We start from the raw sequence: 288358 nt of genomic DNA, 5'->3' as shown, positions 1-288358 counted from the left end.
ATCCTTCCTCTAGGACTCTTGAGATTTCCCTGCTGCAATAATAATGTATTGTCATTCTTAATATCTCAAATCGTTGACACAATATTCATATTAAACCACAAAAAAACTACATTAGAGTAACACTAAAGGTCTGACTGGAACCCACTAATGCAAGGAAAATCACAGTCAAGGCTGAAAATCAGGGTTGACACCATGGAAACTCATCCCATTGTGCTTAGGCACAATTGCAGCACATTTATGATTGTAAGATCACTTACTCTTTAGAGATCAATTCCTAGGTACAGCAGAGGTGAGTTATGAATGGGTTGTTAGTTGTCAGATTTACTACTGTAACTTAAAATTTTCTCCTTTTGTGGGAGAAAAAGCACTACAGAAAGTTATTTTAACATATTTGTATGCTTTTAATTTCCACTGTCCTTCTTCCTTTCGTTCTCTCTCACACGCATACATACTGTAGTACAGAATTAAAAAATAAATAAACCCTATATTTTGCATTTCAGATCTATTTAGAAAATAATACTGCACCAATTAGGCTCAGGTCAGTAATCAGCAAATTAATATATAGTCAAGTTTTGTTTTGGTCACACGCAAACAAAAATACTTTGCAAGCACATCCAGCTATATCTGTGGGCATTCGTAAGTTTTTCTGTTTAAAACTATGCCTTATTAATCTACATGGAGTAAATGGGTTGTCATAGAAGGACTGCTATCATTAAAGTTATGTTAAGGCTCTAGTTTTAAGTCTGTGTTTTTATATATTCACAAGCTTCTGAATCATGCTCTCTGGGAGATGTAGTTTCCCAGGCTTGGTGTCGTCCTACATGTGATTTCTCCCTGGCGAAGTTTGAGCATACCTCCATCCTTTGTCTGTTTTTTAGTTGCACAATAGTGAAACTCCATGGAGTCATTAGTAAAGAGGAGGGAGATTTACCTTATACAGGGAAGACACAGGAAAGGATGTGTGCACTGATGAACTCTTCCAAAGCACAGTGGTTGCTGGTTCACTCCAGCTTGTGTATGATTCTCTGTTGGTCCAACCCACATACACACCAGCAAGGGAGCAGACTAACCTGACAAAAATAAATCAGATAGATGAAATGTGCAGTCTTTGGGTTACATCACAGTACTTTTGAAATGCCCATATTGGCAGGCTTTGAAAATGTGTATTAAAGCAATCATCCCTTTTCATTCATTCTTCTCAATCATGTTTTAATGTTCACATGAAAGCACAATGAAAACGGCCTTTCTAATTCATTAAAGTAATATTAAAGTATTTCTTTATAACTCACAAGCATTCATTTGGTCATTTAAATATATTTAGGAGCTTTAAAAATGCATACTGATGATCTTCACCTTGTTTGGGTTCCGTTTAGCTGTCAAGGCATAACTGTCTCTTGAAACAGGGGGTTTATAGACCAAAACATAAACACAAGTGCATATTCACAACTGTATACCTTTTATGTAATGTGAATCAATAATTTTTAAATATTGACTTCTGTTGAGGTGAATATCAAGATTTATTGACTTTAAGTAAATATTTACCAAGGTTTCCTCAGTCTTTATCTGTCTCCATGGGTCAAACTGAGCCCTTGTGTAAGTAAGCAAGATTCCACTGAAGTCTGTAGAATAGTCCTGTATGCAGAAAGTATCCTGCCAGATCTTGGTATTCAACAGTGTTTTAAGTGACTATATACAAATACTGTATGTTCCAAATATTCAGAATATCTTGTCAGAAATTATGACAAATCTCAACTTTATCACTCCAATTTTTAAGCTGCAGCAAAATTTCAATTAAAGTATTATTATAAAGGGCACATGAAGTTACAGGTTCAGCAAAAATTATTATTATTTCCCTCTGGAAAGATAGTAGCTTTCACTGAGCTCTCTGCAGGCACTTGAGTTGGCTAACATAATACAGAAGGTACATAATAGAAAATTACTGACTCATCACCAAACTTTTGGGTGTTTACCCCATTATGAATCATAAATTATTCTCATTTATGCAATAATCCTAAATGGGCAATAAAAATAGCATGGAAGGATGATAGTCAGAGAAGTCACATCTCAGAATATCTTATCTGGATGACTTTATTTGTTTTGAAAAGACCAAGAAGAGCTAATTAAAGTAATACACAAATGAGCTGCAGAACTCTTTTAAAAGAGAGAATCATTAGTGAGAGATTTAGAAACCTAACCCCACACAAGCTTCTGTGTCATTTTGCATTTACAAAGTGAGGATAGTATTATAATGAATAATGGTTACAGAAATGTGACTCACTGGCTTTATTCATACCTTTTTGTTCAAGAATGTAACAGTAATACTCAGTTAATAGCCATTAGAGTGTAAGAATGCCATTTACTGGGTCTGACCATAGGTCCGTGTTGCCCTGTGTCTTGTCCCTCGTTCAGTCACGTCTCCTGGAAGGGTTTCATTGAGTAGTGTCCACGGGCTCCTTGTACTCATTCAAAGGCCACTGGACACTTTTTGATACTTTGCTCAGTATCCCCCTCAGTGCACTTGTTTTGAATCTGTAGCCTCCACCCCATCCCTGTTAGGTTTTTAGCTGTCCCAAGAAATTGGTTGTTGCTTTCCCACTGGCCTTCCCTTTTAAGGGAGGCTTATAGTTTCTCTCAGTGGGCATTGCTCCATGATTCCTCTAAAGCAATGAATAGGCCAGTGAGACACAGTGGCTCAGTGGATGCTAAAAAGGAAAGTGAACTGGGTAGGACCTGAGCTTCAAGCCTGTAGTTTTCAAGAAATTTGTGCATCAACAGTGTTCTGCAGCAGGTCATATTGCCCCTATTATGGAGGTTTAAAAGGGATCTGAAAAATAGGAGCCTTTATGAATGCCATTACAATGAAGACAGGGTAGATTTGCAGCTTACCAGTCCATGAGCTGCATGAGCAGTTCTTGGTTTGTAGGCTGGATGAGTGGTGCCAGGTCTATCCATAGGTCAGGTCCGGGCTGTGTGCCTGATCTGGTGTGTGGTGTTGGCAGAGATGGGGCCCAGGCCAGCTGCCTGGGGCCCCATGCAGTCTCAGGTGGCTAAGTCCAATACAGCTGTGTGGAAGTGCCTCACCAGGGCCCGATCCAGCCCCCAGGGGCCCAATCCTGATTGGCTACCTCAGACCCCAGCTCCCTGTAACTGCATCAGGTCCTGACCAAGCTGTTTAGACATGGCTGGATCAGGCCAATCCAGCTGCGTGGGAATGGGACCTCATCCCCCTGTGTGGGGTCAGCCCAATTGAGGCCAATCCAGCTGGATAGGGCTTGGAAATTCAGTGGTGGAGGAGCGGTGGCAATGTTAATTACTACCACTCTCCTAGCACCAAATTTCCAGTCATGGGGTGCCCTGGGGGCTGGATTTCCCAGCTCCACTGGTCATATCTGGCTCACAGACTGGGAGTTGAGCATAGATTTGACTAAATCAGAGATATGTGTAACATAAGCTGCTGTGAGCCCAAGTGCACTTCATTAAGTTATTAAAATGCCAGTTCTTAAGTTGTCACAAACAGCAGAATGTTGGAAATGAAGAAACAAACAAAATAACTGGATTATTTCTTTTTGATGAGGCAGATGTAAGTTTTCATTTAAAGGTGATCAGTACATAATCCCAAGGGCTGATTGATATATCAAGAAGCCATCAGCTACCTACTTAACCAGCGTCAAAGCCACGGCTTCCTGGGAATTGTTCCAGTGGGTTTGCACTGTTTGCTGTCCTTCAGGAGTGAGACATTGATTAGCTCTAGCTGGGTGCTTATGTCTTTCAGATCCCATTACATTTAGCAGGAATTGAGGGGCTTGTCATATTATAGAATCAGGCCTCACTAAACCAAATATTGATGTAAAGGCAGATATGGTGTTTGATCTTTTGAGCTTCTATAACTTCCCATGCAGGACAGAATGGTATGTGGTACAGTACTTAGTAACCAGCCTTGTAGAAAGTCTTATTATGAAGTTGCACCTGGATTACCAAACTATAGTCGTGTACAGGAGCATACTCTTTTAGTCAATACAGCTTTAGTAGTGGGATGAATGTCAAAGGGAATATTTTGTGACAGTTCCTTGTGACCCAGATTTCATAGAAGTCTTGTATAAAATAATCTTTGAGTGAACACTACTCACATTGTGTCCTAAGAACCACCTCAGCCCCATGAATCCAAAGCCAGGACTAAAGCTGCTGTTCATTGGAACATCTGTGACTTTCCATCTGAGAATTTTTGTCTTGTTTGATAGTTCAGTCTTTGTGCCCTGCAGATCCATTTTGAATCGTCTGAAGCAGGAATAAATCTATTACAATAACTACTACTTTTTTTTTAATAATACAAGATAGGTCTGTGAAGAGGTGCTAAAAAGTAAAAATGAAAGGCTGAAGTTGTAAGAAAAACCTGTTCACTGGACAAACCTGCAATGCAGTAAATAATAACCCCAGAGGTGAAAGACAGTCTGTTCTAGAAAAAAAAGGCAATGGAAAAGACTTTTTTTGTGGGTCTAGGGGAGAAAAAGTCCTTTATTCTTTAGTAACTTTTCTGATTTTAAATATGAGCTTGTCTGGTCTTAAGGAGCAAGGTCATTCCTACAGCTCTGGGCCTAGGCTTTGTGCCTGCATTGGCGGTAGCTTCTCTCTTCTCTCTCCTTTTCCTCCCTCCCTCTATCTCTCCTTTCTTTTTCTCCTGAGGTGCAGATGGCCACATTTGCAGGTTAACTGGAACAGCTGGAGGCGCATTATTAGCTTCCTGCTGCTAACTCATATTTGCTTAGATTTTTTTTTTTTAACAGCAACATAATTTACAACTAGTAGGCCAGTGACAAAGCTGGCATGTTCTAAATCCGCATCAGATTTATGTAATGCTGTTGCTTATCAGTGAATGAAGTCATAATTATTGCTTTGTACCATTAAATAGCATAAATATATAAACTGTTATACAAATTGCAGCGAATGTTTCCTCTAGGGAGCTCTAGACAAAATTTTAATGCAGTGCATTTGTCTGTCGTGGCAGTTTCTATGGTATATAATAATGTTGATAAATTTTACTGTAGCAAGTGACATTTTATAACATTAATCCTGGTGGTAAAAATCTGATGAATACTACAGCTATACTGGTGGGTGCAAAAAGAATGAGTGCTTTTGACACCAGCTGAATCAATTGTAATGCTATTTTTAAGGTTCCAAACATGAACAGTGTATATAGATGACAGATCCTTAGCTGGAACTGAAGATGACTCAGGGAGACATTAGAGAGTTAGACACTAGGGAGCTTTCCTTGATGATGGTAATAATTAATTTTTAAAAATCTTTATTGATTAATATAGTCTTTGTTTTGAAATGCCAAAGAAATCCAAAAGGCACAATAAGGCACTTAAAATCCTCTCCAGTTATTTAAACTCTGTGCATGTGAGTCTGTGGTAAAGACCCTGTAATAATTAGAGATGCAACACCTGGGCTCAAATATTGTTTCAGATGTCTAACATGCAGATGCATGGCCTGCTAGAGCTATTGCTGTCAATACTGACTGCTGCTGAAAATCCCCGCTGTCAGAAGGCAGCAGCCACACTGGTGTGTTATCAGTGACTGTGCAAGCATAATGTATATTTGAAATTAAAGCACCATGTAATTTTAAATGTAAAAATAAATGCGAATTCCAAGACTTACAAGGTAATATTATTCCAATGACACCAGCTTTCTTATTTGACCCATTGTGTAGTGAGGAGAAATCAGTATTGCTAATTAGGTTTGTGTTCTAAGTTTGGAGTCACTTTAAAAATTGCCTTTTACATTACTAATATTTCCAAAGACTTGGGTCCAGAGACTGCAAACATGCATAGGGAGTGTTCCTCATGCTAGCGAAGGCAAACATGGGCCTAAATGTTTGCAGGACAGGGGACTTTTTCTCTTGGACTTAAACTTGCTGAAATTGTGCTGAAACCAGCGTGTGCAGGGTTAGACCAGCTTTGGCAAAATGCTGCCTGTCTGATTCCATACTTCACCCACACATGCCCTTTTTGTAAGGAGAGGAGTGGCACTGAAGAATTAATACTGCAACACATTCGGCATGTGTTTTGCCAGCTGTGCAGTCCTTTTGGGGGTTTTTTGATTGTTTTTGTTTTTTTATTCCTGAAAGTAAGCATAATATGTAACACGCTTTGTCCAAAAGTAGTGGGCCTGATCCTGCAGCCCTTAGGCAGACAAAAGTCAATTGCTGTTGATGGGTGTTTTGTCTGTCATGGCAAATGGCTAAATCCTCCTGGCCTGTATGAGTGGAGATGAAAACCTGGCAGGTGACAAGTCATGGGGCATAAAGAAAAGAGAGAATCAGTTACCTTTATGGCATCATATCAGTGTCCCTTATCTCCATGGAATGCCACCTGCAACAAAAGTGTGGGGAGGGTGCAGACTTTGAATGTGGTTAAGGGGAAAGAGTGAAGTGCACACATCATACCCAAAGCCAATGGAAAACCTGCTGAAAACCTCAAAACACAGCCTAAGGTTTTAGACTTGTACCTGTTTCGTTTCATGAATATTGTGGGGTACATCTAGCAAGGACTGTACTGATGCTGGGACCAGGGTGCTAGAGGGACACCCAGATCCCTGGTTTCCATTAAGGTGTGTGGAACCCTCTCCTCATTCTGTGATGGGAGACCTGCACAGCTTCCTGTCTCTTGTGCAAGATTTTCTATGCAAGGTCTGTTTAATGGCTGTTAATTGCGGCCAATATACTTCGTATAGCCGAAGGGGAAAAAACATGTTTTATTTTTCTTGTCCAAAAGTTCTAAATTCCTGGCAAAGAAATGGCATCACTGCTGCTCAATTGCCTGTGTATTAATTATCCATGTGACTCCACTATTCAATAAAAATGCTAAGATGCTTCAGATGTCTCTCAGTCTTCAACAGGATAGCTGCCAAACTCAGGTAAATCCATTCCATCCACATTGTATGCAGTGCTGGAAATAATTTAATGCATGAAACTGTAAAATATCCATTAAGGCAGCAATTTCTGGTACAAACAAACTTGGCAGAAATATTTTGTATACATGTTTGATAAAATAGATATTTTTCCATCTTTGCAAACTGAATTAAAACTGCAATGGATGATGCAGTCTGTTCCTGTCCCATTACAAAGCAAAATAAGTTACAATAAGAGCATTTTATGTCTGCTAAATTATCGGTGTATCATCTCTTATATCGGTGGTACTCATCCTTTTTAGATAAGAGACACCTCTGGTTAAACTCAGTGCACCTCTCAGAAAATGCCATCTCAGACTTTTCGCTCATTTTTTGATTGTGGGAAAAATAACAGAGCAATTTTTCTGTTGCAAAGAACTTGGAAATATGGCAATAGATCAGAATGTGTTTAATACCTGTATTCCAATTTGGAACACAGGTATTAAAAAGGTTTATCTTGTGAATATTAGCTTTCTCCTTCCTTCCTTCCTTCCACAGAAAACTGAAGCTGATTTTAAAATGCATTTAAAAGTGAAAAAGTAATGACAAATAATCTGTTTCAGTAAATAGACACAATTATTGCATGTCTGGTTAGACATTCTAATTATTCACTAATAAACTATGAAAGCAAATGACTGAGGGGAGTAATTCTCAACCAGGATGTTGCCGGAGCTCCAAGTGGCCAAATTTACCTCTGCCTTAAATTCCCCATTAAAGGCCAGATAATTTTCCTTTCTACCCTTTTATGCCAGAAGTTGATGGAATTTGCTCAAGAGTCAGTCTGTCTTTCTCTTCAATAGGGTGAACACTTGGGGCAGTTTGACAAATTATTTCCCTCCAGGGAGTGAGTCCTCTCTTTTTTATATAGCATGAGGAGCAAAAGGCTAAAATTGGAAATCCAATCCTGTTTCCATATGTTTGGAACCCTCTGAATTGATTCAGAGATTCAGACATAGAGACAGTTTTAAATGTTTTTTCTACATACCTCTAGGTAGCAGGCGGCTCATGAGTGCTGTGACGCTGGGGTGCATGGAGCATCCCACAGGAGATTGGAGGGCTCCACAGCGCACTTGGCAGCAGACCCAGAAGTGAACCAGAAACACTTCCGGTCCACTTCTGGGCCTGCCAGGGAGCATGCTGGGGGGCCACCCTGTGCCCCCATGGCTCGGTGACTGGTGCCTCCTGAGTCTGGGAGTGAGGCACCCAGGGTTCCCCCTGCAGCTGATCGCGGAGCTGGGAGGGCGTGGGGGGGCGCCCTCCTGTGTTCACTTCTCAGCAGATCCGGATGTGGACCTGAAGTACTTTCGGTCCGCTTCCAGGTTCACCGCTGAACACATGGAGGGCCCCCTGCACTCCTGTGGGACGCTCCATGCGCCCCAGCATCTCAGCGATCACAAGCCACACCTGCTACCTCAAGGTATGTAGAAAAAACTTTTAAAGCTATGTCTGTCTGAATTGCTGATTCTCCAAATCAGCACTGAATCTTCAGTTTCGGAATCAGCTGAATTGAATCAGGGACAGTGAACTGAATCAATGAATCAAATCACTGTCCCTAATTTGGGCCAAATCTGAATCCAAATCGAATAGGGCCTGCTTCGCAGACCCCTAATTAACAACACAGCCCTTAGGCTGGGAAAGCCCAGCCACTCCCCCCAGCCCTGGAGCTGTGCTATTCTCACCTCCTGATCTTAGCTGAGCTATTTTTAGCCTCCACACTCCCCTCCCCACAGCCCCACCAGCCCCACTGATCCTGCCAACCTGCTCCCCTGATGATCTTGCCTGCCCCAGGTTACTTACACCAGGAACACGCACTGCTTCCAGGAGCAGCAGCCAACTTCACATGCCACCCCCCATCTACAGTCAGGTGGTTTAAAGCAAGTCACCCGAACATACACTAGGTGCAGCAAACAAATGTACGATACGTATCCTAAGACAATGAGAAAATTTTACCCAGAATCTACTTGCCATCTCTGATCATGAGGTTTCCATTTCATTGGCAAATATTAGCCTCAGTTCGAGAACTACTACAACATTTTGCTGGTTGCTGTTGGCAGTACCAGCTCTCTCCTTACCTTAAGGTGGGATATGGCATTATGATGACTTATATTCTGTTTTGCTTTTTTGCGCCTTTGGTGTCTCACTCTTTATGTACTTATACCTCAATATGGCAAGTTATTTTTTAGCAAGTCTAAATAGATAATCTTAAATCATAATAAAGTACTTGTGTAGTGCTCCACGTCATGTTTTAAGTGTACATTAAGTAAAATATATATTCTAATAGCTCAGTATTCTTTCTATCTGGTAAGTAAGAGCATAAAACTGAGTATCCCCTTCATTCCAATAACTATACTGCAGTTAGTTTTATTGGAAAAAAAAGTGGCATTATTCTGCCAACTTTTGTTTCCCTCTATTTGTATTGCTTGCTGAATATGAATATGGTATACAGACCTTACAAAAGTGCTTATAAATTGCAGCCATCATGCTGCACTTCGGAAGCATAGGTTAGCATAGGATAGGATGGTTACTGCCAGGAGTAAAATGTCTAACACTGGTTTCCTGTGCTCGCAACTGGAGTGTTATTGTTTTGAGTCTGTGTATACCTAATAGTATTTGGAAGGTGTGGGTGCTACATTGTCCACTGAAGCATGACCATGTTGCATTAAAACATCATATTATTTTTAAAGAGACAAAGAGGGCCTTTCATCTCTGGCTGATTATTGGTCTGCTGCACAGACCAATCTGAAAGGTATTTCAATAGTAATCGCAGCCTATTCAGGAGTATATTGACAACTAACTTGCATCTTTGAAAACCAACTGGAGCAGCTGATGTATTTTACAGTGCACACAGTTGAACTGAGGTAACGTTCAGTACCTGTGCATGCTCATAAATGTATTGCAGTGTCTATTATGTGGATTTTTATTGTGCCTTTTTTACATTTATTTAGAGGACAGTTCATATTTTCTCCTATTCCTCTTAAGACTGAACATTCAGACTAGAGCTTCATCATTATGTAAATTAGCACAATTGGATTTGTTCCCATAGACACCTCTCCAGGCAACATAAGGGCAGGAGGCAACTGAGGTAGTTGGAGTGAGCTCCAGATCAGGGCAGCCATTCTACAGTGGGTTAGGGGTGACTGGGTTGGGGGGAGATGTGATTCAAAATTGTAGAGTCATCTGGAAAATTAAACATGTAACCATAAGACCACAGAGTATATGGCTGGGATTCACATTATGAACGAGAGGTTTGCAGTATTGTTGTAGAAGATAAAACAAGAGGAAAACATTTTTGAATTTACTCTTTGTGTATTGAAGCCTTTTATGATTCATCAGTAAGTAAATATAAGCTAAGGGAGTGATTTGTTTCTAACAAGCTTATAAAATACTAGAGTCATTTGTGAGTTTATTGGAGTGCTGATTATAAACATTCCCTCATGCACACTCCTTTATGTCAAATTAACATTCAAAATACAAATATTGCATCTTTGAATATTTCTGTAATCTCTTCCCAAGTATTTGAGTTCTGCACAATGAGAGACTATTGACAGCGTGTCATGAAAAATTGCTCATCGCTCAGCAACTGTTTTGAGCACATTTTTCATTTATGCTGCATTTGTTTTGCACATGCTGCTTGTCTGAACCATTCCACACTCAAGCTTTTCATTTATTGATACTACATATAATTGTTGCTCAGCTGACTGCAACCATTCAGCTCTTCTGTGTGGCATCCTGCTTGGCTTTCCCCACTACATATGTAACTATTGTGTAAGGCTTAACTTTTGAATGGAATAGGTATTCCTTCTTACACCTTAGTTGTTTCAGAGACTGTATGGCTTAATGTTAGAATTGAGGACTTGGAAAGCTGTGCTTCTGGGTGCTATCTTGGTTCTGCCATTGACTTGATAAATGACCTTGAGAAAGTCATTTCACCCCTCCACAGCTGAGTTTTAACAGGTACCATGATATGTTATCTGGTTGTCCTTATATTTATGTTTTATAGTTTTATTTTAACTCTCATGTTATGAAGAGCTTCCTCACGTTATAGGCAATTCATATACTGATTTTTTTTTTTAACTAAAGGAAAGAACTTGTACAGATGAGTCCATTTCTACTTGGAGTCTAGACATTTTTTAATCAAAGCTATGTAGATACAACCTTGGTTAGCACTGCACAGGATATTAGTCCTATTTCTGGTAAACTTGTATGGCTTCATTACATATATTTTTATACAAGTTATGAGAGTGCGTGCAGATACAGAAAGGTCCCAGATACCTATAAAGTGCCAAGATGCTGGGATCTGGAGTATGTTTAAGCAATGTAAGCGGTTTCAGTGTTAGACAGCTCTTGGGTAATTTGGTTGTACATTAACTCCTTTTTCCATGCTTAGAAGAGGGCCTTGTTCAAAACCCGCTACTTCACTGTCAGGGCGGCTAGGATCTGGAACCAACTTCCAAGAGAAGTGGTGCAGGCTCCTACCCTGGGGGTTTTTAAGAGGAGGTTAGATGAACACCTTGCTGGGGTCATTTGACCCCGGTACTCTTTCCTGCCATGGCAGGGGGTCGAACTAGATGAGCTATTCAGGTCCCTTCCGACCCTAGAAACTATGAAACTATGAAACCCTCATTTCAGAAAGCTTTAACTGAACAAAAAGGAAGGCTTCTCTCAATAACCTTTCATAGATTTTCTGCTGAATCTAGTATGTATACTCTGGAACCTGCCTTTTTGCCATACTTGTTTTATATGATTTCTTTTATGGATTGAAAGGCTGGTGGCACATGGAAAGACAAGACTGGCAGTAGTTTGTTTTAGAAAACATAAGTAAGATGGACCAAGCTGTCTACCTTGTTCAGTAACAATATAGCTGCCATGAGCCATGTTCCTGACTGGACTACTCGCATAACAAAAAAGGGGATTTGTTTACAAAAGCAAAAGTCAAGGTACTTGGTTAAGTCTAGGATCCTGGAGGCAGGTTTCTGCCAGCATGCTTAAGTTCAAAGCTGCTGTGCAGGATGTGTACACACGCGCGCGCGCGTGCGCACATACACACACACACACACACACACACACACACTGTACAGCATACAGAGAGCTCACAGAACAAGTGTTTCATCACTTGGGCTGGACAAAAGCAGTATCAGATAACAGATGAAGATTATAAGTGGGACAGTGAATGTGCAGAATGTAGAACAAATCTAAAAGCATTGTTTTTAAAGTGGAATAGTTAAGGTCTGTTTTCTGGCTTCTGAGAGAAAATGTTGCACTCCATCCTATCCAAAATATTTATATGGCATCTGGATTTAAGAAATCATGGGTTATGGTGTTGTTTCTTCTTTTTAAGGGTGATGTTACTGAAGTTATGTTACTCTCTTCCAGATTTGTGGAAATTTAGTCAAGCAAATTACATCAGGGTTAGTAGGAGATACTCTGCATAATGACTTGTGAATATCCCTTAGTATGGCAATGTACGAGTACATGTAAAACAGGGAAGCCTATGATATGTTTTAGGCACATATGCTAGGTCCTATTTGAGGAATGTAATTATATCTTTTGCTCCTTAGAACTCTTGACTTAGGATGCATTTATTTTTTCCATCTGCTTAGACATACTTGCAAGTGCCATCTGTGTGAACATTTAAGGTCCAATATAGTCATAGTTCTCTATCTAGTGTTGCAGGCTGGATATTTTTTACAAGATATTTTCAGTGAAGGAATTGAAAAACGTTCCATTTTCAGTTAGCCAAATATATGTAAAATGTACTTGTACTTTGTTTAGTGCCCTTTGTCAACAGCTTGTTATGTTTAATTGTATGAAAATAATATTTTCTTTACAAAGAGCTCCATAAAGAAATTAATAACATTTTTAATAATACAGTAATATTATTGAGTGTGAATCGTTAGTGGGTGATTCACACCTCCCCCAAAAATAAGGAACTACCAATAGGTCTCTTTGGTCCATCTTTGGTTTGATAATAAAGTGATATGCAGCACATGAAATTTACAGCTAATCTACACTTAGAAGTTTTACTGTGTTTGGCTGTGATGGTTACCAAAATAGCTGTAAAGTTTAAAGTCTTAATGTGGCTTAGTTAGAAGGTGACTTATACAGGTATATTTATTCCACTTCCTGTGCAGGAAGTTGTTCCCCCTTTTCTATGAAGCACCTTAATGCTGTTGTAATTGTACCTGCACTAACGGTTGTATGGTTCTAACTGCAGAATAGATACAATTGTGCAACTTTCTCATTCAGACCATCCCTTTGCAAAAGTGCTGTAGTATAAAAACAAAGTATGGGATTTGTAATTTAAGTTAGTTCGATGGCAGAGACAGTCCTCACTGTCAACCCAATGCAGTAGTCTGTGCTTTTGTTTGTCTCTGTGTAAGGGTTTATTTTCTTTTCAGTGTTTTGTGTGTTCCTCCAATGTGTTTTAATAGATGCAGCATGATAATCTGCATATCATCCAGTGACAACTAGCTTGGCGCCTGTCTGTCTTGTTAATTATATACTGTTAGAGACCATTAATCTGATGATTATTTACATGATAGATGTATAGTCTATTGTGTGAATGTGTACTTGGGAAAGTTTTAATCCGAAGATCAGTGACACACATCAGTAAGAGTTTCGTTATTTAAAAAAAAAAATCTGTGTCTGTGTACTATCCTCTGTAGGCACAGCTGATTTGTAACCAGTACCTAATCTTTTAAGAAGAGCTTGGTGTTACAAGTGGCTTGGCACCATAGCTTTTCATTTTTGTAGTCCTAGATATGGTCTCAAGCAAAGCTAAACTGGTTGTCTCATCCTCATATCACCTGGATGTGGCAACTGAAGGTGGGGAGAAGGCTGCTTGTCTCAACTGAGAACAGGTACAATTTAAAATTTTGGTTTTAATAGCTTTTTAGAAGTCTTGAGGGAGCAGCTCAGAATTATCTGAGTTCTCTACCAGAATACTACAGATGTCACAAGACACTGGGAAAATGGAGATAGAAATGTTCTAAAGCAGAAAGGGGCATTGGGTTTCTCAGTGTCCGTGACACTGAGGCTGTGAATGTTCTGAACTTGTAAACTGAAGATGATGGACTAATCTACATGTGTGCCTTAATGTAAAGTAACTAATTATACTGTGCATTAAAGTGGAGTGTAAAAAATGTGCTAATACCCTAATGCACAGTAGAATAAGCTATTGTGCATTAAACATCACCTATAAAGCATGCACTTGTATTACTGCACATTAGTATAGCCTGATGTGCATTTATTTAGTACCATAAAGTGCCTGTACATGAGCATGGAGGCTGCTCTGATGCACTGGAATTCCAGTGTGTTGGAACAGACTCGATTAATCCAATCTGAATACTTGATTAATCCAGTCCAATCAATTAATTAAGTCTGCTGGAGCAAGGCAATTGCCACACTCTAGCAGCCTCCTGCAACTCATGTATGAGCGTCCTCACACTTAAAAATGGTGATGGGGTGCTTGAACTAAAGCTCATTGAAGGAGTTTTAATTCAAGCGCCCCCACTGCCATTTTTAAGTAAGGGGCACTGATACTCGAGACACTGCAGCACTTTTAATTAGAGCGGCTGTCAAAGCTGCTCTAATTAATGCACGGCATCCCCACCCCCAGAGCACATGTAAAAGTGCCTTAATATTGGAGGTACTAAATTTAATGTGCATTAGTAAAAGTACATGAATGCACATGTAGACATGCCTCATATGGATTTGTCCTCTAAATTGTGTTTAGAAGCTTACATATTTTAAAAGGCATTTGGCACAGTACAGTGAGATGCATTTTTTTCTTGATAATTTAATGATGTTCTAATTTTTACTTTAATTGCTCAAGATTAGTGGTTACCATCTAGGTATATAGTTTGTCCATGTCTTAGAATAAGATTTGCTGCAGTCAGTAATACCCAGGATGGAAATAGCAGTGGGTAGGTAGGAGTTGCAACGATAGATTTGGCGCTGTGTAGAGACTGGAAATTGAAGGATGGTCCTGAGTTAGTATTTGGATGGATTAACTGGTAGAATAATGTGGTAGATAACAGTTCCTGTACTGCAACAAGAGAATAAATGAGGGGAATACAGTTAAATTGAACCCTTTTGAACTTTCAGATTTGGTTTTCCTTGTAGGATGAAAATGTATCTGATGAAAAGAGGCTTGGAAGGTGCACTTTATGTAACTGATTGCAACCTTCATTTTTTTAAAGAAGTATAGCTGCCACTGAAAAGTATCGGTTCTTAAGCAATATGCAGGAAGTCCAGTATTCCATTCAACAGGAAATCTCATGCAATTTACACGTTATCATTCTGAGCCCCTCTGGGACTTTGCTTCCTTTAATGGTCATTTTAATACTGCAGTGTACTGACATACATTACATACAGTGAACTTACATGCTACCCTATGAATAATTTGGAACCTAATTCTGTAAATTTTGAGCTTGAGGGTCCCCTGAGATGACTGAAAGAGTTTAAAGCCTCTTGTGTGCTTGGGCTAATTTAGTCTGAAGAACAATACCCCTTTTCAAGCCACAGATGCTTGTAATGAGTACAACAAAAGTAATGTTAAGAAGTTTGTTGCCAGAGACCTACAAAATGTATGCCCTTAACTGCAGGGAAATCCCAGAGGAAATTTTGAGGCTTTCATTTTCTAGTATCTTCAGTGCTTTCCACATCAACTTCAGCAGGGCTCCAGCTGCAGGAAGGTGAGCATATTCGTGTTCATTTTTGTCAAGCCATTGTATTAGGTTGTACCCCAAAATATGGAAGAAAATAAATAGGATATAATTTATTTTAATCAATAAGCTTGGTCCAGATCCACATGAAAGAAGGAAAGGCAGATTTATTTTGTAGGGATTCCTTGTGCACTATCTAGAAATATCAACGTCCCTGTGTTATCATTTTTCATTAAAGTGATGTTTCTAACCACTGTGGACAGCTCTCATATCCCTTGAAAACTTATAATAGTAAAATTGTCATAAGAATGAAACAGGAATACAAGATTTTATTAACCAATTCTCAGCTCATAAAAGATATCAGTGTTGTGCCATTCTGAATCATATAAATATATTTCAAAGCAGAATCATATTTCAGCTGAGGGATGAAAGCACAAAAGAATATGAGTAGCAAATACCACCCTAAAATATTAAACGTAGTAAGTGTGGTGTAGGTGTATGTGTATCTTCATAGCCAAATCAGTGGGCTTTCCAAGGTTTGGAGTGAGGGAAGGATTTGGCAAGATGTCAGTATAGCCAAAGACAGAGATGTGTATGGATGTATTTTTTGCAGTATAGCAGCCTAGGTTTCTGCATACATTTTTCAAATGACGTGGAAATATTAAGGGCCATTCAATACAGCAGAGTTATCAAAGGAGATATTGGCTTTACCTGGATAAATAAGTATAAATAGTTTTCTTTCTGATATGTGACCAGATTATTTTCCAGTTGATTTCCAGCTATGGCCCCCAGTGGCCCACAGATCAAAAAAAGATAAGGGTCAGTTACAAGGTTGAGCTCATTCTGTGTTGCTATAGTAACTGACCTCAAGCAAGTCTCAGAGGACTACACCCAGTTCCCCAGGTGATATTTCCACTGTCCACGCCATCAATCCCAAGCCTTTCAAAACCCAGACTATTTAATTGTCAGGGTACTGTTTTGAAGAGTGTCTTTGTCCCGCTGGTGCCAAGTTAGGGCTAGCAGAGCTCATTTGTGTCTTCCAAACACACTAGGGAGAAACGGCTTGGGTCCCTTCTCTCCACAAAGATATTGGAAAGCATTCTCTGGGGACTTAAAGAAGGGCGCAACTATATCCTCCTGGATTAATTATGAAAATATAAAAGAGAAATATTGCCCAAATGTTTTGTACTGTAGGAAGGTTTCTTAAGTAACCGATGGTAGTGCAGTAACGTCATCCTGCATACCTGACATGGTAGTAACAATCCAATTTGAACATTTGTTGATCCGTCATTTCCTGGCAGTGACCCTACTTTGCTTGGACTCCAAAGGCTTCTCTCATCGGAGCTTGGTTTTACATTCTCCTTTGTACTATTTAATGAAAAATCAATAGTGAAACAGTTCCATCCATCTATAGTGAAATTATAGTTTCCCTACACTGCCTCTACATTTGTTGTTTGTACTGGCATTTTCATGTTATCTGGCCTATTTCATTTGCCCATTTTCCCAGTCTGTTTATAGTCACCTAGAAATAATATGGAGAGAGCTCCTTGAATGTTTTACCGGTTTAAATTTCCAAATTTAAATACTTATTTAGGTGGAAATGAATTGCATAAATAGAATAACTTCTTCCAGTTTTCATTTTATTTCCATGTGCTCATTCTGATATTTATTTATATACTATAATTAGAGTGTTCCTTATATAGCCCATGTAATTTTCCTAGATTTATGATATAATGGACAAGATACAATTCTCTGTGATACTGGTATATTAATTCTCTGTTGCACTGAATTTCAGTATATCAAAGTTTATTAGAAGTGTAGTTAACTTAGGAATGTATATGCTTCACTGTACCAAGGATCTTCATCTTTTATCACCTAAATTTGCTGCAATAAAATAGTAGTACAGTATACTATTCTTTGGGAACTACAGTGTGGGATTACATGTCGCTGTCAAAAATGAGTGTCAGATTGTCTTAAATGTTTTCACGACTTAATTTGGGACTATTGTATTTTCTTCCATAAAGAAGAATTTTGTTTGGAAAGAGAAGTTTTAACTAACCATAAAGATGATGCCTTTTTTATTCTTCATCTCTCTTCTTTATTATTGGTTTGATAACATGTCAGTGCATGACAGTGTTAATGCACTCTTTTATATTGCTATTAATATAGTTATAATTAGAAATGCAACTGATACAGTACGTGGGTTTAATACAGCATTATTAATTATACTGCATCCTCGCCAGGAGGCTGCTATTGTCGGTTCTCTTAGAGGCTTAGAGACTCATTGTAATATGTATTAAATGCACATTGCTGCAACAGAAATAGCTTTATGGAGAAGTATATTCCCACTATAAAATGGGCAAAATGATAGTGTAAGTGCTATTAAGTGTCCTATCAACATATTTAGAACCATCATGTAAATGCATTTGAACTTAAGAACAATGAGCTGTGCGCTTCACCACTGCAGTTCAACTGGGTCGGTGCAACCCACTAAGCCTCACTAACAGGCAGTAAATTATGTACCTAAAAATTTATACAAATGCCTGCCTTTGACATCAGTGGGCACCACCCAGGTTTCACCTTCAGGATTCAGATAATCAGCTCTCATTCCTACTGGCTTCCCTCAAGACCAGTATGGAAATAAGTATGTGTCTGCCAGGGATCAAATGCTTTTGGAGACAAAAGTAGGTACTGAGAACATTACAGGATACTATCATCTCCCCATGATACTTTTACACAAAGCACTCTGTTCCTCTTTTGGCCTGACATAGTTTCAGCCTGACAGGATCCAGCAGGCCTGCTTGTTTTAAACAAGAGCACATCCTATTATTTTTTTGAGAAATGAAGTGTAAAATTAATGCTTATTATTTTGAGCTTAGGAAAAAAAGGCGAGAGACCTAACATTCTTGTTTGCAATGTGTTCAGTGTTAAAATCAATAGATCCTCACACAGATACACTTAAGGAGAAATGGGCTAAAATCTAGCACAGCAAGCAGTAAAAATCTGCATTTTATTTTACAAATGAGAGGGGCTGCATAATTCACTTGAGTTATGTATGTGTCTGTTATGGATGCCTGTCATGTTAAAAAAATGGAATAAAAATGAGGGAAACGATTTTATGTTTTTCTCTTACCAAAGCAACACACTACGTGTTTGAATGGAGTGTTATCAGTCAGACTCTGCATTGTCATCACTCTGCTGCCTTGCATGTGCCTATAAGATCTTCTATAATTCAAGGAAGTTATTTTACAAAGATGCATAGATATCTCTGTATGTATCCCTGTGTTTCTGTGTAAAATTATATGCTGCAAAACACTATAGAGAAGAGAGTGATTATAGCAACCATTCTATCTATATCTTTGAGCATTTTCATATTTTGGATACACGTGCATGAAAAAAGAAATGTTTGTCATGCTAACCATGGTACTTCCCCCCCCCACTTTTTTTTTCCTGGATGGTTTTATAGATACAAGAAATACATAATGGACTCCTGTGGGAGTGGAATAAAAACCCCCACCGGTGAGGAGAAGGCCTTATAATTCAGAAGTGGATTTGCAAATCAAAAGGTCTTGCCTCGAGTGGGATAAATTTCCAGATCTGCAGGAACCCATTATGTTTTATTATTTTTCATTCTAGTTTTAGTTTGTTAAGGGTTTAACTATTTTAAATACATCAGGGATCATGCAAAAAAAATGCAATTCAGGTTACCTAATTAAACAAGCGAAGACCTGAAGAATGTAATTCAGTCACTCATTGAATATTATACATATTTTCCATTTTTAATTTTCTTAAATTATAAAGGTTTAACTGCAAGGAAAGAATTTTCTAATCAGTGTTTGTTTATGTACACATAGACTCACACAGGACAATATGCCATGGTATGAAACACAGGTGGATTGGTCTGTGAATAGCCCAGTATGTGGAGGCTAGAAAGTGAATTCAAACATGATTTCTCTGATTTACTAGTTGAAGGAGTTTATTCCATATCCATAGTATCTACTGCATACTCTACATGTTTATTATACTGCATTGTCGGTATTCACAGCTATGTGATGCAGGGCACTATAGCATCTCCATCAAAAAACACATGCTCCTTTCTTTACCTTCCTGAGATTGACTACTAACCCATACCATTTTCTGCAGGATGAAACTCTGGATGTAAGACACTCTTAGAAAGTTGGATGGAATAATACACTATTAAAATCTATTCATATGAACAGTTAAATATCCTTTTCTCTGGTGGCTGTCCTGGCTGTTAGTTAAAGATCACTTAGCCCTTTTCAAACTTGAATGCTTATGTTCTGAGAACTTTCCCAGCATCTTTTAATTTGGGCCAAAAAAGGAATTTCTAAAATGGTCACAGTTGAGGAGAACCTGTGGTCCTGGGCCTTGCTCCTCATTTCTGTGTTTCCTTCCTCTCCTATTGTATTTTCCTTTTTTACTTTTACTTCATTCCCAGACCCCTTGGGTTTTTTCCCTCTTTCCTCAGCCTCCCATTTCTTTCTCCACCAAATATTATGAAGGGGAAGAAAAACAGTGCTTCCTCCTTCAATCCACTGGAATATTAGCCTGTTTTGGGAATCTTTACTATGTATTCTGCTGTCATTTGTGAAGAGAGGAGCACAGTGTGAATCAGGGAAAAGTGCCCTAAATGTTGGAGGTGCCAGGCACCAGTAGTGAGCACCGTCTAAGGCTAGAGACAGAAGTTACACACGAACTGGTTTAAGTGACCAGAAACTAGTTTAAACCTGTAACAGAACAAAAGTTCAGTGCACATAAACCAGTTGAAAAATGGCCGAAACTGGTTTAAGATAAATCAGGTTGAATGTAGTATCAGACTTAACTGATTGAGGTCAAATCGGTTTATGGAATTTCTGTCCCAGACCTCTTCCTGCTTTAAGTTAAATCACAGTCCCCAGCGTCCCACCATGCTTTTCAGCCCAGGGCTGGGCTGTACTCTATGGTCCAGAGAGCAGGGCTGGCCTCACCCCTCTGCTTTCTAGCCAGATGCCAGCCCGGCATGGCCCTCTGAGGCAAAGGGTGCAGAGAGAGGATTTATTCTTCCCTTCCTCCCCCCTCTCACTGGGACCCCAGTCGAGGTCTGCCTTGCCAGGGCACAGCAGCCCCTGTCAGGTTCCCTCCTGCCTTGCTGCTCCAGGGGCAGGGGCATGGTCAGATGGCTGTCCAGCATGACCTCCTGAGAAAAAGGGGCCATGGAGGGGATTTATTCCTCCTTCCCTTCCCCCTCTGCCACCCCCTGCCCCAAGGGACCACTCCAGCAGCAGGGGCGGGGGTGTGGCCAGATGCTGGCTGCAATGACGCTCTGAGGCTGAGGGGCAGGGAGGGGATTTATTCCTGCCTCTGTTTCCTCTCTCACTGGGGGGACCACAGCTGGGGTTGGCCAGTCCTGACTGCTGCCTCTGCTGCTCACCCCCAGCCAGGCAGACCCCAACTATTCCTTCTCTCCTCCCTCCCCTCTTCCCTTGGTGAATCCCAGCCAGGGTCTGCCTGGAGGTGGGTGAGTAGCAAAGGTGGTGGCTGGGGCTGGCAGCCCCTGGGATGGAGAGGGGATGGAGTGGGGAATAAACCCCCACCCTGCTCCCTTTGCCTCAGGGAGCCATGCCAGGCCGATGTTTTGCCACAACACTGCTCCTGTCGCTGGAGCAGCAAGGCGGGGAGCGACCCTGACAGGTGTTACTGCACCCTGCCCAGGCAGACTCTAGCTGGGGTCCCCTGGGGTAAGAGAGAAAGAAGATGGGGGGGATAAACCTCCCCCCTGCCTTCTTTGCCTTAGGGGGCCATGCCAGGCAGGCATCTGGCCATGTTCCTGCCCCTCGAGCAGCAAGGGGGGAGTGACACTGACAGGGACTTCTGCACTCTAGCCAGGCAGACCCCAGCTTGGGTCCTGGAGGGAGGGGGGAAATAAACCCTCTCCCCACCCCTTCACCTTAGGGGGGCCATGCTGGGCCAGCGTCTGGACAGGGGCTGAGGTCAGACCATGCTCCTTCCCTCTACCACCCCAAAAGCTTGGCAAGGGCTGCTTCCCTTTCCCCATCCAGGCCCATCCTGGCTGGCGTCCTTGCAGGCTAGAGTGAGAATTTAAACCCCTCCCCAATCATACTCTGGCCTGCCAAGGCCTGGCCATGCCCCCTTCCTTAGCTCAGCCTGCCCCTGCCAGGCCACTACAGAAGGGAAAGGAGGATTCACTCTAGCGCCCTTGGGCTTCTGGCCTGAGCCACTGCAGGCATGTGGCTGCATTTCCGGAATCAAAAGTGAATGACTACTTGCTTGCAGGTTCAATCTATGTAGGTTAGACTAACCTGCAAAGACTGAATCAATTCAGGCTTGGGCTTTTTGAATGTCTGTACTTTAGCCTCAGTGGTTGGAGCTAGTCATCCATGATTCACTGATGCTGAAGTGTTGCTGAAGCATTTCTTGTTATCAGCATTCTGCTTTCTCCTCTGTATGTGTTACAGCCAATATGGGGAGCAGAGCACCAATTACAAGAAGTGTTTCAAGAGTATACCTGTCTTTGGAGCAGCATGGACAGCTCGATGCTGGAGTATGCAGTAGTGCAATACTGCACAAGACACCACTCAAAAGATTTTTTATGATATCCTCATGGTGTGTCTAGGGCCCTTTAAGACACATGTGCTCTGGGAATTCTCTCCATCTGCAAACCTGCAAACCACCAACTCTCCCTGCTGTCCTTGTTTTCAGCAAAAAGCCAGGTTCTAATATCCAGGTTACATGTGGGTCTGAGCTATTACAAGTGCATAATGGCTGCTCTATTTGCCTTCACTGTTACTGCTCTACTAATGTTTAACTTGTTACCTTGTAAAAGGGTTTTGAGATACCTTGAGTACCAGAGGCCTGATAGAAAACAATAATTTCCCTCTGTTCAGCCATTTTAAAGTTGTAAAACGGTAATATAAAAGCAATTATAAATTGGTTTCTGTGCTTTTTAATGCTTAGATTATATGAAAGATCCAAATACATTTAGCAGGAGATTAGCTCATAATATACTGTAATTATTTTCTTCTATTTTAGAACTAAAAATTTAAGTTAGATGAGATTCTGAGGTTTAAAAATAAGGTGGTGCATATATCAGAGACCAGAACTTTTTTTTAAAAAATGAATTTTTGTCAGTATCTTTTTAATGAGAGGACAGTTTTCTAGCAGACATTTATACAAACACCTGCAAAGATATTAGTAATGCTGGCATGCTGTGAAAGAGATGCAAGATACTCATGCAGTTCCAGTTTGCTTCCTCCATTTTGTGCAAATAAATACACGTTTTTTCAGATATATTTCATATTTTGAAAGGTTGCTTTAGTATCTCCAAAAAGGACCTAACAGCACAACACACACTTCCCCCCTCCTCCAAACACTCCCAGAACAGATTGGTATATGAGGTTAATATGCATATAAAAATAACAAAAATTGTGACTATTTATCCATTAGTTGAACCAGAAGTTCAGGGCATTTTTAAATGGATTTATATTCCACTTATCTTCATAAAAGGTATTTTAAACAAATAGGTATCAAATGAAATCTGAATTTAAAACGAACCTTTGACGTATCATTAATAGCCTTACTTCAACCTGAGAAAAGACAGGAAATAGCAAATTAAGGCAGACACTCTGCTGTGGACTTTTACGATTTCCTGTTACTTCCCTCTTCTTCTGCTGCATATTTGCAGTATGTTCTGAGGGGGAAATGACATTTCAGTCTGCTTTTGGTGGTGCTGGTTGAATTCACACTGATAAATTCATTTTAAATGCTGTTTGAGCATTAAATAGTATATATCCAGAGCAGTGATGTTTTGCCTTTGTGGTAAGATGCAAGGTGGAGAGATACAATATTGTCACGAGCTTGTGAACAGGAGTGTAGGTTACTGGTGGTTTGATCACAGTGTCACTTTCATCAAAGCTGAAAATAAATGCCCCTAAATTTGACTTGCGGCTGTACACCTGAATGCATTGTACAAGTGACTATGTATGCTTTTGTAATGGGGACATAGACATTGTAATGTCTTTGGGTCCTTGAAGCTGTGCAATCCAGCACTAGCATTTCTAGCAGACTACTGCATTTCAGACACTAATCTGCTGTGTCACTAACAAGTTGTATCATTTGAACCTTGCAGAGGAAGGCATCAATCATGAGTGCAAGCTGTGTAACCAGATGTTTGACTCTCCAGCAAAGCTTCTGTGTCACCTGATTGAGCACAGCTTTGAGGGGATGGGAGGCACATTCAAATGCCCTGTTTGTTTCACAGGTAAGACAGTAAGACCTAGACAAGCCTCAGTGTGCATGGCTTGATCCAGAAATGACACACAGGGGATTTTTAAAATACAGTATTCCTTTCCTTAAGGAAAAAAAAACCCACTCGTCTTGGAAATGTTTAAAATATCATCTGTCTAAAACTGGAGCTAGCACTGAAGAACAGAGCTTCAATTTTTGACACTAGGCAGCATTGCATCAAGACTCAAGAAGTTCTCTGCATTCCCTCTGATAATTACAGGCCTTTTTAAATGACAGCTATTGGTTAGAAGATGCAATTTATTTTCTATATAGTGCTTGAGAAGGAAGGACCTGTTCTTGCAACCCTTCTTATGAACAAGTAACTTTTACACACTCAGGCAGCCTATAGACAGTTCACAGTGGGAGGACTATTATGAGAAAGGGCTTCTTAAACCCAAGCCCTAATATTGTATCATTTTGACAACTGCTATTTTATGGGGTTTTGTTGTAAGGACAGTGTACTCTCAAACACATGCTCAGCCCCTATTCTTTTCTATAGAGAGTACATATCTGGAGCCCCACTAGATGGACAAATGGATGATCTCCTTTGTTCTGGCAGCTCCTGTGGCCAAGCTGGTTCCAAACATACCGGCACCTGCCTTTCCTTTGGATTAAACCAGCAAGCCAGAGAGGGGAACACTGGAGTGTGGGCAGCTCAGTGTCTCCAATATACGCTGCCCAGGCTTTTGTGCCCCAGAGAAGGCATTCCAGCTTCACTTCATCTTTCAAGCAAGGATTACATTCAGCGAGCTGGTCTCTCACTCAGTGTAATTCTGTTGTCTCACAAGACAGACATATGCCTACTACTACTACTAAATCTGAAGGCCTCCTGTTAACTCTAAGGTGCCTCAGCCAAGCAAATGAGTATGATCTTGGTTAATGCAACTGACAGCAAGGATCTGTTGCTTCTTGTTCTGTCTGCTTGCTTAAATGGTAGTTGACATCTCTGTTTTGCAAAATGCTTGTGAAATACAGGCTATTTATCTTAAAATTGTGTCTCATTTCCTTTTTGAAAATGAATGTGACTCTGAGGGAAATAAAGGGCCAGATCTCAAAATAGAAAAGGTACTTCCAGTTTCCCTTGTGGGTCAAATCCCAAGCACGTCTTGGGATTTGACCCACAGTTTGAGGCTTTGTATATTGTGTTTTAGGCTTAGTGTGGCCTATTCCAAGACCTCCTATAATCCTGATTTCAGATAAATAAGCTGCATTAATATTACATAGTCCAAGAACCAAGAAAATTGGACACAGAGTAAACTGAGAAATCTTAACCAAGTAGTCATTCGATTTAGCACACTTCATTTCAAAACACAACTTTACAACAAAACCTGAATAACTTTTAGGTATAAATTGTAACACAGTTGTGATGGTAGTTGTGTTATTATATCTTAGTCTGTTATATTTTGCATTCTCACGCTGGTTGTGTGGGGTTATCAAAAAATGTTGCATTGGTCAACACATCCTTCAGATTAACCATCAAGCACTCTGCTGGTCCAATTCTCCTTCATTACAAATAAATCTAGTGCACTTATGGTTGGCTTAAGTATGTCTGCAGAAAAGATGATGTTCTTTCTTCAGTTACACAATATAAATTCTTTTAATCATCCACACATTGGAGAGTGGTGGTTTTATGTCAAATCTCAAACATCTGTATAATATTTAGAACCTGTTATAACTATGCAACACATCAAGCAGTAATACCTAATTTATTAATATTGTCCAGTTTATAAGGGAAATTATAATTGAACCAAAAATATCAATTATTTATTGATAAATAACACTGGACCATAAATGTTTACAACAATAATAAATGTGCAGCCAAACTAGCAGCATGTTATCTACAGCAAAATTAACCTCTGATCATACTGTATTATTTCAGTTTTTGTACAGGCAAATAAACTGCAGCAGCACATCTTTGCAGTCCATGGGCAGGAGGATAAAATTTATGACTGTTCCCAGTGCCCACAAAAGTTCTTCTTTCAGACAGAACTTCAGGTATGTTTTTGAAACGAGTAAATTCAAAGCTGCAGGAAATATTCTGATTGTGTGTAATAACCCTATCGTCAAGCTGCATGGCATTTAGAATATCTCTAACCAATGCATCACCTCAACATGGTTTTCCCTCCTGCTCAGCAACATCAGACAACTGTCCTAGTCTCTCTCACTCCCTGGGTGCCATCAGGAGAACGGGGTCTCTGAGCATGGCTGGAATAAATAAATAAGACAAGACAGATCTCATGATTCTTTCTGAGTATTTCTCTTGACAGTAGTGTTGCTACGTACTGACATGTCTACGTCAAGCATGGTGTAAATAATTTCTTTTTCTCTATTAATAATTTAGGGACTGATTAGCATACAAAGGCTGAGCTAACATCATGACATCTCCCCTGCCCCAATATTAGGTATAAAGTAAAGGGATTTACTTTAGAAAGAAGAGAAGAATGGATGTGTTACTTAAACACAGCATTCTAATCAGGATTATCCACAGATGCTGCAACATGTTGGTGCATAATAGATTCTTAAAACTAGGCACTATATGCCAGTTTTACTGCTGGCATAACTGGCACCATGTCCATTGTTTTCAGGCCTCTCAAAGAAAGCAGGTAAAAGGGAAGGGGGTCCCTATCCCACACCCCTTGGCCTGTGCTGGCGAATGCATGCATTGAATCTTTTCAAAAAGATGCTCTGATCCATGCTCCCCCGACACCCCTGGAGGCACTGGGTCTGCCTGAGGCATAAGGACTCTGGGAGATCCCTCAGGGGCATCTGCACCCCTGCTGCTGCACATGCAGGCACTGGCTGCAGGCATGCAGTTTAGCATTTAGCATAGGAGAAACTCTTTGGAACAGTATTGGGGAATGTTAACATTGAATCAGTTATGCTTAAAATTTAAGTTTTGACCTTCAGTATTAAACCTGTTCAAATGTAGAAAACCTGCCCCAGCACTCAAACTTACTGTTAATTTAGCAGCAGAATAAACTCCTGCATATCTGATTATCTCACAACAAAATTGATGACCGGAGCTTTAACTTTTAAACAGCACATGTGGAGGTTCTCAGCCTGGCCGTCCTCATCATACATATTTTACCTGTTTAACACTTCTACCAAAATACTGCCAGTGTCCCCTGGTAAATATAATCTTTTTATAGAATGATACTGTATGCCTCATTTAAATCTATTAACTTTATAAACCATGATTTACTTAAACTTTGGAGGGTTTTTATTTATCTTGCCGAATTCCCTAGCTGCTGCCTCTTGTGTCGTGCTGTCATGCTGTGGAAGGATGGTTGATCTTTTCACTTTGTTGATTTTATATTTTTCCTCCCAGGGGAACCTCTTCTTTCCCTTGTTCTAGCAACCACATTTGCATAAGTGTACAAAAGTTTTAACTATACCTTGTTAATATTTTAATGAAGTCAGCATATTTTGTTTTTATGCTTTCTCACTGTGAAGGTTTTAAGAAGACAACAGTGGCTCACAAAGCCAGCTAGAATTTTTCCTCCCTTTTTTTTCCTTTAAAGTGGTCTTTGGTCAGAATGCCAGCACAATTAAAATGGGTGCAGTGGCTTCCTGGGTCACTGCATTAACCTTTTAAATCAGACGGTCAAATACAGAGAACCTTGTTAAATTATAGTCCTAACAACCAACCACTTTTTGCAATTAACTATTTTAATTACATAGTGTTTAAATTCTGAAGTGTTACGCATAGCACAATCTATGCAAATAGCAGCTTTCATCAGATAACTTTAAATTATAATTGTAATTTTCCAGTTTTTACACAGGATTTGTGTGCATTTAAAATTCCTGTGCTTGCAGTAATTACACAAGTCATTTCAAATGGAGTTGGCTGAATGAAAATTCAATATTTAACTGCACAGTTTTAGCCTTGAATGTAGTGGTGACTCAGAAATGTGTGTTTACTTGAAGCTGGGGATTTTGTTAATTGAAATACCTGAGTGAAAGAAGGCACAGAGTACATGTGAATCCATTAGGAATGCTGAAAATTTTTGAACTAGCAACCTTATTTGGGATGATTATCTCATCAGTTGCTCATTTGTAGGTTGCCTGCTCTAAATTCCTGGGCTGTTTGTTTTATTTTTGTCTGCTAGTTGAGTAATGAAGATTTAGTATTATTTAGTGAATGAATTGTTCAGCTGCTAGTAACAGTTAAATCTGCATAGACCTTCAGTGTCTGAGCACTGCAGTTTCTCCTGTATTCTAAAGACTCTATCCATCATATAGTTCTGCTTGATGAATTTGACTTTTCAGTTCAGATCTTGCTTTCCCATTGGCATAAAACAGAAATAACTCCTTTTTGGTCAAAATTGGACATTCTCTTTATTTCACATCTATTTTTAAGTGAAATAGCTAAAAAATTATTTTAAAACCTAATATTTATATTTTATAAGGAAAAACTTACTTTTGTCCCCCTTAACCTTAAAGAAGGGTAGAAAAATAAAGATAGGATTAGAGCATAGGTTGTGGGGGGTGAAGTCACGTTTGGAAATGTCATGGCATGCCATAAGTTATCCCTGCTGCTAAGTGAATATTTTTTTAAAGAGATGTTGTAGGTATAATATGGTAAAAGGGGGCATGTAGTAAAGCAGAATGCCACTGGAAATTTATATTTCAAGAATGGGAAGAAATTCAAGTTGCTGCTTGAGTAGCAAAATATTTTTTTTTTTTAAATTAAAAAGCTTTCCATTTCCAGCTCTGTAGTAGTTATTAAGCCTTGAGGTCCTATACAGGCAGGGAAAGCTACAAAAACAAATGAGGCTGAAATGAACTTTTTGGAAAAGAACACATTTCTAACTTTTTGATCATTCTTGGGTCCCCTTGTTTAAGTTAGGAGGAACTCCACTGATGCTGATGTCACAAAGAACAGCATCTGGCTCTGATGAATTTTCTATATATGACACAGACACCCTAAAAACATAATAAAAATGAATACTGCTGAGCAAAGATATCTGATAGAAGAAAAAAAACAGATGTAAAACTTTGGATATGCTACTTTAGGGGTGGAAGAAAGCTAGTGAAAGAATATGGCAGATCTGTGGTCCCCCTGCACGTGTAGCAGCAAATTAGTGCAATATTCTATAACTGCAGCTCAGAGGATGGTAGGGTACAGAAGCTTTGAAACCTGGGAATGTGATGAAAATCTTCAGGATAAGTGTTTTCTGTGGCATAGTGCTTACAGAAGTAAATTTACACAGGACCTGCAGTACTTTGTTTCTGTAGAACGTTGTTCCTCCTACTAAAATGTAATTAATGAAGCAAGTGTAGACATATCTGAGAAGTCAAATGAAAACTGAATTTAGCCTTACTTATACTGCAGAAAGCAAATGAATCCTTTGAAACACAGGATGATTTCTAGGACCTGTATTACAAACTAATCATTAGCTGCTGAGTGTGCCTTTAATGTACTGCCTTGCAGAAGCTGAAATGCTGCACAGTACAGCAAGGCTTGAGAAATGAACTAGTGAAAGTCCTTCAGTGAGTGAAATATTAGTCTTTCCTACTTAAACTGAAATAGGGAACCCTGCCAAGTCAGAAGATGGAGTGAAGTCATGACACACATTGGTTGTTGATAGTTGATAGTTAAACTTGTGTTGTTAATCAGAGTTGCAAAATGCAAGTTCTTAATTGCATGCATTAAGAATTGCATTAAGCAAATTGTAAATGAATAGTGATATTTGAGGGAACTCAATGATGGTTTTCATCTGTGCTCTTTGCCCCACTGTTTTTCCAAGGAGCCGTCGCATAACCAATAAAGTATTTGTATTTAAAGGATTAATTCCTGCTGTTTGCTTGTGTGGTATTAATCATACTGTTTCCTCCTAAATGATTACAACTGATGAAAACTAAAGCAAGGGATATAATAAACAGTGCACAAATAATCCAGGTACTGAGAGAGCAGTGTACCTGCCAGGCCTTTCCCAGTGCAGGTGTTGAGGCGTTTTATTGTCTGCTATGAATAAATGGTTTTCCTTTCTATTCAGATTTGGAGATATGTCAAACCACTAAATTAAAGGAGCTTCACAAAAGGAATGTTCTGTCATTTTAAGTATCATGTTTCTTTAAAAGTAAATATCAAAAAGAAAGATCATGCCATGACTCACTGGCCAGAGTTGTACCTTTTGGCTTTTTTTTTTTTTTCCATTTTAGTATATGTCAAAAGCTGGAGATGTGAGCACATCCCAAAAATTGCCATGCAGAAGTGGCATTGAGTATATTAATGATTTGTCATTAACATTGTGGGCTGGATCCATTGCCATTTGACTTTGGGAGTGTTTCCACTGTTTTCAGGAGGTTTTGGATCAGGCCCTGAAACTATTAAAGAAAAATAAAAAGGAGGAGCTACATATAATCAAGTGTAATAATAATTCAGCATGGGACACCATCATTTTTAGTATCAGCTCTCTCCTGCCCTTGTTAGTAGATGCATTTGATTGAGCACATCCTTTCTTCCTTTCTTATGATGGCCTTGGTACTCAGTAACAGCCTCATCTAGCTTTGTGCAGGGGAGTAAGCCCATCTGCAGGAACCACATTACATTTCTCCTGATTCCTACTGCGGGTGCTATAAGACAAGTGTTTTCAACCTTTTTGGGTCAATGCAACCCTGGCGGCTGGACGTTGAGTGGGGGAAGGGAGGGCGTGGTGCACAACTGGATGCTGGGGGGGGAGGGGTGGCACACGGCTGAACACGGAGCAGCAGCAGCCACCATGTGCAACCTTCTCCTGCCCCCCTGCATCTGGCCAGGCGGGCAGTGCCTGGGCAGGATGGTGCATGGTGGCACTCTGTGCCCACCTGCCCGTGTGTACCCCCTAGGACCTTCTCAAGTTCCCCAGCTATAAGAGATCAGAGTTAGGACTAGGATAGAAGATGAGGCTTGACCCTCCTCATTGCCCCCCATCTCCAGCAGTTGTTGGAACTGCCCAGGGCCACATACAAATGCTCAATTCTAAGAATGGAAAATTTCCACCACTAGAAACAATTCTGGGAGAGGGAGCAGTAGAGACATTCAGTCTAAAACTGCCCCCTTTCCACTGCTTCTCGTGCCTTCTTGTGACCCAGGTTTTCCTGGTCTGGGGAAAGCATGAGCTGTTTTAGTCCTCCCATTCCCAGAGAGACTGGAGCAGCAGGGCAAAGTCTCTTGCCTGATTCTTATGCCGTGGAGAGAAAAGCATGCAGAAGGCTGCTCCCTCTATTCAGCTCCTGGTATTGGAGAGCACCCTGTAGATGCTCCTTCCCTCCTGTCTCAGTCTATGGCGAGGGGTGGGGGTGAGAGGGATGACAGCAGCTGCCCCTTGCACCTTCTCCAGACCAAGGTGACCCCAGCCTCTGGAAAGCACAGGAACCTTCCTCCACAGCTCCACTTCTGTTAGTCACTGGGAGGAGTTAAGTTGCCAGAAAATTGTGCAAAAATTCATTTTCCCAGGACAAACTCTTCTGGGAATGGTTTCTCTCTGGTTGGAGTTGACTTATTTTTCTCCCAGAATGGCCATTTTTGTTCCAGGAGGACAAGCTGGAGGGAAGGGACTGCATCTCTTTGAGACCCTGCTCTCTCGGAGCTTCTTGGGGAATGGACCATGTGCAAAAGCACCCCTTGCATTGAACTGAACATAATGACTCACTGATTAGAGTACAGGTGTAAGAACAGAGATTGAGGGGCTGTTCCCAGCCTTTTCATTTGAAGTTGGATTGTTGGGCATTGAATGTCTCTGCTTCAATCAATCATCAATGGAGGTGCTTTATTGACTTCCCACCCAGGGCTATGGAGAGGCTAAATAAAATTTTTGTCAAATGCTATGAAATTCTCTTCCAGACAATCCTAAACACATGCAACATGTCAAACCATATCTTAGAAATTGCACCCTAAAGTGCCCATGGCAATCCTGATGTGAAGAAAGGTCTGTGTTGTTTGAGATTGTTGCACAAAGTGTCTCCTTGAACTGGAGGTGAGAAGAGACACTGTCCCTCAACTGTGATAGGCAAAGAACAGCATTTCCTTTTCTGTAATTTGTGCTATATTTTACTGTTTGTACTAAACTTAGATTTGATGCCTCATGAGACTCTTTGTAGAGATAAATCATGGTTCGATAGAAAGTTTTAACAAAATTTTATACTGAATTAGTTATGTTTGCAAGCAAAGTATATGTTTCTTTAAAATACAGTTCAGTGCTTTTTGCCCTGCTTAAGTCATTAAGTTTCGTGAATCTATAAATGTATATATTTTTCCTGCTATCACTTTTCATTTTAAAATTAAAAATAATGAACTAGTCAGTTACCCTAGCAGATTTGGTTAGTAGGTTTTTTTTAAAAAAAAAAAGTTGATTACACTGTGTGCTTGGAGCATTTTTAATTTTTAATTATTATTAGTTATAAAGCTAATAAATTACAAGAAAAACAAAATCCATTCCAGTCATATTGCTGAGTTTCAGTCAGACACAGGCAGATAATTATAACTAACAATAATTAAAAATTGAAAGTGCTTTAGGCATATAACCATCGTATTGAGTCTCTGTGGCCGAACATCCTTTACATACTGCAAAAAAGGAAGTTCTGCTCATGATACATAGTCAAGGTTATGAAGAAGATTGCTTGTTAGCTCTCTGGTTTGCAGAACGTGTCTATATACTAAGTTGAGGGAGAAAATACAATTTGTTCCAAATCTTATTTCGGTGCAGGCACACTCATTATTAATTACCAAATTTAAGACATGGGCATGAATTCTTCAGGAATATGGTTTGGGCTCTTCCCCAGGTAAGATGCAGTCTTTATGGCTGCATCCACATGAGTGTGGATGTTTGTTTCCCCAGCGACAAGTAGCAGCAGCACACCTCTAGCACATGGCAGGTTATCCCAGATGTGGTAGGGGAGGCTGGGGCCAGCAACTGTGCTGCTCCCAGCAGCCTAACCTGAGGTCCTGGGGGCTTTCTGGGGCTGTAGCTGCAGTGCTCCTGCAGCTGGGAACCTGATTGGCAGCTGGATTGTGGCTCTGGCCAGCCAGTCTCTGATTTTGGGCAGCATGCGTTGCTGCCATGTGCACTATCCCGCTTTTTTTTGGTGTGGATTTTTTTGACCCTGGGATCTCCTGGCATCAGCCCCCCCCTCTGCCCCCTCTGGTACTGCAAGGTAGCAGCTTGGAAAATGCCTGCATGTGTAGTGCTGCAGAGGGGTCTGTAGTACCACTTACCACACATCTGCGCTCATTTGGATGTGGCCTGTGGGTTTCTATACACGTGCTCCAGGGTGTGGGGAGGAGGATGTTTTAATTACAGTGGCTTTTGGACAGCCTTTCTGCAGCATGCTGTGTTTCAAAATGGCCACGAGAGTGCTTTAACTAAAGCTTATTCAATGAGTTTTAGCTACAGTGCCTCTGTTGCCGTTTTGAAATGCAGGACTCTGAATACACGTGATGTTGCAGCACGCTGAAACTTTCTAATTAGTATGCTTCAGCAGACTCGATTAATTGAGTCTGCTCTGACTTGTTCCAATTAAAATGCTTTGGAGCTCATGTATAGGCATCCTATATGAGGAACTATGTAAGGTCACCTAGCAGCTATCTTGAATCTGTTCTTGTTTTCCAAACCAAGAGTGGCTTACCACCACTATGTTCCTCTTTGTGGCTTGGCAGCATCTTTCTGTCTAACAGAGCAAGACACTATACTCTATGTGCACATCTGTTATCTACAAGACAATCTACCCTGCAAAACATGGACAGACTTGACAGCCTTAGAAAGCACATTGAAATCCATGCAGGGGAAAGCAGGTGATGCCCTTTGGGCTGCCTACTTTTCTGGAAAAGCACACAACTTGTCTTTATGAGTCTGTCTACATGGCACAATGGAATACCATGTAGGGATCCCTGAATTAGCTCTGAACAAGATAGCTCATATACCAGAAGCAGCAAAGCCAGGTTAGTACAACACTGCCATACGTAATATGCACAGCAGAGCTAATTAGCCTGGAAGGAGTGGTGTGCTAACAGTTAAGTGGAAGCTAACTGTTTTGCCATACACAAACCTAAATTTGTTCAGAACTAGCTTTGTTCCAAACTAGCTTTGTCCACAACTGCATTGTGCTATGTAAATATACCTTGGATTCTTTAGTGTACTTTATCTCATTTGCTTGGTATTATTTACGCTGTCAACTTTATATACCTGCTCTTGTTTCTTCTTCAAAATCTTTTGTTTCTGTCTCTGCTCCTTTTTTCTCACCTAATGTAGTAACTTGAGAATCAGCTGGGAGTTATTAGGTGCCGCCAACACTGCAGGTTTACTGCTCCTTTGTTTTCAAATGGTGACAACTTTGATCTCTTTCATCACCTCTATCTCTTCCATTGCTTGGACAGTAGTACAGGCAGCCTCGGACTAATGGCACAATTGGTTCCAGAAACCACATCTTAAGTCAAAATGTTGCAACTCAGAACTGATTTTCCCATAGGAAACAATGTTATAATGGGGGATTGGTTCCTGAACCAAGGCCTGATACCCTATTTTCACCAGAAATAACTAGGAATTTTTTACTCAATCAATTATAGATGAGTTATATAACTATGTTAATGTATTTATATTGTAAATAGGAATCATATTGATTTGGAAGGACTTCTTTGAGGTGACTTTTGCTGGATTTTTTGAACAGTTCTTGGCTGGACTTTTTGAAGGGTTCTTGGCTGGAGTCTTCTCAGGAGTCTTGGCTGCAGGTTTTTTGGAGTCTCGTCTGCTTTCTTAAAGAAAGTGTCCAAGGAAGTTTGGACAGATGTTCTCCAGGGAGATGGGTGATGCAGCAAACTTGTTCGCTGATGTGGTGTGGCGTCAGATCGAGCATTGTAAAGCTGAAACTGATGTCAGAAAGTTGAAACAGGGTGTCAGTTTATAAACATTATAAGTATGAAACATTGTAACTTGAAACATTGTAAGTCGAGGACTGCCTGTATCTTAGGGCAATGAATGGGCAGAAAGTGAATAATTACAATAGTCCAAAAATGAAATGGATACTTAATAAATCTTATGACCCTTGGGAAGGTGCAAGTGGTAAAGATACACATCATATATTGCCTGTTTACTCTCCATGCCCCCTTCTAGTCGCAAAAGAGAAGCTTCCAGAGATCTTCAGTTCTCTTGTGTCTGACAAGGTTGAGTGATAACATTTATCTTTAAGTTTCTTAGAGAAGATCATTGCATCTCCGCTATATAGCACCACCTGTGACCTGTGTCAGTGTCATAGCTGAGCTGCTGGTATGGGTGTTTGAGCCTTCATGGTGCTCCAGCCAGGTCCCTGAGGACTGGATAAGGGCCAACATGGTGCCCATTTTTAAGAAGGGGAGAAGGGATGAGCCAGGTAACTTTATGCCAGTCAGTCTTACCTCTATCCTTGGGAAAACACTGGAAAAATCATTAAACAGCGCATTTGTGAAGGCCCAGCAGGGGAAATGATGCTGAAAGGAAACCAGCATGGGAAACCAGCGCAAACCTTATAGCCTTTTACGACCAGGTAGCACATTGCCTTGACAGTGGAGCTGAGGCAGATGTCATCTACATGGACTTGAAGACCTTTGATACAGTTTCATATCTTATTCTCATAAGGAAGCTAGCAGGCTGTGAAGTGGATGCTTACACAGTCAGATGGGTGGAAAACTGGCTTAGGGATGACACACAGAGAGTGGTGGTGGATGGGTCATTTTCGACCTGGAAGGAGGTGGGCAGTGGTGTCCTGCAGAGTTCGGTCTTTGGACCAGTGTTATTTAATATGTTCATCAGCAATTTGGATGAGGGTGTGGAGAGCACCCTTTCTAAGCTCACAGATGACACCAAGTTATGGGGCAAAGTTAACACACTGGAGGGCAGGGAGCAGATACAGGCTGATCTGGACAGGTTGGATCAATGGGCAGAATGAAACAGGATGCAATTCAACATAGACAAACGCAAGGTACTCCACCTAGGAGGAGGAATCCCCAGCACACCTATAGATTGGAGGATGACCTCCTCAGCAGCTCAGTGGCTGAAAGGGATCTTGGAGTCATAGTTGACTCCAAGATGAACACGAGCCAGCAGTGTAACAAAGCCATCAACAAAGCCAATCACACCTTATCGTGCATTAGCAGATGCATAACCAACAGATCGAGGGAGGTGATGCTCACTCTCTATGCAGCACTGGTCAAGCCACAGTTGGAGTACTGTGTCCTGTTCTAGGCACCACACTTCAAGGGGGATGCAGAGAATCTGGAGAGGGTCCAGAGGAGGTCCACTCTTATGACTAGTGGCCTCCGTGCAAGACCCTGTGAAGGGAGGTTGAGGGATCTGGATCTCTTCAGCCTTCACAACAGACATCTAAGGGGAGACCTTGTAGCATCCTGTAAGTTTATCAAGGGAGGACAACAGAGAGTTGGAGATGCGCTGTTTACCAGAGCACCCCTAGGAGTAACTAGGAATAACAGGTACAAACTAGTGGAGAGTAGATTCAGATTAGTTATAAGGAAGAAATTTTTCACAGTAAAGGTGGCCAGAATCTGGAATGGGTTCCCAAGAGGGGTGGTACTATCACCTAACTTGGAGGTCTGCAGGAGGAGGCTAGATAGACACCTGGCTGGGGTTGTCTGACCTTGGTCCTTTTCCTGACTGGGGCAGGGGGTCGGACATGATGATCCTTCGGGGTCCCTTCCGACTCTACAATCTACGAATCTATGAATTACTACAAGACAGTGTGAGCTCTCAGCATAGCAAAGATTCACCTGAGGCTTAGCATGGAAATGACTAGTACTTTAGTGTCTGTTCTGTACCATATAAAGCCCCTCTGCTTCAGATACCATTTATGCTGTTCTGTGACTCACCCTGGCTAACAAAGTGTACATAACTTCACATTAACATGTGCAGAATACCCAGAAGTGATGCAGAGTGGAAAAAAAGGGAACCAGGTGAAAGTCATTGTTTGAGTCATTAATGCACTTAAGTGCACCCAAGTGTCAACATGTGTGATCAAGTGTAAGGAGGCATGTAGTTCCAATGTGGCAGTGCTGGCAAAGAGAAGGGACTTCCTACAGTAGAGATGGCACTTGGAACTGTTATCCAGGCTGCCCAGCTAAACCCATTGGTGCCTGTCATCTATGCCCTAGGGCAAGGGTCCAAAGAACTTTTGAGCAGGCACCATGCCATCCCAACAGATGGCAATAATACAAACAGCCAACAGACAATGTATATGCATCAATTGTGTTTACTGAAAGCACAATTCCTAGTCAGAAATTTTCAGATGATTATTTATTCTGAACAAAGATGCCTTTAGTAAAAGGGATATGGGAAAGGAAATCTCTGAGCTAAATTAATATGTTACAAGCGCTATGGAAGACAAATATATGGACATGCACTTACACAAATAATGTGTTAAATCCAGATCAAGGTCCCTATCATGATATTGAAAACTCTTCATGAAACTGACCCTAAGTTCCTGAGAGCTTTCCTCTCCCTGAGTGCTGGAGCTAGGTTTTGACTGCATCAGTTACTGGCACAATAGATCAAAGTGTCCATGGACCTAAACACCTTCAAAACTAAAGGAAACACTCATTAATTTCTTTCCTTGGTTTTCCCTCATACAACCATGCATTCCTCATCTGCTACTGTAGTATTGGAGATCTTTTACTTAAATACATATAAAACAGGTAAGTGTGTATGATGAATTAACCTAGCTCTAAATTAGAGTTGTGTTTGCACATCTTCTTTGCTAGGGGATTTTTTTATATGCCAGAAAGCAAATAGTATGTATTGTTAAAGATATTCACTGAATAGTCATTCTCCCCAAAACATACTTCATATACATTTATCTAATATCCATGAGAAAGTTTGCATGAATGCATGCTTTCACTTTTTTTCTTCTATAACAGATGAGCTATATTTGATTGTAAGCATTGTCAACAGATGAATTTTTAAGAAACCTCTGAATAAATAATTCCAGGGTGGTAACGATCCATATTGTATTAAAATAAATAAAACAGGTATAATACACTGATATCCTCCCATTTTGTTTGAAACAGCATGTTGGAGTATGTTACTATTAAATATCCATTCAAGACCAAAAGGAGGTAACACAGGAGAAGAAATGAGAAATGGATTTTCCTTCTCAAAGACCAGATTGCAGTCTCTGGTCTGGCAATAACAATTACTAATGACATTTAGAGAGAAATTAATGATGAGAAATGCAAGTTGGCATTTCAGTTGTGCCAGTCAGTAACATTGCATCAGAGCTCACAGGAGAGAGGAGAAAAAGTTTATGGATGGAAAATTAATTTTGTTATGTCAACAATTAACAAATATCTTTTCTTCACTCCTTACCACACTACCACAGATTACTGGTGTGTGGGTCTTTCACTGCTCAGCAGATGAATGAAATGGCACTTCAAAAGCCATTCTTTTAGAGACAGTTACACATACTTGTGTTTCATTCCACATTGTTGAACAGTAATGATTGAATTGGGATTGGCTGGCTTGGGAGGAAGAAAAAGCAGCTCTTGAATGTGTAGTGACAACACTGTCAGTTGTCAGCATATTTAGTCTGTAGTCCCGTTTGTCTGCAGAGATTGACATGCTTTACAAGCTTACCAGCACTTACCTAAGGTTCAGATGACCCCTGTTTTACAGATGAGGTGAGAAGCAGAACTTGAGGGAACTTGCTCATACCCACTTGGGACACTGGGGCAGAGACAGACCTAAAGCCCAGATTCTCTGATTCCCAGGCCCTTTAATATGAGGCCATCATCATCTTTCCCTGTTGGTCAGATAATGTCTACTCTGACATGGGTGACCTAGCAAAGACAGAGGTACAGGAATCCACCACACATTCACCCAGTAGACAGTGAGTATGACTCTGGATGCTCAGGGGTGGCAGGTGGATCCCACCATTGGGGAGGTTATTTTTAGAGAACTGGGAGGTAGCACTTTCAGGAGGGCATCATAGAAGTGCATCTGCACTTCCATTTTAAGTGGGTAGCAAGTCCTGATACCCTGTGCTCTACCTGAGTGCCCAGGAGACGCTACATGTTCAAAATCATAAACCTTCCTCATGGTGATGGCTCACACAGCATACCTCCTTCCCTTCCCTAGGATGGCTCTGCTGCCTCATAGACTTCACTTAGTTTTATATGATATTTTAGTCCTGTACTGTATTGCACTTGTCCTAATAACACTAACAGCCATTTTCTTTCTCCAAAAGATTTTCCATCTGTCACTTTATGTCTAGACATCTACTGAAGGAAAGAAGAGGGAATATCTGAAAAAAGCCATTGCTGTGGTCTTTCCCAATTTTCCTTGCTGCTGTAAACAGCTTATGGTCCAATAGCTGAGATTAGTTCTGCTTCCTCCTGTAGGTGTCACTGTAGTCCAAAGGAACTGATTTAGTTTTCCAAGGAACACGGAGCTGTGCATTTGAAGGGGCAGACTATAAACATAATATAAGGAAGTAGTAGAACTGGTTCCATCTCTCTAGTTTAAATAGCTCATTGAAAGCAGTGTGCAGCATGCTTTTGAAAGTGCAGCCTCTTCATTTGCTTGCTGCTAGAGCAAAACGAGGTTGCTCGTCCAGACATAACAATATATGCTTGAGTGTTTTCACAAGAAACGTCTAGATCATTAAATATAATAGGTCTCAGCTGCAGTTTTGATCACTGAAGCATGCACACAATTCATCACAGCAAATTAAGTACGTCTTTGTAACTTATCTTTCTGCAATTTACTGGCACTTTTAGAGGGTTGAAACTTATATTGTATGTGCTACAAAAGCCATTTCAGATAAAATATGCTGTGTTTGTTGTAGGAGAACAAGCATTTACTAATAACAAAAACATGGAGCATTCTGTGTTTCTGTTCCAGCATCTTGCAGAACCAGCAGTAGTACCAGCAGAGATCCCTGGCCACATTCATTATTTATATATTTTAGTGAATTTCTTGTCTGCAGTAAAAGAGATGTAAGCTTGAACATATCAGTCTGTTTGTGCCAAAATCTATACTACAACCCATTCAAGAAATCCGAGGCTGTCGCGATTCTAAATCATTACACAGACCGTTTATTTGAATGGAGTTTTGTCCCGTCTGGCTTGCTGAAATGCTGCTTATTTTTTAAAAAGCTCAATTTGACCTTTTGAAAGAAAATACATTTGCTATTTACATTTTTTTTATTTGCAAAGTGAACCAAAACCTGCTTAAATGGAAATTGCCATTCAAAAGCCTCCAAGTTACTGAAAGGCATTAACTTTCATAGAATCATGGAATCAGTGAGTTGGAAGGGACCTAGACATATCATCAAGTCTGACCCCCCTGCAATGGGCAGGAAGAGCACTGGGGGTGGGAGGAATCATAAGACCCCAGCCAGGTGCCTATCCAGTCTCTTCTGGAATATTTCCAGGGAAGGCGAGAGCACCACCTCTCTGGGAAGCCTATTCCAGGCTCTGGCCACCCTTACAGTGAAGTAGTTCTTCCTAATATCTAACCTAAACCTATCCTCCCTCAGCTTGTGGCCATTGTTCCTGGTGACTCCAAGGGGGGCCCTGGTGAACAGACTTTCCCTGAGTCCCTGCTGCTGGCCCCTGATAAGGGGCAGCCACAAGATCCCCCCTCAGTCTCCTCTTGCAGAGACTGAAGAGATTCAGGTCCCTCAGCCTCTCCTCATAGGGCTGGCCACGGAGGCCCCCAATCATACGAGTGGCCTCCTCTGGACCCTCTCCAGGTTCCCCATGTCCCTCTTGAAGTGCGGCGCCCAGAACTGGACACAGTACTCCAGCTGCGGCCTGACCAGCGCTGCATAGAGGGGGAGCAAGACCTCTCTGAATCTGTTAGTGATGCCCCTGTTGATGCATGACAGGGTGCGGTTGGCTCTGCCTATTGCTTCATCGCATTGGCAACTCATATTCATCCTGGAGTCAGTCATGACTCCAAGATCTCTCTCTGCCTCTGTGCTGCTGAGAGGGTCAGCCCCTAACCTTTAACCATAATGATGGTTCCCTCTCCCCAGGTGCGGCACCCTGCACTTGTCCTTGTTGAACTGCATCCTGTTCAGATCTGCCCACTACTCTAACCTATCCAGGTCTGCCTGGATGCGGTCCCTGCCTGCCAGTCAGTGTATTCACTTTACCCCACAGCTTGGTGTCATCAGCGAACTTGAACAGGGTGCTCTCCACACCCTCGTCCAGGTCGCTAATGAAGATGTTGAACAGCACCGGCCCAGGGACTAAGCCCTGGGGGACTCCACTGCCCACACCCTCCCAGGTCAACATCGATCCATCCACCAGCTTTATTACTAAATGAGGAAAAATTCAAGTGGACTTAGAATTATATTTCAGTGAAATAATCAGTTTCAGTCACTAGTTAGTTTGTAGACAAATGGACATATTTGCAACAGTTAAGAATGTATCCTCTAGATTTTTACATTTGCCTTCAATATTTGAACTAAAAGTTTGGAGGGTGTTTTCTTTTTCTTTTATTTTCTGTTTCCAGGAGAAAATACATTAGTGTTGTTAACTTCAGGCTTTTCCTATGTAATATTAAGTCAGATGTACAGACTGTATTAACAACTTTGAAGTAAAATGGCAAAAAATTCTAGAAGAAATTCCAGGCCCTGCACCACGATAAAATAAACATCTTAGTCTCAATATGGATGAACCCCAGTAGACTGAAAAATCTTTTTTAGTAACCAGGTATTTTTAACTCTGAGCATAATGTAACTAAACATATACCTAGAAACTTGCATCTAGTGTCTGTCATCTAATTGCTAGGGGTTTTTTCCCCAGATTTTTAAGGTTAATGGTTAACAGTACAGCACATTAAACACTTCATTTCCCAAAATGAAAAGAAGTACTACCCCAGATTCTACTATGCAGTGTCTCTAAGTTTAGGGATTTCATTTAATCTGAAATTTTATATCCAAGAGTAATAAATTATTATATTTCAAAAACAGCTGGAGAAGGAGAAAACACTGCCTCTTTTGTCCTCTGTATCATTTTTCCCAGGAAGATAATAAATTAATGGCAAACATCTTGTTTTTCCCAACAAGCTTAAAAATTGTGTATGTATGTACATTGTAGTTTTGAAGGCTATGTTTTACTCTGGGAACAGAGGATTGATATTAGACTGGTATTTTCTAATACTGTGTTATGCACAGGGCATTCAGATATTTTTATTATTTGAAGGAATTGTAAAATGAGTTAACAGGCCAAGGGTGTGTCTGCGCTGCCAAATGGGAGATTCAGATTTGAATCCCTTTAGATCCTCAACCTTTCAAGTCATGAATTTCTTGTGGAAGTAACATATTTATCCCTGGATGCTGGGTCAGAAAGACAGGGAAGGTTTTCCCTGTCCTGTATTGCATAACTCAGAAGCAGACTCTCTGTCTGATTTAAAGAGCACAGACTGACTTGAAAGAAGTTCCCACCTAGTTCTCATTGTTTGGCTCATTCTCATTTGTGGTGCAACCTAGGTCTCCAGGGTCAGATATGTGAAGCAGGCCTGGTAGGGGGTCAGGAAGAAGGGAGCTCTATAAGAAGGGTCAGAGAGCACAAAAAGAGATGGGGGCAATTCAAAAGTAGCTTCGTAACCTGCCTTTCTACTCCTGAAGTTGTATGTATGATTGTTTTAGCATTGAAGTTTTGCCACCAAGCTGTGTCAGTATTTCCATTTTAACTCCCTACTGTCAGGAAGTTGCAATACATTTTAAGAGACATCTCCACCTCCACCTCCACCTCTACCTCCATGTTAAACCTGGAGCCCCAAAGTTGAATTTTCTTAAAAACTTAGTTTGAAAGAGTTCCAAGTTGCTGATAATAATACTATTATGCAATAAATATTCTGATTTAACAATAAAATTGGAGGAGCAGAAGTTCCATGTGATGCTTGGATCTGTGGGGGATGGGTGGACAGAGAAAGGTAAAAATAGTTCAGGAAACGTAGTTTGTTTTAGAATTGTGCTTACTTTGCAATCTGCTTTTCTTAAACAAAAATGGCAAAGGAATTTGTAGCTTACAGACTTTGTGAAGTATGTGCAGTGACCCGGATTAATACAGTAAATTTTAATGGCCGGAAAGATAACAATTTACTCTGTCCATGCAAGTTTCAAAATTAACAGAACATTAGCAATCTATTATACAGTGTATCTTTAATACATCATAACATATGATTCAACATCCCCAAAAGGAATTCAGAGGAGTTTTAGATAATATAAAACAATCTGAATTTGTTTGAAAAATATCAGTAAATTCTATACTCCATTGTTCCTCGCACATGTTTAGCGCTTATTGCATTAAGATGGAATGTTTTTGCTTTTGTTTTTTTTAAAAATACAGTTGCTGGCATTAAGGAATTTTAATTTCCTTAGAGTACCCACACCAAGGTAACTGGATAGGCTGGTTGGGAAATTCGACTGGTTACAGCCACGCATTTTAACAAACACTTTTCAAGATAGTGATATCTCATCACTGTGTTGCATAGAGATGTCTTGGTGAGGACATCTTCTCTTGGCAGTATTTTGCCCTCATTATTATACATGCAGGACTGAGACTTATTCATACAAATAGCAGATTTAAGTTTATTTGTCTGAATTAGGTGAGAGGAAGCTGATCAGACTTAATGGTTGTAGATTTCTCTCTCCAGGCAGCAAATATTACAATAGAGAGGAGACACATTATGTACTACAGGCTGTGGCCTTGCTATTTCATAGCATACAAACTCTTATTAGGGGAACTCTCTACCCCATAATATGTGCCCTTTGGAGTTGGAAACCTGCAATAACAGAGCCATTATGTCCAGGGTAACATGGCATTGACTAGGCAGTCCATCAAATGGGAGTTTGATGAAACAGCCTGTGCATACTAGATGACAGAGATTCATATTTATCTGTCATCAAGAAAATTGTATTCATGCTCCATTGTCAGTATAGCATGCCATATCAATATTCCATTACAGGGAGTTTAACTTATAGTCTTACTTTTAAAAAAGCTACAGATGAGGAATTTGTTGATGTCTTACAGTCTTCTTGTCAGGGTAAAAACAAACATTGCCAAATGAAATGGATCAGCTGTGGTGGGATGTATCCTGCTATGGCTGATCTGCTTCATTGGGTGAAATACACATCACCTGTTATCCCACATCAGGCAGAGACCTGATCCTGCATGACAGCAGGCAACATCTTCCCCATTTACAGAGACATGCTTTGGAGATTCCTTAGGGCACATCTTGGTAAGTGAGGAAAGCTGGGGTTTCCTGCTTGCAGAGACATGCCCGGGGCATTCTCTGGGGTGCACCTCTGAGTGTGGGACCCTAGCTTTCTTTGCATGTGGAGACATGGCCTAGGGAATCTCTGAGGTTCATTTTTGTAAGCAGTTTTAGAGACAGACCCCAGAGATTGCCCAGGGTGTGTTTTCTGCTTTCCCCTGTTACAGAGATATGCCCAGGTAATATCTGAGGTGTATCTCTGTAAACTTCACAAATCAAGCATGCACTCCTGGGACCTGATTCTGTGCAGGAATTCCTGGGGCATGCAGAATTGGGCCTCTCAAATCCTGAGAGCACTTGCTTGGGGCAGCTGAAAAGCGCAGGCAGTTCTGGACGGACCACACTCTCCCACCATAATAAAGCCAATGTCTGCCACAATAAAGTGGCACGAATTAATACCATCTATATCACAGTCACAAATTTTGGGCATTTGTGGTACAAGAAGAAGCATGGACATGTATTTGTCAGAATTTTTAAGGTGGCACAAAGCATCTACTTCTGCCACTGTCAAAGAGAGGATGCTGGGCTAGCTGAACTGTTGGTCTGAACTTAGAATAGCACTTCTTATGTTCTTATAATGTCTGTTTCCACCCTAAGTGGCACAAATCTTTTGAAGTCAGTGCAGTTGTATCTGTTTATTCCAGGGCTGAATTTGACTCTACAGTCTTTTTTCAGACAAAACACCCATCAATGTTGCCTTCATTGAAGACTCTAGGGTTTGGTTTGGGACCAAAACTACTAAATGTAATCAAATTTGCAATTAAGGCTGAAAGTGTTTTCTACTCTCACCTTCACTCCAGTTACAGCTAAATATTGTAACAAATAAACTCTATGAAACCAGCTGCTGTTCAATGACTCCTGTTATACCCATGAACAGTAGAGCAGGTTAAAGAATAGTGTTTCAGGTTCAACTCTGAATTTCTTGGCTTTTGCTGATTTATATTCCCAAACTTATTTTGCCTGTGCATGTGACTGATGAGACTCATCAGCATTATTTTGAGCATTTCCCTTTGGTTTAAGTGCGTTTAAAGTAAAAAGATAAGGTGATCACTGGTGTCAAGCCAGTTCTAGATTGTAGATGAAATCATGGAATTGATTTGTGTTTATAGAAGATCTGCAAAGGGTATCGTAATGATGATGCCAGCCCTCAAAGAAATGAACAATTAACAGGCCTCAGCAATGTAATTTACCTTAGATCAAGGAGGGATTAACACAATATGCTTCAGATAGGCTTCAAATAAATCAACAAAGCTATGATCCACAGTGACATATTTCTAAGAGCAGAAGCTAATGAGGATTACAGGAAAATAGTTTCCCGCTCGCAAATGATTTTGAAACACTTTGTTTCCCAGAGTTGGACCTGTAAATGGAAAAAAATAGATCAGCACTGGGACTGCCACTGAAGTCTTTGGCTTAGTGCAGGGAGTGGGGGGAGGGTGTGTGTGTGAGGTTTTTTAGATTAGTCCATGGACTCAATATATTAGAACAGGTTTCATTGTCTTCCTGCGGACAGTTCTGAATGTTGGTTTCGGATCTTCAACTCCAAACAGTCAGGCAAACCGAGCACTGTGTGTTTAGCAGATGAACTACTGCCCATGCAGGCACAGTAGCTGATTATTACAACGTGCACAGTGGTGCATGCCCACGTATCGGAGAGCAGAAGCCAGCCCTTTGTGTGCTTAAGTATTCCTGAGAACTTCAAACACTGGTGAGTAGGAGGCATCAACAACTCCCCAAGAAAATTGTGGACTGTCCAAGTTGAGGTTAAAGGGCCAACTATTGTCAACAGAATAGTGTATGGGGATTCTGCATTCCCTTTTCTATACTTTGGATAAACAAAAACTCCAGTACTCAGTCAGATGGAAATGATGGGGTAGGAGGAGGGGGGCGTAAGTGTAGGAGTTCTAAAAATATTCCATTTTCATGTGCTTCTGACAATAGTAATTAAATTTGTACGCCTCCCTTTACATTTAAGAAGTGTAAGTCTCGCCCCTTAGCTTATTTTGATATTCTGCATGACACACTGCAGACTACAAATCACAAAGATGCTGATAAATTTGCATTTCTGAGTAAAATTCTCAGGAGTACACAGTCCCTCCAGACAGGTATTATTAGCTTCCTTGTTTCAGTGGGTGCATGAGTGAATCATAGTGTGTTTACGGCTAGTTTCTCTAACAGAAGACTCTGGTTATCTCTTAATAATGTATTCTCCAGTGGTTTTTATTTCCAAAGCGTTGTAGTAAAGAAATTTTCCCATGGGTTTTAGTTTGCTTTTTCACAACAGCATTTTATCCACTGTTTTCAGAGGGAACACATTCAGTGAAATATTTAATACTTAATAGGATATGTAAGGCTCAAAGTAGTGTCTCAAAATGTGAAACTATGCCAAACACAAGCTATTGTTTGGAGGAGTTAATTCTTCATGCTTCTGCCCTGCTTTATTCTGAGCTTTTAGGGAAGAAAATGGGTGTAAGTGCTGAGGAGGGACACTACAGTGTTCCTGATAGGTGAGGTTGCAAGGTCTGAATAATTATAAGCAGTCTTAACTGGGAATTTCTGTAGTTCATACATTCCTCAAGAATCCTATTGCAATTGTAAGTAAAATACTATGATTGGGGAAACATTGATAGGAAATATAAACATTATAGGAAATATAAGATAAAATATGGAGAATGAAATGAAAATTTCCACCAAAATGCAATAAAATGTTATGGTATAGCAAACTGAAGAGCAAAGTAAATATAGAGAAAATAATGGTTGCAGAGGTAATTCATACCTGAAAATGCCAGAAAAGAAGCACATAGGCCACTGATGCATAATATGGACACAGAAGTGTTATTTCTTTTGGTAAGATTTTTGAAAAGAATGTGATATGCTCATACATTGCAATAGGGATCCTTCATTGGAGGTATTTTTTTCCAAATGAAGATGGTAGTTAGATTGTCATGTAGAAAGCGGATTGTCTCTTCTGTAAATATTTTATGACTTCTGAATTGTTCCACTGACTACAGGCTAAGAACCCATTCTGGAGCTCCCTTATGCTAGTTATATATCTGGGTGGAACTATGCTGACGTCAGTGAAATGTCTCCAGATTTACACTGAGAGCAGACTGAACTGCTCAGTTCTGATTACCGATTGTGTGCAAAGATAAGACTGCAGACTGAGGGCCACATTCAGCCTGATGTAAATCTGTAGTTGCAGTGCACCAAAGGGACAAATTTGGCCCCAGGAATAGGTATGATTAAGATTTTTCACCTGAAATTTTCAGCTTGACTTTTTAACTAGAACAGATCCTCCAAAAATATTTTCTTAGAAACCAGAAGTGGTTTAAAAAAAAGCTCAGTAACTTGTAAGGGAGAGATTCCTAACTGTATTCATTCAAGTGTAATCCTAAAGTGTGCTAACATTGACACTGACTGACGCATGGCAAGTTATCAGATTTCCAAAGATGTGAGGGAAGCAGTAAGACAGGCAGACTTTTCTTTCACAAAGGATATTCCACCTTTCGTTTGCCTCTACCTCTACCACAATTTCAAGGGATTCTTCAAATAAAATGGGGACATGTGAACCTGTCTTGCCTGACAATTTTTTTTATTGAGTGCCATGATAACTTGGAGTTCACTTGTTACAAGCATTTTATGTAGTGGGTGAAACATCAGGGGAAAGAAAAGAACACTGTATTTCCTGAAAAACTAAGAACTAAATATACAAGTGTCTCTGTATAAGAGTTACCTGAAACAATTGGAAGGGGAATTAACACCTGGTTTTATGGGAAACATTGGTTACCACTATCAGTTTTAATGAAGTGTATTAACTAAATTGTGTTCTGAGTATTCATTCAGCTCTGTTTATGGCACACTCTTGAGTACATTTACTGTTTGTCAGAAGTGCAAACTAGTGAACATATGAGGCTTTAAGACAGGCCATCTGTTAGTCTTAGACCCTTGGATAATTGTCAAACAGTTCTAAAAATAAGCACATACAAACTGCAAGGGGGTGCAAAGGTGATTTTTCTTTAGAGTGTTACAGCAAAGGGAAGGCAGCAACCAAAACAATACAATTAAAATAAAATTAAATAAAGCCATTTATTCTGTGATCAGCATTCTCTCTCTTTTCTGAATTTTTTAAAATTTTATTCTCCCCTCTCTCTTGTTGGTCATGACATCCTCTGAATGCCTCTCAAGTTTAGGATTAGTGCAGCACCAATTTAAGGCTCATTGTTTTTCCATAGGGAGCGATAATCTCCAATGGCTAAAGCAAGGGCCTTCTTGTGTCCTCTGTCTGAAGTAATCTCTTTATAAAGTCAAGGCACAAAGATTTTGATCTTTATTGATAGGTTGCTATTAATGGGAAAAATATATAACATTTCATACTTTAAAAAAAAAAGTGAGGTATTTTAGAGGTATTTAGAGCCAGTTGGTTTCAAACAAGGCAAAAAATGTTTTTTGTAAAAATGTTTTTTTGTACAGATGATGCTTCCTCACTGTTTAAATATTCTGTTGTGAGGTTGGTTTTTTTTTGTTGGACTTTTTTAATATTCAAATGGGGGTGCTTGTGAATGGACATTTGCACTGAGGAGCATGATTTACTATTGACTGAACATGAGGGCCAGGGTTACATGCAGATCTCACCAGCAGAAGTTTTTGATATTAAATACAAGGTTTCTTTCTCTCGCTTGCCGAGCTAAGGTCCATAAGAAATAAATGAGGGAATGCAGAGGTTAAGGAATTTCTCATGTTGCTAGGCTAGGAACCTGATGGATGATGGTGTGGGGTTGCACCCTGAGAAGTGTCCTGTGCTGATCTTTTTAGCTACTCAGATGCCCTAGGTAAAGGGAATAAAGGGTGCATGGTACAAAATATGAGGGGGAGAAATTCACCAGGCTTTCATGAGGATCTGGAGGATTCCCAGCTTGGGAAAAATATAGTGATTAATAGGTATTATCTTCCCAGATGTCACGAGACCATGCAATTGCATGATTACAACACCACTAGAGTTAACATTTCCAGTTTGTGTTGCTGCCTGTGGTGACAGTAACTTGCATTTACCCTGGCTCAGTGCAGCCTGGTGTGTTGTCTGGGTAGACAATAATATGTTCATCAGACTGACTTTGAAGAAGTGATGTGTGAGCAGTAAAATACTTGCTATACACTTATGCTCACAAATACCTAGACATACTCATATTTTTGGGTCACCCAATGGATTAATCACCTGTTAAGTTGTATGTTGGCTCTTTGTCCTGTGAATCTATGATTTGCATAATTCTATTGAAATTATTTGATGAGAGGTTTCTATTCATTTTAATGGGGTTTAGAATGTGTGGGAGACACTTTATAACCTTTAATAAGAGTCCCAATTCATATATAAAGTTGTAGCAGGCTTATGAGTTTCATTTGAGGACTGCATATATTGCCAGTGTTGTTGTGCCATCTCTTAACCCCTGTATAACATATGGTCTTTGAGGTATATATGCTCAGATGCATAGACAGTATATTTCTAAATACATAACAGATGCACAATGGCACCATAGACTGAATGTATTATGGCCTCAAACCATTATCACACCCCTCGCAGTTGCATTTTATTTTTTTCACCTGCTCCCGTGTTGTACACCTGTGACTTGTTGGCAGTGAATTGTGTTGCAGTGTGGGAGACTCCCAGCTTGACTGCCAGGCTTGTAGCTTTGCTCCATCATGCACTGCCTTTTTTTTTGAGTCTTTCTCCCAATCTTTATACAGCTTATAAGAGGGCTTTCCGCTGCTGTAAATGATCATTTTCCAAATTGGTTTCTTTTCTTTTTGATAAAAAATTGTGAAATGGAGTTTGCCATGCAACTGCTTCAGTAATATCATACTATGTACACATAAAACAACAAAGAAATGATCATCCAAGATACCCAACAAAGATGGCTTGAACCAACTGCAACTGCAAACCTGGAGAGTCCCTGGCAACCCAGACTGGAGGGCTCTTGATCACATAGAGGTGGCAGTTAGTCATTTTTAAAATCATTTTATTGTCCACAAAACCTGTCACCCAATTCCAGGGTCACTGTTGCTTCCCGAAATAGTTCATTCCCCTTGAGCACTGAGGCAGCCATGGGGCTCAGGCAGCTGTCTTTTTCAGTGGATGTAACTTTCAGAATTGCCATCTATTTTGAATGATAGATGAGTTTGGCTTTTTTCATAACTTAAATTTCCCATCCTTGCCATAGGCTGGGACTTCCCCGCTGTTGCTAGACGGGTTGATACTCCTGCAGAGTTTTCCAGTTGCTGGCTTGGAATGATGTATTCTGGGGTAATAGCAGTGCACTCTCATTTTGTGAAAGGACTTAACACGCACTGTAAACAATCATTAGTACCTGGTTTTTTGTCAAAGTATGGCAAGCTGCTTTCCTTGCCAAAACACATAAATGCACATACATGGACTCGTACACAAAAAGAGCCTGGCTGGGAGATGGGGAAGATATAGCATCAATTTCTGTGGCTTCAGTTTTCCTTTGCAGGTCACCTTTAAGCATTTTTTTTCTGAAGTGTAACTTGCTGTGTTGAAATAGCCATTTGAGGCAGTCTTGTTTCCCACTGCAGCTCTAAACTACCCTTCTGTTGGTAGGAAATGAGCATTTTCACAGTCGGTCAACAAAAGGTTACTTATCACAGGTACGTGTGTAGTGTAGGTATACTGAGATGTGCAGCCTGTTTACTGGCCTTCAGATTTAACACTTCTACCTGTCTGGTATAGGAGTCCAGGTTTAGTACAAAAGATGAAGTAAAAAATGTATCTTATCTCATCAACGTAAGGTGTGTCAAAGGTTTTTCTTATTGCCCAAACTTAGTTTCTCTATTTCATTTAATTTATTACATGGTTAGCATATATAATAAATTAACTTCTCCCCTCAAAGAGCTTGAAATAGATTTTCAAGTCACTACTGATCAGACTGAAATTCATGTGGGATGAAAATCTGGTTTTGGTGCTGTCTGTTGTCAGCAGTGAGCAGCTACAAAGTTTGGGCTAACGTGTTAAAAATGCTCATGAAAGGGGACAAGTGGCCTCTTTTTAAGATCAGTACAGTGCACTGCCAATAAACCAACTCACATACTACAAATACGAAAAAACAAGAAAATAGCGAAGGCCAGAAGTAGTTAGGCTTTGGATGGAAGGGACATTTGTGTGGTCTGAAACATTTTGACACGTGAAAATCCTGACAGAAGGTGGGTACATTGCTGTAAGTCTGCACCTGCAGTATTTGTGGGGTTATCACATCCAGAATCCCCACAGTCAAGAACACCCAGGTACTTGTGTATGCAAGCTGTGCATGTTTGCCCGTTTGGCTCATGGAAGTGCAGCTTTTTTGTAGGCAGATGAAGGATTTAGCACCCACAGACATTTGTGCCCAGGGATACTAGATCTTGATTTTTAAGGCCCTTCATTTATTAATTATTTGGGGCAGTGTGTAGTTGGCAGGTTGATTGCCTGTAATGCCTGTGAGAAAAAGTAGGTTTCCCCTAATTATTAACAATAAATCAAGGTCAGCTTATGGAAAAAGTATATCTGGCCCTTTTTACTGATAGATGGCTTGTATTTGGTTTATGAGCTTGTACATGACCTCAGCTCTGAATAACTGCTGTCTTTGGCATAATCTGTTCTCATCTTCATGTAGACTCTGCTCACCCAACCAGTATGTCCTTTGTATTAGATGTGTTCAGAACATATTATTAACCCATGTTTGAGAAGGGAGGGTTCACAATGAGAGCTTCATTATCAGATTTAGAGCCACATACCATTCCTTTATTGACCTGCCTGGTGTAATCAATGCAGCAGCCACACAGGTTTGAAATCATGTTCCCTGACTGTAGACTGTGCACCCTGCCTCTAGTGCTGATTGTGCATTATCTTTTCAATGACACTGCCTAAATAAGTATGGATTTGTCTACCGTGAATAGCCTTGTTTCGATTTGAGGATGGTAAACCTTTCACATTTTTTTTATTGGTATTCAGGATGACCTAAAAATAGAATTGTAATGAAGTGCACTAGAAATGGCCATTGTTAAAATGCTCAGGAGCATGCTTGAGCACAGGGAGACAGCTGCGTGTTCCTCATCAGTTGTTTTTTTGGAAAAGGTCTTTTCAGTTATCTTAATGTACAAGCTTTTTTATCAGTCTGATTGCTGCCTTACTTGGCTACATTAGTCCCATTCCATGACTTTGTTGCTTACCTTTGCCTTTGTGAATAAAGTGCGGCATTGCAATGGTCATTCTTCTGTAAGACTGCTAAAATCTCAGTGTAGAACAAAGTGCAGAAAAAAAGGCAGATTTTAGGTTTGGTCATATTTAAATCATCTACAAGCAACATAGTTTTGAATCTGATTTCTTCTCACATTATTCAGATGCAGTTTATGGTACTTTAGCAAGTTTTCTGTTTCTGTCTGTTTCCCTGGTTTTGACTTTAAAATATTAAGCTTCATTTAGTATTGTAATATATAGGCACAAAATTGTTATGCTGTAGATGAGCCTTATGCAAAACAAACTATAGTCATTTTCTTTTTACATTAATTGATTGTCTTTTATTTTCACAAGGTATCATTCCTTGCATGTTCAAAACGAAATGCATCTGCCTTTCCCTTACCCTTTTGTCATGTTGAAGCCCGAACATCATTGTATAGACTTTCATAAGTCCGCCTGACACAATATTGCTGATAACTTTTGACATGATTTAGGAACTCAACAGCACTTCTGACATCTGGTGGTCAGTTATTGGGAATGCACAGATGAGAAAATAATACAGACTTCAAATGGGGTCACTGCTACCTAGAGAGAGTAGGCTTGCGGATGGAAGGTTCATTAGTTAAATGTTTCCACAAGACAGTTTTCATTAGATAGATGTCATTGCCATGATAAAGGAGCAGATCTGCTTTTTTTCTGATTGAGGTACAACTGTGAATAGAATTTAGAAGGGCCAGATGATTTATGAAAAGTTAAAATAGCTTAATGTGTTTAGAAGTAATGCCATTGTAAATAAATAATTTGAAGTCCAAATTCATTCTGCTTTTAGAAACTTTTCCTTCCTGTTTGATGGATCTGCACAACACCAGGACTAAGCAGATGGAAATCAGTAGAACAAAACTAGCGTGGAATAAAATGAAATGTGTGAATTCTGACAGGAGAGCCCTGCAGATTTGAAAACATTTAGGCCTCAGCCCTGAAAAGCCTATGCAGCAGGCTACCTTTAGTCACACAAATGGTCCTGTTGAATATGCATGGAAGTATAATTACCTCCATGCATGCTTCCAGAATTGGGGCTTTAGTGTGAGCAAAATTTACACTGCTTTGGATTGCACTGAAAATATGGCTCCAAGATTGCTTCATGATTTATCCAGCTTCTGCATCAAGTGGTGTGACTGGACTGTAATGTCTCCCTCCTCTGTTCAGAAATATTGTGATGGCATGTGGTGGTTACAGCTACTAAAAATGAAGAGCTGTACAGCAAGCTATTCTTTACAAAGATTTAATTTCTAGGGTCTATGCCCAGCATTGTTTTTTCTGCTGTGTATGTTACCTTGTTGTCTGAACTGGTGCTTCATCTCTTATTGCTGGAATATTTCTTGGACTGAAAAGTGTGTGTCACAATCTGGTGTCTCTTTCTGCCAGTGCTTATACCAGTCACTAGTGAGAATAAAGAGTAAAATATGGCAAGCGTTCCCACGGCGATTCAGATTTTTTTTAATTGTTTCAGTGAAGGGATTCCCTAAAGGCAGATTTTTCTTGGGAAGTGTTACTGCTTTTCCTATACGTATTGAAAAACCTCATGGCTCTGTTTGGTTGATAGAATTTTTTTTTCTAAGTTCATGCCAGCATTAACAGATCTATCAGTACAAAGCAAATGTGTCATATTGGCAGCTGTTACTTATGAGTACCTTTTCTTTATTGCATTTTGTTTTGTAATAATTGAGAAGCTTTTATGTTGAGCTCTGCATAAATGGTACTGAGTAGGAGGGTATGGGCATGCTTTCTATTATTCTGCCCCTCATGTATGTCTCCTTTTTTCGTCTTTCCAGAACCACACATTGAGCCAGCACGCACAGTGAGCCACTGGCACTACAGGACACCTCTCTGCAGAAGACTTGACGGAGGCACAGTGGGGAGGACCATTTGAACATTACATCCAATCAAAGTGTCATTTGCAACCCAGATGTAAAACTCTAATGATTTGGCCATGAGGCGCTGCTATTATAAGCAGCTGGAAATGAATATTAATGGAAGAGATTAAAAGTATTCCATGCTCAGTATTTTTTATTGTCCTGCTTCAGCTAGTGTACTTTAGAGCTTCTGCTTCTGACTGAATTTATAGTGTTAGATAAATCTGCTTTGATGCTGTTGCCCTTTGTTGCTTCTTGTATTATATTGATAGTTAAAGATTAGGTGTGATTTTTTTTTTGTTAACTGCCTTTTAATTGCAACTTTAGGTAATTGTGCATTGTGATGTGATTGCTTGGCTATTGTCTGAATATTTCTTTTTAATTTTTTTTAATTAAAGACTAATGCTTTGATTGGATTTGCCAGTTCACCGGACAGTGATTAAAACTATGTAATGAATATAATCGGTTTCAGTGCAACTGGATGGTCTGCTTTATAAATGTGACTTAATCTGATTGCAATAACTAGTACAGTTCAATAAAGGGAATACATGCAATTAGTGTCGGAGTTTCAATCCATCTCTGGGTGCAGTCACTGAGTCATTCTCACCCATATGTTTGTGTCAGAAGACTGAAATATAAAATAATGTATTCCTGTAAGCCAGAGAATGGTCTCCAACCCAGGAAAAGTGAAGCAGTACAGGAAGTGAACAAGACTTCTGTCTGCATGTAGCAGTTTATTTTCTCCTTGAGGCATGCACAAAACTCCTTTCAGGTTAATGGGAGTTCTACACATGCATTACAATGGCACAATCACTACTTCAGAAATTAATTGCATAAGACTTGTGTGTGGGATGGTTGCCCCAAAAAGATATTTCATCTGTTTAATTGAGTAGCTGGGCACCCTAAATTCCTAATGAAGCTGATGAGATTTGAAGAGACAGGCATCTGTTAGGATTGGATTCCCTCCCTCTGCTGTTTTGTTTGTTTCTATAAAAAGTAATTAACTTTCATGCCTGTATACTAATGCAGTGACTACTGAGCCAGGCCTCTGGGATCTGGTTGGGAGACTGTGTGTATGTCAGTCACATGCACTTCTAGATTCACTGGGATTGGTTATCTATGTAACTGCCTCACACCTGACCTGTCAAGTTGCCATAATATTATTATTATAATATTAACATAGCTAATTAACAGATTATTTTTAACATACTGTATAGTAATGATATAAGGTTTATCCCCAGTCAAGCAGTTATTCATTTAAGTGAACACCTTTGGAAAGTTAGTGAGATGCTATGTTCATAATATTGCCTGCTAGCATGAATCATAATCTCTGTCAAAGTACAGTTGGGATACCTGATGTGAACACATTTCCCCGTTCACAAGGACACAGTGCTTTGTAAGACTGCAGCATAGGAACATGAATGTTTAGAAGCTTTTCAAAATTTATTTACTCAAATTAAGCAGAGCTAATTATCACCCTGTTTCTGGCCTTAGAGCACATTGCAAACATATTGTAGAAAGTACTTTTCAGGATTATATCACCTTGCATGACAACATTTAAGTAGCCCTAAATTAGTTTATAGAACACATTGCAGTTGGAATATGGTAGATGATAAGTGCAAAGGTTGAAGATGCTTTTAGTACCTTCTCCTACATAGTATAGTTTTAACCTTTAATTTTTCTCCTTGATCGTCTTCTGTTACGGTGGCACATCTTTTTTTCAAGGTAGTTGGAGGCACCCATGTAACTGAGGGCCGACTAATAGGCCTGTGCAAAGCGGCTGGTATTTGGTTTGGATTTGGATTTGGATTTGGCCGATTCGGGGGACAGCGATTTGATTCAGTGATTCAAATCACTGTCCCGAATAGATTTGGCTCAATCTGATTCAGATATTTGGCCGCCAACGGATCGGCTGAATCTCTGAATCAAACAGGCCCTAACTCCTGCTTGCTCTTCCAGCCCTGTCAATTGCTGCCCTGCCCAGCCCCACGCTGCATGGGGAACTCTGCCATGAGCCTCCATCCCCGACCCCTCTCCCAGCCCCACCCCCATGGCTGCCCCGCCCAGTCCCAGCACCTGGCTCTTTAAAAAAAAAACCAGCAAAAAAGCCCTCCACTCACTGGCTCCTGCCAGGCAGGGGGTGATCTCTACTGCACCTCACTGCCCTGTGCTGCTTAGGGGGCTCTGCCATGAGCCCCCAGAAGCCCTGAGGCTGCCACAGCAGCTGGTGAGTGTGGGTCTTTTTTTTTTTTTTAAAGCCAGGAGCTGGGGCTATGTGGGACAGCTATCGGGGCTGGGAGAGCGGGTGGGGGATAGGGGATTGTGGCAGAGCCCCCCACACAGAGCAGCAGGGATCACCCAGGGTGAGTGGGGGCTTTTTTTTTTTTTTTTTTTTAAAGAACTGGGAGCTGGGGCCAGGCAGGGCAGCCATGGGGGGGGGGGGGTGCTGGGAGAGCAGGCAGAGGGCAGTCAGGGGGGCTGGGGGAGCAGGCAGGGGATGGAGCCTGGCAGGGGTCCCCCCATGGTCCCCTCCCCTCTCTACCAGACTAGCCCCCATTTACCAGCATGGAGTCCTGGTTCAGCTCCCTGCGGTGGTGAGTGGGGACTGCCCAAATCTCGGAAGCTCTCTGAATCTTTTCTGAATCAACTCAGAGAGCTTCGAATCATGTCAGACCTTTTTAGTGGTCTCCTGGACATGGGGGGGAGTTATGCTGGGTTGAGGGGAGCTGCCCCTGTCTCAGGCTTGGGGCCAACCTGATCTCTCCCCAGCTGGGACAGCTCCCCATGTTCCCCCTAAGGCTTGGGGCCAGCCCAATCTCCCCCTAGCCAGGAGGGAGCTCCCAGCAGAGCCAGGAAAGCTCTCCCCTGCCCCACAGAGATCTGGGCTTAGCCAGGCAGAAGTGTGCCCCCCCACTGCTCCTTGGGCTGACTGGGAGAAATTTGCTCCCAGTCAGTGTCTACACGCATGGTATGGTGCATTAGTTAATGTGCCATTTTTCTAGTACCTGTATCTACCAGTACTAGAAAATGGTATATTAGACTAAACTATTATAGGCTGCTCTCTGAGTCTTATTTTTTCTAGGCTCAACAGCCCCATGTCTTTCAGCTTCCTGCTTGAAGATTGCTTCAGACTGGACTTAAAAAGAAACTTCTTTACAATTCAAGAGTCTAGGCTCCCCTCAGAGGTGATATAACCCTGGCAATCTTTAAAAACAACTTGAACCACCACCTTGCTGGGATCATCTGACCCCAGCAGTCCTTCCTGCCCAAGTGCAGGGGGGCTGGACCTGATGGTCTCGTGAGGTTCCTTCTAGTCCCTAACATCTATGAATCTATGAATGCACAGTAATTGCCTTGCCTGTGTAGATGATGATGCTTTACTGTGCATTAGATTAGTCTAATACGCGGTAAGACATTTTGTGTAGATTCACCCAGTTACTGTGTTGAAAAGCACTGGATCAATTTTCTTTTTATTGATAGCTGAAGTGGATGCTGAATGGTAGGTTAGTTTTCATAAGAGGAAGATTTATGGAACTTGATTTTAGCCAGAAAATAGAAAGAAATTTGCCTTACATCATTGAAAATGGTTCTGCTCTGCTCATATTTAAATTAAACTTCTTTTGCTAAGTATGGGATCTAAAGACATCCGGCTCAAAAAATCTAGTGATAATTCTTAACCTGACCATTTCTATATTCATTACTACATATACTTTTATGTGCAGAAAAAGTAACTGGTAAGAACAGCAATTCAATGGGGTTTTTTATTAAAGTAATAAAGATGCATTTCTGACCCCAGCTGCAGCCAACTTTGAGGCAGAATTTTAAAGTGAGATACTCCATAGTGCCACACAGACTTATACCTAGTCAAACTCCTGATATGCTTTCAGAAACCATCACCCTTAAAGAGCATGTAGGTCTTGGATCTTGCTACAGGGGTTTTAGAGGTTAAACTACAGGGTCAAGAAGTTTTTCTTTCTTTGGTCTGGTTACTATAGAATTTAACTAAATAAGGTTGCCCTATACAGCCAATTTTTTGAGCTTGTCAAAAAGCAACCTCTTATGGCTATCCTGCTTTTGCTTTTAGCCAGCTCTAAGTCTCTAGAGCACAGTTTGCTTAAGCCTTGTCTGTGCTGCAGAAATTACAGGTGCAGTTGATGTGATGTTGAACAGGGTTTAACTGCAAGTTTAGCCAAGGACAATGCTCAATGTCATTGCAGAGAGAGTGCTTAAAAACTGCTCAGAGCAATGGGATGGGGAAATTATTTAATTCACCTGCAAAATATGGTGCAACTGCTTCTTTTTCAAGGAGTGGTTGAATGTAACACCCTCTTGTATACATCAGCCCAGTGGTTAGAGCACTTCCCCAACAATTGGGAGATTCATGTTCAGTTTCTCTCTTTGCTACATCTCCCACCTTCAAGGAGGGACTCTGGCCATCAGTGGAGTTGCGTGGTCACCTCTTCCACTCTCTGCTGAACCTTGGTTACTGAAGAGAGTTGTTCAGGGCTCAAAGCTTCTATTTTACATGGAGCAGTTGTTGAATAAAACATGTAAGCTGTCCTGCAATCAGGGAATGGAACTCAAGGCTCTCCCTGCATCCTAGACTGGGATCAGCCTCCACCTTATGCTCTTGCACACACAATCTTTGGCCCAGTGAATTTGATCTCCTTTCTGCATGGTAACAGAACTTCTACAGGAGAGGTTCAGAAACTCGTCTCCCCCTTCCCTCCTGAGTAGCCTATTATATAAAGGGGAGCAATTCTTTCTCCCCCAGCCACAAATGAGCCCTGCTCAATTCTCTAAAAGAAAGGACACAGGCACCTTCCTTCAGGCAATAGTTCTGAGCCATGGATCCCAGTGAGCTGGAGGTACCTTCTGCAGCCCTGAACTGAGGCATCTAAGAGCAGGATTTAAGGCTTGTCCCATCCCTGGTTCCCCTGTTGACTAGCCTTAGGCAGCCACATGCTGAATGTGCTGACTGGCAGCAGTTCCCTGCTCTGCATGCTGGCTGTTGTGGATCCTTTCCTGAGGTGCTGAATTCTCCCTACACACTGTGTAGAGAACCTGGGCACTTAAATCAGGTCTGCAGCTGAATCTAGTACTCAAAAGAGCTGGGTGTGTGGTTGACACTGGGGCATGGAAAAAGTGGGTTCTCCTTCCACACTTACTGACTGTGATGTCTATCTATGGGCCTAACTCTGTGAGGTGCCAGAAACCTGCAAAGCACATATAGCACATATTAGGGGGTTATAGCACATATTAGGGGCAGGCTGGTAGGTGCTGTTATTTCTGTTGCTGCACCTGGGTTTCATCACTAGGGCTGTATCTACACTACCAGCTACTGCTGGCACAGCTGTGTCAGTCAGCTGCATGACAAGCTGCAGTCCCTCACTGACAGCTCTGCTAGCAGAAACACAGTGCAGATTCAATGACACCAGCAAAGCTGTACTTTTATCAGGAGAGCTTGTTTTGCTTGGGACTGAAGGTAGGGTGGTCACTATAATGGTACAAAACAGAGTTTTGCTCATGTGACAGGCTGGTATTCCTGTACCAGTGACATATGCCTTTAATAAACAGTCTAGTTTTACAGGTACAGAAAGGTAGGCATTAGTTATTACATTAGATAAATGTGATTTCTGAGTTCTGTCTTCCCTTTGAGCTGTGGTCAGGAGGAGATAAATTAGCCGTAAAAGATGTTCTGGACCCCAAATCTTCTTATGAAACTGTAACACATCTCAAACTGAATGGAGTTTCTCCATAATAACCACTTGCAATGTCTCATCTGCTGCTTCGCTTATTCTTCAGATTGGCAGTTGATGATATGGATCAGAAGGATTCTCTTGAAATCCCAATTAATGCAGAAGGTGCACAGGTGAGTAGAAACAACGTTTCCCGAGATGGTCTTTAATGATGGGTTATAGCAGTGGCCTCACCAAACACAGTGGCCATATCACACTCCTGGTGAGTGTTCTAAGGGCCATGAAGTGCTGGGAACAACAAAGACAAGTTGGGAGCATGTCAAGAAAATAATGTTGATTTTTTTCATGAATATAACATTACTGTACATACGTTGAATGAAGAGAGCAAATTTGTAGTAGTTTAACATACTGCTATTTAGGTGGCAAATGATTTTTGCATTTACCTTGTCTGCACACCTTAATGTCAAAAGAAGAGATGAGAATACTTAGTGAGATAATCATTGGGCATGTCTATGTGTGCACTTCAATGTGTATTAGCCTTCTTTAATGCACATTAAAGCAATACCTAAAAACCAGGCTCTTTAGTTAATTGTGCATTGAGACATGCTAATATACATTTTCCTTGTACCTCAGGGCACTTTTACACATGCTCTGGGGGTGAGGGAGGTTGTGATTTAATTAGAGTGGCTCCACCACCATTTTGAAGCATGGAGATGCTGATACACAAGATGTGGGAGGCTGCTGGAGCGCGGCAATTACCACGCTCCAGCAGACTCAATGGAGTGCCTATACACGAGAGCAGAGATATAAAGCACATTAACTAAAGTGCATTAATGCACATGTAGATGCACCCATTGGATACCAAATAACTCCAGGCATTGTTTTTACACTACATATACAGTCAGCTTTACCCATTTGTGCTCTGACTCAACAGGATGGATGGCAAATATTTGTTCATTGACTAATCCTGAACATTTGAACATTGCACTTGAAGTACCCTGATGGTACTCCTCAGCAATGTGTATATTCTTTTCCAGTGAGGGCTCACTCCTCTCTTTTTGTATACTTAAATCACCCACAGAAGTCACTAGCCATTGTAATTACAAGAGCAGATGTTAAGAGTTTTTCTCTTTGTGGTTTGTTTGCTTTTCTTTTTTTTTAAGGGTATTCTTTATTGTGCCCCTGTCCCACACAGCTGGCCCATCACAAGGTCTGTGCATCACAACACCACAAACTACACCTCCAGCTTCCACTTTTAGTGTATCCAGTCCATGTGAGAGCCTGTTTCTTTATTCACTTACTTTGTTTTTTGTGTAGCTCCATAGGTGTGTTTGCTGCACAAAGTGTCCCCACTACACAGAAAAAAAGAGGTGGGCAGAGCCTCCGCACTAAGGCACTGAGTGGTTTATGCTGGGGCAAACTGACAGTTACACTTGGGCTAAGAAGGATCGTTTCATTTAGCAGAAGTTCAGAAACCAAATGTTGAACTTCCTTGTGAAAGGAAAGGGAACCCCAGATCCAGGGAAGTCGGTGTAATGAGCTGCCACAAAGCCACAGGCCTTGGAACCTGACGTGGCCCTGAGTGAGGACTCCTGCCAGGTGAGCTGCTGAGAAGCTGGGTGGGTGAACTGGTGGGACATCAGGACTGGTCTGGTTTCCTGGAACTTAGTTAAACTTAGGCCAGGTACAGACATTACACTTTTACCAGTATAAGTGATCAGAATCTGGTCTATACCTGTCATAGAGCAGTTCGGCACACAGAAATTTGGTTTAAAAATGGCAGAACCTGGTCTGAGATTCCTTCCCATCCCCCCTGCCTCCCCCGCCGCCCCAAAAGCAAATGTGTATTCTGTTTACCAATCTAAACTATGCTGCTTACAGAAAATTGCATAATAGAACGATTTCACCTCAAGCTTTTTGAATGTCTGTACCTAGCCTTACTACGTATTGCTCTGGTGTAGTTCTCTGTGCATTCCCTCCAATCCCCACATTCAGAAATGCATTATACTGGTGCAATTTGACTTGCACCAGATTTCAAGGGTAAATTATGCTGTTGCAAGCACTGCTTTATGGCATGGCAGCACATATACTTTGAGGGTGAAATACTCGCCTAATTGAAACAAATGAGGGTTTTGCCATTGATGTTGTTGGGGCCAGATTTTCATGCCGGGGAGCTTCATATGAAACTATGACTATAGGTTGCTACAGTATAGTTAGTGCAGATAGTGCTGTCAGAGTTCAGCTATGTCTTCCTCCTGATTTTGTTCTGCTTTTTTTTCTTGTCTACCCACCAGCTCCTGTCTTGCAATTTTGTTTGCTCTTTAATTTCACTCATCTCCATATAATTGCTATTGTCCTCATGATTTTGAGATCCTCCTGCAATAACAGTCACAGCCTGTCTTATGATCTATTTATGTATGAATTATTGTTACTTTTCCGAAGTTTAATAGATTAAATGAGAGAGAGAAAGGGAGAGCATGCCTATCTATAGACAGCATCCAAAGGAAAAAATAATCAAGCACTCCAAGAGTAAGATAAGATAATTACCACATCACCTACAGGATTCTTAACAAAGTATGAATCTTCATTGCCCTATTAATGAACTGCAATTTAATCGCTTGAGAGCATCTCAGTATGGAATCAAAATGATTTTTTTCATATGACATTCACTCCATGGACAGTTTTTATTTGATACTTGTGAATAAGGTTCTGCTGGAAGCACTCGGGAAGGCATTGCCTGTGAATTTCATCTTTGCTTTCTTATGAATTGCAGATTAAATTCTGGAAGTACCATCTCTTTCAGATTTAATGAACTATTATTTTTATTTAATTGTCCTGTCCAAAACTAATTGTTTTTCCTTTTGATTTTTGGGGGGCCTGAGCTCATTGACATAACCCAGTCCTGATTCAGCAGAACACGCAAACACTTGCTGAATTCACGTCTTCACTGGAATTTAAACATGTGCCTAACTGCTTTGCTAAACTGGGGCCTCAGAGACTTCCCATTGACCTCATTGGGCCTAAGGAAAGCATTTTTTTCACTCTGTGGAAATGCTATTTTAAAAAGTAGCTGCAAGAAGCTATCTTATGTGTGTTACCTATAGTGACAGGTGGTCACTATACCAGCAACAGCCTCAAGGCAAAAGCTGGCCTTCCTGAGCACGCTGGGACTGCTGATCACATGAGTATCAGTTGTTCTTCTTTCTCTGGAGGGGGGAATCTGTCTGCTCTCCAAGGATGCCAACGCAGCACCACACCATTAACAATGCAAATCATAGCTAACTTCAGCACGATGCTCTTTAGGAAAGAGAAAGGCAGCGGCAAATAATTTTTGTGCTAAAAGCTTTTTCGGGAAATGACCGGCTCTTGTTCTCTATTTGTACAGCACCTAGCACAGTCCCTGGATGGGGCTCTCAGTGCTATAATAACACAAACAAATAACAGTAATATAGTCCATTAATTGTAAATTATGAAGAATAAAGGAAAGTCATGGCAATCTTACACGTCAATAACCGTATCGGCCCTGGTAGCTTTGCTTTTTTTTTCTTCTCTCTCCCTCTCCAAGTTCGTGGCAAGCTGCCTTGCTGCTCTCGCTCCCTCCTTCTGTTCTCCCAAACCATCTGTGTCCCCTTTCCAGGCAGCAATTCTATGATTCAGAGCCATTCATCCCTTTGTTCTTTCCCCCCAGCATCCTACTCCATGGGTCTCTCAATGTATTGTCTGCAATCCAGAGTTCCTGTGACAAGTCCAGACTTATACAACTGGGAGGTGGCGGGGGAAGGGAAGGCTGCCTTTGGGATATGAACATGTAATATCATCCTACACACCACCATGGGAAACGGCATGGGGGTAGGAATAGTCACAACATGAAAACACGCATTATTTAGGTATGGAAATGTCATTGGCTACACCTACATTTTGCTATTTAGTCACAAAGCCATCTCCCTCTTTGTTGAGGCCACATTTACAGGGTGTGATGTAAATCCCAGTATACATGGTAATGAGCACAGGTTCAATTTTGTCCACAAGCAGAGATTGGCTGGCTGGCACTGGGACTCTCCTTCTCTAGCATTTATTTAATAAGCTCAGAAGCCATTCCTCAGAGTTTTGGGCATCAGAGCATCATGCCCATGGTCAGCATAGTGCCCTAGTCATATGTAGATGCAGACTCAAACCACTGTGATTTTATCCATATACTGCAACGATGCACATCTCTCCTGTGGGCCCTGGGAAGCTTTCTATTACTCCTAGTTTCTGAACAGGCATTTCCCAGTAGCCTTTCCAAAAGCTATGGCTGAAAGCAGGGTCTGGAACAGCACCTCTGTCCTTGTTACTCTTGATCATCCATAGAGTAAAACCCATAGAGTGATGATCACATGAGAAGCATTGCTGCTTCAAGTAAACTTGGAGCCTGGTGGGGACCAGGTTGTTTATCTCAGGCCATACCTTAAAAGTTCCTGTGTGACTCCAGCCTCAAAATCCTTCTTTTCTTTCGGGTGTTGAAAATTCCAGCTCAGCAACAAACTCTTGACCGTCCCCCATTCTGAGAGCATGCCACATCCCTGTGAAATGCTGGGGGGACTGGAAGAAATGGCAGCCCTACTAGAAGTCTGGGCACTGACTCCCTGTGCCTCAGCAGGCACCAACCCCATCAGCTGGTCATCCTGTCTCCATATACGCAGCTTGATGTGGTATTTCTGTTAGACATTTCCACCCAGAACTTGATTTTACCAGCTGGGCTATGAAAAAAACAAATCCAGCCTGTGATAAATGTTTTGAAAACACTTTCACTAGTGTTGTGGGCTCTAATCGGCCCTTCTTAAACAACAGTAAAGCGATTCTACATTAAATAAATGACTTAAAGAGGGGAAAAGAAATGCAAAGTCATTTGTTGAGTGGCTAGGAAATGTAAGCGCTTTGTTTGTTAGATATTGTTTCTCTTGGTGCTCCCTGGGTGCTTATTGGTATTTAGAGTCTTGTACAGCACAGACAACATTCTTAGAACTTCATGAATAATACATGGGGAAAATGGACTAGGGATCTAACAGTTTGAGGGAGATTTCTTATCCTGTATGGGGGAAATACTTGCTAGAAATGGTAGCATCTCTCAAACAAGGAGAAACTTCAAACACAACGTTCAAATATTGCCTTTAAAAGTGTTTACTTTGCCAAACATTCTCCTGTCTCTTAAAGCTTTCATGGCTTGAAGAGGTACTTGGGTTCCCAATGTGATCCTTATCTCACAATAAATGATCAAGTATAAAGCCTTCCAAAGTTGGAATGTCAGAACAATATACACTGAGACTTTTTTTCCACTGGGCCTTTAAATTAGAGAGAGAGAACACTTTTTGATATTTTTTCTGGTTGGAAATAATGTAATAAATAAGACCATCTTCTTTCAGTTGCAATTTATAAATACAATTCCTCAAGAACTGGTTTTTGTGTATGAAAGCTATAAAATGTGCATGTCATTTGCAAGCGATATATACTGTACATTTTCTGACTTATTCACAAAAGATCTCACTATAACCCTGCTGCAGGAAAGGGCCAAGGGACATCTGCAAATAAGCAGACTAGCTAGATGAATTTGATTTCTAGCTCTGTGTTTATTCCTTTTCCACTTTCCCCAGCAGGGGCATCTTCACGGGTCACTGGGTTTATGGTTTGCCAATGTTTATACTGCAAGTCTTTGGTAAGAGCACAGTCCTTGTGTGTTCAGAAGAATTTGTGACCTCCTTTTGCGTGCCCAGAATATCTGGGATGGGAGTGGCTGCCTGCAGAAAGACAAGTGGGGAATTGCGTGTTCCCATTTTCCGCATTTGTTGTGTGTTTTCAGGTTAAAGTGCCTGCAAAATGGCTCTTTGCTGGGAGAAGGCAAGAAGAGGGGAAGCTTAGATTTCCTTTTGCAAATAGAAGACTGAAGTAGTATAAAGAACTGAACAACAATTGGAGGGCACAACAATAAACTAAAATGAAAATCTTTTATGCACTAGCCTTACACAGAGATTATCTGATGCCTTAATTCTGCAGGGTGACTCCAGTTTTTGAGCCACTATTCCCCATCTGCTTTCTGGGCATCCCTCTCTCTCTCCTCTCCAGGGATGAGCAGCAAATTGCATCTCCTTTCACCTTGATTCTGCAAACACATCCATACTTTTAATTCTAAGCACATGGCTAGTTCCACAGCATTCACTGAGATAACTTATGTGTGTAAAACAAAGCACATGAGGTGGTGCTTTGCAGGATCAGGACTGCAGTTTGTAGGGTGATACTGTGGAACTAGAATATTAGCCTAATGATTATACCAACCGTAAGCGGAAGACTAGGAATGTCAGATACTAACTCTGACATATGTCTGTGTCAGGGGAAGGGAACAGGTGTGGGGGAAGCAAAGTAGAATACTGGCAGTATATTTAAAGTGGTGAAAAATATCATCTTCCATTGTAAATTACTGCTGAAAATAGAAAACTAAAGCAAAGGAGATACCAAGCACAGTGGTAAGCCAAGAACATCCCCCCCTAGTATCCAGACTCCAAGGGAAAAAAGGAGGAGTGTAGAGATAGAAAATAAATGTTAAAATCAATGCTGACACCCATAATTACAGCAGAGGATCAGCAAATTGGGCATGAAAACCTGGCTCTCCTCTTTGCAGAGCTATATCTTCAGAAATGACGCTTTGCTCCTTAGCTGAGACATACTGATGCATCTCATTCAATACAGGCTCCCTGTTGTCAGTGCTCTGCTCAGTTGTATGCTACTTTACCCATAAGGGTGTTGAACAAATATTTTGTATCCAAGAGAGACTCATTAATATTTTTTGCAACTTTCTTATTATTCTTCTGCACAGGCCTTGTAATGGGAGTCTCCTCCAGAGATGTCTTACGCACATGTCTTTAGGCAATGTTGATGACTGAGTATAGCTTGTTTTTCCTGAAAGCTTTATAACCTTCTAGACTAGGGACAGAAGTTACATGTAAATGGGTTTAAGTGACCAGAAACTGGTTTAAATCTGTAACAGAACAGAAATTCAGTGCACATAAACCACTTCCAAAATGACTGAAACTGGTTAAAGGTAAACCTGGTTGAATTTAGTATCAGACTTAACTAATTTAGGTCAAACCAATTTATGGAACGTCTGTCCCAGACCCCTTCCTGGTTTAAATTAACTCATAGACCTCTAGCATCTCAGGATGTTTTGCAGCCCTAGGCTGGGCTGTGCTAGGCTGTGCTGCCTGCTCCAGCAGAGCAGGGTTGGCCCCACCCCTCTCCTCCCTAGCTGGAGCACTATCACTGCTCTGGCTGGCTGAGAGGGGGTGGGGGTGGCAGGGACCTCCAGAGGTCCTCTAGTGTTTAGTCCAGCCCCTGTGCGAGCCCTGGCCAGACCCTCCGGTACAAGCACTAGAATCTAAAGAGTGGAGGGTTTGCTCACTGTGGGGGGCTCTGTGTTGCTGGGGAAAAAAGCCACCAAGGGCTTCCTGGGGCCAGTTATCCCCCCACCCTCCTGCCGCACAGTGGGGCCCAGCGCTGCACCCCTCCAGCCCTGTGCCCCTAGGCAGCACTGCACAGATCCCTCCTACCACCTGTCCCTGTGGGGGGGGGGGCAGAGGGGAGAAGGAGGAGGAAAGCCCTGCTAGCCGCAGTGGCTTCATGACAGCCTGGCCTGGCCTGGGTGCAGGGATGCTGGAGCAAGCTGGGCACAGAGCTCCCATGGCCCCAGCCTGAGACTTAGCCAGCTGGGTAGTGCACTGCTCTGACAGTTTGGCCTCTCTGTGCCCACCCCCAGCAGTGCCTGCACACCATCCTGGCTCAGCCCCACAGCCCCAGCCCTGGCCCCAGCCCTGGGTGAAGCGGGCGGATGGCAGGGCTGGGCTGAGCAAGGCCGTGGGGGCAGGGCCCTTCCCTGCTGGCTGTAGCTCAGGCTGGGGCCATGGGAGCTGTGCACCTGGATTGCTTTCGGCTCCCCATGCTCAGACCAGGTTGGGCTGTCACGGAGCCACTGGCGCGGGCAGGACTCTTCCCCTCCTTCTCCTCTGTCATGGGGCTGGGCAGGTGGGGCTAAGTGCAGCACCACCTTGGGGCACAGGGCTAGAGGGGTGCAGTGCTGAGCCCTGCTGTGAGGCAGGGGAGGAAAGCCGGCCACAGGAAGCCCTTTGTGGCTTTTTTCCCCAGGAGTACAGAGCCTCCCCGGTGAGCAAACCCTCCACTCTTTAGATTCTAGTGCTTGTACCAGAGGGTCTGGCCAGGGCTCAGGCAGGAGCTGCACTAGACACTAGACCTCTGGAGGTCTCTACCAGTCCCATTTCTCTGTGATTCTCTCCTTCGCCTCAAGCCCAGTGTCAAGGGTCAGGAATCTGGCCATGCCCCAATTTTCACTGCTTGACCCTTCAGTGCCAGCTGGGGTCTGGCCATGCTGCCCCACAACCAAATGCCCGGCAAAGGCTGCTTCCCCCCCTCCCCTTTGAGTGACACTCTGGCTGGGGTCCCTGCAGGCAAGGGTGGGGATTTAATTCCCTCTCCAATCATACTCAGCCTGCTGGGGCCTGGCCACTGCCTCCCACCCCCACCTCCCTGCAGCTCAGCTCAGCTTCTCTCCAGCCTTCTGGCTACTGCTGAAGGGAAGGGAGGATTGCTCTAGCACCCCCCGGCTTCTAGCCTAAGCCACTGCAGGCATGTGCCTGCATTTCCAGAATCAAAAGTGAATGTCTATTCACTTGCATATCCATTCAATCTATGCAGGTTTGACTAACCTGCAAAGACTGAATCGATTCAGGCTTGAGCTTTTTGAATGTCCATACTTAACCCTAGACTCTCCAAGTCTGGGCAGTGTAAGTGGACTGAACACCAGCAGTCAGGAATGACTGATTCTGACCCAGTCTCCAATGTGGACATGCACCAGAATCACTGTAGCTTGAACTTTTAAATGGCCAATAACTCTGGGGTATAACATGATAAAGCTGGCCTCTGGTTTTCCACAGACACTTCTGCACTCCATTTGAAAGCAATGAGAGATATGAGATCAGCTTCTCTTCAATCAGGCCTAGCATATTTTAATTTAGACCCTCCAAATCAGAGGCCACTTTAGAAAAAATGCAGAGGCACCTGATGGATTCTCTGCAGATTCTGGTATGCATCCACTGTACAGAGGAACCACTGTGAATGAACCTGAGCATCTACCCAGGTCTCAGTGTAAAACTGCCCTTATAATAAAAATACAAAGTTGATTTTATACATTCCACTCATTTCATGGGATTTATTTCCTCCTTTGACAGGAAAACATGGATTAAAATATAAAACCCTTGGGGAATCCCATATTGGGTAACTACAGTTTATAAGGTTAAAGATAGACCCTGTTAATTCAGGAGGTACTGTTATCTCCTATAATCACTGGTAATGGACACTGAAACTCAGCAATGGCACTATTTTAATAGGATTTCTTTTTTTTCCCTTCAGTTTTGTGCAAACTGGGCCAGATTAATTCTTCTAATAACTTCATTAAAGTCAGTAAACCTGTACCAGGAAAGAATATGGCTCTAAGTACAATTCAGACTCTCGGAAAGAAGCATATCCTGATGACTGGTTTGACTGTCATTAAACCAATCCTCATCCAAGTCTTTTTTCCAAGTCATTATCATGGACCTTTTTGTTTTAATCATTTTTTCTAATTGACATGTGAGTAAGACAAAGAGAGTAGGCAGGGAATACAAATAACTCCCCTGATACTCAAGGTGTAACCATTATAGTTCTTAATATTGTTACCCACTTTAAACAATGATTTGATTGATAGTATTGATCTGAAGCTATAAAAAAAGATTCCAAGAAATTGAAATAAAAGGAGAATTAGTAAAATAAAAGAATATAGAGAGAAGAAGAGAAAACAATAATAGATGTAGGCTCAGTATTGTCATTAGAAGCATTTGCTTCCATGAGTTCTTTAGACAGGAAACATTAGGGGTGGGAAAACGCAGATTTTTTTCTGCAATCATAAGCAATAAATAGAATAAATTATAAGCAACACAAAAGTTCCCACCATTTCTTGAATGTTACAATTATAGAACTGTGCTGTAGAAATGTCTGAAGACAATTGCTTAGGACTTTAAAATGAAATCAGCCATTTAGGCAAATGACCCTCCTGCAAGCGAATAACTTTTCTAATGCAGTTTGCCTTGGCACAACGCTGCAAAGTGGAGTGAATGCAGCAATTTGCGGGATTTGGCACAGTGAGCCCCGCAAGCACTTAGCAAAAGCAATTGTGTAGCTCCATTGACAATCCCGCATATCACACCATGGGGAGCCAGCACTTTTTATCTGTCGGCACTGTCGGTGACAAATATTAAAATAAAATGTATGACACTATAGGTGCTTCAAAATTCAAACTGTAAGGTTCATACTGTGGGACTTCTAACCATGTAATAAAGCACAGGGAAGAAAGCAGAGTTCAGACCCCATGCTGTAATAAAGGCAAGGAAACCTTAAGTGTTCAAATACATAATTCATTCTATTCTGAGACTTTCTACTAGGTCTCTACTTGTAACAGTTTTAATTTGTGCCCTGGATGATGCATTCTTTAATTTCTCTGTCTTCCACCCCCTGCAACAGCCAGAGGAGTGCTGGGTAATAATGGCTTGTTAAGGTGCATGAGGGCAAGCGCTCCCAATAAGTCACAAAGCTAAGAAATAGTCACATATGGGTGTTAGTCCTAGCTAGACAATTCTGGGCAGAACATAAAAGAATAGATGGGTGAAACACTGGCTCCTGTGAGCACAATAAATATGCCTGCAGTACATATCTTTACACCAGCTTATCTAATTTTAGTTGTAATAGCATGTGCTTAGAGAATGTCTTTATCCAAGGAGTCCAAAGCATCGACAGACTCATCCCCATAATTTCACTTGAGGTGTAACTGGTATCCTCATTTTGATAAACTAAGGCACAAAGAGGTTGGAAATCCAGCTCTTGCTTCCTTACCCTATGTTCTCTACTGCTTGCTTAAATTGTTTTAAATAATGTAACATACAATACATGTTTTAAAACTTCCTAATTATTTATTAGCTTGATAATTCATATGCAATACATGAGCATTTTCGTTACTTATAGATTTTCTATGTGTTGTTATAATATTTCTTGCCATGTACAGTAATATGCTATACACCTTGTATTCAATCATTTACTGTACTGTAATATTGTATTTCTACAGTGAATTTGGAAAGGAAAACTAGAAGAGAAAGTTAACACACTAGTAGGTACACATGTGTACACGTGTGCATGGTTATTAAGGCTGTGCGAAGCTGATTCGATTTGGCGGAGATTCTGACCAATTTGGCAACCAAATATCTGAATTCAAATGAAATCAGGAGACCCTTTAATCTGTCTGAATTGAATCAGAACCCTCCAAATCGATTTGGAGAGGCTCGGAGAGATTTGATGATTCAGACTTAGACACAGTTTTAAATGCCTTTTCTACATACCTCACGGTACCAGACAGCTCAAGAATGCTGCGATGCTGGGGTGGATGGAGCGTCCCATGGGAGCATGGGGGGGTCCCCAGTGTGCTCATCGGCGAACCCAGAAGTGGAACCAGGAGCACTTCCAGTCCACTTCTGGGTGCGCCACAGAGTGTGCGGGGGGCTCTCCTCCAAGTTTGGCAACTGGTACCTCCTAGGTCGGGGGGAGGGGCACCTGAGGTCCCCCTGCGGCCAACTGCCGAGCCAGAAGGGTACAGGGGGGTTCCCTCATGCTCTCGGTGGCAGACCCAGATGTGGGCTGGAAGTACTTCCATTCCACTTCTGAGTCAGCTGCCGAGCACCCGGGTGGCCCCCATGCTCCTGTGGGATGCTCCATCCACCTCACCAGCTCAGCATTCACAAGGTATGCCTGGTACCTCAAGGTATGTAGAAAAAACATTTTTATGGTGTTTATGGCCGAATTGCTGATTCTCTGAGTTAGCATCAAATCTTAAGATTTGGATTCAGCCGAATTGAATTGAATTGGGACAGTGATCTGAATCAACAAATCAAATCGCTGTCCCCCGAATCAGGCCAAATCCAAACCCAAATTGAATACAGCCTGCTTTGTCCATATGTATGCACACAAATTGTAGGCTACACCACTGTTTAGATGCACATTACAATATAGAAGGATAAATTTATTCTTCTTTTGACTCAGATGAAGAGAGTGTACATACCTCAGGGATTAATTTAGCCCAGCTGTGAAAACAACATGTATGTTTCAAATGGGAGTCATCATTTAATTTAATTATACACATTCAGCCTCATGCAACCTTGGTGTAAGCAGACGTCATTTCTTCAAAGTTGCATCAAGGTTGCATTTTAGTCCATTTAGATTTCCTAGTCTTTTTTGTGATTCAGACCTGTAATTTTTAATAACTTATCATTTTTATTTCTTTCTCTGTATTCTTTCTCAGATGGTAACATATTGCTGGTACCTAAAAGCTGCTATATTTACAGTGCAACAAAGTGTTGTACTTGTTATTCAAGGTGCAGTTCCATCAGGGAACTGGGGACTACCACCTCTCTTACTCATGATGACATGAGACATAGCTCTGGAAGGAGCTGAATGCACAACACCGCTTGAAACCCTGGGAGCTCAGCACCTTCAACTATTACTCTAGGAGTTGCCCATGGTATAGATGTTTAGTCAGCCAAATCATCTTGCCTTTCTTCTGCTATAAGTGTTTGCTATAAGCTAATGCAATTTCCTGCCCTTTGATCTTCATCAGAGTTACAGGTTTTATTACTCCCCCATTGACCATGGTGTCTAGAATGCTTTTTCTGGCTGAATCTCATTTTCTATCCATCTGACATCTTTAGGTCCCTTTTCATTAATTCTCTGCATTTACAGGTGTTGCAATACCTCTTTATTAAGTACCACATGAAGTTTTGTTTAGCATGGGGATTATTTTTTCCAGGATTATTATGAAAGACTTAAAAAAAAAAACAACCCCAAAAATACCAAAATGCCATTTTCTAGCACAAATTCCTGCTTTTCTCCATGAGTCACCACACCACCCAGTATGCTGCACTGCAATATGCTTTCTGTCTGTGGTCCTTAGCCAGGAGTCAGCATGTGTATAAATTTACCAAGATCTTGTGCAGCAGTTATTAGATGCTTCACCAGTATGTAAATGTCATGTTGATTACATCCCTTCCTAAGGTACAGTAACATATCACAAGAGAGTAATTACATTCAACCACTGTGTTTTGTTCCATATCCAGTTTATGGTCATTAAAGTTTGCTGTTCAGGTGCAACTCATAGTGGTGTGCAGGTCCTCCTCAGAGCCCACACACCACTTATGCCATTCAGTATCCCTTTTTGAGACGTATGTGTGCAGAACACCTGCACAAAGAGGCTTCTTTCCACCTAACATGTTACATAGGCTTTTGGGGTAGAAGGTGGAAGGGGAACCTGGATTCATATTTACATGAACACAGAGACCACTAGCAGATGTTATTCCACCAAATGACTAAAAGCCATTGTAGTATGTCCACGCTGAGGTGCTATGGCTGTCCCAGGGTGTCACAGCTGCATTCAGCCAACCTCAGTACTTTCCAGTGCTCCAGGATGTTCCTAAAAGAGCTGCAGTAGGTGAACTAGTCCATTACTGAATATTTTTAATGCCATGCAGTGCCAGTCATCTAAGCTAGGGACAGAAGTTACACATGAACTGATTTAAGTGACTAGAAACTTGTTTAAACCTGTAGCAGAACTTAAGTTCAGTGCACATAAACCAGTTTCAAAATGGCTGAAATTGGTTTAAGATAAACCTGGTTGAATGTACCATTAGACTTAATTGACTTGGGTCAAACTGGCTTATGGAACTTCTGTCCCAGACCCCTTCCTGGTTTAAGTTAAATCAGTGTCCCCCAGAATCTTAGCATGCTTCTTAAACCTGGGCTAGGCTGGGCTGTCTGCTCCAGAGAGCAGGGCTGGCCCTGCCTCTCTCCTCCCTATCTGGAGCTCCAGCTGGCTGAGAGGGAGGTGGAGACTGCAAGTACAGCAGCGTCCACACGCTGCTCAAGCATGTGGATCCCTCTCCCTCCCTCCTTTTTCCCACAGCTGGCATCTGATCATGGTCATGCCACCCTGCAAGCTAGCTAGTGCTGAGAGGTGTCTATGTGTGTGTGTCCAATTTCACTGGAATAAAGGTAGACAGAACAGCATCCACTTACGCCTTTTTGAAGCTAATTAATATGTCAGCTGGTAATGTCCCTCCATTGTTCCTTAAAAATGCTTTCATAGTTTCATAGTTGTTAGGTTTGGAAGGGACCTGAACAGATGATCAAGTCTGACCCCCTGCCACGGGCAGGAAAGAATGCTGGGGTCAAATGACCCCGGCTAGGTGATTATCTAGCCTCCTTTTGAAGACCCCTAGGGTAGGGGCGAGAATCACTTCCCTTGGAAGTTGGTTCCAGATCCTAGCCGCCCTGACTGTGAAGTAGTGCCTCCTGATATCTAGCCTGAATGTACTCTCACTCAACTTTTGGCCATTATTCCTTGTCAGTCCTGGTAGTGCTCAGGGGAACAGGGACTGCTGGTCTCCCTTGGCCAGTTTATAGATGGCCACCAGATCCCCTCTCAGCCTTCTCTTGTGAAGGCTGAACAGGTTCAGGTCTCGTAGCCTCCCCTCGTAGGGCCTGTCTTGCTGCCCCCTGATTACGCGAGTGGCCCTCCTCTAGACCCTCTCGATACTGGCCACATCCCTCCTGAAGTGCAGCGCCCAGAACTGGACACAGCACTCCAACTGCAGCCTCACCATTGTTGCATAGAGAGGGAGGATCACCTCCTTGGATCTGCTCGTGTTGCATCTGTGGATGCATGACAAGGTGTGGTTGGCCTTCCTGCCCGTGTCCTCACATTGGCGGCCCATGTTCATCTTGGAATCTATAATAACTCCAAGATCCTTTTCTGCCTCTGTGCTGATGAGAAGAGAGTTCCCCGGCCTGTAGGTATGGTGCTGGTTCTTCCTCCCCAAGTGCAATACCTTGCACTTGTTAGTATTGAAACCCATCCTGTTCTCATCCACCCACCTCTGTAACCTGTCCCTCTCCTCCAGCATGCCCACTTCTCCCCACATCTTAGTGTCATCTGTGAAGTTGAACAAGATGCTTTTCACCCCCTCGTCCAAGTCTCTGATGAAGATGTTGAACAGCACAGGCCTGAGGACCGAGCCCTGGGGGACCCCACTGCCCACATCCCTCCAGGTCGAAAATGACCCATCCACCACCACTCTCTGGGTGCAGCCCTACAGCCAATTTGCAACCCATCTGACTGTGTAGGCATCAACACCACGGTCGCCTAATTTTTTAATGAGAATGGGGTGAAAGACAGTGTAGGAGGTCTTCCTAAAGTCCAGAAAGACTACATCCACTGCGACACCTGCATCCAATGATTTTGTGACTTGGTCATAGAAGGCCACCAGGTTGGTCTGACAGGCCCTGCCTCTAATGAGCCCATGTTGGTTGCCCCTAACCATAATCAGTTCATTGCCCCTAAGCAAAAAGCAGTTTAAGAAGATCTTGAACTAATGAGAGATGCTTTTTTTTCTTGATGGGCTGATAAGCTTTGTGTTCTGATAAGCTCCCTGCTGACTGCTGGATTGGTGTCAATGTGGGGACAGAGAGAGTTGTAAGAAATGACTTGGTTTGCAATGAATGTAGTGCCTGTCAGTTTGCTTCAGACAGCATGAAGAAGCAGAGAGAGGGAGACTGAAAAGCTCAATATCCTCAACAGATGCATGCACAGCACACAAGCATTCTTCCCTTCCCCCCATCCTTTGCTTCAGAGTACTAGCTGGGGGTTGACAACACTCCCTGCCCCTTGAGCAGTGAGTGGGGTTGGAAAATCCTGGCAAGGGCTGCTTCCTTTCCTCCCTCTCCCCCTCGGACACACCCTGGCTGGTGACTGTGCAGGCCAGGGTGGGGGTACAAACCCCTCCCTAATCATTTTGCTGGGGCCCGGCCCCACTTCCACCTCCCTCAGCTCAGCACTAAGGAAGGGAAGGGAGGGCTTACTTTACCACTCCCTGGCTCCTAGCATGTGCCTGCATTTCCTGAATCAAAAGTGAATGTCTATCTACTTGCAAATTGGTTCAAACTGGTTTCTCTGCAGGTTAGCTGCAAATATTGAATCAATGGAGGCTCAAGCTTTTTGAACGTCTGTTCCTAGCCCTAGACTTCTTGGTCTGCATAGATTGAACCCTCCTATGTAGTTTTCTGAATGTAAGCAGGAGATACCAACCCCTTTTCTGGGGAAGGAAAAGAAAGCTGTGGCTGTTATGAAATTGCCAAGCGACTCCACTACTATTCACCCTTTACCAATAGCAGAGGACAAAGGGACTTTTGCCCTAGGGAAGTGGGTGGAAGGCAGCATGTGCCCACCAGGATAAGGCTATAAGACTTGGATTTGCCAGCCAAGGAAGACAGACAGTGGCATTGCTGTTTCCCTCCAAGTTTGTCCTGTCTGACAGCAGTGCCTTTATATTGCAGTTTGGGCTCCACTGAACCCCCATTTTGAGGCTGCCTAAGAAGCACTAAGCCACAGTGTCTAACTCAGGTATCACAGCCGTGCTCCCTTTCCCACCAGCTCCTATCACTTCTGTGGTTGCAGCAGCCATTTCCAGGTCCTTTAAGTACAGGGAATGCTGGCAGCTTGTAATCACTGTCACATCTCTTACAGGGACCTTCTATGTTCAGGAGGCTGCAGCTGACAGAGAAATCCAGTGAAAATCCAAGCCCTGATTCAAATCCAAAGTCTTCATTACTTTTTAACAGTCCATACCTCAACATTTTTTGCTAGTGGCAGAGGGCAAATACTAGTTCAATTGCTTGGGAATTTTACAATAATCACAGCTTGCTTTTCCTTCCTCTAGAAATGGGTTTGTTACTGTCTCCTGCTCACTATATGACACTGCCCATACACTCATTTTTATGGTCTTTAAGGAAGGCACCTCTTTCTGCATCTGTCTGGAACATGAAGTTGACTCCTGTGAGAATGAGGAAGTTCTGATGATCTATACTCAAGTGTATTTGCCATCTAACAGATATCTGGAGTGAAGCACAAGCTTCACTGAAATCAATAGCAAACCTCCTATTGGGGCATGATTTCATTTTTGGATTAAAAATACCTTAGTCAGATAAGATGCAACACCTCAAGGTTTTGGTAAACTGGTTGCTGTTTGAGGAGGTTAACATTTGGACTACTAACAGAAAAAGATGCTGCAGCATGTTCAATCTGGAGGGACTTCCCCAGGCATAATGTTTCCTGCAGCTCCCCCTGGGATGATGCAGCTATACCCAGCCCCGCAATATGGCCCAGTACCTCCAAAGGACCATCTGGCTCTGTTAGCAATTTTTGCTGCAATGCTGGCTGGTTTGAAGAAATGTAGTACTTTGGTTCCTGTCTGAGGATGGTATTTCATTCTTTTAAGAAAATATTACTCCACTCGGCTTTTATAATAGCTCTTTCATGCTGAGAGAGGGGTATTTCTGACCACTTATTGCTAAAATGCAGGTAATTAGAAGCAGGAGCTCTGTGCAGTTGGGTCAAAGAAAGAACAAAACAGAGAACTAAAAATAAAAATAAATCACCTGTCTCCCTGCTTTAGTTTAGGGGAAAGGTCTCTCTGACACTATCTGCTCTGAGGCTACACTGAGGCTCTTTGACTGTGCTGGGAGACTTGTTGACACTACTGACTCAACACTGAATCAAGTCACTCCAACTGTGATCTGAGACCTACAGCAGAATGCGAGCATCTTGACATCATGTCAAAATAGTGGAATCAGAAAGCAGGAACACACTGAAGAGGCTTTTATTTCCCAGATGCAAAGGAACAGGATTACATCATATTATTTTTATTTTTAAATAAAGGTAGCTTTCTATTCAAAAGTACAATTTATCTGAATGAGAAAGGGGTGCCACAGTTTCCTTCCTTTTCCCCAATTTCAATAAACAGCATTACGACGGACAGTAGTTTCACTGGACACTGTCTAATACACCTCACTATAACAAAGTTCTTTGGCTTACAGGAATTGAAAGCCTGGGTTTGGAAATTATTTTGTTTCAAATTTTGAGTTATAAAATTAAGGGGCCAATGATGACTCACACACAAAAGGTTGGAGGGGGGAGACGAAGGGATATTTATTGAATTATTTTGAGCTGTATTTGTGCAGCTGTACTCATTTGGGGACATGAATGTTGCCTGCCACTGTCTTCCCCAAAATTTGTGCTGTGGATTTTAGTAAGACTATCCATAAATGTCTGGGCAATCAAAGATATTTGGACAATAATAAGTAGGTTTCAACCAGAGCAGTTAGTTTAATTATCAGATGGTGACAACGCTTTCCAAAGCAGGTATTTTTCTGTAGATGAGATGATGCTTGTAGTACCATGCAGAATCATCGTTTACAGTAGGATCTCTCAAACACTGCACAGTATCTTACTTCTAATATGGCATGATAGTCAGGCTTTCCCTTGTGGAAAGCCTTTTACAAAGGGAAAGGTGAAAACCAAAACCTGCATCTAAAATAGATGGGGAGTGGTAAAATACATATAAAAAACAGGATGAAGCAAAAACTCTGATTTAATTTCCTGCAGGGTCATAGATTTCCAGGAATCAGCAAACCCATGTATCAATAGTATAGCAATAAATGAAAACAATCCATTAAAAAAAATGTTTCTTTTTCTCTTGGGCGTTCCCAAAAGGAAGTCGACACCGACCCAGTTTGAGAAACACTTACCTAATCCAATCGTTGCCCAGCATGTATTCCCATGTGCAACTTGGGTGGGCAGGATGCCATCCGAACAGATGGGTCTAACTGTAGGCAACCAAGAGACCATGTGTGTGAATCAAGTATGGGTGTTTACAGCATCATTTCCCTGATGAGAACATCAAAATGGCAGTCCAGTCTAAGATCCTGGCTCAGTTAAAGATGTATTTCAGTCATTCAGCATTAAGGTGGACAACTCTATTAAGATCAGTAAATAACCTCCACTTGTGGGGTCACAAGATTTTGTTTGGTTGAATTGGCCACAATGCTGGGTGAAGGGGAACAGGACTCTTAAAAAAGAATGTCTCTGACTTTTGTCTGCTCCGGGGAGGCTCTTCCTGAATGGATCCAAAGAAGCTTTTAAATCTTTGCTGAATGTAAGGTAACAAGTGAGGGGTTAGTAATCATAGGTTTAGGGCTGCAAGGTAGTCTGTTCTAAGCCTTTGATTTAGGAAAGCATCCCTTTTCAGGGCTTTAACTACTTGCTTCACTGTAGACAGTGGGACTTAAATACGCAGGCTTTGTGTTAGACACATGCTTAAGGCCCTGATTTAACAAGATCACATTTGTGAAGTTATGCACATGCTTAAGTACCTAACTGAGTCAGGGTCTAATTACTCAGTGGTGTAACTAGGGTGTGGTGGCTGGGCAGCTGCCCAAGGCATAGGGGTTGCAGGAAAAAACCACTGCTGCTGCAGCTGCATTATCGCAGTCAGGCAGCATCTGCAACTGGAAGTTGCTGCTTCCCCTGTTTGTGGCAGCTGCTGTGGGTGCTTGGCCATGTTGTTACACCTCTGCTAATTACTATCCCACATAAAGATGCAGTTAAGCACTTCAAGGCCTAAAATCTAATTTATTCCTTGTATATGTCGAACACCAGGACTCCTACTAAATTATCACTAGAAGTTATTTAAAACTAGTAACAAATTGAGCCTGAAGTATGGGAGCTGGAACCAGAATTAGAATCCCTCTAGTCTCAAATCAATAACTTGATCTCATCTACTTTTACAGAAGAGATTGTGACAGATTGATCCTGGAATGCTTAGCCTGAATGTTGTCATTAATTCAGTTTACCTTTTGTTATTGGCTTGTTTTCTTTGCACTGAACTGCGTGCATTTATATAATTTTGATCACATATGGTCATAGACCTTTTATATTTTGCTTGAAGGTTTTATTTATTGTTTGTATAATTGGTTGCATTATATTATATGTGTGCCTAAGTAAGCCCAGTTTGAAAATACTAGATTTAAAAGGTGTAGCTATATCTGGTATGAAAAAATTAAATTATTTTTCATGAGCGTTCCAATAATAACTTTTTGCTAATAGTAATTAATAACTCCTCTACATGTCTGTGGTATTTGGATTATTTCTTCCTGTATTTTGAGAAATAATCTGATTTCTAATTGGAATATTTGTAGAAATTATCTACGGAGCTTCTTGTTCAACTCTATCCCACAGACTGTGAATTCAGATATAAAAACCAGCCTCTGAGAAACACATTGTTTCTGTCACTTTCAGACAGAGTATGTGAAATCTCTTTTCTTCTGTATGCAAAATATTTCAATATTTTCTTTTTCATTTCAGAGTTTCAAAATGAGTCTTTTCATTTGTCTTCTATATTCTGTTATTATGGCTCTGAGTTCTGTCATTAGACTTGCTAAAATGTTCTGTTACCTTGTATTTCATTTTCTAGGGAGAGTAATGTTTACCTTCTTGCTCAGTGTCATGGTAACAGAAATACTTACCTCGTGCTATATCGAAGTTTGTATTTTAAATACAGGCTGTGCAGGTTATAGATTGATGTATATCCCATGTGGAACAGATAGTACTAGCTTTCTGGGTGCTAATGTCTGCTCTCAGTCATTGGTCTGGGGTCACAGATATATGTCTTTCTGAATCAGTTAAAAATACAGTAGCTATGCTTGGGGACACAAGTTGAAATTTTCAGGGGCCTAATTATTCTGTTAGTTGCATGTGAGCAATTCCCAATGAAGTCAATGCAAGTAGTGTATGCAAACCTGATGGAGTAACTGGACATTTGAAATATACAGGGTTTAACCATGAAATAGCAATTCAATTCCTCTGGCATCAAGAGGCCAAATTTAATTTAGCTCCTTGACTTCAGGGTTTAGCACTAATTTTTCAGAGAACTAGCTGGGTCTGTCTACATGTTCAATGAATGCTACACAGGCTTGCTGCACAGTAAAATTCTGTGCAGTAAACCTAGTAAACCTTCCTGGGGAGCACGTCTACATGTGCTCCTTATTGGAAGCAAATATGCTCCTGTTGGGAGCAGCTTGCTGTAAGACTGTCTCAAACCTGCTCTGGCCCTCTGCAGCAGCCAGGGGGAGCTCCAGACTCCTCCTGGGTGCTAGCTTGGGGGCTGGCAGGTGTGTGGATGTCTTTAAGAGTGTTATGTATAGGTTGTTACCTTGGCATGGGGATTGCGGGAGGGAACAGCAGAACAGGAGGCAGAATCTGACTCTGAATAAACAAGCTTGATGGTTCTATAATCTTAACTCCTTGGTCTTTTAAGAACTACACATGGTATGAGGAGTGGGGTACGAAGAAAGTGGAAAAAAAAAGGAGCAACTAAAAATTTCAAAAGAGTTAAAGCTGTCCAGAAATGCAGCAGAAAACTGGAGGAAATTTAAGCAGAGCTTTACCAAATATATGATGGCCAGCAGAGCTACAGAGAAGAAAGATTAACTCAAGGTAGCTTTTTTTTTAAATATAGCAGGCCCAGAAGCTCTGTCTCTTTATAATAGCCTACAACTGTCAGAAGCAGAACAGAAAAGTTATGGCACAGTAATTAAAAAAAAAGTTTGAGAAATATTGTATACCCAAACAAAATGAAATCTTTGAACAGTATAATTTCCACATGAGACAGCAGAAATAATGAGACTTCAGAGGAGTTTGTCAAAGAGCCAGACATGCAACTTTGGAGATCTAAAAGAATCCATTATCAGAGACCAAAAAGTATTGGAAGAATTTTCTCACTAGGGAGTAGTAAGCCACTGGAACAAGTTACCCAGAGAAGTGGTGGAAGCTCCATCCTTGGGGGATTTCAAAACCCAGCTAGACATAACTTTGGTTGGGATGATCTAGTTGGGGATGGTCTGGTTTTCAGGAAGGAGTTGGACTAGATAACCTCCTGAGGTCCCGTCCAACCCTAACATTCTATGGTTCTATTGGGTATAAGGGATACAAGCCTTAGGAAAAGACTGCTAAAGGATCCTGAGCTTCATTTGGAAAAGGTAGTTAGAATGTGCCAAATGGCTGAGATAACAAATGCCAGACTGCAGAAGCTGGAGGAAAAAGCAGAGCCAGCTGAACTAGACAGGATTACAAGACTGCAAAAACCTAAGAAAACATACAAACAATACAAAAAGGAGGACCTCACTATGAAGCAAGCAAGTGGATGCCAAAGAGAATTGCTTGAGGAAACTGTGGTCAGCTGCAGATGCTGTGGTGGTTACCACAAACCCATGCAATGCCCTGGATTTGATAAGTGCTGCAACAAATGTAAAAGATTCAATCACTTTGCAGGAGGTTACAGAAAGGAGCAGGAGCATCCCATCTGGCCCCACGGACTTATACACAGCCAGCTTTTCTAGGTAGTCCCTAACCTGTTTTTTCACCACCTAGGGCTCACCTCCTCCCCAAACTGTGCAGTCCGGTGCAATAATCTGGGAGTTGTGAAGATGGAGGCAAAAAAGTCATTGAGCACTTCAGCCTTTTCTGCAACCTCTGTCACAAGGTTGCCTCCCCCATTCAATAAGGTACCCACACTTTCCCTGATCCTTCTCTTGCTACCAACATAGTTGTAGAAACCCTTCTTGTTCCCCTTCACATCTCTTACTAGCTGCAACCAAGGTTCCCTCTAAGGCGTACGCGTGTGTGGCCGTGCACAACCAGAAGTGCAGCTATGCACAGCCTTTTCACAGCCGCACCAGGAGAAGCTGGAGCCAGAGCCTGGTGCAGGCTCCGCCGGCTCCGGGGAAGTGCTCTGCTCCTCCGCATCAGGGCTGGGGAGCGGAGCACTTCCCTGGAGCCAGGAGCCTGTGCCAGCTGCCCGCCCCAGCCTCCGTCCTTGCCTTGCCTCACCTCAGGGAGGAGCCACTGCCAGCCCTAAGTCAGGCTTCGCTGGCTCCAGGACACTGCTCCACTCCCTGGCATGGCCTCTGGGGGCATGTCCTGCAGTGTTCTGGAGATGACCTCACTCAGGGCAGGCAGTGGCTCCTCCCGTTGTGGGGAAGTGGAGCACTTCCCCAGAGCTGGCGGAGCCTGCACCAGGCTCCAGCTCTATCCCCTGGCCCTAGCCTCCAGCCGCTGTCTCCCTGCTCCAGGCCCTGGCCCCTGGCTCCAGTCCCTGGCCTCTAGCCCCAGCCTCCATCCCCTGGCCCCAACTCCATCCCCTGGCCTCCAGCCCCAGCCTCCAGCCACTGTCTCCCCACTCCAGCCCCTGGCCCCCAGCTCCAGTCCCTGGCCCCAACCTCCAGCCTGTGGCCCCAGCCACTGGCCCCTGGCTCCCAGCTCCAGCCCCTTGCCTCTGGCCCCCGGTCCCAGTCCCTGACTCCCAGCCCCAGCCTCTGGCCCCAGCTTCCAGCCACCGACCCCTGCCGGCTCCCAGCCCCTGGCCCCCAGCTTCTGCCCCTGGCCCGCAGCTCCCAGCTCCAGCCCCTGGCCTCTGGTCCCTGGCTCCCAGCTCCAGCCTCCGGCCCCTGGCCCTGGACCCCAGCCGCTGGCCCCCAACCTCCTTCGGTAAGTGTCCCACGCCAGACTGAGGCGGTGCGCTCACAGATCAAGGCGGCGCTCACAGACTGGTGCTCCTTAGAGGGAACATTGGCTGCAACTTCTATTGAGTTTGGGCCTTCCTGACTTCATCCCCACATGCCCAAGCACTGTTTTTATATTCTTTCCTATTTATCCAAGTTTCCACTTCTTATAAGCTTCATTTTTGTGATTTAGTTTACTAAAGAGTTCCCTGCTAAGCCTAGCTGGTCTTCTTCCATATTTGCTAGTTTTTCTGTGCATCAGGATGGTATGTTACTGCATTCTCAGTAAGGCTTCCTTAAAGTAGGCCTGTGCAAGTAGGCAGTTATTCGATCTGGGTTTGGATCCAGCTGCCTTGGATGCCAGGGATCCGATCCGGAGCTCCAGACCAGGTTTCTGCTTTGATCTGGCTGAAGTGGCTCTGAAGCTTTGGAGCCGCCAGAGAGATCCGGCCATAAGGTATAACGGGGAAGCAATGAAATATCTATAACTTTGTTGTTTTTTGCCTAATTTGGATGAAACTTGCAGGGGTGGTAGCCTCCTCTGAGAACATGAAGCCTACCAAGTTTCACAAAGCCTGCCAGCTGTTGAGGAGATAGGTGCAGGGCTTCAGGGTTCTGGGGCTGACAGACAAAACTTGTGACATGGGTGCTTGTGCAACTGACTGTGTCTTGGGGTGGGGGCATGGCACTACTGCAGGCCTGGCTGCTAAGCTACTGTGTTACCAGTTACCAATCAATCATGATTCACTCAGGGACTAGCTCAATACACAGTAGCTAGCTAATGTAGCCAGCTAATTAGCAACAATTAACACTTACAAAAACACAGACTAAGAAGAGGAAAGAATTAATACAGACAATCAACTGCCCCAAGATGGACACAGTCAGTTGCCAAAGCACCTGTCATGAGTTTTACTTGTCTGCAGCTTGAGGTGCAGTTCCCCCCCAAACCCCTGCACTGATCTTCTTGAAACTTGGCAGGCTTTGTGGCCTCACCAGGGGCTGCCACCCCTGTAGTTTTTATGCCCCTGTGGTGTAACAAATACACGCAACATGAGTTTTGCTTTCAGGAATTTGGGGTGAAGTTCCTCCCGAACCCCTGCAATGATCTTCTTGAAACTTGGCAGGCTTTGTGGCCTTATCAGGGGCTACTATTCCTGCAGTTTCACCCCCACCATGATGTAACAGTTACATGTGACATGAGTTTTGCTTTCAGGAATTTGGGGTGCAGTTCCCCCCAAAACCCTAAACTGATCTTCTTCAAGCTTGATAGACTTCATGCTCTCAGCAGCAGCTAGCACTCCTGCAAGTTTAATCCAAATCAGGCAAAAAAACAACAAAGTTATAAATATTGTATTGATTATCCATTATACTCTATGGCTGAATCGCCGAATTGGCTCCGAATCTTTTCCAAAGCGATTCAGAAGCTCCGAATCAATTCAGAAAGCCTAAAGCTTCCACCAATTTGATTCAGATTCATATATTCAGCCTCCAAATCATCTGAATCATCTCCGAATCATGACCCAAAGCTTTGCACAGCCCTAGTGCAGCCAGCTCTCCTGGACTCCTCTGCCCCTCAGTCTGGCTTCCAAGGGGATCCTGCCCATGAGTTCCCTGAGCAAGTTGAAGTCTGTTTTTCTGAAGTCCAGGGTCCTTACTCTGCTGCACTCCATCCTTCCTTTTCTCAGGATCCTAAACTCAATCGTTTTGTGGTCACTGCTGCCCAAGTTGCCAACCACTACTACTTTCCCCACCAATTCTTCCCTGTAGGTGAGCAGCAGGTAAAGAACAGCATGGCCCCTAGTTGGCTGCTCCAGCACTTTCACCAGGAAGTTGTCCCCAACACTCTCCCAAAACTTTCTGGATTGCCTGTGCACTGCAGTATTGCCCTCCCAGCAGATGTCAGGGTAATAGAAGTCACCCATAAGGACCATGGCCTGTGATTGGGAAACTTTTGCTAGCTGTTTGAAGAAAGCCTCATCTACCACTTCCTCCTGGTCTGGTGGTCTATAGCAGACCCCCCAGCATGACATCAACCTTATTGTTCTCCCTTCTGACCCTAACCCAGACACTCTCAACAAGCCTTTTTGAAAACATTATGGAGGACTTCAGCAATTACAAAAGGTTTTAACTTGGTTTATGACATGGGGGCCTCTTAGAAACCGCTACATTTCAGGGCTGCAGATCATCAAGATATACACCTGGTTAATTTTCTTTATCTCCTACTATCCCAATATAATAAAAGTGGAACGCTTTCTGTTAAAAAGAGCATTGTTAAATTTTCTTTTTTAATTCAAATAGATTTTCACCAACTTATCTACTATCTTAATGGTAAAATACTGATCATTTTATGGGGGGTGTTGTTCTCCTGTGTCTAATGAAGCAGGACACTTTGAACATTATTTGATAAATAAATAGGATTGCATCAAAAAACCCAGCTTTTTGTCAGCAGTTACTCTTCCTATTGAAAACAACCCCAAATGCTGTTCAAAGGACAACAATGTGCAGTATAAGATAAATCTTTTCCAGCTTTATCCTGGAGCTGTGAGCAATCACATGGCTCTTTACATAAAATGCAACTCCTCCTATTCTTCTCCCCTGCCTGTCCTTCCTGAACAGTTTGTACCCATCCATAACAGTGCTCTGGTCATGCGAGCTCCCAGCATGTCTCTGTTGTTCCAATCATGTCAAAGTTCCATTATGGTGCAAGGACTTCCAATTCTTCTTGCTTGTTTCGCAGGCTCCATGCAGTTCTGTACACCTGAGGTAACTAGTTGATTGCCCTGATTGCTTAGGAAGTATGAAAGCCTTTTGCCCCCTCCTGCTTGCTCTTCCTCCAGGTCTCCTGCTTCCCCACTTGCCTCAGGGCTTTGGTTTCCATCCCCTAGTGAACCTAGTTTAAAGCCCTCCTCACCAGGTTAGCGAGCCTGTCTATGAAGACACTCTTCCCTCTCTTCATCAAGCGGATCCCATCTCTTCATCAAGCCGAGAACCATACATGCTCCAAGAAATGTTCCCCTTGTACTAAGGGAGAAACTGGAAAAGGAATTAGACAGATTAGCCAACATGGTCATAATAGAAAAAAAAGATAGATTCTTGAGGTTGTGTCCGGATCCTAAGAAAATAAACAGGTACATCAAAAGGGAGCATTTTCCCATTCCCACCAGGGAAAAGGTAACATGGCAGAAGCTAAATATTTCTCTACTTTGGATGCCTCTTCTGGGTTTTGGCAAGTTTCCCTAGAAAAAAATAGCACTAGATTATGTACTTTCAATATGCCCTTCAGAAGGTATTGCTTTTGTATGCTTCTTTTTGGACTGTGTTCTGCATCTGAAGTATTTCACACAGGGCACGTCTACACATTCTTTTACATGCGCCTAAACTTAATGTGCATTTGCCTAGCTAAAGTTAGTCCCAAGTCAGTCAACATACACAATGTTGTGTCTTAGTGCATCTACATGTGCATTTAGGCGCACCTAAATTTAATACCTGCTTTTGCTGGTATTGAAATCCCCAGAATGTGGGCACTAATTGCAGAACCTACTGCTTTTGCAGGTATCAAATTTAGGTGCGAATTGTCTAAAATTGCCATATTTCAGGTGCATTAAGGGCATGTACATATAGACCTGCACCCTGAATGCACCTCAAAAATGGCTAATCCACCTTAAATCAGCAAGTGTAGATGAACCCAGAAAAGTGCAACAAATTTTTTAAGTTCTTAATGGAACTATGGTTTATATTGATGATGTATTAGTTTGGGGAAATACTATGGAAGAACATGACCTGAGGCTAAGAAAGGCACCAGAAAGAGCTCACAGAGCAGGTTTGAAACTGAACAAATAAAAATGCAAATTCAGGATCAAAGAAATAATGTATCTGGGAGAAAAGCTCCCACAAGGGTGAAAGCCATTATAAACATGCCACCATCTACAGATTTCATAGACACTAGGGCTGGAAGGGACCTTGGAAGATCATTGAGTCCAGCCCCCTGCTCGAAGGGCAGAAAGTCAGCTGGGGTCATAGGATAAGGAAGGAGTGCAAAGAATACTAGGAAAGAACAATCTTGTAGGGAAATAATCTACCTAATTTGAAGCATAGCAAACACCTTAGTTTACTCCTACAAAAGAATGCTCAATGGATATGGATACATGAACATGAAACTGGATTTAAAAACTTGAAGAAAAAAATAATAAAATCTTCAATACTAAAATGGTATGACTCTAAAAGATGCATTAAATTGTCAACAGATGCTTCTAAAAAATTAATTGGAGCACCTTCACTTCAAAAACATGGGGATAGCTGAAGACCAGTAGCATGCATGTCTAGGGCACTCTCTAAGATAGACTGTCTGTATGCACAAATTGAGAAAGAAAGTTCAGCTTTGGCATATGCCTGTAAGAAATTTCATATATTCATCTATGGGAAGCCCGTGATAGCTGAAACTAATCATAAACCTTTGGTAACTACAGCAAAGAAAGGGTTGCCAGATATGCCACCCAGATTACAGAGACTTTTCTGTCAACTGCAAAAGTATAATTTAGATGTATAGTACATGCCAGGAAAACATCTATGTATTGCAGATAGGTTGTCCAGAGCACATGACACAACAGAAAATGACAGAAGTCCAGTTGCAGACTTAGTACATGTTAATCCAATTAAAAGAATAATTCCTGTCACAGGTAAAATGTGGGCACTAATTGCAGAAGCTACTGCTCAGGACACCACATTGCAAAAAGTGATAACTGTTATTTGTGCTGGTTGGCCTGAAAAACATATACCTAGCCCCTACTCTCTGTTCAAGGAAGAGCTGTCAGTACTGGATAGCATTTTGTTCAAAGGCTCACGACTTGTTCCAGCAGTGCTAAAGGGAGACACATTAAGCAGAATACCTGAGGGGCATCTAGACATTAGAAAATGCAAATGAGGGCAAGGGGTGCTCTATATTGGCCCAACATAAATAATGACATAGAAGATGCAATAAAGACTTGTACAACATGTCTAAAGTACAGATCAGCACAAAGAAAATAGCCCATGATGGTTGTGGAGGAGCCTGTAGCTCCATGGTATGAAGTTGGCATTGACTTATGCATGTATGCAAGAATAAATTATGTATTAGTGACGGATTATTATTCTCACTATCCTAAAATTGCATTGCTCAAAAAAGCACAACAGCAAATCACATCATAACTCACATCAAACTGATATTTGTTAGGCATTGGATTCCACAAGAGACAACGGATCTCAATTCAACTGTCGTGATTTTAAAGAGCTTGGAAACAAATACAGTTTTCATCATAACACTTCAAGTCCTAAATACCCACAATCCAATGGTTTGGTGGAAAATAGAGTATAAATAGTGAGGAGGCTATTGAGAAAAGCTACAGATTCATACAACAATCTTTATCTGTCACTCTTTAATTACAAGGTAACACCCATGAAATGTAGATTGTCTCCAGCAGAAATGCTGTTTAACAGGAAGCTCAAATCCAGGCTGCCAAATCTTGTGGATGATGCTCATCAGAATGAAAAACAAAACACGAAAACGTTTTACAAAACTGAAAACCTCAAACAAAAATTGTACTATGACAGGGGTTCCAGGGAGTTATCACAACGGAACAACAAAGATACGGTGCTTATTTCAGATGGGCAAACATAAAGCACTAGTTTCCCATCAATATAGCTCCCAGATCCTATAAAGTAGTCACACCGGAAGGACAGGTGTTAAGAAGAAACAGATGACACTTGCAGCTTGTAAATGGGAGAAAAGAAGCAGCATCATGAGATGCACCAAAGGAAACAGAGCTAATATCAAAGCAACAAGACATGACAGAGGAGATTGAAAATGTCACAGCAGAGACATCTGAACAAGGAAACTGAGCAAGAAGTGTAGCAGTAAGGACTGAGACTGCAGAGAAGCTGAGCAGATCACTCAGAGCTAAAAAGCCAACACATAGACTAATAGAGACCTGTTAAAATATGGTTTAACTATGGGTTGAATTAAACTTCCAATATTAGTAGTACATGGGTGTATGTTACATGTCAAGGGGGAAGATGTGCCTTTAAGAGTGATATGTATAAGTTGTTACATTGGCCCTGGGAATGCAGGAGGGAACAGCTGAATGGGAGGCAGGGTCTGGCTCTCTGAATAAACAAGCTTGATAGTTCCATAGTCTTAACTTCTCGGACTTTTGAGGACTACATAGCAGGGAGCGCAGGAGAGCTTTAGTCCTGGTGCTGCTTGGCTCCCAGCTCCTGTGGGGAGCTGGGATCTGAGCAGTGCTGGGATGGGGGGGAGGCAGAAATCTACCCTATCCCAGTGCTGCTTGGTTTCCAGCTCCTGGGGGGAGCCAGGAGCTGAGTAGTGCCAGGACCAGGAGAGTTCCTTATCCACCGTGGCTCCCTAGTGTTGGAGCTGACCGGGAGCAAATTTGTTCCCAGTCAGCATCTGCACATGTGCTCCTGTCCAGTATGCACTGCACAGTTTACTACCTGTATTTACAGGTAGTAGCTAAGTATGCAGGACTAAATATATTTGGAAACCTTGATCATCTGTGATGTACTATAGTGAAAAAAGAGAAAGAAAAGAAGTCTAATGCTCAAAAGCTTGACGTAGAAACGTGGAAACAAAGATGTGTTTAAAATATTTTAAATCTAAGCTAAGGAGTAGCACAACGTGTGACATGCCATGCAGAGAGTAACCCTATATTGTAAGAGCAAAGTAATAAAAGGAATACTTGGTGGGTAAAGGAATAGTAAAAGACCCAGGAACAACTTGGTTTAAAAGGTCACTTTCAGTTGATTTTCCTTATGGAAATATTCAGTGGACTATAATACAGAATAACTGCTGTGTTAGCACATAATCCCTTGATAATAAATGGATACTTGATTTTACCAAAAGGCCAAGGCTGACCAATTCGTCTACATTAGTGTTCAATTGCTGCTGATTGGGAAGACAGTTAGTTAGACTGAGGTGAGCTGCATTTAGCTCTAATAAATGAATGTGGATCTCATCTTTGTCTGAAGGCTCCAAATATAATTGTTACATCCCTATCTGATTAATGAAAGTGAGGAATCTGAGGCCTGGTACAGGTGGAACTGGATAAGACTGTTGACTGCACAAGGACCTGTGGCAGTGGGCTGGCCCGATGGAGCGCAGGCAGGGAAGCTGACAAATGCGTCCTGCCATGATAAGGAACTGCTGTGAATTTTGGATACAAAAGAGTTTAGAAAATGCCAAGCTCCCTAAGCAGCAAAAGTCCCAAGTTCTGTTGTGCTAAGCTGCTTAAAGACAATCTTTCAAATGTAAGACATTCTTCCTTTACAGAGGAAAATGGGCTGGGGTCATCTAGACTGGAGGTCATCTAGTCCAGCCCCCTGCCTGAGGCAGGGTGATCCAAACCATTCTCTACAATCCATAGTGTGCCCTCATTGCAAAAGCTAACACCATCCTGGGCTGCACTGATAGAAGTGTTGCCAGATGGTTGAGGGAAGTGATGATTTCCCTGTATCCAGCACCACTGAGGCTGCATCTGGAACACTGGGTATGTCTACATGAGATGCTTAATGTGCAGTGGCCTAATTCTACTGCGGATAAGCATGGCTAGGAAAAACTGTGCGAATGCACAGTAGTTTTAGTCCAATGCACATTAACTGTCACACAAAAAGCGTTCATCTGTGCTAATGTGCAGTAGTGCCGATTACGGCACATTAAAGAACATGTAGACACACTCACTTTGTCCAGTTTTGGGTCCTCCACTACAGAAAGGATGTGGACAAATTGGAGGGAGAGTAGTGGAGGGCAATCAAAATGGTTAGTGGGCTGGGGAACATGATTTATGAGGAGAGGTTGAAGGAACTAGGCTTCTTTAGTCTGGAGGAGACAGAGGGAATTTAACAGCAGCTTTCAAATACCTGAAGGGAGGCTCCAAAGAGGATGGAGCTGGTGTGTTCTCAGTGGTGGCAGAACAAGGAGCAACTGTTTCAAGTTGCAACAAGGGATGTTTAGGTTAGTGTGACCGCCAGGCTGGGGGTAGGGGAATTCCCTGTGAATAGCGGCCTGAGGGTGGAGGACTGCCGCTACTCACCCTGGGATGCCGTTGACCCGGAGTAGATGTTGAGTCGTCAAGTTCCTGCCCTGGTTCTCACCCGCCACGACTTGCTGTTAGGTTCAGTAGGGCGGTTCCTGGTTACTCCACAGCCCGGGATCCCCGGCGGTCACGTTGCGGGGCTCCACCACCCCTTGCACCCCGGCCTCACGCCTCCTCGGGTGTCCTTTCTAATCGATCCCGGCTCCCTATCCCGAGGCCGGTCGCCTCACCGGCCCAGCCGACCCTTATCCTCGGGCTCCCCGTGCCCTGGGCGTTACAGGACCGGATCCCGGCCAAGACGGGGTTTCCTCTACGGGCCCCTGCCCGGACCTCCCGGGCGATACTCCTCAACGGGCTCCTCTTCTAATGTGAGGAATCTGGAAGGCTAACTCTAAGTGTTTAGCCCAGACCTTCCTAGGTCCCTTGCGGGCAACCCTTCTCTGTGTTCTTGGCCACCAGTGGCCAACACCGGTCTAGGCCCTACTGCACCTCGTCGGTGCCCCACTGGGCCGACCCCCCAACCCCAGACCTGTAAGCCCTGCAAGTTGAGGGTTCACAGTCCCAGAACTCTTCGTCGCTGGATCCCTCGTCTTCTGGGCCGGTCTGCTGCTCCCCGCTTGTGCTGGGGCTGGCTGCCACTGCTGTTCTCCCCTCCGTTTGGGCGGGCTGCAACTCCCCGCCGGGGTTGCCCGTCTCCCCTCCGAGCAGGTCCGCCGTTTGGCCACGGTTGCCGCTCTCCAACCCTTGGTCCGGGCGGGCGGCAGCTCGCCTGCCGCCGATGTCCCTTGACCCTCCTCTCGAGGGGTTTGGGTCCCGTCGCCCTCTGGGGTCCTCACTCCCGGTGGGTGCGAGGTTACCTGCTCGCTTCCCACTGGGATCCTCTGCCTTGACGGCAGAGAGCCCTCTCTCTGGGTCCCGCCGCCGTCTTTCCTCGGCAGCTACTTTTATCGCCGGCCTCCAACTGCCGGCTCCGGCCGCACTGGCATAAACAAGTGGCGGATGTCCCGCTCGGGCTCCACCGCTGTCGCGGGTAAGTCCCGTTCCGGCTCCCTGGGACAGTTAGATATTAGGAGAAACTCTCTCACAAGGATGGTAGTAAAACACTGGAGCAGGTTATCCAGAGAGCTTGTGGACTCTTTGTCCTTGGAGGTTTTGAAGGCCCCAGTAGACAACGCCTTGGTTAAGATGATATAGTGGGGCTGGTCCTGCTTTGAGCAGGGGGTTGGACTAGGTGACCTCTTGAGATCCCTTCCAACCCTCATTTTCTAAACTCTACGTAAGAGTACTGTCAACCCTGATACACCGCAGACCTCATGCCCTAACCTGCCCCAGGTAAGGCAGGGGAACCACAGCAGCTAACTCCTATGCTCCAGAGTCCAGACCATGAACAGTTCAAGCCCCTGGCGACCGGGGCCCGGCTGCGCTGGCGGGGCTAAGCGTGGAGCTCCCGCACACACCGCTGGCAGGGGTGGCGGTGAGCGGGGACTGCCCGCAGGGGATGCCGGCGTACCCCCTGCTACAGGGGAAGGCGAAGCCAGCCGCAGGGGCTCAGGCCTGAGGGGCTCGGAGAAACGAGGCCCCGAGCAGCAGTGTGGGGGGGCCGCCTTGCAGCAAAGCAGCAGCTGGGCCGCGCGCGGGCCCAGGCCAGGCACGTGAGGGGCTGCCCTGACGGGGAGAGCCGGGCTGGCGGCATCTTTCCTCGTCCAGCCCCAGCGCAGCCTGGGCCTCGGCAGACGGGGCCGCTGCAAGGCAGGCCCCTCGGAAGAGCCTCGCAGCTCCGCTTAGGTCGGACGGGACCGGCCGGCGCCGGGATGGGCGAGGCCGCTGCGCCCCGACCCCGGAGGCTGTCCGTCGGGCCCGGGGGCACGGCGCGGGTCCCGGGTGCGCCGGGCTCCGCAGCGCTGCCCGTCCCCGCCGCCGCCCGGAGCAGGGGTCGTGGGGGGGAATGGCGGCGCTGCTGCTCGGCGAGCTGCAGAGCGAGTCCGGCCGCGGAGGACCCGCGCCTCGCCCGGTAAGCAGCGGCGGGCGGAGGCTGCAGCCTCCCCGGGGGCTCGCGCGCGCGGGGGGGCGGGGCGCGGAGCCGCTCGCGGGTCGGTCCCGCGCGGGCCCGCCTCGGCGCGTCTGCTGCCCCGGTGGGCCGGCACGAGGGAGGGAGGAGGCCGCGGCCGCGGGGCAGAGGGGTGAGCTAGACCTCCTCCAGGATGCTCTCGTGACTCCGGAGTTGCCCCGCGGGCCGCTCCTTTTGTGACCCTTCCTTGTGCTGTGTGTGAAGAGCAGGAGAGCCCTTGCGCTGGTTACTCCAGAGTCCCCTTTGCTCATCTGTCTGGTGTAATGTCGTCGCCCCTCTTTTTCCGTGGTGGGTGAAAGAGAGGAGGAAGCTGCCAAGTGTAGGGTAAAGTAGCTGGAAACGTTGGCTCCGACGTACCCTTCGGCCTGCAAGTCGGTTCAGTGGCAGGGACCAACCGCGTGCGGTTGCAGGCCAAGATTTGCAGAAGGGGCGAGGGCTTCGGGGGTGCTCAAGCTGAGACTGTGAAAGTGAGAAAGCATCCCCTGTGTGACGGGCCTGCCCCTTCAAGGCATCTCAGTTTGGGTCTCCAAAACCATTAGTTACCATCTGCTTCGTTAAGATACTTCACAGAGCACAGTGATGTTTGTGGACTGACTAGTTACTTGACTTCATCTAAAACAAGATATATTCTTTTTTAGCAGTTCCTCAGTTGTTGTTTCAGCAGGGGTGCAGTTCCTCAGTTGTTAGCCCTGGTGCATGCCCGTGAGGGCTAACCTTTCTGGCAGGTGTTCCACAAGTTAAGCCCTGTCCTCTCTTGGAATAAAGCCCTGATCTCTGCCCCTCAGAAACAGACCTGACAGAGTTTGTCCCTGAGGAGCCAGAATGGAGCCAGGGTGGCTTGAGCTCTGGCCGTGGCCATAGGGAGCAGAGCAGAGCAGAGCAGAGCAGAGCAGAGCAGAGCATAGTAGAGGCTTGGCATTACTGGTGGCGGAGGCATCAGGACCAAAAGTCAGGTTAACCCTTCCCTGGCCCTACAGGCTGCTGCAATTTTACATGATAAGCAAGGATCCAAAGCCCTGAATTTGGCAGTGGCTGCAAGGCCTGAGCAGGGGTAACTTGGCTTTTGGTGGTGGCATCTGACATCTTCGCAGCAGTATCTTACCTGCTTCTTGAAGCCCTCGGCTCCCTGCCTCCATTCAAGCACCTCCTGTTTTTGAGTGCCAGGGGCTTGTGTGCCACATGATAGCAACTGCCCCTGCCATAGGTTGTCCACCCTGGTGCATGTTCTAGAGTTGCTACCACAATGTCACCCGAACCTTTTTGATGCAGGTCAGTGAAGGTGAATCACTACTCTAACTTGATCTTCAAATATATTTTTCTTTCTTTTCCATAAAAAGCACTAGGTTCTCTTTTATTTATTTATTTGCCTATTTTAAAGTGGTCCAGCTTAGTGGCAACTGGAATTTGCTATGATCTTAAGACTATTTGTTGGCTTATGTGAAATGAATTAGTGGTCTTGGTTTTTTTGGGCAAATGTCTACATAGCAACATCTACTACTAAGTGATCTCCTTATCAGCAGTCTTGACAGGGAGGACCATGGTGGACTGGACCATGAATTATAGTCAGTATGCAAGGTGTAGTACCCTGGTTGAGGTCTGCTGTTGGAACAGACCCTCCCTGAACTTATTCCATACCTCAGCCCCAAACCTGCAGTGAGCTTAATGTGAAATGATACCTGCTGAGTTCAGCTGTACTCTGTGGTTGTTCTACTGCATCCATCTGAAAGACAAAGTTTTAAAATGAAACTAAAATACTGAAGATACTCAAATATTGTCTGTATCTAGCCAATATTTTCATTTTTGAACAGTCCCTAATAGCTTGAAGTTGTAGGAAAGTTCTTATAGTGCTTTAGTTTTCTTATAACACTTTATGAACATAGGAAGGTCAGGTTCTTTCACTGAAGAGCTTACAATCTTATTTTAGGCAAATACTTCCTAGATGATAAAGGATCATGTCTCAAGAACTTAGAGCATTGGAGAGAATAGCACTTGAAGGAAAAGGGGGAGCAGTGAGCATTGAGGGGGAACTTGGCTCAGGGAAAAGGGAACCTACTTAAAGTCTAGAAGCAGAATAAGAATGGTTGAGTGGAACAAGAGACAAAGGGAGTTCCAAGGAGAGAGGAGTGGTGAGGTGGAAACAGTAGTCTGGGGTGTAGGAGGAAACAAATCCTGACATACTGAGGTGTAGGTTTAAGCAGAGCTGGAGCAGAACTTGAAAATAAGGCCAGTGATGTGACTTGGCAGCAAGGAAAGGGATGGTTGGAATGGCAGATGATTTCCTAGCTGCAGTGTCTAGATAGAAGAGTATGGATCATTCATAATTCAGGCCCCCGATTATATGGTCTATGTTTTCCATCTCTTACAGAGGAAGGGGCAGATTTTTAAATATAATATTGAGAAATAGCAAGACTTGATAAGAACATGAGTCTAGACTAGGGTTGAAGAGAGTGAGAAGACAAATGGAACATACAAGCCTTCATGGCAGGGAGGGCAGTGTCTTTAAATGATACAGGAATGTGATGTAGAAGTGGAAAGGATTTTGAATGATGCATATGGTGGCACAGTAGGAGGCGCTACTGCACAGAGCCACCCGCCTCACTGTGCCAGGCCCAAAATCCTTGTTTTTGGAGTCTCCCACAGGATGCCTACAGCCAGCCATCCCGCTTCCTGGAGAACACCTGCAAACCTGGGGTAACAAACACTGCCACCACCTGGTCACTAGTCTCAGTTAGGGCTCTGTGCAGCCTGGGGCACACAGACCCTGCAAACCTTGGGGTTGCTTGCCCACAGGAAATATTTCTGGGTGCCTCTTACAGCATGAAGCATCCCAAGATAACTTCAGGTAGGGCTGCGGGAACTTAAACAGACAAGCTCTGCTGGCTGGGTTGGGAGCTAAAAGGCTTGCCTCTCCTTCCTCCACATACACACAGCTAGGCACACTGTAACCCAATACCTTTATTGATCAGAGAGGTAGGGAGGGGTTTGGGGTAGAACGAGGAAGTCAGAATACCCTTTGAGCAAACAAAAGTAAGTTGGGGCTTTGCAGATATAGAATATGGCGGCCCTTTTAAGACATGAGTGCCTATACTTAATTCTAGACTTCTGGCTAGTTTCCAGGTCTTTACTTACAGAGAATCATCCAGGCTGCACCTGGAGGCATGCTGCTTGTGGCTTTTCAAAATGCCTGCCAGAGGAAGAGAGAGGCCTCCCCTCCCCCTTGGGATTTATCTGGCCAAGTCACCTGGTTGACCAGCCTGACCCAAAAAGTAAGCAAAGAGAGAGAGAGGGGTCCCCTGGGCTGACCCAATGAGGGGCAGAGAGGAGGGGATTTCTTCAGAATGCATAAGGTGTCTGGCTTTTTGAGTAATGAGTTTAAGATCATGATGGGACATTTGGAAGGTAATATCCATGAGAAAAGGCTGGACAGATGGGAAGAAGTGGAATTGGGCCTTGGTAGCACAAGTATTGTGCTTCTGTGGGAGTGAGTGAAATTGCTGTAGTAATTAGGATAGATGGAAGAAACCAGACGAACCAGTGAACTACCTACACAGAAGGAAGATGAGATAAAGCTAGAAGAGATGCTGACTGAGATACCGTAATCACAAATAGGAGTATTCTGTGTTGAAAAACCAAGAAGTGCTAAGAGTTTTGGTAAGGAGGATGCTCCATGAGGTAAACGTAGGAGAGAGATCAAAGAGACTAAATATAATGAAAAGACCTTTGGGTTTGCTCAGGAGTGGTCTTTGAGGCATTAATAGCACTCTCAAGTTTGGGAGATAGCCTGCCAATCTTGGTGGCGTTTTTTGTATGGGTATTCATTAACATCAGTATGTCTTATCTGCCTGTGTACCTGTTCACATGGTTCAGGAAAGACAAGTTTTTTAAAGAGGTCTGTGTCTTGAATAGTGGTGTGTTCTGAAGGGTTAATATGTGTCAACTGATTTTGAAACTTTGCATTTTACAATAAAAGGTCATGTGTATGGAGGGACATCAGGGGGTATATTTTTGGCACAGTGTGCATGGATTGAGCTGCAGGACTTCCATTAATGTTAATGGGAGTTGTACAACTAAATCTATGATCATTTTTCTAAAAAACTTCTTTAGATGTACTTATATAATGGCAAAATCATTCTTAATTAGGTTTGAACAGTGCATACTTCTAGGCTTCAGAGTAACAAACAAATTGTATGCACAGTTTCATGATGGTTCTATAGAACAAGCAAAGCCTGAGATCCTTCTTATTTTCTCTTGGGGAGCCACCAGGCTTCCCCTTTCCCCCCCACCCGCTGTCACTCCGCTCCACCCCCAGGGGACAGCCCTGCAGCTCCGTTGCTTTGTTACTGAGATAGGGTATCTGTTGTGGCTCCTGCAGCATACTCAAATGAATCTTTACTCCTGGTGGACACTTGTCCCTGTTGTGAGCCATACACCCACCTGATGTTTCTACTGGTGCTGAACTTTTCAAAAGAATCCAGCATATATCAGTCAACTCAAATACTATATTTTAGTATTTCTGGATATAAATGGAATAGCAAAGCTTAATACTTGTCCATATTGGCAACATTAACATGTCTCCCTAGCCCAACAAGTTCCCTTCTCTGCCCTAGGCAATTAAGTCTTATCATAGTGTCCCAGCACCTCTTTCAAATTCTAATCATGCTGTTGACACATGTTCTGTCTATCTTGGCTGATGGTCACTAATGTTTGGTCAGTGGTCTTTTACTGTAATTCTGAAGTAACTCAGTTTTTTATGATAGTTTATTCATAACAGTTGATATGCCAATGGCATATGCAATTCATACTGAATCCCTTGGTCTAGGAAAGAAAGTAACTCCTTTGTTCTGAGTAATCAACAATGCAAAAGTGAAGGGCTGGGTCATGTATACTTTCAAAAAATGCTTCATGAATTTTCAGGTATCCAGGTTGTAGCTGTATTGGTCTAGAGCAGGGGTGGGCAATTATTTCAGGCGGAGGGCTGCTTACTGAGTTTTGGCAAGCCATTGAGGGCTGCATGACAGGCAACCAGGGGCAGATAAATATTAATTTTCTAAATTTTTAGGGGCTTGGCAGGCTGCATCCACCCAGCAGGCTGCATTTTGTCCACCCCTGGTTTAGAGGCAAAGCACCCTTCTTCAGGCATAGGAGAAAAGATTGTAAAAGTTCTCCCAGGTAATTGTGCCCAACAACTTGCAATTAAAGATTTTTTTTTTTGCCGAAAATCTAGTTGGTCTAATAAAAGATATCATCCCTACCCCGAGTCCTGATTCCTTCAGGAAGTTTCCACATTGAAAACAATACAACTGTGACTGTTATATTTGCAAGTAGAAGATATGAGTGAGTCCTAACAATCAAGGAATGCTGATAAATTTTTTCTGCAGCTGTAACTGGTGTGAATGTATGTCCAAAGAGAATGTGAAACTAAAGAACTGTAAGGTAGAAGTTCTCATTTTTAGCGTTGCTAAAAGTTTAAAGTGGAAGTGGAATTAGTCTTCTGGAAAAAGCAGCTTGCTTCAGTGCAAGGGGGGATGATGGTTCTGCATTTCAGAGAGCAAGGAATTGGGACTCAATTTGCAAATTCAGGGTCCTGACTATGCAATTTACAAAACAATGCAGATCTTTAAACCTAGTTTTTCTGAGGAGCATGGGACATTGTATGGAAAAGGCTAAGGGTAGGGTCAGACAGCCATGGGTGAACCAGGCAGCTGCCTGGGGCCCGGACAGAAAGGGGGCCTGAAAATGGTAATTTTTGTCATTGTCTGATTATTATTATCATTATCTCTGGTGAAGGGGATGGGGGGTGGCAATACTAAAAGTTTGCCCCTGGCTGCCAGGAGTCTAGGTACAGTGCTGGCTAAAGATGCCCATACATGAGTGTAGAGGCTGCCCCAATGCAATTCGATTAATCGAGTCCACTGGAGCGTAGCAATTGCCATGCTCCAGCAGTCTCCTGCGTCTTGTGTATCAGTGTCCTTACACTTCAAAATGGCAGTGGGGTGCTTGAAATAAAGCTCATTGAACAAGCTCATTCAACAAATAAAGCTTGTTGCCAGTTTGAAGCACGGAGATGCTGGTACTCGAAACACAGTGGTGCTTTCATTAGAGTGGCTCTTGCTGCCACTTTAATTAAAGTATCCTCCCCCCACCCCTGGAGTACATATAGAAGTGCCCTAAGAGACCATGTGTCCATCGGGCTATGTTCTATGTGCACGAAAAGGGTACAGCTACCCGAGTAATTAACTGTGAAGTAGGTCAGGGTGTCAGTTTATAGCTTGGGACCTGCTTAAATTACATCAAGACAAAAGGATTTTCATGGACTGCTTGCAGCACGGAACCCATTTCATGGTGTTTTCACAGTGAGCTCCCTCCTCATTACTGATTGGCTGAGGAGCCCTACTGGCCCCACCCCTTGCTACTGACTGGCTGAGAGGCAAAAACTGAGGCATAATTATATAGCAAAATACACAAGGAACAAAACAATTTACCAATATCTGCATGCAAGATTCCTACAGGGAACTACCGCATATGATCCTGAGCTGAAATGTATCTAGCTTTCTTGGATTTCTTTTCACTCATCATCTTCAGATTGCAGCATTGCGGCAGCACTGCATTTGGCTTCTTAAAAGATGGCACCAAAACTTTTTACTTTTCACGACTGGCAGCTTCACTGAGTGCACGTCATTATCTCAGCCTCTCAGTTAAAGGTGCACTGACATATCAGTCTGCTATCAGATCGGTACTGACATAAGGAAGAATTGCCTGTATCAGAAATCGGCCTGATGTAGCTGATAGTTTGGCTGATAAATGCCCATATGTGCACACAGCCACAGCACAGCACTCAGGCAGCGAGGAATACAGTCCATCAGTATACAGAGCTGACTCCAGCTGGTAAGTTAATTGTGCTGGAAAGGGGGGAGGGAAGGGGCATGGGAGAGGCAGATCACACCCCCCCCATGGTGAGGGAGGGGGCAGGAACAGAGGTAGGTGCTGCCCAGCCGGGGCTGGGGGAGAGGGTGTGGGGTGGCCCTGGGGAGGGGTGGCTCCTACCGTTATGCACACCCTGGGAGGGCACGGGGGAGCATGTGTCCCCTGGATCTGCGTGAGGGGGGCAGGTGGGCTGCAGCTGTGGGCTGGGCTTGGGGTCCTCTCACTGGGGCCTGGGCTTGAGCCACCTCAGATTTTGCTGTAGCTCCTTCCCAGTGCTGCTCCCACTGCACGCCCGGCACAGCCCTGGCTCAAGCCCTGCAACCCCCACCCACCGGGAGGAGCTGGGGCTGCACCGGGTGTGTGGCAGTGGCCGTGCTGGGAGGGAGCTATGGCAAAATTTGGGGTGGCTGCAGCCTCCTTCATAGCCCCCGCTACATTTCAGTAAATGATCTGCAGGTATTTTTGGGCTGGTTGGATATAGCAAGCAATGATAAGCAAGGTTGATAAGAAATTATTACTTGCACATTGGACACCCTCTCATGATTGGTGCTAGAAAAGAATTGGTTGCAGATAAGAGATCTGAAGTTGCAGTAAGGGAAGATTAGGTTTTGGAGAGTGTTGGGGACAGCTTCCTGGTGCAAGTGTTGGAGAGGCCAACTAAAGGCTGTTCTCCTCTTGATCTGCTGCTCACAAATGGGGCAGAATTGGTGGGGAGCATACTAGTGGATGGGAACTTGGGCAGCAGTGACTGCGAGATGATTAAGTTCAAGACCCTGAGGAAAGGAAGGAAGGAAGGAGAGCAGCAGAGTAAGGATCTTGGACTTCAGAAAAGCAGACTTGGCAGTGTGTGGAGGGACTTGGCTGATGTGATTGCAGAGCTGCTATGTCTGAAGTTATTTTTGAAAATTCATGGCTATTGGAAGAGATTCTGGATCATTAGAAAAGGGCAAATATAGTGCTGTTCTTTAAGAAAGGGAGAATTTGGGAAACTACAGCCTGATAATTCTCACCTCAGTCCCTGGAAAAATTGTGAAGCAGGTCCTCAGGGAATCCATGGAGGAGGAGAAGGTGATTAGAAACAATCAGCATGAATTCACCAAGGCCAAGTCATTGCCTGACTAACCTGATTGCCTTCTATGACAAGGTGACTGGCTCTGTGGATGTGGGGAGAGCAGTGGATGTGATATACCCTGACTTTAGCAAGGCCTTTAATATGGTTTCCCACAAGCAAGCTAAGAAGGTTCAGGTTGAATGAATGTAAGGTAGATAGAAAACTGGCTGGATCATTGGGCTCAGAGGGTAGCAGTCAATGACTCAATGTCTAGTTGGCAGCTGGTCTCAAGTGAAGTGCCCCATGGGTTGGTCCTGTGGCCAGTTTTGCTCAATATCTTCATCAATGACTTGGAAGATGGTAAGAGTGCATCCTCAGCAAGTTTGCAGATGACACCAAGCTGAGGGGAATAGTAGATACACTGGAGGGTAGGGCTAGGATTCAGAGTAAATTTGACAAGTTGGAGATGTGGACCAAAAGTAATCTCATGAGATTCAATAAGGACAAGTACAAAGTGCTACACTTAGGATGGAACAGTCTCATGCACCGGTACAGGCGTGGAACCAGTGCAGGGAAACAAGAATGGTTAGGGGGCTGGGGCACATGATTTATGATGATAGGCTGAAGGAACTGAGCTTATTTAGTCTGGAGAAGAGAAAACAGAGAGGATTTAATAGCAGCCTTCAACTACCTGAAGTGTGGTTTCAGAGACTAGGGACAGAAGTTGCACATAAACTGTTTTAAGTGATCAGAAACTGGTTTAAACCTGTAACAGAGCAGAAGTTCAGTGCACATAAACCAGTTTCAAAATGGCTGAAACCAGTTGAAGATAAACCTGGTTGAATGTAGTATCAGACTTAACAGATTTAGGTCAAACCAGTTTATGGAACTTCTGTCCCCTTCCTGGTTCAAGTTACATCAGAGTCCCCCAGCATCCCAGGATGCTTTGCAGCCCTGGGCTGGGCTGCACTGTCTGCTCAAGCAGAGCAGGGCTGCCCCCACGCCTCTGCTCCCTAGCCAGAGCAGTGAGGGCTTGCTGATAAGGGGGTGGAGGTGGGAAACTAGGCTGGCACAGCCCCGTCTGCCTGGTGTGGGCAGAGAAGCCTCTGTCAGACTTTTCTCCGCTGAAGTGGAGGCATGGGCTATCTGGGCCTGCAGGCTCAGGGAAAGGGAGAGGGATTATGCCTCCTCTCTCCCACCCACAGTGGACCCCAGCCCAGGTCTGCCCAGCTTTCCCCCCTGCTTGCTAATCTGGGATTAAGCCCCTCCCCTCCAGTGTTTCCCTTGACATGGGGACCCTAGCCAGGGTCTGCCCGGCTTTGCCCCCTGTGGGCTGCTCACGTGGTGAGGGGAGTGGCCGGAGCAAGTGGCTAGTAGGGGGGAAAGTCAGGCAAACAAGTTTATCAAGGGTGACCACCAGGATCTGGAGGAACGTTTGTTCACCAGAGCGCCCCAAGGGATGACGAGGTCGAACGGTCACAAACTCCTGCAAGACCGTTTCAGACTGGACATAAGGAAGAATTTCTTTACTGTCCGAGCCCCCAAGGTCTGGAACAGTCTGCCAGTGGAGGCGGTTCAAGCACCTACACTGAACACCTTCAAGAGTAAATTGGATGCTTATCTTGCTGGGATCCTATGACCCCAGCTGACTTCCTGCCCTTTGGGCAGGGAGCTGGACTCGATGATCTCCCGAGGTCCCTTCCAGCCCTAATGTCTATGAAATCTTTGAAATCTATGAAAACCCATGTGTGGCCAGCAGGGAAAGCTGGGTCCGCCCCAACTGGATCCCCATGCTGGTGGGACGGTGAGGAAAAGGGGCAGTTTAATCCTCCTTCCTGTCCCTCTTTTGCCTGAGGTGCTGCCCTGGCTGGTGTCTTGCCATGACCCCCCCACCTCCCTCTGGCTTCTAGCTTGAGCCAGTGCCAGCACGTGGCTGCATTCCCAGAATCAAAAGTGAATGTCTGTTCACCTGCAAATCAGTTCAATCTGTGCAGGTTAGATTAATTTGCAAAGATTGAATCAATTCAGGCTCAGGCTTTTTCATAGATTTCATAGAAATTAGGGCTAGAAGGGACCTCGGAAGATCATCGAGTCCAGCCCCCTGCCCAAGGGGCAGGAAGTCAGCTGGGGTCATTGGATCCCAGCAAGATAACCATCCAAATTTCTCTTGAAGGCATTCAATGTGGGTGCTTGAACCACCTCCTATGACAGGCTATTCCAGACCTTGGGGGCTTGGACAGTAAAGAAATTCTTCCTTATGTCCAGCCTGAAATGGTCTTGCTGGAGTTTATAAGTGTTTGACCTTGTCATCCCTTGGGGTGCTCTGGTGAACAAACGTTCCCCCAGATCCTGGTGAAACCCCTGATAAACATATAGGTGGCCATCAGATTGTCCCTGAGCCTGAGCTTTTCCAGGCTAAAGAGCCCCATGGCTCTCAGCCTGTTGTCATAAGATCTGTTTTCCTGACCTCTGATCATGCGCGTGGCTCTCCTCTGGACTCTCTCAAGCTTCTCCACATCCTTTTTGAATTGTAGAGCCCAAAACTGGACATAATATTTCAGCTGCGGCTTCACCAAGGCCGAGTACAGTGGGAGAATGACATCCCGGGATTTACTTGAGAAGCATCTATGGATGCAAGCCAGGGTTTTACTCGCTTTACTAGCCACAGTATCAAATTGAAGGCTCATGTTCATCTTGTGGTCAGTCATGACCCCCAAGTCCTTTTCAGCCTAGTCAGCATAGCACTGCTGAGCCTATGAGGATGCTGCAGGTTTTTCCCCCCTCATGGTGGAGAACCTTGTATTTTTTGGTGTTAAACACCATCAGGTTCTCATCTGCCCATTTCCTGAGCCTGTCAGGGTCAGCCTGGATCGTCTCCTGTTCTCAGGTGTGGTTGCTTTACCCCAGAGTTTGGTATCCTGGGTGAACTTGGCCAGTCCACTTCTGACTCCAATGTCCACATCATTAATGAAGATGTTGGACTTTTTTGATTGTCTGTATTTAGCTAGAGAGGATGTTAGACTGTTCGCAGTGGTGGCAGATAACAGAACAAGGAGCAGTGGTCTCTAGTTTCAGCAAGGAAAGTTTAGGTTAGATATTAGGAGAAACTTTCTCACTAGAAGTGTAGTAAAACACTGAAACAGGTTACCCAAAGAGGTAGTGGAATCTTCATTCTTGGAGGTCTTTAAGACCTGGCTCGACAAAGACTTGGCTGAGATGGTAGAGTTGGGGCTTGTCATCCTTTGAGCAGGGCGTTGGACTAGGTGACATCCCAAGGTCCCTTTCAGCCCTAATGTTCTATGATTCCATGATTCTACAGCTGTTGCTCTCATTAGTAAGTACCCTGTTCTTAGTGACTTTTACATATGCTTTTATATCCCTTAGTGAGGTTGCTCTTCCAACTTTATCTTTGTATTTACCTCATCACTGTTCACCAGTTGAACTTAATTGTCACAACTTTGGGGTGGGAGTGGGGGGGAGGAGGAGAGGGCTGATTCTCAAACTCTTGTTCACAATATCAAGCTCTTACTTACTGCAATAGTCCCAATGACTATGAGTAGTGTGAGAGAATCTCCCGACCTCAGTATTTGATACTGAGTTCTCTGTGTATCCCTGCATTAACTGCTGAAGCTCTTTGTCCCTTGCTGCTCAACAGCAAGTGGATAAACTCCTTTGAAGATTCCTTTCTTCTGCCTTTTGCCTGGGTTTAGCTGTCTGCCTGCTTAGTGTACTGCTCAGAAAATACTATATAACAAAAACACATACAGTGCTATTCACATATGGCTCTCAGCACTTTGCAGTAAAAGCAGTTGTGCATAGTCATTTCTTTGTCTTATAATCCATTCTTTTATACTTTCAAATGTTTCTAAACAATTTAACATGGTTCATTGATACAGAACTGTTCTCTTTGTTTCTCTCTCTCTGGTCCTGCTCCTTGCATGTACTTTAAAATGATTCCAGTAGTTTATTGTCTGTGATTTGTTTTAGTTTCAATTACAAGCATTAACTTTTCAAAGGGAGCAAACATTCTTGCCCTGTTTTAGTTCTTGCTTCTGTTTAGACTGCTGTAGTTAACATTTCTCCTGATAAAGTATCAACACTGAACTAGTGACAAACTAACAGATGTTTCTTCCTACTTTGTTCTGTGGAGCTTGATAACTGAATCATCAATATTAGAAAAAGTAAGCAAGAAAGATACAGCTTTAATCCTAATACGTGTTTCAGTGCCCTTATTTAATGTCTGTGGGTTGTAATCATCTGTGCCACCACAGTGATGGTCCAAAACACACACTACAGCTCATATCCAAATTTGTAGCACTACTCCCCTATGTTTTATTGGTGGGAATTTAACTAAGTACTTCTTTTCTGTCTCCTGGTGCTTCTTTATTCAATCTTCTACTTGTATCAGGTGACCTCAGACCTTTATTTAAAATAACTTTTATTAGCTTTCCTTGGAACCTGTGGTTGGTCTGTTTCATGAACATTCTTAAACCTACTTTAAGATTTCCATACCTTGTGTAGATATACCATCTACTTCTTTCTGGCTCCGTATTGCTTTTTTGCCCTTCAGGGTGCAATGAGATGTCTCTGTTTCTGACCACTGATGTGTGGTGTGTCTCTCCATTCTCTTATCTGCTGTCCTTTCAGTACCTCTACTTTGATTCCACACATTTCTTGTGGATGCTCCTTATTTTGGTTTTAGTGTTTTCTCTAGCTTTTCTGTGGCTGCTGCTTTCTCCATGTTCATTGTCTCTTTGGCATCAGCATGATCTGCAGTTTCTCTTTCTTTCTTTCATCCATCACAAGGTCTCTGCTGTGTATGGTGGCCACCTTCTTTTTTTCAAAGGAGCTTATGCAATTGCTCTTTCAAAAACTTAAGCAATCTACTAGTCTGTCTTCATGCCTGTTCTATTATCTCCAGTATTACCCTCACCTGTAGTTTGAGATCTGTCAACTCTGCATTATTAAATCAGTATAAATAGGCTTAGCAAACAGTTTTGGTTCTTATATTAGCTTTTGTCGGGTCCTCAGTTTTTTTTCTCTGCTAGAAAACCTGCTACTTTCTCTGTCGGCGCCATCTCTTGAGCACAGTTTCTTTCTCTGCCTTTCTGTCTTTGTCTGTTTTCTCCAGGGCCTCTACTGTCACATCATACATTTTTTCCATCATATCTGGCATTTCTGACCTGATCTACCACTATTGCTTGCCGGCATTTTCTCATTAGTTACAGAGCATCCCCTACTGATTCTGTCAAACCTTTTTTTTAAACATATCCCATATCTTTTCTAATTTTTTTTCTAAGACACAAAAATGTTCTTTAACAGCTAAAGTGAACTGGTGGGGGTTTTGTGTTAGCTTTTTTTTTATGATTTCCTGTAGTCATTCTTAAGAATTTTCAATCTGTCATGTTTGCATTACTTTCCACCAGTTACAGGTGTGTTTCCAAGACTACTAAGAAATGCTACATCAACTTGCTTTTACAGTTTGTGTTCTGAATATGCTAATGTTATCTGATTGTAATTTTAAGATCCTGATCTTTTAATGTGTTATGTTTCAAGTCTGCTTTACTCAGAGTTTATGATGATAGCATGTTGCATATCACCTTGAGCTTCCAGTTGCATAGTTTTAACAATTGTAACCTATTGATATTCTCTTTCCTAATGCCGGGTTTCCTGGGAGATTTTTCTCTCATGATATAATCCTCTCTAACTGGAGCACTGAAAGCTCCTAACAAAATGAGCTCATCAAAATTTAGGCCTGTGAGCATTCCCCTCCTGTTTATTGTAAAGCATCTCATAAAATAATATTTAATTATTATAATTGTCAGTAGTATCTGGATATTCTGTGTAATTCTCTTGTTCTCACCCTGCGGTAGCTTAGCCTACATATTGTCTTATTACCATAATGCCTGAATTTAATTTGTAGATTAAGTAGCAAGTGGACTTTATTGGTATTTTAGTTTGTAAATTTTCAGTTTCATAAACTCCTCCTTTTTCCTTAATGTAAACCAAGTTTTCATGAAACATTTTTATTCAAAGGAAACTCTACCACATTTCCCAGCTGTTAAATGGCTGGGGAAGAAACTTAATGTCACCTGCAGTAGACTTTACTTTGTGCCTAAAATGTATCCATACTGGTATGATTCATTTAGGATAGACAGCCTGGCATAAAATGTTGGCATCTGTTTTTTGTTAAAAAGTCAACAGAGTTGATGCTTTGGTTTTGTGTTCCAACTGGTTTTGTGTTCCAACTGACCAAGTGAATAGCACAACACAACTTCCTACAGTTCTGTGCTTTTGCTAGAGAAACTGAACAATATGATACTCGGATACTGCAGTGATGGGCATGGTATAAATTCCTAGATAGCGAGATAAGGCAATAGATTGCTGTTCACGATGAGGCAAACAGTGTGATCAATACAACACATGCATACTTTTTTATTGATCTCTTTCCAAATATATACACCACTTTTATTTACTAAGATACAGTACAATGCAACAAATAGCAGCTCTTATTTTGAGTATTATCTGTGCAAAATAATGACCTTGGATTGGAAAATTTTTGATGATTGTAAAATTATGTTTCGGGGCACTGTAAAAAGATACCATCCCCAGGGGCATTTGAAAATGTCTGGAGAACCCCACATTCCCTTTCTCATATTTTAATTTGCTTCTGGGAACAGACACCCCTTTACTCGCCTGCCACGACTTGTTGTTACTTTGGGTTCTTAAAAAGGAGGCTGCCCAGGGCTTCTCAGATCTGTTCTTGGTTCTCAAATACCGGGAGGTGATGAGCTCCTGCCTTAAGGGTATTTGTATGACTCTAACCTTTCCTTATTGTGCCCCATGGCTCGCAGGTATTGTCTGCATCTTCTCACTTTGTTGGGGTCTCAGCCAACTCAGCTTCCATCTCTTTTATGTAGCTAATCCTTCCAGCTCAGACCCACTATGCTGGGCCTGGCTTTGAGGCACTAGCTTCAATTAATCTGCTCTGGGCCCCTGGCTCTGTATAGCTGTGCCCCTGTGGCATCAGGCTCTCTGGCCCCCTGTAGCTTTGCCCTTATGGGCACTAATGAGGCTTCCACCTCCCCTATAGCCTCAGCCACAAACCACCGGATTAAACTACAACATAATTAGTAAGCCCCTGGGCTATAACAAAGAAGTTAGTGGAGGCAGTTAGCCTGCTTGCCCATGGGCTCCACTTCTTTGAGTCCCCACTGCCGGTTGCTCTTACTTGCTGCAGCTTTGCTTGGAGCCTTCCGGAGTCCACCCTCTGTCTCAGCCTGGACTTCTCTGGCTACCTCAGACCAGGCGCATATAGTTCTAGCCTGAGCCCCGTCACAATCACCTGATAGCCCCAGTCAGCTGACTGGCCTGCAGGGCTATCCTTTAACCCCTGCTTTACTGACAGGCTGCGTTCTGAGGACCCGAGTCTTAAAGGGGCTGCTGTGCTTCCTAGTAACAGGGCTAGGGTTCCCTGTTACAGGCACTTAATGAGATGCATCCACATCATATCTTACATATGATCTTCATAAAATGATATTGTATGTTCTGGCCCCAGCTCTGTTACTGGTTCACAATGTGACTTCAGGTAAAGAAGTTTTATTTTCCTCTTTTTCTATCTGCAAAATGGATATAATGGAAATCTTGAGGCTTAATTCATAACTGTTTCACAAAGTACATTGAAATCTTCTAGTGGAAGCCATTAAGTGAGTATAAGGTATTATTTCTATTAGTCAAAGCAGTGTTTATCTGGTGTTGTCCTTGGAAATAATTACCACTGTATCTTTTTTTTTTGCATTCAAACATCTACATATAAAGAATAGTAGGGCTGATTTGAGCAAATTTAATTTGGCCCCTCTCAAGTCCCTATTCCAAATCATGTAGGTAGTACACCTTGTCAATGAAACAGTTAAAAAAAATTATAATGTGGCAGAAAGGAGATTGTATTTTCCCTGACCTTCTTCTTGGAATTAGCTGAACACTTTTAACTAAAACTAATTTTTAGGTGCACAGGTTGGAAAACTTTCAACTTGAATGACTGAAGTGTGGCGCTGGTATATATTCAAGTGGAAGCATAGTCTTAAGGTGTTTATAGATGTGCTTCGGGGGAAGGAGGGGGGAGGGCAGGCACTTAGTGCAGCTCTGAGAGCCACACTAAATAAAGAGCCTGGAGTGTTGTGTGTATCGGCATTCCTGCACTGAAAAATAGTGGTGGAGAGCTTTGAACTAAAGCTTGTCAAAAAAAGCTTAGAAGTGCTGTGCCACCATTTTTCAGCATGGGGATGGTGATACATGTGACACTAGAGTCCGCCAGAGCATGGTAATTACTACGCTCCAGCAGACTCGATTAATCGATTAATCGAGTCTGCTCTGATGCTCTGTAATTACAGCACATTGGAGCAGTCTCCCTGCAGACTGTAGTGGGCAAACTGAGTTATGCTAAGGCTTTTAGCCATAGTCCAGGCCTTCCCAGAGCTGAGCAACAAAATTGAACAGAGTGCCTTCTGTGGCACTGGAAGATATGAGTGCTGTGATTGGGCACTAGGTGAATAAAGGACAGCAGTTTTCCTGTAAGGCACAGTGCCAGGGGATTGGTGCACCATATAAGGAATGCTTGCATAAAGCCAGAGGATTGGACAAGTTGCGATAAGAGAAGTTTCAAAATGATGGACAAACAAAGGAACACGTGTATTCTGTGTTGCCACTCTGGGGTGACAGTCATAGGAACAACCTTGGACTTCTTGTTTGAACAACGAGGAATCCAGAAACTAACTTTCTGTGCACCCAGCAGAGCATCTGAGGCCAGTACCACCAAAGGCTGCTGCTGTAACACCTGAAGGAACTGCTTGCCAGGTTGTAGTGCAAGGAAGAATACTTGTAATAAGCCTAGGGGTTATTATTAAAAGTTCAGTTATACCGGAAGCCAGCGAGTTTAGGGAGCTCTGGCTTATTTTAGCCAAAAGAGGAATACGGCTGCCACAAACAGTGAGAACTCCCAAATCAGATGAGAGGCCGTGTCAATTCTTGGAGGTCTCTGGTAAAAGGAATCCTAGGGACAGCACACATGTACAGTTCCCCTTAGGCTGGAGAGGGTTAGCCACTACCACTCCTGTGATAAAAATGTTTGTTTTAAGACAGGTGAGCTGCTTGAATGAAAATATTTTGGTGAGTCTTCCTACCAACAGAGAAATTAGCCTTCTTGCTGGCCAGTGAGAGATGCACAGCACATTTAGAACCAGCAGGAAGCATCTTTTTGTTCTTTGTAAAATAGTGGACTGCAATGGAATACAGATTGGTGTGCCTGGCCATGTGTAACGATTCATAGAGCTAAATTGGTCCATAATGGCAGAGACCTGTACTGACAGTGGAGGAGATATGCACTGCTTTAGGGTTGTGCCAGGGATCTGAGAGGGAATGGGATGGTGTTACCTGCTGTTCCTTTGAGCTCAGCCAGCCCCCCAGGCTTGTGCACAGGTGGACATCTGTATCAAAGTGTTATATTGACTCCCATTGCCATGGTGTCTGCGTGCTAGATGTTGTTCAGTCCCCATCTGGTTAGCATGGTTAAAAGACTACCTTATCTCCTGGAGTCAAGTTCTCGCTGTTTGTGGCAGCCATATTCCTCTTTTGGCTAAAATAAGCCAGAGCTCCCTAAACTCACTGGCTTTAGGTATAGTGATAAGACTGTTTAGCTGAAGCCATTGCCACAGATGACTTCCTGTCACAGGGAGAGAGACAAAAGATCATCAAAATGCCACTGATCAGGCTAGCTTCACTCCCTGTGTGCCTGCAGCCAGTGGGTATTTGTTGTTGCTTGAGAGGAGGTGATGTGAAAGTTTGTCTGTTCCATGATTTCAGAGATCACATTCAAGGGGGAAGAAAACCTTGCAGGTCCCTATTGTAATAGGGAGACTGGAATACCTTGCTCTCTAAATTAATGAAAGGAAGCCCTGTTTGTCCTATTGGCAAGTGAAAAGGGTGGGACAGAATTGGAGGGAGGGTGAGTACAGGGGAAAAAAAATAATCCAGCTAGCATGTTTTTTGTAGAGGGGAAGGTACATAGCTAAAATGCATAGGTTGTTTTCTAATTACCTGTGAATTAAATGTATTCCTTATTATGAAGTTCCTGCTTCTTTCAGTATACTTGTTCCTCTAATAAATAGCATGTTTTTGCATTTTTTTGGGAATACTTAAAATAATTCTTCTCATTTATTGAAATATGTAGTAAAAAGGAGAAATAAATGCTTTAATAGTCCATTGTTGCATGCAAAATCCTTCATTTATTTAAAGAGCCATGTAGAGAGAAAGCATTTTATCTTAATCTCACTGGGTTCTGTTCAGCAGAAAAGAACCATAGACTTTTGTGGTGCTGAAGTCCACAGATCTGGCTCTGTGGTGGGTATCTCCCACGGAGATCTTGCTCAAGGTTGGAAAGCTCATATGCTGAATCGGTAGGGCCCAATTATGAGCTCTTCTCTCCTTCCTTCATAGTACTGATTTTCTTTGTGTGGGTATGGGTGCATGCACCTGTGAACATGCGCACACGCACATGCACACATACCAATCTCCTCCACAGTCAGTAGTCAGGTATATGCGCCTGGCTGAGACACACTAGAACTTTTTAAATTCAGAGAGTTCTACTACTTGTGGGGGTGTTTTTTCTTTTCCTCCCCTTCTTTTAAATCATTTATCAGCATTCAGTGACTGATACAGAATCTGCAGCTGTTATAGTTTTCATTTAAAAGTATTTAGTTTGGAAGTATAAGTTGCTTCAATGAATACTTTGAGACTACATAAAAACAAAAACTATTGTCATGAAGGCATTAGAAGGATCAGTTAAGTAATTTACTCATGTTCCTGTATCTTTTGCAAGACATCCATATAATTACCAACAATATAGACTTACAAATTCATATAACATTGCCACTGAACCATAATATGCATTTATGAATATATCTTGGAGAGGCCTGCTGCAGACCAGGACCCAGGGAGTACAGCATGGACTGTCCAGCAGCCAGACCCCCCCCTTGCTTGTGGGCCTAAATCTGTGGCTCCTAGACTGTTACCCTGCCCAAAGAAGGTTCACTGCCCTGATTTTATGCTTTGTTTGAACAGTTCCCCTGTTTCTGTGGACATTTGTGTGGTATGAGGGAATCAAGACACATAGGCTAGGGACAGGAGTTACACATAGACTGGTTTAAGTGATCAGAAACTGGTTTAAACCTGTAACAGAACAGAAGCTCCATGCATTTAAACCAGTTTCAAAATGGCTGAAACTGGCTTAAGATAAGCCTGGTTGAATGTAGTGTCAGACTTAATTGATTTGGGTCAAACTGGTTTATGAGACTTTCTGGTTCAAGTTAAATCACAGTCCCCCAGCATCCCGGAATGATTTCCAGCCCTGGGTTGGGCTGTGCTGTCTGTTTCTGAGAACTTGGCTGTCCCCACCCCTCTGCTCCCTAGATGAAGCACTGAGGGCTGGCTGACAAGGGGGAATGGGGTGGGGGACAAGCCCGGCTAGGGATGCAGCCCAGACTGTGGGTGGGGGAACTTCCCCCTTCATGCAAACTGGCTGGGGTCTGTGGCCAGGATAGGGGATTAAACCCCCCATCCCCCTCTCAAATTTACTGCTGGCTGCAACTGTAGAATACAAGTCCCAGAGGCACCTAAAAGCAGGAAGAGGAAGTGATGAGCAACCCTGCAGAGTCCTGCTGCTGTAATTTTGGACTGCAAATCCCAGAGACCTCGGGGGCAGCAGAGTGAAGAAGTGAACACACAGCCAAAGAGCCATGCTTTAGCACCCCCTGGCTTCTAGCCTGAGCTACTGCAAGCATGTGGCTGCATTTCCTGAATCGAAGGGAAATGTTTGTTCAGTTCTGTTTCAATTTAATCTGCGTGTGAGGGAGTGGGGCCTAGGAGCGGCCATGAACTCCCTAGCGCCCCCTACCATCACGTTAGGGTGACCTCAGCACCCTCAGAATCTCACCCGCCACGACTTTGATGACAAATAAGTTGTATGGGAGGCTGCCTTTGTTTCCCTAGTTGACGGTACCGATGTTCCTGCCCCTACTCGGAAATGGGGTATTTCTATGCGCCCCGCCTTAAGGGCTATGCGTGCCTCCAAACCTCCCCTTCAGCACACCCCAAGCCTCGCAGCTGTTCTGTGGGACGTTTGTACCGTCCCTTGCCCCTCTGGTGCCCTCTTTCTCTCTCTCTTGGGCATCCTGGGCTCCTCGCCCACCTGGTGCCCCCTTGGGCCAGGCTCCTATCTTCCAGCCCACTCCCTGTGCCCTGGGCCTGTCTCGCCGGTATCTGACTATCACTGGCGTCCCCTGGGCCTGGCTCGCTCCCGCTGCCCCAATACCGGCACCCTTGGTCCTGGCTCGCTCTCTCTTGTTCTGCTCCGCTCTGGGGCCTTGCCCTCTCTAGGGCCGACATCGCATGCCTCGCGCTCCTTCTCTGCCCCGCTCTGGGGCCTTGCCCTCTCTAGGGCCGACACCGCACGCCTCGTGCTAAGGGCACAGGCGATCGCCGCCGTGCCTGTCCCCTTGACCCTTTTCTGGGTCCGGTTGCCCTACTGGGCAAAACACCACCTTTATGGGCTGGGGTCTGCAACCCCGCACACCGCACCTCCCTGGTGCAATACGGTGCCTCTCCGGCACCGACAATAGTGCCCCGCTGGCACTGTGCCCCTACTGGGCACCGGGAACCCCCAAGCTGCTGGGGAGCCCCGCTGAGGCCTCCTCACTCCCCTACAGCCTCACCCGGTCCTCCGGTGCAAACTGTAACATAAGCTCAAGCCATCCAGCTGTAACATAAACCACACAGTCTCCCTGCTCCGAACATAAACACAAGCCCCACCAGGGCTCTCAATCCTACCTCCCTTCAGGGTGTTCTTGTTCCCTGCATCATCGCAGCCAGTTAGCATGGTAAGGCTGTGACCACTAACTCAGGCCACTCAGCTCAGCCGCAGAGCTCCTGCTCCTGCAGCAGCCAGAAGGGAACTATGAGGCAGGCTCTGGCCTAAGCTGTTTATAAAGGCCCGGCCCTGCCCCTTTCTGGCCATGTGACCCACCTGGTCGCCCTGGTAACCGGCACCTGAGCTGCCCGGGTGATTGGCAGCTCTGCCAATCATACTCACAGTCACAGGGCACTTACGTAACTCCGTGACACTGCGCATCTTATACTAACCTGTAAAGACTGAATTGATTCAGCCTCAGGCTTTTTGACTGTCTGTACCTAGCCATACAGCCACAGCATAGTTGTAATGTTGCTCCCATGAGAGACTGTCCAGCTTTTATTACAGTCCCCCTAGTACAGCCGGTCTAGTAGATGTGGAGGACCAGGACTCTGTGATCATGTTACATTTCCGTTTCTTTACAAAGATCAAGAATAATGTGTTATAAATGATTAACAATAAATGATAACCCTTCAAACTATTTCCAGTGATATACCAGTCAGCTGGTGTATACACCTAAAACTATAAATGGCTGTTTAAATGTCAGGTCTCTGCAGAGGTCTGCTCAGCCTTGCAGATGTTGTTTTGAGCTCCCATCTATCATTAAGCCTTCCTGAAGACTTCCTGGAGGAGGAGGTAGATTTTCATGCTGTACTCCTGTACCTTTTGGTAGCTGATCTGCTGTACGCTGAGGTGGAAGATATTGAAGATGAACCCTATGTCTCTGAAGAAGGTCTTTTGGAGTCCCCACTAAGTAGGACCCGTGGGTAGAAATTTTGAATATTTTGAACAGTTTCAAACATTTGGGAACTTTTGAGACGAACTGTTCTGCAGCAGTAGCTCCGGTAGTGGTTTAATTCTGTGCTGAATCCTAAAACTTCTTTGCTTCTGAAGTTTTAGTTCAGTGTCTTGTTTCTTAAATTCCTATAGGTTGGGTCATCTTGGGTTAAGCTGTATTGGTGTCATGGGTAATGAGATTATCCCATGAGCAGTCCTAATTATTGTGTCATGAGAAGTTCAGCTGGAGAGAGTTGTGATGCCAGTGGTATAGTTTGATACGTCAGGAATGGCAGATATGGATCTCTGAATCGTAGAAGTAGGTTTAGAAGGGACCTTGTAGATCTTCAAGTCCGACCCCCCTGCCTGAGCAGGAGAAAAACTGGGCTCAAATGACTCTAAGCCTCTTCTTAAAGACCCCCAAGGGTCTTTCCCTTCCCTTGGAAGTTGGTTTCAGATCCTAGCCACCCTAACTGTGAAGTAGTTCTTACAGATGTCTAATCTAAACTTACTCTCCAACAACTTGTGGCCATTATTCCTTGTTATGCCAGGGGGCACTAGAAAAAACAAGGTCTCTCCCAAACCCTTCTGGTCCCCCCTAGTGAGTTTATAGACAGTCACCAGAAGATTTGTTATTTCACTCACCCCAAGTCACCTATGTGGTAGGCAGGAATGCTGCCACACAGCCACCACTGGTGGCACTCCAGATTCATGTAGAAGTTGTTCCGAGTCTGTACTCCTCTCCCAGATTTTTTTATTGCTCTGAGGATAGTGTTGGTTGCTAGTGCAATGCTGAAAATCAAAGTTTTCTGCAAACTATAGGAAAGAAAGACTCAGAAGTAAACTTAGGTCCATTGTCCAGAATGAGGATCTCAGGAATGCCATGCCTTACAAATATAGACTTCATTTTTTGGATTGTCTCTGCTCATGAGGTCTGTGTAAGCAAAGCCAAATGAGTATATCTCAGGGGTGGGCAAAACATGGCCCACAGGCTGGATCCAGCTTGCAAGGCCATTCTTTCCAGGGCCCCTAAAAATACAGAAAATTAATCTTTCTCTGCGCTTGGTTCCTGTCAAAAAAGACAGGAACCAAGGGCAGTAGGACCCAGGTGAAGCCCAGCGGGCTCCAACAACAGTGGGGCCTGCCTGGCCCCACCCCGCCAGCCGGAAGCCCCTGCTGGGAGCACGTGGCTGCAGGTAAGTAGGGGGGAGAAGGGTGCGGGAGACCTTGGGCAGGGAAGGAGTATAGGGGGGCATGGCCGAAGTCCCGTGCTGCAACTGCTCGCAGCCCCCATGGGGCTGCCTGCACCTTCTCTGGATAGCCCTGCAGGCTGCAAGCAGCTGCAGCAGGGTGCACCAGCCATGGGGTGGGGGACGGGCCATTTTTCCCCCCGCACTCAGATTTTCCCTGGGCTCCTTCCCTGTGCAGAGAAAAGCATCCCCTTACCCACCTCATGGCTGGCACTCCCTGCTGCAGGTGCTCACAGCCTGTGCAGGGCTGTCTGGAGCAGGCACAGGCAGCCCCAGGCTGGCTGCGAGCGGCTGCAGCACAGGGCACTGGGTCTGTTCTCCCCACCCCTTGCCCCGTGCTCAGTACCACCTTGTAACCTGCCCCCGCTGCCAGGCTGACAAGCTGGTGCTGAGTGCAGAGAAGAGCGGCTGTGTGACTGGTGCCCTGTGCTGCAGCCACCTGCAACCTGCGTGGGGCTGCCTGTACTACGGGGCTGGGGGGCACTGGGTGTTAGTGGGTGGGGAGCCAGCAGGAGTACAGGGCCTGCACTGGTGCCCCGGGGCCAGCACTGGCGGGGCCCAGAGCAGGGCAGCAGGGGTATAGGTCCCCCAGCCAGCAGGGGCTCTATGGAGCTGGGCCAGCTCCCCCCTCTCCCTGCTGGTGCAGCCCAGTCTGGCTCCAAAGACCCCTGCCAGCCTGCAGGGGGACCCCACCAGTGCTGGCCCTGGGACATTGGTCCCAAGACATTGGGACATTGGTCCCAAGATGGTGACCAGGGAGCGGGGCACTGGTCAAGGGGTGGGGCTACTGATGCAGCCCTCCACAGCCTGCCAAAACTGGGTAAGTGGCCCTCCACCCGAAATAATTGCCCACCCTCGTATATCTGGAAAAATAACTACAATAATATGAGTGTGCTTTTCAAAACAATAAATCCATTGCTCCCTGCTGCCAAGGTCTGTCTGGTATCTTTGTAGAAAATAATGGCTATTTTATCTGCTGTGTTCCTTGTAACGTTCTATTAAAAATGTAATTTTCTTAGCCCGGACCACCATTATATATTGTTGTGCTCTTGCCCTGCATTTGTCCTTTGTGGATCTTTAAAACTATTTCTTCCCAAAGGTCCCACAGGACCAAAATGCATCTTCTTCTAAGGAGCATACCATATTAGTGTACCAAGTTGTTGATTCTTTTATTGTAGTAATAGTTCCTAGTAGCATAGGCTTCTTGTCATCTGATACCACTTCCTCCTCCTGAATTGCTTCCATGAGCCTGGATTATCTGCACATATATTTGGACAAATAGAATTTTAAGGATCATTTTGATACTGTGATGTGGCTTCCCACCTAAAGGGACCCTAAAGGAGTGAAAGTGGCTGCCAAAGGAGATCTCAATATAATCATGGAAAGACAGCTGCTCTTAGAGTATCTTTTTCTGTTGATGACAGGGGATATGGCTAGTACAAGAGGGTCTGGTTGGGGCTTCCCAATGCCTTGCTGTTTCTTAGCTGTCCTAGAAGAAAGTTGCCTTGAAGAAATTGGCAGCTAGTGCAAATCAGTCTATGCATAAGTTGCAGGCGTCTTAAGTCCTGTGTTCATCTCTCTTGACTTCTCTCTCTCATCTTAGAATTTGGGCATGTAAATCACATTTGTTTCACTACTTATGTCTTCTGTCTGCTCTCTGTGATTATGTCAGCAAAAACCAAAAAAAAAAAATTTCTTAGGCACCAGTGCAAATGGGCCAGAAGAATATTTAAAATTAGACTTTCTTCAGTTAGCAGAAATTTCCAGATCACAGGCTCTGTTTCTCATGGGGGACTTCAGTCACTGTGACATTGGCTGGGAGGAGAATACAGCAATGCACACACAATCCAGGAAGTTTTTGGAGAGTGTTGGGGACAGCTTCCTGATGCCAATATTGAAGAGGCCAACTAGGGGTTGAGTTCTTTTTGACCTGCTGCTCATGTACAGGGAAGAATTGGTGGGAAATATAGTAGTGGATGGCAACTTGAGCAGCAGTGACCACAAGGTGATTGAGTTCATGATCCTGAGGAAAGGAAGGATAGAGAGCAGCAGAGTAAAAACCCTGGACTTCAGAAAAGGAGACTTCAAGTCAATCAGGAAACTCATGGGCAGGATCCCCTGGGAGACCAGTCTAAGGGGAAGAGGAATCTTTTTAAAGTACTGGCTGTACTTTAAAGAAACCTTACTGAGAGTACAGGGACAAATCATCTTGATGTGCAGGAAGACTAGCAAGTATGGCAGAAGACCAGCTAAAATACAAAAAAGAAGCTTACAAGAAGTGAAAACTTGGACAGATGACTAGGGAGGAGTATAAGAGCATTGCTTGGGCATGCAGGGATGAAATCAGGAAAGCCAAAGCACAATTGGAATTGCAGCTAGAAAGGGTTGTGAAGGGTAACAAGAAGGGTTTCTACAAATATGTCAGCAACAAGAGGAAGGTCAGGGAAAGTGTGAGAGACTGAATGGGAGAGACAGCCTAGTGCCAGATGATGTGGAAAAGGCTGAAGTACTCAATGCCTTTTTCATCTCAGGTTTCACAGGCAAGCTCAGCTCTCAGACTACTATACTTGGCAGCACAGCGTGGGGAGGAGATGAGCAGCTGCAGTGGTGAAAGAATAGGGCAGGGGTGGGCAATATTTTCAGGTGAAGGGCTGCTTACCGAGTTTTAGCAAGCTGTTGAAGGCTGCATTGGTAGCCCTGCCCCTTTGTTGCTGTCTTGTGACCGGTAGTCCTGTCCCCTAGCGCCTGAACTTTGCCACCAGAAGTCCCTTCCCTTGCCCCCAGAAATGCACCTTTCAGAAAGGGTTTTTTGCCAACTCAGAACAAGAAAAATAGCAAATTATATTCTAAAATATCTGCAACATTCATTAATTTGATTTCAAAAAATGTTTTTGTCCTGATTTACATGTGTTTGTGTAGTGTACATAGAGGTGATTGCACAATAGCTTAAAATGAAGTCTTACTCTTGTATATTGTTGGGGGTTGGTGGGAGGAATGGGCGGTGGGTATAGGTTTGTGAGGGGCTGTGGGTGTGTGGGTTTGTGGGGTGTAGGGGAGGGTGTGGGTGTGAGTGTGGGATGAGGGATCATGTGGGTGTGTGTGTAGATAGGTGGGGTGTGGGTGGGTATGAGGTTTGTGGGGGATGGTGGGGGGAGGGTGGCTGCGGTGTGTGAAAAGGTGTGGGTGTTGGGGTCTGCATGTATGGCAGTGTATGGGTGTGGGTTCATGTGTATGGTGGGGTGTGCATGTGGGACTTGCCCAATGAACACTCACACTCACTGCACACATGCAGACACAGAGTCTTTCTCTCCCTCATTGTTCTCCCCCTCCCTTATCCCTTATTGCAGGGGCACGCTCTCGTTCTCTGTCTCACACGCGCGTGCATGCGCGCACACACGCAGCCTCCCACTCCTGGCCCTGGGATACTTGCGCGGTCTCTGCGCTCCTGTGGTCAGGATGCTGCCAGGAGCCATGCGGTGCTGAAGTGGCCAGTGGGCATGCAGGGAAGCAGTGAAAGCTGCAACAGGCAGAGACTTCCAGTGGGAGGGGTTTGGGGATGGGGTGAGGCCGGCCTGGCTTTGGTGGGTGAGCCCTGCTGGCTTGTCCTGGATCCTGCTGCCCCTGGCTCCTGTCATTTTTGACAGGCAGCCAGGAGCAGATAAATATGCATTTTCTAAATTTTTTAGGGGCCCTGTGGGCTGGATAGAATGTCCTCGTGGGACAGATCCAGCCCACAGGCCATATTTTGCCCACCCCTGGGTTAGGAACTATTTAGAAAAGCTGGATGTATGCACGTCCATGGAACTGGAAGAGATGTACCCGAGGTTGCTGAGGGAGTTGGCCAGTGTGATTGCACAGCGCTATCTCTGAAGTTATTTGTGAGAATTCATGGTGATTGAAAGAGGATCTAGATGATTGGAAAAGAGCAAATATAGAGTCTGTCTTTAAGAAAGGGAGGATCCGGGAAACTACAGCCAGGTCAGCCTCATCTTAGTCCCTGGAAAAATCATGGAGCAGATCCTCAAGGAATCTGTTTCTAAGCACTTGGAGAAGAAGGTGATTAGGAACAGTCAACATGGGTTCACCAGGGGCAAGTCATGCCTTATCAACCTGGTTGCCATCTGTGATAAGATGACCAGCTCTGCAGATGTGGGGAGAGCAGTGGATTTGATAAACCTTGACTTTAGCAAGGCTTTTGTTATGGTCTCCCACAACATTCTTGCAAGCAAGCTAAGGAAGTACAGGTTGGATCGGGGCGGGCAATTATTTTGGGTGGAGGGTCGCTTACCCAGTTTTGGCAGGCTGTGGAGGGCCACATGGGCAGCCTTGCCCCTTGACAGGTGCCCTGCCCCTTGACAGGTGCCGCACCTCCTGGTCACCACCTCGGGACCAATATTCCACGGCCAGCACCAGTGGGCTCCAGAGCAGAGCACAGGCTGGCAGGGATCTGTGGAGCTGGGCTGGGCTGCACTATCAGGGAGAGGGAGGAGCTGGCCTGGCTCCATAGAGCCCCTGCTGGCTGGGACCCTATACCCCTGCTGCCCTGCTCTGGGCCCCACTGGTGCTGGCCTCGGGGCACCAGTATGGGCCCTGTGTTCCCACTGGTTCCCTGCCCATTCACACCCAGCGCCCCCAAGCCCTGCAGTACAGGTGGGGGGCAGTGCACATCCCCAACCTCCTGCTTGCCAACAGGGTAGAAGCTGGTGTTGAGCATGGGGAAGAGTGGCCCCTCACCCACCCCATGGCTGGCGCTTCCTGCTGCAGCTGCTTGCAGCCCCTGTGGGGCTGTCCCGAGCAGGCACAGGCAGCCCCACGTGGTGTGCAAGTGGCTGCAGCGTGAGGCACCAGCCACATGGCGAGCAAGGGGTTTCATAGTTTCATAGTTTCTAGGGTTGGAAGGGACCTGAGTAGATCATCTAGTCTGACTCCCTGCCATGGCAGGAAATAATACTGGGGTCAAACGACCCCAGCAAGATGTTCATCCAACTCTTAAAAACCCCCAGAGTAGGAGCCAGCACCACTTTTCTTGGAAGTTGGTTCCAGATCCTAGCCGCCCTGACCATGAAGTAGCGCCTCCTGATATCTAGCCTAAACCTGCCCTCTGCCAGCTTATGACCATTATTCCTTGTCACTCCTGGCAGTGCTTGGGGGAACAGGGACTTCCCCAGTGCCTGCTGATCCCCCCTGACTAGTTTGTAACAGGCCACTAGATCTCCTCTCAGCCATCTCTTGTGGAGGCTGAATAGGTTCAGGTCCTGTAGTCTGTCCTCATAGGGTCTGCCCTGCTGACCCCTGATCATGTGGGTGGCCCTCCTCTGGACCCTCTCGATACTGGCCACATCCCTCTTGAAGTGCGGCATGCAGAACTGGATGCAGTACTCCAGCTGCGGCCTGACCAGTGCCACATAGAGGGGGAGGATCACCTCTTTGGACCTGCTTGAGATGCATCTGTGGATGCATGACAAGGTATGGCTGGCCTTCCTGACTGCCTCCCCACACTGCCGGCCCATGTTCATCTTGGGTTGCTCTTCCCTGGGTTGCTCTTACCTGCACTCAGCACCAGCTTGTAACCTGTCCCCGCTGCCAGGTGGTGCTGAGTGCAGGGAGGGGCAGGGGAAGCAGCCCCTTGCCCACCCATGCCCGGTGCCCCATGCTGCAGCTGCTTGCAGCTGGCCTGGGCCTGCCTGCGCCTGCAGCAGGGAGTGCTGGTTATGGGGTGGGCGAGGGGCCGCTTTTCTTCACGCAGGGAAGGAGCCCAGGGAAAAGCTGAGCTACATTTTTTAGGGGCCCTGCGGGCTGGATAGAATGTCCTCGCCCATTGGCCATATTTTGCCCACCCCTGGGTTGGATGAATTACAGGTTGAAGTACAGGTTGGACTATAAGGTGGATAGAAAATTGGCTGGATTGTTGGGCTCGATGTTCAGTGGCAGCTGGAATCAAGTGACGTGGTCGAGGTGTTGGTCCTGAGGCCTGTTTTGTTCAATATCTTCACTTCGAAGACCTGACCCAGAAGCTGCTGCCCATGTTTGGGCAGCTGTGCATGTTGGCAGCAGCTGCCGAGTCTGGTCTTGGCGGGGAGAAGTGGGGAGCATACTACAGCTGTGGGCAAGTTCATGTTTCTACTTCTGCATTGGTGGCATCCCCAGCCCAAAGAGAGACAGCACCTGGCATGCTGGAAGTAGCTCCAGCTGCCTGGTGTCATGCAGCTGCTGGAGCTGTTGCCTGCTTGCAGGCTGGATCCATTCACTTGGTGGGCGCTCACTCATCGGCTGGATCCATTCATTTGGTGGGGTGCCTGCTCATGGGCTGGATCCATTCACTTGGTGGGCGCTCACTCATCGGCTGGATCCATTCATTTGGTGGGGTGCCTGCTCATGGGCTGGATCCATTCACTTGGTTGGTGCCTGCCCGTGGGTCGGATCTAATCAGTTGGTGGGCTGGATCTGGCCTGAGGGCTGTATTTTGCCCACCCCTGAGCTAGACTGTTCTCAGTGGCGGCAAATAACAGATCAAAAAGAAATGGTCTCAAGTTGCAGCAAGAGAAGTTTTTAGGTTAGATATTAGGAAAAACTTTCTTATGAGGAGGACAATAAAGCACTGGAACAGACTATATAGAGAGGTTGTAGAATTTCCCTCCTTAGAGGTTTTTAAGGCCCAGATAGATAAAACCTTGGCTGGGATGATATAGTTGGGGATGGTCTTGCTTTGAGCAGTAGGTTGGACTAGATGACCTCTTGAGGTCCTTTCTAACTTTAATTACCTATGATTCTTTGATTCTAAAACAGACTTGTTCAGGTCTTTAACTTACCTTGCTAGTTCAAAATGTAAGCAACCTCTTCCCCTCCCCCACAACCCAATTAAAAAAAAATATTCTCAGTTATAGATGATTTCAAGTACCATTTTGAATCTCTCTCTCTTTCTCTGCATGATTTTGTGAGATGACTTAAAGTTTAATAGTTTTTAAAGTTAATCTAGTGTAGTATTTCTTTTTCAGGTAATGGAAAGACTAGCTTTTACTGTAATTCTCTTGATGACCCTTAATAATGGAGTATCACATAAAAGGCTTCCATCTTTAGGAAGGAAAAATCTTCCTTAAAGTTGCAACACATTTCTTTAGAAGATCATGTAGTATCTCTTATATAAACTCTAATATATCTTTTCTTTATCCTGAGTGTCATATTTGAGGTTTGTCCTGGTTTTTTGATCTTTTTCTTTTTTGGGCCTCCTAACCCAAGCTTTTATATTGTGGTTTTTTTTTTTACTTATACTTTCAACTTTCTCTCATCTTTGATTATTTTATGTTTTCAAGTTTCTAAAAGTTTTAGATTTTTTATTCTTCTAGGATTAGCTTTCTTCTTGCCACCATTTATCAGTCATTTATCAGTTTTTGGTCATCCTGTTCAACCCTCACCGTCTCCATCTTTTTTTTTAAGCTTTACTTGTTTCTTCGTAATTAGATAGTTTATAAGGTTAGTTTTTGCTAATTATTGTAAAGGAGTTTATGAAAAATATTTTTGCATTTGCAAGATCTGAGGGCTTGGTTTTATGAGGAACAGGGAGCCAGAATTTAGACTTCAGCTCTCTAAATACAAATGTCCAACCTGTTTGGGAAACAAATCTGAAACACTTTCTTCCCAGCTATTTAGAAAAGACATTTTTGTCATATTTTTGCCAACCCCCTCTTCTCGTGATCCTATCAGGTCTTGAAAAGTAAGCTGTCTTGGGTCATGTCAGTAGTTGAGGAGGATGCTTAAGGAACATTTGGGAAGAAGTTGCTCTTCTGTGTGTTTCTGGGTGGGAGATAAAGGAAGTTGTGTGCATGGTCATTAAAGATCATAATAATACTTCTTGTAAGAATCCTGGTCAAGTTACAGCTGGGATAATTATGTGCTACCTATTTCAATCCCCAATGAAATTTTAATTGGATATAACACTTTTTTTTTCTTCTTGCCCTAAATCTTTGTGTTGTGCTACTGTACATGTCATTAAACACCTGCAGTAATCTATTCCAGAGGTGAGTGAACCTCAGCTGAGGGTAAAATAAATGATCGCTGCATCAGGTGGCATACTGATATTGTTGGAGGGAATAGGGGAAAAAGACAGTTATGAAGCTTAACTTCTAAAATTTTTCAAGAACTTTGATCATGACCAGTTAAAGTATCTGTAGGAGTATAAGTATTGATTTTAATTTTTCTTTTATTCTGCAAGCAGCTTTAGCATTCTGTGAGCAGTTTCCCCCCATTTTAGGTACTGGTTGTGATTAAGCCAAAATTGATGAAGTTGTGCTTTTTTACTGAAAAGCTATGGCTCTTCTAATAGAAATGTACTACAATGTTAAATACCCTTTGCCTGCCATCTTAGATTCTATATGGGTGAAGTTTGACCAGTCAATGATCAGGTCACAATGTCTTGGAAACTTGCTGTATCTAGCATCTGTTCAAACAGTAGATGATTAAGTAGTATGTATAGTGGAACTGGTGACCATGATTTATATTCTCTTTTTTTGGTTTCTGTACAGCAACATTCACTTAGTTCCTGGACTATTCTTCTTTTCTTTTTTAAGTTTAAGAACACATGCAGTAAACAGATTTGTATAGATGTGAAAGTAACCTCTCTGCCCCCACTAAAATTCTCTAACATGTTAAAGCCACATATAAAACAGATTGGTTAATCCCTTTCAATACATCTTGAAAGTTGGCAGATACAACCTCTCACTAACTAATCCTGGAAGCAAATCCCAGAGTGAAGGGCACTACTGAGAATGACTTATAGCTCAGAAAAAGACTAATGCCCAACTGATCTGAAGTGCTGCAGTAGTGCCCAGAGAGAAGGGATGTCAGAGTCACTGAATACCCGAATTAAAAGAGCTTTGTAGATCCAAGATAACACTTTTTGAATTGAACTTAAAAAGAAATCAGTGGCCAGTACAGTCTCTGAAGCATGGGTGTAAGTACACTGTGTTTAGTATCACAAATTAGAAATGTAGCTGTATTTTCCACTAGTTGAAGCTTCTGTGTGTATACTAAACTTGGGCGGCAGTGACCACAAGATGACTGATTTCAGGATTCTCAGAAAAGGAAAGATGGAGAGCAGCAGAGTAAGGACCCTGGACTTCAGAAAAACAGACTTCAGCTTGCTCAGGGAACTCATGGGCAGGATCCCTTTGGAGGGCCGAGGGGGAGAGGAGTCTAGGAGATCTGGCTGTACTTTAAGGAAGACTTACTGAGAGTGCAGGAACAAACCATCCCGGTGTGCAGAAATACTAGCAAGTATGGCAAAAGACCAGCTAGACTTAGCAGGGAACTCTTCAGTAAACTAAATCACAAAAAAACAGCTTATAGGAAGTGGAAACTTGCAGAAATAACTAGGGAAGAATATAAGAGCATTGCTCGGGCATGCAGGGATGGAGTCAGGAAGGCCAAAACACAATTGGAGTTGCAGCTAGCAAGGGATGTGAAGGGTAACAAGAAGGGTTTCTACAAGTATGTCAGTAGCAGAGGAGGATCAGGGAAAGTGTGGGTCCCTTACTGAAAGGGGGAGGCAACCTTGTGACAGAGGTTGCAGAAAAGGCTGAAAGACTTGGTGCCTTTTTTGCCTTCATCTTCACAAGCAAGGGCAGCTCCCAGACTACTGCACTGGGTAGCACAGTTTGAAGAGGAGGTGAGCAGCCCCCAATGATGAAAGAACAGGTTAGGGGCTTCTTAGAAAAGCTGGATGGGTACAAGTCCATGAGGCCAGATAGCATACACCCAAGGGTGCTGAGGGAGTTGGCTGCTGCAATTGCAGAGCCATTGGCAATCATCTTTGAAAACTCTTGGTGATCAGGAGAGGTCCCAGATGATTGGAAAAGGGCAAACATAATGCCCATATTTAAGAAAGGGAAAAAGAAGGATCCAGGGAACTACAGACCAGTTAGGCTCATCTCAATCCCATGAAAAATCATGGAACAGATCCTCAAGGAATCCATTTGTAAGCATGTGGAGGAGAAAGGGGTGATTTTAGGAGCAGTCAGCGTGGATTCACCAAGGGCAAGTCATGCCTGACCAACCTGATTACCTTCTGTGATGACGTGACTGGTTCTGTGGATGCGGGAGACTGGTGGATGTGGTGTACCTTGATTTTAGCAAGGCTTTTGATATAGTCTCCCACAACATTCTTGCAGGCAAGCTAAGGAAGAATAAGCTGGATGAATGGACTGTAAGGTGGATAGAAAACTGGCTGGAGCATTGGGCTCAGAGGGTAGTAATTGTAGCAGGGCACTAAGGTGCCTGCTACTGATAATGGTAACATGGGCTTAGCTGCCACTCAGTAGGGCAGCACGGGTGTGAGTTGCTAAAGCAACTGATTGTGTCAGCTGGCCGGAAGGGGGCAGGGCCTGGCCTTTATAAACAGGATGCTGAGGCCAGAGTTCAATTCCCCTCTGGCAGCCTAAGGAGCAAGAGCTGTGCTAGAGCAAGCAGGGCAGTGTTGTGTGTTAGTGTGCAGATACAGGGTGGCGAGGACCCTGACAGGGATGAGAGAAGGTTAGCTAGGTTGGCTTAAGATTTACGTTGTAGCTGAGGGGCTTTGAGTTTCTGTTTGGGTTGATAGTTGTAATTAAGAACTGGAGGACTGGGCGAGGCTGTGGGGGTGGAGGAGGCCTCAAGGGGAGCTCCCCAGTAGAAGGGTGGTTCCTGGCGCTGCAGGGGCGCTGTGTTTTGGGGTGTCCCGACCCTGGCCCAGTGCGGGCAGCTTTGGGAAGAGCTCAGTGTTGTGCGTAGGCAGAAGCCCCAGTGGGGCATAGGCCAGAAGAGGCGGGTCTGGGGGCCAGGTAAGGCTAAGGCCTCCTCAGTCCCAATTGGGAGAAGCCCAGTGGGCATAGGACCCTAGAAGGGGTCTGGGGCCAGGTAAGGCCAAGGCCGCCTGAGCCCCGAGCATGAGGAGCGTGAGTACAGGCCTGAGTGTGGGCGAGGAGTGTGAGTTCAGGCCCCAGTGCGGGCAGGGGAAGTGCGAGAGGCGCGAGCAAGGCCCCGGTGCGGGCGGAGAGTGCGAGAGGCGCGAGCAAGGCCCCAGTGCGGGCGGAGAGCGCAAGAGGCGCGGGGGTGCACATATTGGAGCAAGGCCCCAGTATGGCAACAAGGCCACGAGAGAAGCGAGGGAGCACCTGTGAGGGTGCAGGCGGGCAATTGGCTAGAGCCCCGGTACAACAAGGCTGGCACCGTGCCAAGGAGGGCAGGAAGGCAGCCTCCCATTAAATATTTACCAACAAGACGTGGCGGGCGAGACAGAGGGTGCATTCAAGACCCGAGTTGGCACGGGTAGGTAGGGCACTGGGGGAGGTCACAGCACCCCTGGAGGTTGCCCTGCCACAGTAATCAATGATTTGATGTCTAGTTGTCAGCCAGTATCAAGTAGAGTTCCCCAGGGATTGGTCCTGGGGCTGGTTTTGTTCAACGTCTCCATCAATGACATGAAAGATGGCACAGAGTGCACCCTCAGCAAGTTTGCAGATGATACCAAGCTGCGGGGAGTAGCAGATATGCTGGAGGGTAGGGTTAAGATTCAGAGAGACCTAAACAAGTCGGAGGAGTGGCCCAAAAGGAATCTTGTGAGGTTCAACAAGGACAAGTGCAAAGTCCTGCACTTAAGATGGAACAATCCCATGCACCAGGCCAGGCTGGGGGCTGGCTGGCTAGGCAGCAGCTCTGCAGAAAAGGACCTGGTGGTTACAAAGCTGAATATGAGCCAGCAGTGTGCCCTAGTTGCCAAGAAGGCTAATGGCATACTGGGCTGCATTGGTAGGTGTGTTGACAGTAGGTCAAGGGAAGTGATTATTCCCCTCTATTCAGTAGACCAAGCTGGAGTACTGTATTCAAAAATCATTTTACCAAGGAAAGGGTTTGGGATTCTTTCCAATGTTAAAGCACATCTCTTGGAAGAGTAGGGAAATCTTAAATCTTAAAAACAGGACCTTAAGGGTATGTTCAGTGACATGCTCGTATCCCCTGAGGGAAACAGAAGTGGAAAGATAGAACAATGGCTGCTATTGTAACAGGAATAGGGGAAATAAAACTGTTCATGTGTTAGATTAAAAACAAAACCAAAAAAGCTTTGAATTTTTTGGGTTTAGAACAAAATGGAAGATGATGCCTGTGTATATTTACATAATCCATTTGGATTTTATTGTTGTGGGGGTTTTCACCATGGCCCTGGAAGATGCTTGTTTTATCAGTGCTCCAAGGGAAGCTTTCTAATGTTGTTGAATGTTCTGAAAGATTGAAAGTAATGGTTTGCGTATAAGTCCCAGTGATTCCTTTTCCATGATCCCCATGAAACATTTCTTCTTTTGGTGGAGTTTTAGGGAATAGCCTCAAAGGGAAAATTTTTAGTTCTTTAAAAGCCTGTTCCAAAGAACATTGAAGTCAGTGGAAATCTTTCCTTTGACTTTTGAACTCAGCCCTAAAATATAGGAAAAAACAACATTTAAAATAAGCCATTGACCCACATATAAGCAGAATTTCTACTCACACAAACAGAAAGCATTTACTTGGTTGCTTAACAAGCATATACACTTTGGATTCTCTTTGGCCTCGTTAGAAGTGCACCCAGCCAAGTGCAATTAATTTTTGAGTGCTTGAGGGCAGCTTACCATGTGGTGTGGGGTGCCCCTGCTTCATAGTTTCATAGTTGTTTCATAGTTGGTAGGGTCGGAAGGGACCTAAGCAGATCATCAAGTCCGACCCCCTGCCATGGGCAGGAAAGGATGCTGGGGTCAAAGGACCCTGGCTAGGTGATTGTCTAGCCTCCTTTTGAAGATCCCCAGGGTAGGAGTGAGCACCACCTCCCTAGGAAGGCTCCTAGCTACCCTGACTGTGAAGTAGCACCTCCTGATGTCTAGCCTGAATCTACTCTGTCAGCTTATGGCCATTATTCCTTGTAACTCTGGGTAGTGTTCAGGGGAACAGGGACTCTCCCATTGCCTGCTGGTCCCCCTTGAGTTTGTAGGTGGCCACCAGATCCCCTCTTAGCCTTCTCTTGTGGAGGCTGAACAGGTTCAGGTCCCGTAGTCTCTCCTCATAGGGCCTGCCCTGCTGCCTCTGATCATGCAAGTGGCCCTCCTCTGGACCCTCTCTATACTATCCACATCCCTCCTAAAGTGCAGCGCCCAGAACTAGACACAGTACTCCAACTGCAGCCTGACAAGCTTTGTATAGATGGGGGAGGGTCACCTCCTTGGACCTGCTGGTGATGCATCTGTGGATGAATGGCAAGGTGTGGTTGGCCTTCCTGACTGCGTTCTCCCATTGGCAGCCCATATTCATTTTGGAATCAATAATGATTCCAAGAGCCTTTTATGCCTCTGTACTGATGAGAAGGGAGTTCCCCAGCCTGTAGGTATGCTGCTGGTTTTTCCTCCCCAGGTGCAATACCTTGCACTTGTCCGTATTGAAACCCATCCTATTCTCATCTGACCACCTCTGTAACCTGTCCAGCTTCATTGTGCTGATGCTCCTGTGCCTCTTGGGATCCCTAGGTCCCCTCCTGAGTCCCCCAGCTGCTGTCTCCCTTGGCCTCACAGACCATGCTGTGCCCTCTTGCCCCCAGGACTGGGGGCAGGAGGCAGGAACTGGAGGAGGGAGAGGGATTCCAGAGACTTTGGCGGTAGCGGTAGGAGTGTGATGCCTGAACTGGGAACCCAGGGGCTGTGGGTTAATCCCACGGGGCCACCAGTTGGACATTAGAGGACTGCCAAACATCAAAGCAGCATACTACTCCCCTTTTAATCTTTCTAGCCTGATTTATGGTGAAGATGTTTTACTCCTTAAGAGAATTGGACAGTTTCTTATCCTAGGGACCACTCTACAAGTGTAGTAAAAGGCAGTTGGTACCCTGGGATAGTGCAAAATTCTCATTAACTTCCTGAGTATTGGGGCTTCCTGGGAATTGAGGTTTTCCTCCAGGATATGACAGTGCTAACTTTAGAAGATGTGATTCCAAAGAGCTGTCAACTGCTGTAGAAACTTTCCAGGGCATAAAACTACTAAACTCTGAACAGAACAACGTTAAATTGAATCTACCTGCTTTATATTTTTGTATGTACTACAAGTATGTACTTCCTTGACATGAAACTTCCAGACTGGGGAAACTCTGGTCGGAAGGGATTCTTGAATAGTGATTAGACTAAATATATTCTTTTCTCTATTGTGCTGCTGCTTGAATGAGAAATAATAGTATGGATGTACAAGTTATGTATCTTGGACCTGAGAACCTAAAGTTCCTCTTAAGAAAAATGGTTGCCAGAAAGCTCTTGAATTGCACTCTTTCCTATCAGCCCTTGTGTCCTGACTTGAATTTTGACACTCTTCACTTTTGCACTCTCCCCACCCCCAAAAACAAAGAAAGAAAAAAGAAAAAAAAAAAGAAAAATAGAGAGTTGAGAGAACATGAGAAGAATTTCACGATCTTCCACTGGGGCTTTTTCTATGGCAAGACTGACAGTGTTTCCAATATCAGACAACCTGCTTCTCCTAGTAACCCCCTCTCTCTCTCACTCTCTCTCCCCCTCTCCCCCCACTTTTTTTTCCTAACTTTTGAGTGTCCCCTGACTCTTCCTGTCATCTTCTTCTAGGGTCATCTTTTTAACTCACCTGCACTGTACCCATATAAACACATGGTAAGGAAAATGGGACTACTTTTGGTTGGTGACTTCAGGGTTGCATCCTAGATTAGACAGATCCAGTACGTGTTGCTGTAGTTGGAATGCAGGAAGGCATGGCAACGAAGCTGAAGAAGAATTGCTAAGTACAGGAAAAATTCCACAAAATTATGTTTAAAGAGACATTTTAAAGAGCTTTGAACATTTTGAGAACTGATTTTTGAGCTCATTTGGATAGCATCTTTGACTTGCCCTCCAAAAACACAGCCATATAACTTCCCCTGGGTGTCCATAGTGGCTTTTCAATGTTCTTTGTCATTAGGGTAAGGAAGACCTTTTCTGATTAGTATTTTTAATTAGAAAAGTTGATAAGTATAGTATTCTTATGTCCTTTATAATTGTAATTGTCTGGCTGTAATTCTAAATATAAAGGTGATAAAGCACTCCAGTTTTAATTTATACAACCAGTACAACCTTCTGAAATTTCTTAAAAAGAAAGGAGAAGGCCTGGTTGGACATCAGCTCTGTATTTTATAAGCACTTACATCTGTTAGTAAATTTAAATGGTGAGTTAAATGGTGTTTAAATGGCAGTGTGAGGACATATACTTTACATAATTACTTTAAATGCTTTTTATAGCTTCAGGATTTGCGTTTGTAAAGTAACTCCATCATATTGCTACCCAACAGTCTATGTGCTATAATCCCGTCTTCCTGATGACTTTCGCCTTGTTGAGGAGGGCATTCATTTGAATTGATGACGATAACTTTGACAAAGAAGAGCGCTTGGTTAACACTAAAGCAATTTGAATTATGTGAAAAAGCGATAGGATCTAAAAGCAATATGTATTTTCTTGAGATATCATTATTATGGACTTTGAATTCTTGTTTTCAAAGTACCCAGTGGACAAAGGAGTCATTTTAATAGAGGTGGAATAAAATGTATAGATCTGGCTTATTTTTAACATATTTCATGCTTCTGTGCTAAGGAAATATGAAAAACATGGACTGTGACACAGTTCTGTGATGGGAAAACTTAAGAAAGACTTAACCAGGTTACCAGAGTGGGCAGAGGCATCTTTCAAATTATTTTGTATCAAATAAAATCCTTATTTAATATGAAAAGAAGCAAGGGCTATTTGTGTTAGTCCTGCCTTGATCAATGTGATCCAGGTTCTCTATGCAAGTCCCTTGAAAACATGGACTACTTGGGATCACCAGCTCTGGAGGTTGATCTGCCTTCTAAAGAGTATGCAACCCCTTGGCTCTGGCTGCATAAGTCTGTTGTGATTTTTATATGGTCACTTGTTTCAGCCCCTTGCCCAGGAATATGAACTGCACCTCAGCTAGCCTGGGTATTGTACATGGTAATTTGACTAGGGAGTGATACTGGGTTGGGGGGTGGGAGGATGGTACACTGAGCAGTCTCCTGGCCTTTCTGATTTCTTGGTAGCTGGGGAGGGAATGCTGCTTTTCAAAGCTCACTGGCAGTCTGGGGAAGAAGTCTTAAGGAAGCTACAAAAAGAGTTTTTTCAACAGAGAGCTTTAAAAGAGGGTTCATCTGGGGCAAGAGTATGGGCAGTGTATTGTACTTTGTCTGCAACAGTTCCACACCTTAACAAATGTAGAAGTAAAGGGAGACAGGCTTGGGAGTGAGAAGAGAGACCTCTCACTCCATAACAGTGTATTGCCTAAGATAACAGTAGCACTTTCACCCCCTTGTGTAGTCCCAACAAGAGCAGGAGGGTTGGGAACGGTTTTTTTGAAGGACAAGTAAGTTCTTTACATGAGACCCTCTAGCCCAGTAGTTCTCAACCTTTTTTTAACTAGGACCCATTTGTAAACATCGATAGCCAGTCGCAACCCAATAAATAGTTTAATTTGAAAGCAGGCCCCTGGCCATACCGGTGCTCCTCACTCCCGACTCACTGCTCTCCACCCTGCCAGCCCCCACTTCCCCCATGTGTGGTGTTGGTGGGTTGGTGTGTGGGGCAGGATTGGGTGTGTGTGGCAGTCCATTTTTAAAGTTTATTTGCGACCCTTTCATATATTCTTGCAACTCACCTTTGGGTTGTAACCCACAGCTTGAGAAGCACTGCTCTAGCCATACTTTCCTCAGTGCCTATCCCTAGTTAGGTTGTTGATTTTAATATTGAAGTGTGGGTGTATCTGGCAGAACTACTTACATTGTTAGTAAATAAAGAGATGTTCTGGGTGTAAGTGTTACATGACGTGCCTCATGTTGAAGCTTTTAAAATTCATTTTTGTCTTTTTTGGGTGTCCTTTTTGAGGCAAAATGACCCAATTTGAAGCATTTCATTGGCTGTGTATATCTGTTTTTCACTTTTTGGAGTGCTTTAAAGGCTTTAGGAGTGGTTTAAATATTATGTGTGTCCATGCCAGAAGAACAAAAATACTCAGTTTCCATACCTTGCCAGAGGACCAGACATCCACTCTGTTGTTTATGGTCTATACACAGGTAGGTCAAAGGGTGTGAGTTCCACAATTGCTATTTGAACTCTTGGAAGATATTTAAAGTTTCCAGGACCTGCATACTTTATCAGTTCTGTGTGCAAGTGCAAGCCTTTATTGTTATAAGGGAGGTCTCAATTCATATATCCTCCTCCATTGTTACTCTGCTGTTACGTCATACTTGGTATTTTAAATTATTTCAAAATTATGAATCATGAAATGAGTTTATGGGAAAAGCTATTTGTGCTATATAGAATATTGTTTCACTGTTACTTTGTATTGAGTCTTTGTCCCACATTGGTACCTTGATATGTTGAGATGTATGTGCACAATTGGTATGTAAAAGCCTTGCAGTGGTTAGGCAAAAAAAAAGTACTGACTAACCCTCTAAATTAGAAATGATGTAGCCTCAGTCAGAAATTTAAATATTTTCCATTAAGGTGAGCAGGATCTAGGGACTTTTGCTCCATTTTTCTTCCCTCTGAGTAGCCCTGCTGCTAGGTTTGCAAAGTCATCTACTGCAGAGTTGGAACCCTGGAAAAATGAAGACAAAAACTGCAAGAAGAAGTTCAAAAGAAATACCAACTAAGAATGAAGTTTTCAAGCTACGTTGCAAGGCAAGGACTTTTCATCTTTAAACCTTTGAATTGTGAATCAAGGCAGTAAAAGTTACTACTAGGTTAAAGTTTAAATGGCATAGAAAAGGTAGAAAAAAGATTAAACATATTCTGTCTGGACAGTGGAACAAAGACTTTGAATCCTTATCTATTCACCTGTCTATAGAGTATCTAAGTTCCAGGAGTCCCACAGAGGACATGCAATGAGCAGTCTTATTGTTCGTATTAAGAACTGAAGTAATTGAAAGGAAAAGTAAGGTAAGGAAAATCAGAAATCAGATGTGACTGCCTGTATGGTTAAAAAATAATTTAAAGGGAAAGTGACTATCAAGCAGTTCATATTATGGAAATCTGACCATTGAAGAGAGAATAAAAAAATCTATTATTCTTTGAAAGAGTTTTTCCTTTCCAAGTAAGACCTTAAATATGATTTGAAAACCACTAATTTTCACAGAGTGCCTTACTGTAAGACAGCCTTTTAAATAAATATATTTATTTTACTTTGCTTTGAATTGATTCATTGGATCTTGAGGAACAGGAGAAGGTTGTTTTGTTTTCCTTCTTTTGATGTGTCTATTTTTCTGGCTTTTACTTTAGAAAATACTTGGCAATGGGTAAGCATGTTAATCAGTTATGTTGATCCATATTAAACTTATTTCAGTTGCCTTTTCAACAGTGCTTTCTATTTCCAAATGTATGGAACTTCCCTGTGTTGATGAATGGGTAATAAATGTAATGTTCTACGTATGTATAGTAAATTCTGGCATCTGTCCACAGCTGGGTTCTTCTGGAATTGTCAAAAATATGGCAACTTCAGCTGCTATTATGTGGGAAGCAGGATTATTAAAACATTGAGATGTAACACTTTTTCTTAGCCAAATAAGAGTTGAAGTTAGAATTTATTTTAAATAATAATGAATAAAAAACTCCTAAATTCCAGCGCTGATTTGTTTCATACTGCTCTTTTCACACTTATATTATTGCAAGTTGAAGGAAAGGAATAAAATGATTTGATGAAGGAAAACATGTTGCCAGGAGAGGAAGGCAATGTATTTTTCACAAGTAAATTACTGTGCCTAATTTTGATTTGAAATACAGATGAGCAACACTAATTCAAAAATTCATGTATTCTCACAGCAGTTACTGTATTATTATAAGGTACTTAAGAATGTGCCCTATATATCAAAGATCAATATTTAGCACTGCATGATGAATTGAAAAAATATGCCAAATGATGATGCATGTTTGATGTTACATGTTCACAGGATGGTCTTGCCTCTAACCTTTAGTCTTTCGGGGTGTTACTCTTTTTAGTTATGGGTCTAAGGATTCCACTTTTTACAAGAGCTCCAGTACTCCAGAAGCTTCAGCCTACTTGTTTCTAGCTTTGGTTCCCAAAGGAAGCCCACCAGAAGTTAAGACTTCTCTCCTTTGGGAGCTATGCAGATGTTTTCAGTGACACAGGACAGCCTTTTCAAAATGAGACAGCTTTTATTAATCAATTGAATACAGGATTTTTAAGGTCCTTAGATGTTTAAACTGGCAAGATTACCTTCCCTTGTAAAATAAAACACCCAGGATTCTAATCCGGACATGCCCACTTGACTACCTCTTAACTTTTATCCTTCTGTTCCACTAAGAAGTTGACCCTTTAGTCCCAGTAGATTACAATACAAAAGTGCATTGCTAAACTGAGTCATATGTGCTTCTCATAAAAATAACATGGAATTTCTCTACCTTCTTTCTCTGTCCTCCCTTCTCCATCAACAAATGGAACATTATAAGTCCCCGTGATGTAGGGTAGTTCAGGCACCTCCTTTTAGAACAGAACATTACTGCTGTATTTAAATTCCTTAATTGTTAACTACATCTGTGTTAGTCTTAACATCATACCATAACATCTTGGCATTTTGAACCTTTCATTTAGCATTCATACCAAGTCAGAGTGAGTGGTCAGTGTACATAATGAAGTGCCACTCAAAAAAATGTTTGCAGGTTCTGAAGAACCCAGACACTTGCAAAGCATTTCTTTTTAACAGTTGCATAGTTCTTTTCCCTGTGAACAATGGCTTTGATTAAATGTATGCTTGGATATCTTTTTACCTTACTAATAACTTACATCAGAACAGCACCTAGCCTTGGTCCGAGGCATCAGGAATGACAGAATAGGCCATGGTGGGGAGTGGCACTCTACATCAAAGATGGCATAGAATTAAATAGGGTAGATTTTCAACTGGTAAGAGAGGTATTATAGAATCTCTGTGGACAGAAATTCCAGGCTTCAGTAGAAACAAAGTACATCTGAAGATATGCTATTGGTCCCGCCAGACCAGGGTGGCATCAGTGAGCTAGAAATGCTAAGAGAGATGAGAGAGGCTGTGGCAGCAGAAAACACAACACTGGTGGGGTTACTTCAGGTGTTCACAAATAGATTGAGTCAACACGGAGGAAAGGCAGCAAGAGGGCACAGCAGCCCTCCTGGCTCTCCAGGGACCTAGCGGACCTCCTGCGGCTAAAAAGGAAAGCCTACAAAGGATGCAGGACAGGATTCACCTCCAAGGAGGATTATTCTGCACTGGTCCGGTCCTGCAGGGAGCAAACAAGGAAAGCCAAGGCTGCAACTGAACTCCAACTAGCTTCAAGCATCAAGGACAACAAAAAGTCCTTTTTCAGATATGTGGGGAGCCGGAGGAAAAGCCAGGGCAACGTTGGACCCCTGTGAAACCAGATGGGGCAACTGACAACTGATGTCCAGGAAAAAGCCAACCTATTAAATAGGTACTTTGCGTCAGTCTTTCATCAGTCCTATGGGATGCCCGTGCCTGCTATGGGACAGGGAGATCCTGGTGTTGGGGATCCCCTACCCTCCATAAATGCTGACCTCGTGAAGGAACATCTTGAGAAGCTGGATACCTTCAAGTCAGTCGGCCCTGACAATCTGCACCCCAGGGTACTCAAGGAGCTGGCGAGCATCATAGCCCAGCCCCTGGCACGGATCTTTGAAAACTCCTGGCACTCTGGTGTAGTGCCCGAAGACTGGAAGAAGGCCAATGTGGTGCCGATCTTCAAGAAAGGGAGGAGAGTGGATCTAGCTAACTACAGGCCCATTAGCCTGACTTCTATCCTGGGGAAGATCTTAGAAAAGTTTATTAAGGAGGCCATCCTTGAGGGACTGGCCCAGGCTAACATTCTAAGGGACAGCCAGCATGGGTTTGTTGCGGGTAGGTCTTGTTTGACCAAACTCGTTTCCTTCTATGACCAGGTGACCTATCACCTGGATGAGGGAGAAGAGATTGATGTCATATATCTTGACTTCAAAAAAGCTTTTGATCTGGTATCCCATGATCACCTCTTGGCCAAACTGGCCAGTTGTGGCCTTGGCTCCACCATGATCCGCTGGCTGGGAAATTGGCTCTGTGGTTGGACCCAGAGGGTTGTAATTGATGGCAGTCACTCATCGTGGTGCCCTGTGACCAGTGGGGTCCCTCAAGGCTCTGTCCTAGGACCCATACTGTTCAACATCTTCATTAATGATGTGGACATTGGAGTCAGGAGTGGACTGGCCAAGTTTGCCGATGACACCAAACTTTGGGGCAAAGCATCCACGCCAGAAGATAAGCAGGTGATCCAGGCTGACCTGGACAAGCTCAGCAAATGGGCAGACGAGAACCTGATGGTGTTTAACACTGAAAAATGCAAGGTTCTCCACCTTGGGAGGAAAAACCTGCAGCATCCTTATAGGCTCGGCAGTGCTACGTTGGATAGCACTACAGAAGAAAGAGACTTGGGGGGGTCATCATTGACCACAAGATGAACATCAGCCTCCAATGCGATGCTGTGGCTAATAAAGCGACCAAAATGCTGGCTTGCATCCATAGATGCTTCTCGAGCAAATCCCGGGACATCATTCTCCCCTTGTACTCGGCCTTGGTGAGGCCGCAGCTGGAGTACTGCGTCCAGTTTTGGGCTCCACAATTCAAAAAGGATGTGGAGAAGCTTGAGAGAGTCTAGAGGAGAGCCACGCGCATGATCAGAGGTCAGGAAAACAGATCTTACGATGATAGGCTGAGAGACATGGGACTCTTTAGCCTGGAAAAACGCAGGCTCAGGGGTGATCTGATGGCCACCTATAAGTTTATCGGGGTGACCACCAGGATCTGGAGGAACGTTTGTTCACCAGAGCGCCCCAAGGGATGACTAGGTCGAATGGTCACAAACTCCTGCAAGACCGTTTCAGGCTGGGCATAAGGAAGAATTTCTTTACTGTCCAAGCCCCCAAGGTCTGGAACAGTCTGCCAGCGGAGGTGGTTCAAGCACCCACATTGAACACCGTCAAGAGTAAATTGGATGCTTATCTTGCTGGGATCCTATGACCCCAGCTGACTTCCTGCCCTTTGGGCAGGGGGCTGGACTCGTTGATCTCTCGAGGTCCCTTCCAGCCCTGATGTCTATGAAATCTATGAAATCTAACATCAGGCCAGGATACAGAGATCAAATTTCTTGAAATTATAAAAGACTATTTCCTGGAGCAGTTAGTCCTGGAATCTACAAGAGGAAAAGCTATTCTTGACATAGTCCTAAGTAGTGCACAGGATTTGGTGCAAAGGTAACTGTTACTGAGCCACTCTGCAACAGTGACCACAATGCAATTCTCTTTGAGACACATGGAGGACGGAAGACAGGAAGAAAATCTACCACAGTAGCCTTAAACTTTAAACAGGGAGACTAGAACAAAATGAGCAAGCTAGTTAGATGGAACTGAAGGGCCCCTAAGGAGGTGAAGAATGTACAAGAAACATGGAAACTGCTTAAAAACACTATATTGGAAGCAAAGAGCAAATACATATTGCAAAGCAAAAAAAAAAAGCGGGGGGGGGAGGTGGACCAAAACCCCCCAGCATGTTTAATGGCAGAGCTGCAGAGGCAATAAGCAGAAAAAAAAAATTCTTTAAAAACGTGGAAGTCAAATCCTAATAAGGAAAATAAAAAAAGAAGATTAATTTAGGCAAATCAAATGTAAAACTGTAAAAAGACAAGCTAAGAAAAAATTTGAGGAGAAACTTGCTAGAGATGCAGAAGGTAATAACAAAACATTATTTTAAGTACGTTAGAAGCCAAAGACTTGTCAGAGTGTCAGCTGAGCCTTTGGATGATCAGGATATAAAAGAGGCACTTACGGATGACAGGGCCATTGCCGAGAAACTAAATGTTTTTTTGCATCTGTCTTCAAAGTGGAAGGTGATAGGAGGATTTCCTTACCAGATCCACTTCTGTCTTGGGACAAGTCAGTGGAGTTGACCCAAATTGAGGTTTTAGTAGATGTGGTCATAGAAATTGATAAACTAAACAGTAGCAAATTAACAGGACCTGATGGCATTCACTCTACTCTCCTGAAGAAGGTCAGATTGGAAATTGCCAAGCTCCTAACTATAGTAATGCAACCTATCACTAAAAACAGCCTTGGTACCAGAGGACTGCAGGGTTCCCAATTTCACATTGACAGATGTGCAGTTCCCTGTTGTAACTCATGGTGCTTCACAGAAATCCCAACAGATGGGGGCAGTGGGAGGGAGCTCCACTTTGGAGCCAATCCAGCAGGAGATGTTTGTCTGCAGCTTTTCGACCCTAGCTCCCCGCTCCCTGCACCCTCAAACTCCTGTTCTCTCGGCATGATGGGAGTAGGAGAAGGGAGGGAATGGAGCTCTGGGCTAGGGTTTGTAGGGTTTGCCTAACCTGTGCTGGGTGGGGAGGAAGGGGGTGGGTTGGAAAATTATTTGTTACATGGATAAATATGACTTGTTGGGGAGGAATCCACATGGCTTTGTCAAAGAGAAATTGTGCCTCACCAACCTGTTAGAGTTGTTTGAGGATGTCAATAAGCAAGTGGATCATGGTGATCCAGTAGACATAGTATATTTGGACTTCCAAAAAGCCTTTAACAAAGTCCCCCCAATGGAGACTCTTAAATAAATTAGTTAGCCATTGGATTACCAGGAAAGTCTACTTGCGGATTAGAAATTGTTTTAAAGATGGAAAGCAAAGAGTGAGTATGAGTATAAATGGTCAGTTTTCAGGATGGAAAGAAGCAAACAGTGAGGTCCTCCAGAGACCTGCGTTGGGACGCATGCTGTTTAAGATGTTCATAAATGATCTGGAAAAGTGACTAAGTGGCGAGGTGGCCAGATCTGAAGACGACACAAAATTATTCAAAGTGGTAAAGAGCAAGGGAGACGGTGAGGAATGACAGGGATTTGGCATGATTGAGTAAATGGGCAACTAAATGGCAGGTGCAGTTCAATGTAGATAACTGTAAAGTAATGGAGGATTTTCTAATCTGTGTGCCATGGCACACTGGTGTGCCATTGGACATTAACGGGTGTACCACGGAATCTTGGGGGGGTGGCTCCAGCCAGGGCGTGGCCCCAGCCAGTGCTGCAACCGGGGCCCTGTGCCGCCATCCCCTCCCTTCTTGCTCCACGTCCAGCTGCCACCCTGTGCGCTCCCCCCGCCAAACCTCCACATCTGGTCAGTGTGCTGTGAACATGTGTGCAGTGTGCTGTGTAAGTGTGCTATGGGATGAAAAAGGTTGGGAAACACTGAAGTAATGTACCAGGACAAAAATAACTCAAACTCTATCTACACTATGATGGGCTGGACATTAGTTGTTACTACACAGGAAACAAATCTGGGAGTCATTGTGGATAGTTCACTAAAAACATTGGCTTGGTGCTCAGCAGCTCTCAAAAAGGCAAGCAAAATGTTAGGGGTTATTAAGAAGAGAACTGTTAACAAAACACTGTCATCATGCCCCCTTACAAATCCATGATATGTCCACACCTTGAAGACTGCCCAATTCTGATCTGTGCACTTCAAAAAGGATATAGAAAAACTAGACAAGGTACAGAGAAGGGCAACAAGAATGATTAGCGGTATGGAGGAGCTTCCATATGGGGAGGGACTAACAAGCCTAGGCTTTGAAATGGCAAAAAGAAATGGCAAAAAGAAAGTAAACAGGAATTTATTATTTACTCTCTTTTACAATACCAGAACTAGGGGTCACAAAATGAAATTAGTACATAGTAAGTTTAAAACTAACAAAAGGGGAAGTTCTTTTCTCACACTGTAATTAAATTGTGGAACTTGTTGCCACCAGATGTTGTGGAAGCTGACAGTTTAGCCAGATTCACAAAGGGACTGGACAAATTATTGGGGGAAAGGAGCATCAGTAGCTATTGAGCACAGGAGTTAGGGATACAGCCTCTGAATTAGAATTTCCTAGACCTTAAATGCTGGAGGCTGCAAGTGAGAGAGGAAACACAAAAAGAAAATCTGGTTATACTTAGTTCACTTTCCCTTCAGGCATCCACTCTGTACCACTGTGAGACACAGGATACTGAGCAAGATGGAACTGTGGTTTGATCCAGTGAATGGCAGTTCTTATATTCCTCTATGGAGGCCATAAATGATTAGTTTAATCTCACAAGACCTACATCTTTGTATAGGACCTCTTTCAGTACACAGAAAGCACTTCTTTCAGAACAGTTGATGTGTATTTTATCCCTTTTTATACAATTCAGTGATGGGAAGCATGTTGGCACTTGAAAATAGTTCCTGTAATTCTCTTCCATTTCACTGAAGGATTGGACCTATTTCTTGGTTCTGAGAGTGGACCAACCTCCACTCTGCCTCTTACAGCTTTTGGATTCTGGATTTTTGTGAACTGCTGCTCATTTTGTTTCCTAATTAAGCAATACAAATGTTGTCAATATACTCCAGGGCAAACTCCTCCATTTATGTTGGTAACTGACCTACCATATAGCTGGATCCCCCGTTAGATCTTGGATCTCAAAAAGCTTATTGCGGTACTTGCCAGTAACCCTGAATGAGGTACATGGTTGTAAGTTAACATGTACCTAAGAATGTGTTTAGAATCTCATCTATCCTGATCTCTTTGCTTTAAGAGTTTCATAATTTTCACTGAATCTAATCAATCCATTCTTGGGTATCAGAACCATGGGAAGAAGCCCATACACTGTTCAGCTGTTGAATTGTGCCTAATTTCAGCCTGTCTCTGACTTTGTTTTCCGGGGCTTGGGCTGTTCCCCTAGTGCAGGGGTAGGCAAAATATGGCCCACAAGGCCCCTAAAAAATTTAGAAAATTAATATTTATCTGCCCCAGGCTGCCTGTCAAAGATGATAGGAGCCAGGGGCAGTCGGACCCAGGGGAAGCCATGGCAGGACCCTGAACAGCAAGGACCCCCCCAGCTCCACCCCCTCAGCTAGAAGCCCCTGCCTAGCAGGGACTTCTGGCCTGGGATCATGGGGCTGTTCATGCTTCCCTGCATGGGAAGTGTGGGAGTGGGAAATTCTGGTAAGAGTGGGGGGGGGGGGCAGGGAGGCAGGGGAGGGCCATAGCAATCACCCTAGTTCTCGGGGCCAGGCCAGCTCCTGCTGAGTCCCATGGTCTGGCCGTGCAGCAAGGACCCACGTGTTGTTAGAGTAGCCAGTAAGTGGGCAAGAAAGTGGGGAAAGCAGGGGAGAATGGAAACAAGTGGGCATGTGGGAGTTCAGGACCCACACTGGTGTCCTGGGGCCAGTGCTGACAGGGCTCAGAGCGGAGCAGCAGGAGCATGGGGCGTGGGCTGGCAGGGGTCTGTGGAGCTGGGCTGAGCTGCACCAGCAGGGAGAAAGGGGATCTGGCTTGGCTCCATAGAGCCCCTGCCAGGTGGGACCCCACGATCCTGCTACTGGTGGGCATATGCAGCCCACAGAGCCATTGGATCTGGCCCACAGCTGTGGTGGTGATGGTGGGTAGGTGGGTGGGGAGGCAGGGCTTTATCTGCACCATTTTGTGGCATGGCTTTGCTGCATTGTTCCACAGCTGGGGGTTTCAGCATTAAGAGGCTTCGCCCACATTGAGTTGTAGTGGTGGTGGGGGGGGGGGGAGAGACCCCAGTGCCACCCACCTCAGACTCAACCTGAGTCATTCCAACCTGTCAGCAGAAAAATATTGCCAATTTTTACAGCAGTTGGATTTACTTCACATTATTCTGGTAATTCAGTTTGAAAATGTCATCTCATCTACAAAGTTACAGTGAAGATTTCTGTAAGTCAGAAAGGGCTTTGTTGTGAAATAAGTAGTCAGTTAAAACACTATATAACATTGCAACGTACTATTTAATTAAAGTATTTAAACATTTAATTTACCTATTCTAGACCTGTGTTTGCAGGTAACTGAGAGAGAGAGAGTAGCATAATTAAGAGTAGGTAACTGGGACATGAGCCCTAGGAGCTCAGTAAAGGGGACACCAAAATGGGGGTTGGAGGGCTTGAGGCATTGGCCTTATGATGGTGTCTCAAGTCCCCTTGTGATGGGGTGGAAGACAACAATGAAGAATCTTACCTGCTGAGTCAGTGTGAGGCGGTGGAGCAGCGGTGAAAAGCAGCTCTGGGGAAGGAGACAAGTGTCAGGGAAACACCAGCTCTGGCATGTTTGTGCTTTATAAATGCATGCCGCTGGCAGTTAAAGGGCCAGGACCCCATGCCACAATTAAAAAGAGCCCAGCCTGGAGGGAGCAGAGGGCCGGAAGTGAGGTCTGGAAGCCCTGGGAGGGGTGAATGGTGGAAGGCAGCCCGCTACCAGTAAACCCACTTAGGTGGCTTGGAGGAGCCAAGTGACTTACCCCTGGCTTGGTCCTGGCTGTCGGAGACAGAAGATTGGGACTTGACTGGGAATGCTGACCCTAGAAAAGAAGATAGAGGAGAACTGTAAGTACTGAAGTGTACTCTAGACAACAAAGGGGTTCTCCGCAAGGCAAGGACCATGATGGTCCAACTCCAGGCTAGAGGACTGTAAAATGGGACTAAGTCCTGGAGTGCTATTTGAGTTCTGTATTTGTGTTGCTTTATATACGTTACTTACCTTAGAAGGCATGATCTGAAAGCATAGCTTCTGTGCCCATAACATCTTTTTGAGATCTCCAAGGTTGGTGTAAGGTGGGGTGTAGGGTAGGAGGAGCCCCAGAAGACAGCGCCAGGGCTGGCTAAGGACAGTACCCATGGGGAATAAGATCTCCTTCCAAATTACACAGCAGATCAAGTTATGGCAGGCAAGAGTGGTTGCCTGTAGCCCAGTTCCAGATGTAAGATGCTAGAATCAAGCTGTCCACTTGTAAAAAACCGAGACTGTAAAAGGCCCTGTGGACACATTAAGATGCACTTCATGGGATAGGCATAGATGCTTCCACACCCCACATCAGCCCTCCCCACCATCTCCCTGGGAGACCCTGTTGCTCTAATAGAAGGTGTTAGGTTATGCTGCCAAGCAGGGCCGGTCCAAGGGTTATTGGTGCCCTAGGTGAACTGTGTACCTCAGTGCCCCCACTACTTCCAATAAAGAGGAAAATTAAGATAACGTTGCCAGCAGTATGCTCTTGTCAGAAGTCCACTTGAGAGCTGAAAGGGTAGGAGTTGCAATTCTAATGATCTTTTCTCTGAGGTCTTTTCAGAGGTCTTTCTTCCCTTACCGAACCAAAGGTCTTAAACCAAGGTGGAACCATAGCCATTCAGGGCTGCTATTTAGGATGAGGTTCCTGTTATTTTGTTCTGCATATAATTTTGGCATCCCCCAAATGTTGGTGCACTAAGTAACTGCCTAGTTCACCTAATGGTTGGACTGGCCTTGCTGCCAAGAACCAGATTAACCCTTTCCTGGCCCACTGAATTAAGGGATGTGGATTCTTGCTTGCTAAATAAAACTGGTGGTTTCTAGGGCGGGGGGAGGGGGTTAACCTGGTTTTTGGAGGCAACACCTCCTCATCTCAGCAGTGCCCTACCTTCACTTGGCTCCATGTTGCCAGAGCCCCAAGCCCTCCTGCTTCCATTCTGGCACCCCAGGATATAAACTCTATCAGGTATGAGTCTCCTGCTCAGGGCACAAGCTCTACCAGTTATGTTTCTATTAAAAAATTAAACAAGTATCTTTTTTAAAAATTTATTTGAGCTTTCGGTGTAAGTGATATGATGATGTCCAGTTGCATCTTGTCAGAAAAACATTTTATTAAAAATGTTATTTCAGGGAAGGGGATGAATCAGTACTTTGAAAAGGTACCTAAAACCACATTGACTAGATTTTTTTAGAAAATAATTGCATCTTCTCTATCAGAACTTCAGTTAATTTGCACATAGCAAACTGTCTTCATGCATAGGAGTCCTGAAACTGTTGTAATTGTTTCATTTCAAATTAAGAGCATTTGCATAAAAAAGAAGAGAGTTTAGTCTTATAATTCTAATATTTTTGTTGAATTTAATTTAGTTGTACTGTGACGTGAACTAAAGCATCTGAGATAATAGAAAGATTTCACTTAATCAACATTACATGTGGAAGCTAGAGTCTTGTAGGGAACATCTAAGATGATACTCAATATGAAGCCTAAAAATGATGCTAGAAGGCACTTTTGCTAGAGGTGCTGTGTTTTGGATAAAGATCCATACTATGTTAATACTGATAGATTCTCCACTGCTTTAAACAAGAGAGGGAGCATTGCCTCTTTCTTGCACCTTAATTTTGTTCTTGCATGTGCTACTTGGTAGTTTTTCAACAACTGAAGTTCCAAAAGTACTTTGGGATGAAAGTGTTACAATTTCTTAACATGTTCTTCCTTGCTTCACCTAATCTAAATTGATTGAACATTGGTAAGTTAACAATAAGAGATTTGTTAGATACTTATTGTACTTGCCTGAGACTGTGACTGCACAACTGTTATTTAAAAATTCTTGGGTGGAAATTCATATTTTTAAACCTATTTTTGTTTAATTTCAGATGTAGGACATCCTGTATCATCTTTAATTTAGGCATTGTATGTTGAATTGGGTAGAGTACAGTGTGTCACATGGTGTTCCTCTTCACTTGTTACGCTGTACATGTTATTGGTTACTCATGTCACACTGAGCGAGGGCACCTAATACATGAACCAGACAAGATACTCTTTCAAACGTGAGAATTTATGTTGAGTTACAGTGCTGATGCCCTTCTGACACAGAAACAGGTACATACATACTTGAAACAATCAAAGACTAGGATGAGGTGTAATGAATGTATAAGAATTTATAGAGAGAGAGGTTCTCGTTCATCCATTGTACAGCTTATCACTTCCTGTTTTATGAAAAGGAGTGTCCTTTTTCTTTTTAGTCTAAATTAATTTCAGAATGTGAATTGGAGTCGGAAGATTAGACAGTTTTCCTCTAGTGACTTTAATATGTATCCTGAGCAGAGTAGTCTTGCCAAATTTTGCAGTAATGAACATAGGCTAATTAACCATTGCAACTGCTGTCCTAAGGATGTGATCAGTTGCTTGGTTTTTACAACCTTTTAAAAAGTAATTTTAAAAGATGTATCCTAGTTTACTGAAAAGTTGATGCACTAGAAATGGGAATAGGAAAAGGAGGCCTGTTTTGTTCAAGAGGTCAGGATAGATGATGATCATGATGCTCTTTTCCAGCTTCCAACTCCCTTACTGCCCCCTTAATCTCAATAATAAACTCAAGAAAATCATACCATGGTGCACTTTGCAGTCAGGTGTCTCTAGTCTTCAGCCTGCATGTTTTTCTCAGATGCATGGCAAATGGAGCATTTTACAGGCGTAGATTTGAAGTTGAGATGCTCTTTGTGCCTTGGGCCTCTTCCAAGCCTCTCATGCCATCAGTGAGCTTTTTTACTTTCTTCTCATAAAGTCATTTGTACTCTCATACAGATAAACAGAAAATAAGCTGTTAAGTAACTCCTGTGACAATTTAGAAAATTGTTTACTGTTTCTATTGAGCATTTAGTTTTGCTTCATAAAAGATGCTTCATGACTTGCTGGCCTTGGCCAGCTAGTTCAGTGAGGTCTGCATCCACGGGACTCAACATGCCACTTTCCTGGCCTGGGATGTGTTCTTATTTTTGAGATGAGAGGGACATTTAGGAACACGTTAGGACATGGTAACTGTGTCACTTTTTGAAATCTGTTCTTTCACATACATAAACATAGCAGGCATAGCACAATCAACCAGGCTGTCTGACAACAGTTGCAGCAGGTACTAGTAGATGGCACTATAGGCAGAATTCTACACAAAGAAAATAAAGTCCTGTTCCAGAGCCCTAGAGGACACGAACCAGCCACAATGTGTAAGGTTTTTAATTCACGTGAGAAGAAATTTATCACTGAAGTCAGCCTTTTATTTATATACCCAATTAATCTCGTTTCTATGTACAAAATTCAAATCCATAATAGATAGTCATAGTTTAGTACACTGCAAAATAAGTGATTACAAAAGCATACCTGCACAGATTTATTTAGGTTAAAATGTGCCAAGGGAATTGTTAGAAATTATGGCTCATTTGAAAGAAAAGCAAATGGGTTTTTTTTTTTAAGGGGAAAAAATTGCCATAAGACAATTGTATATATGAATTGGAAATCTGCCATTTGCAAAAACTGTTTTGTTTTTTTAAAATACATTAAACTTTTATTTTTAGCATCCATTTGCGGTACCGGGCACAAATTTTATGAGATTGTTAGTCTTTTCCTTTTGTGATGCAAGTGAAGAATATTGTCCTCTGCCCTATTCTTATACTTGAATTGGAATTGATGCCACCACAGAAGCACTGTAGTTCTTTTTTGCATTCAGTGCCTGAACAGTTGTAAAGAAGCCTGCAGGCTATCTATTGTAGTTAGCCTCTCACAACACTTGGGGCCCAATTTTGAATAGCTTATGCATTAAACAGGCATTTTTCTTATTTCATAACCTCAATATTTTTAAGGGTGTCCTAATTAGATATTTGTTAACTTTATTTCAGTGTAGCCTAATGCTGTTTTATTTATTAATTTTTTTACTAAAAACATTTTAAACTATGAAGTGGTACCTATTCCTGTGTTTAGCATGCCTAGCCATCTTACAATGTTTCTGCATGTGTGTAGTTTAACAAAATAAATAATGTATTATCATGCCTGTCTTCTATTTTCTGGAATTGTCTAAAGCTTGCAACTTCAAAGGTAAGGTTAGGCTTCCCTTTTGTGTTCAGATGGTGCGACTAAACTATTGTGGCTGGCACGCCTGTGGAAGACTTGTGAGGCTTGTCCTTTGTTTTAATCTTTAAGTGCCTTAGGAGTCATCCATAAAGGATATCCTCAGCAGGGGAGTGGAGGTCTTGTGGACAGTTGGTGGAGGGGGCAGAGTAAAAATTCTGGAAAAATCTGCAGCGATCCTTTCAGGATTTCCACTTTGTTCCCTTTGGCTGTAATAAATCTTTGAAAAATGGTGCTGTGGAAGTGGGTAAATGAAAGAGAACTACATGGGGCTAAGGAATGGTGATGTTCTTTTGGGAGTTCAAGGCATTTATACAGTTTGAGAAAGAGAGTGGGGAGCTCAGTATTTGATAAAATCTACTGGAGCCTTCTAATTTGTTGGAAATAAAGAAGGAAAAATGGAAAAAAAAAATTTAGGTTATTCCCTTGTTTAATTTGCTAGACTGGCACTAATTCTGCAGTTCACTTACTGTACTAGTTAATTTCAATATCCACTCTGCATTCTTGATTTCAACAGGGGAGAAGGTGGCTGCTGAGGGCAAAAGGGTACAGGATTGGAGGGGGTGAGAAAGTGGAGCTTGGCAGCACATTGTGCAGACCCCTTTTTATAGCTATACTGGAATCTATCTCATGCGATTTTTGTTATTTCACAGACTTTAAATTGTGGGTTTGTAATTCTACTTTAGTGCAGCTTCAGCGAAATATTTCTTTTGTTGGAAATAGGTGGAACCCCTAAAATAAGGTAGTTAAACCTATATGCGCTTAAACCAGTAATATGGAAAACTCTTCACAGCTTCTAATTTTAAAGCTACCAAACATTGCAAGCATGGCATAAAGGTATATCCTAGAGAGAGACTGCCTCCACTGAAGCTCCCACCCGTCATTCACAAGCAGTTCATGTGGTGGAATCTGCTTTTACTAAAAATAGTTTCTTCCTCAGAATAATGTCTGATGGCGATCATGGAATCAGAAACCGTCTCCTGTTTCTGGTATTGGTTTATTCGAAGCAATGCTTATAAAATAACTGTTATAGGTATAAACAGTCACATGACTAACTTTTGTGCTTTTAAATGGTCAGTGGGATGCTTTGTACATGGAAGCACACACAGGTTGGTTGGTTTTTTTCAATATTTTGGTTGTTTTTCTTCTGAATGAAGCACATACAGATCAGAAACCAAGGATGCTGAGCTCTCTGGCATTTTTGGGATAGAAAACACACCTACAATGATGGGCCCTTTTGAGAAATGTCATTGTTTAATAACTGTTAATGGCAACACTTAATGTTTCCATTTTCCAGCCCAACAGAAGCATAGTTTTGTCCTAGGCAGTTTGGTATGTCAAAATAGGCAACTAAGCAGAGTTAATACGAAAGAGACGCAACACATAAATTAGTCTTTCATTCTAATTTGATGCAATATTCATGTTAGATATGAACAACTAAGGAACAATGGGTATTTGAGAAGCTGGGACCTTGACGATATGTTTAGGAAGGTCCTCCTAGGTATCCATACATCATAGACTGCTCTACATTTCTTAAAATATTTTAATTTAAATCTAAATTTTTTTTAGGAAATTTTTTTAGTTTTTTAAATTTAATCTTCCCTGTCTGTAAACAAGTGTATATGCAACATATCGCTGAATAAATATTGAGCTTCAGATAATTTCTTAAAACAAGGCTTAACCTGATGATTTTGTAGTCCCTTCCAGCCCTATTGTCTAGGAATCTCTGAATATATTAAAAGTCATGAATATGAGGAGGAAGAGAGGAGTTGCTGGCTGGAAGGTGGAGAAACTGATTCTCTATAAAAGTCTCTATAAAAGTCATATTTTAATCACTCTGAGGAACAACAACAGGTTGCATTATGGCAGGTCTCTTATTTAATGCTGGTGGGATTTTTGTGAGTGCCATAAAATGTACTTATATGTTTGTGCATAAGAAACTGTATACATTCCATATAACATGTTGTTTGTCCTTTCATGTTGAAAGCAGGTGGGTTTATTTTAAAACTCTAAATCTCACATCAGTCTAAAACCTGCCCAAATGGCATTTATACCAGTGACTTGCATGACAAGAGTTCTTTGTGAAGGTGCAAATGTGCAGCAGTCTCCCTACTGCACAGTTAAATTTTCTGTGCATAAATCATTTTAGTAGATTGGGCCAGCAGAGGATTGCTTATAGTATACTGTGTATGATTTAATATTATGCTATATACAATGCAGGAACTTAATTCCAAATCTAAAACCTAGCAAAGCATGTATCAAAGGCTAAATCTACTGCTGCGTGTTTAGTAATCAAAAGGCTGACAGCAGTGATGCTGGTGGGCTCACTGGTTCTTATTCAATTAAAGCAAGCTTACTGGTTTCTTCATAAAAGAAATATGCAAGATTGACTTTTGAACTTGGTGTGTAGATGAACGTTTAAAGGCCTGATCCTGTATTACTGAAGTTGGTGGGAGTAGAAGCAGGTTCTTAGTTCTTATTTTTAAAGATTTTTATATTCAGCAAAACTATATAGCTAACTATAGTGTTGTAGTCTGGGAAGGCACCTCATAAGCAGAGAAGAAAAGAGAAGTGAAGGGGATTCCTGGAAGACAGGAGCCTTATGCTTTGCCATCTGGCAGATTTCAGGACTGCACCCTTGATTCTCACTGAACTTTCAGTTTTACTTAATGCTCCTCTGATGCAGACACTCAAAGGAAGGGCTGTCAATTAACTCCTGGGAAGATGGGAGAGAATTCCCTTGGGAAGGTCAGGCTTCAGACCCAAGAGATTTTTATTTTACTTTCTTGTTTTAAACGTTTTACCTTGATAAAGAACTTTGCTGGCTTTTTTTCTTTCTTTTTGCCCCCTTCTGAGTCCCTGTACTTGCTTTTACCCCCTCGGAACACTGACATTCTGGACAAGATTTAGAAGGGAAGCATGACAAAAGAAAAATATTCATAGTTTTTTCTTCTTTTTCTCCCTCCATGGCTGTTTTCTATTATTTTCTTTCCCTTCTATTGCTCTGTTCAATTTGTACTGATATTATTTTACTCACTTTTTCCCTATCTCTCTCTTTTTTAGGTAAATGGTTGCAGGAATAGATTTCTGTTATTCTTTGCATGAGCTTAGTCATAATTGACTTTCTGCTCCTGTTAATATATTTTTTCAGTAAATCAGCTATATGAAAGAATAGTAGGCATAGGTAAGTGTGGGAGGGTTATCCCTTGCTGACCGTAAGTACTCGGCAGCCTGGAGTCTTTTTGGCCCGATTCTTTCATCCCATTATCATTTGCTGTAGTGAGGTCTGACTCTCACCTGCCATGTCTTGATTTTTTGTTGATGTTATTAGTTGGGAGGTGTTGCTTGTTCTCTACCGCAGTTGGCTAAAGGCAACTGGTGCAGGGATTTCTTCTGGGACTCCAACCTCCCCTATACTCCGTCCTAGCACCACCCAGATGTTACGCTGCCGATAGAAATCCTAGCCTTTCTTGAGTGAGATAACTTTCTTTCTTTCTTTTTTTGTTTATTCTAGGTTTGCTCTTTTTAAGTCTCAACAACCCGGAAGAAAATGGACCACCTAGCTTCCTCCCAACATCAGGTAAGTCTTGTGTACAGTCGCAGGTAGGCCTGACTTGCCCCACTCCCTCAGGGTAGCTCACCCTCCACTAGCATGCATTTAAAAGTTCAACTCTAAAGCGTCTGGGACTTTTATTCCTGGGGTTTAATTCTCCTCTCAGTCTTTGACCTGTGGCTTCCTTGACAGGTCGTCTTGCCCATGGGCGGGCTCTGGCCACAGCCTGTGGTTCTAGGCAGTTCTGACCCTTTAAGGCTTTTGGGTGGAGTCGCTGCCACTCTGGTACCCTCTCCCTGTGGATCTGCCTTGAGTTCAAAGAACACAAATAGCATTCAGAGTAAATGCTGGCCCCACCCCGCTGCAGCTGGAACATGTGGGTGGTAGTTGCTTCTCCCGCGGCATGCCTGCCTTCTGTGGAGCTCTCCCACTGCTTGTGCCACGCCTCCCCATGGTGTCTCTTCAGCCACAGTCCCATGGCTCAGTAGAGCTTGACTGAGCTCTTTTCCCCACTCAGGGTCACCTCTTGGTGATTCCTTGGCTCTCACCCGCTGTCCTGAGAGCGGCTCGCTCTCCTGCATCCCCTCATGCACCTTGCCCCTCACTCCCCGGGGCCGCTCTATTCTCATGAAGCAGCTGCTCTGGAAACGCCACTCCCGTGGTGTTCTTTCTTCCTGCTGTGCTGCTGTCTTTTCTTCGGTCAACCCCTCTTTCCCTTTTTCCTGTTTTCCAATGCCCTTGCCTGTTCCTTTTCACAGTAAGTATTATGTTTTAATACTTGTATTTGTTTTGTATTCACTCAAATAGAAGACAACCCTGATTGTAAGATGACCTCCAATAATTAGATTCTATATATGGAAAATGTATATTTTTTTTTATAATTTTCAGGTATAGAATCTAATTATTGGAAGTCTGCCTAGAATTTGTGCCCCTCCCACTGCTACAGGAGAAAAAAATAAATTGGGTGGGGGTAGAGGCAGGCCTCAGGTAGTCATTTGCTCTCTGCTTCCCCCTCAAGGTTTTCCCCCCCTACTGACAGACCCCATTCTCCCTGAGCATATGGAAGTAAGGAGCAAAATTGAAAACAACTTTTAAATTAAACATGGCTGTAGCAATTTGCATATAGTAGCCATGCATTTATTTTATCTAGAATTGATGCATGTTACCTTTTTTTGAAGCTGCTGCAAGTTTTAGCACAGGTGCTCAGTTAACATACTGTTGAGCAGAACATCAGCACCTACTTGAATGTAGTAGAAGCTTTTTTTTTTGCAAAAATATTTGTGTGTGTGTATGTGTATAAAATAAATATAACTGTACTTCTAACAAACTCTCTTATGACCACTGAGGTTCACTTGACAGTCCAAAACAGTTTTACAGTTACATCATTCTTAGCTCCCTTACAGAGATCGTGCACATCATTTCCACGTGCCCATGAACCCCCACCATCACCTTTAAGTTGTCACAGTTACGCAAAGGACTAGCTCAGCTTCCTACTCCCTCCTTGACTTCCCATTTCCCCTGCTTGTGTGTTCAGTCCTTTCACTCGTCCTTATCATCATCGTCATCACCATCATTGCCATCATCCTCATTGCTTGCGTCCTCCAGAACAAGGCCCCTTGTTGCTTAGTCAGTTGCCCGTACAGAACTGCCTCTCTGGTCATGGTTATGAAACCTATCACCACCAGGAGGAGTGTGCATACTATTTTTCACATCTCTCTGGCATATGGCCAGTCCCAGAAGAGGTGGTCAGTTGTTTCCACCTCCCACCAGCAGGATGCCTGGGAGAGTTGGATGGACCTCTGCCCTGCACTGTTTCTCCATACCTTCATAAGGAGTGCTCAGTGGCTGCTTGTCAGTTCAAGTCTTTGTGTTCCTTCTATAGGTGCTTGTGGAAGATTTGCTCTCACATGGCCTGGCACCTATCACCAGCTAGTAGGTCCATGGGTGATATGATTTCTCTTGCCCTTACCATCTTCTGTATCTTGTAGTGGTTCACCAGCATTGCTGGGGCCTCATTGTGCAGTTTGTATTTATCCTGGAAGTGTTTCAGGACCTCGTAGAACCACAGGGGCTCCATGGTCCATGGGCTTATGTTGGTCATTGTGTACACCTGCCACGGTCACAGTAGTTTCCCTGCATAATACTTTACAAAGTGGACTGTTTTGGATTTTGTCCCTATTGCCAGCCAGTTTGCAAATCTGGCTCACGTACTTGGCCCAGAGGAAGAGTAGGATGTTTCACATTCCTCTGTCTCTAGTCCATTTTGCTTTGTGTAGTGTGGTCCTCCACTTTCTCCCATGCGGAGGTCCAGAAGATGCACGTAGCTCTTTGGATCCTGTGTATGACTTGCTCTGAAGTGGGAAAGACTAGGGCAGTGTATAGAAGTGTCAGTAGTAACACCACCTTCTTGAGTGCCGCATGTTCCCTCCTGCCCTAAACATTGACAGGCAGTGCAGTTGCCATAGTCCCACTCTGTCTGACCTTGGCCTCAATCTTTTCCCATGCTCTCTGTCTAGTCAGATCTGAGTCAAGCATATAATTAGCATGGCCAACAGAGGGATCCTGGGTGAACTGTCATGGCTCAGCATGACTTGAAAAGGAGTGCTGAGGGGGATTGCACTTTATGGTCACCACCCTATGTCTTGTTCAGATGGGCTCCATTAATCTATCTTTGTGGTAGGTTCTCACCTGCATACTTATTTGGCAGTAGAAATATCCTGACCAAGGTAATACAGTTAAAATGGCACTGTGTAGTGGAGGGTTGCAGCCTTATCTGCTTGTGGACAGGACTCCCTAGGAAAGCGTCATAGTTAGCTTCCTGCTGACCAGTTTCCAGTGGGAGGATCTCAGCTACATGCCAACTTTATGGAAATTGGAGATTTCTCCCTAGCTCGTTCCTGCAACCATAGGCTGAGGGCAAACAAAATTTAGAGTATCAGAACACCAAGCTTTTGGGCTTGGGTCTTCACATAGGATGCCTGCCGAAGGATTTGGAAGCATCTGAAGCCCCAGGCAGGGGTAAAAGATGCTTGCTGGTAGTAGAGCCACATATGGTTCTGAATGACTTACGAATTTGGAATTGATTTGGCTGATTTGACTTTGGACACAGAACATTTTCCTTTAAAAAAAGAAGAAGAAGAAAAAGGTTCCCACCTGCATTTTTGGCAGCAGGGGAGGGTGTAGGAGCTTACTTTGTCTCTGCTGAATGCTAGCCTGGTATTACAGGACCTCCAGTGCTCATTTCTTCCTGAGGAAGCACATGCCCATTTTTTTAAGGGGGAGACACACATACACACACCCCCCCACCCACCCACCCACCCAGCATGTTTGCCAGAATGGGCCATGTGTCTAATAGTCATGTTGAGTGTTGGCTGCATTTAATCAAGTTCATAGTTGGTTTCCATTGCTGAGCACATCTTGTTTTTGGCAGCAGTTAAATGATCGACAATGTATTTAGTGAGATTTCACTAAATAATCACTGTATGTGATTATAAAGCTGCTTTTCCCATGCCAATTGAGGGGAAAAACATTGTGTTGTATTCAAGTAAATATGGTAATCTCCAACAGTTTAAAAAAAATGTGATACAGAGTTCAAATATTCACATCTCAGCAATACAAAAAATGTTGTAAACTAGTTTTTAGTTTAACTGTGATGCAGCTTTGAAACAACCTCCCATTAAGAATGGCAGAATTAGAGGCGTAGATCATTCCAAAAGGTTGGTGTTGCAATATCACTACGCTGTATGCGTAATTGTTCTGTGCGAGAAAATGTATACAACATCGGATAAGTTAAATTTAGTATCTTGTGTTCTTAAAATAGTAGTGGCCCTGATTCTACAAGATGCTTTGTGCTGAGTTTATATATGTGCACATGGAAGAAACATAGAGGATGTTGGGAAATGATCAATAAATTCTCTCATCACATTTGCTATTTGGATGAATTCATCTATATACATGTTTTCCACCATACTTTGCATTTACTTGGTGACATTCCCATGGACTTACAGGCATAACGAATATGGAATTAATGACAAAGACAGCTTACTCTGTGTAGCATATGGTACATGATGTTTTAACCTCTGGTACTTAAATATCTGTATATAGTGGGAGAGGGTGAAAAGAAACCCTAAATTTAGTGCCACTGCTAGAAGAATGTAACACTTGTATTTTCATTAAGGAGATAAACTTGTTATAAAATCTAGCTCAGTAGAAGAACACTTTACTCTTAAGACTGGCTTTGGGTGTAACAGATGTGCAAGAGTATTTTGGGATGAACGTGTTAAGGCAGAATTCCATTATCACACCCTCCCTTAATCATTTTTTCTTCCCCTGCCAGCTCAGGTGTTGCACATCTGTGACATGTTGGCAATGTACTCGGCTGCATTGTGGAGTAACTGTCAGGTTAAAAGCTAAGTTTGTATATTTGATCCCACATGTGAGCTGTTTTATTTTCCTATTTTCTTTTTACATGGCTTCTTTGTTCTTTTATAAATATGTCATCAGGATTTCTAAAGTCTGTTTTATCTCTTTTAAATGCAGCAACAAATTTGTGGCAACTCAAAACTTCAAGTAAAGGGAAACTAAATTGCTGTGGCCCAACTTTTTCAATCTACTGTATAAATAAATATTTGTTTTGTCACCTATATTGTCTCTGCTATCATAATCTAAGATAAGATTACTTATAGGTATTTAATTCTATTGATCTAAAAAAGCTACTCAACTCTGCAATCTAGTTTTAATAGCTTGCTGCAAATGAGAACCTGCAATATAAATATAGGCACTCTCAGGGGGCTACACAGACTTCAGTTGAATAGTGAATAGTGTCCTGTTAAGGAAGCAGCTGTTTCCTTTTAATGAAGATCCCTGGCTTTGCTGTGACAATGTTAGAAAGTCCAACCAGTTGAGCAGTTGAGGAACACAGTCCAGGACCAAATTCTGTTGAAATGTCTATCCATCTTCTGTTTCACAAAAGGTCTGTCAAGTTCTGGATCACTGAGGCAGGGATAGGAGTACTTGTTGGATGGTGTATTATCCCATTGCTGCTGTATGAATTTAATTCAAACAGGAAACTTTATAAGAAAGGTTGGTCCAATTCACCTGATTTATAATTGGGAGAACTTGGCCTTGCATATAGAAAAAGTATACTTTCTGAGGGACATACTTTGGATACTGATATGATGACAATGTTTTTAACAGCTCAGCAGCTTCCACAAGGAGCTTTTTAAGTTAGTTTCATTTCCAATCGTCACTTCTTGAAGTATTCCGAAGGCTTTAGTTTAGCTGAAGACATTAATGCCGTCTTCCTGAAATATGATCTAAATAGGGGTGAGAGGGAGGGAAGATCTTTGTGCAGTCACAAGGGTCTGCCTGCAATACTGCAATTTCAGAATCTTGGGTCAATTAAATTAAAATGATTTTTCCCCCATTTAACCTGTAATTGGCACTGATTGCTCACTCCTTCTCATGTAATCAAACTAAGTGCAGTCATATTTGTAATTGCATTACATTTCATCTGTGCTGCTCTTTTCTGGAGCTTTTCCAGGTTATAAAGATTTATATTGGAGAGTCCACCTAGCTTATGTGTCTTAGAACTAATGTGTCATCTTATTTTTGTTTGCCATATGCAACAATTGGTTTAGTGTTAAGGAGGAAGTTGAGAGGGGTTTAACAAGCTCTGTTGCTTGAAAGAGCTATTAGGAAGGATAACTAGGATTTAAAAATATCAACTACAGTTGCCTCTGTGGTCACTTGGAATTTCACATCTTTTTCCACACTGATTTTATGTGATCATATGGAAGAGCTGCAGTGAGGCATGAAAGGCAAAAACAGTGTCAGTCATAGTTATAGCAAAGTAGAGTTGCCAACTGTCCATAAATTTACAGACACGCTTTAGAAAACAAAGCCAAAAATGGTCGTCTTTAAAATCTAGGGGGAAAAAAATAATAAAAAAATTTGAGCCATCCATTAAAAAAAAAAACAAAAAAACCCAACTGGAGCTTGATTGAAGCTCCACTGTAGGAAAGAAGATGGAGGCAGTGTTGAAGGACAGACAGAGCAGAATAGAGCATCACTTGGTATCTGAGTGGGAGCACAACAACCTGAAGGAAACCCTTGTCAGGGCTTTGTGTTTCCCAGGAGTCTCTGTAGCTCCTTCTCTTCAGTCATGTGTTGCTGCTGTTGCATCCTGTCACCTGCCTGTAACACTCCTGGGTCACAGGTATGCAGACAGTCCACTGTAGGTCCTCACTATGTTCACAACAGTCTCTTTTGAAGATTTTTTATTGGTTATTTGTGCTCTGAAACCACCCATCTTTCTTGCACAGGTATGCAGACAATCCACAAAGGACTGGGTAATGGGGAAAGAGGAAGGCAGGGGTAAGCCAGTGGGTGTAAGGCTGGGTTGGATTCAGCATGGTGTAGGGTACAGTCAATATGGGATCCTTTGGGTGCAGCAGCGTGGTGTAAAACCACTGATGTTGTCAAGAAAGATTGTCAACCCAAGATTTATTTATTTTTATTGATAATCTGAAAACTTTTTACTGACAACCAAACAGTGAGGTGGTTAACACCAACCATAGTAAAAAATTCATCCTGACTCTTATTACTGCTGCCCCGGGCTTAGCAGAAAGGTTACATTAATGTTAATTTAATAAAAACGTACATTAGTTAAGGAAAAAAAAAGTGGTTGTCAGTAAAAAGTTTGCAGATTGTCATTAAAGATTGTCTTGGGTTGGCAGTCCTGAAGCAAAGGATTAACCTACCTGGAAAAAATAGTACAGGATGTAAACATATGTAATTTAGTTGGAAATATTTGTGCATAATGTACAGGATGTCTTATCCTAAAAGTGCTTTGTAGTCATTCCGTCTATGAGGTTTCATCTCTTTAATGCTATCCTTAATAGCATGGCTCCTTTTAATACTGCTTCTTTCTTGTAGCAGTATTTGCATTCATTGGCTTGAGCAATTTGTATGTTATGCTTGTCCACCTTTGTTCTTTATGTGGCTGCCTATAAAGTGGTGGATTAATTTTAAGCTGGCCCTGGGGTTTTAAAGTCCCTTAATACTGTAGGTCCTCACTATGTTCACAACAGTCTCTTTTGAAGATTCTTTATTGGTTATTTGTGCTCTGAAACCACCCATCTTTTTTGCACAATTACCATCCAGCTAAAAAAGCATTTGTTCCATGATGAGACTTCGGATGTGGAATTTCCTCTCCCCCTGGCATCTATCTCAGCTTGACCTTTTCCAGTTTTCTGACTCTTCTCCCCCCAGTCCCCTCCGGGCATTTTTAGAGTAGCTGCTGTTGGGCCTGTTCATTTTGTTTGTTTTTTTTTTCCCCCTAGTCTGTCTAATTATCTGTTTTTATAGCTATAGGAGGTCAGTTTTATAATTCTATTTAATTTTTATAGTGCTTTAAATGTAGGTGAATGCCTTAAAGACACTGCAAATCAGTAGCAATTACTGCTAACAGGTGAATGCTTAAAGTTTGGAGGTTTATCTCAAAAAGCTAAATTTTCAGAGCCATCTAAAATAAGCTAAAGAGTGAATATACTTTCACTGTGAAATATCTCTAGTCCTTTTTTCAAAATCAAAAAGTGAAACACACTAATACAGTATTTATCGTTAGCTTGTTTACTTTGTAATCAAGGATATAGAAAGGCCACAGAGAGAATAAGTTGGTTGTATGGGTCTTTAGGGGCTCCAGCCTACATATCAACTTGCTGGCTCAGTCTGGTGATGCTTCCCTTTATGTTTCTTGCCTTTGAGGCTGATAGCATACTTGAACACTTTGTCTGTGTCCACGTGAGCATGGATGCTTGTTTCCCTGGGGACGAGAAGCAGCAGCATACCTTGTGCCGCTGTTACTTGTCCTCGGGAAACACCTGTGCCACACACCCTCCGGTGCACAACAGGTTATGCTGGGTTGTGTAGGGGAGGCTTGAGCCAGCCCTGGGCTGGCCGCAGCAACCTTACCTGAGGTCCTGGAGGGCTCCTGGAGCTGCAGCAGTGGTGAGGCTCTGGTTTTGGGCAGTGCACCCTGCCCCCACGTGTGCTACTCTGTTTTTTCTTTGTGCAGATTTTTTGACCCCAGGATCTCCCAGGGTCAACCTTCCCGCCCCAGCAGAGGACAGCTGAATGTGCGGTATGTGGTGCCACAGATGTGTCTGCAGTGCTGTAAACCACATGGCTGCACTCATCTGGTTGTGGCCTTTGTGGGTAGGGATGGGATCAGCAGGCAATAAATCTTTCTACAGGCCCTAAGTGAAACATTGTCACCAAGTATGGTTTCCGTTTCCCCAGCCTTCCCAATCCTGTATAGGTATCTTTTCTTTCTGTATGACAACTGAGGTTTTTTCACAGAGAAAAGAAGCCCAAATGTTTAGGGCACATTTTTTCTCCTGTGCACTACCTAGCTTAAGGTTTTGCTATTGCATATCCTTTTGTGCCGGCCAACTGAAGGCCAAGGGAGCACTGGAGTCAGTGTCAGGATAATGCATTTAATTCTTGTAAGGCAAGATCCTGTGGTCTAAATAGCTTTTCTTGCGAGCATCGGTGCTTTTGAATATTTTAGCGAGTGGAGATTTAACATCAACTTCAGCTGTGGTAAATCATTCTTGATTAAACAAAATGACTTATTTTATACGTCTCAGAATTTCATAACTGTAATGCCTGTTAAAAAAGACCTGATGACTGAAAATATTTCCTGAAGCTTTTTTTTTTTTGCTTGTGTTCTTCCATTGTTATGGGAAATGATTAGAGAGATTAGATTATTAAGATTATTGTCTCTGTGGAAATGAAAGTAAGTTGTAACTGTGAAGTTTTCTTCTTGTTTCACAGTTTAATACCGGAGCCTTCATTTCTTTTGATTTTGTGCATTTGAATGAAGAGGTTCTTTAAAATGCAGTGAGTTTTAATTGGCTTTGATTTTACAAGATAAAATGAAAGATCCCTCTAAATTCATATGTAGATTCACCACCTGAATATATAAATAACATGTTTGAAACCTGGAATGTACCATGCTTTTCTCCTTGGAAAGTACACGTGCATTTGTTTAATTATTTTTTCTGATAAGTGGACACTCCTTAAACACACACCTGAGGGCATGGCACCTCCAAAAAGGACTATGTCAAGGTTAACTCTAATGAGTAAAATATGCAAATTCAAATTAAAAATATTTTGTTAATAGAGGATGCATAAATTATTCCCAGTGGGCATCCAAGTGACAATAAATTTCATGTGCCTGGGAATTAAAATGTCCCACTTATATTACTTTGCCTTTCCATTAACAAAAAAATGCATTATTCATTTAAATGGTTTCCATTGTATTTAACTCCATAAAAAAACCCACCAGAATACTATTTTTACCTCACAAATTTAACTTAGTTAAGCGTAAATCTCTTTGTATGTCGATTTTATATGTTATATGTTACATTTAACACCTTTACTGACTTAATTTGGGAAAATAAATATGCAAGAAAGATACTAATTGGATTTTTCAAAACAGTGCATGTGTTACCTAATAATGCATTTATTCAGAAACATTCTCCTGTTTTTTCTAAATTATTTGGGCTCTAAGTAACCAATACAGCAGGGATATACTAGCACGTACCTATATGTGCCTCCTTTTGCTAGGAACAAAAAAGATCTCTTTGACTGCCCCCTGATTTTTCTGTGTACCTGCTCCTGTGTAGTTCCTCCCTTCTGAAGTGGCTTGCAGGAAAGAGAGGTGTAAAAACTTCATTAACAAAGCTTCAAGAGTCACTGAGGGATAGTTGGACTGGAACCTGAAGGGCTAGGGACAGAAATTACACATAAACCAGCTAAGTGATCAGAAGCTGGTTTAAATGTGTAACAGAACAGAAGCTCAGTATGCATAAACCAGTTTCAAAAGCTAAGGACAGAAGTTACACATAAGCCGGTTAAGTGATCAGAAACAGGTTTAAACTTGTAACAGAACAGACATTCAGTGCACATAAACTAGTTTCAAAATGGCCGAAACTGGTTTAAGATAAACCTGGTTAAACGTACAATCAGATTTAACTGATTTGGCTCAAACCAGTTTACACAATGCCTGTCTCAGACCCCTTCCCAGTTTAAGTTAAACCAGACTCCCCCAGCATCCTGGTGTGCTTTCTGGGCTGGGCAGTCTCTGCTTCAGCTGCAGGGCTGACCCTGCCCCTCTGCTCTCTAGCCAGAGCGGGGATTGGCCCTAGTGGAGACACTGGCCAGCATAGCCCCATTAAGGCAAAGTGGGCAGGGAGGGCATTAATTCTTTCTGCCTTCCCCTGTTCCCCTGCCACAGCAGGGGTCAGCCTGTTTGCTAGGGAGCAGAGGGGAGGGGGCTGCAGTGGTGGCCCCTGGGGCTGGCAGACCCCATCTGCAAGGAAGGGAAGGAGGGAGGAATTAACTTTTCTCCCTGCCCCCTTCACCTTAACAGGGCCATGCTGGGTTGGTTGTCGCACAGGGTGGAGAGGAGGCTCTGTTCCTTGCTGGGGGAGCTCTCCCTCAGCTCACCTCCTCCCAGGGTGGGGAGGGGGACTCCTTCTCCTTGCACTGCCGCGGGGCTGGGAAGGGGGCTCCATGTGATGCTGCCTGGCCCCAGAGCAGGGGGTTGGGGAGGGAGGACGGGGGAGGCTCTTTTCCATGCTGGGGGGAACTCTTCCCCCCCGCCCCCTGAGGGGCAGCAGGAACATGGAGCTCAGCTGGGCAAGGGGACTGCTCCCTCTAGGCAAACCCCAACTGGGGTCTGGACCCAGGAGGACAAGGGTAGGGAGTGCCAAACATCCCTTTCCCTGTTTAAACTTACTGCTGGCTGTGACTGTTGACTTCAAATCCCAGAGGCATCTGGAAGCAGGAAGAGAAAGTGATGAGCAACCCTGCAGAGTCCTGCTGCTGTAGGTCTGGACTGTAAATCCCAGAGACCTCAGGGGCAGCAGGAAGTAGAAATGCGTACACAGCCAGAGAGCTGTGTTCTAGTGCTCCCCAGCTTCTGGCCTGAGCCATTGTAGGCATGTGGCTGCATTTCCTGAATCAAAGGTAAATGTCTGTTCACTTCTGTTTCAGTTTAATCTGTGCAGTGTAGACTAACCTGCAAAGACAGAATTGATTCAGCCTCAGGCTTTTTGACTGTCTATATTTAGCCAAGATAGGCAGAAGGGAGAAGCAAATCTGGAGTTGATATGTCTGTATCTTGAAGCTTTTGCAGGTCACTTCTGCCAGTATCTGGTGATTGTCTTCAACTATCAATTTACCCAGATCAGTAGGAGTTAGTGGGGAAAAAACCTTTAGGGCCAGAATTATTGCTCTTACTTACATTGGGTCTAAAATTCAAGGGTATTGGAAATCTACAAAATGTATCATAAGGATTTAATTTGTTTGTAATTATTATTCTTTTGAAGACCTCAGCGATACTTGTAATACAAAGGATGCTACACATTCTCAGATTTATCTTATGAAAACAGTTTAGGTTGGGATTTACAGAGTGCTCAGTATTGGCTTAACCCTGCTTCTGCTGAAATCTATTGTAAAAGTGGTGACTTCAGTGGGAGCAAATTTAGATTGAAACTGTGCATTTGAAAAAATCCCTCTCCAAACTTTGATTGAGAATATATGTTGGAGGAGAGTACAGCTCATTTTTAAAATCAAGTTTATAACTGTAGTATCTGAATGCCTTAGCTTTGACTTGATGCTACTTCATCAGCGTAATGTGGATTTAGTAGTTCATGTTTGTGTATAAATTTATTCTCTGTATCTCTTGGTTCTTATATGCTATATAGATGATATCACTATACAGGCACAAATATGCAAAAAGGCAGCCATTATTTGAGTATCCTAGCTTTTCTTTATCTTTAAGCTTAAGTTTAAGAAGTTTTCTCTACCTTTTTTTCTTGTTTACTCATGTAGAGACAAAATTTCTGTAGACTAAATAAAACATGTCATTTGGTTGAATCTTTCACTTGATATATCTGAATAAGTGGCCATTTTAAAGAGATTTATTGTCAAGTGCTACTCTAATAATGGAAATACTACTAATTTTATGACAGATTTAAAAAAAATATTTCAAATACTAAATGTAGAGGTAACAGCTTTATTACTGCTTGATGACTTGACCCATATTTTCTAACATGATTTCCCTGCTGTAACTTGAATTGAGTTCATGTAAGTCTAATGATATCAGTTGACCTTGACAGCTAGACCTAAAAACCAGCGGTTATCCTAAATGGGATTATTTTACTTTCTGGCACTGTTTTCAAACTATTATTTTAAATTAAGTATTAGGAAAGAGAAATACTAAATAAAATGGATATTGATATGCAATTTATTGTAAACTGCCACATTTTTCAAAATGCTTTATTTGGGCATTCATAAAATATGTTTTACACCACAGATGACCATTGAGAGAACTAAAGCTGTACAATGGTAATAATATATAGAAAAGAAATGGCGATAGTAAATTGCCAGGGCTATGTGTCAAATGGTTATCAGACACCTTTGACCATCTCACCCTCCCCCACCTTTTTATTTAAAATAGCCTAACTGAGAAATATTTTCTGTTTCTTCAAAAAGGGTAAATTCCTCACAAAATTATGCTCGCCTAATGAATCAGGCTAACTTAGTAGTGGTGACAAATATAAAGTCAGATATTTTGAAACCCATCAGGTTAGAAACATTAAACTGCCTATCAACAATGTAATGGGGACATTGCCAGTTTCCTAATGGGCATACCACTTACTTTTAGCTCTGAGATCAAATCTTAAACTTGTTTTAAGGTTAGATCTTAAAGGGCTCAAAGCTACCTCATTATTATGCATGGAAAAACCACTTTAATCACTGTGAGATTTCTAAAATGTATTTGTTAAAATCTTTCTCTCATTCTGAGGCCAGTATCATTTAAAGTAAGGACACTAGGGAATCCTGATTTTACAAGTGGATGGATATGAAATTATTGAAAATTCTTTTAAGCAGTTTCTAAAATACATGTTCTGTAAATGGTGGAGAATATACAGAGCATGTAATTGTCTGGAATAGAGGTTTTATGAACACTCTTCATGTACTTGAATAATTAAGCTGAGACTTTACCACTTGTGAGTAATATGACCATTCTAAATTTGTGTCAGCATGACCCTTATTCTTTGCCACTGTGCCTTGTCTGTGTCTATGGTGTAGCTGTGGTTAGTTCAAATAGGCATTTTCCTATTTACAATCCATGTAAGAGATGGTGGTCTGTTAGTGGGTTTAAAATGTTCAGATTAGGACTTTTTTTTACCAGCTGTGACTAGTTGTTTTTCAGGACATGCCCACACTGGTATAGCTGTTCTTACAAACTTTTATTCAGTTTAGGGCTTGGACAGAGATTTAGGGAAGGCAAAGCAGACACTATATATTGAACAGATTTTGAAGTCATAATCTGGGAGTTTGTACAGAGTTCAAGAGGAGGGAGAGAGGCATCTTGAAAATTTTTGTACCTCAATTAGATACTACCTACCTAACAGAAGGCAGGGATGTTCACTTTTGTGTATACCAAAGCCATTCACTCCACTGTACATAATTAACTGATTAGAAACAACTTATTACATAGCAGAGGGGCATATTGTAACACAAAATCCTGAAGTCCTCTGTCTGATTTTGTTCCTGCTCAGGAGATCAGCTACTTCAGGATTTTCCCCTTGCAGCGGGCTAGATGAAGTTAGTGGGCTGTTTAAATATTAGAATAAGTGTAGTTGACTTTAGAAAAATCATATGACTATGAATCCTTTAGTCTGAATACAAATTCATGGTAATTACTAAATCTAGTTACTCTAGACACTATGCCATATTGACTTTTTTTTTTCATTTAAACTCAAAACAAATGTTTTTCAAGAAGAATTTACTTACTATGAAGGGGAGTGTATTTACCCCATAGTTAAGGAGAGCAATAAGAGGAAATTGCAGATACTTGATGGTAATGGTTTGAATTAACTACTCAACTTTAGTTTGACAGGCAAAGTATATCTTGAAAAATATATATTTAGTACCTTTTAAAATATATTTTTCTTTTGCTTTTATTTGAATAACTAGAAGAGTTATGTGAATAGTAGGTTGCTACTGATATGTTGAATATTAACATATGAAATAGTAATACAGAGCTTCAAAGATTATTTTGCTAGATGTTAATATTGAACCAGCATTTGAAAATAGAGGAATAGTGCAACATAACTAGCTCTTGTAGTTTGATCACCTGATCCAGGATTTTTGAAGCTTTGCCCTTGTTGGGCTAGAATATGAAATTAAGCATTCAGATCTGGAAACCCCAGTCTCTGGAGAATTTTGCTCTTTTGGAAAAGGCAACTCTCTCAGCACAATGGAACCATCTTATGTTGCTGGAATAAAAGGCATTTCTGGAAGGCATTTCAATGAAGATATGAAGCTGTAGAGGCCACAGAAAAAGGGAGATAAGGAAGAATATGGGTGTGAAAAAATGTTGAAGAAACACTGGGCCGGTCCCATTATTCTGTGCTAAGTTGGGTTAAGTAAACCTACAATACTGAAGCCTTTAAAAACTGATTAAAGAATTAATATTAAAATGAAATTGACTCCTGCTGATACACTGTGTTATGTAAAAATGATTTTCTGATTCTTTTTTCTGCTTGGTTCTGGAGTAAACTGTTAAAATGTTTTAATGTAGTCTTTACATTTATTTTAATTGAAATTGATTAAACTGAGTTTCACTGGTTGTATGTGGTCTCATAAAATGTATTTTTGCATTTGGAATTAGTGATTTTTATTTTTATCTGCTGTACAGTGTAAGTGGTTGATGTAACTTCAATGTGTGTTGGATTAGCTTCTACTGTTAACATTCTTTTTTATTTCCAGTTGCTGGAATTATTACAGCTGATTTTGCCTCGAGCATAGTTCACTGGGGAGCTGATACCTGGGGTTCCGTTGATATCCCTGTCATTGGCAAGGTAAGGAGAGGTTGACTTGCATTCACTATGAGCAGCAGACTAGAAATAAATCATTTTAATATGCTTCCTGAAGATAAAAAAAAAAAAAATTAGGAGGGGATTGATGTCTTTCTGATTTTTTTTTTTTTTTTTTTTTTTTTTTTAAAAACATACGTAATGTACTTCTGCAGTATCTGGAAACCTTGACCATGGTTCTTGTAACAATAATTGTTGTTACTGATATCTTGAGAAATGGCTTTTGCTTGAACAATGACATATTTATTTATTTTGAAGGAAGAGAAATGTATTTATTTCCTTTGTACCAAATCAGAATTTTTCCCAATATAAGTAAGACCTCTTCAATTTGTTACAGAAATAAGGATATAAAAGCATAACATTTTAGGACTCCTGTTATGCATTCAACAGGTTTCATGTACAAAGTATAAAAGCTGTTCATAAAAGCTTGTTTGTACTAAATCTATCTAGGTACTTCTAGTATGCTTAATGTTGGAGTACCAAAATAACTGTTTCATTTTTAGAAATGCTTACTAATGGTTTATGCTGTCAACGTGCAGAAGGAGGGGGTAATTGAATGTCACTTGTGCCATTGTATTAAATGTTTATTTAGAAAAAAACAGGACTGGAAAATAGGTCTTATTAGAAATATTTGAAATTCTGTAAAAATCTGCACTTAATGTTTGAACATCACTGAAATAAGTTATTTCCTTGCAACAATGCCATATTTAGCACACTAATGAAAGAGGGAAAAGAAAGTGATCTTTGATAAGCTAATTATTTTTGGTACTTGCATCAGAGTTTAGTAAATCAGCATGCTGCATCTGCAGTGCTAACCAAACTAATCTAAAATACTGGCCTCCCTGTGGAGGTATAGAAATGTCATAGTCCATGGAGACCTGCACTGCATTTATGCAGGTCTGCCTATTCTGTCATAGATTCAACAGACCTTTCCAGAGAAGAGCTACAGTACTTTAAACAACCTTAACATGGGGTTTAAAGAGATTAATGAATATCAGCCTTGTACTAAATAAATCTTTATCACTTGTTTTACCTACTAGAGTAATTGCCTCAGTGCAGTGGAACATATTCATTCTGCCAGCTTGCTTTTAATCTCAAATGCATCTTTGACAAAAGAATCTACCTTATCTTTGTGTGTGCGCGCAAGTGTGCACACACGTGCACCAGCGCTGGCACTTAATCAGGTCATTGAAATACTATATATGAAGCTGTTTAGTAATGTGAATGTTATAGGCTTGAAGAATATTACTGACCTCTCTAATCATTCCTATGATATATGCACAGACAAACCTCAATTTTTTTTCTTGTTTTCTCCCTACCTACTCAAGTATATGGTACAACAAGTACACCTTCCTTTTGCAAAGAAAAAAAAGATATTAATAAATGTAAATGAAGATTGGGCTCAAAATGATGATGTGTGATGTACACAAATATATAAATGAAGTGCAGGTGTATGTGTGGTATGCACACATCCCTTCTCCCTTAGGTATTGCTGTTGTGGGTCATGCCATAGATAAATATATGTGTCTGTATGTACATGTGCATTTTTCTGCTTCACCGGTATATAACTATCTCTAGCTTTTATTAATAAAGAATGGGTTATTTTAAAAGATGAACCTCAAAATTAATGACAATTTAATAAAAAGCAGGCACAGTATATAAATACTATCACTCCAATTTAGTTACTTTATTAGTAACTTCATAAACTATTTTAATTATCTTTTTATTTAAGTTCATTATGCCACTCATCCATACATTCTTTTTTAGGTTTAAATTATTTACTTTGTTGTACTGTCAAAGGGAGAGGTGTTTTTTAAGGGCATTTAAGAAGTCCATTCTCACAGGTCACAGCCTAAAGACAAAGACAAGCAAATAGACAAGTTGGAGGTTTGGGAATAACAAATCAGTATGTTTATGTAAGTCAATTAGATGCACTGTGGGAAAGATGGCAGAAGTAGCTCTTTAAGAGGAACTTATTTCTGGATGTGGCAAGGACTTTGCCATTTAGGTTGTATGTGCATGGGTAGTTATGTGGCAGAAGGCGCAGAAGTTATGAGTGAGAAGCACGGGAAGCGTAAGTGGTGACGTGGATGGGCAGTGGGAAGCCTGATATGGGTGGATAAGTAGGAAAGGATAGACTTTTATGCAGAGTCTTGAAATAGGTGATGAGCTTAAATTAGATGCAGCACTGGATAGGGACCCAGTGGAGGGAATTAAGGCAGGGGAGTGACATGCTCATCAGTTTGATCAAGAGAGATGATTAACAGCTGCATTTAAGCTGTTTGGTCTTGGAGACCAGAGTGGAGGATGACCAAGATTTTAGAAAGCACAGAGCTCACAACAGCGTCACGTAAATTAAAGTCCCTGTAACTAAAGCCAAGCTAACAATTAAATATTGAAGTTAAAAGAAGTTGCTGGGTGCTTTACTTCCTTGAAAATGAAGCCCCTTGCATTTTCAAAAGCTGAGCTTCAGCCTTCTAGGTATGAAGTTGTCGTACTTGTATCATTTGTGTCTTGTTCATAGCTGATAATGGTCTGTATTCGTGCACAAAAGACCTTGATCCTTGTTTCTGCCACTGACCCGCTGTGTGGCCTTGAGCATGTTACTTCACCTCTCTTTGTTGGAGGGGGTCTCACTTTTTTCAAAAAGAGCCTTAGGTTATGTTTGAAAAGTTTATATAAAATGAGTAATATTATTAAGTGCTGCGATACAATCTTGATGGATAGAGCCAAAAAAAAATCATTGAGATTGAATCCTACTTTTATTTGAATTGCTTTTGATAGAGGGGTGTGGTTGCTCAGTGGAAGAACCACAAGTGAGAATTTGCCCCTTATGTTTAGGCAATTATTTTTATAGTTTATTTCTTGACCTTTCAATCCTGTGTTTTCAGCTTGTGGTTGCTAAGCACATTTTAGCTCCTTCTTTAAAAATCAGTCACAAGACACTGATGAGTTTGAGACTGTACTTGAGAGGCTGGCAGAGTGGTTGGATTTTTCCTTATACTCACAGCAATCCTCACATATCTCTTGCTGCTCGGCTGCTAAGACCATGACCTATCTGATGCTGTAGTACTTCTTTCTTTTTCTCCTTTGACCCATTGTTTTCAGAGTTTCCTTAGAGTCTTCCATATGAACCACATACTGCAGCTTGATGCCTCTGTGTGTAGCTGCTGGTTTTGCCCTTGCTCTACAGTTGACCTTCCAAGGTCTTTCCTTCCCTGTAATGTTTATATTTTATTCATTTTCAGAGTAGGAGCCTACACTCAGTATGAGCATATACCCTCAGAATTGTTTTTTGCATATTGGCGCCAATTTCTATAAATGAAGCATTTTACAGAAAAGCTGTAATATAAAGACTGTACAAACACAAGCTTAAATGTCCATCTTTCTTGTTACATGGTGAATCTTTCTCTTATACAACGTTAGAATTGTAGGCACTCATTCTACTGGTTTCTCTGGAGACATGCATCAAATGATAGGATGTATTAAATCCAAAGATTCAGAAAGGATGGAATATTATTTTTGAGCCATACTTCCCCCTCCCTCCCACAATATATTTATAAAATATATTTAGAATCTAGCCATTAACAGGCTGTTTAAACTAATCAAAGCCAAATAACTATAAAGCAACCTGGCCATATTTTTAAAAATTTGGATCCTAAAAATTTGTCACTTAAATCTTTATTTAGGAACCTAAATGAAAAATGGCCTGATTTCTGTGTTGTGTTATGTTTTGTTTTTTTCCCCAGCTTCCATGGTAGTCTTTCTCCCTTTGGTCTAGAATTGTCAGTCTGATATAGAGCAAAGATGAGGAGAGAGAGGTCTCCAGTCTTCTTAATGGATGCATAAAATCAAAGACGTGGCCTTTTGCCTGAGATGGAAAAGACTTTGTAGAAAGCAGTACTGGATGCAATCAAGAATAAAAGGTGTGATTCAGGGCAGACTTTCAGAATCCTGAACGTGCAAGTGTGTGCAGTGATAGTAACTTCACATGTAGGGACTGGGTTACATGTCTTATTAGCTTCTATACACACAATTGCATGCGAGTCATTATGGGGAAGGTCTCGCCCAGAAAGTGGATTTAAAGGGCAAAATGGGCAACTTTTCCACCTTTAGCAATAAGCTTGGTTTTCAGAAATGCCAGAGTTCATTTCTTTCTCAGGTTCCCCCATAAGGTGTTCTTTATAGCATGGGTCATTGCCTCACTGGTATAGCATGCTTGAAATGTCTGTGCCAAACCTTCAATGGGAAGATCTCAGTGTTAGAACAAGTTTGGTATTTCATTATAAAATTGGTGGGTGGAAAAATTTTCAGTCTTCTGCTTGTAAAATGTTACTTACACATTTATGCCTGCCCTAGCGGTAGCATCTCTTTCACATTGTCTGCTTTGGAAAGGCAGTTCTCCAGCATCTCTTTGCTTATTTTGTTTGTTCCCTGCAGTCTCATATGGCACCAGTCAGAGCTTAATTTTACTGGCAACCAATGCTACTTCAGATGTTTTTGCTGACATGTCCTGCTGACGCAGAAGGCAAGTTCTAATAGGCTTCTAGTAGACAGGGAGGGGGCCTTGGGTCTCAACAGTTTAAATATTAATGTTTAAATATCTTAATTTAAAAAAGAAAAGGACCATGACTAGCCTATTGCTCTTCAAGAGTAGCTATGAGTTAATGGAGAGATTTTCAAAGCCACCTTAAAGATGTAGGAGCACAAGCCCTATTTATGTTCAGTACATTCCCTGGGTGCTTTTTAAATGCAATTGCAGCAGAAGCAACTTACGGCTTTATATACGAGTATCAAAATATATTCTGATATTCTTTCAAATGGGCCTAGTACTCTTTGTAGCATAATATTGTTGCTGCTGCTGCTGTTATTGTTGTTATTTGGATTTTATATCTTGCCCTACCTAGAAAGGCTGTCATAATTTAGGGGCTGAGTTTTGTTATCGTTATTCTGTGGTTATTTTAAAATGCAGAAACTATGTGTTTGTTTAATAGTTCAGTTATCTGGTAGCCAGAATTTAAAAGTAAGCTAAGAAATCAAATAATGGAAGGGAAGTGCTTATTCCCCACTTTTCAGCACGGGTGAGGTCACGTCTGGAGTGTTGTGTTTAGTTTTGGGTCCCCCACTACAGAAACGATGTGGACAAATTGGAGGGAGTCCAGTAGAGGGCAACAAAAATGGTGAGGGGCCTGGGGGACAAGACTTATGAGGAAAGACTGAGGGAACTGGGCTTATTTAGTCTAGAGAAGAGAAGACTGAGGGGGGATTTAATAGCAGCCTTCAACTAACTTAAGGTGGGTTTGAAAGAGGATGGAGCTAGACTGTTCTCAGTGGTGACAGATGACAAAACAAGGAACAATGGTCTCAAATTGCAGTAAGAGAAGTTTAGGTTAGACATTAGGAAGAACTTTCTCACTAGGAGGGTAGTAAAACACTGGAGTAGATTATCCAGAGAGGTGGTGGAAGTTCCATCCTTGGGGAAGTTTTCAAAACCTGGCTAGACTAAGCTTTGGCTAGGATGATCTAGTTGGGGCTGGTCGTGTTTTGAGCTGGGGGTTGGACTATATGACCTCCTGAGGTCCCTTCCAACTCTAAGTTTCTATGATTTTTTTTTTTAATGTGTCAAATATTCCCAAATTGTTTCATGAGCAATGCATATTGTTATCCTTTCATAGGTTGGAGAACATTTTAGCATGCTGGTCGGTGTTGACCCTAGATCCATCAGTGCTTCTCTAGTTAAGAAGTTGATGCTGTTAATTTGGAAGACTGTGTTGTACTCCTAATAGTGCCTCTAACATAATTATATTTTCAACTTTTTATTCCATGTCATCTTTAGAGAAGGAGCAGCATTATAAATACATTTGAGGGACAGAGAAAGTTATAAATATTTAACAGTCCTTCCCTGTAATTCCATTACTTGGTGTAAGGTAATTCATACTTCAGTTTTTAGGGAATTACTAGGTGCATCTACACATGCAGTTAATTCACCTTAAGGTTATTGTGCATTAAAATAAGGCAGTAAACTGTGACCGGGAACACATCTACAAATGTGCCTGTGTCGGAAACAGATTTGCTCCTAATGGGAGAAGTTGAATCCAGGGATGCTCCTGCTCTAACTCTCTGCAGAAGCCAAGGGGAGCTCCAGGCATTCCTGGCACCCTCCCTGGGCTGCCAGGGGGAACAGGGGCCAGGCCTGGACTCCATGGAGTTGGGGGAACTGTCCCAGAGTGGGGAACATTTCCCAGCCACATGGAGCTTGGGATTATAGTCTGGCTCAGCAGTGCTGGCTTGGGGTGATGCCCCTTGCTCAAATGGTAGCAGTGCCCTGAGCTCTCCCCTCACTTTGCTTGCTGAGGGGATGGAGGAACTCTGTCCCTGGTCCCAGAGCTGCTTGGCTCCTGGCTTCTCAACAGGAGCCAGGTGCTGAGTAGTGCCAGGATGGGGGAGCTTTGCATCTCTGTGGCACCAGGCTAGGGACAGAGAACTTCCCTGTTGCTCCCCATGCAGTGCATGCCCCAGTTGGCTCCCACTGCCCGCCTGTGCCTGGGGGGAGCAAGGAATTGAGCAGCATCAGGAGCGGGGAGTGGGGGGATGCAGCTGCAGGAGGGTGAGCAGTGCTGGGACTGGGGAGCTGCAGGGGAGTAAGCAGCACTAGGACCCAGGAGTAAGTAACATCTCTCCTCCCCGCACCCCTCCCTCCCCAGTCCCAGCAGAGCTTATTCCTTGCAGCTCTCCCTGGTCCTGGCACTGCTCAGCTCCCAGCTTCCCCCAGGCACAGGCAAGGAGAGGGAGCCAACTGCAGCATTGGCTGTGCAGGTAGTGGCAGGTCTGAGGGGACAAGGAAACTCTCTGTCCCTGGCCCAGTGCTTTGTCCCCCACCTTGCTGGGGTCGTTTGACGCCAGTACTCTTTCCTGCCATGGCAGGGGGTCAGACTAGATGTTCTACTCGGGTCCCTTCCGACCCTAGAAACTATGAAACTCCCCCATCCTGGCACTGCTCTCCTCCTGGGGCTGGGGGGAGCCAAGCAGTACTAGGACGAGGGACAGAGAGTTCCCCCATCCCCTCAGCAAGCAAAGCAAGGGGATAGCTCAGGGTGCTGCTGCCACTCAGCCACAGGGCATTGTCCCAAGCCACACCGGAGCTGTGGACAGCTCCCCCTTCTGCCTCCTGTGACTCCTTGTTGTCTAGGCTGACCGGGAGCAGTTCCGGGTCAATGTCTATACACACACTACTAATCCAGTACCTGCATTTGTTGGTATTAGCAAAATTAGCTTAATTTACTGTGCAGTAAGTCCAACACACATGTAGATACTGATACTTTACTTCACATTAGAGTAGCTTACTGCACAGTGAAGTGTCTTGTATAGATGGGCCCACTGTATTTTAATAAGCGTGTTTTATATAGTAAGGCTTCTCTTTTATGTTCTTACTGGTTACTTTTTTCATACCTCATTTTGGAAGCATAAAAACTCTGAAATTCCCCCCACAGATTGTTGCCGGCACAAGGTGCCTGAGGGAGGCAACAATTGGGTTCATTGCCTGGTGTGCGTCGTGCCAAATAAACACACTGGGGGGAGAAGTAGACAGAGTTTATTTGAGCTCAAGTAAAAGGCGCAGGGAGACTGTATTGTCTCAAATCCTGCGCGCCTAGCCCTGCAACAGTGTATATTTATACCTTGGTCATTTCTACAGAAGTTTTCCACTAGCTGGCCCCTCCTCATCCCCCTTTCCCTCCTCTCTTCTCTCTCTGAGCAATGCCCTTGCATTCCACAGATAAGTTTCAGCTTGCCTGTTTTCCAGAAGGATGAGATTACAGGAGCCAAAGAAAGGGTTACAAAGGTTGGGCAAGGGGGGGGCCCTGGCTCACCTGGGCCTAGAGCAGAGGGGCTTCATCAACACTCGTGGTCTTCCATCCCTCTGAGTTACCTAGGGTTATGCCCAGTGACACCAACAAGATGAAGGGATATTTAAAATTGTATTGGTATTTCCTTGTCTTGCAAAGATTTAACATCAGTGCTGTCATCATTAAAGAAAACTTTTCAGAATGTATTGCTTTAGGGTAACTGATGGGTGCTTAATTGAATATTTCCTGTTAGTACAGAAATGGATCTGAGAGAAGAGGACTTTCTTAGTGTAAAAATTATGGAGATTTGGATAGGCAAGTACCCTAATAACCATAATAAGAAAGTAAATTGATATGTCTCTCCAATTAAATTTGCTGGTTTTATTGAAAGTTCCTTGCCTGTGACATACCAAATAGGAAGATCACATAATGCCATAATCTTTCAGTAATGTAAGACCTTCCTACAACACTTTCTTATATTTTCACAGCAAGAGTAATCAGAGAGGAACATTCTTTTCAAAAGACTTTTTTCAGAATTATTTTTTTTGATGGGCTCAGTGCCAAAAAAATGCAAACTTGACTTGGAAGATGTTGGCATGGTGGGGGTGCCATGATGGGTCTGATTCTTGTTGTGGCAGCGCAGCCCCAGCACCTTCCCCGCCATGCTTCCTGAGGTGCGCATGCAGCCACCCCAGAAACAAACCAGGCGGGGGCTCCTACTTGCAGCCTTGCAGCTGTCTGCTATAAGCAGCTGAGGCTCTGGGCAGGCCCTTGCTGCTTGCCAAAGACAAACAGCCCACGCTCTGTGGCCGGTGGCAGGGGCCTGCCCAGAGCTGAGGCTGGCTTTGGCATGTCAAGCAAAATGGCTTCATGTGCCATGCTCTATGTATTGCATTTTTTATACATGACTGTAACAGGGGGCCTGCTCAGGGCTGATCCAACTGTGGCCTGCCCACCTGTTCCTGGGCTAACCACCTGCCTTCTCGCCTGTCTGCCACACCTTGTAACTAATTAATTAGTTAAAGATATAACTAGGCGGGAGGCTGCCCATTTCATGCCCCGATGCCAGGGGGCACTATCTGTGGCTCTATGCCTACCCTACACTGCAACCCAAGCCTCGCAGATGAAATCTGGGTGTTATCACAAATCACCGGCCCCCACGCTGGGCCCCAGAATCCTCCTAATTGAACCCCTCCTGGATTCCTCTCAGGTGATCTCATCCACCTTCATACTGGGCAGCATAGCTCCCTGAACTGATTCCCCTTTGGGTGTGATCCCCCCACCAGGACCTTTGGCTACTAGCCCTGGCCCACCTCCAGGCCAGTCAGAACCCCAGGCCCTCAGCTCTTGGGTGTTCCTCACGGTGGGCCCCCGGCCCTTCAACCCTTCTGGTCCTCGCCCCAGCATGGACCAGTCAGGGGAAGTTTAGACAGGCCTGAGTCTATGGCCTTACTCTTTCTCCCTGGGGTCCACCTTCCCAACTCTCCAGCAAAGTGGTAACCTACCCGGTTGTGGGGGCTAGGGGTTAAGGCACCCCGACCCACCTTTCACTGGGGTGGTAACTGGCCTGGTATTTCCTGGGGGCTCCTGCACCACTGAGAGCCCCACCGGGCTACCCACTCCCGGCAGGGTGCAGTTTTAGGTCATGCCCAGGACCAGGAGCCTCCTGCCATCCCCTACAGCTCCTCCCTTTCCTCCAGATGATATCAGCAGCCAGGTAATGTTGTTGCCTGGCCTCCAACAGTAGAACTGCCCTGTTTATAGGGGCAGCCCCAGATCCAAAATGGCTGCCCTCATCAGGCACCTGGCGGCTGTTAGCTCCAGGCCCTTAAAGTGGCAGGCACAACCCATGCCCTGCCACAATGCCGTAGCCAGAGTTCTTACCGTAACATGCCAGAGTTCTTTAAAATAGAACATTGTAATCTCTTTGTGCATCAGGTACATCCTGTGGTGCAAAGCTGTTGTTATTTAAGTGTCCTGGGTCCTCTGTAGGAAAATAGTACAGTGATGGGTGCTTGTACAGTATCTTTGGACAGAGAAACATTTGTAGCAGCATTACAAATGGACCCACCTGAAGGAATAGGAAGGGCTGCCCTGCAGAGGGAAGAGCATGATGAGACAGAGTTTGTCCCAGAAGGGATACCGTATGTGCTGAGAGTGAGTGAACCTGGTTTGAACGAGAGACGTTAGCAAAAGCCTGGGAAGACCCCTGGCCTGGAATTGGCTGAGAAGCTTGGTTAAAAGAGAGGAGCAGTTTTCACAGGGAGGGGGGGAACAAAGGAGAAAGAGGGGGTGGGATACAGGCTGGAGACCAGAGAAGGGATCTTCCTATGACTGCCCCTCCGAAAGCCCCTGGCAGAGCCTTGCAGAAGTAGCAGCAGAGGCTTCACTGACAGTGCTGCACTGTACCCATTCTTCCTCCCTTCCCCTTGGAGCCCTGCTGGGGCAAGACGAGAGAAGCTGCCTGTGAGGAGACTCCAAGCCTGGGAAGACCTTCCTGCAAGCTCCTGTGTGGCTGGGCGAACACAGCAGGGGAGGGGGATGCAGGGCCAGGGGCAGACTGCTGGAGACTGCAGGTGTTTCCCCATAAGTGAGAAGGCCCCGGGGAGGGGCAGGCTCAGGTGCTGGAGGGAGCCCTGGGCTACAGGGGCAGGGATTGCTCCAGTCACCAGAAGTCCTGGAACAGGTAGGGCCCAGGGAGGCGCTGCATTTGCCAGGTGCTGGAGGCTGTGCTGGGCAGAGGAAACTGCTACAACCTGCCGCTCAAATACTGCTCCCTGCTGAGGCAGGGAAGGGGTCTGGGCAGGAATCAGCTGTCTTGCAGGGCCTGCAGGGGAGGAGCCACTGCCACTGCTGCCCTGAGACCCATGGAGCTCGTGCAAGGGATGCCAGCACCAAGGACCTCCCACAACTCCTGTGCCAGAGAGACAGACAGAGCTGTGCTCCGTTAGACACCCCACCAGGGGCAGTGCACACAAGGTCCTCAGTACACAGTGTATAAGTTATAGAATGTGTGAATAAGTTCTTGATAGTTTATTAGTTGGAGTATCAGTGTATTATGTATTGGTTCCTTATTTATTGTGGGTAATTTTTATACCTTCCCCTAGTGTAATGTGTATCCAGGAAGCAGTAACCCTTAAGTCACCATCACCAGGTCATGCAGTGTAACATTTGCACTATTGCATATATTACCTTGTAAATAATTAAATCCTGTAAATAGTTTTATAATGGTCTGCAAGGTTGTTTGATTGTAAGGGGAGGTTCTCTGTTTGGGGACCCTCCAGCAGCTACCCAGTGAGCTGGGCATGGCCACTGGCTACTGGGTACTTCAGGATCCCACTATTCAGGTGAAGGCATGGGTAGTGTCATGGCCAGGGTTACACATGTAAAATAACCATTGTTGCTGTGGGAAAAACATGGCAAAATGCAGATGCACATGGCAGCCAGGCACTGTGGTGGAGAGTAGCTCCTGCAGCTCTCTCCGTGTTAGACTTTGGGGTTGGCATAGGTGGAATGGGAGGGGCACAGACATCACTTGGGGGAGTGGATGGGGCACATACCCTTCCAAATTTCTGCACTCACAGTGGGGCGCAGGGCTGCAGCCTAGACAGAATGCCAAAATATATAGGTATTTAGAATTTATTTTATTACTATTGAATTGTCTGTCAGGAATGATGGTGGGGCAGGGGGTGGCAGGGATGAAGCGTTGCCACTCACCATCCCATGCTGCCACTGCCTCCCAGGAGCGGAGGGAGGGAAGCTTGCATGTGGTCACTGCCGCCACCACCCACCACCTCATGCTGCTGCTGCTCCGCATCTGGCTGCATGCCAGCCCCCTCTTCCTGCCCCCTGGCTCCACATCCAGCCCCACACCACCCGCCCTCCCCCCCTGCTCCATGTCTGCCTGGCCTGCCCATCATTCTTGATGCAGCACTGGTTGGAGCCATGCCCCGCCAGGAGCCACACACCCCAAGAGATAGACAGACACACAGACAAAGCTCTTTATATATATGTAGATAATGATTTATATAGATAATGATTGAGACACTGGTAGGTTTCCAGATTGCTTTAAAATTGTAAATATAACAATAAAACACTGTGTTCAACTGATACCTATATATCTAGTGGCATTTCATATTCATCACTGAAAAACATAGATTTTGGGTTTTTTAATCAGAGAATGTTATAGGTGTTTTTTTAAAATTCAGAGAATTGATGATTTTTAAACAGAGAAAACTAGAATCTCTGGCTGTTACTAAGAAAAACCACAAAGTTATGTGTACCAGTACAGAATGGTGCAGAGTTGAAAAGATGTAACTTGTAGGTGTGACACTTGTAGGCTTGTAGGTGTTATGCATATGAATCCGTTGAACCTTGCATGTGAGAATCTAAAGTTACTTTCCATTGAATCTCTTAATGGTGATAAATGTGTAGTTTTACTTTTTTTATACTATGTTCCATGCTTGCCAGTTTGGCAGCACTCTTTCCCACACTTGTGGCTGGAAAAATGTATTTATGAATGCCTTGGACAACCGTATCAGTACGTAATCATCAAAAAAGATTAGGATAAATTACTCTGAATAGATTTAAAAAACCTGTCATTCTCCCTCTCTCTCTCTGTTTCATGACACTGTCTCCATCTGAAGATTTCATCCCAGATTTGAAATGAATAACATAGTTAGGGAATGTTCTGCTTTGAGCAGGGGGTTGGACTAGATGACTTCCTGAGGTATAGCATTAATTTTCAATGATTCTGTGATTTTTTTTTTGAGCTTATTAAAAATAGGAAGTGGTTATCAGATATCAATGAGAGGAAGAAACTACTCATGAATTTTCTGATATTTAGCAGATCCATGTGGTAGTTAAACATCTATATCTATATAAGAATGCTTGTTATGAAAACACATGCAACAATTGTCAAATAAAAATAATAAAATTACCTAAAATTAGGTTTGGACCTCAAGAGGTCATCTAGTCCAGCCCCCTGCTCAAAGCAGGACCATCCCCAACTATATCAACTATATTATCCCAGCTAAAAAGGCATGGGCTGCCTATGGCACCTGGGATTCTCAGGCAGTCTCCCATCCAAGTACTAGCCAGGCTTAGTTTGATGTTTGTTGTCTTAGCTAATGAGCTGGCACCTATAGAGACATTTTAAGGGCAGTATTTGCTGCCTGGCAGTAGTTTCAGTTAATTGTGGAGTTTTTGTTAAAGAACCTTGAATAATTTGGAGGAGGAAGCTGTACTTTTTTTGCCCTAAAATGGTATCTTTTAAAATTACTTTAAATTTTAATTTCCCATAGGAACATGACTTTTAGAGAAGTGGTACTCAAACTTTTGGCCCTGTGGGTCTGATGAGTGCCGTACAGCTAGTCTGCAGGTCAGATGAAACCCTGCGTGCTAGGTCTGGGCCCTGGGCCTTGGCACCACCCCTCCATACCTCACAGGTCAGAATTGGGACTCGGGCCCTAGTACTGCTCCTTCCTGGGCGCACACTGGGATTGGCTCCTGGGGCCCACTGCTGCCCCCATCCAGCCCTGCATGCTGGTACTGAGTGCTTGATCTAGCACACTGTGCTCAGGGCTCCCCACAGGTCCAGAAATACAACAGCAGGGGAGTGGTGCCACCAGGGCTCGAGCATTCCTGTTTTAGATTTATCACTGTTCAAAGTCGGTTACATTAAAGGAGCAGCAATATGCCAGTACTGTTAAGTAACTTGTAGATACTGATGACTGAAGCACCATTTAAAAATCTTTCTCTTGGGTCCAGCTGAAAGTATACATCTTACTATATGTGCAGTGTATCTATTTGCTCTGCAAGCGTGGAATTTCTCTCTGATTTGGACACATATTGCAGTTCCATTTCTGTGAAAGTATCTTGACTCTTTGCTTCTATCATTATGCATACGTATTTTGGAATTTTTTCCAATATCACCAGGCATCAGATTTATAGTACTATAAATCTGATACCTGATGATATTGGAAAAAAATCCAAATCTTTGAAATGCTCCAGGATGGGTTTTTTCTTTTTCTCTTTCTATTTTTTTCTTTTCTTTTTTCCTTTAGTTTAAAGCAGCCAACTTTGATGAATGACAAGTCTTCATCCTTTTTTCATAGGGGAAAAAAGTAGCAAAATAGCAGCTTTGATTCCTCTTTCTCCTGAGAAATGTTACAAGATATTTTGCAAGTTGCAATGTCATCTTTAAACCAGTGGTATTTCTTTTTTCCAAGAATCTTAGAATAGTTTTCTTTTTCCTGAAGTTATGTGCCATCTTGTGAAGATACATAGCACTCTTTAAATTGATCTTCATCTCCTGGAACGTTGATCTTTTTTTCTGGGAGATGATAAAGTTGTCATCAAAATGTAAAACTGAGCCTTTCATTCAACAGATACTTTTTTTTTTTTCCTTACCAGCTGTCAGAGGCTCTGTTCTTGCAATTGACTGCATGCAGATTCATCAGTCTGCCTTCCCAGAGCACTGTTGCTGTTGGGGGTTCATACAGGTGCATTGCTGCACATGTGCACAGTCAGCTGTTGAACTGGGGCCTTGAAAACTAATGAACAGCTTTTGTCAACCTGCTGTCTTTCTATTGGAGCCTAATAGTAACTGAAAAAGTCTTAGTTTGGAAAGCTCTATGCATTGAGTACTGTGTACTTGGTGGCAATGATTCTCATGTAGATCTCTTACTAGCTTTTATACAAACTTCAACATGTTTTATGAATAATAATAATAATAGTAATAATAATAATAAAGAGTAATAACTAAAACTAGTAAATTGAATGAACAGTAACAATCAGGGCAACTTCCAGTGATTTATTTCCAGGAAAATAAATTCCTTCAAGCACAAATTAAATCTCCCTTTTGAATTTATCTTTGTTTTCATGGTAGTTTTTATTGGGTTTTTTTTGTTCTACAGTCAGCCCTAAACATGTACCAGGTGGTTGGTAGTATTTTTTTAAAAAAAGATCAGTTCAGTTCTATGACGACCTTAGTATTACTTATTTCTGAACATCGGTATGAGATTGGGGTTTGAGGGATGATGTTGGTTAAGACTTTGTTGAAAACATACTTAAACTTTGCATTTTCATAGTTGTAGCGTGTTCAACTTACTTTTCATGTTTTTTCTACCAAGGCCTTTTTCTCATATTCTTATTTCTCTAATGAATTTCTTCCTTCTGGTTGTGAAACTACAAAAACTGTTGTGGCTGTAGACAGAGTGATAGTAAATTATTTTGTATATAAACCTGTTGCTTTTTTAGGTCTTTGTGTAAGTGATCCTTTACATTTTATAGATGAAGGAAGCCAGGTGTTATTTTTACATGATTGCTTTTATCTCACATGTTTATTTTCTTAGCATGACAGCTAAGAAACCTTCTAGCAAGAAACTTAGGATCTTTTGTAAAAATAATTTGAATGTGTAAAAAAACAAAGGAAAGAAAGCCTGATTGGCAAAGTAAGCATTTCAGAAGTGTTTCCTCAGTTGTACAGTTACAATAAGCTAACCAAAGAATGCTGCAACTGTAGCAGCATAAATTTCTTACAGCCTTCTGAAATAATGATATTTCATATTTTGTTTTCAGATGGCTGCAATATTGGGTTTGATGTCTTGTCTGAACAGAAGGTATCCACAGAAAATGATTAATTAAGTGGGTGCAAGTTAAGAAATTGTTTCTGTATCAAATTCTCACCAAAATATTGTTTGTCAGTGATACTGGTCTCTCACATAGGAATGGTAGAACGCTGATCTGACCAAACCCACAAACCTTTGTGTTTTTTCTGCAAGTTTTTTACCTTTGTATAATTTGCTGATTTGTCTGTTAAATTTTTGCTATCATCCAGAGTGTTAATGAATGCTGAACAATACCAGATCTACAACCAGCTCTTTCAGGGAATGCAGAAATGTGCACTATTTTGCTGTAGCGTCATTGATAATTTGTGGCTGCTTCTCTTTTTGCTTGTGTAACAGTAATTAGCACTGATTTTCTCCTCTGACATTGATTGCAGACACAGAATTAGAGGTGATTTGTTTAACATGTAGCCTATTGTATCCTTCAGGTTTTTGTTGTACACCTGCTCTATTAATGCTTGAGGCTATTAGCATCATGTCACATGACCTCTGCTTTGTGTATCCATTGTTAGGTTTGCTAGGTTGAGGCTGGGCATGTAAATTGGGAAAAGGGAGGGGGGAATGTATATTCTTGACTCCTAACTCAGCCAGTCTACCTGCAATCCATGGTTTTTATGTTCACAGTGAACATGGTGTGTTCAGGAAATTCTCAAGCTACACTTGTTTGATAAAATGACACTTTGGGAACTTTTGCTTAATTCACAGTTTTTGGAAGAGTAGGAAGATAGATTACATGTTCAGACTGAAAGCACAAATGTGGGGGAAAGTCTATAGGAATTTTGCAAAAATAATTCAAGTGTTGTTTTTCCGCACTGCCAGACATTTATCAGGTCATCGAGAGAGCATCATATTGATTCAACAACAATAACCGGACATGACTTCATTGAGACCAATGGAGATAATTGATAACTGTAATTCCATTGGCTTGTATGGTGTATACATTTCTCTTGCAAATGCCAGGTAGGTTTATTTATTCATTTATTTTGATGGACAAGGAGAGGGATGAGTAATGCTTGTTAGTGCCAAGGGACTGGTTCTCTACTGCCTTGCACCTCATGTGGTCATTTTACCAGGACAAACTTCTGATGTTTCCAAATTGGAATTCTCCACTCATCCCAGTAGTAGTATTTTCCTCTGCTCAAAGTAAGAGATGGGAAATCAAATGTTCACCACTGTCTGGGTATAAAGATTTTTTTCCCCCAAAGTGCGGCTTCTTTTTTCATCTGCTGTGGCAGCTGAAAGTATGTGGAGGAAAGATGTTTCACTAGTACCCAGTCTATTTTTGTATCATGGTGTCTGTGCTGAAATGCACTGGATGAACAGTGGCCAATCTCAGGCACAGTGCAAGTGGAGTACTGACCAACAGACTGTGGGGTAAACAAGCCTGGGAAAGTTCAGGTTTTGCTGGTGCCATGCAATTTAGCAAGCCTGGAGAATGTAAACCAATTCTCCTTCCCCTCTTTTGGCCTTCTACAGTTAGGTTGGGAGTACTTTTGGAAAGTGGCCTACCCTCCATTCTGCAGGTCATGGATGAACTTCTGTAGTACAGGCTGCTGCTTTCCTGACCAAATCACTTTAGTTAAGTACAGATGTTCAAAAAGCCCCTGGTGGAACTTTTCTATCTTACCGCGCTTTACTTACAGTGCAATAAATTAGAGCAGGAGCCAACTGATCAGATGTTTGCTGTTTGGTAGGCAGGGCAGCTGCTGCAAGGGCCCTCCCCTCCAGAGCCCTTCCCCTGCAGCCTCCCTCCCTCCCCTTTCCCTGGTTGGATTGTGGTATGCCGTGGGACTGGAGCACAGAAACCCTGCTCTTCTCTCTCTATTCCCTCCCTGGCTGTATGTGGGGCTGGCATCAGAGGCCATCACTGACTCAGCCCAGTGGAAGCTGAGGGCGTAGGGCTGACTCCACACTTGGGCAGAGCAAACAAGCTCTGCGTGAGGCTGGAGTTCAGCCCTGCACAGTACCACCTGGGATGGCGGCAATCATGCTCTAAGTTAACCCTTGATGGGATCTGGCACAGATGTTCAATAAAGTGCTCTAACAAAACACTTTACATTAGTACACACCCATCCAGAGTTAACGTAGATCCACCATTTTTAAGTGCTTTTTGTGCCATGAACATCTATTCATAAAACAGTTTCTGCACACTTGAAGTGCATTAAGTGTAACATCTGTACCTAGCCTATGTTGCAAGAACACGGTGCCTGGAACTGGAGAACTTGGGCTCCTGAGCCCTTCTTTTTGCTTTGTCTCATAGGCTGAATGTTTGTGTGGCCACTTGATATTAAGTTGTGTTGGGGCATCACAACACACTGAGCTGGGCTGAAGTTCCAGGATTCAGGTTTGTTTGTTTGAATTTGATCTGAAAGATTTGGAGGCAGCAGGCTCAAATTTCCACTCAAACCCAGTAATGAGCTGAATTTCATATTGCCTGTACCGCACAGCCAGCTTGCTACACAGAATCTTAACAGCTTTAATAATTCCCCTAACCATCCAATTAGACTAATAATAAAGGCTTAATTACATATCCAGTTAATCATCAGATTTGTTCACCGAATGGCTTTAATTGGTAGATAGAGCTGTTACAGTATTCGAGTTTGAAAGCTCTCACCCATTTTTGCTCACAGCTATATCCACCCAACTGTTTTTATGATTGGGACTTGACCAGCATTATTAAGACAATAAAAAAGCTCAGGAGCTAAGAAACCTAACCACCCACTGCTATTGCAGCACCCTTCTATCCAAAGCTGCCTGTGTTCAAGTGTGACCCTCTGATTTATAGTGCTTTGTACTGCACATGTTCAAGGAACTCCAAATAGCAAATGGCTGCTTTACAGGTTTCCAAAAATGAAGCTGTTCTGTATTCTGCCCAGGTAGTTTTCACAAAATGATTGTTAAAGACTCTGGGACCTGGAAGGCCCTTGGCTTTGTAGGATTCAATAATGCACCACCTAAGCCATTTTGAAATAGATACTTCAGTAGCCCTGAGTCTTTTCTTATTATGGAAACATATAAATTGGCTCATCCTGTAAAACCCTTCAGTTTTAAAAATGTAAAACCTAATTGCCTTATGGACATTCAAAGAATGGAGGCGCTTCTCTGGGGAGATTTTGCACTGAACCGAAAGATGACATAGCTAGTTACTGATTAAAAAGAAAAAAAAGAGTTAACCTCTTGCTGCCAGTTGTCAGGATTCCCACCCCCCCCACCCATTTATATTTTTTTTCATGGTCTTAATTGCTACTGGAGTTTTTGTACCGCACAATTTTTTGCTCATTTTCTTTAGGGTTATGTGGAATAACTGCTTACAGGAACCTCGTTGTTCTAATCAGTTTTTCCTTGATGCTTTGAAATGGAATGACCTGTCCAATTGCAGAATAGCTTCCCTCATTTAATAAGCCTCCTGATATCCCTTCTATGCTCAGAAGACTCATGCTCAAGCCTCAGCCTCTGCTGACAATATTGATCTTTGCTCTGTGTTTCAAATGTATCTCTGAAATCACCTTAACTTAAAAAAATCTTAAATTTCCAGTGTCAAGAATAATGATTCTGCTTTAACATAAATAATTTGCTATCAAAGAATAAGAAAAGGCAATATTTTTAGCAAGCTTTACACCCTAGGGAAGTAAATCACATATAAAAATGCACTTTCAAAGTGTGGGTCTGTAGAAAAAGGAGCAGTATGTGATTGGCAAAAAAAATGAATTTCTGTGAATTAGAACAACTCATTATTCGTGCTATACACACTTTACTGCCTTACATTCACTGTGCTTAGCTGGAATATAAAATAAAAAAACTGCAGCCCTTCTCCCTGGCCCTCAGTGGCAGTCTCTCTGATTGGATGCCACCTACAGCATGTCAGAGAGCATCAAGGAGCCAGAAGCTGGGAAACATGCAGAGTAACCGTTTCTTAAAGTGCATGTCACAAGTTACCTTTAAATATAGTTTTTGAGTATTTTAGATTGAACAGACACTTCATTTCCCACTAACAACTCATTCAAGGGGGGAAAAACGTGGATCAATAGCATTTTGATAAAGTATGATTTCATAGCTGTCGTCTTTAAAAAAAATGGAATAAAAGATTTCAGGAAATGCTGCTATATAACATTAAAGTAAGTGGAATGATATTACTTTGGTAGTTATGCCTTTTATAATGGCTAGATTCAATTGTGTTGACATGGGCATTGTCTGGATTTTGTTTAGTACAGTACCATATGCATTGCACATAAGAAATAACAGGGCTAATTGTAATATAGCCTATATGGCTATTTGTTTTTCTTCAAACAATATGTTGCACCACTGTTCAGAGCATGTTTGTACTTCTACTGCAACAATATAACTTCTGTAATCTGAATTGGGGAGAGACCCTGCTTATCTAAACAATTTGCTGTTATCTTCACCAACTTTGTACTTCAGAATGTACTTTTGAAAGCAGAATTCAGATAATTCTGAGAGGCTTGATCCTGTAAAGTGCTGAACCTTTCTGAAAAGGCATTAAGCACTTTAGGTCACATTGGCCATAATGGGAGACCCTCATAGCATGTAGTGTGGGTGTATGCGTGTGCAATTTTGTTTTTTTTTCAGTGCCTTGTTCAATCAGGGTGTTCCGGTTGCCTCCTTCAGGAAATGTAATGATATCTTTCCATACTTTTGTTTTAGACACTTGATGCTGTGTGGAGAGCTAGCTGCAGACAATATTGGCCATATATATATGCTCAGTAACTTCACCATGGTGCTGTAAGCAATAATGATAGCAATATCAAAATATGCCTTTCATGTTGTATTTGGTTTGCCGAGTTAATCCAAAGTCTGAAAAAGGGACCAGTACATTTCACAAGCATAAGTAAAGCAGCAGCATTTACCTTTGCATTCAAATGCTTAATCTTCCAAAGGATATTTAATCCTTTGTTGATACCCAAAATAATTATTTCCTATGTTTAGTATAAATGTGTGTGCACCATGGTAAGATGAGGCTCAATTTCAAATGTAGAATTTCCTGTTCCTTAGTCAACCCAATTTATCCCTACTTCTTATGTTTTCCAGTGTGGTGGATGGAGTGGAAGAGAAAAGAAATCCTTGTCATTAGAAAATCAAATCCCTACTAATGAGCTACACTGTTCTGATGCTTTGTGGTATTTCAATATTATTATTATTATTATTGGTCTCTGTAGGGGCTTAACAGAGAATGTAATCTTTAACTCAGGGGCATTTGGTGAAAGTTGCTGAGATTTTTGCCCCCTCTCCCATTGCTCTTGCACAAAATTTTGTGCTTAATTTTTAAATAGAAATCTATTTTTGTAATAGAGCCCTTAGGGGCTTGGAACTTATCTCATTACTTATATATCTGTTGTACCTTGTTCACTGAACCACCTCCTATAATCAGGTTGAAATGTTTTTATTTATCTCTGCCATTATGCAGTATAATACCTTGCTTACAACCAAATCAGGAATCTTTCTTGGTTTATGATGGTTCATTAAGTGAATACAATTAAGCATCTGTTCAAACTAAAATGTTAAACTTTATGACATTTGGGTTGATAGTCAAGTGTGTTCAGTACAAATGCCACATTTCAGTACTTGACTTTTTAAGATTTTACTACTATGACTTCTTCAATTTGTCTTTTGTTCTCTTAGTTTTGGTTTCTACTACATTTTGTTCTCACTGTTTCTGAGGTGATGCCCCGTGATTCCCAGGCCTTCTTCTGACCTTTCACATTTTCTTGCCCGCTCCATGGGTGACACTAGCTTTGTTGCCTGACTTCCATTTCTTTCCTCACCTGCACCTTTTTTTCCATAAGTCACTGTTTCTGAATCCCCATTTGCTTTCCTCATTTCTGCTTTAGCATATGGACAGATGTACATGTGTAGCTGCTTAGAGGGAGAGAGAACTGCTGCACATGCCTGTATGTTTTGTGTTTACATGTGCATGATCCTGTATTGATATCAGTGAGTTAAATGAGCCTAACTGTAACCCTGATTGAAACAGGGTTAGAGGTGAAGCCCTTTTGTATTGCTACAGAATCATGCAGACTTAACAGTTGCATCCCAACAGCCTGTATCAGTAGCCTTTGATAGTGATACAATTGCTACATCTGTCTCTACCCATAAAAGGAAAAGCTACAGAACCACAAGCTATATAGGTACCAAAATGAAGTTATGTGATCCTGTTATTGTCAGCCCTTTGGCCCCTGTCCCACCCTTGTCAGAAATTAATGTATAAACACTTCAGTGCAGGGGCTGCACCTTTAGTATATTTCTGCAAAGCACACAGCATGTTTTTGGATATTCTAGCATTATTGGGTGCTCACTCAGTATTAAAAAACTGAGCTTAGTGTGATGGCTCAACCTGTGATCTGAACAGAATCTAGGCCAGCAGAACACAGTTGTGAAGGTGTCTTTATACCACCTTTCACATTTCCAGGATTCTGGCTGTAATTTAAAGCTGCCACCGTTTTAAAGCTGATTTTAACCTTTGCCAAGCTGCTCACCTCAATATGGGGCCATTCTAGGTGCAGCAGATAGTCGGTACATAGACATACTTCAGTAACTCCTCTTCCCACCATGACTTCCACACGGCGTGTTGTGATCTGGGCATGCCTAGCTGGCCAGATGCATCAGGACTCTAAGTCCCTTTGCACGTAGAGCAGCATAGAAAATGTGGATGTATTTTCCCATTAAGCCCAAGAAAGAGTAGATTAAAACCAAACCTGTGGATCCTGGTGTGAGACGGGAGGCACAGAACCTTGTAATTCCAACGCTCTAGATGGCTTGTATAGGGAAGTGGTTGAGACTCACCGTGGTGTCTGGGTGAGACGCACAAAAGTACTAGGTTAGAGAGTCATAAGTACTAAGTGTACATTTATTTCGGAGGAGGGGGACCTTGGGTGAAACTGGATCTTATTTTCATTTAGATTTTAACTAAATGGTCTAACAGAAATCCCGAGGTATTGTTTTCCTGTGGGTACTGTCTTGAGAGAAAAAAGGAATGGAAACTTAAAATGAATTGAATGTGCATGTGGTTCTTTTTGGCATACAATATCCTTTCATGGTTGCATACTTGAAATCAGGGATAAATTAAGACATGAGCTCAGTCGGCAGCCTGGTTGAATTTATCCATCTTTAAACTTGCAAAAAGAGAAATACTTGGTATTTTTGTTTTTGTTTTAGGACCATATACAATCTGCTAAATAGATTATTATTTGTTACTGCCATACAACTGTGCTGACCATAGGGAGAGTTCTCTTATTTGCTCCAAACTTCATTGTGATACCAAAATACCAAGTACTAAAACAATTTTAGCAAGGAAGTTTTGTCTATTTTTTCTTGCCTACTGTGAGAAACAGATTATTGAAATGGATCCCTCTGGCTGGAAATTTATGTAGGATTTTTCACCTTATTATAATTAAACTAACATTCTGATTTTTTAGAAAGAAACAAATGCATACCTTTCCCCTATTAAATAATCTGTGTGTTCTTTCTAGACCTCGTGGGAGAAGTTAGAACCATGTGTTATTCACTGTTGCAAAAACTTATGTAAAGACATAAAAATACAGATCAAAACTGAATGAAGAAGATTTTAAAGTTGTGATGACTGAATTTGGCGTGCCTGTTCATCTGAAAGTAAATGCTTACCTGTCATCTCTGAAGCTGTGATCATCCTCCATCATGCTCACCTCTTTTTCTTTTTTTCTTCCCCTGCACCTTAATATCTAAAGTCCTCAGTTACCTCCTCTTTGTTGTTATTGCTTCTGCTCCTCTATTTACCTCCACTCTAACAGGCCAGTTGCCAAAGGAGAGTCCTAGAGAAGGTCTCAAAGGGACTTCCAGAAGTCATCTAGTCTAGGACTGCATGGTGCTAATGCCACTTGTTTGGCTTCATTGTCTGGCTCCTCTATCTGATAACTTCTGGTTGGTCTGCTCTCTCCTAACTCCAGGCCCCCTTCTCTCTATCTGTGAATCTGCAGTCAGACATATAGAATAAGAATAGAGGAGCTGAGTTTAAGTGGCTGTCCAAAAAGGTACTATACCTCCATTTTGGCTTAGCAGGCAGAAGGGCCATCTACATGACTGGATGAAAAATGAAGATGTAAGAAACCAAGTGGCTCTATCAGTGCTAATAAAAACATTTGGAAACATAATTGGAAAACGGGTCTGAAATACTGAGATTCTCTCCCTAAAGATTGTATTGTCTTAACTTGTAGTATGTGTCCCAAGACTTCTGTAGTAGAAATATGTTGGAATGATACTGCAATTAAACTGCTATGGAAACATTGCATTCCCTGCTATGAAGCATTGCTGATGAAGATTTTTATTTAAGGACGTCTAAACTAGCGACCTCAGTCCCTAGAGCTCCGACCATATATTTAGAATGCTGAATAAGGATTTTAGGGGCCTAACTTTAGATATCCATTAAAAAACAAACAAACCTCTCCCCCTTCCCCCCTTGCTCTTCCCCCACACCTCCCCCAACCAAGCAGTGCCCCCGCCCCAACAACCCTTGGGATATACTATCATGTGTTACCAATGCTTTGCTGTTCTGCTGACTTCCACCGCTGCATGTTGCTGTTGTTAGAAAAAGGGACTCCTTTCTACATTCTGAATTTGTTTAAAATCCAATGCATCTTGGAGACTAATCAATCGCTAGGTCAATCACTGTCTGAGAAGATGCCCTTGTGATCACATTTGTAGGAAAATATTGATGGAGAACTGCAGTGGTAGGTACTATGTGAATCAAATGGGTGCTGCCAAACCCCTGAGTCAGAGATGCTCTAGGAACGAGATGTGTTGCTTTTTGCTGCAGAATCAGGATTAGCCTCTGCAGGAGCCAGGCCAGATAAGCCCCCTGGAGTCTTCAAAGCTGAAGTCACAGAAATTCAATTTAAAAAAAAATTGAATATGTCTCTAAACTATTAATAATGGAATGGATTTACAGACATGCATCTTAATTTTAGCTTTCTCCTCCCATCACTGTGGCTGAGTATATGAAAGACAGTGTTTTCCCCCATTTTGTTATTTTTATCTTCTGCTTTTGGCTGCCATTATGGCACCTTCTTATCAAATAGGCTTTTGAGGGTCCCTGCTGCTGCTGATCCTAAGCACAGTGTGTTGCTGATTGACATGGACCACAGAGTGCCCAGCAGTACTTGCCTGGACTGAGAGAATGGGCTAATGCCCTTTCTCTCACAAGTTAGTCTTGAGAAATTTGAGTAGCTCAAATGAAAGCTTAGTTTATTTTCTATGGGAATTATTGCTCACGTATAACTGGAAGAGTGAAAAATTATGTAGCAAGGAAAGCCTCCAGAAAGAGAGAAAGTAGGTGATAAAAATAGGGCATTTCCCTTACTGAATTTCCAAGCTGTACAGCAAGAGGTTTTCACTTACTCATTTTTTTAAGGTCAATAATGTATTTTGTAAAGCAAAAATAATTCTGGATTGCTTGCAATCAATTTCAGTTTCCAATTAATAGAATTTCATAGCATTGTGTTCTTACAGTTCATCCAGGGCAGAATGAACCCTGACATAAGAGCATGTTTTTAAGAGCATTCAGTGATTTCATACCATGCAATGAAACTGCATGTTTATAGATCTCAGGAAAGTAGAAGCCACTTATACAACTGGAACTATGATTTTTAACAATATTTCTGTTTACCATACCAATACCAAATTGCTCTTAGGGGACAATATGTAAAAATAGTTTTGAAAAAGGTATAATTATAAGCATTCCATAAATGGTCATACTGGTAATATAAGGATTGTTCATTAGGCAAGAATGAAGAAAATTGTGCAAATATAGGATATTTGAAAATTAATAATGTCTGAGGTTAATATGAAATAGTATAATGATAGACTAATTCAGCTATAATTGACTGCCATCTGGTGGTAATACAAAAGAATAACTGATATATTATTGTAGTGGCAGAAAGCATTTACAAAAAGACTTCAAACCTCTTTTCTAGGAGACTTAAGGCTTAACTAATGGGAGATAATCACAGTTAATCATGTTTTAATTTTATAGTCCTATCTAATAGTGATAACAAAATAATTTCCTCATTCTTAGTTTACCTTGTCTTGGGTGCTTGCAAATTAAATCTCTCTCTGTCTCTCTCTCTCTTTACTAAATACAGATTTATTAAATACAGATAAAATGCACTGACTAGGAAGTCTTTTCAGTCTCTGATTCACTTTACCAGTGCTCACTAAATTGCTACAAATTGCAGAAATCAGATTAAATTACTGTTCTGGACTCAATAACCAAATTGACAAAACACTTTTTACTCATTTTAATTCTTGCTAAATTTTCACTTTTATGGGATTCTTTTCCCAAAATACCCCAAAAGAAACCAACAGAATCTATTCTAGATCATGCTGTCTCCTTATCTGGAAGGTAGAGATTAGTTAGTAGGTAACAGTGCTGTGTTAAGACTTCCACAGAAAGTGCTTCTGATTTTATTGCACAATAATACTTAAAGTGTGCTAGGCATTGTGAATGAAAACAGTAAACCAGGGTTATAAGATAGATCATCTGCACACAGCATATACTTGCAGAAAAATATTAGGGCTATTTTATTTTGTTGCCAGAAGTAATTCGGACTGATCTGTCTTCAAGCCCTGAATTGTATTCTTTTTGAATAAGTCAAGTAGTCATAATTAGTGTCAGTAGTTCTATAGTGATATCAGAAATACAAAATGTTTATTTCCTGTTCTAGGTGAAGGGATAAATATACCACGGTCCTATCACAATGTGTTCAATATTAGTTTTTAATAATAACTTATGGAGTATGAAATAGGGACAATAAACATGTAAACAACTGAAAAGTTTAAGAAGGGAAAATGTGGGAAAACAGGTAAAGACCTGTTCTAGTCTTATGTACGCTTGCATTGGCAGAATGAATACTTAGGTTGGGTTTTGGTTGTGTTTTCTCCAGACAATTTGGAAATGCTTCTTGGTTAGTTCAGAGTAGCTTAAGGGAGAAAGAAATTAAGTGTATGTGAAAGTTAGTATGTATGCATGGTCCATTTGTCCTCCCTGGGCACACTGGGGAGGGTGGGCAATGAAAAGCAGTTTTTTCTGGACTCCAACCCTCTGCTGTGGGTTAGTTCTCAAGCTATTTGAGAGGAGTGTCTTCATGACTGAAGATCAGTGGCTGAGGTATACTTTCTGAGGAATGTAAGACAGCAGCATTGTGGAAAAATGCTGGGAAAAGTGCATGCATGCTTGTGGGGAGGCACCACAGTACCACATTTCTGTACTGCGCATGTCCTTGATGCTTAGCCCCACTTCCACTCTGCCAAGGTGTGGAGAGGAGGAGACTGGAATTTGAGGACCTTAATGTATCACCATTGCAAAATCCTGTTGTATGTGCAGGTAGAGGTTCAGCAGATCCTAAGGCAAATGGAAACCATTCTCCCCTGCAACATGTAACACTCCCCAGAAGACCTATGTCTTCCTTAGCATTCAACTTTTTCTTCTCAGTTTGTTGGACTGTCAAGATTTTTCTTAAGAAAGGCACGCTTTTTTGTCACAATGACAATGTCATTATAAGCAGTATTTAGCGTGGAATCACTTTGGAGCATTAATTGCATTGGTTGAAATTGCTGTAATGCTGAGTGTATGGTTTTGTCTGCATTTCATTATAGTTTTAGAACCCAAAATCCAAAAATAGCTTAAATGTCTCAGGAGGGCTTAGGGTTGTCAGTGTCTGGTACAGACCTGTTCGGGGAGAAAACAACCCATGGTTTCTATTTTAAGTGCTGTTTCATTAGCAAATAGTAGTAGCTGTTGAAATTTGAAAGTGTTCTGTTTCTTATTAATGTATCTGTGTTACTACAGAATGACGTAATCTTGCCTTATCCACATTTTGCTTTCAAAACTGAATTTGTATGTTGGTGTTTTTTTCTTTACAGAGTCTATATTTGAGATGCATGCTTGGGAGTGCTTTCTGTTTGCACTAGGTGTTTTTGTCACAATGACCAATCAAATTCATAAGTGGTCCCATTCCTACTTTGGGCTGGCAGCCTCTCTGGGTCACAATTTTACAAGATCTGCACATCATTTTACCAAGGAAACACCACAGAATCCATCATGTAGCACCCCATGAAACCTATTTTTGCATCACAACAGGTAAAATAAAAGCTCTCAAAGAGCAATGAAATGTCTAACGCTGGGACATATGGCAGAAAAGAATGTGGGAGCGTAAGGGAAGAAGGGCAGAGAAGTTAACGTTACTTTGTAGTTGCCTATTGCCATTCAGTTGAAACAATGTTATTGTTAATTTATTGCCTAGCAATAGCTTTAGCTTATGTTTAAGGAGGGCAGTAAGTAGCAGGGAATGATACTTTAGCAGGAAGCAAGCAGAAAAGAGGCATGACTGGGTAAATACTATTTTAACTATAAACTATTTTCCCCCTTCCAGGATGGCTAAATCATCCCTTGGATAGAATAAGGGTTTGGAGGAAAAGGGAAAATATTATAGAAGCATTAACAGGTCAGAAACCTCAAACTGATAATTTAGACTGCATGAAGATGGAATAAAACCACACAGAAAGAAGTAACATTTCATATACAGGGAATAAGTATGTCTTTAGCACAATGGATTTTAACCTCTGGCACAATGAGTTTATGAAAACTTTGAAATTCTACACAGCGTTGTTTGTAATGTGACAGCAAATTTTGATGATTTGCCAGCTTGGATCTCCTTAGGAGCTAGAACATAATGGTATTTGGAACACATAACCATGAAATGTAATTGCTAATCTTGATTGTTTTTAAGAGGCTATGATGCCTGATGTTGTATTTGGTAGAACTTCTATATCTTGTATTATACAGAAGTACAGTAGTGTTTGGGCACATATTCACCGTGACTCTAACTTCACAAATGTACATGCAGGGCTCTGGGGGAAGAAACCTTTAAGAGACGATGATTTATGTTAATTGACATAAAGGATCCTTTGGCTTTGTTTGATGTAAATAAGATGTATATACTGGCTCTGTGCCATTTTATACAGAACAGTTTGTAATATTTAATTTGCATGGTGTAGTGTTTTGTATGAAGCTAAGGAGTGAGTATTGCTGACCAGATTTCGATGTTTAAAGTGACCAGCTTTAAACTTCTATATTTTGTGCCCCATTTTTAAGCTAGGTCTTTCCATTTGTTGCTCTAATTTCCACCCCCACTGCATTGTCCCATGCTGCCTGTTGAAATGCTTTCATTAAAACAGTTTTACATTTGAAAAAGCAGTTTAGACAAAATTGGAGTCTTCACAGAACCACTTTCAGTGGAATTTCCTTTGGAAAATTAATCTTTTTACTTTAGAAATGCCTTCATTTTGGAAAATCCCAAATTTGTGCTTGGAATTTTATTTTACAATATTTTGTGACATGTCAGTAGTTGTAGACTATAATGTAGTATGTAGCTGATATTGTATTATACAATATAATGAGATTAAATAGTTTACTTTTTAGTTTTTAATTTAATTTTTAAAATAAGTCAAATCTGTTGTATTGTGTGGCAAATGGGAGATACTTTCTGACTTAGGCGAGATGGCTGTTTCTATCAGTTGTTCCTAATTATTTCAAAAGTAAAATGAAATAAGTAAACTAAAAATCATAGAATAGTCCTGCTATTAAGTTACAGATTCATGGAAATGGAAGAGATGTTGACAGGGTCACCTAAGCCAGTCTCTTGCTCTTAATGCAAGATTGCTGTACCTATATCATTCCTTGTAGATATTTGTTTCGCCTTTTCTAAAAACCTTCACAAATTCCTTAGATAATCTGTTCTAATGCTTAATGGTTCTTCTTATTAGAAATACTCCCCCCCCCCCTCACCGAATATATAAGTTAAATATCCCTTATGGCAGTTTAAATTCATTATTACTTGTCCTATTCCCAACAGACATAGAGAACAGTTTAGGCATTCTTCCTTTTATGTATTTTCAGACTTATCATATATCCCCTCAGTCATGTCTCCTCCAGACTAAACAAACCCAAGTCTTAAAATCATGTTTTTGGACTTCTAGAAATTTTTGTTCCTTTCCTCTGAACTCTCTTCAGGTGGTTGACAACTTCCTTGAAGTTTAGTGCCCAAAAATGGATAGTCACTCCCCCTGAAGCTTCATCAGTGCTGCATAGAGCAGAAAGGTTACTTCACATGTCTGATGTATAATACTTCAGTGTGTCATATGTTATGCTATTGCTATCATTTACCTGTCTGACATAATATAAGAATGAAAAAAGATTCCAAATGAGTTATTTTGGAATTCTGTCAAGAAAATTCAGCTTTGTGACACGTTTAAAAAAAAATAATTTCAACTGGGAATGAAGAAAAGTTTCAGATATTTCCTGAAAACAATGAGTTTTTGACCAATTTTGTTGCCCTCAGTTTTCTCTTCATTTCATGCATTCACTGATTGTCCTGTGTGTTTACTGTAAGTATAAAATATGCTCCCAATCTCTGGTACATCCAGAATTGCACCAATAAGAATAAAGGACCAGTTTGAAAATTGTGTCCTTCATGTTGTTTAATATAAGGAATCCTTAACCGCTCTTGTTTGTTGTTCAATGTTTCTATTGCTATACCACCCACCCCACAATTAGAATTAGGCATTGAACAAGGGTAAGATGTCTGCCTTAATAAGCTTGGAGCTGGAGAAGCTGAGCAACATTGTAACAGTGAGCTTTGTAACTGTGATTTTTGAATTCTTATAATGAATGGAAATCTTATTTTACTAAAAGTAATATGTGTTTTGCTTTTTAAAATCATAACATTTCAGTGAGGAAAAATTGTAACATATGTAACTTCGAACCATTTGCAGCATGCTTACCAAATTAAAACCTACTACCAAGTTGCTAGAGTAGGACATATTGCCCGTTTCTACATGACACGCTGCCTGCACAGTAAGTTAGTACTTGTTTATATTGCATAGTTACTCTACAGTAGGGCTGATGAATGGCTTTCTCGTGCCGTAATAGCCTGAGACTACTGCACAGTAGTGTCACGTCATGTCATAGTTTCTACCGTGTGATGCTACTGTGCAGTAGTTTCAGGGTACTGCACAGTCAGCGTTTTGTGTAGACACGGCCATTATTTTGTAAATTCTAGGAAGCAGATTTTTTATTTGTCTGTGACTGTATAGACTAATTCTAATTCTTTTACATGCTGGTATAAACTCATTGACTTCAATGACGATATGCTTGATTGATACATAATGAAGAACTGGGAAAAAAAATCAGGCTGTAGTTATTAAATGTGGAATCTGTCTCATCTTCTCACCCACAAAATTTGATGCTTATGTTTTACATGAGAATGGGTCAGAAGGAGCAGAAATGTTAATATGTCATTCTGATGCAAGTAGTTAAGATTGGAAAGGGGCACCTTTTGTATATAATATCAACAGGGAATGTATCTTTTGCTGAGCCATAAATAGTGTTCAGATGCAAAAAGTTCAGAAGTTCAAAAAAGTTCAGACTTTTATACCTTCAAAAAGATTAATCAAAAGCAATTACAGTTTTTTGTAATAATTCCATTCTCTTCATTTTAGACAGTCTAGTTATGAGCCTGTCTGCAGCCAAATTGGATAACCTCATAGTAAGCTAAAATGCTCACTGAGCATTCCTATTCTGCATTTTTTGTCTCAGTATAATGATCCCATATACAATATGACCTTTTATGAATTCTGAATTAAATTTTCTGCAACCTGAAAGGCCCATTGAAAGTTATTGGGACTTGGGCACCTATATTACTTGGGCACAAACAGGCAGAGGATCAGTTTTTGAATGTGCTTGGTTACTAACCCTATAAAGAAAGGCCAGGATCTGCTCCAAAGGGGATGGAGCAGCTGCTATAGCAAGCCCGTGAAGCATGTTATGAGTTAGACAGAGCTGTAGGGCCTACTCCTGTATGGTGCTGAATTCCCATCCCTATTGGAGTCCCCTGGAGATTATTTCATGATCAAGCCCTTGGCCAGAAAGACAATGTTACCAAGACCAGAGCATAGTTTTAAAGATGATTTTTTAAAAATCTCCTTTGATGCATATTTGTAGAGTTAAAAATATTTCAACTGTAGGAGGTAAAACTGGATTTTGGTTGGAATAAGTAGAAAACTGATTATATATAACAAGGCTCTTGTATCTTATCTTACCAGTCTGAAGAGGAGGGATGCTAAAAACAGAAACACTGTTTAAAAAAAAAAAAAAAAAAAAAAATCTCTGTCTACCTGACTAGACAAAACCTGCATGTGAAGTAGGGTGCAGAATATACTCAGCTCTTTTGATCAGGCCATAAGCATGTTGTGCTGCCTTTGAGGTGGCTAGGTTAAACAGTTATCTTTAGGGTTCCCTCTTATGGCTTGACGTTGCTAATACAGTTTTATTTATGACCAGTGAATCGTTAGGGATATGAGTGCCAGTAACAGGAGACGAGTAGCTCTAATGCCAACCAGTTAGCCTGAAGTCTGAGCTGATGGGGTAAAGTGGAATACAACATTACAGTAAGTGGATTTAATATTTGATTATTCAGATAACACTATCCAATTAGTAGTCTTTTTGATAAATTAATTTTCACAATGTGGTAGTTAAGAGCTGTTTGGTTCATAAAAATATTGTTTACCAAATCTTTTATCAGCTCCTCATTCTGTTTAAAGAAATTATTACAAAATATTATCATAAAGAACTGAGGAGTGATCTCTCCTTTTTAAAAAAAATCAAAACATTAGGTGCTTTCAAGGGTAAAAACAGATGGGAATTGATTTAACATGCTGTTGTCATAACTTTACATAATTAAGGGCTGATCTAATGACGGTAAATGTTTGGTGAGAGAATTAAAGCTCTACAGTGCTGTACTGAGGTTTGAAGAGAGAACAGTATTGATGTTGATTTCAGATTCCTTCATATGTGGGTGAATCTCCATACAAACTCCCGATTCCTTACATAGCTGTAGCAAGGTGTTAATATTGCTTTGTGACAAACGGAGGTATCTGTAGAAAAGAAAACAGCAGAAGTATCTTTCAAGTTTCCCATAGACTTTTCTATGGTTTTCAAACTTTTGAAATCTACTATTAGAAAATGAGGTATAAGTGTTTTGAAGTTATTTTGACGTTGATTAGTAGTTGATTGTGGGTCATCAGCACCTTTAAGACTACCTATTGAAGTGCCTCACTTGAAGCATTTGTGTTCAAAGTACTGAGTTCTTATTAATATGCATAAAATTTAATTTTTTCAGACTACACAGGATGATTGTGTACCATCTAATTGTAAAATAGTGTGATGGGGTGGGATTGGGAATTGATTAAAAAAAATGTTCCATGGCATGTGCCTAATAAATGCCTTTTTTTTGGAGGTGAGCGTCCTCTGTAAGTCTCTTTTTTAGACTGCAGTTCCTCATGGCAAACCTGTTGAAGCTAACTTTTTTCAGTGGCCTGACAAGTATTCTTAGTGCATCCCAGCCTCTCTCCCAAAAGCATGGGAAAGAAGCAAGATATGAGCAACCACACATTGCAAAACTATTTCTCATGGCAGTGTCAGAGGAGGTGACCCCTAAGCAGGTATCCACTTTAGTTATGTAATGCAGAGGTTCATGATGTCTCATGAACTTGGAGTCACCACACTAATGAAGACTATGAACAGCTCTTTGATCCTATATCACTAAGGTGCAGGTTCCCACAACCCTCTTCCTCCTCTTCCAGGACTAGGAGCAACAGCCTCAGGCTGCAGCAGGGGAAATTTAGGCTGGAAATTAGGAGGAATTTTTTAACTGAGAGCAGCCAGGCATTGATGCAGACTATCTAGAGAAGTTGTTCTCCATGCTTGTAAGCTTTCAAAAACAGTTTAGATAGTAGGGCTGTGAGAACTTTTGGCAGCCATTTTGTTTCAGAGGTGTTTTGACCTGTTTCAACACCCAAAACACCAAAATGGACCAGAAGTCTCCGAAACATCTCCTAAACGAAATGAAACAAAACCATCCGAAACATTTCAGAAATGTTTCAGAAGTTTTAGAGCCAGGCTTGCAGGCATACAGAAACTCAGAAGGGGGAGGGGGAAGACAGGAGAAAAAGGACTGCTCTGATATTGACATCGGTAGCTGGCCAGTGTCTGTGATCTGTCCCTGAGGTCTCTTCCACTCCCAGTGCTCTGGGGGAGGGGTGGCAGCCTGCTGTCATTGTGCACACAGATCCAGGGGCCCACAAGCCCCAGGAGGAGTCTGGCACAGCCCTGCAGCCCTCCTGGGGGGTATGGACCCCCAGATCTGTGTGTGGGATGACAGCATACTGCTGCTGCCAGCTGGGACCAGTGCCAGCACCTGAGTCTGCTCAGCACAGCAGATCACAGCCGGGGGAGCCACGGGAGAAGCCCCCATGGCTGCCCTGTCCGGCCCTATCCTCCACCTGGCCCAGCCTCCTGGCACTTTAAAAAAAAAAAAAAAAAAAAAAAAAAGAAGAAGCCCTGCACTCACCTGCTGTAGCAGCAGCAATCAGGACCTCTCAGGGCTCTTGGCAGAGCCCCCCACCACACAGTGCAGAGCAGTGGTGATCATCCTCCCCACCTGGCACCCGTGCAGCAGCTGCCCCATGGAGTGGGTGCAGCGAGGCTCGGGCAGGGCGCAGGTGTAGCGCAGCTCGGCAGGGCACTGTGCACTGTCTGGGAGCTAGTGCTGCTGGAGCTGAGTGGTGCCAGGCTCCAGCTGACTTCTGGAGCCACCTCAGCTCCCAGACAGCATGCAGTGCCATGTCGAGCCACATTGCATCTGCAGCATGGGGCACCTGCTGCTTGGGTGCCAAGTTGGGGCAATCTCTGCTGTCCCCCACTGCCCCATGCTGCATGGGGGGGCTCTACCATGAGAACCCAGAGGCCCTGATCACTGCTGCTGCAGCCAGTGAGTACAGCCCCCCTTTTATTTTTTAAGTGCTGGGACTAGGTTGGGGCCAGCTGGGCGGGGGATGGGGCCAAGCAGGGCAGCCATGGGGGCTTCTCCCACAACTCCCCCTGCCCAGGGAGAGGCAGGCACAGCTGGAGGAGCTGTGGGAGAACCTGTAGCTGCCCGGCTGTGCCTGCCTCTTCCCGGCCAATTCAAATGTCTGAAATAGATTTGCCCAAATTGAAATGGAGCAGTGATCCGAAACACCAAAACAAATCACTGTTTTCCAAAACAGCCAAATCCAAAATCGAAATAAGACAGCTGTTTCACACAGCCCTATTAGACAGACATCTAGCTTGGATGATTTGGTCAGGGATGATGCTGCCTTGAGCAGGGTGGTGGACTTGGTGACCCTGTCATGTCGGCCTATTTTCCTATAATACCAAGTAAAGAGATGCTTGTTTCAGAATCCATGCCAAGGTTTTGTGTACGCTATGTGATAAGTAAAGTGCATCTTCCTGAAGAGGTAAACTGTAAATTGGAGTGTTTGCATGTTAGTTACTCTGGAAAAAAGTGTGAACTTAATGTTGAGCCTTGGGCAAGCAGTGCTAGTCCTGAAGGCTTATGGCAGTTCAGCTGCAGGACTCCACCTCTATAGAGATCCCAGTAAATGTACCGCCTTGTGCTTCCCTTGGCCTATCACAGAACATTTAACAATCACTTCTTTATTACTTACATGCTAAGATATGGGTTCATGCATCTGTTTCCCTATCAGTAAAATGCCTAACCCAAGAAAGCAGCCCCCAAAGTTGGACTGTACAGAATGATTACTGATTTGGTTCCAGAATTCCTGGTTCTCCATTCATGGAGTCAAAAAGAGATTTTAATATACAAAGCCTACTCTGGGTGGGTGGATGGTTTCAACAGAAATTGCCAGCTACTAAAAGGGCATGATTCTACATAGAAACAGGACTGTGTTTATGGGGGGTAGGAAAAGCAATTACCTCACCCATTATTTGCTTGGGGGCTGCCAAAAGGCCAGGGGTTTAATTTCGTGTTGTGTGTGCCCCCTACAGCAAGCTGCCCTTTCCCAAGACATGCCCCTGGAAAGACGTTAGCCTTAAGGTTTTTCCCCCCCCGCTTCTATAACAGTCTTTCTATCTGAGTGTAGACCTTGACTGTATGCAAAGCAATGGACATACAAAATTTCTTCCTGCAGCTGGGAGCCAGGTTGAAAATCTAACCTCTATACACCAGTGGACTAAATGGGTTGATCATTATTGTCAAGGTATTACAATAGCATGGGTTTAAAATGATTCCATTGCTGATTTTTATATGGTCGTATCCTATGGAAGAAAGAAGCATTTGCCAACCCAAAAATGCTTACTGATGGTCCCAACAAGCAGACGTTTTAGGGTAAATTTGGTTACTTCGTATATTTACGTTTTGTTCTTTTCTCAGTTTTAAATATTTCTTTATAGATTTATGATCTCTAGAAGCAGAATATTAGCTGATATAGTACTTCAGATTTGTTCTAATTGCATGCAAGTATTTCTCATTATCATTCATCATCATTTTATAAAGCAGTAGCTGACTGGAACCAGCCCACATATAAAAAGTTGCCATTAAAAGCTCATTTGCCAACAGGAGTATACAGTGCTGTGTGAGATACTGCAGTTATTTCCCCGGCTACCTCCAGAAGCTAAATATGAACTCTTGTATGAAATTGTGTGCAAGCTATTGGGAGATGGTGACTTTTTAATGACACCCATTATACCTTTTCCTTTATATTTATGATTTTGCTATTTTCACAAATATTTTTCTAACCTGCAGCTCAAAAATTCTTCAGGTCTGATCTGTGGTAGTGTCACTGTCTGCTTGAGCCTCTCCTCCTGCCAAGGGCTTTCAAAGATACTTTTCATTCTCTTCTCAGCTGCTGGGGATCCATAGAATGGGTCGTGCAGAGCAAGTTTAGAAAACAAGAGCTTGTCTCCTGTTACCGATAACTTTTGCAAAGATGGAAACCTTGAGATTGCATCTCGTGTGGATAAGTTGTTGTTTTCCACATTAAGTCGTCTGGCACTGCTCCCCTTCTTGGAAATGCTAGCTGTAGGATGCATATTGTAAGAGGTGACTTGGGGGCCGTAAGAATTTTTTGCTGAAACTGTCTTTAAGGGTAGGAGGTCAGTTCTGCTGAAAGGAACATCTTTGGAGTGTTTTGTGTCTGAAAAAGAATAGACATATTGAGCTATTTATCTATTTATGTTTCTGGGCTGCCTTCCTTTACCACATTATCTGACCACCTTGCAAGTTTTAGCTAACTTATCTTTATACAACCCAGTTGTATAAGATAAAGAAGTAGGATAGAGCAAGTCTAGAGGCTATTAATAAATATTATACACATTTGGAGAAAAATGTCATATACTAATGGAATTGTAGAGCTGTAGAAGTGTACTAAGTCCTTCTTGATGCTTATTTTATTTTATTACAATATTTCAAAATAGAAGTCTGGAAGTATAATAGATGCCATCTCCAAGATGAGGTTGATTACAGTGAATGCCAAGCAGAAATTAAGTAGCTCTGTATCAAGTTAAGCTAGCCTTTCAGATCTGCATTCCCTGTGACTGGAGTCGCAGAAGAATGAAACCTCCAGTAAGTGCTAGTCAACAAGTATTTTCCATATTTAAAAATTATTCTGCTTTTTCTTTTTTGCAGTAGCTAACTCAGAGCCAGTACAACTGGGTTACTGTTTTAAAAAGGTCATTATTTACCAGGAGCTGATATAGTTATATAACATTTAATATATGAGAAACACTGAAATCTAATGCCATATATCAAGGATTTAACGGTTATCACTGTTTTGGTTTGTGTCAACTTAGGTGTTTGGAAAGGTCTTCTCTTTAGCTAAACCTTAAAATAATTGGGTAAAGTTGAAAACCAAAAAAAATTCTTTTTCTGATTTTTGAGTATATTAGTTTTAAGGCTATTTTGCAAAGATGGGGAAACCCTGAAATTTTTAAAATGTCACCTATGAAAGGAAAAGAAGTATAGCTATAAAAGTGAATTCAGATATAAAGGTAATGAAATGATCTGCTCTCTCATTATAGTCATCTTGTGGAAATATTTAAGCAAGAATTTGGTTATGCAAGTAGTCCTGTTGATTGTAGCGGTACTACTTCACTTACTAGGGCTTTAGAATAAAGCCTATGGCTCATTTCAGAGCAGGATTCTGATAGAGAAAGACTTAAAATAATCTTAGTATTAATATTATATCTATAGTATATTAAAATAGCAGGGGCTTCCCTCCCCAGTTCCTCATAGTGTCTTTTAAGGGAACCACTGCAGTCAGTTTCTAAGGAACTGTGAGCGTGATCCATGTAAATTGGAGAATTTAAATGACCAGTTACCCAATTTGCAAGTGTTTGTAGTGCCTTTGTTAACGTGCAGGTGCAAATCTTATGCAAGCAAATTGATACCATCTCTCGAAACTGGAGACTCATTTTTTTTTTCTATTTGCTAATATTTCATTAGAAATCCTTATTTTAAAGTCATAAAACATGTATGTTGTTTTCCGAAGAGACCAAAATGGCTACAGAGCTGTCAAGTTAAATATCAAGTATAATTAAGCAATTTTTAAAATGGCATCTTATTTACCCAGAAGTCATTTCAGTCTCTTGACAGCACACAAATAAGACACTTTTAAAAAATTGTAGTTATATAAAGCTGCTTGGTCATTCATACAAATACAACTACAAATACAAATATATATGCGCCAGAATATTTAAGGAAATCTTGTACCATTCTCTTTTTACATTTTTATGACATTTTAAAAGTGATATGCACAATGAGTATATTTTATCTAAGTCTTCCTTTAAGCATCATTTAAATGCCTTAGCATCTCTTTAAGGCAAACTGAATTGGAACATTTTGTAGGCTAACTGCTTACTAAATGGCCTGTTCAGCTGTTTAAAATTTACAAATTCAAAAACTCTTCCAAACTTGGCTGCCTCAAATGTTAAGACTCCTAAGCCCCTGCCGCACATTACACTTAGGATGTCATTAACCAGATAATCGTGTCTTAAGTTGCAGTCTAGTCATACATTAAATAAATTAATGGCTTCAGAAAACAAGAAATAAGCCACAAAGTTACTCCACAAAAAAGGTGGAATAACTTTATGGCTGGTTCTTATGACGCCACTAACTGAACACCTAGCCAGGCGCCTCCTGGTGGTGGGAGCCCCATCATGGTGCAGGCCATGGTTGGGAGCCCAGTCAGCTGAGAGCTCCCAGCCACAGAAGAGTGCTACTTAACAATGTGGGAGGAGTTTGGAATCATGATTCTGGCCTCGCCCTGCACCAGCAATAAGATGTCATAGGATGTGATGCTTGATAACACCTTCTGCTATGCACATCCTATCATGCCTTTATCTGCACATCTGGGAGGGGCCCTAGAGTAACATGTAACCACTTTAATAAGAGAACTTATATGAGGGTATATAGCTTGTCAGTTTTTTTTCAAATGTTAGACATGAGATAAAGCAAAAGTCTAGAGTATTGTAAACCTGCAATGGTGCTTCTTTGAGCTACACCGTACTTGCTCCTGATTTTGAGGAGGTTTAAGCCCGGTCAGTGCACAGGTGTGCCTAGAGCTAAATTGTTTCTGATACCACAGCTAGTTCGGGTATCCCTAAGTGCGCTGCAGTGCAGTGTAGATGTGGCACCCTGATGCTGAAAGTTTAGTATTTGCATAAAAAGGCAGAGAACTACCTGTTGAAACTTCGGGTTATTTTTTCACACTGATGTTACCCACAAGGGGCAAGTTGAATTTCAATGTAGCTTACTTAATATAACTCCCTATAGTTTCAGCTAGGTAGCTGAAAGGAACAGGCACCTTGTGATCAGAGGGACCTGGCAGGTAGCTGAGGTGAGGTAAGAAGGGAGAGTGATACTTTTAAAGTATCAGACAGGGACTCTAGCAAGAGTCTTGTTAAAAAGAGAAAGTGTGGTTTCCTACTGGCAAACAGAGACAGGAGCGGAGTTTGTTTGGCTACAGTCCCTCGTCTTAGAACCTTTGGGGATTCATTGGGGTTCCCAAGGTTTAATTTATAATTGTTTTACTCCTAATGACTTGAAACCTTTGCAGAGTATCTGAATGCCCTACTGTGGTTTTCTGTATCTCTGCTCTAGTTCTCTGGATTGATGCCTTATCCTGCCTCCAGCCGTGTCTCAAGCTGATAGGCAAACTATTTAAAAAACATCAGGTCACTATCATGGCCTTTGCAGTCATCTCTCATCTATTCTGCTGTTCCTGTTTTGCCTCTGATGTCTGCAGATGCCTCTCAAAATATGTAGATATTTCCTCTTGTGCCACAGGGCTTGTAGGCTGCCACTACTGCAAATGTCAGGCAGAATGAAGGACAAGAAGGTAGTACAAGTGCCTGAAATCGGTGTTTGGTCTGTAGTCTAGCATGATGAGGATCATTCTGGTTTAGTCCTTCGAGCTGGAAAAAGCCTGATATTTATGTCAGAGGTTCTCCTTGCTAAAGCATAGCTGAAAAGCATGAGGAAGTGGGAGATACTCTTACTATTTCTATAGCTGAACGTATTCTATTAGTAGATGAGCCACATCAGCAGTCATTCTGCTGTATTTTATGGAGTCTCATTTGGGGAAGTTCCTCTTACTTTTCATGCTCTATTGAATCAAGCAGATGTATGGAAGGGAAACCACTAAATGCACTGGATAATAAGTTCTTTTTGGAAGAAGCAAAAATATCATTTGAAATATTGCTCTCAGAGGGAGGAGAAAAATCTGCAAGTATTGAAGGAGCAGGGTGTATCTTGTATGTGCAGAGACAATGCTGCCTCGCTGTCAGAATTAGTGATGCTGTGTCAACACATTTTCACATGCCAGCCCCATTGCATAAATGCCTTCACTCTTAAATCTTTGTTCTTATTAGAATCAGATGTTTATATTTCTGGAATAATGTGAGTCAACATCACGTTACAAATGACAACTCACCATGTGTGTCGCTGGTTCTGTCCACTCCAACACTCAGTAGTACTGTATAAATTCTGAAGGAACCTTGTGTTATTCCTTCCCCTGACAAATTGATTAGAGCACTTCTTCATGTGGAGGCAGGAACAATTGCTCCTTACTACAGTGAATTCATCCAGTGCAGTTGAGGCCAGAGTTAAGAACTTTTCCCTAGAATCTCTCCTATACTTTCCCTTCCTTAGCTTCAGGCCATTGCTCCTTGTCCTGCTATCTTCTGAGACTGAAGAATTCCCTTCCTTCATTTATATTATTACCTTGAAGGTATTTATAGACTGTGATCAAGGCCCCTTGAGCCTTCTCTCTTTGAGACTATATACGTTTAGTTCCCACAGTGTCTCCTCACACATCTTATCCTCTAATTCTTCTATCACTTTTCTTGCCCTTTATATTTTCTCTAGTATTTTAAACACCCTTTCTAAATTTCAAACACCTAAACCAAACACAGCATTTTGAATAGTAGAGCAATGTTATCACCCTACTTTACACTTGGTTCCCTTGCATATTCATCCAAGACCAATGCTGACTTTATACCCCCATATGCATTGACTGTGCTGTATGCTCTCGTTTTGCCACTGGCATTAAATTTCTCTTGATGCTTTTATCAGTCTCTTCTTCTGTGTCGTTTCACTCCTTAATGCTATAAACATACAAAGTAAAATATGTCTGTTGCTTGCAGCCCACAGTTTGCCTCTTAACTGTTTATTTTGGCTTTTGGACCTTTCTTCTGATGACTTGCCTGCTCCTCATACATAAGTATCCTCAGCCAGGTTGAGCATGGCTGAATTTGCACCATCTTTGAGGCAGATGAAAATATAAAATTATAGCTAATAATTACAGTTCCACCAAAATTACAATTTAACGCCCTTCAAGTGTAGGCCTGATACTTTGGACCAGCCTGCAGAAATTGAATAGCCTGTACTGTTGGTGAAGTCACAGACACTTGTGCATCCTGCTGAAAATATGTGAATACCTCTATGTTCCAAGTGGGAGAACTTGCCTCTACAAGCCCGGAGTTGTAAATCATTTTGATTGTCAAAGGAGGTTAGTGCTCAAACAGTGGGCATGCAGATTTTGGCTTGCATAGAGGTGCATTAAAGGTGGGATGAAGAAGAGAGTCCCTTGAAAATACTGATTTTATCCCATAGTGACTGAAGACTGAATATGTGCACCATGAGCTTGATTTTGCAAGGCCCTGTGATGCATCTAAGACACTTGTCACCTTAATATCTTTCCTCCTTTCAGATAGTAATGCACATGCAATTGGTATTTCAAGTCCACAGGAGATGCAGGCACTTAGCACTTTAAAGGGTCAGACCATGTAAGAAAACTGACCTAAGCTTTGTTGAGCAATGGACCAGGAGTTCCATTCCTGAGAATGAATGACAGGTTTCATAAAGGGACCTGCAGCATCTTATCGGTGAGTACATCCAGTAAGAGATGAAACAACATATGCACTGTGTTCCCTCTATTTATACATGAGAACCTGTCCTTGTAGTGAACAGCTTTTTATAAAAATATGGATTTTCTTTTCTAAGGACCATTTAGTGCAATAAGCAATGGGAATGGCAGTAGGTAGTAAAATACAATGCATTTCATTGACGAAAGCAGCTGTTACAAATGCTTAATTATTCTGAATATAAAAGAAGGGCATTCAAATAACACACGAACGGAGAATTTGAAACTTACTGCAGGCTAAAAGCCTATGCAACCTGTGAAGGGAAAAAATGGGCTAGCTTAGAAAGGGCTGGTCCATGCTGCTTCAGTTACCCTTACATATTTGGTGTAAAAGGATGTGGCACTGTATATATAGTCAGTAGGTTAGTTGCTCTGTCTGTGATATGCTTACACTACTGACCACTCGAAGTCTCAGGCACTTGTTATCATGATGTCTTTCTTCTTTCAGATTTTAGAAAACACGCAGTTGGTATTTGTTCAATCTGTCATTTGATGACTCAGCCTTTAATTTCCAATTAATTACTCAATCAGAAGCTTACTTATTCATAATAATAAGCATTGTATGAGGACTGGAGGGAGGCTTCTCATTGGCAAGAGCACCATTTTTCATAGACACTAGTCACATCTACACAAGATGCTCATTGTGCAGTTGTTACTGCTCAGTCATTTAGTATTTGTATAAACGAGTGCTAAATGACTTCACAGTAACTGGAGCTACTGTGCAGTTGCGCTGAAGAACAGCTTTTTCATGATGCTGACTGAACAGTAACTCATAACTACTGATGCATCACATCATGCTTCTTTGCCATGTGATGCTACTGCTCAGTAGTCACAGGCTACTGTGTAGTTGGCATCTCTTGTACAGACCATGAGAATGTAGTAGCTTTCCTATTTGAAGGGCCCTTAACAGTAGCTGCTCTGGCTCTGCTGCAACAGTCTGTCATCTGGTTGCAGTTCAAATGATTGGTATAACAATAATCTAAGTCACAGAAGTACAAAAATAAATTTACTTTCACAAAATGCTGCTTTTTCACCTTGCCATTAATCTATCAGCAGGCAATCATTATACTCTGACAAGGTTCTATTCCATAGTCATTCTCTCTTAATTATATTTAAATGAAAGAAGAAAACTAATATTTTACTGTTCAGGATGCATTGCTTAAACTATCATTTAGATTTACAGGGCTATGCCAATAAACCAAAGAGAGAATTCCATTCTCCTCAGAGTCAGAGACATCCTAATTTCTGCAATAAGGAAAGTGGATTCTCTCTCTTAAACTGGATAGTAAATCAGTCCTTGTAAAAATGACACGAATGTTATAATCTTCTCTTACAATCTGTTCTTTTTGTTGGGCGTCGCAGAAAGCTGACAAAGTTAGACAAATGGTCACCAAACTGGCTGCATGGAGTTTCAGTAGACTGTTTCCCAGAAACCTGTTGAATGGCTTGGTTTGCCTCTGGGGTCATTTCACTGGACGGCATCTATAAAACAAATGGTTTTTGTAATAAATTCCCAGTTATTCTTGTTTTTTTTAAATCAATTCCTGGCAATTAGTTATATGTATTATAAAAGATTTTTGTGTTTCAGCAGAACATGTAGATGCTAGCCCAACTCAGAAAGCTTTGGACACAACCATTCAGGATAAGGACAGACATTAAAAAAACCTGAGCCTGAATTGATTCAATCTTTGCAGGTTAGTCTAACCTGGCTAGGCTGAATCAGTTTGTAATTGCACAGACATCCCAAAAATTCAGTCACATGCCTGTAGTGGTTCAAGCTAGAAACCAGGGGATGCTAAAGCAGCCCTCCCTTCCCTTGGACAGTCCTGAGCTGAAGGAGGGGGCATGGCCAGGCCCTGGCAGGATGCTCTGATTGGGTACACTCCTTCTGATCAGCCCAGCAGAGAACTGATAACACAGTGTTTATCAGTCCTAACTCGGTGTTTATCCCACCCTTTAAGAAAACAACAGAGGAACATTACCAGCTACCTGTTGATTCTGCCTTTGTCCCATCTGCCATAGCATGGACCATAGCCAGCATGCAATCTCCTAGTTAATGCTGGGAGGTATCTGTGTAAGGCACACGGGTGGGGGGATTCCCTGGTTAGCAGAGAGTGGTGAGGGGAGGGGGGAATGGGGAAGCCAGGCAGAGACATGCAGTCTCTGCTGAGCTCCAGCTAGGGAGCAGAAGGGAAAGGCCCGCTCTGCTGTGGAGCAGAGAGCCCTGCCCACCCCAGAGAACATGCCGGGATGCTGGGTGGAGTCTGGTTTAACTTAAACCAGCAAGGGGTCTGGGACAGACACTGCATAAACTGGTTTAACCTGTAGCCAGCATGTGGTATGCTAGCTAATGCTGAGAGATGTCTGGGTAAGGCAGAGGGGAGTGGAGAGCCCTGCTTGAACAGGGAGTGGTGAGGGTGGGGAGCGGGGGAGCCAGGCAATCACTGCTGTGTCTGCAGTCTCTGCCAGAGATGCAGCCAGGAAGGAGCGGGGAGGGGCCAACCCTGCTGGGCTGGAGCAGAGCCCTTCCCAGCAAGCATGTCGGGATGCTGAGGGACTCTGATTTAACTTAAACCGGGAAGGAGTCTGGCACAGACATAGCATAAACTGGTTTGACCCAAATCATAGATTTCATAGACATTAGGGCTGGAAGGGACCTCGGGAGATCATCGAGTCCAGCCCCCTGCCCAAAGGGCAGGAAGTCAGCTGGGGTCATAGGATCCCAGCAAGATAAGCATCCAATTTACTCTTGAAGGTGTTCAATGTAGGTGCTTGAACCACCTCCACTGGCAGACTGTTCCAGACCTTGGGGGCTCGGACAGTAAAGAAATTCTTCCTTATGTCCAGCCTGAAACGGTCTTGCAGGAGTTTGTGACCGTTTGACCTCGTCATCCCTTGGGGCGCTCTGGTGAACAGACGTTCTCCCAGATCCTGGTGTTCACCCCTGATAAACTTATAGGTGGCCATCAGATCACCCCTGAGCCTGCGCTTTTCCAGGCTAAAGAGTCCCATGTCTCTCAGCCTGTCATCGTAAGATCTGTTTTCCTGACCTCTGATCATGCACGTGGCTCTCCTCTGGACTCTCTCAAGCTTCTCCACATCCTTTTTGAATTGTGGATCCCAAAACTGGACGCAGTACTCCAGCTGCGGCCTCACCAAGGCCGAGTACAAGGGGAGAATGACGTCCCGGGATTTGCTCGAGAAGCATCTATGGATGCACGCCAGCATTTTGGTCGCTTTACTAGCCGCAGCATTGCATTGGAGGCTCATGTTCATCTTGTGGTCAATGATGACCCCCAAGTCTCTTTCTTCTGTAGTGCTAACCAACGTAGCACTGCCGAGCCTATAAGGGTGCTGCAGGTTTTTCCTCCCAAGGTGGAGAACCTTGCATTTTTCGGTGTTAAACACCATGAGGTTCTCGTCTGCCCATTTGCTGAGCTTGTCCAGGTCAGCCTGGATCACCCGCCTATCTTCTGGCGTGGATGCTTTGCCCCAAAGTTTGGTGTCATCGGCGAACTTGGCCAGTCCACTTCTAACTCCAATGTCCACATCGTTAATGAAGATGTTGAACAGTATGGGTCCCAGGACAGAGCCTTGAGGGACCCCACTGGTCACAGGGCACCACGATGAGTGACTGCCATCAATCACAACCCTCTGGGTCCGACCACGAAGCCAGTTTCCCAGCCAGTGGATCGTGGTGGAGCCAAGGCCACAACTGGCCAGTTTGGCCAAGAGGTGATCATGGGATACCAGATCAAAAGCTTTTTTGAAGTCAAGATATATGACATCAATCTCTTCTCCCTTGTCCAGGTGATAGGTCACCTGGTCATAGAAGGAAATGAGATTGGTCAAACAAGACCTACCCGCAACAAACCCGTGCTGGCTGTCCCTTAGAATGTTAGCCTGGGCCAGTCCCTCAAGGATGGCCTCCTTAATAAACTTTTCTAAGATCTTCCCCAGGATAGAAGTCAGGCTAATGGGCCTGTAGTTAGCCAGATCCACTCTCCTCCCTTTCTTGAAGATCGGCACCACATCGGCCTTCTTCCAGTCTTCGGGCACTACACCAGAGCGCCAGGAGTTTTCAAAGATCCGTGCCAGGGGCTGGGCTATGACGCTCACCAGCTCCTTGAGTACCCTGGGGTGCAGGTTGTCGGGGCCAGCTGACTTGAAGGTATCCAGCTTCTCAAGGTGTTCCTTCACGAGGTCAGCATTGATGGAGGGTAGGGGATTCCCCTCACCCAGATTTCCCTGTCCCATAGCAGGCATGGGCATCCCATGTGACTGATGAAAGACTGACGCAAAGTACCTATTTAATAGGTTGGCTTTTTCCTGGGCGTCAGTTGTCAGTTGCCCTATCTGGTTTCACAGGGGTCCAACATTGCCCTTGCTTTTCCTCTGGCTCCCCACATATCTGAAAAAGGACTTTTTGTTGTCCTTGATGCCTGAAGCTAGTTGGAGTTCAGTTGCAGCCTTGGCTTTCCTGGTTTGGTCCCTGCAGGACTGGACCAGCGCGGAGTAATCCTCCTTGGAGGTGAATCCCGTCCTCCATCCTTTGTAGGCTTTCCTTTTTAGCCACAGTAGGTCCGCTAGGTCTCTGGAGAGCCAGGGGGGCTGCTGTGCCTTCTTGCTGCCTTTCCTCCGTGTTGGAATAGATTTAGCTTGTGCATTGAGGATCACTTCCTTGAGAAGCAACCACTCTTCTTGAACTCCCATCTCCCTGGGGTCATGGTCCCTGAGGGCCTGACTGACTAGCCTCTTGAGCTTGTCAAAGTCAGCTTTTCTGAAGTCAAGGACTTCTGTGTTGCTGACTGACTTGCCAGCTTTACGGCGGATGGTGAAGGTGATCAGCTCGTGGTCGCTGTCACCCAACTTCCCATCGATCACTAGGTCGCCGATTAGGTCGTCCCCCGTAGCCAGTACCAGGTCAAGCAGCGCTTTGCCTCTCGTTGGCCCATAGACTTCTTGAGTCAGGTAGAGGTCATCCACGCACGAGAGAAAGCTTTGCACCCGCTCAGATTTAGGTGAGTGATCTTCCCAGGAGATGTCCGGGTAATTGAAGTCACCCATGACAACCAAGGTCCCGGAGCAAGCGGCCTCAGTCAGTTCCCGGGCGAACTCCTGATCAAGCTCGGGACTTTGAGTGGGAGGTCTGTAGTAGACTCCCACCATTGTGTCCCTGTGCCGAATTCCCCACAAATTTTTACCCGGAGGGTCTCTAGCTGTCCATGCCGGTTGCCAACATCAGCTTGCAGGGACATGTAGCTTTCCTTCACATAGAGAGCTACACCCCCGCCCCTTTTGTCAACACGATCCCTCCTGTATAGGGTATAGCCCTCTATACCCGTGGTCCAGTCATGGGTGGAGTCCCACCAGGTCTCCGTTATCCCAGTGACATCATATTTCTTTGCACTGAGCAGGAGGACGAGCTCATCCTGCTTGTTGCCCAGGCTCCTGGCATTAGTGTACAGGCAGGCAAGTGTGCCCTTGGAGGCTCTTGCCTTGCCCACAGGTTGTGCCAGGGCTGGGGCAGGGGTGGGCTCCCTTAAGTGCCCCCTTAAGTGCCTTGGCCCGCTGGCTTTGCAAGGGCCGTTCAGCGGGCCAGCAGGGTCAGTAGTCCCCCCATCCCCCAGCGGGCTTAGTTTAAAGCCTGGTGGAGCAGGTCAGCCAGCCTGGCTGAGAAGAGCCTCCTCCCCAGGGGAGAGAGGTGGAGGCCATCTCTTCCCAGCAGCTCGCTGCCTCTCTCGCCAAAGAGCGGGCTGTGGTCACGGAAGCCAAAGCCTTCCCGATAAGACCAGCGCCGCAGTCTTTGGTTCACTGCGTGGATCCTCCTCTCCCTCCTCAGCCCATAGCCCGAGACTGGGAGGATCGACAAAAACACCACCTGAGCTCCCAGACCCCTAAGCCCCGCTCCCAACTCCCTGTAGCGCCTCATGACCTGGCTGGGGGTGCTCCAAGCTGTGTCATTGGTGCCCATGTGAATAAGGAGCATGGGGTAGTGGTCTGTGGGCCAGAGGACCTGCGGGATCCTCTCCGCAATGTCTCGGATGCGGGCCCCCGGGAAGCAGCAGATTTCCCGGGCTAAGGGGTCAGGGCGGCAGGTTGCCCCCTCAGTGCCCCGCAGGATGGAGTCTCCCACAACAAAGACCTTACGCTTTGTCTTGGGGAGAGCGGGGCCAGTAGCTGTGGTCGAGCCTGGGTTGCCTGCGGGAGCTGGCAACTGCATGGGCTCTGCTGGGGCTGCAAGAGGTGCGAACCTGTTGCTAAGCTCCGGCGGGGCAGGGGCCTTGGTGCGGTGGGCCTTGGGGCCCTTGACCACCTTGGTCCATGCCCCTGACTGGGCAGAGCGGGAGGTCCCAGAGTCCTCCTTAGTCACGGAGGGAGACGGAGCTGTCCCCTGCGGCTCCCAGGGGAGAAGGGCCTGGCAGTAGGAGTCTATCTCCTGCTCGCAGTCCCTGATGGCACGCAGTCTCTGGACTGTGGCTTGGAGCTCCTCCAGCTGGCGCGCCACAGACCCCAGTAGGGAGCAGACCCCGCAAGGGGAGGTGGCCATGCTCCTGGGCCCCAGAGTCTGAAAAAGGGACAGGCAGTCCCCGCAGCCAAGAGCCAGGGGCTCCGTCTGCGTGGAGCCCGGAACCATGGGCTCCGTCTGGGTGGCCGTCTCTGAGGTGCCCAGTGGAGGGGCCGCAGAGCCCGAGGGGACCCTCGGGGTGCGGCGCGTGCCCATCCGTGTCATGCCTCTGGTAGGCTGGCTACGGCTGGGGCTGGCTATGGCTGGCGGGGGTCGCAGGCAGGGTCTCGTGCCCTCCCACGCCCTCCCCTGTGCAAACTCCGCGCTAACTCAAGCGCCTGTTTACGCAGCCTGTTCGCGTGGCTCCCTGGGGGGCTGGGCCAAGTAGGGGCCTGGGCGGGGGCTTGACTCAGCCTGGCACCAGGCAGCGGCCCCCTCCCAGCAAGCGAGGAGTTAACCCCTTCCCACCACGAGCCCGCTTGCCTCCGGCTGTGCTGGGGGTCGGCAGGGGGCTCCGCGGCTGCTGAGGGGGTGTCTGGGGGGTTTCGGGGGAGTGGGGGCGCAGCGGGCTTCACCCGCGCGTCTCTCACCGCTCCAGAGCCTACCTGGTTAAGCCTGATGCTACATTCAACCAGGTATATCTGAAACTAGTTTTAGCCATTTTCAAACTGGTTTATGTGCATTGAACATCTGTTCTGTTACAGTTCTAAACCACTTTCTGATCACTTACACCAATTTATGTGTAGTGTCTGTCCCTACCCTCAAAGGAATTTTAAAAGCAAAACAGGGTTTTTTATTTAAATTAATTTAATCAAACACAGGGCGCATCTACACAAGATGCTAAAGATGCAGTGAACTAATTCTACCACGCATTTGTGCGGCAGACAAAACCCATGCTAGTGCGCTAATGTGCAGTAGAATTAGTCTACTGCCCATTAGTATCACATAAAAGCATGACAGCACTAATGCGTAATATCACCAATTACGGTGCATTGTTATTGTAAACCTTGTAATTACAGGTGCTAAACTTAATGAATCTGCTTGCTACAGTGGAATTAAGGGTATATCCACAGACCACAGTGCTGTACAGCGTAGCAGTAAGCTAGCACTCTGGGCTACTTTAGCCTCCTCAGCAGTGCATGTTACGCTAGGTGGAGGACTGTGCTAATGGGGCTGTACTGCTTCCTGTATCTGGACTAGCTCATTCAGACCTCATTTAGGAAATTATGGTCTGCACTGCATTTTATCCATATAGATATGTTCCAAGTGACCACCACCAGTTTAAGTTGTTGGCAGACCCCAGGAAAACAGTGATTTGCTTTCCTTTCAGGGATAATTCTCAAGAACAACCAAATATTGCAGACTGTAATTGAATAATAAAAATACATTATGAAGATCTGGTCACACTTCCAAAATTATGGGTGAGTTGAGACTTGCACTTACAATAGGGATCTTAACCACTGTTATATAAGAAGAATGCAGCATTTCCCAACCAAGTTACAGCACTTTCTCTGTGACTATAAAATTAATTTAGTTTATAAATTACAAATTAATTAAGAATAAGTCCTTTAGGAAATTTAGCACCCTGTGTTAGACCATTTTTTGTTTCTGGTGATCTTAAGGCAGAATATTCTAACCTCCCATGAATTTAAAACCTACTGAATTCTTGTGTATAAGCTACACTTTTGAAACGTTTTAAAGGATTTTGCTAAAATGAGTAATAATGGAAAGTTTCTTCTTCAAAGGCTGACAAATAATCTTTAACCAAAAATTCTTTGAAAAATTGCCTTCTTTCAAACTGTCTTGCTCCTAAAGGGACTGAGGCTAAAGAGTGGCTATTAGCAGAGGGCCCCTTAGCTACAATGATCTGTTATAGTCATCAGCATCAATTATTCTGAATACCTGTGTATTTGAGCCATCGTATCTCCACATGCTGATGCTATTACACACGGAGGCCATGTCTATGGCTAATACATGGTAGCACTAAAGAGTGATGCTAAGGTTGTTTGGGTATTTAAACTGAACATTTTAAGTCTAACTTGTAACTCTGAATTTTCCAGGTTTAATTTTCTTTGAAAGAAAAGTGGTGGGAGCTGGGGCGGAGCAGGCACTAAAGTGCACAGTTGACAGCCCAGAGGTCACAAGTTCATAGTCCATAGCTTAAGCACTCACGACATGCCCCTGTCAGATTCCAACAAATCTGTAAATTTTGCTAAATACCTTGTCACAAGAAAAGGAAGGAAGAAAAGTGGTATGCAGTATCCTGCCATGGTTTTTATTGTGAAATTATTGATATTTACTTAACCTTAAACCAAGTTGATCTGGGAATATGTTTTTAATGATGTAGTCCTGTGACATGTTGCCATAGCAGCCCTATGTGTGGAGCAATTGGACTGTCCTGGAGCAGATGTGTGCAGGGGAGTTTGTTTGTGTGTTTGTTTGGTTGGAGATTGATTTACTCAGAAGCAGAATATCTCTCTTACCTAATTCTTAATGGAAACTCATGTTGGGTGGATGCAGCTCTCAGATGTTTGGATGATCACAATGAGTATATTATAGGTGTATGTAATATGAAAGGAAAAAAAAACCTTCTATAAAGTGACAGCTTTTAAAAAAAAAAAAGGTTCTTTTTGCCATTATTTGCTAAAATAAACGTGTTATAAATGTATAATCCTTATTAAATTGAATAGCAGGATGAAACAGGCACTTAAAAGCTCTGTATCTTATCTTATGTTCTTTCTTTCACTGACAGTAATAGATACACTGGTTAAAATATATATTTCACTTTGCAGTGACAAGGGAGTATGAAAGGCAGATGCCAGAAACGGAGAGATGCTCCCCAAGGGATGCAGGGCTGCTACTTCAGGACACCAAGTTCTGAAGTCTGCAAAACTCTACAGCCAGATGAAATCTGTCCCACAGATATGACAAAAGGGGCCAAAAAGAACATGCAGTGCCTTTGTCTGAGATTATCCTGATTTAAAAAAAGCAAAGAAAACCCATTTTTTCTCTATCCTTTCTTCTCATGAAACTCCAGATCTTTATCCAGGTGCCTTGTACACATTCAAAACCACAAATACTGCCAAAGTATAGGCAACAAATCTTAAATAGAACCAAAACCTTCCTCCCCTGTTCTCATAGTCTGCTACCTCATGCCTGCCAAGAAAAAATGACTTTGGACAGACTTTCCTGCCACAGCACAGCCTTTCCTGCCACAACCACAAGCAGAATGGTTGTGGACTTTTCCACTTCCAGATTTGTTTTGGGTTTGATTTTTCATTTTCTGCTCAGTGGGAGTAGCCAATACAGTGAAACCTAGTGGAACTTTTCTTTACTTCCGTGTAATGCTAAAAAACTAGAGACACCTGCCAGAAACTCACATCTAAGTCAAGTTGATGGGAAGCCAAACCTGTGCCCATGTGTGCTTTCTTCAAGTGTGATAACTTTCTGCAGCACGTTAGCCTCAGTGAATCTGGAGTCATTCTCCATTCAGCTTGCATTTATTTGGAAATGCATGAAATTCTCACGTGATCACGTGAGGACTGGCTCTTTTCAGAGAAGTGAATCCTGAGCTGGTGTAAATTGCTGTAGGTCCACAGGATTCAACGTCCTGCACTGGATCACCTTACAGATATGGAGGTGCTACATAAATTCTTTCTTTCCTGTGGCTTGTGTTCACAAGAAATTCTATGTAATAATAAAAAGCCCACTGTTCGGTAAATGATGCAAGTCCCTGCATTTTTAAGGTCTAGTTTTAGGTAGGCATTAAACATTGCCCAACTGGGTTCTGATACTCACAGATTTAATTTAATGCAACAGAGCTACAGCATTAAATGAACAGTTTACAACTGCTGAGGATCTGGCACAGATAACTGCTGAGTTGGAAGCAGGCCCAGGTTGGGGACTCTAGGGTAGAGCAAGTCTTAGCTGTCTCATTTTCTTGAGCATAAATTCCCCTCTCAAGTTGTGGCCTACATTACTAGTGCAGCCTATATACTGCAACATTACCAATTATGTCTGCAACATGCAACTATTTGTATAGAAATTGTAGTGCATATTTTATCATGAAGCATTTATATATTTCAGCATGTTTCTTAGCAAAGAAGTTCATTACCTTATGTAAGTTCTTATATGATGGTGCTGGTAAGAATTCAGCTTGTTTTACTAGCCATCTCTTTGCTTTTCTTTCTTCCTGCTTCATTAGATTATCATTCATGCTCTTCATAGTGTCAAGTGATCTCCGAATCTTCTTCAGCTTGATAGCAAGTGAGAAAAATGCACAGTTCTAAACAAGTCAGTTTTCAACAGTTATTTCGGTGGTTTAGGTACGTTCAAACACATACCATACCGACATATAGGAACAAGTTAGTCAAAGCTATGATCGTGGCCATTTCTACTGTTAACACTGTTTTGTAAACGTATATATGATTCATTGGGGAGGTAACTTCAATGTCCACTTTATCTTTAATTTAAATAATGTGACTAGAGGCATAACAACACAGCCCAGGGCAGGCATCTGCGACACTTGTTCCAACTGCCAACATGCCACTGACATAATCATGTAGCTGTGGAAGCAGTGGGTTTTTTCTATTCCTGCCTTCCCCCCAGCCCCCTCCACCCTCCCAAAAATCAGGACCTAAGGCAGCTGCCCCAGTCACCTGCCCTAGATAGGCTACTCAGTGTGACAAATCCACAACACCTTTATTTCTTGTGTGTTGAACTCTGGAAAACGAGGATAACCGTGCTGAACTTTTACTTTGCACATCATTTAAGGAGAGCTCTGCTAATATTTGTGTCACAAACTGTCTAGATGTTGAAGGAAAATAAGTATCCTATTTTCTTTTTCCATACCTGAAATGACTCCCTGTCATTGGAGACTCTCAAGGTTTTGGCTCTTTTGCTGTCCAGCCAGTCCATGATACCACGGTCCATGGTCTTCCAGCTCATGTCAGCCATTTTAAATCTATGGGAGTGGGGGTGAAGGCCTTACTGTATTTTCAAAGTTAGGCCTGCCAGTGTAAAGAGATTCTAACTAAATGCTGAAAGTTCACACTATTGCCCTACATTTTATGATGTCGGCAACCTTATGTGAAAGTGCCTACTGCTGGTCCATTCTTTATGAAGTTACAGACTTGTGAGGTAACAATGTGGCTTTTATTGCATCGTGCTTCAGAATGATGTCCTGGCAACTGGAATGAAAACATTAAGTGGACAATGACTTAACACAGCAGAGCTAAGTTGCCCCAGTTGGAGCTGTCGTGTAATCATGTTTATCTGATATATATTAAAATAAAAACTGAAGGCAAGTGTTTATTACTGAGTAGCATTTTAAACAGCACCAATTCTGACTCTCTTGCTGAATAAAGATTCCTAGTTTGAAAACGTGGGAGACTAAAAGACTTCTGTGTGCATGAGACAGCAGAACCTCTTTTTTTCAAAAGGACTGCAGGTCCTTTCTCTTACCTCTCCCATCTCTCCTGAACTATTGTCAAACTAGGTAACAGATTTCTCACCAGCGTATAAACACTTCCTTGTTTCCCTGCATTCAGCTGAATTACTATAAATCATACTTTTGCCAGAAAGACTATCACATTGCCATCTTAGGATATTACACCGATGCTTTCTTTCCTCTAGTTTGTATTTGCAAAGATGTATATGAAGTGGCCTCTGGTCAAAAGGATCACGAATAAACTTTAAAAATGGATCAACAAACTTTGAAAATGGATTCTTGTTTTAAAGGAGAAAAACGTGGGAAACCATGGCTTTTCTCTTGCAGGCTGGCACAGTTCCAGCTTGCACGGGGCTGCTTGGGACCCCCCCATGCCCTCCCCCTCCTTGCTTCACACACCCACCCCTTGCCCCACACACTGGGAGGCTGGGGCCTGGAGGCAGGGGCAGCAGGTCAGGAGTGAGAGGCACTGGGTCGGGACTAGCCATCAATGTTTACAAATGGGTCCTGGTTGAGAACCGCTGCTCTAAGGATTCTGGTGTTACGTCTCTAATGCTCCAATGAAATAGGTAAATGGCATTGCAAAAGATAAGATTAGGCACAGAGCATGAGTCAGTGGCCCATTCTGGAAAAATGTGTGTTCACCTGCTCTAGCTGCTGTAGAGAAACTGCTTCTCTTTTGTGGTTCTAATGATGAAGCATAGGAAAACGGAAATGTTAGGTCTGCTGGCTGCAGTGTCTGAATTTAGAGCTGCAAAATGATATGTGGTTTAGGGAGAGGTTGGGGGATAAAAGGGACTGTAGATTATGAGGAAAAGGTAGGAGCTTTAGTAGCGTTCATGGATGGTAACTGGTCAAGGAGGGGAAGAATGTGTGATTCTGTTTTCAGAGCTACATTAAATTAAACCAATAAATCTTTGAAAACTGCAGAGAAATCATTCACCTACAAACATCTCTCAGAAGGGTGAAAGTCAAGAATAAAATACTAAAAAAAGTTCAAATTCGCTAATCTAGGGCTCCGAGGGATTTTAGGACATCTAATAGCTTGATGAAACAGGGTAGCTTAAAGGAAAGTGTTTCCACAGGGAGGTGGATATCGATGGCAATGGGCCTGTGTTAGAACTATTGAAGGAGCAAATTAACTAATGGTAGGAGATGCACTGTCCTGAAAGCAAGTTTAGTGGATAGGCTTATGGTCTTTCCTGATTATAGGATATGCTAGGTACCAGACTCAGGAGAATAGATAATGTATTTCTTACTAAATGAGAACTTAACCAGAGTGTCAAAGAAACACAGTATTTCACAATATACTGTACAGATTCTTTTAAGCAGTTTGGGTGAAAAGATTTAGAAATGAATCTCCGTGGCCATGGCTGAGGTGACATTTTAAATACAAAAAGAGATCAGCCCTGGGGAATCTCACAATAAGTAAACTTCAAAATGAATATTTTCTCCATGTCTATTTTCTGATTTAAAAGAAAGCTACTGTCAGAGCCACATCTGAGAACTCCTAAAGATGCAGTTATATTTCTAAGCACAAGTACGACAAATGTGCCCTCAAACGGCTATTTAGATGTGTTATTGACAATTTGCTTGCACGAGCACAAATCAAGTACTTGGCACCTTAATAAATTTTGCATTTAATTAATTAGATCACTTGAGTCTTATACAGTAGTTTGGGAATTTCACACAGACTGTTTTCAGGAAATGAAATAAGCATTACTGTCTGACAAAGTGAAGGAACAGTAGGTGGAGCCTACTCTTCTGGTATCCTCAATCAAAAGGTAAAGATTAACCCATCTTCTACCACAAATTATGTCACCCAGATGTATGTAGGCTAATTGGTGCACACACGGAAGTTTAATGAACATAGATGAGAATGGATTGAAGAGTATAAAGGATAGACTCACCTGACCTAGCTACCTCGGTGACTCCTTAGAAATAGCTCTGCAGCGCTGTTTGGAGTCTGAGCCTATTGCAACTTATCCCACAGTCAGTCTCAAGTTTGACCCTTGTATCAGCATGTTGATGTCCAAATTAGGATACCAATACTTGAAAATTGCTACTTCCCTCTTTTCCTCCTCTGAACCCTCACACCAGGAAAATCTAAAAAAAAGATCTGAAATGTTTCTTTTGTAGTTAACATGCTTAGCTGCAGGTGTGGTAGTACCTTTATAATTTAATTTAGAAAAAAAAGGTAGGATGTTTCTGAACCAACAACATTAGAAATTGGGGTTTATTTATCTCCAGCAAACATATAGCTCTGACAAGAGCAGTGCAAACTTCATATTGTTCCCTAGCAGGATATTAGCTCTCACTGGGAGTAAAAGAATTCATTTTGTGGAACTTGCTTCAGAGCAGAGAATATCTGTTGTTCTTAATTGTGTGTTGTGTTACAGAGGACTTCGTAAAGCCAGGGATGAAGCTAAGGCTACCAGACATCTTGCTCTCTGTCAGCATTCATGATTCTAGGGGAAAAAGAAACCCAGGGAGATTGTGTAGCTCTGTTTTTAGGTGTATGTTTTTCAGTATGTCCTGTAGGGCACTGGATTATGTACAAGTACTTCAAGAATTGCCATTCTTGTTACATTCTTGAAACTTTACATCTATGTGGACTAGGGTAGTGCCATAGGAAGGGACGGGGGGGTGAGCAGGGCAACCAGCTTGGGCACTGAAACAAAGGGACGCCAACAGGAGCTGCCCAACCAGGGCGGGGCATGGGATGGAGCTGCAAACAGCTCATTTGGGGGTGGACATGGGGATGGGGGAAGGACGGCTCCTGCCACTGTGTGCAGTCCTGAGGAAGCATGGGCCGGGGGGTCTGCCCCCTGGATCTGTGCACGGGGCAAGGGTGGGCTGTCATTGCAGGCTTTGCCCCGGGCCCCAAACTTTGTTGCTACAGCACTGGACTTAGGGAGTCCATTATGGAAATCTGGCACATCACTACAAGTTTGTATAAGACAAGTAGGATGCAAACTTTTTTTTTCACATTAGAAAACCTGGGAGGAAAAAATGTATTTCGATTTTTTGTTTTTTAATCTAAGAAATGTACCAATGATTTCTGTATCTAGAAAATAGAATCTTTATTTTTCCTTATGCTTTCTAATCTATATTTGAAGAGCCATATTTTCCAAGCCTCCTTAATCCAGGCTCTATTTTTGCACCTGTAATCAGTTGCACGTAGTATTTGAGGCATGATATGATGCATTTGATTGAAATGTGGGTCTAAGTGTGTAATATGTAGATGCAATTAATTCATCCTGAAAAATGTTAGCAACTCAATGAGGACATAACTGAAAATCTTACCTCCTCTGTTTACTCACTCTAATAAGACCAGTACTCTAGTGAGCCATAGTCCTTTACCTCTAGTCCCATCCCACTCTTATTTAATGTGCATTTCAAAGTGTCTGCTTTGATGGTTTATGGATCTAGAGCCTAACTTCCTTTTGGGATGTACAGAAACCTGTGGGAGAAGAAAATGGGAGAGCGGGCGGGGGAGGACAAATTTTCTGACATCTGTTTTTTCTGATGATGTGTTTTACAGAACCTGTTAATGTTGGCAGACTAAGAGTCTAAAACTCCTATAATTTGTTTCCAATAACTTGAAACATGAAATGATTATTCAAGCAAAACAACATAAAATGGAAATAAGCAAAGAAATGGATTCCATTGTGGATAAGGACTGAAACAAATATTCTAGTTTCATTGCATGAAATTAACAGACCTTGAATGATGCTAAATTTGATTTTTTTCGGTGTTTTGTACTTTAGATTTGCTTGGAGGTGCTGCATTGCAGTCTCAAACCAACATTTACAAACACAAGAAGACTTAGCCTGGTCAGATCTAATTTTAAATTAAGTAACTTCTCCTGCATTTCTGTTTGGTAAATTGGCGCCATTGTGACTTTTTCCAGTGCAAGTAGGTAAATTACTAGAGTAGTAATTAGGATGAGGTTGGATTCCTGTCCCTGGCTGATATCATTGCTTCACAGAGAGAGCAGCTAGGGAATTATTTACCTTTTAATTGTAGTTCTCTGAAGGTGAGAGCCTCTAAGGATTTATGCTCTTGGGTCTCAGCTGTTGTGACCTTGGGTACTGAATAACTAGATTAAATGGTAAAGTTTAGAACTGGTCATAATGAGTTAGTGCAGAAAGATGCCTTGAGGGGTCTATATGGCATATCCTAGCCCCTAACTCCCAGATCCTTTTCAGACTAATTATTATAATTATAACTTAAATAGGAATAAAACCCCAGCTCTCAAGGGGAGATGGGAGGATGAGTGTGGCTCTAATAGCGGACACCACATTCAGAGAACTCAATTATAAGCAAGTAATTTCCTTTTCTCCGAAAGGTAATTGGCCTTTTCTACATCCCAGTTCTCAGAGATGATGGGGGTAGTTGTATGATTCTGCCGAGGAAGGCACTCTGTTGCCAATAGGAGCTAGGCTTGCAGTATAATATAAAAATTAGTGTTGGCCTTAATCTCTTTCTGTTATAAAAAGAAAATGGCCTGAGCTTGGTGAAACACCCTGTAGGATATGTTTTGTTTTGTTTTTTAAATCCTCTTCTGAAAATGTGTGTGTGTGCAGTGTAGGGGCTGTATGTCAGTCCTTGAGATTCAAGGGTTTGGGATTGCTTTTTAAATCCCCAGGACAAGGTACAACATAGATAGCAACTCTGTAAACTGCCATTGCATTTCAATGCGCTGTTGTTGAAAGAACACCTTTAAGGGTAAGTGTATAGTGTGACCATAACCTCTCTGCTGAGACTGCCAACAAGTAGACCAATTAGTGCAAACTGTGGCAGTAGAGCCGCTACAAAGCATTTTAACGTTAGTCTTTTCCATTCATACTCTCAATGCTATTTTTATTATACAGTCTTACTCAAGCAGCCTCATTACACCGCATTGTCATTACAAAGCTTTCTCCCAAACTACTCTGCATAGGACCCCCAAACTCTGTCTCTCCATGGGCTGCCACAAATAGACCACCCACCCACACTGACACATGGTGCAATAGCACTTTAGTAACAAGATTATTTGGGTTTGCTAGTACAGCATAAAGAAAATGTCTTCTGGCAGCATTCACTCAAATTCAAGGGTGAATGCTGATGTGAATGTATTCAGACCTTTTCCTATGAATATTCCCTAATATCTGAGTACTTAAACTCATTAGCACAAATCTTACAAATAGTGTGTTTTAAGCTTGAATAGTTGCCAAAAGGTAATTTGCTTGATTGTGAACATGGTTGTTGAACTTTGGAGTTTATATTGTACTGGTTACTATGTCATCCAAACAGGTAACAGAAATTATTACATATGGCTAGGGACCTACCAAATTAATGACAGCAGTGTGGTGTGCTGTGACTCCTTTAATCTTGCAGGTTCTCTCGCACGTCCCTCCGCCACTCACTGAAGGGGCTGTGCTTGCAGTTCACTTCTAATCGGTGGATAGGCGAAAACTGTGGTTTTATATATGGCACCGTTTTGCCTCCAGCCGCTGATTGGCTGAGGGGCCCCGGTGGCCCCGATGTTTGCTGCTGACTGGTGGGGAGGCAGAAACCATGCCATGTTTAAAATCATGGTTTTTGCTTCCCTGCCAATCGGGAGAGAATGGTGGGGCCCCCCTACCAATCCACGGCTGGGGGGAAGAACACGTGGGTGAACATGAAAGCCTTTCCCTCCCCTCTCCCCTGCCATTCACTGGCAGAGGGGCCCTGCTGCTCTGTCTTGATTGACAGGGAAATGAAAACCACACTTTTAAACATGGCGTGGTTTTTGCCTTCCTGCCAGTCAGCAACAAGCACTGGGCCCCTAAGCCAATCAGAGGTGGGAGGCAAAAACAACACCATATTTAAAACTGCAGTGTTTGTCTCCCCGCTGATCAGAAGTGGGTTGCAACTGCAGCCCCTTCACCAATCAGGAGCGGTGGAGGGGCGTGCTGGGCAACCTGCAAGATTAAAGGAGCCGCGGTGCCACCCTGCTTCTGCTGCAAATTTGGTACTCAGTAGGTCCCTTCATATGGCTTACCAATATCATATGAAATGGAAATACTTGTAGTTAGCAAATTAATTAACGTCCTTCGTAGGGAGGAAGGTGGAGAATTTGGCTTCATTTGGTACATCTACATGAGACGCTAAATGTGCATTAGACTAATCCTACTGAACATCAGTGCATCACGGCAAAAGCCGTGCTAATGTGCAGTAGAATGAGTCTACTGTACATTAGCCTCACTAAAAGACCACGCGTAGGTGCTAATGCTCAGTAGTGCTGTTTACTGCACATTGAGTTAGTACCTGTTGGTTTATTACAGGTACTAAACTTAATGCACAGTAACAATGTTGCATTAATTCACATGTAGACGCGCCCATTGTAAGGTTTCTCTGTGATTTTGGGAAGACTCCTGGGGTCCGGTCTGGGGCCTATAGGTTTATTGTCACTCTAAACAATTTGAAACCGGCAGACTGGCAGCTTTCATCTAATCCTCATTAGGACAGATGACAATGCTTAAACGGACAGAAGTTTCAACCTTATTCCCCATTTCTAAACTGCCACAGCTCAGCACTGCCAGCTCACACCAAACAAACACACTTCTTTTCTAAGTTGCCAGTCCAACATGGCATAATTACTGTCATATATTTCATGTGACCTCTGTTGCTATTAGAGAATCAAAACTCCAGATCCTCAAATCTCTAAAATTTGAGGTCATTGTCTCCCAAATGTAGCATCAGTCATCTTTTTCTAAAGCAACCCCCAAGATCAGAACACCTTTACATTGAGACAAATGCTCAAGGAGGAGGGCTTAGGCCTACCCTGGTTGCTTTGAAACTTAATGCACTTGCTGGAAGTCCTGGGTTATCCTAAGAATGCTGCATTTTTATACTGTAAAACCACATTATCTGTACAAAAATGACTATTTTCAAACTTGGGGAAAGGTACAAATTAGTATGCAATTCTGCATACTTGAAGTTGCTGCTTCTTGCTCATTATTAACAACTTCTCTAGCTTATGTTTGGAACATCTCCTTCAGTGTCCTTCAGAAAAGATGAAGTTACCATAGTAGCAAGGTGTTGCCAAAGCGACCGTGTTTTTATGATGTCATCAAAAACAGCTTGTTCCAATAAACACCTTGAACTTGCTTTATAAAAGTGCTATCCCTAGTACAGTTCAAACAGGAACAATTAGGAAATCGTGCTTCACCATGCGATTGCAGAACACCTCTTTTCTCTATTCAAGTATGACATCTTGACACTTCTGTTGTGGAATATTAAAAAAAAAGGAGAGAGAGACTTTGAACTTCTGTTCTAAAAGTGTTATTTATGTAAAATTAGGTGTAAATATGAGCATTTAAGTTACAGCAAGCAAAACCCTCACATGCCTACCTTTTATATAATGGTTGTTGATCAACTTGGAATATTTTGCAGTGTTGCAGGGTTTTTAACATCATGTACCTTTGCAAAGCTCCACCTAAAGAGATTCATGTTAAATTTAAGGGCGTTTCTCCCTTTTTGTTCTTAGTGCTTGGGAAAGAAGATACTAGGTTGATATGTGTGGTGATTGCTTAGCCAGGAATAGGTACAGCAGCAATGGAAACTTCCTTCATGCTCTCCTTTTTCCTTTGTCAAATTCAGATAAGGAAGAAAGGGTTGCTTAGTAATTATATAACTCTTATTATCTCAAATTCATCTTTGGTGCATACTAGCACTGCTGTGGTGGAACAGCATGTGGAAGGGGTGCAGGAAGTCATTAACAAATGGATTTTCTAGGTGGTTCAGTACCAGCTACAGTCTACATTAGGGAATCTGTTCACCCCAGGAGTGAGAGGTGTGTTGTTTTTTTCCAGCCTATCAAGTCTTGGTCCCTTTGAGACTGGCAATACTGGGCGGTGCCATTGTCGCCAGTTGTTACCTGGCCCATTTCAGAATCATTATCTGATGAACACAGCCACATTTTTAGTCTTTACTGATAGGGTTAGATTTGAACCAGATGTACTGGAGTGAAAGGCTCCATCTCATTAGTTTTTCCATAATTCATTTTGGTCTCCAAATTTCTTCATATTACTTTTAAATCAATCTGTGCTTTGGGGATGTAGGGAGGTTGAAAACAACCTATTATTATGATTTCTTCCAGCATTCATAACAAAGTTTTTGGACTGTTTTTCTAGAGACCATCTCCTACCAAAATTGTATTTTGCTTCATGGATTTTTTTCCTTCACCTTCAGTTTAATGAAATGGCTCAAAAATCTGATTTGATTCCTCTTGGTTTAAAATAAGGAAGATTTTCCTCTAACAAAGAAACTGAAAAATACCAGTACGATCTTTACATAGATTGTGTAGTATATAAAAATTATATCCTGAGGGTAAAGAGTGAAAGTACTGTTCTACTCAATCCTTTATATTCCATTGGCAAATTATTACCATCCTCAAAATCTGAACTGGCTTTTCAAAAAATATATATTTTTAACTGAAAATAAATTTATTTAAATTCCAACTTATTTCTGTTCTCTTTCAAGGAGGCGGCATGCTCCAAATATTTTACATTTTTATTCCTTGCAGTGTGCTCTGGACATAAGATTCCTTGCAGCAGGGAGAGCTAAAGAACGGAGCAACAATTGTATTATTGAAGAGCTCCATAACTGCAGACTGGGAAAAGCATGATCGGATGTGATTTTCAGAACAGATGCCCAAGCAGAGTTGGCAGTTAATTAAAAGCACTATGTACTTAATGATTAACTAATCACAGCATGATGGCATTCAACAGAGATGCAAGAAACTTCTCTGCTGGATTCAACTGAGAAACTCCTAATGTCTGCCTTCAGGGTACCATACTTACAGCAGTTTGCTTTTGCATTACCAGCAGAGACAACACAAGCAGTTAGTCTAGCAAATTTCATTAAACATTACTTAGTTAAAACTTTAAACCAGAAAAGATGGGCTCAGACAACTACCAGAACAGTTGTAAATATTGCACAGTTCATGTTATATAATGGTAATCTATAGCTCTTCTGTCAAATGTGGATTTCCAAGCAATTTCCTAACATTCAACTGAGCTTCAAAATTCAGTTATGTCACTATCATTTTCATATTGCCAATGAGTAAATGAAGGCACTGACAGGTTAAATAACTTGCTTGGCTTCACATACTGACTCTACAGCACAGCAGTCTCCTGCTTCCTAATTTATTGGTGAAAGCCCAAGATGGGTTTCCTCTCCTTGCCATAGAATTATAGAATCCTTCTCATTAAGATAAGTGACATGGGGTAGATTAACTCAGTTGGTTAAATAATTGACTTAAACCTCAGTTCAGAGTTTAAACTGAAAGCGCTTGGATAAAAATGCTTATTATTTTTGACTTCCTACATCTCGGCCTTCCAGCTACCTGTGGTCTGAGGCTGATGATGAAGGACACCTGCTGCTGAGAAAACAACACCTGCTTATTTTGTGGTGATCTGCTCCTTCCTTTTGGACAGTCTGTCTGTCTTATCCTCTTGCGTCATGGTGTGAGCTGCATTTACAAGGAAGGTCTGGCTCTTTGAATAAAGGTTTATGCAGCACCGAGCTTAATAGCACCCTGGGCTACTGATATCCAAGTAAACAATACCCCTCTACATTTCTCAGTCAGGGATGAGTTTGGCATGGTGATTGGTAAAACAGGATGTAGACGGTTATTTCTGCAGCATTTCTAGCTGAGCTAAAACAAGAATTCTTATAGGTGATTCTGTTTTCATTAGATTGCCCCCCCAAGAGGAGTGGATACCCTCCAGAGCTGGTCAGGGAAAAGAGAAGAAGCACTGTCTTTTTGAGTAATGTTCCTGGTTGTATGTTGAATTCAGCAGAGAGACCGTGAATCTTTGTACCAGCATTACAGTGATCACCTGAATGAGTTTGGGGCTAACAGCTAGCGCACGCCTGACAGTCAGGAATGCTGGGGTCTCTTCTTCCCTCTGCTACCAATTTGCTCTCTAACTGTGGAATTCAGGTTATTGAACCTCTGCCTTAATTTCCCCAAATGACATATGGAGATAATACCTGACACATGGGGATGTTTGGGAGGTTGCATTAGTGCAAGTTTGCAAAGCATTTTGAGACCCTGGGAAGGGGAGGGCTGTCATAAACCAAACATCTTGGCCTAGGCCGAACTGCTTGTAGACTGAACTTACTACGTTTTAAAACTGCTTCTGTTAATGTTTTCCTCCCCTGCAGGTAAGCAAGCCTAGTTTAAAAGAAAATAGCATCTATTACTATCTTGGTTGCTATTGCCAGGGTCAGTTGGTCCACCCATGCTACATGTCTCAGTGTAACATTTGCTTCTCTTTAAGCAGAACGTTCCTGAAACGGAGGAAGGGGATTGTTTGTGCTACTGAGAGAGACGGAATTAAAGCTCTGGTGAGCACCCCCACGGGGAGAGCAGCCATGCAGCCAGCTTTCCTCTGTAGCTGTATATTAGCACCCTCATCACTGCTTGATAATCCCTGTTCTTCCCTTTGTCCCTGTCCAACTTCTAGATGCACTGTATGCTCTTAGGCAAAATAGAGGAGCAATTCCTTTCCAGCCAGTGCCCCCTTGCAATGGCCAGGAAGGATGGACAGACAGTGCCATCTAACTACTGTGTCATGCCACAAAGTTAATGTGCAACCATCTGGAAAATTAATTTCCTTTCGTTTCACTTCAATAAGACTTTACTGATATGGCAAGTGATTCCAGATAAAATTGTAAAGTAAAGGTCCAATGTTTTCGGTATCTGTCTGAAATGAATACAATAGACCAACAGCATGATTTCCCAGTATATTGGGAAGGGAGAGGTGGGAGATATTCTCTGCTCCTGCTTGTCATTATTGTAATTTTCTTAATCCATTGCAGACAGAATAAAATTTCTTCTCTTGTGTCTGCCACCTAGTGGTCATAGCATGAAACTAGACTTGCAGAGTTCTTGTACCTTGGATTTCACCTGCTTGTATGACGTGTGTCTCCGTGCAGGTCATATACCCTCAGTCATTGTCCAGCAGCTTTGGTAAATAAGTAAAGGAAAACTGCTTGCACCTAATGATTACAGTTGCACTACAGGTAAGCTGAAGCAAAGCCTGTTACTGGACACATCCTGCAAATGGGAGATGAGTTTGTGCAAAGCACAAACTACAAGTAAGAGCTAAGGTGAGACTTCTTCCCCAAGTATTAATCATTAATAAATGGAGTAAGCCCTACACTTTAAACAAAAGCCTGATCCTCTAATTTTTATGCATGGGGCAAAATTAAGACATAATCATAAACATTCCAGGGGTACTGTAAATTATGTCAGAGTCTTTTCTTTTATTTAAAAGGAAAAAACAAAACCAAAGCTTGTGGCTCTAAAAAAAATGTTGAAAATGTAATCTGAGTGTATCTGATACAAGGATGTCTGCAGGAGTCTGAGGAAGCCTGAAATATTTGACAGGGTGAACTGCACCATTCACCTCAACCAAAGGGTTAACTCTACCACATACACTGGTTTGGGGATCCCTGCCATTACCTACCCCACCACCAAGACCAGAAGAATGAAGCAGGCCCATCAGGACTGATGACATGAGTAATGGGGCCTACTGCACTGCCATCCAAACAGGAATGAGCAATGACCCTGCTGCTCAAAGAAGTGCACCAATAATTGGGGTGGATTTCCATGGGTAAATGTAAAACCTGGAACTATTCTCAAAGAATTGTGGGATGTCCCTGACCCCACCCCCCAGACCCTGGGAAAGGTCATTTTAGATTGTATGTAAAAGAAGGAAGTTTTTTGGCTATGTGAGGATCCAACTAATATTTCTGTCAGTGCTTTTCACAGTGCCCAGAAACTGTTATATTTTTGTCTCATTTTAATAACTACCTTTGGTAATAAGAAGACAGAAAGGGAGTCAGTTGATTTGAGCTGTTAGTGCTGAGAGCAACAGCTTTGGTTGGGGATGAAGAAATGAAAGAGTAAGTTTTCTGATTAGTGTCACTATGATCATCCTTCCAAAGCAAATGGGCTGGTGAGACAGTGTAAAGTCAGGAAGAGTTCAGCAATGGACACTGTCAAGTAAAGTGTTGTTTCTGGCTTTGGACTGACCTGTATCTTAATGTTGTATCTGTTGGGAACATCCTTTGGAGAATGTCACTCAATAGAAACAATAACAAAAATGAGATATTCTACTACTTTGATGCCAAACAGTAATGAGAACAGACGGCACTGTTTGTAGTAACTAAAATGTTCAGTGGTTAGCTGTGGAGAGAGGCATCCATCCAGCTGGCCCTAAGATCCTGAGTTTAACTAGCTAACCTTTTTCTCTCTGTGATCTCTACCAACATGAACGTTGATGAAGCTAGTTCTCAAACATGGAATTAAACCACAACAGAGCTGCGATGGTGTTTGCCGACCCCTTTAATTCATAGCTACTTGACACTGTCCCTTCAAAGAAGGATGAGCTAGCAGGAGCTGAGGATCAGAAACAGGAAGCATTGTTCCTGCTGATCATTGTGTATGTAGGCTTATTCACCCTTCTGAGTGCAGCCTCCTCTTCCTTTCTGTACTCTCTCCATCAGCCATAGCAGCTGGTTCATGATCTGAAAGAAACTCTAATGGAAAAGAGAGGTTTGCCAAGTGGAAGAGGAGAAAACCAGTGGATGTTGCAGGCACATCTGTTAAAACTGGAAAACAGAATAAACTAAAAATCATATTCGGGAAGATTGGGCTTGCATTTCAACAGCCTAACTGGGATTTTGAGGGGTCCTGGGCTTGATTTCCAGCTCTGCCAAAGAAAGGTTACTTTGGATATTTGAATGAAAGCTGAGGGAGATTCATTGAGTATGAGTAGAGCAGCTTAGGATTTTTTTCCCTCTTTACTGTTGCTTTTTCATACTATAGATTAAGTTGATTTTTTCACTCCATAAACTAGATTTCCACTACTTTTTTCAGATTTGTCATGAAACTATTTGGGACAGCTGTTTATTGTAAAAAAATAACTAGCAAATTTTTTAGTATGCCTACTTATACACAGAGTAGACATTTGACACTGAGAAGGTTAAAATCCTTTCGGTGGAGGAAGAAGATAATGGAGTGCTACAGATAGCATTCTTGACATTTCAAGGTGGTGTGCTGTTGTCCTTCCATAAGGACAAGCAAAAAAGAATGAATTAACAATGCCCATACAATTTCTGTAACCTGGCCCTACATTCTTTTCCATTCAGTGGGAATCCTCCTGGTAACACTTGATGAGTCAGACCTTTAATACAGTATTAGTTTATAGAAAAAATAGACGAATGAGCTTTACACTTTACACGACCTGTCAGTGTTATATAGAAGAAATACTGAAGAGCTCTACAGTAACATGCTACCTAGTGCAGTATTTTGGAGGATCAGTTGTGTTTTAGCTCAGTATTTTGGAAGATATAAGTGTCTTAGGTCAATTCCATCATGCTCTTCAAGAAAGGCCACTCTACTTACACATTAAACTGCATTCATTGTAAAATTAGTACTTCCTTTTTAACATAGAGGAGAAGCTTAGAAGATATAATGGCCTTGTACAAACTTAGTCAGCCACAGTAATCTCCTGCCAGATATGTGCTTCATTATTTAGGTGGCATTACACTGATAGACTCCTTCAGACATAAAGTGGACATGCAGACCTATCTTCCTGTCTTTGTATGCTTAACTACTATAAGCAAAAAAACTGTGCGGACAGGAAGTGCTGATTGCAGGTGGCGAGGGGAAGTTAATCTTGGTTGAAAACTTCAGTCAATATGGCCCAGACTTCTGAGTGGTTCTAAGTGGTACAATCACATTTATCAGAAAAAACAGAACTTCTGAAAATTTGAGCAATAATCTGCCTAATTTAGACTATTCAATGTGCATCTTGAATGACAGACAGATGCAGCTTTTAATTATTATAACATTGTTATTGGGCTTTAATAAGCAACAATTCTTTTAACCTTTTCCTTTTTTATGTATTGATCTTGGAGTTTAGACAGAAAATATCTTAACCTATGTGACCAACAGGCGTTGAATTGTTGTTGTTTGTAGTAGCAGTAAACACATTAACACTAACTGTTGCATTTTGAAGATATTAAACAACTGTGATATTTATGAACTGGTTCCTTTTGTATGAAGAATCCTACTAGATGGCAAGATAAATATCAGTGGAGTTGTGTTCAAAATCTGCTTTATTTACCTGGTCCAGCCTGAATGAGCACAGCAGTCTTGCCTTGCGTTTCATAGGTCAGCAAATCTGGGAGGTGCACACAGCCATACTTGTGGTTCTCCATTGTGGAGTAATCACATCATCTGTTGAATTACTCCAGGGACATGTGAGTGTGTGGGGGAAACTTACTGAAAGTTACCAAATAGAGGTTCATAATGTCAGACTTCCAAAGTCTGTATAGAGGTGCAATGGTGCAGCTCCACGCCCTGGGCAGTGGTAGCATATGGGGCAGAGCCAGCCACTGCCTGAGTAGTAGTGGTGAGGTTTGTTGCCAGGCGGGTTAGCAGCTATTTTTGCACCACCTCCCCTCCAGAGTTGGTGCCTAAGGCTGTTGCCCCAGTTATGCCCCTGCATCCTCCTGTCCCAGTTAGGCTACTGAGTATGTATCTAGCGAGCATTGTGACGTGGCATCTTTAGGTATAGTAAATGAATATGATAGACCAGATCCTCAGTAGGTGCATCTGTAGGTAAATTAAAGTGAAGCAATAAACTCCTGAGCTTATTGCTGTGGTGTTTATTGCCTCTAGGCATATCATTTGGACTTGTGCCTGGGACTGCAGCAGAATTGGATTACCTCAGTTCCCAGTGGTCCTGGAGGGTCAGTCTGCCAGCCCTGGACTGCCTCCCCCAGCTCAGTGTGCTGTGGAGGGGATGCCTGGGGCATGAAGGTACTTCAGTGTGGCTAGCTGGCAGGCAGCCCTTGCAGTGAAGCACCCTCATGCCCCAGCTAGCTGTGTCAGTGTCTACACATATGCTGCTGTGGAGTAAAAAACTCTGCAGCAGGGTAATACTTGTAAATACTTTCCTTTTAACTGCTGCAGAGTGAATTAGTTTACTCCAGCCCAATGTGTAGACATGGAACATTTACTGCCGATCTAATTAGTCTTCTCCACAGTAAATGTCTCATGTAGATGTGCCCAGTGGGTGTAAATCAGCATAGCTCTTTTGGAGCCAACAGGAAGACTGGGCCCACTCTTTGAGGATGTTGAGTCAAGATAGTTGGGTGGAAGCAGTGTGGTTTGTACCACAAGTTGCTTTCAAAACAATGATTCAACAACATTGTGGTTTATGCAGAGAGCAGGGATTTGTAACATACTTTTGTTTTGACATAGAGATTCCCCTTTCCTAATACAGCCCACGTGCTTGAAGGAAAGATGATGGCAGCCCCAGTCTGACCCTGATGTCTCTCTCGTTAGGAGCCAGCTTAAGAATTTCACACCTCACTTAATGCCAAATTCAATTTGCTGTTATTTATAAAGATTACTTGCACAAAGAAGAAGCTGCTGGTTTAAACAGGGTCTGAAAGAATTGGAGCATTTAGAAGTGTGCAGCAGAGCATGCCAAATTAAGCTGGTTTTCTAAGGACAGGCAGTTTCTTTGATTTTCATTAATTTATTGCGTGTGTAATTATTTAAAGAATTACACATGGAGCTCAAAGAAAATTCTCTGAATTGGTTGGAAAAAATCCATTTAAGCCTAACAAGGGTGTACAATGATGTGACAATTATATGAACTAAAGTCCTCTAATTATGTGAGGGACATTCAATAAACTCCTGTCTCAGTTTTTATCCCAGGGTGCATCCCATTTCACTGACTACAGGTTGAGCTGTTACGATCTTTCAGCTCTTTTCTGGTTTGAAATATAGACATTCTTAACCTGTTTCCATTCAGTCTACCAGACCCTTGCAGCTAGCAGCTTCCCCTGTATACAGCTTTCCGCTAGAACCGAGGTGAGATCAGACCACCGCTGTTCTATGTGCACTTCCAGTACAGAGTAGGCAGAATCCCTACTTCAGAGACTGCAACCTAGACCCGACTGGAAAGGAAGAAGGGAATGGAGAAATACCAGTGTGCACTGTCCTAGATCACCTAGGAAGGAAGTGAACTCGAGCTTAAGTCCGAATATAGTCCGTATTACATATAATACTCTCTCTCCTCTGTAGGCTGCCCTGTGCCTGAAATGCTCTCCTTCCTTCTTGCTGAGTGTCAGGTCTTTTACCTCACTTCACATCTTTTTTCCAAATAAAACTTTTTTTTCCTCTCATGGAAAATGTTGACCAAGAGAAAAGGATGCCTCATTTTGTCCCCGGGGGTGAAGACAGGGCTTGACTCACAGGGGTTCCTGGCTGTGGTGCATCTAGTCCAACTAGAGAGCTCACCTTATAGGTCATGCCTACAGTGCTGCTGCAGAGCTGTGAAGAGTGCAACAAGGAAGCATGTTCCTGTTCTGCACATGGCAAACCCAGGAATGAGGCAGAGAACTGGCTCCGAGGACGCCCCTGCTGCCTTTCGCTTTCTCTGGTTTGCTTCACACTGTGGTAGGTTGGGCAAATCCAGAGCAGGAATGGAGGTGGGAGGGGCAGGGCAGGGGCCATACTTCTCATGACATGTTCCATCATGAGAGTACCATTGAAACGGTAGAGACAGACAGACCTATAGAGGAGAACAGGAAGAAAGACACTTAAGCTACAACTCCCTAGAGGTCTTGCAGAGTATTTTGACTCAACGTACTTCTATTTTCAGACATCTTTATTTTTTTGAAGGAACTGCTTTCCTTTGTGGTGGGAAGCCACAAGCCACAGCCAGCTTTCCACAAGCCAACCTTTTGTCAAAAAATAAATTTAAAAAAATTTAAAAACCCCAGCTTGGATGGAAAATTGCTTACCACACCTGTGTCATTTAGTCTGCCCATGTTAATCTGCTCTCCGAAACAGTTCCCTCTTTACTATGAAAAAGATTTATCCTCGCTGTTGGTCTCTTGCTCCAACCACAAAGTAGTGCTTCATCTCAGCTGCTGGCTAGTTGCATGGGCAGACCCAGTCCACCACTCATTGTCGGTGCAGGTCCTTAGGTTCAAAGCTGTGGACAAAGACGGCCTGGCTAAAATAAAATTATTAAACTGAGCTGCTAAAAAATGTTTTTAAGCCTGAGGCCAAATAGTGGAGTCTTGCAGCAAATCTCTTCCCATGACCCCGGCCCCAAGCAGCCCCACCACAAGCCAGAATTACAAATTACCATTACACTGTAATCTCACTTTTTGTAACTAAGAAAGTATCTAAGTGGGAGTGAAGGCTGCTGGGGGCTTGAGCACCCCTTTAGTGCACTGTGGAGGCAGCCCCCATGCTGGGTTTCTGTTTCCATGCATTTTGAAGGCTGCACCACTTAATCCTCCACTTAGATGAGATTCTAGGCAGAGATTCCTGGTGTTCATTGTGGGCTCTAAACTTCCTTCCAACTTTTCTTCTTGGCAAGAGAATGATAGGCACTAAAGGAATTTAATGAAGCAGATACCATCAAAATGCTCTCGTTCAGTTTGGATTCCATTGTTGCTGAAGGGAAATATTACTGGCTGATGAAGCATAAAGTAACATGCACAACTAAGGGAAAGCATGGTCTAGAGCAGTTTTCTGAACCCGTGGGTCATGACCCAAAAATGGGTCACAAGAATACGTGAAAGGGTTGTGAACAAACTTTAAAAAAGTATCAACAGACTTTCAAAATGGATTCCCCTTTAACAGAGAAAAATGTGGGAAACTGGCTTTTCCCGTGGAGACTGGCAGAGCTCCAACCTGCCGGGAGCTGCTTGGGGCCTGGGCCCCCTGTGCCCCGCACACATCTCCTGCCCCACACACCCACTTCCTGCCTGGCACACTGGGGGGCTAGGGCCTGGAGGCACGGTTTGGGAGTGAGGGACACTAGGGTAGGACTGGTCATCTGTGTTTACAAATGGGTCCTGGTATAAAAATGGTAGAGAACCGCTGATCTAGAAATTGAGATTTTAGCCCGAGACTTGACAGTTTAGTTTGTGGCTTTCCCACAGCTCTCCTTTGTGACTTTTTGGATTAGTCACTAGTCTCTTGTAAGGGCACTGTTCTACCTCATGGAAGTGTTGTGAGAATAAATTCATTAATGGCTGTGAGGAGCTCAGATATGACAGAGAGGTGGCATGTAGAAGAAGTACCTTCACGAGGAGGAGCGGAGAGCACTGCACTGCAACTCGCTCCCAAAGCAGTAGTCTACCTATGTGCTGAGTGCTGAGCCAGGTTACCTGCGTATGCAGGAGAGAGAGTGGGGAGCATGAATTTTGTCCTCAACACAGTGTTGTGTGTTTTCTTTCTTCAAAAGCATTTGAGAGTCCAGTGGAGAGGAGAGGAGAATTTTACAAGTTAACTAACTTTACCTGTCTATAACTGTCCCTTCCACCATACTGCCTACCATTCTCCCCTCAATTTGAGAAACTTTCTCAGGTCTTTAAAAATCCAAGTGAAATACATTTGGCTTAAAATTATATTTTAAATATATATTTTTAGTACCGTAAGTTTTCAGCCACTTTGATCTTCAGTCTGTGCTGGCAGTGACCTAGGGTCTGGCACTCATAAAATTCAGATCCTTCAGTGTTATGCACCTACTTGCCATTTGGGGTTTCTTTCTCCAACTCTCAATTTCTTGCCCTGATGCTGTTGAAAGGTGAATCTCTAGCAATCAATTTATCAAATGGTCTCCAAGAGACTCAGCTGCAGGAGAGCCTGCTGGATGTGGAGATTAATAAGAGATTTGTAGAGGTGAGATTTCTTTTCTCCCCACTGAATATATTTTTCTCAGGTTTCAATTAATCCTATTCAGAAGCTGACTAAGGGCCTGATCGTGCACCCCTGCTAAAGCAAACTTCCTTTTGAGATCATGGCTGTAAAGGCTGCAAGAATGAGCATTTCTTCCCTCATGCTTATTCTATGTCTTTTGGGAAAATCCACAGGCACATCTACACATGCACACATACACACAAAGCTCCAAAGCTTTTAAAAAATGTTCCAGCATCTGACAGAGCATCCCATTTTTAATCTTACTAATACCTTCTCTTCTATTTTAAGAACCAGCTTTTCAAATCAGATGCACCAAGCTGGATATGCAAAGGGTGAAATCACTCCACATGGCAGATGTACTACGTAACACCTTGCAAGTAGGTAATCAAGACTTGAAAGCTAAGTACAGACATTCAAAAAGCCTGAGCCTGAATCAGTTCAATCTTTGCAGGTTAGTTTAAACTGCATAGATTGAACTGAGAAGCAAGTGAACAGACATTCACTTTTGATTCTGGAAATGCAAGCACACGCCTGCAGTAGCTCAGGCTAGAAGCTGGGGGGTGCTAGAGGAAGCCCACCCTCTCTTTTGGCAGTGGCAGGAAGGCTGCAGGGAGCTGGAAGAGAAGAAAGACCTCCAGGCTTTTCCCCTGCTCCCTGCTCAAGCTAAAGTGGGGGGTGTATGGTGAGGCAGGCTGTGTCTACAATTGGGAGGGGTTTAAATCCCACCCCCCCCGGCCTGCATGGACCTCAGCCAAGGTGTTTTTGGAGGGGAAGAGGAGAAGCAGCCCCTGCAAGGTTTTTCCCTGCTTGCCTCTTGAGAAGTGGGCATGGGGGGCATAGTCAGATGCTAGCCAGTGGCTGGCCCTCTGAGGCAAAGAGGCGGGTGATGGAGGGGGTTTAAATCCCTCTGTCCCCTCTCCCACCAGCACAGGACCCTAGCACTATCAGGCTTGCCCTCACCGCTTGAGCAGCAGGGCCAGGGGGCATGGCCAGACATTGGCCCAGGTCTGGCCCCCTGAGATGAAGTGTGAGGGAGGGGGATTAATCCCCCCTCCCTCCCCACTTCACCTTGGGGTGCCGGCCCAGTGTCTGGCCATGGCCCCCACCCTTAAGTAGGGCAAAGCCTGGCAGGGGCTACAGTTCTGACCAGGGTCTCCCACCCCCACCCCCTGCTCAGCCAGCCAGAGCAGTGATAGTGCTCCAGCTGGGGAGCAGAGAGGTGGAGCCAACCCTGCTCTGCTGGAAAAGACAGCACAGCCCAGTCCAAGGCTGCAAAGTATCCTGGGATGCTGTGGGACTGTGAATTAGTTTAAACCAGGGATAGAATTTTCTTAAACTGGTTTGAACCAAATCAGTTAAGTCTGGTACTACATTTATCTTAAACCAACTTCAGTCATTTTGAAAGTGGTTTATGTGCACTGAACTTCTGTTCTGTTATAGGTTTAAACCAGTTTCTGATCCTTTAAACTGCTTTATGTGTAACTTCTGTCCCTAGCCTAAGAGATCATAAACCTCATGCGAATCCTGTGCACAGGGGGAACCCCCCCCACCTTCCCTGTAATTGCATGTTCAGTTTAAACAGACAAGTACCCTGCTTACACCTGCAGGCTGTATATTGGATGTGAAAATGGTTTGTTGTGCCCAGTGAACAGCTTGAGCTTCTGAAATTTTGAAAATCAAGCTCCAGCAGTTATTTTTTAATGGAATATGCAGTTTCTTTTAACAAAGTACCAATAATTTCATGGGCTTTCTCATGAATGATTGATATCTTAGTTTACTAGCCTGTATATGATCAAAACCTTTGTACACTCCTTTCTCTACTGCAACTTCAGGCTTTATTGTCAATTGAGGCTTTTTGGTGCAGTATTTGACCTGCATGAATTAATCTGCACATGAAGCTTAGTTATCTTTGACAGCTAATCCGTTATTTTCATATTACATCTGATCTCTTCACCGCCCATGTGACTTGCAGATAGGCAGCAATGATGTCATTACATATGAATGTTGCTTTTTGTACTTTTTCTGCATACCTGGTAATGCTGTCATTAGTTTTTACCTGCTATATGAATAAAACAAGTGGAGGAAAGGTGCCTAATGCAAGGCTCAAAGAGAAAATGGATTATACTCACTTCATATGATCTCTGAATTTAATGGATCCATATTAAACCTGACTTATACTTTGTGTGGTATTTTTCCCACTAGAAAAGCCTCCAGCCATGTGTTGGGCATCTTTTCCTCACTGGTTTCCTCAGTTTTCCCTGACCCATACTGAGGAGGGAAGAGAATCAACCCACATATGAACAACATGGCCCTGTTCATCCTTGTATCAAATATTAATATTAACATACATACTGCCTTTCTAAGTGATCTGGCCCCTCGTACAAGTAGTTATTTTTCAGTTGCTGATAATGAGAGATCTTTGAGTGATCCCTCTGGGTCATACTAATCTAGAGGCTCCTCTGGTGCAGTGCAGTTGTGAAGTGCAATACACTCTCCATGTGCATTTCAAAAGTTTTCTCACATATAGTAATGAAAGCTGATGGCAGATTCCTACTGCTGATACTGTGAGGGCATGTTTGTTATTAACATAGAACAACAGTTCTACAAGTTGTATCTCCTTTATTTTCTCTCCAGGGAAAATTGTGAAGGAAGTAACATTCAGAGAGAAGCTTCTTGGGAGTCCAAGTGTAAAGCTGACTTGGACCAATAGTAGAGGAGTGCAGTTTCAGCATTTGAAGTGTAGGAGAACATCTGCAGAGCCATTGTGAGTTGTCTGAAATAAAACTCTGACTTTGTGCTGCTCTTGGCTGCCCAATGATAGTGATAATGGCCGTATGTTTACTGGAACTAAATCCTTATGCCTGAGAAGTTCAGATTAGAGCTTGCAAAATTTATTTGCAGTCAAAGACATTAATGAAAAGAAATATAGTAGTTTTCTGTGGTTACTGCAGACTGCTCTATTAAATAAGTCTTTCCTCTTGCTATAGAAGCATTTGTAGTCTGCTTTTAGGAAGGAGGATTGCTTTTGGAGTCCTTAAAGTGTGATCTAACCCTTTGAAGAACATAGGTAATAGGATGATTTTATATATGACCTTTCTCTTTCACCTTCACTGCAAGTATCATTCAGGAGTTGCACGAATATGCCAGTCATGGAAATACATATGGTAAAAATGTGTAAATACTATAGTAGTTCTAGACAAAGTAAGAGTGAAACATGCCATCTGGTAGTAAAGCAGCGGTTTTACTGATATAGTTGCTTTTAAAATATATGTGGAGGGGGTCAGGTTAGAGATTAGAGCAGTGGTTTTCAACGCACAACCCATGGGCCTCATGTGGCCCAATCAGCACACTAACTGCAGCCCATGTGACATCCTGAAACGTTTTTTTTTTAATGGATACACAGGAAGTAAGTTGTGTGGGTGCAATGCACATAACATGTTGAGAATTGCAAGTGTGGCTCACTATGGCAAACAGGATGAGACCCACTGGATTAGAGGGAGTGAATGGGGAAATGGAGAGTGGTTGGAGTACATGGTTAAAGGAATCCATAAACAGCTACCAAAGCCATTACAGCAGTCAGGAATAACCAGCACACAGATTGTCATGCATGTTGCTTTTACCTGGATCCCTTCCCCTTACTGACTACAGAAAAAGAAGTTAGTATAGGAGATCTGTGTCCTATGAGAGTCCCTCTTATATCAGTAGGGCCCTTATGTAGCCAACTAAACTAGCTCGGTGGTGTAAAGCTGTACTAACTTGGGGAGAAGGTAGGATCCTTACATTCAGTGTAGTGAGATCTGGTATATGTACCACCCAAAAAAGTTACTGAAACTAAATTGAAAAAAATGTGAGATAGATGTGCTGTCCCACCTGTTAGAGATGCTGATGGGAGTTTATTTCACACAATTAGAATTTACTAAAAATCAGAATTTCAGTCATGGGAAATGTTGTCATTATATATATATATATATATATATATATATTCTGACTTGGAACAACAGGAAGGTCAGTATTATCACTTAAACACAATGTCCAAAAAGCTCATTTTGAGTTAATCATAACATTTTGTTTTGATAATCAACTTGTTTTATTTTGACTTTTTAATTTAATTTTATTTATATTATTTCATAAATGACAAACATTTAAATATTTAGCCAGAGCTTTATGTGAAATAAATTTTGAAACAATATCAGAGTGTTCTGTCTTAACCTTATTGGAATGAAACATGATGGTGCTACCAAAATAAGTTGTTTCAGTTGTTTTTAATTAAGTTTAGTCAGAAGTGGCATGTTACTAAAGGCAGTTCTGACTTCAATGAATTGGTGTTTGCCAGCAGAAGAATAGTTTGTGGAGAAATATTCATCCTGCTTTATAACATGCTGTTTATATGATTAGTTTTTATAGCTGGCACAGGGAGGGGAGGGGAGTGTATTTTGTATCTTGCTCTGTACGTTCTATTTTCCAGTCCTGTATTTATGAAGTTCCCTTAGGTGGCAGTAAATGCAGGTTTTTCTCAACAACATGCTAGGCCATGCCAGTTCTACGAATCCACACCACCAGGTGCTGCATGAGTAAGTCAGTCGCACAATAAGCTTTATCTGTGCTTGCTCTGTAAATGATCTTAGTTATGATTTGGGAGGGGTAAGCAGTGGTTCTCTTTTTGTGCTAGCAGTTTCTTGGCCTCATATGTGTGAAACAACTTGTTAGGAAATTATTAATAGCAAAGCAACAATTTTTGGTCCACTGAATGTAGTTTTCTGTTTTTTCCCCCTATACATTGACCCATAGGAAATAGGACAAAATTTCAGCAGTGCTATGAACAATGTTCCATAATTTGCACATTACTCTTCTTCCTGGAAGTATTGCATTCAGCCTAAATTTTCCTATTCTATCCTCTTCTCTAAACTGAACCCTAGATCCATAAGCCTAATAAAAAAGTATGCTTTTAAGATATAATTCTTAATGCAACCATAATTTCCCAGTGCAAATGATTCTTTATCACAAATCTAATCCACATGAAGCCACTTGAATTACTCCTGTGAGTAGCAGCTTAACAGTTGATCAGATGAAAAGTTGTCAGCAAGTCCTTTTTCGTTAATTATTTTTCCTGCTTTGTTTCTTTTAGTGGAAAGTAAGACACACATGCAAATAAACAATCTGTATCTTCTAATGAAGAGAATTATTAAACAAAAAGGGTGCATCCCTGATGAGCATGCACATGCAAGGGCATGCATTTCCCACAGGACAAAAAGCAGTGGCACATATTTGTGCCACTGCTATTTGTCCCTGGGCATGCTTCTGTATGCACACTCCGACTTGTGGAAAAGCAGCCTCACCTGGGCCCTGCGAGCCTCCCAAGTCAGCATTGGTGTAAAGCCAGCTGCTCAGTGGTTGGCTTGCAGCCAGAGCATGGCTCTGGCTGGCCAGGCTCTGGTTTCTGGCAGCACATGCTACTGCCACGTGCACCATGCCACTTTTTTTAGAGGCTGTTTTTGGGTGGTTTTTTTGACACTGGGTTCTCCCAGTATCAAATAAAACTGCTGTACTGCCAATTATCAGTGTGGCACATGGGTATAAGTGTGCTGTATGCAGTCTGATGATACCTCAAATGGCTTTGAAGTGCTGCAGACCACACATGCACGTTCATGGGAATGCACCCAAAGGGTTTAATTAATTATTTTCAAATTCTTTTAAGAAAATCAGCTGTATCCTTTGCATAATGTATGCAGTCCTATTGTGTGGTTACTAAGGCTGTAACTATCTCGATGATACTATTGTTTGGATTGTAGCTCCACTGTACTTATTTTCCCACTTTACATAGTACCTTACATAGTGTACTATTTTCCTTCCACCAGTAGTCACAATAATATCAAAGACAGTGTGAGTGGAGCTAGTATGAATGAAGCCTCTGTTAGCATACTTATGCGGCAGGATGCAAGTTAAAATGGCCAGTCTTTTTCTGTTCATCCACATCACACAGACCTCTGATTTTCTTGTCTAGGAATTTTATCTATCACCTTTTGGTCAAATGACCAGCTGTTGGAAGTGGAGTGTTTGAAAATCAAAATTTCAACAATCTTTTCAAAGGAACCTTACTGTGAGGCTCCTTCACTTCATAGGATATTTCTTCTTGAGAATGTTTTTGTATCACATTATTCAGAGGATGAACTAAGCATGTCTCTAAATAAAGGAACTTAGCGAAATGTTGTATTTCCTCTGATAACTTGATTAAGATGCCAGGATTCAGGCATGACAGGGTAAGAGCCTAGAGGCCAACTTACCAGTCCCAGGAGATTAAAGAACAGTTGTTTCTCATCCTCCTCATGAAGCAGTCTCTGGAAAAGACAAATAGCCATTCTCAAGGAAAAAGGAGTTAATGGTTTCTCTGCTAACCCAAAAATGGGCGTGTATGGCCATCACGTACACTCAGATTTAGTGACCATTCCTTCCTCTTATGCCCTTAGTTTAAACTGATTATCTCATGAACAAGGAGCAATGTATAATGGATTTCTCTAGTCAACCTCTAGAAGGAGAGAGTCCTCAGTAGTCACTGCCTGTGGCTGCTACTCAGAGAAAAGGTATTTACAGCATCCTTGTGACAGACACTTTAACAACTATCATAATAAGTCTAAAGTTATCAGGGGGAGCAGATGCCAGACCTGCTGGGTCTTGGAGAGCCAAGGTCATGAAACTGGAGGTCTAAAATGGATTGAGATCTATTTACAGCAGATCAGGAGTACGGTCGTTGTGCCCTAAATGCTGTTACTCATCATAGTCTGTATTACTCCCACCAGTTGACACTGTTCTATCTCATAGTAAGGTAGTGCTGAGAGGATACTAACTCCATGAATACTTAGGAGGTGCTCCACTACTCCAGTGATATGTGCCATTGGACTGACTAAAAGGAAAGAGAGAGGAGCTTGTTTGAACCCCAGGGCCACATCTAGATGAGCGTGGATGTTTGGTTCCCTGAGAACAAGTAGCAGTGGAGCACCTTGTACTGCAGCTACTTCTCCCTGGGGGAACACCTGTGCCATGTGCGCTTTGGCGTGCAGCAAGTTACCCTGGGGGTGGTAGGGGAGGCTGGGGCCAGCATCTGTACTGGCCCCAAAAGCTTTACCTGGGGTCCTGGGGGCCTCTTAGGGCTGCAGCAGCAGCAATCCTGCCAGGGGGAGCCTGGCTGGCAGCCACAGTGCAGCTCTGGGGGCCCAGCACATGCACCAGTGAGGCATGCTGCCCATGCACATGCTGTTCTGTTTCTTTTTCCATTGTTTTTTTTGACACCTGGATACCCAGGGGTTTTTTCAAGAAGAAAAACCTGGAACAGCACACGCATAGCAGTGCAGAGAACACCTGACTGTGTGGTATGTGGCTCTGCAGACACCTTGAGTGCCACATACCGCATGGCCATGCTTGTCTGTATGCACCTCAGATGTTCAAGGACAGATTTCTGATTATTAGATTATGTGATAGTCTTGTGGCTGTGGTGTGCAGGTTAATGGAAAAAAGGGAATCCTAAATGTTCACAGAGTTTGCAGTTTTTGTCTGTAACATTTTTATCTAGAAAGGTATTGTGTGGTAAATCTCTGCAACCTACCCAATAGTCCTTTGCAGCTGCTGAGAGTGGCCATCACTGACTTGTCTATTAGAAAAGACCTCCATTTTTATAAGCTCATCTGCTGTGTTTACTTTCATTGTGAACTGTTTGGCTGCCTGCTACCTGTTGAGAACTCCTGCTGTGCAAGGGCTGATGATACAGTAACACTACACTGTCTCCTAAGGTGCCAGCTGATACCACAATTTAATAATTCCATGTTCTGCACTCTCTTTTCTCCTGTAAAATGCAGAGATACAGCTCCTCAAGTAGACCAGATGCTGAATAAAAGGAAAAAGTACTAGAAGCACTTGCAGGTGATATGCTGCAGGAGAAAGAGAAGGGAGCATTTGGTTGAGCAGTTGAGATGGGAGGAATTTGAAGCAGCAGAGGGTTGGCTGTAATGTGTCAAAAATGGTCAAAGCATGAAGATGGTGGTAGAGGTATGTCCTAGGATGCTGACAAAAGATCACTGAAAGCTTGGCTACATGCCGCAGTTGCCTGATTGTGTTACATAAATTTAATCTGAGCTGCTTTTCTAATGCTGATGAGGCTGGATGCTTTTATAGGGCTATTGCAGGCATAGTTTTACATTTTTTCTCATGCTAAGAAAACAGCAGCATGAAAGCAAAGGGAAATCTGGAAATGCCCAAATGTTTTCAAGAAGGGAATGAACAATGTATCATCATAGACAACTATCTCTGTTTTTTTTCTGTCTTACCCAAGGGGGAAAGTCTTGCAGAGGAAGAGGAGGAAAATTGCCTTAGCAATGGATAATTTCACTGGCCATCCATCCAATGCACTTGGATGCCTGGCAATTGTATCCATTAGTGAATACTGCTTAGACATTATATTATGGATTTGATGGGACAAAATGAATTCTTGATACTACAGGAAGCTTCTCGAAGGGATATGTGATATACTTAATCTTAAAAGTTTGGGTGCCACAAAATGATTTCATATATGCAGGATTTCATATGTGAGGCTCATACCCAGAGCCTCACACAGGTTGATAAGAAAATACTGAATTTGAACTGAATACTGCCAACCATTGATTCTTTTAATATTTAGTGAAACTTTCATGAAAGTTAAGTGCAGCATCTTTGTTCATAACAGCCTTTATTAGGGTGACTCAGGAAAACTCATTTGTTCTCACTTCCATCTGAATTTCAATTATGAAACTGATATTATGAGATATGGGTCAACATTATGGTTTAACCTTGAATCTGTTATGAATTGCAGTGCCTACCTTCATTAGAGGCTGAATTAAAAAAAGAACTTCTAAGTCTTTTTTATTACTTTCACATACAAAACCCCATAATAACTGAAATAAATATTTTAAAGTAAATGCTGTTATTAATTGTTGATATTCACATGCAATAAAAATGTAATCCTTCAGAGCCCACAATACTCAGTAAGAACAAGGAAGGTTTAATGGAGCCTCCATGAAGGATGAACATGGAAGAAGATAGAAGGAGACTTTGGTGTCTACTACTTAGGCTTGTTGTCTGTAGGGGATAGTGCAAGGAGGAGAATCTCTGCAGCTAACTGTGTCATTCGCCTGGGGGGGGGGAATTAAACACATGACCTGTACCAAAACTATTGAAGTCAGTGGGAGACTTTCTGTTAACTTCAATGTGGCCTGGATTTTGTCTATAGACTTCTAAAATATAAAGTACTTCCACATTGTGTGTTGTGAAGAATGGTTCAGTGCACTGGATATGTGTAAAGAGATCATTTTATTCTTTCTTTTTCCTTGAAAAGGGCCCAAACCAAGATCCTGGATTTGAACATCTTTGAGTTTTAGGCGGATTTTGAAGTCTGTGGGCTGAGCCCACCCCTAAGTCTCTTTTGCACATTTAATTTTCATTTGGTCTCCCAAACTCTGTGCCTAGTTCTGATGTGCCCATCATGAGAGGGGGATTTGCTTGCAATATTTTATCTTATTTGTTCATTATACTCTTCACTCTCTTTATTCTTTATGACCTCCACTTCCTCTTTCTCTCCCCTGCACCTCTCCTTCTTCTCCAGAAAAAAAAGCAACAGCAAAAGTGAATGGAACAACAGGCTGCAATGTCCCTAATTCTGTCTTTATGGAAAGTGTCATGTGTTTCCTTTGCAATCATTTAACCCATTTAGTTGCCATACTCATGGGGTAAAGAGTGGTTGCACTCTGATTTTATGAGGGTGAATGTGATATTAAAACCAAACTACAAAATGCTGTGCAATAGGGGGTTTTATAAATTTTCTGAATTCCTTCTTTGTCTTTTTATCATTGTAAAGTATGAGAAACATTTGAAATTAATAAAACACTGTGGAAATAACCTAGAAAGCTGAAACAAATGGATTTGCCTCTAACAGCCTTGTTCATTTAACCTTTCACCATTAGCACAAGATTTGTTTTTCTGGAATACCAAGATAAATATTATCTTCTTGCCTGCCATGACTTTGATCTCAATGGAAATAGGGAGGAAGGAGGTGTTACTTGAGCGGGTACCCGTGGGAAGGACCGCGCTGGATCGAGGTATGGTACACTTGCTTTTATTATTCTCTTTCTTTGTCTTATTTACAGGAACCCCTTGGAGGAGGAAGCAGGCTGACAGACCGATCTCAGGGTTCCCCTGGGCATCCAGGCTGATCCCTGCACACTTATGCAGTCGGTAAGTGAAGCATAAAGTCCTGATACCTGTCACTAATTATCCTATTAGCAGCTCATTAGCGGCAACGCCAAAGTTCCCTTGCTGCGTCTTGTGCTGGATTGGGGCCTGCAGTGTTCTAGAGGTCTCTTATCCCCAACCCCCTTCTCTTTGGGTGCGGGATGCCGAGTCCCTGCCTCCTCAGGGCTGGATTGGGCATTACCCATTCCCCTTTGTCTCCCGGGTAGCTCCGCCACATCCTGGAGTGGAGCCATGGCTTTTCCCATGTTACAGCTCCGCTCCTCTATGACTCACTGTTGCTGGTGTGGACTTCAGGTGCGTAGTGAGGAGGGCTGTCAGTCCCGGGACTCCGTCGTGTCCTCGTATGGACCCTTGCACCTATGATCCACCCTTGGGATCCTTTGTAGCGACTTCCTCAACGGCGTCTCCTCCGTTTGTCGTGCCCGAAGGCAATTTCTCCCTGGCCTTCTCTCCCTCTTATACTTTGGGCCTGGGTCTCATTGGCTTTTGGTAGGCATGGCACACCTCTTCCCCGCCAAGTAATAATTGTCTCCAGCTGCCCACATCTCTCTAGTAACAGGGTTTCAGTTGGGACCGTGTTACATCCTTGTAATATGCTGAGGGAGTTTAAGACACTGGGGGCATGTCTACATGTTCATTAATGAGCCATAATTATGGCACGTTAAGTTTAGTACCCCTAATGACAGGTACAAAATGAGCTGTAATTGGTGCTACTGCACATTAACACAGATGAATGGTTTTTATGTGATATTAATGCGAATTAGAGTAAATCTACTGCATATTAGCACAGTTTTTGCCAGCCATGCTAATGCACAGTAGAATTAGTCTTTTGTGCATTAAGCATCTCATATAGATGGACCCTGGGAGACTGACAGACAAAAGACTGAATTCAGCTTCTCTGGAGTTGCATAGACTAAAAATGGCATTTGGCTTCAGTCTGGCCAAAAATGTAGGGTTAACTGAAGGAGAAAAAATGGCATAGCTTATGGCATCAAAAAGTCAGATGTGTATTTCAAAATATAGCATCAGATCAATGTAAATAAGACCACAGCTGAATCTGATTTATCGAATTTGATAAGGTGAGTATGTAAGGTACTATTTGTTGGTACTGAACCAGTAGAGCATATTCTTCCTGACAATTAGGCTAGGGACAGAAGTTATATATGAACCGATTTATGTGATCAGAAACTGGTTTAAACCTGTAAAAGAACAGAAGTTCTGTAGTGCTCATAAACCAGTTTCAAAATGGCTGAAACTGGTTTAAGATAAACCTGGTTTAATGTAGTATCAGACTTAACTAATTTGGGTCAAGCCAGTTCCAGACACCTTCCTGGTTCAAGTTAAATCACAGTCCCCCAGCATCCCAGCATTCTTTCCAGCCCTGGGCTGGGCTGTCTGCTCCAGAAACCAGGGCTGACCCCACCCCACTGCTCCCTAGCTGGAGCAGTGAGGGCTGGATGACAAGAGGGGGGAAGGGCAAGCCTGACTGGGGATGCAGCCCAGTCTATGGCTGAACAGACTGGCCCCCTCCAGGCAAACCCTGGCTGGGGTCTGGGGTCAGGAAGTGGGAGTTAAATACTCCTTCTCCTGGTCAAACTTACTGCTGGCTGTAACTGTGGACTACAAATCCCAGAAGCACTTAGAAGCATGAAAAGGAAGTGATGATGAGCAACCCCACAGAGTCCTGCTGGTGTAATTCTGGACTGTAAATCCTAGAGAACTCGGGACAGCAGGAAGAAGAAGTGAACACACAGTCAGAGAGCTGTGCTCTAGCACCCTCTGACTTCTGGCCTGAGCCACTGCAGGCATGTGGATGCATTTCCTGATTCAAAGGTAAATGTCTGTACACTTCTGTTTCAATTTAATTTGTGCATCTTATACTAACCTGCAAAGCCTGAATTGATTCAACCTTGGGCTTTCAACTGTCTGTACCTAGCCTTAATGCTGGGGTTTTTGAAGCAGTAAGTGCTGCTCAGCATTTTGGCTGGGCAGGTCAGATGAGGTGTATGGGGGGCTGTCTATGGGCTGAATGGGACCCTGCATGCAAGGACCAGGCTCTGGGGCCCAATACCAGCCTGATCCTGCATGCAGGGATCAGACTGCAGGAGCCCTGCTCCACCCCTACACTGTCCTCTGTGCTGGGATTGGGCCCTGGGGGCCCTGTTCTATTCCTGGATGGTCTCACACACTGGGATTTGGATCCTGAGGCCCCATGCTGCCTCTGCCATGTCCTGCATATAGGAATCTAGCTCCTGGGGCCCTGTGCTGCTCTCACACTTCAGGATCAGGCCCTGGACTGCCCTGTGCACCTGAACTAGCATGCAGGGCCATGGCTTGCATGACTCCTCAGGTTCTTTGGGGAGCCTGGTGGGCTCAGTAACATGGTGCAGGGAGGCTGGATCTGATTTGTGGACCAGGGGTTGAGCACCCAGGCTAGGGACAGAAGTTACAGAACCAGTTTAAGTGATCAGAAACTGATTTAAGCCTGTAATAGAACATAAGTTCAGTGCATATAAGCCAGTTTCAAAATGGCCAAAACTAGTTTAAGATAAACCTGGTTGAAAGTAATATCAGACTTAACTGATCTGGGTCAAACTGGTTTATGGAACCTCTGTCCCCACCCCTTCCTAGTTTAAGTTAAATCAGAGTCACCCAGCATCTTTTCAGCCCTGGGATGGGATGGGCTGTCTGCTCCAGAGAATAGAGCTGGCCCTGCCCCTCTCTTCCCTATCCAGAGCACTTGCTAGCTGAGAAGGAGGTAGAGACTAGAGGCACATCAGTGTCTGCCTGGCTTCCCCCTTCCCCACTCCCCCTCACAACTCACTGCCCAACCAGGGATCCCTTCGCCTCTCCCACAACACAGACCCCCGTGGCATGGAGCCCAGCTGGCATCTGGTCATGGTCACACCACCCCCATGCTAGCTAATACTGAGAGGTATCTGTGTGTGTGTCTCCAATTTCACTGGAACAAAGGCAGACAGAACAGTGTCCACTTATGGCTTTTTGGAACTAATCAACAGGTCAGCTGGTAATGTCCTTCCATTCTTTCTTAAAAGAGCTTTGCAAAAAGCTGTTTAAAAAGAATTTGAACTAATGAGAGAGGCTTTTTTTTTCTTGATGGACTGATAAGCTTTGTGTTCTGATAAGCTCCCTGCTGACTGCTGGCTTGCTATCTGGGTGGGGACAGAGAGAGGTATGAGAAATTACCTGATTTGCAATGAATGCAGTCCCTGTCAGTTTGCTGCAGACAGTATGAAGAAGCTGGGAGAGGCATATTGAAAAGCTCAGTATCATCAACAGATGCATGCAGTCCACACTAGCCCTTTGCCTCAGAGTGCTAGCTGGGGTCTGGCAAACACTTCCTTCCCCTTGAGCAGTGAGCGGGGGGGGAAAAGCCTGGTGAGGGTTGCTTTCCCCTTCCTCTTCAGGTATATTCCAGCTGGGGACTGTGCAGGCCAGGGTTTAAACCCCTCCCTAATCATAGCGTCCTGCTGGGGCCTGGCCATGCCTCCTCTCCCCCCTCTCAGCTCAGCACAATGAAAGGGAAGGAAGAGCATCCCCTAGCTTCTAGCCTGAGCCACTACAGGCATGTGCCTGCATTTTCGGAATCAAAAGTGAATGTCTGCCCACTTGCAAATTGGTTCAATCTCTGCCAGTTAGATTAACCTGCAAAGATTGAATCAATTCAGTCTTAGGTTTTTTGCATGGCTGTCCCTAGCCCCGTGGTCCAAACTAGCATTGAAAATGTATTGCAATTTGGGTCCCTAACTCTCTGAGGCTGTTTAGAAAAACTCAGGCTAAAACAGCTTGATACTTTCCTGGCAGAGCACGGAAGAGGTCAAATGATCCACTGAGCCATGTGCTGAGTTGTGTGCAGGGGATTGCTACTGCAAGTAGCTTTCCTCAGCAATAGGATACATGAAAGAAAAACCTGTAGTTCATTGTTTATGTGTTAAACTCTGCTTTTTAAGAATTTGAATATGAGCAAATGATGCATTAGTGCATCTTCCCACCAGTTGATTTCATCGTCCATTTTCCAGCTCTTTGAGTGGGCTTTTGTATGTGTATGAGCACCTATTTGTCCCAAGCTTAGAAATCTTCAGAAATGTAAAACTCTTCTTTTTCCCTCTCATTTTATTGATGACAGCATGATTCATGCAAGTAATGAAGGCATCTTTCTATACATGTTGATTCATTTCTGAGAGAGAGAGCAAGACAATTCATCAGCCTCTTTGTAGCTGGAATAAATATACTGCGCTGAAGAAATCATTCTTCACTGCTGTTCTACCATACAGGTATTAACTTATTGAATGTGTTCCTAATACTTATCAGTGGACTAGGCTCATCCTAAGGACCTGAATGGGGGTTGTGTATTTCTCTCTTTCCATTCTACAGCTCACTCACTATTGATGTCCCATGTTCTGTTCTAGGCAGCCAGAAACAGGGCCTTTCTGCTCCAGGCAGGAAGCAGACTGCTGTATGCATTATTTGATGGAAGAGGATCATGCATTACTACACTAGTCCTCCATGACTTTTTCTCTTCACCTTGAGTATCAACATGTCAGGGAAGCGATATCCCTTGGCAGCACAGGGAGAAATGATGAAATGGTATTCTGGAACTGTTGAGGTTTGTGCTGTACTAAAGGCCCTGACAGGGCCTTTGAATACCTGAGTACTCCTGATTTCAGGAATACAGGATCAATATTTGTGGCTGGAAATACTTCTGTCATGCCTCCTTTAATAGTGCATGATGGGCCTGAAATTTGACAGGTTATTTGTGGACTGTTCAAGAAGGTTAACGGGTTTTACAAATTCCCCCTACCAAACTACTTAAGAGCCTGTCAGAAGCTGTCCTGGTATAGGTCACTTCTAAATCAAATGTTCTCAGTGGACATAGCAGTAGCTTGCGTACAGTTGTGTAGAATCTGTGGATGCCTCTTAGCTATGGATGTCAGTGAGCCCTATCACTGGGAGTTATGAGTAGATGACATACCCTTTCAGAATCTAAATGCTATTCTCTGCTTTTGATCCCTATGTGTAATATTCACAACACTGGTACAGAATCTGAAAAATGGTTTGGGTGTTAGGATGTTTTACTGGTTAGTAAGCTTTGCTTTACCCAGGTTAAGTGCCCAGGCATCCTTTGGGTGGTGAGGAGCATGCTGATATCCAAGTTTTTTGTGAGGACCAAACACCCTGTTTGAGGCCCTGCCTTCTTGATGTTGGAATGATCTCACCATGCTCAGGATGGCTCATGCTTCTTCCTGCACATGTACTTGTCAACACTCAGTGGAAAACTTCAAAATACCTAATCTCTGTCTAGCTAGAGATGTGGAAAAAAGAATACAGGTGCAGTTGCACACATGACCGGGGTTTAGTCCCCTAAATTGAAATGGTGGCTTTTTAATTGTGATGATTAAAAACCCACTGTTTCAATTTAGGGGCTTCCATCATTGTTATGGTGAGGGGCCCAATCTTTAATTTTTTTTTTTGTTTGCAGAGCCTGCCCACATCTCCCATGCCTGAGGGGGTTAGTTGCCCATGGGCCAAGTGGCCCCAGAGCTATGGGTGGCCCTGGTCCTTCTCCCGGTGGTGACAGCACTCCCTGGGTGGCTGCTAGTAGTCCAGCTTGGGCTCGGGGAAGACTTGGATTGGGCTGGGTGCTGCCTCCAATCTGGGGTACCACCCAGCCATTAGCTGCCCACCCAGGTGGCTCTGGCAGGTGCACGGAGGGAAGGACCAGTGTCATAGTTTCATAGTTTCTAGGGTCAGAAGGGACCTGAGCAGATCATCGAGTCCGAACCCTTGCCATGGCAGGAAAGAGTACTGGAGTCAAACGACGCCAGCAAGGTGTACATCTAGCCTCCTCTTAAAGACCCCCAGGGTAGGAGCCAGCACCACTTCTCTTGGAAGTTGGTTCCAGATCCTAGCCACCCTAACTGTGAAGTAGCGCCTCCTGATATCTAACCTAAATCTACCCTCTGCCAGCTTGTGACCGTTATTCCTCGTCACTCCTGGTAGTGCAAGAGGGAACAGGGACTTCCCCAGTGCCTGCTGGTCCCCTCTGACTAGTTTGTAACAGGCCACTAGATCACCCTTCAGCCTTCTCTTGTGGAGGCTGAACAGGTTCAGGTCTCGTAGCCTCTCCTCATAGGGGCTGCCCTGCTGCCCCCTGATCATGTGAGTGGCCCTCCTCTGGACCCTCTCCATGTTGTCCACTTCCCTCTTGAAGTGCGGCACCCAGAACTAGACGCAGTACTCCAGCTGCAGCCTGATCAATGCTGCATAGAGGGGGAGGATCACCTCCTTGGACCTGCTTAAGATGCATCTGTGGATGCATGACAAGGTGCGGTTGGCCTTCCTGACTGCCTCCCCACACTGCCGGCCCATGTTCATCTTGGAATCAATGATGACTCCAAGATCCTTTTCTGCCTCTGTACTGGCAAGAAGGGAGTTCCCCAACCTGTCAGTATGGTGCCGGTTGTTCCTCCCCAGGTGCATCACTTTGCACTTGTCGGAGTTGAATCCCATCCTATTCTCATCTGCCCACCCCTGTAACCTGTCTAGGTCCGATTGCAGTCTATTCCTCCCTTCAAGCATGCCCACATCCCCCTCATCTTAGCTTCATCAACAAATTTGAACAGGGTGCTATTTACCCCCTTGTCCAAGTCACTGATGAAGATGTTGAACAGTGCAGGCCCGAGGACCGAGCCCTGCGGAACCCCACTGCCCACATCCCTCCAGGTCAAAAATGACCAATCCACTACCGCCCTCTGGGTGCGGCCCTCCAGCCAGTTGGCGACCTATTTGACTGGGTGTCGACACCACAGTCCCCCGGTTTCTTAATGAGAACGGGGTGAGACACAGTGTCAAAGGCCTTCCGAAAGTCCAGGAAGACTATGTCCGCTGTTACCCCTACATCTAAGGATTTGGTGATCTGGTCATAGAAGGGCACCAGGTTGGTCTGCCAGGACCTGCCGCTAATGAACCCATGTTGATTGCCCCTAAGCATAATCTCCCCTGCTGGCCCCTTATGGATATGTGCCAGAATAATTTTTTCAAAAAGCTTGCCCAGGATCAAGGTAAGACTAACTGGCCTATAGTTTCCCAGGTCCTCCTTCCTCCCCTTTTTGAAGATGGGAACCACATTGGCCCTTTTCCAGTCCTCTGGCACCACACCAGAGCACCACGAGTGCTCGTAAAGCCATGCCAGGGGTCCCACAATGACCTCAGCCAATTCCCTCAGCACTCTGGGGTGGAGATCGTCCGGACTACCTGATTTGAATACATCCAGTCCCCCCAGAAGTTCCCTGACTAGTTCCTCACTGACCCTCGGCCCAGGTGCGCCTCCCCTGGGATCTAAGAGGGGCCCAAAGGAGGGGGTGACTGTTTCGGTCCCTGCTTAGGAAAACGGAGGCAAAGAAATCATTAAATATGTTGGCTTTCTCGTCTGGTGTGATGACCAAATTTCCTAGCGTGTCCCACACAGCTCAGGGGCTGCCAGTAGCTCACCCCACAGCCGCAGGAGAGGTGGGCAGGCTCCATGGGGCAAAAAAAAGATTGGGCCCTCTCTTCTTCTTTTTTTTCTAGCAGAGCCTGTTCATGCAAGCTGCTGGTGGGCCATGCAGCCCCTGCGTTGTGGGGGTCCTGGTCCTTCCCTCCGTGGTGGCAGTGAACCCTGGGGCTGCCTGGGTGGGCTGTTAGTGATCCAGGGACTGCCACAGCTCAAAGGCCATATCCTGTCAGATCTAACTCTTCCCCAAGCCCTCCTGGGGAGCAGCACTCAGTGGGATGCTAGTGGGTGGGCTCAAGGAAGAGTTGGATCCAGTGGGGTGCTACCTCCAAGTTGCAGTAACCCCTGGGGCACTAGCACCCTCCTGGACAGCCCCAGGGGGTGCTGCCACTGCAGAGGGAAGGACTGGGGCCCCTTGTAGCTCAGGGGCTGCATGGTGCAGCAGCAGCTTGTGCAGGCAGGCTCCACCAGGAAAAAAAAGAAGTGATGAGGGGCCCAATTCTTTTTTTTTTTTTCCATTGAGTCTTCCCACCTCTCCCATGGCCAGAGAGCAAGCTGCCAGCAGGCCCTGAGCTGTGGGAGGCCCTGGTCCTTTCCTCCAAGGTGGCAGCTCCCCTCCCCACACCCCCATGGGGCCACCCGGGCAGAGAGCTAATGGACGGATGTTGCCCCAACATCTCAGGCAGCACCCAAGCCTGAGCTGGGGAAGCATCTGGCCTGCTAGCAGCCTGCCCAGGTGGCCCCAAGGAGTGCCATTGCCACAGAGGGAAGGACTGGAGACCCCACAGCTCGGGGGCCACTTGGCCCGCCACCAGTTTGCCCTCTGGCCATGGGAGATGTGGGATAGGCTCTGTAAATAGTAATTCGGCCTGCCTGTCCTGTGGCAGGGGCCGGGGGGTGGGGAGAAGAGGGGGGCATGTGACCTGTCAAAACGCTGCAACATTACAAATAGCTACACTGCAAACTAAACTACATGCAGATGTAGTTGTAACAAACTCATTTAAATCTTAAAAAACCCTTCACGTGTACAGCATGACACAATTAAACAGCAAAACGGGCAATTTCCGTCGTGTGTGCAAGCTTCCCAGGGTATTAAACAAATCTAGGTTTTGTATTGCCAAGTTCAGATGTTCAAATGTCATGAGTTAGCCCTGCAAATCTTGAGATTGGGGTATTCTTATTTGTCTTGTGGTGTTGTCTTTTTTAGGGTTCATACTTTCCAGAGGGCTAGTGACTTCCTTTTTAAAAATATAAATGAAAGCTGAAATTCCTCATTAATCTCATACTTGTTATGCCTAGAGTGGTAAGAAAAGAACCGAATACAAAGAAAACTTGCAAACAACATTGCAATATGTAGCCACACTGTGGGATTCCCACATTCATAATCTAGGGCAGATTCAGCATCTGATTCCTTGTTAAGTTATGCTTCAAAGGGAGAGAATCTTCTCTCTGGCTCTGTCCTGTCCATTGCCTCTGACTGGCTTTTAGGTGTCTTTAAGGCAGTGGTCCCCAATCTTTTTTAGACTAAAGATATCCCTTGGAAAAATGCCAGCTCTTCACTTTAATTCATTTCTTGAATATGGAAAAATAGTGGAGCAATTTGTCTTTTGCAAAGAACTCAAAAAGTCCACAACAGGTCAGAATGTTTTTGTCACTGTAGATTCCAATTTGAAATCTCTGGATTTACCTTGTGAGATGTAGTAAGCCATGTTAGCCTAAATCAAGTAGCAGGCAGGGTAGATTTGCACCTTAGGTTTGCTCTTTGGTTAGTCTATAAAGTGAAAAACTACCCTGCCTTCTATTTATCTTGTGAGTCATGGATAGGTGTTACTATATGTAACAGGGCTAATGTTGAGTGGCACCATGGTGTACCCCTAAAAGGATCTCATGACAGCCTGGGTGAGAATCACTGCTTTAAGGAATTAGTTCGATCTACACACACATTTGAGACACTGAGAGAATGCAGCCCCTCTTCCAGGGGCTCCATCTGAGCAACCGAAGTGCCCATGCAAACTGCCCCTATTTTTCAACCAACAGAGCTGGTAAGTTGCTCTTTCCTCAGCTCTGGCACTGACTCCTCCATTCTTGGTTATGCTAATTGGAAAGCACCATTGCAAAGCCTGCTGATGTCCTGAGTATCTGTTAAGGGCCAGGGTTGGAGCATGACAGGTAGTCTGAGGGAGGTGGCATTGTAATTGTTTGGTGTGAACACTATTTTTGTCTGCATTGCTCAGCTCCTGTGAGGTCCAAGAAATAGACAATGGGTTGAGGCCATGAGGGTTTGTGTTGCCTGGGTTTTTGTCTCTTTAATGCCCTCCCCTTTTAATTTACAGTCCCTGTGATGACACAGCAGAGGTTTTATTTGCAGCTGCTTGTTACCTAACACAGTTCCATGATACTGTGATTTACCCTTAGATTATACAGGCAGTTTCTAGTCAGTGCACACCAGCACATAAAACAAAGAAACAGCACTTTCCCAGGCTCTATTTGATTCCATTGACTGCACTCAGAGCCAATGAACTGCGACTCGTTCCTCACAATGGATGCTAATGAGAATTTGCATTTCTGCACCACTTTTCATGCAGATGTCCAAAAATATGTTACTAAGCAGACAAGGTGAGATGCACACTTCCATAATGCATGCTTCTGTAGAAGAGAAGGGCATATAAATAGATGGGCAGGTGGTAGCTTTTTGGAATTGTGCTACTATTTATCGTATTGTATAATGAGAATGACAAACAGAATTGCAAGCTATCCATAATAATAGATACAGCAGGGGTCTGTTCACCCAGCATAGATTGTACAAAGAAATTAAATTGATATCCTGATATGGTAAAATATTGCTAAAGAAGCTTTTAAAAATCCTTGGAATTATGGTTAAGGAAAAGCATTTTGACCACATACTATATGTTAGTGTTTCCAGTAAAGCAGCATACCCACAGTGATGAATTCAGTGTAACAGTGTTACCAGACAATGGGACAATCCTAAAGATGTAGCAGGTACAGGGACCCAGTTAATTTATATTGGGTAATACAGATGGACAATAAAGGACGTGAGTAGCCACTAGAGTCATACATTGTCAGCAGAATGAGGATCTTTGTGTACCAAACCAAATAGCTTCCCAGTGACTGAGAAGCTGCCAGGAGAGAAACCTGTCAGCATATTGCTCTGTTTTCCATATTTGTAAGAGATCTTGCCTAGTGACAAAAGTTGGTGTTCTCAGTAAGTGCTTCCCAATAGACAGTGGCCATTTATGCTGCTTCTGCTCATAAAAGCAATGAATGATGTCCCACAGTCCTCAGCACTGCATTGCCCAGGGAATCCCATGTGGTACCATCAGGGATCTTTCCTACGTGTTGCACCTACCAATGTAGCCTCTGCTTTTGTAATCTGTGTCAAGTGCAAAATTGTCCATGCCATGTCAGTATTTTGATTCATGTTATTTAAAATACTTCGATGAGTTTGTGTGACTACGTAAGGTAATGCTGTTAAAGGTGGGGCTCATACACAAGATGGCCCTATATATTTTGTTAACTCCTTGATACTTGTGCAGCATAGAAATGAACAACCAAGGAAAGTCATGAGGGTTGCAGATGGAAGCAGATCATGAAAATCAATGCAGGGAAAGAGGTTTTCAGTGAGTTTCTTTCCAAATTTCATCAGATGATCAGAAGGTAAATGAACAGCCTCATCTGGAGCTGCAGCAACGAAGTGCTCCCAAGTGGAATGTGCAGATGTTCAAACAATGGTAACCAGATGATTTACGTGGCGAATTTAATTCATTCTTTCAAGTAAACTTTTTTAGCTTTCATTCTGTCCCCAGCAGATACAGATGTGTACATGTTACCCATTTTACTATGACCCTGTGCCCTGTAAACTCATTAACATCAGCACAAGGGAGTGTAACAGAGTTACTAGGCTGATTTCATAATGTTCAATTCCAACTTTGCACTGACATAAGTAATGATACAATGTTCAAGGCAGTGAAAAGTCATGCTGTGTGTGTGTGTGTGTGTGTGTGTGTGTACACCTGGATACATGTGATAAAACCCCAGTATGTGGACCCCAGCAAGGTGTGTTTCCAAGGCAGCGTTCCGTGGGTTCTGCAAAATGAGTCTACAGTGCAGTGCCCAGCCTCTTTGATGATTCACTCATTACTGCTCAGTTGTAATATCTGAATTGGTTGCAATTTATTTGACCATAGATGCATCTGCATGAACCGTGACACTGATGCTCTTGTGTAGTAGCTCATTGCTACTGCACAGTACAGTTGGAAATGACCCATGCATCACTGGGACTGTGCAGTAATGGTGGTTACTGCAGTTATTTAGTATTTGCTAAAGCAAGTATTAAATGACTGTGTGCGGTAACAACTTGGCAGTCGGGCATATGTGTAGACGGGCCCCTTGTGTATGATCACATTTTGGAAGAGTAGGGAATGATTGATATGGTTTGTAATTGTACTGTTGGGTTCTAGCTTTGCATCTCAGGAAGCACTTCACTGTGACATCCATGCAGGCATGCTGCACAGAGGAAATGATCTCCCTCATATGACTCTGTATGTGTGTGTAATATTGTGTTGGCATCATAGATGGCTGGAAAGGAGTGCATTCTCAGTGTGTGAGTGGGTGACAGGAGCCATATATTGGAAAATACTTGTGACTGAAATGCTGAGCCAGCTGCAGGGTCACCTATGGACCAGAAGCTGGGAATGTGGATACTGGTTTGTGGAGGTTTTAGATATGATGTCAACTGACTAACACAATAAAAAGTAGATAATTCATCCCATCCTCCCTGGTCTTATACCAGATGCCTCTATTCCACTTATGCTGTAATCGGGATTTCCTGTGGGTTCCTGTGGGATGTGTGTCACAGGATATTGCTGGCTCTCCATTTGTGGCATGATTCTTCTGCAATTTAATAAGAATATGTTTTAGGGAAAAAGTGGCAAAACTTAGACTCATCAGGTGACTTCCTCGAAAAAGCCAAGAAACCTCCCCATGGTGGCAGAGTTACAGTATAAACCCACAAATGTATTTAATAAATTGTTTGAGATGGATAGGAAGTTTCTTCTGGAAAGTGAGTGCATCTACATGTGCAATTAATAAACTCAAAGCTTATTGCTCCTGAGTTAATTGCTCCCAGGCATGCTGCTTGAACATGCACCAAGGACTGCAGCACATTCAGCGAGGTCGAAGTAGCCCCAGCTGTCAGGGGGCCCAGCAGTCAGCCTGCCAGCCTAGGGCTGCTTCCCCCTGGTTCAGCATGCTGCAGAGGGGCTGGCATGAGGCTGCTCCAGTGTGGGTGGGGTTAGCTAGCAGGTGGTCCTTGCACTAAAGCACCCTCTTGCCCCAGCCAACTATGTTAGCATCTACATGTGTGCTGCTGCAGGGGAAAAAACTGTGCACTTCTACAAGTACTATCCTGCTGTGGAGTTAAGTAGTTCAGAGGTTCCCAACCACTGGGCCATGGCCCAGTACCAGGCTGCAGCAGGTTGGCTGCCAGGTCATGGCATGAGATCCCCACACAGCTCCCTGCCTGTCTGCCTGCACAAGTGGCTTCTGCTGCCAGCGGTGACGTACGGGGTTAAAGTTGGGTGGCGGGTCAGCCTGGGGAGGGAGGCAGCTGGCTCTGCAGATCCCATGGTAATCTGCAGCACAAAAAAAAGGTTGGGAACCACTGAATTATTCTAATAGGGGCACACGTGTACATGTGCAATGTTTACTGCAGAGCCAATTAGTCTACTCCATGGCAAACATCTCATGTAGATATGCCCAGTGTCTTCTAACCAGTTAAAATTACTGTAATTGGGATTTTAGTCAAGCTGGCTACACAGTATGGTGTCTGAAGCATTCATATAAACATTTTTCTCTTCAATGTTTACCGCTTGCTTACATCAGTAATTAAATGTCCTCAGAGACTTTCCAGCTAGCTGCTTCTGAATTTGCTCTTCCTAAGGTTAGTGTTTTGGGTTTTCTGTCTTATTTCACAACAAAAGCATGAAGGATACCACTCTATCTTAGCAGTAATAATCCAGAGCAGGAGAGTAGTACTATAAAGGAATAAACTTTGATTCTCACCAGGTGCATCCACATGTTCATTAATGCGCAATGCTTACTGTACATTTAATATAGTACTTGTACAAACAAATACTAAATAACCGGAGTTAATGTGTAGTAGCATTGGTGGATGCCTTTTAGTGATGCTACTGCTCAGTAGCCTAATAATACTGCACAGTAGCATATTAGCACTGTTCATGCTGTGACGCACTACTGTGCAGTGTTACTAGGCTACTGCACAGTTAGTGTCTTGTGTAGATGTTCCCACTGTTCATCACCACTGTCAAGTCAGGTTTTTCTCATTCTGGCTAACAGATGTTACAAATGGTATATAGTGATAAGCCACTGTGTATAGGCTAAGAGATCACATAATGAGAATTACTTGTTTGTGTGTGTTTTAGTCCTCAGAAAGAGAGCTTCTCAAACAGCGATTCATGATAGTGTAATAAAAGCACCAGTTACCTGATAGAGACAACTGTCATATGTCAAACATCACATGTTGTAATCCTCATCTTTATGTGAGGAGAGTCAGGGAACACGGGTTGGTAAGAGACTGGACTTTGTGTTACATGGTTGTAAAAGCTACTAGGTGGATTCATTAACATTCAATAACAGGTTTAACTGGTGTAAATGACCATACAGTGTTTAAGGGAATGGAAAGTCAGGCCTGATGTGTGGGTTCCTGTGCACATGTTTACATCTGATAAAGGCCCAATATGCTTATTACGTAATATCAGGAGCAAATCTATTTTTCCCTATCATTTTCTAAATGAAATCTTCAGTGTAGAGGTAACTGGCTTCCAAATTTTCTGTGAAGCAAGTGGGAGAGAAAAGAAATTAGAGATATCAAAATCCTCCATGCTGGTGCATATGGGAGAGCCAGAGAGTAGAGATGCACAGCATGTTCCATTGGGAGAATGAAGGGGACCACAAGCCAGCAGACGATGGTATTCACTAAGTACAAGAATATTGATCTGGACAAACATGTCATTTAGGAAAGACCCTTTTTATGGACAAGAAAGCAGCTGCCAGGTGAGACCACTGAGTAATTGTACTATAGTCCTAAGTAATAAAGCTAAGTCATGTGAATCTGAACAATTAACAGGTGGACTAATTAGAGATTGAATTATTTGCAGTATAACTGGGTGATAATGATGTCAAAGCAAGATTGTTGCAAGCAGTTCTAACTTTTTTCTTTTTGTCAGAAAATAGCTTCATATTTTAATTCATCCTATTGTGATATGAATCATATGAGCCCTGCCTTTGGCTTGCTCTCTTATCTGCATTATGTTAACTTCATAGGTTATACAAAACACAGCAGGAAAAAGCTGTGAGGCTATATATCAAACATTACAGTGTGTTAAAGTAATCAGCTTTGTCTCTAGCACATCAGATGTTGTCATCCTGCTTTACAAGTGAAGGTGTTGTTTTTCTTGGAACCTGTAGAAACAATTCATCTTAATGAGCACTGGAATAAACTTCTGCATGAGAATAGAATGCATTTAATTATTGAGGAATTTCATGGCAAATGCACCCACTTAGCATTTTTACACAAAATGACAGAAAAGTTATCTCTATTGGCCTGAGAGCTTTGTTTGTACAATTTATTTTGAAACTATTTCAATATGATATTAGATTAGTATCTTGTTATGGGATTTTCCCACAAAAGATTATAGGGCCAGAAAGTAAAATCAGGCCCATAATCTACTCTCCAGGCTGACAGCTGAAAATGCTACTGAATCAAAATACACAGTCCAGCTGGAATCACTGAACCACTATTGCTCCAAGATAGGCTATCAGTAATTATTCTTTGTTCTCCTTTGCTAAAACGCACCATGTTTTCTTGGAGAGCATATCTAGCTGTTCCTTGAAGCTGGATCTATTGAAATCAAGGGAAAAAATCCTACTGACTTCAAAGAAGGCAGATTCTTGTTAGTAGAACAATTCATAAACCTGCAGTTTCAATTTTGACAGAAATAGAAACAGAGGTCTGGTTTGTGACCAATTCCTATTATGACAGACTATCTTAAAATTGAAGACAAGGCCTAGTATTGCTCTCTGGTCTTTCAAAGCAAAAGAAAATATCGTACTGTATCCTATTGAAATCAACAAAAGAAGGTGAAGCAACACCTGTGATGATTTTCGTGCAACACGTTTGCTAGTGTAGCTAGACCTTCTTCCTATTCCTTTTTCCACAGCCCGACATTTAAAGTGGGAGCATTCTGCAGCATGGATAGTTCCTGTCTGGGATAGGTCAGCTCCACCCTTCCTTCAGTTAACAGATCCCTCATTCTGGGCCCTGAAGCCTCCTTCCTCTCCAAAAGAGAAGGCTCTGGTCACAGTAATATTATTCCACATGGGATTATTTTTTAGCCCACTTTTCCGCTCGTCTTTTGATAGGAATCTAATAGAAGATCCTGAATAAAATGACTTGGCATTTGTTTTCTGGGGTGGCAAGCAACACTACACTGTCAAGGCCCTCATTTTTCATCAGTATCTTTAAATTAGTTGTGCCCTGACATTCTAAAACACTGAAGATATTTTATTTAATCAGTTGCAAAGTACAATTCGACAAGATGAACACTTGGAGAATGGCAGGTGATAACGTGCATCTCGTGCATTTGAATAGGGCATGTATAGATTATTTTTTACTCTTGGCTTTTCTCCGTAAGGCAGATCACCCTTTAAAATCTCAGCACTTCAAACAGCAGCAACGTGCTCAGTGATATTCTCAGGAGACTCACTCTTGGACTAGCTTTAACCCTTTCACCCCTGAATTCTTTGCTACCATGTACTGTGTGGTATGTTCCTCTTCAGATATAAAAGGCTAAAGAAGTCCCATGGTGCTGATTGTCTGAAGCCCAGGGGCAGGTTCAGTGCTGCAATGTCTTTGACCAGCCACCTCCTCACTCCCTCACTGTGAACAGGAGGGAGACACTAAATACAAGGTGCTTAACTTTCCATATGATGCACAGACAATGTGACAGTGTGGGTGGTTCAAATCCAGCAAGTTTCTGATTATTGAAAGCTGTTTGTTTTATTGTTGAAAGAGTCATACTATTTTTGTCTGGACAAGCTTTCAGGGTAGGCACAGTAAACATCCAACTACCCCCACTGGAACTTAAAAGCAGTGAAAAAACAAATTCACAAATGTGAAAAATATATTGCCAGCAAATAAGAATTGCATTTTGTTACCATTAGCAAATTGGCAATTACTGTGGAATTTGGAGCCAGAGAGCAGTAGAGGATAGGCAGTGATAGGCATCCTATCTGCATGAGCCATTTTTTACTTAGTTGTTTAGAAGTTCCTAGCAGAAATGTAACTGGGCAAGGCTGTAGCCAAGCTGATGGTGGCAGTGCAATGGCTGGAAAAGCAGCAGTAGTGGCTGCTATTTTTTAACACCAATCCCTAAGTCATGGATTGGGGCTGGTTTCCTGGTAGCCTCTTTCTTCCCTTAGTTACACTACTATTTCTATTTCCTATTTACCTTGTGTTTGTGTACAGATTTGATCAGGTAGTGGTCTTCAGTAATAGTCATGACCAAAACTAAAAGTGATGCCAACAATCTTACAAAAACGGAAATACCCACAAAAGAGACATTGAAGGAGAAGCCAACAGTGCAAAAGAGTCAAGTACTTTAAGGTATTTGAAATCACACATTTGATATCTAGCTAGTGCATTTAGTCATGAATGTTCATTGCTGGTATTCCTACTTCTGACAATGAACTTTTTACTAAATAAGGGTTGGTGAGGCAGGAGAGGATGTTGCTAGCATGGCCACTCCATATGTGGATATACGTTTGGGCAATAATAACCTGATGGAACTGAGAGGTGTTCAAACAACCTGGAGGAAACTGAGTTCTGACACTTTAAAGGGTCCTGTCAAATGGCCAGTAATCAATGACAGAGTTTGACATTTTGTTTGTGAAAACTGGGCTAATGCAAATACATTGTAAGAATTTTTCTTTGGAAAACTTAATTTTTTCCATCTATTTTTCTTCATGTTTCATGCCAGCTTTCACGTGGAGAAACAGGTTTGCCTTCTCTGTTCTGTTTCACCCAATATTGTTTATTTCTCTAAGTTGTTTCAGTCCAGAGGCTTTGTTTTAGCCCTGACTAGCATTTAGGATAGGATGAAAAACACATAAGAAAAAGATGAGAAACTGGCAGATCATATGAATATCCATCATATGTGAAGAGACTTAGAAATTAGACTGAAGCAAAATCAGATGACTGATAAAGAAAACTAGCACCAAATTAATTCCTTTCAACATTGATCAGCTATTTTGGAAGGGCTGCTTTATTTCATTAGGCTGCAGGGAATAGAAAACATTTCCAGCAAGGTTCAAAGGACAAGTTTATTCATCCCACAGTAGGAAACTTTGGAACTTGGGGACTTTCTTGGACTTTGACTTTGTGATGAAAGGACATAATTGTCTTAGAGAAAACTTACGATTATTACTTGGGTAAAAATATTCCAACTAAATTATGCAAGTTCTTGGAAATATGATAAAAAAGATATTATTTTTGCCTTGAACACTGCCAAATAGTTGACTTTATTGTTAAAATTAGTTTTAAAAAAAGAGTGGATGAAAACGACTATTTCTGAAGAAGAAGAAACTGAAGCTAGAGAAGGCTGTGTTTTGATTAAAGAACATTTTATTGGATTTTTGAATGTGACACATTGCATGGGCATTGGAATGAAAGAACCTTTCCTTGAACAGTTAAAAGAAAAGGGAATCTCACTTAGTGATTTTGAAAGGTCAAGACTCTGACAATGGGACAGATTATGAAAAGCAAATATGGTGAAGTTCAGAAGAGAATTCAGGACCTTAATAAGAGAGCATTTTTTGTCCCACATAGCATTCATTCTGTGAATCTCATAGTCAGTGAGGCTAAGAGTTGTTACAATGAAGCTCTGATATTTTCTGAGGTGGTTCAAAGGGCTTAAGAGTTTTTTTGCAATATCACTGCAGTGCTGGAATATTACATGCTAATGTATGACCAGCCTGCTTCCAACATGAAATAAAATGGGAAAGCTGAAGTGATGTGATCCATTGAAGTGATATCAGTGCCAAGTTTCAGAAGCCTGTGTGCTACTTTAGTTTCAGTTGCTGGTTCAAACCTAAAAGAACCAAAACTTTCCCAGCTATGCCAAATTGCTGGCTCACAATGTCTATGACTATACATTTGTCTTCAGTGTGGAGCTTTGATGTGCTATAGACTCTGTGCAGTCAACATCAGAACTCAAATGCTTGAAGTAGATATTGAACAAACCATGCATCAGCTAAAAGCCTCAACAGATTTCCTTGTAAACTACCCTTCTGATAAGAGATTCACAAGGGGCTGATAAGGGACTGATGCTACAGAACAGATAAGCTGATAAGCTGGATATCAAACCTGGCTTCCCACAAATGTGTTAAAATACAAACCAAAAAGAGAATGTTTGATTTTGAGGCCAAAACCATTATGCACCATTAACAAATCCAGAAGATAACCATAACATGCATTTTTTGTATTACATTTTAGATGCTGCTAGACAGACTGAAGAAGAGAGATTTTTCCATGTTGAGAAACACCGTAAGTTTATCTGGTTTTTGTTCAATACCTTCAAAAAATTGAAGATGATGTACAAAAAGTTATAGTTAAATGCTTAGTGTTGCATTAGAAGATAGACAGCTTGGTGAAGAAACTTAAAATGCTTTGATTCTTGCCAAGATCCTGAACTTCACTGTAAAGTGGCTGAAACCTGGAACACCCCAAAAGTCACATTGGGAGTTTCTGTGCAAAAGTAGCTTTTCCTCTGGTTTCCAAATGTTTCTGTTGTTCTAAATTTATGTATTCTAATTGACTTTGCTAAGCCAGAAATGTGGTTTTTGGAAGCTTAAGCCTACAAAGACTTATTTGCATTTTAACATGCCTCAGTCTTGGTTGGATAGATCCTGTTTTCATTTCAGTTGAACGCCAAATTTTAGTGTGTATTGATATGAAAGGCACCATCCACAAGTTCATGTGCATTTAAGCAAAAAAGTGAAAGTCCAACATTGTTGTGACAAAAAGGCTTGAAAGGCTTGGTCATCAGTATGATTTTGAAGTTCTTCACTTTGCTTCATGCATGCTTTATTTGCATTACTTGCTATGAATTTAACTTATTTATATGGTCTTAGAAAGCTAGGAAGTTAATGGGGTGAGCGACAAAGAGTACTTTTGCCTACCCTGGAAAATAGGCTAAAGCTGGCACAGGCCACTGCAAAAGAAGAGACCCATTAGAACTATTGCATTATATTGCAATAGTATTGCAACAATTGTATTGCAGTGTAAGGGTATATACATTTTGATCCTCTAACTGAGTTTAGGGGAATCTAAGTGGCTGTGTGTGTAAGTGACATGCCTGATTTAAAGTTAGTTTACCTCAGAGGTGAGCTAATTTTTATATTAACCTGGGTTGCTTCAATCTAAAATAGGTTAATCCCACCTAATGAATGCCTGTGTGTGTTCGAAGCACAGCCCCGAGGCTGGGAAAGCCCAGCCGCTCACTACAGTGTTTGAGTTGTGCTGTTTTAACCTCCCCCCGCCTACTTTAACTATCCTCGCTGAGCTGCCAGTCCCCCCCACTCGTACCCTTCAGACCCCTTTGACCGCCCCCATCTGCCCTCCAGCGGCTTTCATGAATGTCTGTACAAGGCAGAACCTGACTTAGGTTTAGGCAGCTCAAAGGAAGTTGCCCAATGTGAGTCAGGTCATTTTATGGATTTGCAGGTTCATAGATTTCGATGCTGGAAGGGACCTTGGAAGATCAGTGGGTCCAGCCCCCTGCACTATTTGAATGCTTTTGAATGCTTATTCAACCATTTGAATGCTTGTTCACACCCTAAGGCTAGGGACAGACATTACACATAAATCGGTTTAAGTGATGAGAAGCTGTTTTAAGCCTGTAACAGAACAGATGTTCAGTGCACATAAACCAGTTTGAAAATGGCTGAAACTGGTTTGAGATAAACCTGGTTGAATATAGTTTCAGACTTAACTGATTTGGGTCAAAACAGTTTATTCAATGTCTGTGCGAGACTCCTTCATGGTTTAAGTTAAATCAGAGTGCCCCAGCACCCCGGCATGCTTTGCTGGGCAGGGCTCTCCTCTGTGCTCCAGCCCAGCAGGTTTGGCCCCTCCCCCCTGCTTCCTGGCTGCAGCTCTGGCAGAGACTATAGATACAGCAGCATCTGCCTGGCTCCCCCACTCCCCACCCTCACCACTCCCTGTTCAAGCAAGGATCCCCCCTCCCCTTTGCCTTACACAGACACCTCTGATAGTTTCATAGTTTGTCGGGTTGGAAGGGACCTGAGCAGAGGATCAAGTCCTACCCCTGCCTTGGCAGGAAAAAGTACTGGAGTCAAACAACCCCAGCAAGGCGTTCGTGTAACCAGGAAGGTGTTCGTCTAGCCATCTCAGCATTAGCTAGCATACCACATGCTGGCTGCGGTCCATGCTGTGGGAGAGGGGACAAAGACAGATAGGACAGTCCCGGGTTTAGGGCTTTTTGGTGCTAATTAACAGGTGGCTGGTAATGTCCCTCTGTTTCTTCTTTGGAAAAGCTGTTTAAGAACACCATGAACTTATGGGGAGAGGCTGTTGTTTTCTTAATGGGTTGACAAACACTGTGTTAGGGGTGATAAATGCTGTGTTATCAACTCCCTGCTGGGCTTGTCAGGAGCAGGGAGGGTGGGGACCCCCTCCCTAATCAGAGCATCTGCTGGGGCCTGGCCACACCCCTCAGCTCAGCACTGTAGAACAGAATGGAGGGCTGCTCTAGTGTCCCCCGGCTTCTTGCCTGAGCCACTGCAGGCATGTACCTGCATTTCTTCAGTCTAGAGGGGATGTCTGTACAGTTACAGACCAGTTCAGTGTAGCCAGGTTAGGCTAACCTGCAAAGATGGAATCAATTCAGGTTCAGGTTTTTTGACTGTCTATCCCTAGCCTAACTGTGAGGAAATTTTTAAACAACTTCTAAGTGTCAGGGAAAACCGAACTGAATGGATCGGGCCCCAAGGTCACGGTGGGCCGGGGTGGCAATCGGATACGGACAGGTGGGATTAGTGGCGTAGAGTCTGGACTTAGGGACTCGGAGCGGATTGAGAAAGAACAGGTGAGTTTATTTGACTTACTCTCTTGGTGTAGGCACTGAAGTCTTCAGTTACAGTTAAGTTACGAATGACAAGAAACAACAAAGGGGTCTGTTGGCCCATGAGGTTCAGTCCGAAGACCTAGTCCCAGGGCTGGTCAACAGCTCACTAATGGATGTAACATAAAACGAACTGTAACGCGTAGATAACGAGTCGCGTGACGCCAGTCCACAGCAATGGACAAATCGGGTGGTCGAATACGAAAAGCCGAGGTCGGTAGCCAGAAGATGAAGCCGCGAAGATGTCAGGTTAGAGGGTTGAGCTGAATCGTAGTCGAAGAAGGAAGCCGAGGTCGATGGTCCGGAGCCGGGTTAAACAAAGTCCAGAGGGTGATCCAAAATCGTAAGCCGTTAGTTCGTTCAAAGGTAAATCAGGAGCCAGATGAGTACAAAGAGCAACTATCCACGAAGTCGAAGGAGGAGATCAATAGGCCCTGAAGCCTGACTCAGAGACAGTCCCTGCAGCAGCAGCCTCTGTCTCCGGTCCACGCGATCTCCCCCCGAGGGAGGGGCTCACTGAACTTTTATATGAATTTAGTGGCCAATCAAAGTGCTCTCCGCAGAGAAATTTCTAGTCCGATTACCTCATGTCAGGTTCTGACTGAGCATGCTCTCAGTCAGGAGCTGACACAATCTGAGCATGGTCTGTGGGGAAAGCAGGTCAACAATGATTGACAGCTCCGCAGGTCACCCAGGGGGCAAGGACTGGGTGAGCCTTGGAAATTTCCACTCACAGCTTCAAACCGCGCATGTCAGTTTTAACCTCTTCTGTACTGGCAGCACATACTCAAAAATTTCCACGACACTAAGAACAATGACAATTTATCTTCCTCTCAGTTTCTTTGAAAAACCATAAAAGGGCTCAGATCAAGGTAAAGGGTCACTTAGACCAGGAGGACAAAGAGTGTTAAATTACAGTTTGTATCTGAGTGATAACACTTCTTTAGTCACATGTAAAGTGTGTGTGTTTATGATTTAATGTACCTTTACACTACATCTTCAAAGGGTTTGGCAAATATTGATTAGTCCTTACAGTATCCATGTGAGGGATGTAATACTAGGTAGTATTTTTATTTTCAAGCCAGGGAAACTGAGGCAGAGAAATGAAATGATCTGTTCATTGATCTGTCCTACCATGACATGGCAGAGCCATAACTGAAGCCCAGAGCTGGCTGCTGAGAGGCATGAAACCCCTTCCTCCCTCACCCCCACACTTTACTGGAAGTAGCGATGCATTAGCTTGACGCAGCTCCACAGTGTCTGTATAGTTCAGGCACTTCAGTGAGGATTTTTGGCACTTTTATTTAAAACTGATTCAGTCAGCTATTAAATAAAAGTGCCCAAAAAGCCCCACTAAAGCATCCAATTTATACAGATGTTGGACTAACGTGATGCTTTTTTGGGCATGCACTGGACTCGGCATGGCAGTGTGCTGGGTTTGAAAGTCCCATTTTTTTTTCCATGTCTGCAAGCATGTCTTTCTAAGATGAACTAACTTCTACATATGCAATTAAAGATATCAAGTACAGCATTACACCTAGTGTTGGTGCAGTGAGATACAAACCAGTTGTGAGTGCTGTGCACATTTTGTTTCAGTGACATCATCTGGGATTAGCAACCAGAGCTACCAACTATCTAGGTTAATTTGCAGAAATAGTAGTTTTGGGAGAAATAGCTGTAAGTGTTGTAGAAATAGAGCAAGTGCGGTATCATTGGCAATGCATAGGGGGTGCATGCAGGTGCACATCCACCCCCTGAGATTGGCAGTGTATCCTCTGCAAAAAGCACTGCTGACACTGCTGGCAGCACCTGTGGGCAGTTGCCACTTGCCACCCCCCGCCTCGCTGTTGACACTGCTGGTGGCATCTTCAGACAGTCGCTGATTGCTGCTGGCTGCTGCCGATGGTGCTGGCAGCATCTGCAGGTGGTCACCAACTACTGGTTTGCGCTCACCATCCTCTGCCCCCGCTGTGGCTGCCTGTAGGCAGTCACCATGCTCCCCCAGCCTCCAGGTGCATGGGTTTTCATGTGCAGTATGATCTCTGCTTCTCTACGGAAGTGTGCATATGCCTGTGTGTATGTTTGGAATAGAGAAATCAAGACAGGTGATGTGAAAATGTATGTCTTGCCTTCAGACAGAAGATAGTTGGTTTCACAACACTGGCTTCTAATGGCAGTCTCTTCACAGGATACTTCAAAAGTGATGGATTGAGGCATACGTATAATGACCTGTTCAAGTCAGAAATTGAGATGGTCTCAGAGAAAGGTGCTGACCAAATCTATAGAGTGAGACACAAGTGTGTTCAAGAGTGTTGCCAGCTGATATATATATATATATATATATATAAAAATATGTGTGTGTGTGCTTGTGCATGTGTGTGTGTGTGTGTGTGAATTCAAATTCAAGACTGCACATTTTCTGAGGATTAATAGTTTGAGCTATTTCCTTAATTTATTACTGTCAGGAATAATGTTCACTCTGTTTCCATTTTAGCAGGGCACCCATACTACCTTTAAAATGCACAAATAAAATGAAGTCTGCATACGGTCTGTGGTTCATGCAGCAGCTGTTCACATGACAACATATTTTATCTACGTACATTTAATCAGCTGCTCCCAAGAAACTGTCCCAATCCATCAAAATATTTGTAAATTGATTTGGTTTCCAGCACAGGAATTTGCTTTTGCTAGCACAATAAAGAGACAGGGAAGACTTATGTCCAGTGGGGGGGGAGGGGAAAAACAAAAACACCCCCAATGTATTTTCTATTCCAGGTTGAACAGCTCAAAGTCCTTAGGCATTTGCCATGATGATTGTGTGAAGCTGGTGTTTTTGCTTAGCAGCTGCCTCATTTCTGAAAAGAGATGTTTCATTTCAGCAGGCAGATTTCTCTACTGGCATTCATACCAGCAAGCAGACTGGGGAAGCCAGATGTTCTAGTGGATAGGAAACTAGTCCAGGGCCCTGTGAGACCTGAACTCTATTCCTGTCTCTGCTGCTGAGTTGGGATAGAGCTGTGCTGTGTGCAAGTCTTATTGCCTTTCTTCCCTCCTGTAAAATGGGGTTAATATTAAAAGAGAGGTAAGTAACCTTTTTTGTCTGAAGTTAGGCATTAGACAGGGCAGTGTGGCACCTTATTGACTACCTCATTCAGGGCGGCACAAGCAATTATAAGTTACAGTCTGCTTTTTCAGATGGTGCGGTATTCATTTCTGTTGTAAAACAATTTTGGGCTGGAGGATGCAAAAGGCATCTTATTATTGACATAATGTTGAATGATCCTTCAGGTAAATTCTTTGTTAAAGTGTCAATGCCTAGAATTCTCCTGCTTTGACAAAAGCCTTTTTGCAACTGTCCGAGTGTTTATAGGGGAGAGGTCTTCCCACCTGTACAGGACACCACACCAGTACTCTGCTTAAACCATGCATGAAGTCTCATGAGGCCACCAGTGCCTCATTACATACTCTAAGGATTGGGGAGCAGCACTCCAAGCTGAAGCGATCACTGTGTTGAGGAAGCGTATACCGCATTCTTTGGACGGTGACCTGGGGCCTCTGGTCTTAGTTTCATAGTTTCATAGTTTCATAGTAGCTAGAGTCGGAAGGGACCTAGGTAGATCATCTAGTCCGACCCCCTGCCTTAGCAGGAAAGAGCACCGGGGCAGATGACCCCGGCAAGGTGCTCATCTAACTTCCTTTTAAAAATCCCCAGGCTAGGAGCCTGCACCACTTCCCCTGGAAGCTGGTTCCAGGCCCTAGCCACCCTGACTGTGAAGTAGCGCCTCCTAATATCTAATCTAAACTTACCCTCCGCCAGTTTGTGACCGTTATTCCTGGTCACTCCTGGCAGCGCACGGGGGAACAGGGACTCCCCCAATACCTGCTGATCCCCCCTGACCAGTTTGTAGCAGGCCACAAGGTCCCCCCTTAGCCTTCTCTTGTGGAGGCTAAACAGGTTCAGGTCCCGTAGCCTATCCTCATAAGGCCTGCCCTGCTGACCCCTGATCATACGAGTGGCCCTCCTCTGAACTCTTTCCATATCGTCCACGTCCCTCTTGAAGTGTGGCGCCCAGAACTGGACGCAGTACTCCAGCTGCGGCCTGACCAGTGCCGCATAGAGGGGGAGGATCACCTCCCTGGACCTGCTCGAGATGCATCTGTGGATGCATGATAGGGTACGATTGGCCTTCTTGACTGCCTCCCCACACTGCTGGCCCATGTTCATCGTGGAGTCAATGACGACTCCAAGATCCTTTTCCGTCTCCGTGCTGGCAAGAGGAGAGTTCCCCAACCTGTAAGTGTGGTGCCGGTTCTTCCTCCCCATGTGCAACACCTTGCACTTATCAGTGTTAAACCCCATCCTATTCTCATCCGCCCACCGTTGCAACCTGTCAAGGTCAGCTTGTAGCCTATTGCACCCTTCTAGTGCACCCACATCCCCCCACATCTTAGTGTCATCAGCAAACTTGAACAGGGTGCTTTCTACCCCCTCATCCAAGTCACTGATGAAGATGTTGAACAGTGCGGGCCCGAGGACCGAGCCCTGCGGAACCCCGCTGCCCACATCCTTCCAGGTTGAGAAGAACCCATCCACTACCACCCTCTGGGTGCGGCCCTCCAACCAGTTGGCGACCCATTTGACCGTGTGGGCATCGACACCACAGTCTCCCAGCTTTTTGATGAGGACAGGGTGAGAGACAGTGTCGAAAGCCTTCCGGAAGTCCAAAAAGACTACATCCACAGCAACCCCTACGTCTAATGATTTGGTGACCTGATCGTAAAAGGCCACCAGGTTGGTCTGACAAGACCTGCCACTGATAAACCCATGTTGGTTGCCCCTGAGCATGCATTCCCCCGCAAGGCCCTCCTGGATGTGTGCCAGGATAATTTTTTCAAAGAGCTTACCCGGGATTGAGGTCAGACTAACTGGCCTGTAATTTCCCGGGTCCTCTTTTTTTCCCTTTTTGAAGATAGGGACCACATTGGCCCTCTTCCAGTCCTCCGGCACCTCGCCAGAACACCACGAGTGCTCATAGAGCCGTGCCAGGGGTCCCGCAATGACCTCAGCCAGTTCCTGTAGAACCCTAGGGTGAAGATCGTCCGGACCAGCGGACTTGAACACGTCCAGCTTCTCCAGAAGTACCCTAACTAACTCCTCGCTAACCCTTGGCCCAGGCGTGTCTCTCTCGGGGCCCGAGGGGGGCCCAGCAGGGAGGTGGCTGAACTGGTCCCTACTTAGGAAGACAGAGGCAAAGAAATCGTTAAATATGTTAGCTTTGTCATCTGGCGTGATGACTAAGTTGCCCATCGTGTCCTGCAGGGGCCCCACATTACCCGGGACCCTCTTTTTACCCCCTATGTATTTGAAGAAGGACTTCTTATTGTCCTTAATCCGGGAAGCTAGTCCTATCTCCAACTCTGCCTTGGCCCTCCTGACTGCCCCCCTACATCCTCGGGCGACTATAACATAGTCCTTCTTGGCGATGACCCCATCTCTCCATTGGGTATATGCCTCCCTTTTAGCAAGGAGACATTCCCGGATGCTCTTAGTGAGCCATGGGGGTTTATGTGCCCTCCTGCTCCCTTTGACCCTTGTTGGGATTACCTCCCTTTGGGCATGGAGGATCGTCTCCTTAAGGAGCAACCACTCACCTTCGACATCTGATTCCCTTCCCCTCTGGGTCCTCAGCGCTTCCCCAACTATCCTCCTTAGCTTGTTGAAGTCAGCCCTCCTAAAGTCTAGGGCTGTTGCCTTGCTGCAGCCCTTTGCCACCTTACGCTGGATGGTGAATTCCAGCAAGCGATGATCACTGTCTCCCAGGTGGCCCATCACCCGCAGCCCCCTCACCAGGTCATCACCCGTGGCCAGCACTAGGTCCAACAAGGCGTCTCCCCTGGTGGGACTGTGCACCTCCTGGGTTAGATGGAGGTCCTGCAGTCTGGCTAAGAACCGACGTGAGCGATCAGACTTGGCTGACTGCTCCTCCCAGCAGATGCCTGGGAAGTTCAGGTCCCCCATGATGACCACATCCTTAGCCCTCACTGCCTCTGTAAGCTGACCTAAGAATTCCAGGTCGAGCTCTTCTCCCTGGTTGGGAGGTCTATAGTAGACTCCCACCGTTAAGTCTCTCTCCCCTGGACTGCCTTTTACTCTAACCCAGAGCACCTCAGAGTGCCCCCCCTCTACCCCCATGCTAATTAACGAGGAAGTATATTCCTCCTTGATGTAGAGTGCTACTCCTCCACCTTTCCTTCCTATCCTGTCCTTCCTGTATAGCCTATAGCCCTTGACACTCACCGCCCAGTCATGCGATGAGTCCCACCACGTTTCTGTGATCCCTACTATGTCAGGGCTGGTGACAGCTAGGAGGAGGGCGAGTTCCTCCTGCTTCTTCCCCATACTTCGAGCATTCGTGTAGAGGCATTTGAGGCCTTCAGCGGTTGTGCCCACTGACCCCCTAGTCTCAGCAATGCCCCGTCCCCCAACGCTTACCTGTTTCTCCGTTTTGACCATTGGTCTGGGCTCGCTGGCTGTTGCTGGGCCTGGTATCTCGTCGTCTCCTCCGCCCTCATCTTCCCCCTCCCCCGACGAGCCTAGTTTAAAGCCCGCCGAAGGAGGTTCACCAACCTGGAAGAGAACACACGCTTACCTTTAGGGGAAAGGTGGAGCCCATCCCATCCCAGCATGTCTCTCATCACGATGTGCCGGTCATGGCTGAGGAAGCCAAAGCCCGCCTCGAAGCACCATTCCTGTAGCCTCCAGTTGGTCTCCGCAATGCACATCTCGTGACGTCTGCCGCGTCCGCTCACTGGCAGGATGGAAGAGAAGACCGCCTGTGCGCCCATCTCCCTCAGCACGCCTCCCAGAGCATGGTAGTCCTCCATCAGGCGATCAGGGGCTCTCCTGGCCGCATCGTTAGTACCCACATGGACAAGGACCATGGGGTAATAAGGACCATGGGGTCTTAGTCTTCGTGGAGCCCACTATACTTATTTCAGGCACCGTACCTCCAGAATCTTCCCCTCTTTTCTCATCATGCCTGTCCCTCAGCCATGCCTGAGAGGCACAGTGTAGCCCTTAGTATTTTAATCTTTTAGGATTAAAGATAATAAATAATTAAACTCAATTAAAATAAATTCATTTTAAACCTAAGAATTTAATAATGATTTAGTAAGATAACATAATTAAGGAGTATTATTATGGTCTCACAACCTCCAGTTGGGCTTGGACACCAAAAGAAGGCACACGTGTGTGTCAGTACACGTAAGCCCTCAGTGCTTCCCCCACCCACAACCACACCGAGCGGAGCAGCGAGCAAAGAGCCAACAGCTGAATCAAGGTAAGCCAGGCAGGGCAGGGGGGAAGAGGGAGGAGCCAGGCCAGCTGTAGGGAATCAGGAAGGGGTTTTTCTCTCCTCCCGTCCCTATTTAGTCACACTGGGTGGGAGCTGCACTCCTGAGCCATGCAAACAGGCCCCGCAAACAGGCACGCTCTTCAGGAGCATGCTGGAGTTTGCGCAGGGGGAAGCAAGAGGGGCCTGAGACTACGCATTGGAGTCGGCTGCTTCAGGCAGAGTCTTCAGGTGAGTGCGTATGAGGGAGTCTTAATGGGGGTGGTGCCTCGAAGTGCAGCCAGGGACCCTGCTTCAATACTGCCTCCTGCCCAGGGCTCCTCTGAGGCCTCCATCCAGACAGAGCCTTTGGGTGGGCCAGTGGCACCCGGGCCCCATGCCTGACAGGTTCTCGGAGACCCGGGGCAACAGGATGGCTGGGAGTCCCCTCACCTGCCCCACATGTGCCCAGATTGAGGCCCTGGAGGGGCAGGTGAGGGAACTCCAGGCAGAGGTTAGCAGGCTGTGTGGGATCAGAGCTATTGAGGATGAGATTGAAGGGTACTTCCACTCTTTGCAGAATTACTCAAATGGCAGGATGGTAACACAAGAAGGACCTGACACGTCAAGATGGAAGACAGTCACCTCTAGTTCTAGACGATGCAGAGTTAGACCCTGCATTGCTGGAACAACTCCTCCAGTGCAGCTGGGGAACTGATTTGGGACCCTGGCATCACTGGGAGTGAGTGCAGCAGTGGAGAGTGCAGCAACGGAGGCCACTCCCACAGCTCCCACCAGGCAGGCTGGGAGGCAACAGAGCAACCGGGGAAGAAGACGTCGGGTAGTTGGAGGGGGGCATCTGCTGCCTGGATCCCGCAGCACGGGAGGTCTGTTGTCTCCCGGAGGCACAGTTCCATGATGTCACAGACAGGATCCCCAGGCTTATCGAGCCCACAGTTTACTACCCCATGCTCCTTATCCACGTGGAAACAAATGACACGGCCAGGAGCAATCCAGACCACATCATGAGTGACTACAATACTCTGGGAGCTGGGCTTAAAGGGCTTTAAACTAAGATCACAGGGGGATGGGGAAATGCTAACTGGAGCCTACCTGGGGACCAATATACAGGAAAGCTCCATTGACAATGAAACCAAGCAAGCCACTCTTATGGGAGCTGAGAAAACAGCTCCCCTTCAATGTGACAGGCAGCCAGTGACCTCAGTAGAAGGACTTAGGTGCCTGTACACCAATGCCAGAAACATGGGGAACAAGCAGAAGGAACTAGTCCTCCTGCTTTCCACTGGGCACTACGATCTAGTAGGGATCACAGAGACCTGGTAGGACTCCTCTCATGACTGGAGCATAGCCATAAAGGGCTACATCCTTCACAGAAGGGATTGGGTAGGGAAGAGAGGTGGGGTGTTGCCCTCTATGTGAAGGAGCAGTACACCTCCCTACAGGCCGATGTTGGCCCCTAAGAAGAACAGCTTGAAACCCTCTGGGTCAAGCTCCAGGGGAGGAGTGGCAAGAGAGATCTGACTGTAGGTGTATACTACAGGCTGCCTAACCAAGGGAGGAACTCTGATTAGCATTCGCCCGTGAACTAACAGAGGCCACATGCGCATGGGACACGGTTGTCATGGGTGACTTCAACTACCCAGACATCTCCTGGGAGGAATGCTTGGCCAGCTTGGATCGATCATGATCCTTCCTGACCAGCACGAAGAGCTTTTTTTGACTCAGGAGGTGCACAGGCCAACTAGAGGCAATGCAGTTCTTGACCTGGTCCTGGCCAAAGGGGATGACCTGGTGACCAACTTAAACATAGAGGGCAGCCTAGGTGATAGTGACCATGAAATCATTATGTTCATGGTCCATCACAAGGCTGACAAAACAGATACCAAGCTCAAAGTCTTAGACTTCAAAAACACAAATTTTAATAAGCTCAGGTCACTAGTAGAGAATGCCCTGAGAGACCAAGGACCACAGGTAAAGGGAGCATGAGAAGAATGGTCGTTCCTTAAGGATACAATCCTTAAGGCTCAGAGAAAATCCATTCCCTTATGGAGAAAAAGTAGCAGAAGGGTCAAAAAACCCTCTTGGCTAAGCAGGGAAGTTGCAGCCCTCCTACAGAAAAAGAAAGAGGTGTACAAACAATGGAAGCTTGGGACAGCCTCTAAGGAAGACTACTTGACAATGGCCCACACTTGTAGAAACCAGATTAGGCAAGCTAAGGCAGAAACTGAACTAAAACTAGCTACAAGAATCAAGGACAACAAGAAGTCCTTCTTTAGCTACATAGGAGTAAAAGGAAAACTAATGGGAGTGTGGGGCCACTGCTCAATGCCTCAGGATACCTGGTCACTACCACTCAGGAAAAAATGGAACTCCTAAATGACTACTTTGCCTCGGTCTTTCACAAGACCAAGGGGAACAACATGCCAGGTAGGGCACAGAACAAGCAGGGTGGATTGACACCATTCCCACCATTGCCATAGAACTGGTGTATGATCAATTAAAGAAATTAGATGTATATAAATCAGCAGGACCAGATGAACTCCACCCAAGAGTGCTGCAAGAGTTGGCTGAAGTAATCGCAGAGCCCCTGGCAAAGGTCTTTCAAAAATCATGGGCCTCTGAAGAAATCCCAGAGGACTGGAAGAGGGCCAATGTTGTGCCCATCTTCAAGAAGGGGAAGCGTGAAGACCTGGGAAACTACAGGCCAATTAGCTTAACTTCTATTCCAGGGAAAATCCTAGAAACATTCATCAAAGAGGCTATATGTGACAAACTTGCAGAAGGCATGATACTGAATGACAGCCAGCATGGCTTCATTGTGGGCAGGTCTTGTCTGACCAACCTCATTTCTTTCTATGATCAGGTGACTCATCACCTGGATGAGAGAAAAGCGGTTGACATCATATACCTTGACTTCCAGAAAGCCTTTGACCTGGTATCCCATGAGGTACTGATCAGAAAACTGGAAAATATCAGGCTCAACTGTGGGACTGTCAAGTGGGTGCGAAACTGGTTGTGGGGTAGGATGCAGAGAGTCCAAATGAATGGATCAGTGTTGTCCTGGTGAGATGTGGGCAGTGGCGTACCCCAGGGGTTGGTACTTGGCCCAGTGCTGTTCAATATCTTCATCAACGACCTGGATGAGGGGGTGAAAAGCCCATTGGCCAAGTTTGTGGATGACACCAAGATATGGGGTTGTGCAGACACACCTGCAGATAGGCTGCAGATACAAGCAGACCTAGACAGGCTGGCATGTTGGGCAGAACAGAACCAGATGAGGTTCAACATAGAGAAATGCAAAGTGCTGCATCTGGGAAGGAAGAACCCCCAGCACACCTACAGGCTGGGCATTGCTAACCTGACCAGCACTACAAATGAAAGGGATCTGGGGGTAACAATCAGACCCCAGCATGAATATGAGCTGGCAATGCAATGCAGTAGCCGCTAGGGCCAATAAAACTCTGGCATGCATCAATTGATGCATCTCCAGTAAATCCAAAGAAGTGATTCTCCCACTTTACTCAACATTGGTGTGCAGCTGCAGCTGGAGTATTGCGTCCAGTTCTGGGCGCTGCACTTCAACAAGGATGTGCTAAAGCTTGAGAGGGTCCAGAGAAGGGCCACCCATATGATCAGGGACTTGCATGGCAAGCCATATGAGGAGAGGCTGAGGGATCTCAGACTCTTCAGCCTAAAGAAAAGAAGGCTGAGAGGGGACCTGATTGTGGCTTACCGCTATATCAGAGGCATACATCAGGGGCTTGGTGAACAACTGTTCACCAGGGTGCCCTGGGGGAAAACTAGAAACAACAGCTACAAACTCCTGGAAGATAGTTTCAGGCTGAACATTAGGAAAAACTTCTTTACAACTAGGGTGTCCAGACTATGGAACAAGCTCCCCACAGAGGTGGTGCAATCATCTACCCTAGAGGTCTTCAAGAGAAGACTGGACGGTCACCTGGCTGGGGTCACCTGACCCCAGATGTCTTTCCTGCTCATGCACTGTGCTTTAAATTGGGCTGGCCCTGGCAATATTCATAATACTTTTTATGTAGAATGTTTTTCTTGATCTATAATGTATATACTCTTTTGGATCATAACAGTATTTTTATATTTGCAGGGGGAAAACATGTATGAATGGTAGAATAAACTGCTTGGCATGTTCCGTGATACTCTACTAACACAGGACCAGGCTTACCATTGCCTGGCCTCCTTAGGCTAATAGTATCACTTTTAGGTTGCATCTCTTATTTTTCTGAATACCTTGGTTTGGAAACAGAAAAAAACAAGACAGGCTGGTGTGGAAGATTCTGCTGATTTATCTTTTAATTCCCTTGTGTCCATATGGTTATAAAGTATGACCCTTCCTCCTGCTGTTGCCTGGGTCATCCATGCCTCAGGGCAAGAAAGCAGCTCATATTGTTGCATGGCACTAGCAAGTCTGTTTGTGCACTGATATCAGTTTCCTTCATCTCGGCTCCTCAAGACTCAGATTGTAGCTCTTGCTTTGTTGCCTGAGAATAGCACATGCAAGATGTTCTTAGTACTGTAGCTCAAATGGTAGCAACAGCTTGGGCAGAATGGTTTGAGGTGGGATTGCTCCCTAAGCAATTCTTCAAATGAGCTGCAAGAGGGTGTTCACTCCATCTTGGTGGAATTAGCTCCATTATATACGAAGATCTTAATACCCAGAACGTCAAACTGATGCAGTTCTCAGTTGGTCCTTAAAGATAAGCATTCCATCTGGAGACAGCACATACATTTCCAAGCCACACAACCTTTTCTCCCTAGCATCCCCCCAGTTATTGCTGCTATTTTATCATGGCAATTGCTAGAAATACGCTGTGCAAGACTCATGCTTCAAACTGCAAACAAACAAACAAGCATAGAAACACTAATGAGACAGGAGAAATTAGGGTTAGCTCAGTATAGTGTCTGTCCTATGTATCAGATGTCATCTCTTTTCCAGACTGGAAATCATAGTCTGCTTTTTGATGTGGATGGGAAAGGCCTCAAGGGTCTGCCCTCATTTCTAGTATCAACAAAAGGGCAGATGTCTGAGTGGGATTGTATGAGGTGCCCCAATCTCTTTTCTCCTCCTATCTTGTCAATCCCTTAAGTTCTTCTATCACTGCCCCTATGCTCCTTTCTTACATTACACCATGCATTTTCCTGCTGAGGCACTTTTCTTCTCCCTTTCCAGTGTATTATTCCTTCTGATATCTGTGGTTCTACCTTCTCATCACATGAACAATTCATTTGCTGAGGTCAATGCTGATTCTTTTTCCTATCTCTTGCCAGGTTCTGCTCCCTTCCTCTTGGTTCTGCCTTTGCTGAGAGAGGAGCTTTGGAACTATTGGTTCTAATCATGAAAAAGAAAGTGAAAACCTAGGGCACTCCGAGGGCAAAAAGCTGGGACTGTGGTGGTCAAAATGCAACTGTTAGAAAGTATGTCAGAAAATAGTTTTTTGTGCATGCATTTGATAGATAAAATAAAAGATCAGCAGTTACAGGTTATATAAAGTAAATAAATGACTATGTGGGGGCTTGTTTTTGGAAGCAAAGGCATGTAAGTGTGCTTTCATTCAGCAGTGATATGTGTGTGCACCCAGGCAATTAAAGCACAGTTTGCAGCTTTGCAGAGAGTTTATATTTGTAAAATAATCAGCAATGGTTAGCTGTGTAGCTGGGTGAGATGTTTAAGGCTTTGCAGGACTTGCTTGTAGGAAGTGAGTAAAAGAACAACCCTTTTGAAACAGTGAACATTAATGTTTTATGTACAAGCAATTCAGAGAGGTGACTAACCTGCAAGTGTCACTGGACGCAATTTCCATTTATACTAAGACTGCTCTACACATTCTGGCTGGATTCAGATGTACAGGCATGTGTGGTTTGTAGCACTGCAAACCTCTTTGCAGCATCACAAGCCACACGAGTTGCACATTAATTAGTGCTCAGCACTGCTACTTTGCAGTGCTGGGGCAAAACTGGCTACTGGGAAATCCAGAAATCCTGGAAAAACCTGGAAAAAAGGCTGCACAAACCGTGCCAAAATGGCAAGTGCTGGGGCAAATGCAGAGTTGGGGAAGCAGGCAGCCCAGTGCTGTCTGCTGTCCTGTCTCTGTGCACTGTGGGGCTTCCAAGCTGAGGCACCCTGTGCCTCAGCCAGCTGCTTCCTGGTCTCAATGTACTGGTAAATGAACATTGGTCCTGTTGATTCCACTATCACTGAGTCCAGTTGGGTCAAAGGCTACATTTTTTGAATCTTTGGTCACATAAGGCTGGATAAGAGATTTCCTGTTTGCAGTAGAGCACTGCTTCCTTGCCCTAGTAACTTCAACCACTGGGCATTGGCATCAACTGGAATTGTCCTTGGGCAGTGTTTATAGACTGACCCCTCCATAGATAAATTAAAACAATAGATTAAGTCACTGTAGAAACCACTGCTATTTCCAGCTTTAAGAATATGTTACTATTGAATGGGTACAAAGGAATAATAGTTTTTCAAATTAAAATGTTAATATATGTCAGTTCATTGTAAACAGCTGATAATCTACATTTTGCAGAAGGCCAAAATACAGCTTTGATAAAGTACGTCAGTAAAAATGAATCTAGCTAGTTTGATGAGCATACTACATCAGCAAGTCAAAACTTGTGCTACCTGTGTGCAAGGTGTTATCATGTTTGCACTTATACAGCATGATTTTTATACATAAAAGCACCTTTCACAGACCTTAGGCTCTCTAACAGCTATTAAACACACACATGAGAAAACAACAAAGCTATGAACAGAGGGAAGCCCAACCTGCATCAACCAGTCTGACAAAAGAGGTCTTTGTTGCCTTACCTGGAGGCAACTGAACCTCCTTTTCACATGCATGTCTCTGAAATGCTTTGGCAGTGTTGTTAGGAACTCAGTGCATTTGGGCGCTTTCACACCAACATGCAGGATACATTCAAAGATAGGCAGTTCTGGTAGACAACACTCAATATCTTCCTCTATCCCCTTTACATTGAGGAAGCTGCACTCAGTCACCTTATGCTCTGTAACTGTGGCAAAACAGCATGGTGAAAAACATCCATCTTCTTGAGCTGTTGAGTGCCAAGTCATTTTAGCTCACAGTCTTGGCTTCACAATGTCCATTATTATTTGTGATTGCAGTGCCTAGGAACTCTGATCATGGACAGGGACTCTATTGTGCTAGATGTTGTGAAACTATCACATTAGGAGTTGTAGTTAGTGCTTGTTTTGGTCTGTTGCTTCTTGGAGGGAGCAAAATTTTGGAAGAGTTCTTGTGCAGGAAAGCACATGTTCCTGCCACTTGAAATCAGTGGGAGCTTTGAAGAGTAGTGCCAAATAAGCCTCTTGGGCCAGAATGCAGAAACAAAAGCCTTCCATTAAAGAACTTGTTTAAATGTCTAAATGTAAAGATATTGAGAGCCCTGTGGCATAAAGGCACAAGGATGATGCAGTTTTTAGAAATTATTTTCCTTTTGTAGATGTTATCCCATAGTGAGACGGTAGATGGTGATAGTGCTACAAGAACTACTGATGGTCCTTTTTGTGGCACTGAGAAGTGAATAATTATTTCCAGACAGCTAATTAAAGAATTTAGTGAAAATTCCTCAGGTATTTCACCAAGCAAATACTGCAAGCTGTGAATTTGCTAAATATTTTGAAGATTGAAAATTATATTGATTAAGAAAGAGATAATGGACCAAAAACCTAATCCCTGCCCCCACCGCAAAAAAACAAACAAACAAACAGGAAAAAGAAAAAAAGGTTTGTGAACAATGAAATCTCACTTAAATACTAAGCATGACAGGCATTAGCAAAGGGACAAGCTTTCTGGCTATTGTATAGTTTATTGCAGTTTGATTAATAAGTCATAAATATTACACTCTTCAGCAATAAAATATACAAAACACCAAGTCCTATAAATCTTATGATCACAAAGTGCTTTTCCATACAAACAAAAGTGACACTTTCAAATTAAAATGATTTATGATGATTCATTTTAGGGCTTACAGTAAAATTATGATTAAAAATACTTTCCCTCCCCTTCTCCAGTTTAACAGTACATTTTTGTTAAGGAAGAAGTTTCTGCAATATATGCTGAAGATAGGCCTCTGCTGCTCTTCCTGAATTCAGCTGTTTTCAGTGCAGGTGCTGTGGAGCTGTGAACTTGGAGTATTTACAAATGTACGTCCGTCCTCCCTCTAAGCCAGTTGTGGCAGTGGCTATAGATTTTGGGGGAAAACAGAAAAAACCTTAAAATAAAAAACACAGTTGGAAAGGAGGAGAAAGGTTCCAGAGGAAGGGGAATCTGAAAATATTTGAGAGTGTCTGTCAGCGAAAAGGAAATTGTGTAGATGCAGCAATGCACAAAAGCAGTCTCAGATTACAGCTCATACACTGTCAGTCTACAGTGATCTGATGACCTGTGGCATATTTATAGTTTCACAAGACCAGATCCTCAGCAGGTGCAAACTGTCATGAATCTATTAAAGTCAGTGGACTACAAGGAGACAAGAACTTAAAGGATAAGTCTGCAATACTTTTTCAGTATTTTTAGTGGTGCAGATATTGTTCCAGACCATAAATCTCACAAATTTTTCTATCATTTTCAGTACAATTATGCTATCAGTAAGTCAGATTCCATATTCTTATATCCAACAATAACTTGTGATACAAACAACAGGTCAGATTCTATATCATTAGCTCAGCATAAACCTATAGTAGGGGCGAGCAAAATATGGCCCATGGGCCACATCTAGCCCACAAAGCACTTTCATCTGGCCTGCAGGCCCCCCCCAGGAATTGCACCCTGCCCAGCCCTTTCACCCACAAGGGTGGGAGCGAGACTCCTATGTGTACACACACCCCAAGCATACCCTATTGTGCCTCACTCCCACCCTCATGGGCAGAAGGGCACATGCCCTGTCACCACGCAGCTTCTGGGCAGGGCTGCTACTGCTACAGCCCCCAGAGACCTGTTCCTCCTCCCTCGTCTCCTGTTGGCTCCAGGAAGCAGGTAGGAAAGCAGCAGGGGCAGAGCTGCAGCTGGGCAGCAGCACAGAGCATGGGGCTGGGGCTGGCAGCAGAACAGAGCCTGTGCCCCAGGGGGGTGGCAGCAGTACAGAGCATGGGTGGGCAGTGTGTGGGGAGGTGGGGACTCCCATATGTACTCCCCCCATAGTGCAGAGCCGCCGCAGGCAGTTGCAGCAGCAGCAGGCAGGATGCTTAGGGTGCAGGTGCCCAGTGGGGTGTGACTCAGGGCAGCGCTGCAGGTCATAGCGAGGGGTGCAGCTTCCACTGGGCTGTCTGTATTGCTGGCACTCCCTGTCACTCTCCCATAGCCCCTTGCACTCGCTGGGCACAGAAGGGAAGCCCAAGGCACTGCACCTGGCTGCCTTCCCCTCCGGGGCT

The 288358-nt window shown here is 43.2% G+C and overlaps 1 protein-coding gene and 1 pseudogene across 7 annotated transcripts in view; both read left to right on the top strand.

Annotated features, from left to right (window-relative positions):
* The window catches only part of ZNF423 (zinc finger protein 423), a 316969-nt gene extending 262122 nt beyond the window's left edge, over positions 1-54847 (top strand). For all 7 annotated transcript variants that reach the window (XM_090063764.1, XM_090063768.1, XM_090063765.1 and 4 more), the window contains 3 exons: positions 23758-23889; positions 25795-25910; positions 54218-54847. In XM_090063764.1, coding sequence (XP_089919890.1) covers positions 23758-23889; positions 25795-25910; positions 54218-54247 — 278 coding nt within the window. In that variant the 3' untranslated portion in view covers positions 54248-54847. The remainder of the gene's footprint in view (positions 1-23757; positions 23890-25794; positions 25911-54217) is intronic.
* Positions 54848-60071: 5224 nt separating this feature from the next.
* On the top strand, positions 60072-194981 carry LOC149857222 (plasmanylethanolamine desaturase 1-like; annotated as a pseudogene).
* The last annotated feature ends 93377 nt before the right edge of the window (positions 194982-288358 follow it).

This window comes from Crocodylus siamensis, chromosome 9 (genome assembly GCF_052110815.1).
Source record: "Crocodylus siamensis isolate JL-2025a chromosome 9, ASM5211081v1, whole genome shotgun sequence".
Classification (NCBI taxonomy): Eukaryota; Metazoa; Chordata; order Crocodylia; family Crocodylidae; genus Crocodylus; species Crocodylus siamensis.
Note: the sequence above shows the minus strand (reverse complement) of the source record. Positions and strands in the feature narration are given on the sequence as shown.